Source organism: Bos javanicus, chromosome 20 (assembly GCF_032452875.1).
Source record: "Bos javanicus breed banteng chromosome 20, ARS-OSU_banteng_1.0, whole genome shotgun sequence".
NCBI classification, from domain to species: domain Eukaryota; kingdom Metazoa; phylum Chordata; class Mammalia; order Artiodactyla; family Bovidae; genus Bos; species Bos javanicus.
In genome coordinates this window covers 25,210,675-25,499,032 of record NC_083887.1, presented here as the reverse complement: position 1 = coordinate 25,499,032, position 288,358 = coordinate 25,210,675, and the positions used below count along the sequence as shown (strand labels likewise).

At 38.5% G+C, this 288,358-nt stretch overlaps 2 protein-coding genes, 1 long non-coding RNA gene and 1 other non-coding gene across 8 annotated transcripts; 3 read left to right on the top strand and 1 right to left on the bottom strand.

The window, feature by feature from the left end:
- Positions 1-33,349: 33,349 nt before the first annotated feature.
- Positions 33,350-39,258, bottom strand: LOC133233600 (uncharacterized). Its single transcript, XR_009731776.1, has 2 exons — positions 38,966-39,258; positions 33,350-36,970 (listed from the first exon to the last, which is right to left on the bottom strand). It is a non-coding gene; the product is annotated as an uncharacterized LOC133233600 (long non-coding RNA).
- Positions 39,259-39,698: 440 nt separating this feature from the next.
- Positions 39,699-46,192, top strand: FST (follistatin). Of its 3 annotated transcripts, none has more exons than XM_061393548.1 (6): positions 39,699-40,992; positions 42,970-43,161; positions 43,599-43,817; positions 44,139-44,363; positions 45,044-45,274; positions 46,019-46,192. In XM_061393548.1, the coding sequence occupies exons 1-6, from the start codon at positions 40,908-40,910 to the stop codon at positions 46,099-46,101; spliced, it is 1,035 nt and encodes a 344-aa protein (XP_061249532.1). In that variant the 5' UTR covers positions 39,699-40,907; the 3' UTR covers positions 46,102-46,192. The 3 variants fall into 3 exon arrangements, with proteins under 3 accessions (XP_061249532.1, XP_061249533.1, XP_061249534.1); XM_061393549.1 differs by having other exon boundaries at positions 40,492-40,992; positions 45,047-45,274; XM_061393550.1 differs by having other exon boundaries at positions 40,492-40,992; positions 45,747-46,192.
- A 65,983-nt stretch (positions 46,193-112,175) lies between these two features.
- Positions 112,176-224,582, top strand: NDUFS4 (NADH:ubiquinone oxidoreductase subunit S4). 3 transcript variants are annotated; one of them, XM_061393546.1, is made up of 5 exons: positions 112,176-112,308; positions 169,926-170,004; positions 201,365-201,537; positions 204,234-204,307; positions 224,360-224,582. In XM_061393546.1, the coding sequence occupies exons 1-5, from the start codon at positions 112,211-112,213 to the stop codon at positions 224,461-224,463; spliced, it is 528 nt and encodes a 175-aa protein (XP_061249530.1). In that variant the 5' UTR covers positions 112,176-112,210; the 3' UTR covers positions 224,464-224,582. The 3 variants fall into 3 exon arrangements, with proteins under 3 accessions (XP_061249530.1, XP_061249531.1, XP_061249529.1); XM_061393545.1 differs by lacking the exon at positions 112,176-112,308 and adding an exon at positions 160,284-160,583; XM_061393547.1 differs by lacking the exons at positions 112,176-112,308; positions 204,234-204,307 and adding an exon at positions 160,252-160,583 and having other exon boundaries at positions 224,360-224,518.
- A 54,000-nt stretch (positions 224,583-278,582) lies between these two features.
- On the top strand, positions 278,583-278,655 carry TRNAC-ACA (transfer RNA cysteine (anticodon ACA)). The gene has a single exon. It is a non-coding gene; the product is annotated as a tRNA-Cys (tRNA).
- The last annotated feature ends 9,703 nt before the right edge of the window (positions 278,656-288,358 follow it).

Genomic DNA, 288,358 nt, shown 5'->3' with positions numbered 1-288,358 from the left:
CATGAGGTCAGGGAGTTTTCAATGTTTCTGCTCAGTGTATCCCAGTATGGACAACACAGTAGGTACTCAATAACTATTTCTTGAATAAGTGAAAAGATAAATAGGAAAATGAATGAAGCCATAATTCTCCAAAACCTCCAGACAAGAAAAATTAGAATTATATTTGATTCTGATCTCATGTCTGCCCTGAACATCTAATCAGTTTCAAGTCCTATGATTCGTCCTTTCAACATTTCCTTTCTAAGTCCAAACCTAAATGCTTCACACATGGATTTAAGAAAAAAGTCTCCAGGCTTTCTCCATTTCAATCATTTCCTCCAGATGAGGCTTTTTAAAACTCTAGTTTTCATCACTCTACAGAATATATCTTTGTCCTTTATAAATTAAAAACAACCTCCTTTGTGTAATCTCTAAAACCCTCCATAAACTGATCCCACTTTACTGATACATTCTCATTCCCAGTTGCTACTCATCACTCTTGTTTTTCTTTTCCTTGGGCTGAACTCCTGACTAGCCCTTGTTTGATACTGTACAATGCTCATTCCTACCTCATGCCTTTACTTAGGTTTATTTATACTGGCTAAAACGTCCTTCCTTCTCTCCATCTATTCATGTGCAATTGCAATTTATATTTTTAAGACCTGAGTCCCAGATATGTTCTATTAAGCATTTTGAGACCTTCATCAACAACCACAGCCCACAGTGATTTTTGATTTTTCTGACCTCTGGAAACACACATTGTCTGCACCTTACAATCCATCATTCTATTTGCCAATGGCTTCATGGCTTCATTTTGGCTCTCTAAGAAGATACTAACACAAAGCTGAACCACTCTCATGGCCAGTCTTGGATCACTGCTGTATCCAACAGAAACATAAGTCTAAAACCCAACATATACTTAAAAATATCTTAAATTTTTACTGTGCTTTCTTTCTTTGGCTGTACCACATGGCTTATGGGATCTTAATTCCTTACCAGGGATTGAACCCAAGCCACAGCAGTGAAAATGCTGAATCCTAACCAATGGACCACCAGGGAATTTTCAGAGATTTTTCAAAGAGACAGAAAATATCATAAAGATCCTCTTTTTCCATCATTATCTCTGAGGCCTTTTAACAGCTGCTTAGTAATCTGTCTTCTCTCTCCCTGTCACTTAGATTCTCTACCCTTAAAACTCTAGTCCATACTTCTGTTTTATTTCTCTCATATTCCCTTATCTCTCAATCTGTTATTCTTCCTAAATAGTGCTCTACCCTGTCACTGGGATATCAATTTAGACTTTGGGGGCTCCTTCCAATAGTATACCCCAGACATTAATCAGAACAAAATCCAGTCCCTGGGACTACTGGACCAAAAAAAAGAGGACTACTTCCTCTTTCAAAGGCAGAAAAAGAAGAAAAGGTTAATAGTATTTACCAAGTTCTTTTTGTTCTTGTCATAGCTTCTTCTAATTAAACCTTGGTAGGTCTCTACAAAGAGGTGTGTGCTAACTTGTTCCCCAGAGGCATTTCCCATCAGATCCCAAACCTCTGCTCCTTCTTTCCTTCTCCTTTAGGGTTGGAAGATTTGTCGTAATAGAAAACATTATTATGGGTGGACTGAGCCAGACAGTGAACTCTCTAGCCTGAAGCTCTATCTACAATGCCTCCAGTGATCTCCATGCCTCTGATGGCCATAGTACATGTAAGAGCACATCAGATGAGTGCCTTGCCCATGCCAGCCCTTCCCTCCAGAGGCTCTGTCCTCTGCTAGAAAAAGATCGTCTTGTCACCAGGCTGTTTTTCTTACAAATCCGGGACACTGCTACATCTGTGCACAAAATGGGTTATGATGTGACACTGAAACAGACTCAGTGCCACAAGGGCTTGCCCAGCTCAATCCCTGGAGACAGCAGCAGGCAGAAACACCCACAGCAGCAGACCAGGGGAGGGAGAAAGTGGCAGACACCATGCGACAAATGGAAGGCCAGTAGTAAATGCAAAGCTATTTTCATGAGTACACAGAGGACACCCCCAGACATTTTTCATAATAACTGAGGGGGCTTTCAAAGAGCTAAGGTCTGTCAACAGAGACAGCTTAAGTACAAAGTTAGGAACACAATGATGTTATTTATGTGATTCCTAATTTACTCCTTAGCTCTGCAATTGGGAAAACAAGGAATGCATGGAAAATGAAATAAGCCCATCCACCTCAAAGGGCTTTTGTAAAACTTGCAAGGTGTGAGAAGTGTGAACGTAGTGCCTGGCACACAGTAGGAGCATAATGGATACTTGTCTCTCTACTCTTCTCAACTCCTCTAAGAACAGGCTCATATTTTCCAAAAATTTATTTATTTAAAAGAAATTCATCAAGTATTTATTAGGCATTGGAAATACAGTGGTGAATAGAAGTAATTATACCTTATTGAAGAGTGGGCACAGAACAGGTGCTTAATAAATATCTGTGCACTGTCAAGACCAATCCCTAGTAGTCTCATGTTGGAAAACTCTCCACTGGAATCCTCATACCCCAGAGAGCCCTAATCAGGGTCTGCTGTCAAAGGAAGTAGTTAATATTAACTTTATGCTTAAGAATAACAAAGAGGTATTGTTATACTGAGTGAAGTCAGTCAAAGAAACACAAATATCATATGATATTGCTTATATGTGGAATCTAAAAAAAAAATGGTACAAATGAACATATTTACAAAACAGAAACAGAGTCACAGACAGAAAACAAACTTAAAGCAGGGTGGGGATAAATTGTGAGATTGGGACGGACATATACACACTATTATATATAAAATAGATAACTAATAAGGATCTACAGTGTAGCTCAGAGAACTTTACTCAATACTCTGTAATGACCTATATGGGAAAAGAATATAAAAAAGAGTGGATATATCCACTTTACTGAACACCTAAAACTAACACAACACTATAAATCAACTATATTCCAGTAAGTTATTTTTAAAAAGAGGAGAACCACTAACATATGGAAATAAAAATAGGTGTCCTGAGGAAAAAGAAATGGCTGGGAAATCTAGCTTGAAAATAAATTGCTAAAATATCTATCCTCATCAATAGGAAGAAAATTTAGCAAATTCCAGGAGAGAATTTGCATTCAATGCTTACATTAGCAGACTATGCCAAAGTCCATCATAAATTGAAGCAAGAAAGAATCAATGAAATTTTTCACTGCTTAGATTTGCAATAGCTATGTGTATATCATTCAAGGTATACAATTTAATTATCATAGATGATAACAAGCTTTGTAAGAGGTCAGTTCACAATTGAATTCCATTTAAACAAAGGATATTGAATAAAATTTAAATAAATTTTAAAATATAACAAAAATTAATATATTATGATTTCTTAAGATCTCAAAATTTTTGACAAGATTAAATACATACCATATTTTCTTGGATCTCACACTCCAAGAAAACATTTTCTTAGTCAACAAACATTATGGAATGCCTGCTTACCACTTAACATATACCCTTCTATTCTCTGGACAGACAATGATGACTAAGACAAATGTCATGTGATGTCAAATTTACAGACTAGCTGGAGAAAGATAAGGAAATATAAATAATGTAATTAGTAATATAGTAGAAGACGGAAATGAAAGAACTATAAATTCTTCTAGGGGATGGAAAGTGATCAAAGTGTCCTCCCCCACCTTACCCCCCCAAAAAAATATGGGCCTTAAATTAAGTTCTAAAAAACAAATAGGAGTTTGTCTGGTGGATATGGGTAGAGGTGAGCAATAGAAGAGGAACCCCAGCCATGGTAAAGAAATATGAGAGTGTGGTAGGTTCTGGGATACACAAATAGTAGCTATGTTTGATTGTTCCAAGGGGTGAATCCACCAATAGACAATAGAGTTTTACAGTTTCCCCTAGCAGCTCTGCAAAAGATGGACCGAAGGAGAGTAAGAAAGAAAGTAGAGAAACCAGGTTAGAAGCAACTGCAAGAAATGATGAGACATGGACCAAGGCATAGCCAGGAGCTGGAGAGGCAAGATCACTTGGGAGAATCATTTGGAAAACAGAACTATAGTGCCACATGACTACTTAGACAGCGGGGAGGAGGAGGCAGGGTAAAGAGGGCAGTCTCATATCCAGTAGCTCCCAGATGCCTGACGTCCACCATTAGGAGAATGCTGATGCTGTTCAACAATTTAAGAAAAATGAACAAGTACCTTCTATGAAACTGTTTATTAAAAACACATTCACATATATATACAATAAAAATCCTGGACTAGATATGAAGATACACTTTGGAAAACTTGGAGTTGTTATTTATTTAAAGAATATTTAATGAGCTCCCATACTGTCAGACACTATACCAAGTAGTCACTGGGGGAAAAGCTGCAGGGAAAAGATAAATATAGTCCCTACTCTCACTGAGCTTACAGTTGTGTAAGAAACATGCTATCGGGCTAACCCTAGGGTTAGGGTTAGGGTTATATTACAGAGAGATAGGGGACAAATTATGTAAGGCTTAAAAGGCCAAGTGAAAGGCCAAGTTATATTACAGAGAGATAGGGGACAAATTATGTGAGGCTTAAAAGGCCAAGTGAAAGGCCAAGTTATATTACAGAGAGATAGGGGACAAATTATGTGAGGCTTAAAAGGCCAAGTGAAAGGAGTTCTCTTTAAGAGCCATGGAGTGCCATAAGGGTTTTAAGAAATGGAGGGAGGAAGGAGAACAAATACAGTTTGCACTTGAAAAATATCACTCTGGCTATTGTGCAGTGGATTAGGGTATACCAGAGGGTCCACCTAGAAGGCCTTTACAGGGCCCAGGCCAGAGGCAACTGGATCTTAGATTTCAAAGAAGGGCCAGTATGACTATTTTGGTTATTCATAACCAGCCAGCCTCCATCCTCAAAGGTCAGTACCCTGTACCATACTAGTTATAAAGTATTTTGACTATAAACCCTGCTATGGAGGTGATGGTGGAGATGCAAAGAGATGCAAGAAGTTTCTAGAAGGTAGAAATAATAACCTTTCAGCACACCAACAGTCTTTACCACAGGTCACCAATTTCTTCTGGATATTGACCCTTGAGAAGTAGGAAGTATTGAGGGTACAGGAGGGAGGAGAAAGAGCCCCCTATTTGGCAGCAGTAGAAAAACATACTGTAAGTTCCCATCCCCTTTTTCATCTCTATCCCCCTCCACTGACACTTGGCTAACTCCATCCAGAGGGACAGCACCACTTAGTCTTTTGTTTTATGAATAAGTAAAATTGACATCAGAAAGTATCATTCCCAAACTAGTTTAGTTCATCATGAAACAAGTTGTCAGATGCTTATTTCCCCACACAGAAACGTCAACACTTGTTCAGTGACGCATTTAACCCATGTTGCTCTTTGGCAGACATAATCAGACAAAAGGTACCTGTCCTGTGCAGATCCTCTGCTTCCCCTTCACTCTGACTTGTGCTTCTTACGCTATTTGCAGTAGCCAAAGCAAGCAGAGTGAATGAAACTCACTAATTTGTTGCTTATGGCAACTCAGCTCAGATAAAAGGCTCAGTTGATAGGGGAATAATTAAACCCTTTGTTCTAAGTGAGCTTATATGATCATCTCTATATTTTTAGTTATCCATGCCATCTTTGTCTTCAGGTGCCACACGTAATCCCATGTTGGCCAGAAGCAGGACTTGGCAAGCAGGAAAATTGTGAAATATAATTAAAGAAAAAAATCAATAACCAGTCAATAAATTTTTATCAAGCAGCTGTTTTTTGGAAATCATTGAACCTTCTATAGAGGGTACAAGGGCTGTGCCTTCAAGAAGCATACAATCTTACTAATAACAGCAACAAAAGCCCAACAATAAACAGTATGTGATCTGCATTAACAAAGCAAAAACAATAAGTTTTTGAGGGTCCTAAGGGGAAGCAAAGTTTGGAACAGCAGCTAGAAACACAGGGATAGAAATGCCAGTAATGGCCAAGATGACGTAAAAGGAAGATTTAAGGGAAGCATAGTCCAAGAATGGATGAATAGAATCGGCAGAGCAAAAAAAGGTGAGGGGAGCTTTGTGGCAAGATAAGTATAGAGGATTAAGAGATACAAACTAATATGTATAAAATAAATAAGCATCAAGTATATTTAGTACAGAACAGGAAAATAAAGTCATTATTTTTAATAACTTTATTTTTTTTAATTATTTATTATTTATTTTTGGCCGCATTTCACGGCATGTGGGATCTTAGTTCCCTGACCAGGGATCAAACCCCTCACTCCCTGCGTTGGCAGCATGGAGTCTCAACCACTGGACCACCAGGGAAGTCCCTATTTTTAATAACTTTAAATGGAGTATAAGCTATAAAAAATATTGAATCACTATGTTGTACACCTAAAACTAACATGATAAGTCAACTACATTTCAACTTTAAATAACATTTTCTGATTAGCAAAAGAAACAATCAATAAAATGAAAAGAAAGACTACAGAAGGGGAGAAATTAAGGGCAAGTCATCTGATAAGTTACTGTCTAAAATACATAAATAATCCACACAATTCAACAGCAAAAAAAAAAAAAAATCTGATTAAAAAATGGGCAGAGATCTGAATAGACATTTTTCCAAATAAGATATACAAATGGCCAACAGGTATACAAAAAATGCTCAATATCATTCATCATCAGGGAACTGCAAATCAAAACCATAAAGAAGTATTACCTCACACCGGTGAGAATGGCTATTGCCAAAAACATTCTTGCAGTAAGTATTGGCAAGGATGTGGAAAATAGAGAAACTCTGGTCACAGCATGGTGACTGTAGTTAACAATACTGTACAGCTGACTCTTGAACAATATTAGTTTGAACTGCACAGATCCCCACTTACTTAGACGTAGATTTTTTCCCATAAATATAGTACTACATGACCCTTGGTTAAATGAATCCAAGAATGAAGAACCTTGAAAACAGAGAGCCAACCATAAGACTTGTGCATTCCATGGATTTTGGCATCCATAGAGGGTCCTGGAATCAATCCCCAACAGATATCAAAGGACGACCATATTATATACCTGAAAGTTGCTAAGAAAATAGATCTTGAATGTTCTTACCACACATGCATTTTTAAAAAAAAGGTACTATGGGAGGCAATGGGGATGTTAACTAACAGTATTTGGCAATCATTTCACAATATATATGTGTATCAAATCATCATAGTACAGCTTGACCTAGTACAATGTTGTATGTTAATTGTATCTCAATAAAGCTGGGGGGGGAGGGATTTTTTTCCATTCTATTTAAGAATTTTAATGAATCTGTGCTCCTTCTCAATATTTTTAAAAGCTATTAGAGGTTCTCCACAGTATATCTTAACAGAGAGAGTGTAAGTAGACATCCTCCTCCCCAATAAACAGAGTAGGACACAAAATTTCAAGGAAAAATCTCCCCCGTATGGTAACATGTTGAGAACCTCTAAGTTAGAACATATGCAAAAGACGGTTGTAGGGTGAAACCAACCAGAGATTTCTAAGTATAAGGTATTCACATACATTTAATAGTTTGTAAATTCAAAAGGGAAGGGTGAGTTGACTGTACCAGAAGCTCCTTCCTGGGGGTCTCAGAGATTAAGGAGCCAGGAACATGGTTGTCTATAGGCTCCCTCAATCTAGAGAGCTCTTATGCAGAATAAAAGAAATTAACAGCAATGGGAAAGCATATTAGGAGGCTGGAGAATTATGTTGGCACCAGAGCCAAGATACAACAAAAACCCATAACATGGTGAGGGCTCCATGACCCCACTGGACAGGTCCAGTTGGAACTCTAAAGCTTTGAGTTAAAGCCTGTTAGTTAATGGGAAGAAAACATGTGCCTCCAGCAAGCACTTCTGGGAATGGCTTGTGCTTAATTAAAGAAAGAACAGCTTGATCTCTCAGGCAAAGAAAACCTGGGGCAGGTTCTAAGAGAAAACTCTGCCTATAAGTAGGCTAATGATAGCTTCCTACTGCTCAAGAACCCTTTTATTCTTGGGTCATGGTTAAAGGCTGTATATCCTACTCTCCTACTTCTCCTGGAACCCAAAATCCAAGAAAATCTATACAAACATCAAGGAAGAAAAAGCACTGCGGGCTACCGTAGTATGAAAAGCTTTCATACAAAAATAATATGAATATGTAAGCTACTTGTACAGCACAGGGAACATATTCAATATTTTATAAAAACCCACTTGGAAAAGAATCTGAAGAAGAATATATATGTGTATGTACAGGTACATATATATAACTGAATCACTTTGCGGTACACCTGAAATACTGTAAATCAACTACACTTCAGTTTAAAAAAATTTAATAGAGAATAATAATAGCTATCATAAATTGAACATTTGTTGTTATGGCTGCTGTGCTTGGCATATTTCTACATTATCTAATTAAATTTTCAGAATTCTATGAGAAAATTATTGTTTTCAGAGCTACCAATAAGTAGCAAAGAGAGGATTCCAATCCTAGTCTGAGTCTGAAACCCATTCTCTTTCTACTGAACCCTAATATTTCTGTTCAAGGAAGCAACTGAAGAACTTAGTATGACTTGATATAGAAAATAATGGGAAGAAGAAATACGGATAGGCCAAAATGACCCAGAGGAAAAGCACAAGGCAAGTCTAGATGAAGCAAAACTACAGAAAAGGTGAGACTACAAGGTTAACTGGCAGTTTCTGAGGCCCCACAATAAAGAGAATAGGACATACAGGTGAGCATGTGAAGGGACTGATGGGCTTTATGAAGATAAGAAGAAGTGGAAACATAGTCAGGGGAGATACTAACACAAAGAGAAGTTGGTGAGTGTCCCAGGGCTGGGTTCCAACATGACAGGCATACTTGGCTTGACAAACCGGAAAGTGTCTGAAAGAAGAAAGCCTGGATGGAGATGAAAGGAAAGAAACAGACACACCCACCTGCTGGAAAATAGAAATGGACCTACAGCAACAGCAGCTGATACCCAGTATTTTCAAACAGACTGAACCCTAACACAAAGGAGTGACAGATTGTCAGCAACTGTTTTCAAAAGAAGACTGTGATCACAAGACTCAGGACATATCTGGATCTGCACCACATGTCACTGGGACCAGCACTAATGAAAAGCCTGTATCCCGAGTGGCTGAGTTAAGTTGAGGGAGTTGATCTCTGAGAATTCTCTGTATTTTAGGCTTTCTTGTGGGCTAGTACTGCCTTTTCCAAAGGGTTTTCATGTCTCCCATTTTCTTCATGAACAAGATTAGTCACAGAGCCACTGACCACTGCAACTCTAACTCTTCTGGGGAGTGGCCCTGCACAGAATCATGAAGAGGCCAAAGCTCAGATTTGATGTCTCCCATTAGGCCCATCTCTGCTCTCTCCTTTGCTTTGGCATATTCTTTCCTCCTCCTCAGATGCCTACCCTGTATTCTAAAGAGTTTTGATCTCTGAGGACTTTCAACTTATTTTCTTGATTCTAGAACTTCAGTGGGTATAAGATTTACCCTGGCTCACCCATCTTCCCCACCCAGTGATTCTGTCCAAACTGGTCTAGAGTGAGGTCCTTAAATCAGTGTTTTTAAAAGACCCTCAAGGTGATACTGATGCAGATGGCCCAATGGAGAAATACTGCATTATGGTGTTTATTGGTAAAGTATTCATTAATAACAGCCTAGGTTTTAACAAAGAACTCCTGACTGGAAGCATTTAGAAATGAAGATATGTAACTCCAATGGCAGAATGCTGGCTAGATAATGGATATTTGAAATGCAGAGGTTCATCTTTGGTGCTCTTTCTCTCAACATTATTCATCCTATAAACAGGACTCAAATCAAACCCTGAAAGTGAAAGTGAAGTCGCTCAGTCATGTCCAACTCTTTGCGACCCCATGGACTGTAGCTACCAGGCTCCTCTGTCCATGGGATTTTCCAGGCGAGAGTACTGGAGTGCGTTGCCATTTCCTTCTCCAGGGGATCTTCCCAACCCAGGGGTTGAACCCGGGTCTCCTGCATTGCAAGCAGACGCTTTACCGTCTGAGCCACCAGGGAAGTGTAAGAGATAACTATTCCCCTATACACAAGGTGGGGATCCTTGGAACTTCCCTCTTAAGACCAGTACATACTTGCCTTGAACACCAGAATAAATTCACAGAACACCTGACTATTTCCAAGCTACCTACACAGAAACATAATTTATACAGAATACTGAATTTTTAAAACTTAAAGATGGTGACTTTTCCCTCAAAGTCACAGTCAAAATCAAACATCAGAACCAGTCACCACAAAGTAAATGACCACACCTCTATTTTTCATAGGTTTTATTCTGCCTATACTCTTTTTTATTTTTTCAGTTTATTTTGGCTTATAAGATCTTTTTAATGCATTTATAATTACCTTGAAAACACAGGCCTTACTGACATAACTGAATAACCAAAAAGAAAGATTAATATTTCTCTGATAATGAGTGATGTTGAGCATCTTTTCATGTGTTTGTTAGCCATCTGTATGTCTTCTTTGGAGAAATGTCTGTTTAGTTCTTTGGCCCATTTTTTGATTGGGTCATTTATTTTTCTGGAATTGAGCTGCAGGAGTTGCTTGTATATTTTTGAGATTAGTCCTTTGTCAGTTGCTTCATTTGCTATTATTTTCTCCCATTCTGAAGGCTGTCTTTTCACCTTGCTTATAGTTTCCTTTGTTGTGCAGAAGCATTTAATTTTAATTAGGTCCCATTTGTTTATTTTTGCTTTTATTTCCAATATTCTGGGAGATGGGTCATAGAGGATCCTGCTGTGATGTATGTCAGAGAGTGTTTTGCCTATGTTCTCCTCTAGGAGTTTTATAGTTTCTGATCTTACATTTAGATCTTTAATCCATTTTGAGTTTATTTTTGTGTATGGTATTAGAAAGTGTTCTAGTTTCATTCTTTTACAAGTGGTTGACCAGTTTTCCCAGCACCACTTGTTAAAGAGATTTTCTTTAATCCATTGTATATTCTTGCCTCCTTTGTCAAAGATAAGGTGTCCGTAGGTGCGTGGATTTATCTCTGGGCTTTCTATTTTGTTCCATTGGCCTATATTTCTGTCTTTGTGCCAGTGCCATACTGTCTTGGTGACTGTGGCTTTGTAGTAGAGCCTGAAGTCAGGCAGGTTGATTCCTCCAGTTCCATTCTTCTTTCTCAAGATTGCTTTGACTATTCGAGATTTTTTGTATTTCCATACAAATTGTGAAATTATTTGTTCTAGCTCTGTGAAAAATACCGTTGGTAGCTTGATAGGGATTGCATTGAATCTATAGATTGCTTTGGGTAGTATACTCATTTTCACTATATTGATTCTTCTGATCCATGAACATGGTATATTTCTCCATCTGTTAGTGTCCTCTTTGATTTCTTTCACCAGTGTTTTATAGTTTTCTATATATAGGTCTTTAGTTTCTTTAGGTAGATATATTCCTAAGTATTTTATTCTTTTCGTTGCAATGGTGAATGGAATTGTTTCCTTAATTTCTCTTTCTATTTTCTCATTATTAGTGTATAGGAATGCAAGGGACTTGAGGTACCATTTCATGCCAGTCAGAATGGCTGCTATCAAAAAGTCTACAAGCAATAAATGCTGGAGAGGGTGTGGAGAAAAGGGAACCCTCTTACACTGTTGGTGGGAATGCAAACTAGTACAGCCATTATGGAGTACAGTGTGGAGATTCCTCAAGAAACTGGAAATAGAAGTGCCATATGACCCAGCAATTCCACTGCTGGGCATCACACTGAGGAAACCAGAATTGAAAAAGACACATGTACCCCAATGTTCATCACAGCACTGTTTATAATAGCCAGGACATGGAAGCAACCTAGATGTCTATCAGCAGATGAATGGATAAGAAAGCTGTGGTACATATACACAATGGAGTATTACTCAGCCATTAAAAAGAATACATTTGAATCAATTCTAATGAGGTGGATGAAACTGGAGCCTATTATACAGAGTAAAGTAAGCCAGAAAGAAAAACACCAGTACAGTATACTAATGCATATATATGGAATTTAGAAAGATGGTAACGATAACCCTGTATGTGAGACAGCAAAAGAGACACAGATGTATAGAACAGTCTTTTGGACTCTGTGGGAGAGGGAGATGGTGGGATGATTTGGGAGAATGGCATTGAAACATGTATAATATCATATATGAAATGAATCGCCAGTCCAGGTTTGATGCATGATACAGGATGCTTGGGGCTGGTGCACTGGGATGACCCAGAGGGATGGTACGGGGAGGGAGGTGGTAGGGGGGTTCAGGATGGGGAACACGTGTATACCCATGGCGGATTCATGTTGATGTATGGCAAAACCAATACAATATTGTAAAGTAATTAACCTCCAATTAAAATAAATAAATTTATATTTTAAAAAAAATTAATAAAATAATAAATGCATATTTGATAGGTCACATTTAACCTTTAGTCTTTCCATTCTAAACTGCCATTCCCATCAATGCTTTTGAGAAATTTGAGAAACAATATGGAATTTCATATCACCCTTGACCCTAAGACACTTGTCTATTGGAACCCTCCAGTTCTAAATTTCAATAAGCTCCACTACAGGGCAGTTTTCCAGGTTCCTGCAAGGTTGGACTTAATCTGCCAGAACTGTTTCTAATTGGCTAGTTTCCTCTTCATAAACATTTCCCATTAGTTGGGAGAAAAGAGAGAGTAGCAGGAATGGGGTTATAATTCCAAAGGATGCACTTTCAGTCTTACCATCGTTGACATAAGTACCATGTCCCAAATTTGAAAGTTCTCCAAAAATCAAATATATGACATACATATCACATTCTCCTGTAAAGCAGAATGCACTTCTTTTTTTAAAAAAAGTCAATTATTTATAAAACTAGTCACAAATCCCTTAATCATTGTCCCATGTGAACACAGTTAATTAATACAAAGGAAAGCTACAGGTTGTCATTTTAAAACAATTTCTCAACAGAGGTCATTTCAAATAAATAAACTTGATGTTCTAAGACCTACTCTTTACTTTTTAGAAAAGCTGTAAACACTAATAAAACCTACTCCTAGAACATTCTGAAAATTATATTTTTATAAATTCAGAGAGTTACAGTTCTGGTTATGGGAGCTGGTGGGAGGAGCCAGGACTCTCTAGGACATCTCTGTTCCCTCTTTTTACAGACTCCAGGGAGTTTGAACATGTACAAGTCTTAAAAGACACTAAGATTCTCTAATTAATAGTGTTTTCATTTGATAAGGGAAATCCTGTGTAGCCTCTACCTGTCAACATAAAAACCAAGCAATCTTTAATATCTCTTTGAATTGAATCAGGGTTCATTCACTCATTCAACAAATATTTATTCATTATTTCCTATGTGCCAGAATGCTGTAAAAGAATCCACAATGCATCAAATAAAATTGACTCTATCCTTGTCTTCAGATGGTTGAGAAAGAGTTTGGGAATGTGATCAAACTAACTCTGAGACTAAACGTTCACAGGTTAAAAATACCATATTTTTAAAATGTTTTGTCCTTTTGGAAGTAAAATGAAATTCTACAATATGACTTTGGTTAAACATTGAAAGTTTAAATCATGACTCCAAACTTCTTGTCCCCAAGTCATTTACTCCAGGGCAAAACCATTCATCTATCCTTGGAGATGTTATAAAAATGATCTGGGACAGGGATTCTAATATATTTTTAAAAAAGAACTATAAAGTATTATACAATTATTTCTCCAAGTTCTCAGGATCTAGCTCAATCTTCATCTCATTGTTGAAATCTTATACAAATTTCACTAAACTCCTACAAATAACCTTTACCAAGGTCAGTTTTCATTCCAATCCCAAAGAAAGGCAATGCCAAAGAATGCTCAAGCTACAGCACAATTGCACTCATCTCACACACTAGTAAAGTAATGCTCAAAATTCTCCAAGCCAGGCTTCAGCAGTACGTGAACTGTGAACTTCCCGATGTTCAAGCTGGTTTTAGAAAAGGCAGAGGAACCAGAAATCAAATTGCCAACATTAGCTGGATCATCAAAAAAAGCAAGAGCATTCCAGAAAAACATCTATTTCTGCTTTATTGACTATGCCAAAGCCTTTGACTGTGTGGATCACAATAAACTGTGGAAAATTATGAAAGAGATGGGAATACCAGACCACCTGATCTGCCTCTTGAGAAACTTGTATACAGGTCAGGAAGCAACAGTTAGAACTGGACATGGAACAACAGACTGGTCCCAAATAGGAAAAGAAATACGTCAAGGCTGTATATAGTCACCCTGCTTATTTAACTTATATGCAGAGTACATCATGAGAAACGCTGGGCTGGAGGAAGCACAAGCTGGAATCAAGATTGCCGGGAGGAATATCAATAACCTCAGATACGCAGATGACACCACCCTTATGGCAGAAAGTGAAGAGGAACTCAAAAGCCTCTTGATGAAAGTGAAAGTGGAGAGTAAAAAGTTGGCTTAAAGCTCAACATTCAGAAAACAAAGATCATAGCATCTGGTCCCATCACTTCATGGCAAATAGATGGGGAAACAGTGGAAACAGTGGCTGACTATTTTTCTGGGCTCCAAAATCACTGCAGATGGTGATTGCAGCCATGAAATTAAAAGACGCTTGCTCCTTGGAAGGAAAGTTATGACCAACCTAGACAGCATATTAAAAAGCAGAGACATTACTTTGCCAACATAGGTCCGTCTAGTCAAGGCTATGGTTTTTCCGGTAGTCGTGTATGGATGTAAGAGTTGGACTATAAAGAAAGCTGAGTGCAGAAGAACTGATGCTTTTGAACTGTGATGTTGGAGAAGACTCTTGAGAGTCCCTTGGACTGCAAGGAGATCCAACTAGTCCATCCTAAAGGAGATCAGTCCTGGGTGTTCATTGGAGGGACTGATGTTGAAGCTGAAACTCCAATACTTTGGCTACCTGATGCAGAGAGCTGACTCATTTGAAAAGGCCCTGATGCTTTGAAAGATTGAGGGTAGGAGGAGAAGGGGATGACAGAGGATGAGATGGTTGGATGGCATCACTGACACAATGGACATGGGTTTGGGTGGACTCCGGGAGTTGGTGATGGACAGGGAGGCCTGGTGTGCTACAGTTCATGGGGTCGCAAAGAGTCGGACACGACTGAGCAACTGAACTGAACTGAATATGGGCTCTAGAGCATTTACCACAGGCTGCCTCAGACCATAATCCAAGCACACAGTTGTGCATTTGTTTACCTTTCACTGAGTAGCCAGTATGTTAGAAGCAACGCAGTACAGTGGTTGAGAGTGAGGACTCTGACCCAGATTTCCAGAGTTGAGTCCCATTTCTGTGTGACCCTAGCTTTATTTTTCTCATCTTTAAAAATAAATGATAATAGACCTACCACATAGAATTATTGTGATAAATAAGAACACTACTATAAACTGTCACAGCAAAAAGTAGTCTACTGGTAATGCAGAATACTGGATTAATTCTAGAACAAGCAAACAAACAAAAAAAAATTACGTAGAAACTAAGGAAGTTCAAACAAAGTATGGACTTTTTAAAAATAATAATGTATAATACAGGTTCAATAAACAATACTAATGGAAGATATTAATAACAGGAGAAATTGAGTGTAGAGTATACGGAACTTTCTATATTATCTTTTAAAATTTTCTGTTCATCTAAATGTGCTCTAAAATAAAGTTTATTTAAGAGGTAAAAACTAGAATTAGAAAAGTTTTAAATGTTACTATATGTAAAGCATTGAGAATAATATATACACTTAACACTGTCAAAATGTCCATACTATTCAAAGTGATACAGATTCAACGCAATCTTCATCCAAATCTCAATGGCATGTTTTAAAGAAATAAAAAATTTTTCTACAATTCACATGGAACCACAAAAAACTACAAATAGCCGAATCAATCTTGAGAAAGAACAAGAAAACTAGAAGTACCAAACTTCCTAATTTCAAAATATATTATGAAGTACAGTAATGGTACTGGGATAAAGACAGACACATAACCAATGGGACAGAAAAGAGAGAGCTCAGAAATAAATTCACATATACACTGTCAACTGATATTCAATAAGGAAGTCAAGAATAGACAATGGCAAAAGAACAATCTCTTCAACAAATGGTGTTGGGAAAACAGAAAATCCACATGCAAAAAGACTGAAACTGGATGCTTATCTTACACCATACACCAAAAAATCAACTCAAAATAGACTTAAATGTAAACCCCAAACTGTAAATCTCCTGAAAGAAAAATTAGGAGAAAAGTTTCATGACATTGGTCTGGGCAAAGATGTGACACCAAGAGCACAGGCAACAGAAATAAATAAATAAATGAACGAGTGGGAGTACATTAACTAAAAAGATTCTACACAGTAAACAATCAACAAAGGGAAAAGGTAACCTACAGGGCAGGAAAAAAATATTTGCAAATCATCTATCTGATAAGAGGTTAATACCCAAAGTATACAAGGAACTTCTACAACACAATAATTTAAAACACTAAAAATGAAATTAAAAATGGGCTAAGAGGGACTTCACTGGTGATCCAGTGGTTAAGACTCCACACTTTCACTGTAAGAGGCACAGGTTTAATCTCTCATCAGGAAACTAAAGATCCCATATGCGAAGCTGGTGCAGCCAAAAAAAAGGGGGGGCCTAAAATCTTGCTAGATATTTCTCCAAAAAAGATAACCCATAGGTATATGATGATGTTCAATATCACTACTCATCTGGGAATTGCAAAGCAAAACCATAAGGAGATATCACCTCACACCTGTTAGGATGACTATTACATAATTAAATAAATAACATACATACATATAAGTGTTGGTAATCATGTGGAGAAATTGGAGCCCCTGCACCATATTCATAGTAACATAAAATGGTGCAGCTGCCATGGAAAACAGTTCAGAAGTTCCTCAAAAAATTAATATGATTTCAACTATACGAGGTATTTCAAAATAGCAAAATTCATAAAACCAAAGGGCAGAATAGTGATTATCAGGGGTAAGGGTGAGGGGGATAAGGGAGTTGACTAATCAATGGGCATAGAGTTTCAGTCAGGCAAGATGAACAAGCTCTAGAGATCTACTCTACAACACTATACCTATAGTCAGCAGTAATATAGTAAACACTTTCAGTTCAGTTCAGTTGCTCAGTTGTGCCCAACTCTTTGCAACCCCATGGACTGCAGTACACCAGGCTTCCCTGTCCATCACCAACTCCCACAGCTTGCTCAAATTCATGTCCATCACATCGGTGATGCCATCCAGCCATCTCATCCTCTGTCATCCCCTTCTCCTCCTGCCTTCAATCCTTCCCAGCATCAGGATCTTTTCAAATGAGTCAGTTCTTTGCATCAAGTGGCCAAAGTACTGGAGTTTCAGCTTCAACATCAGTTCTTCCAATGAACACCCAGGACTGATCTCCTTTAGGATGGACTGGCTTCATCTTCTTGCTGTCCAAGAGACTCTCAAGAGTCTTCTTCAATACCACAGTTCAAAAGCATCAATTCTTTGGCACTCAGCTTTCTTTATGGCCCAACTCATACATGACTACTGGAAAAACCATAGCTTTGACTAGACAGACTTTTGTCAGCAAAGTAGTATCTCTGCTTTTTACTAAGCTGTCTAGGTTTGTCACAGCTTTTCTTCCAAGGAGCAAGCGTCTTTTAATTTCATGGCTACAGTCACCATCTGCAGTGATTTTGGAGCCCAAGAAGATAAAGACTGTCACTGTTTCCATTGTTTCCCCATCTATTTGCCATGAAGTGATAGGACCAGATGCCATGATCTTCGTTTTTTGAATGCTGAGTTTTAAGCCAACTTTTCCCCTCTCCTCTTTCACCCTCATCAAGAGGATCTTTAGTTCCTCTTCACTTTCTGCCATAAGGCTGGTGTCATATGCATATCTAAGGTTATTGATATTTCTCCCAGCAATCTTGATTCGAGCTTGTGCTTCATCCAGCCCAGCAATTCGTATGATGCACTCTGCATAGCAGTTAAATAAGTAAGGTGACAACATACAGCCTTGACATACTCCTTTCCCAATTTGGGACTAGTCCATTGTTCCATGTCCAGTTCTAACTGTTCTTGACCAGCATACAGATTTCTCAGGAGGCAGGTAAGGTGGTATGGTATTCTCATCTCTTTAAAAATTTTCCAGTTTGTTGTGATCCACAGAGTCAAAGGCTTTAGTGTAGTCAATGAAGCAGAAGTACATGTTCTTCTGGAATTCTCTTGCTTTTTCTATGATCCAATAGATGTTGGCAATTTGATCTCTGGTTCCTCTGCCTTTTCTAAATCCAGCTTGAACATCTAGACAGTATTAGTTCACATAATGTTGAAGCCTAGCTTGGAGAATTTTGAGCATTACTTTGCTAGAGTGTGAGATGCATGCAATTGTGTGGTAGTTTGAACATTCTTCGGCATTGCCTTTCTTTGGGAATGGAATGAAAACTGAACTTTTCTGGTCCTGTGGCCACTGCTGAGTTTTCCAAATTTGCCAGCACACTGAGTGCATCACTTTCACAGCATCATATTTTAGGATTTGAAATAGCTCAGCTGGAATTCCATCACCTCCACTAGCTTTGTTTGTAGTGATGCTTCCTAAGGCCCACTTGACTTCACACTCCAGGATGTCTGGCTCTAGGTAAGTGATCACACCATTGTGGTTATTTGGGTCATTAAGATATTTTCTGTATAGTTTTTTTCTGTGTATTCTTGCCACCTCCTCTTAAATACACTTTAAAATTCATTAAAAGGGTAAATCTCATGTTAAGTGTTCTTTCCAGAATAAAAAATTTCTAATAACTTCTAAAACAGAACAAAACAATCTGGCCCATAGCAGGCACTCAATAGAAGGTAGGTAGCAATTGCTTGTAGCAGTAGTAATAATAGTAGTGGGAAGCCAACAAAAGCTTTTAAGTAAAATTGGTGGATGTCTTGGGCTTCCCAGGTGTTGTTGTTGTTGTTGTTACTGCTTTGGGGGTTTTCTTTTTTATACAACATTTAGCAAAAGGTTGTAACTGTAAACAAAACTATTATTTAATTTTTCAATTTTATTGTTTTAGCACTATATAGGAGAAGGAAATGGCAACCCACTCCAGTGTTCTTGCCTGGAGAATCCCAAGGATGGGGGAGCCTGGTGGGCTGCCGTCTATGGGGTTGCACAGAGTCGGACATGACTGAAGCGACTTAGCAGCAGCAGCAGCAGCAGTAAAGGGTTTGGTGTGTCAAAGGCTGTATGCATTATAATGTCTTCTGGTCATAATCATACGTTGTGTTATTAAATAGACATGCCTGAAATGTTAACAGCACATACTGAGAAGCTATGAACTTATTCCATATGCTTTCTATTTGAACTGTTAGAGGTTTTTTATTTTTATTGTATGATTCCATTTATATGAAATGTTTAGAACTGGCCAATGGAGACAGAAAGTATATTAGTGGTTGCCCAGGGCCAGGGAGAAAGGACAATAGGAAATAACTGCTAAAAGTCACTGGGCTTCTTTTTAAGATGATGGAAATGTTCTGGAATTAGATAGTGGTGATGGTTGCACAAAACTGAATGATTGAAAACTCACTGAATTAGGTACTTTAAAACAGTACATTTCATGGTATATGAATTTTATCTCAATTGAAAAATTGCTAAAAAATAAAACACTTAGAACAGGACTTGGACTTGAATAAGCACTCAATAAATGTTAGGTATGACTAATACTAAAACTTCCAGCACAGTTATTATTTTCTTCATTGTAATAAAGTGATTTTTTTATGTCTAACTGCAGATAGCTTTTAAGCCTGGCCCTCCCTTTTCATATGGGCAAGCCGATAAGAAAGCCTGAGTGCTCCTTCCTTTGGTGCCTGTGGAAGATTCAAACTAGGTGAGGCCCTAGCCCGTGTACAGGAACCCTTTCCTCAGCCCCAGCCCTTAACCACAATAAAAACTAAGCCAGGCTCTTTCCCTTGTTTCAAGGCATTTCAGACCTGCTCTCCAGAGAGAGACCTCAATTACATAAGCAATAAAAATTTCATAACTTCTTGGTGTGTGTGTGTGTGTGTGTGTGACATCATCAGTCTTGACATTCAAACCAAATTTGGAGTTGGGTGGGGGAATCCAACTGCCAGGGCAGGAGAGATGGGTTTCATCCCTGGGTCAGGAAGATCCCCTGAAGAAAAAAGGGGCAACCCATTCCAGTATTCCTGCCCGGAGAATCTCATGGACAGAGAAGCCTGGCAGGCTACAGTCCATGAGGTCCCAGCGAGTCCGATACCCACACAGGGGTCCATCCTATCTCTGCAGGGTGGCTACAACAAGCCACCGTATCAATCAGCCACACTGGGGCCTGCATTCCCACATGACAGCAGTAAGCAGAACAGAAGAGTGCCCTCTTTACACAGGCACATGCTCTCCATTTGGCCACAGTTCCCCTCACTCCAGCTTCCCAGGTGGTGCTAGTGGTAAAGAACCCACCTGACAATGCAGGAAACATAATGAGAGGTGGATTCAACCCTTGGGTCGGGAAGATTCCCTGGAGGAGGGTATGGGAAGCCACTCCAGTATTTTTGCCTGGAGAATCCCATGGACAGAGGAGCCTGGCGGGGTGTAGTCCATAGTATCACAAAGAATCAAACACGACTGAAGCGACTTACCGTGCAGACTCCAGCACTCATTTACTCTACCTGTCTAGTCCCCGTAGGTAGGTTTGCAGCTAATAGGCTGCGGAGAGCCGAGTCTGCAACTGGACCTGGCTTTTGCTCGAAGATGGCCCCGCCCAGCGCAGCACCTGCCGTGTGTGTACAGGGTAACTTTATAGAAAATGACCTGGTCATCTGTGGTCTGGAGGGATCCCAGTTTCCAGTGATGCCCACTTTTGTGTGTCAGCATCGTCCCGATGGGCCAGGCCTCAAGCATGGCGGTGCCGTGCTCCACTTCAGTGTCCGAGGGCTGCGCTGGGTCCTATGCAAGTGGCTTTGGAAGACAGGTGCGCACCAGTACCCTTTGAATCTCTCATAAGGACTTGAGGTATTTTCAGACCTGATTTGTCACTGTTTGAGAAGATAATTGACGGGGGACAGGTGACAGAGTTGGTACATTTCACTTTCTTGGAAGAAGTTTTCAGAAATGGCGTTCAGTTCTCTCCTTGAGCTTCGGAAGCACGCTTCAAGTGGTCAAAGGTCCAGGACCGCTCACGGTCCTCAGTAGGCGTGTTCTCTTACAGTTGGGGTGGAATTTGAACAATGCTTGAAAACTTCCGTCACAGTCTTTAGAGAAGGTGTGTATGCTTTCCAGGGTCACAAGTCTGGCCCTTAGATCCCGGGGGCTTGAAACTCCACCTTAGAGTCCTTCCCAGCGGCCCCTGCGGAAGGCGAAAGTGGCTACACCCTCATCCTCTGCCCTGAAGCGGGACTACACCTGCGCCGGCGGGACTGGTTGTTTTAATTTATGAATTACATTTTGTTTTCGTATATTTCATAGTAACAGTTACAGAGCTAGTCATGCCTTATGGCCTTAATGTCTCTACGTTGTTTACAGGATCAAGTTTGAATGCTTTAATAGAATGTGTTAGTCGCTCAATCGTGTACGATTCTTTGTGACCCCATGAACTGTAGCCTGCCAGGCTCCTCTGCCCGTGGGGTTCTCTAGGCAAGAATATTGGAGTGCGTTGCCATTTCCCTTTCTAGGGGATCTTCCCAAATCAGGGATCAAACCCGGGGTCTCCTGCTTTGCAGGCAGATTGTTACTGCCTGAGCCACCAGGGAGCATATGTCATTCTAGGACCTGCACAATTTAATTTTTCCAGACTCATGGGTTACAGTAGCTGCCTCAAAATCCTGTTGTCATTGTTGTTGTTATTCTTGTTTAGTCACTAAGCCTGTCAGACTCTTTTGTGACCCCATGGACTACTGCTTGCCAGGCTCCTCTGTCCATGAGATTTCCCAGGCAAGAATACTGGAGTGGGTTGTCATTTCCTTCTCCAGGGGATCTTCCCATCCCAGGGACAGAACCAGCAATCTCCTGCATTGGCAGGTGGATTCTTTACTGCTGAACCACCGGAGAAGCCCTTCTCAATCCTATATGTTTCTCTATATTTGTGCTATTTCTTCTGCTTTTACCTGGAATGTCTATCTATCCAGCTCTTCTTGTAATGAAATAATTCTCTTTTGAGGTCTTTTCCATATACTATGACCACAACTCTGACATCTTCAGAAAATTTTAATTACTGATTACTCCATCCTCCTGTAGCATTTTATCTATAAAGATTATAAATATTATTATCTTCTAAGGAAAACTATATGTGTTGTATTCACCTTTATACTTATTTTTTGAATTGGATTTACTCATTTCAGATGATTCTTTCTTGAAAACATAGCTACTGTAATCAGATAAACAGATCCACACAAAATATTTTCCTGTCTCAAATTCCTTTAGAAATTATGTATACCTTGTGTACTATATGACCATTAACTTGGTTTTTAGGTTGCTTTGGGATAGTGCATTGCTGTTCAGGTCTCCACACTCTACCTTAATTAGAAAATCTTTAAGAAATGAGGTCACATATATCTTTTCTTTTGTTCCCTTGTGTGTCAAAAACATCAGCCACAATAGCTATGAATATAATAAAGTGAATAGCCCCATATATATGAATATGGGAAACCTTCATTCGTTATTCAAATAATTAAACTCTTAATGTTTATTCTCTTCAATTTTATCTCTGAGGATTGCTGAAGCCCAATACTCAGAATCCTCACATCTGACTAAGAGTCTATCTGAATACATTTTTTATCCTAAGGCACCAAAACATTCATAAAAATGCTATTTCTTTTTAGAGAGGGCTGGGGTTCTCAAAGTATCCAAACTTGACCGATAAACAGATGCATTTTTTTCTTGGCAAAATTAATATATTAATTACAAAAATTTAAATACCTTAAAGTAAAAAGGCAAATCCCTGTTTAGTCTCCCAATATTTCAGTTTACTTCATAATGCATAAGACATTTCTACACACAGTAAATGCTTTGTATATTAAATGTATACTTTCTCTAATTTTTTGCACCCATGAATCATTTTGTATCAACCATTTCACTCAGTAAATAACAGAAATCTTCCTGTATCTATATAGGACATATATATCTATACGTCATCTCTTTTATTTTTATTTTGACTAAGCCATATAAACCTATTTGGAAAAGAGTAGTCTTGATAAGCAGAATGTGGAATATGGTAGTGAAAACAAGTGTCCAAATGTCACATCTGTCTACAGACAGGCTTTTTTCCACAGTGAAGCAACAGAGTCAAATTCTGTGGTATCAGAGATGATCCTCAAAAAGCACAGAACTTAATCCCTGAATTTGAACTTAATCCTGACTCACTTCATTTCCACATCTTTGATATTATTGGTTCAATATAGTTAGCCTAACTCAGATTCTTACACCAGAGTCTTAACAAGTAGGTATCTTGACAAGAAAATTTCTCTGAACTCCTAAAATAATGATGAAGCCAGCCTGTTAGATTTGGTGGCAGACTTTACTAAAGTTATGAAATCTGCTCTTCACCACCAGTTGAATTTTGGGTACATCTATTTGTGCAGTGTGCTAGACAAAACCGTGATTCTTAAAGCCAGAATCAGACTATGCCCAGCATCCTCTTAAAAATCAAGCCAGCACAGAAGGCAGGATCACACAACATTGGTGCAATCATTCAGGAGTTTCTATATATTCATTGACTGTACTTCTAAACCCAAAGCATTAAAAAATACACACGATTCCATGGAATTCTGTCCTAGATGATGCAAAATCATATCAATGCAAAAATGTAATCCAAAGCCTGTGGTGGTGTGGTCGTCCTCATAGAAATCCATTGGGAAGAACTAAATGCAAATGCCACCTCCTAGGCAACTTGTTGTTCAGGGATGCATGGGCAGCCTTTTAAAAAAATCAATTCAAAAAGGCTCTCTTCTCATGGACATCACCCCAAAAGGACCAAGACAAGGCATCAGGCAGTCAGCCAAAGTAAACCTCTGCACTGCAAGCATCTCTCCCAAGGAAGAACAACAGTAACTTGGACTTCCACCTGCTTCCTTTAGAGACCCCACAGAATCACCCATGCACCATAATTAACATCAGTGGAAACTCAAGAGTGCCAAAAACAAAGACTCAAAGTATAGTCACTCCATCAGCATCTAAGTTCTACTCATAGAATCTCTGCCCCTAGACATGTGCACTAAACCATAGCAGCTGCACCCACCCAAGCTAAAGGGTCCTGATTAGAAGCGGGGTCAACAAGAGAAAAGTGGGAAGAATGTGTTAAAGCTCAGCAGTTAGCCATGTGGCATGTCCTCTGACTCTGCGAAATCATAACAGTCAATGGATTGCTGCTGTATTCTTTAAACCTGGAGAAGCTCTTAGTTAACTGAGGTTTCATGCAGCCCCAGAGGTGAAGAGGGAAAGCCACCAATGGTGACAGACAGCCTGTCTACCTGTGTACTTAGACAAAATTTAACTATGCATCATTAATTGGTAAGCCTTGAGCCCCACTCACACACATGAATAGAATGCTATCAGCAGCTGCTGCTGCTGCTGCTAAATCACTTCAGTTGTGTCCGACTCTGTGCGACCCCATAGACGGAAGCCCACCAGGCTCCCCGTCCCTGGGATTCTCCAGGCAAGAACACTGGAGTGGGTTGCCATTTCCTTCTCCAATGTATGAAAGTGAAAAGTGAAAGTGAAGTCACTCAGTCGTGTCCGACTCTTAGCGACCCCATGGACTGCAGCTTACCAGGCTCCTCCGTCCATGGGATTTTCCAGGCAAGAGTACTGGAGTGGGGTGCCGTTGCTATCAGCAGCAGCTTCTCCTAATACCAACGACAAAAATAAATACTGAATGTGAAGTATAGACACAGTCCAAGACAGGCCTCTCTTGAGTTTTGAATTCTTATCATAGACTAAAGATGATTGATGGTGATGGTGCTGCGGGTAATGGACATATTACTGTATGCCACATCACTTTTCCAGTATATGGTTCTGATTTCCTTGATTCTATTCAACCTTCACAAATGTTATTCTTCCTTAAATCCCTACTCTGTTTTCTCATTTCTTCCACTCACCAGTGAGTAGTTTCACTGAACCATCTGTGTTCTTTTCCTTTCTGTCTGTGTAGCATGTAAGCTTTCATTGTTCAGCTACCTGGGCATTCCTCCTTTCCCCAGATACTCCCCCGTCACTTCACCCAGATTGTGCTAGTCTATCAAAATGAAAACTACACTATGACACACAGAACAAATTTCTCATGTCAGATGCACACAGTGGCCCTCTGTTGCACAATCTGTACTCGTCCCTCATACAGTAGAGATTCGGCTCACAGATTTGAGATCCAGACTGCAGATCAGAGGGGAGACTGACTTCTGCCCTTCATTTGGACCAAAGAATACTTATCTCCTTATTCCCAGCTTCTTCTCAAGTTGCAGCTAGACCTGGGGAGATGTAAATATGTAAGTAAAACCCAAGACCATACTCACAGGTTATCCTTTTCAAAATGCCAGCACTTCTCAGTTGCCTTATCACAGGCTGATTCAACTCCTTATTCATAAAGGGCCAAGAGCAAGAAAAGGCAGCTCAGTATGCTGGGAGGACCGCAGCAGTTACCACCATATACTGATCTTTTTGTTCTGACACATTTATGTGTGGGATTGGGCTGTGGGCAAAGTTTCTATGTCTCTCTTTCTTGCAGTCCCAGGCTATCCTTAATCCGTGGCTCTGCTGAAGCAGCCCTTTCTGAGACAAACATAGCTTAGGAAACTTCACAACTGCTGTTAGTGTTTAATATTTATTGAACACCTACGATTGGACCAGACATTCTACCAATGGATAGCTTGTATCTTACTAAACTTTCTAGGGGAAAAAAAAATCCCACTTTGGCTGAAAGCTAAAAGCTGTCTAGCTACTGTAAGGGCAACAAGAATATACATTCCTAAAATACCTCTAATTGCTTCCCATAACACAATACAATTTTCCACTTCTTCTATTAAAAATTACATTAACATAATATACTCTATGAGCAGGCTCTATGGTTCTTTAAATATTCAACCAAGCCCACTAGTAGCTTGAGCCAAGAAAAAAGCCACGTTAAAACATATTTTTAAAGACTTCTTTCAGAAAATGTGTAATATAATTAGAAATAAGACTCATTTTCAACCTGTACAAAGTTAGTCCTTGCTTTGGTTGCCTGCCTTTCTCTTCCTCAGAACCCAGTGTGAAAGCCTCTGATGAACTCCATCAATAGAGGCCAAGCCTATCCCCTTTCCTGAGATAGTCCTAACAGGAAAACGAGGTATAGAGGAGCCATAACCATACCATTCTTACAGAGCTTGGCAACAGGTAAGTTTCCCCAGGTCCAGGAGCTTTTTGATCCAATCCCCTGTATCTTCTTCAGTAACAAACATACTGGAACCCAGCTTGAAACTCAATCTGCATGCTGAGAACCCTGAACTCCTTCCTACTAGCCTTCCTTCCCAGAGCTAGACTCTGTGTGTTGGCTGAAATCCTGAAAAGTGAGAAATATTTCCAGAATACCTACATTTTTATTGGTGAGGTTCTGCCTACCCAAATGGACTGGTATTGGTGACCCTTTGAATCATTGCTTTTATAAATAGAAGAAAAAAAATCTCGATGAATATACACCAAAGCATTAATAATTGTTATCTCTGGGTGGTAAGGAAACACATGATTTCAATTTTCTCCTTTACTATATTTTCCAAATGTTCTTTATTACTTTTGTACTCAGGGAAAGAAAAAATGTTTTATGTTTTGCTAAGTTACCAAGACATACCATTACCCTTCCACTGTGTTTCTGCTTCAGTAAATTCTCTCCTCTTTTTTCCAAATCCAGCCTGGTGAAAAAGAACTTTTCTCCACATAGAAAGCCAAAATCTAAAGAACAAATTCTATGATAAAACATTTTTTAAAAAGGTTTTTAAATCTTTTATAACATAGAAAAGCAAGGTTTTGAAACCATATCCTTTAAAACATGGAAAAGGGATGATAAATGATTTATTAATGATATAAGAAATCAAGATTTTCATGGTACCATGAAAATTGTTTTAATTTAAGTTAAAAATCACAAAATAAAAAATTAATATCATGTTAAAACTGAATTGCAAAATGACTCAAAGCCACAAATAGAAAGAAGCAGGACATAAGGAATTATGTCATAGACAAAAATCAAATGACCAGCTTTGGAAATTTACTCTTCCCCTTCCTCCTTCAACTCCACATAGTGCTTTACCAGCAAGACTTTTGGGTCTTTCTGGGAAACTGCTTTCTTTTATAAAATCTTATAGTTTATCACTCTACCTGGGAAATGTGTTTTATTCCTGCTGCTGCTGCTGCTAAGTCACTTCAGTCGTGTCCAACTCTGTGCGACCCCATAGACGGAAGCCCACCAGGCTCCCCCATCCCTGGGATTCTCCAGGCAAGAACACTGGAGTGGGTTGCCATTTCCTTCTCCAATGCATGAAAGTGAAAAGTGAAAATGAAGTCGCTCAGTCGTGTCTGACTCCTAGCGACCCCATGGACTGCAGCCTACCAGGCTCCTCCTCCATCCATGGGATTTTCCAGGCAAGAGTACTGGAGTGGGGTGCCATCGCCTTCTCCGTTTTATTCCTAGATCATTTATATTGTGCTGCATGTTATATAGGGCTTCCCAGGAGCTCAGTGATAAAGAATCCTCCTGCCAATGCAGGAAGATGCATTTTTGATCCCTGGGTCCAGGAGATTCCCCTGGAGTAGAAAATAGTAACCCTCTCCATATTCTTGCCAAGAAAATTCAATGGACAGAGAAGCCTGCGGGTCTCTAGTCCATGGGGGTCCCAAAAGGTCAGACAAGACTGAGCACGCACACTCACAGATCATATACTTTCTTCATCTGTATGTACAAGTACCAAAGTTCTCTGTTGTGCATATGTATTTCTTTACTTGAAATGTACAGCTTGCTGTGACTTGTTTCCTCATTACAGAATCTCTTTAAATGACTTTAGCTTGGAGTGGAATTTATTACTTTTGAAAAACAATGAACATGAGCTACCACTTCACACCTACTAAGATGGTTATAAGCAAAAAGTCAGTTAATAATAAGAACTGGCAAAAAATGTGGAGAAATTGGAACACTCATACTTTGCTAATAGAGTATAAAATGCCAGAAACAATTTCCAAAGTAATGTTTGGAAAACAATTTGGTAATATCTCAAAAAGTTTAACATACAGTTATGATCCAGTAATTTCACTTCTAGGTAAATTTATATGTAGTATTCCTAAGTATTAAATATAAATGAAAATGTATAACACACAACAACTTGTATGAGTATGTTCACAGCAGTATTATTCATTATAGCTCAAGACTGGAAACACAAACATTAGTGAGAATATATACATCTTGACATAAATGTCAATTCTCCATTAAGCATTCATCTAATGGTTTTGCTATCAATTATTACTCAGTTGTACACAATTCTGTTCACAAAATAAATGCTGTTTAGTGTATGAATAAGTATCCTTAGTAGCTGAAGATGGATAACATGAACTGCCATGTTATCATTGCAGGTTTTATATATCGAGATGCTGCTACCCTTTAAAGTTAGTGCTTAGAAAGTGCAAAGGGGAGCATGTGTTTTCTTGGAATTGATTTGTGAAACTACCACCCATTCTCATTCATTTGTTTGGTTAGTTCATCTCAAAGTGCTTTGTATTCTTGGTTGTAATTGGTCATATCTAAGTAGATCTGCCTGTTTTCAGGGTCAGAAAGGAAGACAGTCTTGTGTTACCTGTAAGAGATTTGTTCATAAAGATGACCTTGGCAATTCAGAGCATTCAAAATTTCTTGAATCCCACAGGCTCCTCTAAAACTAGTCCCAAACAGAAACCTGCTCTTCCTCCATTGCTGTTTATCTCAGGAAATGATACCACCACCCACTCACTTATTGATACCAGAAACCCTCATCACCCCCCATTCAGTCAATCAAAAGAACCTATCAATTCCACCTCTTAATTGTCTCTAAATCGATCCTCTCTTCAACCCAAGTGTCAGCCCCTGATAGAGTTCTGCTACTGGGATGACATCCTAAGACAGCCTTTCACCAGTGCAGTTGTTGCTGTTCAGTTGCTAAGTCGTGTCCAACTCTTTGCGACCCCATGAACTGCAGCACTTCAGACTTCTCTGCATCACTAACTCCCTGAGTTTTCTCAAACTCATGTCCATTGAGTCAGTAATGCCATCCGACCATCTCATCCTCTGTTGCCCCCTTCTCCTCCTGCCCTCAATTTTTCCCAGCATTAGAGTCTTTTCCAATGAGTCAGCTCTTCCCTTCAGGTGGCCAAAGTACTGGAGCTTCAGCTTCAGCATTAGTTCTTCCAATAAATATTCAGAGTTGCTTTCCTTTAGGATGGACTGGTTTGATCTCCTTGTGTCCAAGGGACTCTCAAGAATCTTCTCCAGTACCACAGTTTGAAAGCATCAATTCTTTGGTGCTCAGCTTTCTTTATGGTCCAACTCTCACATCCATACATGACTACTGGAAAAACCATAGCTTTGACTAGACGGACCTTTGTCGGCAAAGTGATGTCTCTGCTTTTTAAAACACTATCTAGGTTTGACATAGCTATTCTTCCAAAGAGCAAGCATCTTTTAATTTTGTAACTGCAGTTACCATTCACAGTGATTTTGGAGCCCAAGAACATTTTCTTGGGCTGACACTGTTTCCACATTCACCAGTGCTAGTGCCTTTCAAATCTATGTCCACAGTTCAGGCAGGGAGAGCATTTCTAAGTGAAAAATGACTTATGCCACCCCCTACTTATAACATTCCAGTGGATTTCTTCTGGAAAACCAGTGAACCCATGGTTTTTATAAGAGCCTATATAATCTACACCATCAACTTCTCCCATTCCTCAATTTTCACTTTTCCTCTCAAAGCATTTGCTTTGGCCATTACTAACATCTTTTGGTTCTTCAAATGATTTCTCTCTTGCTGCATGGGCTTTACAAATACTCTTTCACCATCTCCTCCAAGTACCACCTTCTCCTGACTAATTCTTCCTCAAAAGTAAGATCTCAGCTGCATGTCACTTTGTTAGGGGGGCTTTCCTTGGCCATCCTCATCACAGTTATTATGTGCACTTATTTAATATCTATCTTCTCTGCTATCTCAAAAGTTCAAAGAAAGCTGCAACCAACTAGATTTGCCTTGCTTGCTGCTCTGTCTCTGTCACAGAATCTGAAGATTGACTGGATATTTATTGAAATTATGTTGAAAACTAAGCCACAGAAAGACTTCGGGCTATTTGTGCTAGTGTACTTTGTGTGCCTCAACTGCAAATATCTTTTTCTTTTTTTTTCGGCTGAACTGGGTCTTCGTTATAGTGCACAATCTTCTCATTGTGGTGGCTTCTCTTGCTATGGAGCGTGGGCTCCAGAAAGAGAGGCTCAGTAGTTATGGCGCATGGGCTTAGTTGCCCTGATACCTTCCAGGATTCGGTATCAAACCATATCCCCTGGATTGGCTAGCAGATTCTTAACCACTGAACCACCAAGGAAGTCCTCAATAGCAGGTTTTATGCATAACAGTAGAAAAACATTATCTGTCAAAGTATGTTAAGTTGTTTAGAATATAGCAGTAATTATGGAGCTGTTTCTTTTGCTCATTACTCCCTGGAATACCTAAAATACAATCCCTTCCTAAATGCTGTGCTATACAGTTTTCCTGGCTCAGCTTTGTCCAATTTTGTGGAGAGATCTTGGAAATGGTGATAATAATATCTGTCTGGAAAGGTAGTTTAGAAAACAGAAATGATATATTTCAAGTTCCTGGCATGTTCAGTTCAGTTCAGTTCCTCAGTCATGTCCAACTCTTTGTGACCCCATGAATCGCAGCACGCCAGGCCTCCCTGTCCATCACCAACTCCCGGAGTTCACTCAGACTCACATCCATCGAGTCAGTGATGCCATCCAGCCATCTCATCCTCTGTCGTCCCCTTCTCCTCCTGCCCCCAATCCCTCCCAGCATCAGTCTTTTCCAATGAGTCAACTCTTCCCATGAGGTGGCCAAAGTACTGGAGTTTTACCTTTAGCATCATTCCCTCCAAAGAAATCCCAGGGCTGATCTCCTTCAGAATGGACTGATTGGATCTCCTTTCAGTCCAAGGGACTCTTCAAGAGTCTTCTCCAACACCACAGTTCAAAGCATCAATTCTTCGTCCCTCAGCTTTCTTTACAGTCCAACTCTCACATCCATACATGACCACTGGAAAAACCAGAGCCTTGACTACACAGATCTTTGTTGGCAAAGTAATGTCTCTGCTTTTCAATATGCTATCTAGGTTGGTCATAACTTTTCTTCCAAGAAGTAAGCGTCTTTTAATTTCATGGCTGCAGTCACCATCTGCAGTGATTTTGGAGCCCAGAAAAATGAAGTCTGACACTGTTTCCACTGTTTCCCCATCTATTTGCCATGAAGTGATGGGACCAGATGCCATGATCTTCGTTTTCTGAATGTTGAGTTTTAAGCCAACTTTTTCACTCTCCTCTTTCACCTTCATCAAGAGGCTTTTTAGTTCCTCTTCACTTTCTTCCATGTAATAGATACTATTAGATATCTATTACTAATAGATACTTCACTTTCTGGCATGTAATAGATACTAATACATGGTGGAGGTGGTGGTTCAGTCACTAAGTTGTGTCCGATTCTTGTGACCCCATGGACCGTAGCCTGCCAGGCTCCTCTGTCCATTGGATTCTCCAGGCAAGAAATACTGGGAGTAGATTGCCATTTCCTTCTCCAGAGGATCTTCCTGACCCAGGGATCAAACCCAGATTTCCTGCATTGCAGATAGATTCTTTACCAACTTAGCTACAAGGGAAGCCCACTAATACATGGTAGCTATTATTAAAGGAAAAATCATAGATAGATGCATTATCAGTTGTTTTAATGGTGACATTGGTTCCTTTTGTAAAACACACTAATACAGGAAATTATTCCAGGGAGGATACACTGACTGTAGTATGAATGATTCTTAAAAAGGAAGTAGACACATTGGAGGGTACTGGCAGGATAATCAGACCATCTACCAATTGGATCTTTCAAAATTAGGCATCTCGATCTGGGGTCCATGGAACCCTACAAGGTTCCATGCATGGATTTCAAAATGCTTAGGGCCTCCCTAAAAATGAATGCAAAATTTTGTGTAGGTATGTACGTGTTTGTGTCTATGCACTATTCTGGGGAGATGGTTCATATCTTTCAACAGCTTCTCAGATGGACTGTGATTAAGAAAAAGTTAGGAATCACTGCCTAAAGATTTCTTCAGGAAATCTGGTACTCTGGCAAAGATGAAAATGTTGACAGTGTGATGGTTGTGTCATCTGGCTGGCCAAATCAATGTTTTCTATTAAAGCAAAGAAGTCTTGGGGCCAAAATGATCTCAACTGAATAATTCTTCTACACTATGTTTCCATCTGCCCAGCATGTGAGCCATTAACACATGGTTCCTGTTGATGATTTTCATATTCTTATTTGCAGGGAAATCACATTAGGACTAGTTCAGAAGAATCATTTAACTAATGTATTGGAAAACCAAATAAATGAGCCTCTTATATATACTAACAATTTTATATTGCTAAAAGAATGACTATTTATGGGAGATTAAGCATACACTGACCAAAACTGCCTCTAAGTCATTCATCTACTAGTCTTCATAATATACATATTCCTATTCTAGTCCAAAAAAATAGCAAGGCTCACCACGTGTTGAAATAATTTATTTCAACACCTAATGCATCATCTGTTCTGTATTTCCACGTGTTGTGTCATCACCATTTGACCTCAACCCATTGTTAAATATTTAATAGTACTGTTGGATAAACAATACAAAGTAGTTTACTTTTGAATGTAGCATTTACATGAGAAAATAAGCCAATATATGCTGCAAAAGGTACAATTTTGGGTTACAGTGCTAATCCTTCTGGTGGATGGAAAATGAGATATAAGAGGAAAGGAAACCACAGGGAGGATGAATGAATTGGGAAAAGCAAAAACAAATGAAAAGATGATGTAGCTCTCCAATACAGCAGAAAGTAACTGTCACCCAAATGTTGGCACAATGGGAACTGCATGTTTCCACCACTCAAAATTCAAGCACTATGATGGATTGATTTGTTTTGTTTTGTTTTGGCTGCACAGCATGTGGGATCCCAGTTTCCCAACCAGAAATTGAACCTGTGCCTCCTGCATTGGAACCATGGAGTCTTAACCACTGAACCACCAGGAAAGTCCCAATGATGGATTGTTTTGAGTAGGAACCTATTCATATGAAAAGTATGAAATATTCAATAGAACACTCACCAATAAAAGATCATTTTTAATATTCAGTGGGTATAAATCTCACAGTGACAAGAATTATTCATTTAAAGGAGTGACTGTGGTTTAAAATGAACACCCAAAAAATGAGTGCAAGAGGTTTTGATGAATTAGTACACCACTCCTGGAAAGTGTGTTCAATACATTCTTTTTAACTGACCATAGGTAATCAGCCTTAAAAAGTATTGAAGACATGTATAAGCCTGCACCAGGAATTCTTTATAACTCATCAAGATCCTTTGAGGTGAAGAGATGGAAACTGTATTTATTATTCTATTTCTGCATGGTTTTTCAATAACTGTTAAAATACAAAATGGATCTACAAACCATCAGTTCAGTTCAGTTCAGTTCAGTCGCTCATTCGTGTCCGACTCTTTGCAACCCCATGAATCGCAGCAAGTCAGGCCTCCCTGTCCATCAGCAACTCCTGGAGTTCACTCAGACTCACGTCCATTGAGTCAGTAATGCCATCCAGCCATCCATAGTTGAGAACAATTAAAACTTAAGTAAATGGAAAAGGTATACCATGTTCATGGTTTTGAAGACTCTTTTCTTTCTTTTAGTTCTACCTCTGTTTGTTGCTACCAACCCATCTTCCTCCACCTCCATCGTGTGTGTGCTCTGTCATGTAACCCGATGGACTGCAGCCCTCCAGGCTCTTCTGTTCAAGGAGTTTTCCAGGCAAGAATACTGGAGTGGGTTGCCATTCCCATCTCCTGAAGACTTTTTTCAATTTTGCTTTTATGTTAAAGGATCAGTCAATCATGGACAGCCCTTTCTTTTTGATACTACTTGTTTCTAATATTTGATTCCTTATAATCCCCTTCAATTTCAGAAATATTTTGTGTTTCTTTAAGTTATCTATATGTGGCACATAATTACTTTAAAATTTCAATTCTCCCTAAACTGATCTATCCCAATCATAATCCCATCAAACATTTTGTGTGTACATATAGAATTGAACAAATGTATTCTAAAATTTATATGAAAACACAACTACAATATTCAATTGTATATAATGTACTTGCAATCTTGAAAAAGAAAGAAGTTGAAGGAATTACATTACCTGACTTCCTCATAGTAGTCAAGATTCTGAGACCAACATAGGATCAACAAATAGATGAATAGAACAAAGCAGAAAACCCAAAGACAGATCCAAACTTAGGAGATACAGAGGCAAAGTGCAAAATAGGTTTGGAATGAATTCTTCTTCAAAGAAAGATGATTAATTAAAAGTCTATAAAGGATGTAATAGGGTATATAAAGTCACGTCTAAGTGTCTTGTGAACTTTCAGTTCAGTTCAGTTCAGTCGCTCAGTCATGTCCTACTCCTTGGACTGCAGCACGCCAGGCCTCCCCGTCCATCACCAACTCCCAGAGTCCACTCAAATTCATGTCCATCAAGTCAGCGATGCCATCCAACCATCTCATCCTCTGTCGTCCCCTTCTCCTCCTGCTTTCAATCGTCCCCAGCATCAGGGTCTTTTCAAATGGGTCAGCTCTTTGTATCAGGAGTTTCAGCTTCAACATCAGTCCTTCCAATGAATATTCAGGACTTATTTCCTTTAGGATGGACTGGTTGTGAGCTTTAGACCTGTCAAAAACAATATTTCACATTTGGGGCAAAAGAGACATCAGAAATGAAACAAGATTCATTTCAAAAAAAACTCAGATAACAACATCAATGATCAGTGATTATATCAACTACTAACTGCAATTTTGATTAGCAAAACACTCAGAAAAGAACTAATTAGTAAATGTGCAAACCACTGCTACTCTATGGAAAGCTAAAAGGAGGTAATTAAAACCAAAATACACAGAAGTAACTATAGCAAATCAGTTCACATTCAACCAGTGAATAATCCAAAGGTGGCTCTCACTTTGATTGACACATTGTTTTAGTCACAAAGTCCGGATACAGAACAACAAGTACTGATTTGCTCTCCTCACACTTTCCATTCAGGGGAAATCATAAATAGAATTAGGGTTAAAATGCTAAATGTCACATGCTGATATTTTCAGTCATATACAATATATGAATCATTTGTATTGTCAAAGTGAACTAAAATACATAAACTGTTTAGTTTGTATTAATCCCATATAACATTCCTACCCTAAGGCATAATTTTAATCCTTTACTAAGGTCTGTTTTAAAGACTTAGTTGTGTTAAACTTGAACATGCTTCTATGACTGGCTTACGTGACTATGTGCCACATGGCGTAGGTGACTTGTAGAAACACAAAATGTTTCTGAAATTGAAGGAGATTAGTATTCTTGCCTGGAGAATCCCAGGGACAGGGGAGCCTGGTGGGTTGCCGTCTATGGGGTCGCACAGAGTCGGACACGACTGAAGGGACTTAGCAGCAGCAGTAGCAGCAGTAGCATAAGGAATAAAATATTAGAAACAAGTATTATCAAAAAGAAAAGGCTGTTATAAAACGCTGACTTTATAACATAAAAGCAACATTGGAAAGAGAAAAATTCAGGTAACAATTGTTTGTTTTTTCAATACCGTATTTTAAAAGTATATATTCTAATGACATTTTTAAAAAGTTAACTGATGGTTTGGACATCTTGAATAAACATTGCTTTTATGTACTCACATTTCTTAACTTTTTAGTTCTGCAACAATTCAGCCAATACAGAACTATTACCACTACCCCCAATCCTCATCTAGCCTATGATGTTACACAACACCAAAGACTATGACGCATTAAGTAACCAGTTTTGTACCCAGAAGAATAAAATCTGATTTTAATATCACTTCAGTCTATTTCTCAAGTGCTTAAATTCTCCTGTTTAATCAAGATTGATTATTTGCATCTGAAATCTTAATATCATTTGGGAAAATACCTAACTTCAAAAAAGTGCGACATTTAATTTTAAGGCAAAGAGCAAAAGCTATTCCATGACTTCCAAATTTTCCCTATGTAACCTCACATACCCCTTCCATATTCCCTTTTTAGGGACTAAAATTTAACCAGGTCAGTTCTGGTTCAAACAACCATTTCATAGGATTTAAAATAGGTATCTTAGGAGCTAGATTGAATTATTTGCTAAACTCGAATATTTTAAATTTATAAACTTCAGAAGGAAGATAGCTTTTGAAGCCGACAAAAAACAATCGGAGAACAGCAGTCTTTTTGTGCACTGCCCAGAAAGTCAGTTACAAAGTGGTCCTATTGTATTTCTCATAATTTACATTTACTTTTTTGGCAGAGCAGAAAGGGAAAAAAATAAGAAGTCAAACTTGGAAGCATACAACACAAATGAAAGAAGGCACTTTTATTTTAAAATGTCCCCTTGACATTTAGACATCTACAAACCCAAAATTTAACATTTATAGGAGATAAAACAGTAAAAGAAATAGCTGTTTTTCTGTGATGTCACCAAACAGGTGTGATACCGTTTCATACCCCAGAAATTGGATGACTCTTTTGCTGATGCTCACAGGAGGCCCAGATGAGACCATATTGACCTGTGTCTCATTTTCTACAATTGGCTAGAAAATTACACCAGGCCAACAAGAATCTTGATGACTGATCTGTGCCGATTCGGGGCAGACATTCTCCCAAACAGATCAATACTATCCAAGGTGCAGCTGAAAAACAGGATGAGCTTGTATCACTAAACAAACACCAAACTGCTTATTCACAAAGGCAAAGCAACACAGCACTTATGTTTTCCACAGTGTGTTTGCCTATGACCTCAACCCTGACCGGCAGAGCTACCTTCTTTTCGGCAAGAAGTAATCCTGTATTGGGTCTGCCTCTGGTACTCCTCTGGTACGCTTGGTCACCCCTGTGAGTGGTGGCATTTTTTACAATAAAAGCAACTGTGTCTGCTTTGGCCTAGACAATCACATGATGCCAAAGCAACTAGTCAATGTGGTGAGTTTAGTCAAATGACCAGTCTGAGCACTTGGCACTACATAGACAAAGAATAAAATAGGGGACTTCCCTGGTGGCCCAGTGGTTAAGGACCTGCCTGCCAGTGCAAGGGACACAGATTTGACCCCTGGCTGGGGAAGATCCCACATGCCATGGGGCAGCTAAGCCCATGTGCCACAACTACTGAGCCTAAGTGCCACACACAGCTACGGAAGTCCACTCACCTAGAGCCTATGCTCTGAAACAACAGAAGCGGCTGCAATGAGCAAACTAGACACTCGAGAAAGCCCGAACACAGCAACGAAGATCCAGCACAGCCAGAAATGAATAAATAATTGTTTTAAAAAAAAGAATAAAATAGGGACAGAATTTTTTCTTTTTACCCATCATACTGGAATTGTGTGGTCATACCTTGGATTAAGTTAATTCAGAAAGGTCTTGTGATATGAGTTGTTTCTAAATACACAAACCATCTGAATAAACCAAAAATCCAAATATCTTTAAACCCTCAAAATTACTTTTATTCTAATTTTAATTTAGCCACATAGACTACCCCCAAAAGTCATACTGGGTATGCTCTTTTTATGTCAATATATTCTGGGGGCACATGTATAGTGAATGAATAAGTTAAATTATAATGAGAACATTCAAGTTACATCACTATTTTCACTGCTATATGGTTATAAAATAAGAGGAAATTGTGGTCTTTAAAACGATCTTCTCAAAAGTATTGAGAAAATAAACAATGCATTAAAATATGATCCCACAGACCTCTAGGCAAGATGACTTCACAAGCAGGAGGGAATTTAAATGGTTTGCATGGCCCAAAAGTGAAAAATTTCAGCTTCCAGAGGCTACAGAAGATTCAGGACCAATAAATATACTTAAACAGGAGACAATATAAAATCATGTAATTACATTTGGGTCTTAAAATGTTTAATGGCTATTGGTAGCACTACCATGAGATCCAACTATCTAAGATCATTTATATATTAAGACTATCGAATTTATTTTCCAACCCTAGATACACATTTGATAAACTTTGATAAAACAGAAGTTGTATCTCTTGCTGCTATTAAAAGACAAATCTATACCCATACCCCTCCCTGATTAAAAAAAAATAGTTGAGTAAAAATAATTGTTAGGTTTCCCCTTTCTTTCAACCAAGTTTTCCCTGGGAAAGGGGACTCTAAAGGGAGAAAACAAACTTTCCCTCCAGCACATTACTATATAAGCACTATATCCATCTGCCTGAATAAAGAAGAAATAAATTCAACTTTGGAACTCTGCCATGCAGTGTCGGCTCCTGCAAAGGGGACAGTTTGCTATTAATTGTTAATGTCGTCTGCCATTAGAGGGCACTAAACAACTCTACATTAACGCTGCATTGGAGGGAAGAGAGAAAGGAAGACGGGAAAAGAAAGAGGGGAGGGAAAAGCGGGGAGACTAGGAGCAGAGTCGGGGGAGAGGGAGGGAAAGAGAAAAGAGAAGGGGTGGGCGGACGGGAGGGAAAGAGAGAAGAGGGAAGAGAGAGGAAGAATAAATCTGGAAAGATTAAGAAGGATGTGGAGCCCCCAGAGCCGTCTGAAGTGAGCAAAAGCCAGCGCCCCCACCCCACCCCGCCCGGACCGCCCGCGCCCCTCCTCTCTCGTCCTCGGGACGGTAATTATAAAGCGAAAAGCAGCGGCGAGGTCACCCGTTTTTACCAGCCTGCTGCACCGAATGCGCGCGGTGCAGGTGCGGCGGCCGCGGGCTTTGTGATTCATGCCCACTTTCAAAGGGGGGCTTGGGCCCGTCTGAGAGGCACCCAAACAACTGTCTTCTAATATTAGCACGGCTGTATTTCGGGATCTATTATAGTCTGTCCAGACAGATCCCATTGTAATGGGATCTTTTATTAAAAGATTAGCACTATCTCCTGCAGTTGGTGGAAAAAAATCTGTTATCACTGAGTTATTTGCAGTTGTGGAGAGGGTGGGAGGCGGGTGGTGGAAGTTGGGGGGTGGGAGGGCGAGAGGAGGCCTGGGGGGGGGGGCGTCTGGCGGGGAGGGGGGAGGTAGGCGGGTGGGGGGCGAAGAGGGGCGGATTTGAAATCCGTAGAACAAAATCCCAGGGACCTGCGAATGTCCAAGAATTTTGTCTGCATACTTCACTGTCTGTTCTTCGGGCTCCAGAAGCGAAAAGAATAGAAATTTAAAAGGCAGCTTTGGAATAAACAATATAGCATTTTCCGTGAAGTAATCGTTTTATATAAAAGGAAATATCGCCTCCTCTGTTTCATTCAGCGGTGCCAAAAATGTTATAAATGAGAGACCCGCCAACTTTCAGCGAAGAATGCCAGGCACTGTGCTTAATAAACTGAGGCTACAGAAGTTCATTATCGATGTTGCAATCTTTTTTATTCCGCGAACCGAGAGAGAGACTGAGAAGGAGACTGAGAGTGAGAGAGACAGACACAGGACAGAAACTGGGGAGTCTCCGAGCCGCGGAAGGCGGGTAGACCGCCTACGTCGGCGCCCCCGCTCCGGGCTCCGACTCCTCCAGAAGCTGCGAAGTGAAAGGGGAGAAAAGAAAAGGAGGGCGAGACTGTGACGGTGGGGGGAGGCCCGGGCCGAGGTGTTAAACATTTTTGTTCGCTTCTAACTCGTCGAGACGGAGGGCCGCGTCTCCGCCAGGTTCTGCCCCGGGTGGAAGGTGCCGGGGCCCGGGGTTCCCAGCCACAACCCTGGGCTCGGGGGTGGCCGCGGCGCTCGGCACGCGCAGACCCAGACAGACAACGTCGCGGGGTCCCGCAGCCAGACTGCGGGGGCCTAACACGGCAGCGACCGGACCTCCGGCGGGGTATTAAGGCAGCTCGGGGCTCTCCGGGCGTTTGCGAAGTCTTCCTGGAGCGGAGGAGCGGCGTTGCGAAGACCAACTCCCGCCCCGCCGCCCCGCTCCGCTCCGCCCTGCCCGCCGCCGCCTCCAGCGCCCTCACCGCGCCAGACACACACACACACTCACACACTCACACACACACACACACACACACACACACACACACACACACACACACACACACACACACGCCACCCCGGGCGCGCCGGCGCTGCCAGCGAGCGGCGGCGTGCAGGACTTGAAGTGGGTGTTCTTCCCCACTCCCCACCCCCGAAGCGTCCCCCCCACCCCCCCGCGCCCGGGTCTCCTGCCCCCTCCCTCTCGCTCCTACGCAAATAAGAACTCGGCGATTCCCCTCCTGCCGCTTTGATTTCGGGCACCTCCACCAGATAATTGGGAAGGGTTTCAGAAGGTGGGAAATGTCACCTGATTCACACTGAACTTTTAAAAGCTCCCCACCCCCAAGGAACCGCGCACACCCTCGCTCGCGGCCGCCCTCCCACTGCCCCACACACTGGGAGACCGCCCACCGCAAACCGTGGAGACCCCCGTCTAGATTTAAAGCGCGGCTGCGCCTGGCTTCTGACGTCCATTGAATCGCGAGGGCGGCCGGCGGCAAGCGCTGGGCTACGCCGGGATAGCTGCGCCCTCCGCCGCTCGTCTCTGCGACGCGCACCGCTTGCCAGAGCCACCCGCCGCCGCGCCCGCTCCCCGCGCCACCGCGCCCGCTCCCCGCGCCGCCGCGCTCCTCACCCCGCGCCTGCCCTCAGGATGGCCCGTCCTAGGCACCAGCCCGGCGGGCTTTGCCTCCTGCTGCTGCTTCTCTGCCAGTTCATGGAGGACCGCAGCGCCCAGGGTAAGCGAGGCGGGATGCGCAGGGAGGCTCGGCGGAGGGCAGGGGTTTGTAGTTTTCGGGCGTCTCCACCGGGTCTGTTCTGAGCAACTCTGCTTTTGGAAGATGTTGGACCAACTTAGCGAATCCGGGATGGAGAGGAGTGGGAGAATTGAAGGCAGTGACACTTTAGGACTGGGAACCGAGTTTGGAGCGCGGTTATCCTTTAAAAGGAAAGGGAGTGAGCTGGAGTCTCTCTCAGTAGTTAGGGTTAGATGCTCCAAGTTCTGGACCTAATGAGTTTAGATGTTATCTCCCTTGTTTGGCTCTGAAGAAGGGGATAAGCATCGGTAGCCTGAAGATTGCAATCCACTCATTTGCAATCTAACCTCTCTCCCTCCTGCATCTTTTGGATACTTTAAAAAATGACTGAGTGGGGAGGGGGGGAATACTGAAATTTCCTCGGTGACTGCGGGACGTGGTTTCAGAAACTTTGCCCAAACTTGGAAATGAGGGTGCCGAAAATTTTAGAGGGAAGTAGCTTTCTGCCTAGTGGATGCTTCTTCTAACCCCCTCCCCCCAACCCCGCAAAAAAAAAAAAAAATTACCCCGGACTGTTCTGAAAAGTTTACAGTTTTTTTCCCTTTTGCCTCATTCCTGATTGTTAACTTTCTGTAGAACAGTGAGGAACCCACAATTGATTTAAATTCTGAGATGCAATAAGAGCAAATTTCTAAAGTTTTTTTTTTAATTAGATTTATCTCCATTAGTCTTTGGGCGGAATTTTTTAAAATAATAATAGCAGCTTGCGGTCCAATTATTGTTAAAGTTATATGGATGATTCATAAGACGTCTTCCTGACCAAAATCTGAACATTAAAAAGGAAGAAGGTGGGGGGCGGGGGGCTACTTGCAAAGATAATCTCGGTGGGTATGATACAGGGATGTGTGTGTGTGTATGTATGTGTGTATATATATATATATATATATATATATATATGTATATATAACCATGAAACGATAGTAAGTCCCCCTCCCACCTTGTTTCCCCCCCGCCCCCAACCCCAGTACTTTTCTTGAGGCAGACTTGGAACTTTCCTGACTTTAGCGTTATTTTATGCGTGTTGTATACGGCCCCCTGGGCACAGCTCCTAGCCGCCTGCGACGCACTACTGCTCTGAGTTGCCCACCTTTCGGAGCGAGGCGCTGCCTGACTGCCCGGGACGTGGGCGCCGTGGAAAGTAGCCCTCGGAGATTTCGAAAGATCGCGGTGGCCGCGGGCGTCCTTTGGGTCTGGCGGATTGCAAAACGGCCCGTCGGGCGGGCTGCGCCTCGAGGCCGCGAGGGGCAGCGCCGGGCAGGGCCCGGTTGCTTTTTTGCTTTCATTTTTCAGAAGTGCCTTTTGCGTGATCTGTTGCTGTATGTGTGTGTGTGAGTGTGTGTGTGTGTGTGTGTGTCTGTCTGTCTGGGTCTCTCTCTTTCTCTCTCTTTTCTTTCTCTCTCTCTTAAGTTCTACTTTTTTAACCCCTGTCACAAATAATCCCCGTACCGCCTACATGAAACCGACATGTAAAAACATCCGTCGCATCCTGTTTTTGTCAGGTTCTTTAATCTGCCCTTCGAGTCGCTGCAGGTTATGAAATGGGACGAATAAAAGTAAACAGTCTAGTAAAAGTCAATGCAAGCTGCACGTGTTGTGTCTGGGTCACTGGTAACTGACATTGATATGGCTGGAGCGCTCGGGCTTCTCGCTCTCGCCCTCCCTCCCCATCGCCCACCTCCCACCTCTTCAATCTGGTCCCCCCCTCCACCCCTCGCCTTTCTCCACCCCTTCATTCCCTCTGATTTATTTTCTGCTTTTTCTCTGCCGTCTCTCCTCCACGCTCACTCCCTCCCCATCCCCGCCGGGTCTCCTTCCCCTGCCGGTTCACTGCCTCCCTCCCCCTACCCAGCCGGCGCCGCCGGCTCACTTGCCCACCTCCCCACCCCTGTCTCCCCGCAGCTGGGAATTGCTGGCTCCGCCAAGCAAAGAACGGCCGCTGTCAGGTCCTGTACAAGACAGAACTGAGCAAGGAGGAGTGTTGCAGCACTGGCCGCCTGAGCACCTCGTGGACCGAGGAGGACGTAAATGACAACACGCTGTTCAAGTGGATGATTTTCAACGGGGGCGCCCCCAACTGCATCCCTTGTAAAGGTAGGGCTCTTCCTCCCCAGTCTGCAGGCCCTCAGTAGAGGGCGTCTTACCCTCAGCTTCCCCAGTGCCCAGCCGGGGTTTGGGACTGGAGGAGCTTTGTTCGTGGGTTCCCCCTAACCACCCCCAGCCCTGGTAAGCCATTCGGGCTGAATCTCCTGTCACACACTACAGGCAAAACAAGGGTCGCCAGAGGTTCTCGGACTTCTTAGCCAAATGTGGCGGTGAAGCCAGCCAACCCTTGCTCTTTGAGGGAGATTTGGGTAGGGAATGCAGCCCACTGTCCCCCACCCTTCCCTCTTCTCAACTTCCGGGCAACAGCCTAGCCCCTTGGGCTCAGACTCTTGGCTGCAGGATTGCGCAAGGCACCCACAGCCCTCCTGGCTAACCTGCATGGTGCCTGACCCTGGTTTTAATCCCTGCCTCTTTCCAACTCCTAGAAACGTGTGAGAACGTGGACTGTGGCCCCGGAAAAAAATGCCGAATGAACAAGAAGAACAAACCCCGCTGCGTCTGTGCCCCAGATTGTTCTAACATCACCTGGAAAGGCCCGGTGTGTGGGCTGGACGGAAAAACCTACCGCAACGAATGTGCACTCCTCAAGGCCAGATGTAAAGAGCAGCCAGAGCTGCAAGTCCAGTACCAGGGCAAATGTAAAAGTAGGTCCTACCCGACCCCTCCTCCAGCCTTCTGCTTGAGGTAGACCCGCTGCAGGACCCCTGGGATGGGCGTAATAGCCTAATAATAATAATATCAAATAAAGGAACCCTTTCTAACTTTATATTCTAAAGATTCCTTAAGACACTAAAGGTTCAACCTAGAGTCTTAGTTTTCTTTTAAAAACTGCAGAGCTACCCAAGTGCGTTCCTAAAGCTGAATGCTTCTGTTTCATGATTTCCTTGAAACCGTCCAGTGGCTCAGTCCGGAAGAAGGTACCTATTAACGTGTTTAATATTAATGTTTTTCCCTCTTTGTTTCAGAGACCTGTCGGGATGTTTTCTGTCCAGGCAGCTCTACATGCGTGGTGGACCAGACTAATAATGCCTACTGTGTGACTTGTAACAGAATTTGCCCAGAGCCCACCTCCTCTGAACAGTATCTCTGTGGGAATGATGGAGTGACCTACCCCAGTGCCTGTCACCTGAGAAAAGCTACCTGCCTACTGGGCAGATCTATTGGATTGGCCTATGAGGGAAAGTGTATCAGTAGGTATTCTGGATTGAGGAAGGAAAAGAGAAAAAGGCTATAATTGTGATAAAACTGTGAGCTTAACCAATAAATAAACCCCAAACTTCCCAAAACTAGCTTCATCAAAGTCGGTAAACTGTCATGACCACCTTAAGGAAACCATTGTCTTTTTTTTTTTTTTTACCATTGTCTTCTGGATGCATTGGCATACATATTGAAATGCCAGCAAGACACAGGAAACAATTTTCCTTCTTAGAAATCTAAGAACTCACTCAATTTTACACATTTTTTTAAGTGCTAGACTTGCTGGAAGCGAGAAATAATTACTTAACAGTTCCTAAAATCTGTTATCAGATTCTGATAACTGATAGAATTCTTTCTTTTTTTTTAAAGATCCCACTTGTGGGAAGTAATCAAATACATATTTAATTGAAGGATACTATGAAATCCTGTTTTAAGAAAATACTACAGTATTTTCATGCATTAAGCTAGTATAGAGGAAACTAGGAGTTTTGAGTATGTGTGTGTGTGTTTCAGTTTTATAGAGTGTTTTTGCACAGTATTTCCATGAGCCCCATTAGTGAGTAATAAAATATGTTTTATATGTTTACATTTATTCATTTATTGATAGAAGGCTAGAGAAAGGAGACAAGGTGAGGAGGATGGATTTACTTATCACAGGTGTATTATATCCTAGAAGCAAAGTCCTGTGACGATATCCAGTGCACTGGTGGAAAAAAGTGTTTATGGGACTTCAAGGTTGGCAGAGGCCGGTGTTCACTCTGCGGTGAGCTGTGCCCTGAGAGTAAGTCTGAGGAGCCTGTCTGTGCCAGTGACAATGCCACCTATGCTAGTGAGTGTGCCATGAAGGAAGCGGCCTGCTCCTCGGGCGTGCTGCTGGAAGTGAAGCACTCCGGATCTTGCAACTGTAAGTGTGATTTCTAACCTTGCCGCAGTTTAAGGATTTCCCAGGCAAGTCCTAGGGAATGGAGACTTAGAAAGCACGAAAACGTCCCCCACATAAGCCCACTTCTGTTTAAGTTAGGTAGCTGCTAAAGTGCACCAGCAATTCAGCAATCCACAAAAAAAATCACCTGAAGTGTTTCGGGGCCTTTAGGACTTGTCTGATGATCATCAACAAGATCACCTCTAAAATAGCCCATTCCAATCATCTGCCCCTAATTCTTTTTGTTTTAGTAGTGTGCTTTGCTGTTTGCTTTTATTAACACTTGAATCTGAACTAACTACTTCAAAGGTTTTGGTTTTTTTTTTTCTTTTTCAAAGACAGCTTTCTGTTATCACACATAGGCTGCTGCTTTGCGCAGTTGCCCCTACTAACTAAATTAAGGACCCAAAGCAGTTATACCTAGAACACAAGAGCGCTTTTTATCTAATTTCAGGAATCTGCCCGTAAAACCTGAGCCATTGATTCTTCAGAACTTTCTGCAGTTTTTGACTTCATAGATAATGTTTTTAAAAAAAAAAAAGTTTTTTTAAAACTTGTTACATAACAGCAGATGCCAAAAACAAAACAGCATCTTACTGCAAGTCACATAAAAATGCAACGCTGTAATATGGCTGTTACAGAGGGCTTTGAAAACATACACTGAGCTGCTTCTGCGCTGTTCTTGTCCGTATTTAAACAGCAGCTCCCCTGTATTCCCCCATCTAGCCATTTCGGAAGACACCGAAGACGAGGAGGAAGATGAAGACCAGGACTACAGCTTTCCTATATCTTCCATTCTAGAGTGGTAAACCCTCCACCAATGTTCAATGTTGACATAGCCTTTAGGCAAAAAAAAAAAAAAAAAAAAAAGGAAAGAAAAAAAGTAAAAGAAAAAAAATACATTGTCCATACTGTAAATAAGTGTATGCCTATTTATTTGGGGGGAAAACTATACATAAAGGACCTTTGTCCTAAAGCTCTCTCCCAGGCCACCTTGTTACTCACTGGACCCGGAGAGGCAGTCATTGTGAGGTCTACTGGATGAGGCCCATAGTTGAGACTTGTAGACATTTATTTATACTGTGTCATGTTTTATAATTTATACATAAAATGTCTGGTTGACTGTACACCTTGTTTTTGAAGAAATTTATTCGTGAAAGGAAGAGCAGTTGTTATTTATTGTGAGGTCTCTTGCTTGTAAAGTAAAAGCTTTTTTTTTTTCCTTGTAAACCATTTAAGTCCATTCCTTACTATTCACTCACTCATCTGTCTCCCTTCATTTACCTGTCGTTAGCCTCTTTTCCACTTTAACCAACTTGCATGTCAGTTTCTGTCCTGTTTATTTATTGGATTCTCTGCTGCCTGTTCTGTACATACCTGATCCCTCGGGTTTTGTTTACAAGGAATCTTGACTGACCAAAAGGCATTATAACTCTGACTCAGATAGCAGGTACAGAGGATACATCTTTGAGGAAACTCCTATTTCTGTTCTCTGGTTGTGATGAAGACATCGGTGAGGCAGGTGGTGATAGCAGTGTTGGGTTTCTAATCATGTACTTCTAAGATGTTACAGATCCAAAGGATTGAGTGATACGGGTGTCAGGAGCCTGAAAGAAGGAGAATGCTGTACATTCAACCTTATGTTAGGTGTTTCCTTTAAAGGCTAGTCTGCTGTACCTTTTCAACTAGTTCTTTTCACCCAATGTGTCATGAAAAGTATATCAAAGCTTTATCAGTTCAGGTTTCTTGCTTTTCATAATACTTTTTTCTGATGCAATTTTATATTTTCAAACATGGCAAGTTAAATATAAATTCATTTAAATATATAGTTTTATACTTTTCTACCATGTAAATGTGCAATGTATATAAAAGTTATAATGTGTATTTGTAAATAAATGATGAGTGAAAAAATAAAAAAATTTTAAAAAGCCAATGGTCTCAATTGCTGATGATGTAAAAGAAGCTGTTAGGACTTTTGAGTAAAAATGTATATGATATATTCGTTGAGAAATACAATTATCACTAAAATTAAGTGACCAGGGTAGTAAGAACTCCAAGGTAAATTACAGATCACCTCAAAAGGAAAAAGGAATCTGAGGTCCATCCACGCCTTTGTAGTAACGATGGCATACTTTCCACTCAGCACTGGAGGAAACTGTAGATGTCCCTCCTTGCAATGTGCCAAGCCTAAAGTTTCCTCTTTAAAAACATCATCTTCTTAGCTATCCTTGTCCCAAGCTCATCTCCAGAGCCAGAGGCACCCTTTCTCTTTCCTCATCTAAATAAAGTAGATCTTAAGTCTTTAAACAAAGCACATTACAAGGAAAAATAAAAATAGACACACATACAGCAGCACAACCTAGGTCAGAATGTCAACTACAGAAATAAAGGCAGTATAATATTGAAATTCTAGAGACTTTTTGAGGTAAAGATGGAGCAGGGGTGGATTTCCACAATGGTCATGGTTCATGGAGAGTAAATAATGACACTTTCAAGGTAAGAGGACATGTATTAATGTTTTGCAGTTTATTTTAGTCAAGTCACACTACTAGGGCCTCAGATTGGCATGTAGGGCCTCAACTGATTGTCCCAGTAATACACTGTAATACATAGTGATACATAACTAGATAGTCACAAGTTTCCAACTGCTGTGCTACTTCATTGCCTAAGTACATCAAAAATATCAAGTACAAGATGCAAAGAAGTGAGGATTAGAACCACAGGAGGGAAAGGGCAAAGAACAGTCAATATTACAAACATAGCCGAACAAATATATTCTTTCACAGACTGTGACCCTAGTTCTTTCCAAAAGTTTATTCCTTTTGTGAAAACCCTCTATAATATAAATAATTAGAGAATTATAGGAGACCATTGGCTCTCAACTGTGGTCACCAAATGAGAAATTTGATGAAGGCAGAGGGGCCTCTTAGGTGGGCAGAGTTCATATAATAATTAGGAGCCTGTCAGTGCTGTCAGCCTTAAGCCACCAGTTCCCAGAGAAAGGAGAAGAAGTGCAGAAGACCAATGCTGCCAAAAACCGAGGGAAAGACAAAGATGGGAACTAATGTAGTGTCTGGGAGCTACTGGCTTGCCACTAGGGTTGAACACTCAGGGAAGGAAACAGCAGGCAGGCTGGTTTCACATCCCTTCCTGGAATTGATTTGTTACCTCATCCTGGGATGCTACAGATGCTTTAAAGTTGCCATTGACATCAGAGTGAAAACGTCAAATTTAACAGGCACCAATGTGTGTCTTGGCAAGGGTGAGTGATAAAATCAACAGCTTGCCCTTTAAACAACATCCGGATTATTTATTTACAATTTTTTTATTTCATAGTTGTCAGCATCAATCATTCATCTCCAACATCAGACAGTTTCTTATTTTCCTTCTTGGAGTTTCTGACTTTTCCAGTAATCCTGTATTAGGCTGCTGCTGCTGCTGCTAAGTCACTTCAGTCGTGTCCGACTCTGTGCGACCCCATGGACTGCAGCCTACCAGGTTCCTCCAACCATGGGCTAATTAGTACTAAAAAATAGAATTCTCCTTTAAAATTAAAATTAGGTTAATACCATTAGGTTACTGTTAGAATTTCAGTTAGGACTCATTGATGCATATAAAGTAATTAATATAAACAGTTACTAGTAACTAGTTTTAATCATCATTAGGAATTGCAAAATAACAAGTAAAAATAGCAAAAAATCTATCAGGGATCTAATTTTCATCAGATATCCACTTCAATTAAGATTTTTATCTGCTATATGGGTATGTGTGCTATGTGCTTAATCGCTCAGTTATGTCCAACTCTTCTCGACCCCATGGACTGTAGCCCACCAGGCTCCTCTGTCCATGGGATTCTCCAGGCAAGAATACTGGAGTGGGTTGCCATGCCCTCCTCCAGAGGATCTTCCCAACCCAAGGATCGAACCCAGGTCTCCCGCACTGCAGGCAGATTCTTGCATTGAAAGAATTGAAATTGGCAGTGAGAGAATTTTTGACACCTAAACCATACCTCCAGGGAATCCCATATGGGTATAACAAAATAAAATCTGACATAATTGGAATCAAACAATGCAGCTCATCTACTCTTGACCTTAGAGTAGATCCTGTACCCAAGGGGGATAGTGCACTTTATAATATTATTGCCACTGGACAAAATTAGAATACTGTCCATAAATTAAAGCATTGTATCAATATCAAATTTACTGAAATTAATCATTGTAATATGCATGCAAGAGAATATTTCTGAACTTAGGAAAGACACACTAAAGTATTTAGGGGGAAAGACCAAAATGTATCTAATTTACTCTCAAGTGATTTACAAAGAAAAAATATAGTTTTCAGTAGGGTTTTTTTCCCCTTATATGTATTCAGAGAGAGCATACAAATGATAAAAGAAGTAGAGTAAAATGTTAATTTGAGTAAAAGGTATATGGATATCTTTAATACTATATTTTTGCAACTTTTCTATAATTTGGAATCATATCAAATAAATGTTTAGAAATTTAAAAAATCATTCTCAGGAAGAGATGCACAGTAGACTGCTTTTCCCAGTCTCTAGAAAAGCAACTGAAATAGAGTCATTTAAAAAATTATTTACATGACCAAAAGATTGGAAAATAATTCCAGTGACTGCAAAAGCTAGAGAATCGAAATTGGCAATGAGAGAATTTCTGACACCTAAACCATACCAAGAAACAGCTTTTTCTTTTCCATAGCCATCTTAAAATTTAGAGTAATTAGTAGCTTTGCTAAAGCACTGCCAACACCCAAAACCTCAGTTCCCCCCACTGCTGGCTATATATTAATTAGACAAGGAATTTAACTTCTCTGGGCCTCAGTTTCCCCATGTATGTACCCAGGACAATAAAAGTGTCTCCCTCATAATAGTGTTCTGAAGATTAAAAGAAATAAGTTGTATAAAGTGCTTAGATCTGTGCCTGGCATGTAAAAAGACAGCCAGTGAATATGTCCTCTAGGACTGTACTACTTGTTATTAAAGAAGAAAAGGGACTTCCCTCATGGTCAAGTGGTTAGGACTCTGCTCTTCCACTGCAGGCCAGCAGCACAGCCAAAAAGAAAAGGGCTGGAATTGTGGTTCAGCAACCTCTCTACCTTGGAAATACAATGAATGAGGAATGGCACCAATCAAGGCCAGAAGCACAAGTGTAAACAATTTATTTTAAATTTTAAACTATTTTAGCCACGTTAATATTTAACAAAATATCACGAAGTTCTAGCTGCTATAGCAAAGTTCACGGTTCAAATAACAGATGGAGATACATTATTTTTCATGGAAATTTAGAAATAATTCAATCACACAACATTTTCAAAACCACAAAAACGTGCCTTTTGTCTTTTCATTCACGCGCCCAACACAATCTGTGGTAAGTAAATTAAATCAAATCTGTCTTTAACTTTGATACGATCTCCTACATGAGGACTACAGATTCCTAAAGATAGTAGTAAATTATTTCCAAGCTAGCAAAACCCTAATATAATCCGAATATTGTACAATTATCTTGATATAAAAGATGATGTATTATTTAATTAATAAACTCACTTATTAAAAACCATTTTTCAAAACCTGGGTCCTAAGACAGGCACATTTCTGTTCTTCCCATCCCACTTTCCATTCAGATCAGCAAACAATCCTTCTCCAGCCAAAAGTTGTCATGTAAATAGACTCCAGGCATGCCTGCCCTGCGTCTTCAGCAGACCTGCCCAGACATGTCCACATCCCAGCTTCAATTTAGCTGGAATCCCCCCACGAGTACTGGATGGTCCCTGGGTTTTGCCATCCTTGGACCTCAGATATCTTGGCTGGTACCATCAAGATTCCTGTGGCTGAGTCCTTCAGACACGTAAAAACATATTCTCTGGATTACACCGAATGTAGTCCTGGCAGAGCTATAATTTGTCATTTTTCTATTTTAAGAATATGGCCCAGGAACCAACTGGTACAGTCAGGAGCCAGATTACTCCCACCAAAAGTCTCTTGTATTAATCCCCTAAGGACAAAGATCTCTGGCTAAAGGACGAGTATAAGCTTTTTTCAAGAAGTTGGGGCAGGCAAGAAATCAGCAGCAAAGTCAGAAGCCTGGGAAGACAGTGGGCTATACATCCATTCAGGTTTTAAGAGATCTCTATCTTTTCCAGCACCATTAAAAAAAAAAAAATTATGGGATGATTTCCTGGTCATGATGCATCCCATAAACAGTGGTGACAGTGAAAGACCAAGGCAAAGGCCAGTCTCTATAGTTTCTTGAGATTGCTGTGGGCTTTATGGGTCAATGACAAGGGAAGAACTGGATTACTCAAAAGGCAACCAGTACCTGAAACACCTACAGTCTTTTATAGACCTAGTGTCCCAGGAAAAGATATCAAAATAGATTGAGGGCAATATATTTACTAGGTATATGGAACCAGGACCCAGTCAATAAAATTCACAAATATAAACAGAGCTGATACTCAAGGTGTTGTGCCTGAACCAGCGGCATCAGCATTACCTGGGAACTTGTTAGAAATACAACATTTTGAGCACCACCCCAGAGCCATTGAACAAAATTCACCTGGGGTACAAGAATCTATGTTTTAACAAGCTTTCTGGGTGATTCTTGTGCATGCTTAAATTTGAGAACAGCTGCCCTAGAATCATTTCAAGTTCTGAGTGAGCATTGGCTGCCTAATGTTCCAAAGGCAGCCAGAATACTCTTGCATGGGTCTCTGGTAGGGCTACAGCAGAGCTGTGTTCAATCCTGTTCCCCTCAGCCTGACCTGGGCCAGGATTCCCACACTTAATCAGCCTTCATTGCAGGAGTGTACCTGCTGGTGGTAAAAGCACTTGGCCATAGATATCACAAGGCACATTTTTCCTAAGAATATTCTCAGCCTCCACTTCCTTATGGGAGATCCCAGTGAGATTTAAGCTGGACTGGCTAGGAGTTGTGAACTTGCCTTTACCATCCCTTCCAGGCATATGCATTGCATGGAAAGTTTATTAATAAAAGACACGAATTTTGAATGAAGAGTAGCGACATTCCAACCCTGGTCCTCCTTTCAGTTGACATTTGATCCACTTTCCTTCCCTTCACTTGCCTAGAGCTCCTTTCAGGAGTTCTACATCACCTTTTCAGAAGAGCACTTCAGCTTCATCCATGGGTCAGGAAGCCAAGACTACTACTCAACTGATCCTAAGTTCTTTTAAGAACAGGGAGATCTAAGCAATCAAATGAAATGGAAACAATAATAAGTGATATCCTCTTCGGAATGCATCCAGATGCAACCACACCCCAAGATCTATAGCCTGAACCAAGAGTGGAAGGCCCTTTCAAAATTTTTTGACATTCTATCCCTCCTGGCCTCTTATCTTTCCCTACCTCAATGATTCTCTCACTAGAACATTGGTTCTATGAATTTGTGTCAATTTCCCCACATTCTCTGGCCAAAATCCTAACTATGGATCAGTGAAATCAACCTCTCCACATCTATGCTTATGCTGCTAAGCAAGGATGAAATCCTCCAAAAATACCACTAGGTGCCCTTATACAATTATTGGATCTAATCTCAGTTAGGTTCTTTAAAAGCCCTATTTTACACAACTCTCTATACCCATTTCCCTTCCTGGCACTTCCATACCATCACAGCTCTCCTCAAGCAACATGTCCACCACTCTTCTTACTTGCAGTGAACTTTATCTTATCTACTCAACTAGAAAATTGCTGCCATCAGGAAAGAGTTATGTCAGCTTCCTCCACTGCCAACATTACCATAAGTTTGCCCAATTCCATATCATTTGTAACAACCTTCCCTCTGATCTCAAAGAATCTCATTTTCATATCTGTGTTTTCCACCACATCCCCCATCTCTTCCAGAAATTTACTCTATTAATTGAGCTCTCTCTCCATAATTTTAAATTTCTTCCTCTATAGTGGTTTTACTAATCTTAGCCTATAAATATGTTTTATAAAGAACTTTTAAAGTAAGGATAAAAAATGGAAATAATTAGTAAAACTTGCCTAATTCAACACACAAACACACATGCCAGCCTTGGCTAGCCCTTTAAAAAAATAGAAAGCCTTCTTATCTCTCCTATGTCTCCTTCTAGACGCAACCTATGGAGTAATCTCCTTTCTGTCTCCACTAGCTCACCTCTCCCTCATTCCTCAACCCTCTGCAATGTGGTCTTTCCTCCTATTATGCATCTAAAGATGTTTGGCAAAGGTTATCAATGACTTCTAAGCTCCCAATACAATGGACACAATGGACATGACTCCCGCCTTAACTAATGAATCACTCTTTGATTTGTATACTGTCAACCCAACTCTGCTCTTCTCAAATCCTCTTTTGTACTCCCACCTGCTGTTATCTCCCCATTCTTTATGTGCTGCTTTCTTCTCACCAGTAAAGCAAGATCAAAAGCTGGCAACTTATGGACTGTATCCAGTTTATATTTTATTTGGTTACACACACCTGTAAAACAATTTTGTACTAGTTAACAGTATTTTAAAACTAGGAAATCCCACACAGAAATCTGGATTTCTCTTGAAAAATCTGAGAGCCAGTGATCACTGGGTCTATGAGCCCACACAGGCACAACCACCAGGATCAGAGAAGACAGTGGCAGTTCTCTCCCTGAGATGAATACCTGCATCTCTCATGTCACCTGTTCTCCTTAGTTCATATGGTTTGTTTCACTCGTCCACCTGATCTGACTGCTCTTTGTTAGCCAAGAGTTCCATACTCCACTCCCTCACTATTCAATTTATACGGCCTTCTGTGTATTCTGATATCATCGTATCATCATGGTTTTCATTGCAATCCAAAAGCTGGTGACTGAAGATTGCTATGATGAACTCTGACATTTGGTTAGCTGCCGCTCATACCTTCTCTTATATGATCAGGAAATTGCACCTCCACAATCGATCTGCAAAGCTTACCCCTAACAAAGGATGTCCCTCACTCGGCTTTTCCTCATATGTTATGTTTTCAGTCACTAAGTTATGTCTGACTCTTTGTGATCCCATGGACTCCAGCCTGCCAGGCTCCTCTGCCCATGGGAATTTCCAGACAAAATTACTGGAGTGGGTTGCCATTTCTTCTTCCAGAAGATCTTACCCACTCTGGGATCGAACCCATATCTCCTGCTTGGCAGGCCGATTCTTTTACCATTGAGCCACCTGAGAAGCCCATTTCCTCACTCAGATTCCTTCCAAATCAAATCTTATAGGAATAAATCTGATTGGTGAAACTAAGTCCCCAAGAAGGGAAGCTGGGAAAAGCAGGGTTAAATTCTAAATTAGGAAAGTTGAATTCAGCATGCTGCTGCTGCTAAGTCACATCAGTCGTGTCCAACTCTGTGCAACCCCATAGACGGCAGCCCACCAGGCTCCCCTGTCCCTGGGATTCTCCAGGCAAGAACACTGGAGCAAGTTGCCATTTCCTCCTCCAATGCATGAAAGTGAAAAGTGAAACTGAAGTCGCTCAGTCGTGTCTGACTCTTAGAGACCCCATGGACTGCAGCCCACCAGGCTCCTCCATCCATGGGACTTTCCAGGCAAGAGTACTAGAGAGAGTTCAGCCTAGAGAAGTACAAAGTAGAGAAAACGTCTCAAAGATTTTGGCAGCCACAATGACAGGTAAATACCACTAGATAATCTCAACAAAGACAGGTATAAAGTTGTTAAAAGTAGAACTGTAAGTGGCTGTAGCCAGAGGGAGAGTATAGAATTCATCAACTTCAGGAAGTTTCAAGAATATTTTCTCAGAAGCACTAAACAACCAGGAAAATATTGCCAATCTACTACCAGCTAAATTCTCCACCCAGTAAAATGACGATCGCCAAACACTGCATTGTCCTAACACAATTCAGAGGCACATGGAGAGGACAGAGAAATAGAACAGAGAATGACAATATCAGGCAAAGAAGCATTTTCCCAAATAATAGACTGTTTTGCAAGCGAAAGCTTTCTGACCTCCAGCCTCTAATAGATGAGTGCAGGAGCTCATACTTAGAAATAAGTGACTGCGGAGTCTGAACTCAACCTCAAGCAAAGACTGATAGAAAACTAAGAATTCTCTATTAGCAAAGATCATCGTATGGAAAAGTCAGATCTCCAATCCTGATGACATTGTATCCAGATCAAGATACACACTTTTCTTCACCAAATTCAGGGGCAGAGGGAATGAATATAAATGAAATCAACATTTTGAAAGTTGTTTTGTTTGATTTATTGATTTTTTTTTAAATCCGTTTAAAATTCTCCTGAAGTGCTTTACATTTTACAGATCAAAATTACACCTCAACAAAAACCCACAGGTGTCATTTATTCATATTTTATGACAGCAGTTTGAGAATCAACTGTAATTTTTTTCAAAAATCTTATACATGAACTCTATTAAATTAACACAAAATTTCGGGACTTCCCTAGTGGTCCAGTGGTTAAGAATCTGCCTTCCAATGCAAGGAACATGGGTTCCATCCCTGGTCAGGGAACCTAAGATCCTACATACCACAGGGCAACTAAGACCATACACAACTACTCAGTCCATTCCCTAGAACCCTCGTGCTGCAACTAGAGAAAGCCCACACGCCCCAGCGAAGACCTAGCGCAGCAAAAATTTTTTTTTATTTAAAAAAATTAGAAATAAAAAAATTAATACAAAGTTTCAATAGTTAATTAGAAAACAGAAACAAATTTTTATCTATATATAATAGATCAATATAAAATTCAGAATTTGTCAGAGAAATAGTGTACCTTTAAAAATTAGCCAATATATTCAGAATAGACAAATCTATAGAGACAGAAAGATTAGTGGTTGGTCAGGGATGGGGCAATGAAAAATAAATGTTATTTTTTTTAATATTCTAAAATTGATTGTGGTGATGATTGCTTAACTCTGTGAATATATAAACACCATTAAACTGTACACTTTAAATAAATTGTAATGCATATGAATTTCATCTTAATGAAGTTGTTTTAAAAAATAATTTCCAAGATAATTTAAATGGAAGAATTTAATATTTTCACCTACGTTTACAACTGTTTTAGCTTTACAAGAATGGATTTTTTAAAATACACATTATTACAACTCAAAACATCTCTTCTAGTTGTGTACTCATATTTACTGTAGATTTCTATGCTGTTCAATATCAGTTTTGATGGTATAAATACAAACCAAGAATTGAAATTATAGCTCTGGAAAATGTAGTCATTTTAGCTTCAGTAGGATTCTTTTCATGAATTAAAAACACTCCATGCTTTCTTTTAAAATATATTTATTATATTTTTATTATCTCTTTGGGAGAGGGGCGTTCTGTACGTCATGTGGGATCTTACTTCCCTAATCAGGGATCAAACCTATGCCCCCTGTATTGGAAATGTGAACTATTAACCACAGACCACCAGGGAAGTCCGAAATACTCCATTATGTTCATCCCAGTTTTATTACCATGGAGATGGTGAGAAAAGGGAAAAAAAGAGTTTACCACTGTCTTTCTTTTAACATTACTAAGAAAATTCTCAGATGAAATAAAAATCCCAATCTTATTATATCCTACTTTTCACTGAAGACATTTATCATAAAATTAAAAGAATGACAATAAGTAAATTTATATAAAAAATTTACCGAAAGAAAGAATGATTTTGGCTCCACCTGGCTATTAATACTAACAGTCTTTAGGCAATTAATTATGTTATCACATGTTTTTATTGGTGTGCTGCCAATTTCTATCAGCACAGAAGTTAATTTTTTTTTCCCCTCTTGGGTGTAAAGTGATGTGGAAAGGAGAATTATTAGTATAGAACAGTTTAATCTGTGGTAGTATTTTAGTGTTGCTTGCTGTCTTTCATCTTGGAAATGAAAAGTTTGCAACCTTTTTGACAAATATATTTATGCACACTCACTCTTTCTGATTAGAGCAAATAATTCCTCCTTTAAGAAGAATTTTCACTCCTCAAATAAATATGCTTTATTTTCCACTTAGAAACTCAGTGGAAAACTAGGCCCTAACCATCTGAATGCTAGTTTTCTTTAGTTCAATTAAATTGTTTTTCACAAATTACAGTTTTAAAACTGCAGCTTTCCCTTTCAGAATGTGGAAGAAGGAAAGAGCTAACTATGTCCTTCCTCCTTGACAGATCTTGATCTTTCATAAAATCTTCCAATCCTAACTCAGTTTCTTATTCTTTTATTTAAGTTGGATGTGCCTTTTTAAAAAAAGATTTTAATTTGATCATTCAATTCCTTTAATGGGGGAGGGCAGACTTGAGAATTTATGTGAGTACTTTCTTGTTTATCTAGAATATTAATTATATGTCTCAAAATATGATATACAACATTTCTCTGACAGGTAAGCAATTAGTAATCCTAGTCTGTGGCAAACCCCGACTACCTTTGGGAGATTATGAAAACCCTATGTGAATTGAAGTAGAATCTTAAGGGAAGATACAACAGACTATGACAATGATGCATATGCCTATACAATGAGCAGATATCCAGAGAGAATCTTCCCTTAAAACTCTACCTTCATTCAGGGTTTCCATAATTGCCCAAGGTAGTTTAGGGTTTGCACAGGCCAGGGTTACTAATCGCTTACTTGTCAGAGAAATGCATACATCATTTGCTCCATCTGGGAATTTGCCCCAAGGATTTTAATGCAGGCAACGAGTGCTGAGTGTGCCGATTATCCTGTTTGCATTTCCACTCCCATCCATCTTCCATCGTTCTCTCTTGTGCTCTGCGTCCTCAAAGGCCAAGCCCTGCAGATGTCCCCATGGAGAGTGGTTTGTCTCTAGGTTTGACCAGGACAGTGAGAAGAGAGTAGAGGATGGGAAGAGAGAGATGTGGGATACACGCTCCTGCCCTGTCCCTTTCAGCACAGACTCTCTAGCAGCAGCTTCTTCCCTCTGCAACCATCAAGCAGAAGCAGGAAGGCTCAGTCCACACATTTCCAGTTCCCTTTGAGTCCAGAAACTCTATATCCTGCCCTTGTTCCTTTTCTCTAAGGAAAGTAAGGTCTTTCTACTGTTACTTATCTAGGTGCCCTAGCTTCCTCACTCTCTTACCCTCTGACAACACCACTGCAGGTAGTTCTGTCCTGTGTGAAAGTGAAAGTTGCTCGGTTGTATCCGACTCTGTGACCTTATAGGCTGTAGTCTGCCAGGCTCCTCTGTCCACAAAATTCTCCAGGCAATAATACTGGAGCAGGTAGCCATTACCTTCCTCAGGGGATCTTCTCAACCCAAGGATGGAACCCAGGTCTCCTGCATTGCAGGCAGATTCTTTAGCATCTGAGCTACCAGGGAAATCCTGTGTGAAAGTTCTGCAAACCCTTGGGGTCAGGGGCAAGAGGTGAATTTGCTTTTCCTGCATGAACTCTGAGAGACACAGGAATCTTCTAAGACTTCCTATTCAGACCTGATTTTTGGTTGGTCAGTCCCTAATTCATATAAGAAAATGGAGGGTGAAAATACTCAGGGAGAGAGTAGTTTCTCTACCATGGTCTGATATGACTGCTTCTCGGTTTGATTGACCTCATTTCATTGAAAAACACTGCTTTTGCTGACACTGCTTCTGAAATTTGGATTCTTACACAATACACCTGAACGAGTGCATTTTTTTGAGACTTAATATAGTGAAGACAGCAGTTTCACGCTCTCAAATGGGAAGAGGTGCAAAGACAGGCAGCTTCCACTGAAAACCAAAACAGAGGTTTCCTAAGTCCATCCTGAGTCCTCTACCTGTTACATCAGCACACTCCAGTTTTAGGGCTAAAGCAATCTATTCCACTATCCTCTGTTCAGACTTGTCACCAGAACCTTGGCACCATCTGTTTGAAAGCACAACTTTTTCAACCTTGTTTTTTGATAATGAGCCTGCTGTAAGCATTGTTTTATGTCCTTGCTCAACTGAGGAGAAAAGTCCTGACTCAGAATCTGCTACATTTTTGGATTAACAAAGGAACTTATCCTGTTTGTGTGATGGAAAGTATCAATATAATAAAACCAGTAAGGTCATAGTCAATGGGTTAATTATCACAAATATGTTAAATAAATTCAAATTCCTAAGACAAACATATGTATTAAAGTAAATAAATGTAATTTTGTATAACGAATATTCTAACACGTACTGTTCCTTAAACATGCCTGGAGATTAACATAACCTGAAGTTTATAGGTTATAATTTTTTATCTTTTCATTGTATGTATCTTTTATTAAGTAATATATGTTAAATATCTGTTCAGAGAAATCCTTTATTATAAGAAGCTAAAGAATTTACCAAATAAGTTCACACATAGTTTTTCATATTTTGACTTATTTTCTGTATTGTGTATCTCTCAAAAATTTTTATTGGAATGTAGTTGATTTGCATATTTTGTTAGTGTCTGCTTTATAACAAAGTGAATAAGTTATACATATACATATATCAACTCTTTTTTAGATTCTTTTCCCATATAGGTAGTTACAGAGTACTGAGAAGAGTTCCCTGTGCTATACAGACTAGTTATTTATTTTATATATAGCAGTGTTTATATGTCAATCCTAATCTCCCAATTCCTCGCCCCCCACTGCTTTTCCCCCCTAGTAACCAGAAGTTTGCTTCCTACATCTGTGACTCTATTTCTGTTTTTAAATAGGTTCACTTGTATTATCATTTTTATATTCCACAAAAAGTGGTATCATATGATATTTGTCTTCCTCTGTCTGATTTACTTCATTCAGTATGACAGTCTCTAGGTCCATCTACATCTCTGCAAATGACACAGTTTCAATCCGTTTTAGGGCTGAGTAATATTCCATTGTATATAGGTACCACATTTTCTTTATCCATTCCTCTGTTGATGGACAGTTAGACTGTTTTCCATGTCCTGGCTATTATAAATAGTACTGCAATGAACACTGAGGTGTATGTATCATTTTGAATTATGGTTTTCTCTGGGTATATGCCCAGGAGTGGGATTTTTGGGTTGTATGATAGTTCTATTTTTAGTTTTTTAAGGCATCTCCATATTGTTGTTCATAGTAGCTGTACCAATTTACATTCACACTGACTGTGTAGGAGGTTTCCCTTTTCTCCACACCCTCTCCAGCACTTATTGTTTGTAAATTTTTTTGATGGTGGTCATTCTGACTAGTTTGAGATAATACCTCATTGTAGCTTTTTTTTTTTTTTTGTAGTTTTGATTTGCATTTCTCTAATAATGCATGCACACACACAATAATTAGTGATGTTGAACATCTTTTTTTATATGCTTTTTGGCTATCTGTATGTCTTATTTGGAGAAATGTATATTTAGATCTTCTACCCATTTGTTGATTGGGTTGATTTTTTTCTTTTCATATTGAGCTGCATGAGCTATTTGTATATAGGTTACAATTGTTAATAAAAAAAATCCTTTCTATTTGGAAGCTGCTTATCATAGATTTTCTTATAAATGTTAGTGGATATTCATAAAGTAATATAATTGTGTTCAAAAGAGACAAAATTAGGGGATTCCTTGGCAGTCCAATGGTTAAGACTTAGTGCTTTCACTGTCTTGGGCCCAGGTCTGATTCCTGCTTGGGGAATTAAGACCCTGCAAGCCATTCATCATGGCCAAAAAAAAAGAGAGAGAGTCAAAACTGGTACAAATTTAAAGTGAAGGAGCTTTGCTCCTCCTTCCCCCCAACACTATGCTGAGGGTTACTTGTATATCATGTTCTTAAAACCACATAAACACTTAAAAAAAAAAAAAAGCCATCTTTGTTGATTCAAATAAGAAATGCATACATGTGTTATGAAATTCAAAGGAAACAAAAAGATATCTAGGGAATAGAATGTTTCTCTTCTACCCCTAAACCCCAGCCACCACTTTCCCCTCCTCTGAAGCAATGAATGGAACCAGTTTCCTGTATACTTCAGTGCATAAGCAAGCATATACCTCATCATCATAGACAATAGTACAGTGATTAGGAAATGATGCATTTTGAAATAGGTATTACTTTTACTTAGTTGTAATTTAACTAATACACCTGTACCTACATAGCTTAATTTTGAATAACATCTTGTTAACTTCTAACAGTTGGTTTACAAAATCCCTGAAAATGTTACAATCAGCTCTCATGAGCTGGCGTAGGCCTGCTCTAACACACGTCTTATTGTGTTTATTCTCATTGATCAAGTACCCACATTAGCATATGTCTAAAGACATCTTCTCTTGATTCATCATCATCTCAAGTTTAGTATGTCCAAAATCAAATTCCTTATTAATACCCCTATCCTCAGACCCCCTTCTTCTGATTGCTCCAGTCAGAAGCTTCAGATTCATCCCTGACTCTTCTTTCATACATACTACGTCCAAGTGACCCCTAAATCCTGTTGGCCCTACTTTCACAACACATCCAGGATCCAACCACTTCTCATCACCTGCACTGAACCTGGTCCCTCTTCAGCACCTAGGATGTTGTCTAGCATGTAAGTGGTACAGAATAAGTAATCACAAATGAATAAAGGTATGAATGCAAGGCAGAATATTTTGAAAAAAATTAATCTCATTTTTACATGGTTTAAAATTTCTTTGTCATTATCCAATCAAAAACTGTCCTTATTTTCTAGAAAACTGTTGCAGTTTGTAAGCCACTGAGTTTTCCCAAATTCATGTACACACCAAATATTATAATATGTCTGGGAACAGATGAACATCCACTTTTTTTCCTATGTCTGCTGATTCTTTGGTAGTAAATAGAACACAAACTTATTTTAAAATACTATTAAATTTATATTAGCTTTTTTGTCACCATACAGTTTTTCAGAAAAAAAAAAAGCCCCAAAAGTATGATTACAAAGGAGTCCTTGTACTAGAAAGAAAGGAAGAAAGGAAGAAAGAAAGATCTAGCCTAGGAGAACAAGTCCAAGATCAATTAATTAATTTTAAAACACTAATTAAAATTGTGCTGGGTGATACCTATAATACAAAGAAATGTGCCTGGCTTTGTGAGTGGTAACAACATGAATAGGACATATCCTTGGTCCTAAAATAATTCTAATTTACTTGGAAGATAGATACAACTCAGAATAATTCTACTACTCATTCTATTGTGAAAAGTACACAAAGTGCTATGAGGCTATCTGAAAAAGAGATTAATTTTACTTAGAAGAAAAAGACATCATCAGAAGAGTTAGGGACAGTCTGACCCAGGCCTTAAAGGCTGGCTAACTAGGAAGTGGGCTTCCCCAGGGACTCAGTGGTGAAGAATCTTCCTACCAAGCAGGAGATAAGGGTTAGATCCCTGGGTCAGGAAGATCCCCTAGAGAAGGAAATGGCAACCCACTCCAGTATTCTTGTCTGGGAAATCCCATGGACAGGAGAGGCTACCAGGCTATGGTCCATGGGATCACAAAAGAGTTGAATACAACTTAGCTACTAAACTACAGCTGCAAGTGATTAGCAGCCATTAAAGTTCTTCAATTGCATTCAAGCATCTATAAGAACCATCACAATATTGTAATTATTCTTCAATTTAAAACAAATAAATTAAAAACAAATATCTATACATACCTACTATGTAACTGGCTCTAAGTCAGGCACTAGAGATGTAATGGTCACCAAGGAGATAAGATGTTGTCTACTCTCAGTGGTAGACTAAGAGAATGATGTCACCTGATCTATATTTTGGAGGATAAACCTATAGAAAAAATTGACTAATTTCTTAGTTTTTCAGTCACTTGTAAGAGGAAATTATTTTGGACAGATAAAATATATTCACTATAAATAATTCCCCTCATCTGTAGTTCCCTCCAAACCCTTCTCTATAGAGAAGATAGAGTTAAAAAAAAAAAAAAGAATTTTTTCCTTATAGAGAGGGATGAGGAGCAGGGGAATCGTTATAAGTTGAATCCTGTCCTCTGAAAATTAGTATATTAAAGTCCTAGTCTCAAGATCTCAGAATGTGACCTTATTTGGAAATAGCATCACTGCAAATGGAACTAGTTGAGTCCATTTAGGGTGGACCCTAAACTATTATGACTAGTGTCCTTATAAAAAGGGAAATTTGGAAGCAAATGCCCACTGGGAGAGTGTCATGTGAAGATGAAAGTTGAGATCGTGGTAACGCTTCTACAAGCCAAGGAATGCCAAAGATCACCAACAAACCACCAGAAGTTAAATGCAAGAGACAGAGTCCCCGCTACAGCCCTGAGGAAGAACAAGCCCTACCCGCACCATAATCTTGGAGTTCCAGCCTCTAGACCCATGAGACAATAAATTTCTGTTCTTTAAACCACCCAGTTCGTGGTACTTCATTATGGCAGTTTTTGCAAACTCATAGAAGGATAAAAGCTAAAATGTTTCACACTAGAAAAGCAATAGAAGATCTCTGCTGACACGATGAAATCAGAGTGGTGAAGGCTGAGTCTGTAAAGCTGGACAGGATTTTCGGAAAGTAAAGGAGACAACAACATACTAAAAAGCAAATTTGAGGGAAAGAAGAGAAATGTCTAATAGGAATTTTGAATTAAATTTTGCTGTGATATGTGATGCCATTCTCTTCTTCAACTTCCCCGAAAGTAGTCAGTAAAATCTATATGATTCACTTTCTTAGGTGATTCAGATTTGAAATTTTTAGATGGAACAAAAAGTTAAATCATAGTTCAAGATGAACAAGAAGGCAATGACAAGGTTTCCCACTGAGCCCTGTCATCACTACAACACATGTCAGAAGTAATGATTAACCTCTGACTCTGAGTCAGGCATGGGCTTCCCAGGTGGAGCAATGGTATGGAATCCTCATGCCAATGCAGGAGATGCAGGAAATGCAGGTTCGATCCCTCAGTCGGGAAGATCCTGAAAGGTTGTTGTTGAACCATGAAAAACGCCGTGATTCTTGGCTTCTGGAGGAGAAGAATTCAATCCAGGGCCAGAGACGAGGCTTGATCACTCAGAGCTTTTGTGTAATAAAGTTTTACTAAAGTATAAGAGAGAAAGCTTCTGATATAGACATCAGCAAGGGGCAGCAAGAGTGCCCCCTCACTAGTGTTAGCAATGGAGTTATATACTTATAATTACTTATTACAGCGAATCAAAAGAATGGAGGTTGTAAAGACCTTACTAGACCCACTCCCATAATTCACATTTTAAGATAACAGGATTAGCCAGAAGGTTTTTTCCAGAAACTGTCCTCAAGCAGGATACATTATTGTTTTTTAATACTAAGGAATGTAGAGGAAAAAAAAGTTTGTCCTTTCCTCCTCCTTGAGAATTCCAGACACCTCTCTCCTTGGGGAACCCCAGACTTCTTATCAACCTGCCTAGGAATTGACTCTCTCAATCCCTTGGAGCAGAAAATGGCAACTCACTCCAGTATTCTTGCCTGGAATATTCCATGGACAAAGGAGCCTGAGGGCTATAGTCCATGGAGTTGCAAAGAGTCAGACATGACTGAGCACTCATGCTTCCACTGAGTCAGGCACCATATCAGGTGTGTAGAATTCAGTAATAAACAAGCAGTAATAAATAAGATAAGATATCAGTCCCTGCCTTCATGGAGCTGAAAATCCAGTGAGAAAGACAATAAATCAAGTGAGAAAGACAATGAATAATTCATCATATTTTTTTTAATTTATTTTGTCAAGTATTTATTTTTATTTATTTTTGGCTGAGCTGAGCAGGGATTGAATCCAGGCCTTCTGCATTGGGAGTGTGGAGTCTTAACCACCAGACCACCAGGGAAGCCCCAATTCATTATATTCCTATTATTATTATTATTTATTTGAGAAGTTTTACTTATAGAAATAATATGTGTAAAGACAAAGCCTAGGATACTGTCAAAATATGTAGCTTAAGCTAGGGTGGGGGGCCACTATAGCCGAGACCTGGAGGTTGAGGAGGAACCAGCTGGCAGTGGTAGCCTGGGGTGGGCTGGAGGTAGTAATGAAGATTTTTCCCAGATAGTAACAGTGATACTCTGAAGGATCACAGAGCTTGGTTTCTTTGAGAAACAGCAAGCAGGTCACTGCGTATGATTTTCAGTGGGGCAGGCAGACAAAGTTAGAAAATGAAATTGGAGAGATGAACAAGTGCCACATCATGCAGACATCTGTAGGATTTTAAATTTTATCCGAAGAGCAATTGCAAGTCATTGAGGAATTCAAACAGGTCAAGAAAATCATCAAATTTCAATTTTTAAAATTCTACTGTCTGCAGAATTGGGGGAAAGAGGAATTGAGGAAAAGAGGAGAGGAGGGACATGACTAGACAGGGAGGAGGCCAGTTAGAAGCCCCTTGCTCTGGTCCTGGTTAGTGATGACTTAGTCTGCTGTTACTGCTGGCTAGTCGCTCAGTTGTGTCTGACTCTTTGAGACTCCATGAACCGCAGCCCACCTGGCTCCTCTGTCCGTGGGATTTCCCAGGCAAGAGTACTGGAGTGGGTTGCCATTTCCTTCTCCTGGGCATCTTCCTGGCCCAGGGATCGAGCCCACATCTCCTGCTTGGCAGGTGGATTCTTTACCATTGAGCCACCAGGGAAGCCAAAGGAGGCAAATTCTGGGAGTTGGCTTCAATCCATATCCAGCCACTGTTGGCTGTGCTTTAGGTTATGTGGGGAACCCTCACAGCCTCTGGGTGGCATCACCAACTCAATGGACATGAGTTTGAGCAAGCTCCAGGAGATGGTGAAGGACAGGGAAGCCGAGCATGGTGCAGTCCATGGGGTCGCAGAGTCAGACACGACTGAGCAACTGAACAACAGCACAGCCCTGTGTTCTGCCTACATGAGGATTGTTGCTTCCCTTGTCAACCATGGGACTTCCCTGGTGGCTCAGACAGTAAAGCTTCTGCCTACAATGCAGGAGACCTGGGTTCAATCCCTGGGTCGGAAAGATCTCCTGAAGAAGGAAATAGCAACCCACTCCAGTATTCTTGCCTGGACAATCCCATGGACGAAGGAGCCTGGTAGACTACAGAGTCAGACATAACTGAGCAACTTCACTTTCACTTTCATGCCAACTATATTCTAAGACACTAAAGAAACTTCTTGGTTGTTCCCTTTGGAGAAAGTAGAAGCAAAGTAAATATATTAAAGAATGAGATCTTTCTTGTAAAGTCTCCTTATTCTCCTTTGTGTTTTCTTTCCACACCTTGTCATGACTTACACCATTTCATTTTCAATGACCGGAGAGCATTGTTTATTAGACTCAGATCCCCTTGCCTTTGACAAAGACAAATAGGGGATGTTCATTTATTTTTTATTATATGCTCACTGATGTTCCTTCCATTTGGCTTCTTTATTTTTTTTTCAAGATTTGATTGCACATAGAGCATTATTTTGGAGAAGGCAATGGCACCCCACTCCAGTACTCTTGCCTGAAGTATCCCCTGGACGGAGAAGCCTAGAAGGCTGCAGTCCATGGGGTCGCTGAGGGTTGGACACGACTGAGTGACTTCACTTTCACTTTTCACTTTCATGCATTGGAGAAGGAAATGGCAACCCACTCCAGCATTCTTACCTGGAGAATCCCAGGGACAGGGGAGCCTGGTGGGCTGCCATCTATGGGATCTCACAGAGTCGGACACGACTGAATTGACTTAGCAGCAGCAGCAGCAGCAGAGCGTTATTTAAAAAGCAAACAAACTTCAAAACAATGACTCTTGCAGATGTAGCAATTTTTTTTTAAAAAATTCTAAATGTTTACATTTGTGTGAGTTTCTTTGTGCTGACTTGCAACATGCTTCAGATTCAAATGAAGGTCATAGCCACAGTTTTATCTGGACTATAAAGAAGATTAAAAAAACTAGCAACACTTTTAAGAGATACTTGCACTGTATGGACATAACATGCTCCCTAGATGTCCTATTTGACCTTAGTCAGTATGTTAGTTATCTGAGGGTATCAAAGAATTAAGACTTAAAAAAAGAATCTCATATTTTCTTAATACTTACAAGTTTATCTAATGTTTCTAGAACTATGTGAAGGATGAGATATGAAAAAGAGTATGCACTTTCCCCAAGCCTAATTTTGAAGGCTTTAAAAAAGAAAAGCATCTCTTATAAAACACTATTTAGACTGAAAAGAAATCCAAACAAACCTTCAAGCCATCAGTCTAAACTGTAAACCCCTAAACTAGCCAAGGACTTGAGATTTTATGCTTCCTTTATTGTGAAGCTAAATATTATGGGATGTAATATCCCATAATGACCAAACCTTGATTTCCATTTACATGGAGTTTGAGAAAGAAAACTAAATTGCTCTTTTATTTGCTGCACTCTGGACAGGGAGGTCTGGCGTGCTGCAATTCATGGGGTCACAAATAGTCAGACATGACTGAGCAACTGAACTGGACTGAACTGAACTGAAGGAACATTACGCAAACCAGCAAATTTCCTGTCAGCTAAGATAAAGAACTCTATTTCTCATTCAGTTCAGTTCAGTTGCTCAGTAGTGTCTGACTCTTTGCAACCCCATGGACTGCCTCACTCCAGGCTTCCCTGTCCATCACCAACTACCAGAGCTTATTCAAACTCATGTCCATCGAGTGGGTGATGCCATCCTACCAACCCTCATCCCCTTATCCCCTGTCATCCCCTTCTCCTCCTGCTTTCAATCTTTCCCAGCATCAGGGTCTTTTCCAGTGAGTCAGCTCTTCACATCAGCTGACAAAAGTATTGGGGTTTCAGCTTCAGCATCAGTCCTTTCGATGAATATTTTTCATTCAATTATCAATATATTAGTTTCTGTTAGATTCTCAACTCCCAAGTTTAGGAACAATGTCTGTTTCTTTTTTTTGGCCTTGCTTCATGACATGTGAGGGATCTTAGCTCCCTGACCAGAGATCAAACCCATGCCCCCTGCAGTAGGAGTGTGGAGTCTACTCACTGGACTGCCAGGGAATTCCCTAGGAATAATGTGTGTCTTGTTCGTCACAGCTTACCTACCATCTAAGAAAGTGCCCGGCACATAGTGAACCCTCAATAGATGTTTGTGAAATGAATAGCTGTACTTAGTTTTAACATAATCCATTATTATATAGATTTTTTTTGTATGTAATTCTTCACTCCAAAAAATTACCATTCTGCCTAACCTATTAGCCTATATTATTCCCCATTGTTGAGACCACGCAAATACATTACTCAGCTTTTAAATCACTTCTTTAGGAATCTGAGAAGTTCTAAATTTGTGGATCTATAGATATCACAATTGCTAAAGTATCTGTTTCTTTGACCAAGTACAGCCCCATTTGAACTGAATTCCTCATCTAAAGTATTAATGTACAAGCCTTTCTGGTCAAAGAATTATTATTTCAGCACACACACAAAAATGAACAGCATAAAGATGATTTAAATAACAGAATATCAACATCACAATTATCAAGATTGAGACAAGAGAAAAAGCCATGTGCCTGACAAATGTTAAAGGGCTATGATTAAAAACAAATGATAAATTCAAGGTTTTGTGAAGTCATCCAAAATCAGAACTGAGGCTATAAACTTATTTAGTTATCTTTATTATCTTACAATGTGCCAGAAGGCCTCAAATGACTCCCTGGAGTATTAGAAGCATACTTCCTTGAGCACTGCTTTGAGTAGCACTGATGTATTTTAGAGCTGTTGTCTCTGAAGTATTTCATATTAAAACGTGTGTGTGTGTGTGTGTGTGTGTAAAACACATGAAATCTGACTTTGTAGGTATTTTTCTCTTGATAAGTCAGTTGTAATACATTATCATTTGCCCTGCTTACTTTGCCTGCATTTGCATGGGCATGCCAAACTCTTTCTTTTCTTGAGATTGGTAAAAGTTCCTTGGCGGTTAGGTCTTCGTGCTTTCACTGCTCTGGCCCAGGTTCATTCTCTGGTTAGGGAATTAAAATCCCACAACCTGTGTGGTACAGCCACCAAAAAAAGTGAAGGCTAAAAAAGTGGAAGTGAACTTCTATTTCATGTTTTGGTAAATAGTTTCAGCCCGTGGTCATTGATAAAAGATGTGCACATTATAGTACTGCAAGTGATTCCATTGACTCATTAGAAGAAACATAACTATCCATGCTGTACTCATTTGGATGTTAAAGTGCTTGAGGAGGAAGAGCACCTTTTAGAAACTAGTGGAAGAAATAAATGTCAAAGAGCAGGACCATTTACAGATGGTGATTATTTTTTTCTCACGGCAGCTAAGAAGTGATCAACAGTTTTATGAACAATGGTTGATTGCAAGAATATAAGCCATGAGCATTTCTCAACTCAGGTTATTCAAGTAGGATAGAATCAAAATCGTTTCTTCAATGCCTGAAATGATAATTCCTTACAATTTTCTGTTTGAATTTAGCACTCCCCATTGGGTATTCTGAAAATGCATCCCTGTGCTTAGCGGGTATTACTACATTTGGCTACTTTAATTTTCAAATTGAATCATCACAGACTGTTTTGTTGCTTCAGTTCAAGCAATAAGTATTTTTTGAGAATTAATTTCAAGCCCAGCACTTTCTGAATGCATCAGATATATTAACAAAAAAGGAAGAAAAGTTTCTTCCCATAGTAGAGCGTGAATTCACTGGTGAGATAAGAAATTCACAAGGCAAACAACTAGAGAATAATATAACAGTTTAGGAGTTTAGCCACTTAATGTGAGCCACACAATAAATTTTATTGAACAAGTCTTGGCACGATTCATGGCAAGGAGAAGACTTACACTGGTTTGTGAAGTATAGATAGAATCAGCTCTCAGAGCTGAGGATAGAGGTATTTTAGATAGGGAACATCAAAAGTGAAGGCAGAGAAGAGAGAGCCAGACTGGTGCGTATACAGCTTAGAGAAGCGCTTTTCTAAAGCAATGCATTAATGCTGTTTGAAATGAAATTAGCTGTGAAACTCCTGTCCCCCAAGAACCCCCATTTCCAATGATCATGACTTGCTTATAATGATTAGTATTATGTAGTCTTGGCTTTAGGTTACAAGCATCTGGAGGGTTCAAGCAACTACCTTACCTTCTGTAGAACTATGCCTAAACTCAGTGAGCTCAATACTGATTTACTTTGTCAACATGCTTAACAAGGTTTGCACAGTAATAACAACTCGCCAAACTTTTGTTACATGAGTTGAAATGTACCCAATACTACTTAGATGTGCAGAAAATTATATATTTCTTTATTTCAAATAATCTCATCCCTGGGTCCTCACTGCCACTGAAAATTGAAAAAAAACTTGGTCTCTGTTTAAAATTAACTGTTCAGTTCAGTTCAGTTCAGTCGCTCAGTCGTGTCTGACTCTTTGTGACCCCATGAATCACAGCACGCCAGGCCTCCCTGTCCATCACCAACTCCTGGAGTTCACTCAAATTCACATCCATCAAGTCGGTGATGCCATCCAGCCATCTCATCCTCTGTCGTCCCCTTCTCCTCCTGCCCCCAGTCCCTCCCAGCATCAGGGTCTTTTCCAATGAGTCAGCTCTTTCCATGAGGTGGCCAAAGTACTGGAGTTTCAGCTTCAGCATCATTCCTTCCAAAGAAATCCCAGGGCTGATCTCCTTCAGAATGGACTGGTTGGATCTCCTTGCAGTCCAAGGGACTCTCAAGAGTCTTCTCCAACACCACAGTTCAAAAGCATCAATTCTTTGGTGCTCAGCTTTCTTCACAGTTCAACTCTCACATCCATACATGACCACAGGAAAAACCATAGCCTTGACTAGACGGACCATTGTTGGCAAAGTAATGTCTCTGCTTTTGAATATGCTATCTAGGTTGGTCATAACTTTCCTTCCAAGGAGTAAGCATCTTTGAATTTCATGGCTGCAGTCACCATCTGCAGTGATTTTGGAGCCCAGAAAAATAAAGTCTGACACTGTTTCCACCGTTTCCCATCTATTTCCCATGAAGTGATGGGACCGGATGCCATGATCTTCGTTTTCTGAATGTTGAGCTTTAAACCAACTTTTTCACTCTCCACTTTCACTTTCATCAAGAGGCTTTTTAGTTCCTCTTCACTTTCTGCCATAAGGGTGTTGTCATCTGCATATCTGAGGTTTTTGATATTTCTCCTGGCAATCTTGATTTTAGCTTGTGCTTCTTCCAGTCCAGCGTTTCTCATGATGTACTCTGCATATAAGTTAAATAAGCAGGGTGACAATATACAGCCTTGACGTACTCCTTTTCCTATTTGGAACCAGTCTGTTGTTCCATGTCCAGTTCTAACTGTTGCTTCCTGACCTGTATATAGGTTTCTCAAAAGGCGGGTCAGGTGGTCTGGTATTCCCATCTCTTTCAGAATTTCCCACAGTTTATTGTGATCCACACAGTCAAAGGCTTTGGCATAGTTACTTCTAGCTAAAAGTTGATTTAAAAAACAAATGTATTTAATTATTTGGCTATGCCAGGTCTTGGGTGCCACATGCAGAATCTTTGTTTTTCACTGTAGCATGTGTGATCTTTAGTTGCCATATCCAGACTCTTGTTTGCAGCATGTGGGATCTAGTTCCCAGACCAGGGGTTGAACCCAGACCCCTTGCATTGGGAGCACAGTCTTAGCCATTGGACTACCAGGGAAGTCCCTTAAAGTCTCTTAATCAATCCATAATTTTAACTTCCTATTATAGACATTTCTTACAGCTAGCAGGGCCTCATCTTCCATCCCCTCCTCTTTGCCAAGGTTGTTTCTCAGCAGAGAAAGAAGCTTCTATGTATCAGTGATGGTGGAAGAAGAGCCTTTAGTCTGCTTCCTATTCTCTTTATCTGTATCATCCAAAAGAAGTCACTGACCATGTGTGGCTATTGAGCACTGGAAATGTGGCCAAGCCAAACTGAGATGTGCTATAAAACTAATAATACATATTGACTTTCAAAGGCTTAGTACAAAAAAAAAAGAATATAAAATATCTCACTAATATTTTATATTGATTTCAGGTTGAAATGCAAATATTTTTACTTACACTGGGTTAAATATGTTAACTATTACCCTTAATTTCACCTTTTTTAAACCTTTTTAATGTGGCTACTGCTCCTGCTAAGTCACTTCAGTCGTGTCCGACTCTGTGTGACCCCATAGACGGCAGCCCACCAGGCTTCCCCGTCCCTGGGATTCTCCAGGCAAGAACACTGGAGTGGGTTGCCATTTCCTCCTCCAGTGCATGAAAGTGAAAAGTGAAAGTGAAGTCACTCAGTCATGTCCGACCCTAAGCGACCCCATGGACTGCAGCCTACCAGGCTCCTCCGTCCATGGGGTTTTCCAGGCAAGAGTACTGGAGTGGGGTGCCATTGTCTTCTCCGAATGTGGCTAATCATAAATTACATGTGTAACTTGCATTATATTTCCATTGCCCTAGGCTGCTCTGGGTCTTCTACCACTGGTGCAGTGTGGCTAGTCTGTGTGTTTCCTCGGCAGTCTGCACTTGGCATCTGCTGAGGAGTATCCAGTCCGGCATGATAACTACTAAGGATGGCTACTGTCATGGGGACCATCCTCCAGGTATAAATTCTTCACCAATTTCAGCTTTTTTTTCCCAGCCCAATCCATTTTTATCTTTCTGTCTGTGATACTGTGGTTGATGATAAGAAATATGTATTTGTTCTTTGCCCTGGTTTTGGCACAGAGCTCCTAAAACCTTTGGAATTTCCTGGGATAAGAGCAGATACAGGTGCATCTTGTTACGTTAGTGAGATGACTTTGGGAAAGCACTCCTCAGGGTGGGGCTGGTTGCTGGCCAACCAGCCATGTGGTTAGAGGGTTGGAATTCTCAGTCCCACTCTCCTGACCTTCTGGGAGGGGATACACTGGAGTGAGTGAGTGATGGTGCCTCAGTCATGCTGGACTCTTTGTGACCCCATGGATTATAGCCTGACAGGCTCTTCTGTCCATGGAATTCTCTGGGCAAGAATACTGGAGTGGGTTGCCATTTCCTTCTCCAAGAAAATGGCAGAGGCTGGAGGTTGGCAGAGGATAAATATAGAGAGAAAATGGCAGAGGCTGGATTAAAGCTGGAGGTTGAATCAATAACCAGTGACTAAGACTTTATTTTTGGGGGCTCCAAAATCACTGCCGATGGTGATTGCAGCCATGAAATTAAAAGACGCTTACTCCTTGGAAGGAAAGTTATGACCAACCTAGATAGCATATTCAAAAGCAGAGACATTACTTTGCCAACAAAGGTTCGTCTAGTCAAGGCTATGGTTTCTCCTGTGGTCATGTATGGATGTGAGAGTTGGACTGTGAAGAAGGCTCAGCACCGAAGAATTGATGCTTTTGAACTGTGGTGTTGGAGAAGACTCTTGAGAGTCCCTTGGACTGCAAGGAGATCCAACCAGTCCATTCTGAAGGAGATCAGCCCTGGGATTTCTTTGGAAGGAATGATGCTAAAGCTGAAACTCCAGTACTTGGCCACCTCATTCGAAGAGTTGACTCATTGGAAAAGACCCTGATGCTGGGAGGGACTGGGGGCAGGAGGAGAAGGGGACGACAGAGGATGAGATGGCTGGATGGCATCACTGACTCGATGGATGTGAGTCTGGGTGAACTCCAGGAATTGGTGATGGACAGGGAGGCCTGGCGTGCTGCAATTCATGGGGTCGCAAAGAGTTGGACATGATTGAACGACTGAACTGAACTGAACTGAATGATTTAATCAATCATGGCTGTGTAATGAAGCCCCAAAGTTTAATCTTCTGGGTTGGTGAGAGGTGGAGATTTGGCAAGAGTAGTGGCCTCAGAGAGGGCATGGATGCTCTGAGACATTCCCCCATACCTTTCCCTATGCATTTCTTCCACTTGGCTATTGGTGGCTCAGACAGTAAAGAATCTGCCTGCAATGCAGGAGACCCAGGTTCATTCCCTGGGTCGGGAAGACACCCTGGAGAAGGAGATGGCAACCCACTGCAGTATTCTTGCCTGGACAATTCTATAGACAGTGGAGCCTGGTTGGCTACAGTCTGTGGGGTGACAAAGAGTAGAATAGAACTGAGTGACTCACACTTTCACTTTTCATTCTTAAGTTACATGCTGTTATAATAAGCCAGTGATCTACTGAGTAAAATGCTTTACTGAGTTCTGTGTGTTGCTCTAGCAAATTTATTGAACCTAAGGAGGGGGTCATGGGAACCTCTGATTTATAGTCAGAAGTACAGATGACAACCTGGGTTTGTGATTAGTCATCTGCATTTAAATAGAGGGTTGATATAAAGGGCAGTCTTGTCAGAATTGAACCCTGAAACTGTGGACTCTGACTCTATCTCCAGGTAGTTAGGGTCAGAATGGAGCTGAACTGTAGGACACATAGCCAGGGTCCACGAATTATTTGCTTATGGTAGAGAAAACTGCCCTAGCACACACCCACATTGGAATTAGGTATAGAATGTTTACAGTCTTTGCAGTATCTCTGATTCCTACCATGTAGTAGCATATAAAAGTCATTTGTCATTGTTCAGTCACTTAGTCATGTCCAACTCTTTGCAACCCCATGAACTGCAGCTCGCCAAGCTGCCCTATCTTTTACCATCTCCCGGAGCTTACTCAAACTCATGTCCATTGAATTGATGATGCCTTCCAGCCATCTCATCTTCTGTTGTCCCCTTCTCCTCCTGCCTCTGTAGAGGTCATAGGCTTTTAAAAAGCCTATAAAGTCTTTGTATAATACTGTATCCCAGGCTTATTGTTCTAGAATCCTCCAACTGGCTTTGTTAACTTACCATTCCAGAGCAGTGATCAACTAGTCAATCCTGTAGGAAACCAACCCAGAATATACATTGTAAGGACTGATGCTGAATGCTTTGGCCACCTGATGCGAAGCTCCAATAATTTGGCCGCCTAATGTGAAGAGTCAACTCATTGGTAAAACCCTGAGGCTGGAAAAGATTGAGAGCAAGAGGAGAAGGGGACAACAGAGGTGAGATGGTTTGGATGGCATTACTGACTCAATGGACATGGGTTTGAGCAAACTCCAGGAGACAGTGAAGGACAGGGAAGCCTGGAGTGCTGCAGTTCATGGGGTCTCAAAGAGTCAGACACAACTTACCGACCGAACAACAGAGCTATAAGAGATAAAACCGAGAGGCTGATTACACGCCTGGATGTCTTCAAATTCTCCCACAAGCTATCTGGAGTTACTGTCATCTTGCTAAACCCTCCTTTACCCAAGGCCAGGAATGATGGTTCACCAAATTCCTATTTCAGGATTCAACTATGCTTATCTTCTTTCTGTCTGGCTGCAGCCCTCCTAATCTGTCTCTTTTTCTCCTATCATGTAAAACTTTCTCTTTCTTTTTCCTGTCTGAAAGATCTTTCCTATCCATTGTGTTCTGCCTGCTCTTCATACGATGGATTATGATGCGTGCCTGCTCAGCCACTTCAGTCATATCTGATTCTTTGTGACCCTATGAGAGGAGACTGCCAGACTCCTCTGTCCAAGGGATTCTCCAGGCAAGAATACTGGAGTGGCCTCCTCCAGAGGGGTCTGAGTTCATTTGCCTCTTGATAATCAAAGGAGAGCTGGAGACCATCACTTAATGTTGAGGATGTAAATGAATAATTTCCAGTTTTACCTGGATTGTCAAGGATTTGATGAAATTCTCTATGTAATAATTGCTTTTAGTCTTAATACAAACTATTTCATTTCTTCGTTTTACTTACATCTGTAAAATTATACATGTTCATTTTAAAAACTCAAAAATAAAATTAATAAAAATAAAAAGCTCAAAACAACACAGAAGATGCCAAATAAAGAAAAAAGCACCCAAAATGCCCCCAAAATGATAACTGCTGCTAACAATTCTGTGACTAGCTTTCAAGACATGGTGATACCAGATTACTATGCTTTCTAATCATGGAGAAGGCAATGGCAACCCACTCCAGTGTTCTTGCCTGGAGAATCCCAGGGACGGCAGAGCCTGGTGGGCTGCCGTCTATGGGGTCACACAGAGTCAGACACGACTGAATCGACTTAGCAGCAGCAGCATGCTTTCTAATCAATTTTAAATAAGTGAGATTATGCACTTGTTGTTGTTGTTCAGTCGCTCAGTCATATCCGACTTTATGAGACCCCATGGACTGTAGCATGCCAGACTTCCCTGTCCTTCACCACCTCCCACAGCTTGCTCAAACTTAATTCCATTGAGTCAGTGATGTCATCCAGCCGTCTCATCCTCTGTCGTCCCCTTCTCCTCCTGCCTTCAGCATCAGGGTCTTTTCTAATGAGATGGCTCTTTGTATTAGGTGGCTTCAAAGTACTGGAGTTTCAGCTTCAGCATCAGTCCTTCCAATGAATATTCAGGACTGATTTCCTCTAGGTGGACTGGTTGGATCTCCTTGCAGTCCAAGGGACTCTCAAGAGTCTTTTCCCACACCACAGTTGTTGTTTGTATCTCCAAACTTATGTGCACATCCTGTTTTCCTTCCCTCCTCTCTCAATGGGAGAGGGTTTCTCCTTTCGTCTCAGCTTAATTCCTCTGACTATTAAGCTCAGGACTCCATCTTTTCATTTTTCTCAGGAATCTTGGGCTATCACCCTTTCTACTCAATCCAAGTTACCAGACTGAAATATTTCATGCCTGTCCATTCCTAAAGTGAAGCCTCCATGGGCTCAAGTTCCATTCCAGTTTCTACCCTCACTATACCTCTTCACCACTGAGTCTTGAACTTTCAGTTCAATTCAGTTCAGTCACTCAGTAGTGTCAGACTCTTTGCAACCCCATGGACTGCAGCATGCCAGGCTTCCCCGACCATCAGCAACTCCTGGAGCTTGCTCAAACTCATGTCCATCGAGTTGGTGATAGCATCCAACCATCTCATCCTCTGTCTTGAACTTTACTGGGCATTTATTCCTCAACATCTTCTAATTCCTCTAATTCCATGGAAACTTTTCTTGCAAGATCACTGTGTCAGAAGTGGACAGAGTGAACAGTGCAAGAGTCTTCTTTGGGAATAGCACCTGTGAAATACGAAAAGGGTGTATGTTAAGTTGTTTCAGTCGTATCTGACTCTTTGCAACCCAATGGACTGTAGCCTGCCAGGCTCCTCTGTCCGTGGGATTCTCCAGGCAAAAATACTGGAGTGGGTTGCCATTTCTTTCTCCAGGGGATCTTCCCAACCCAGGATTGAACCCGTGCTTCTTACATCTCCTGCACTGGCAGGCAGGTTCTTTACCACTAGTGCCACCTGTGAAGAGACATGAAAGGAGCAGGAAGCAGGATTTGAACATGGCAGGCCTTCAGATGGTTATGCAAATCTGAAAAGTTCTCGGTCAATCCAACAAGAAGTCCTGGGGCAAAAATTGTTCCTTAAAGGATTCCTGGGCTGGTCAGAAACATCTATAACTCAATGTGCTCGTTTAGCTCCCATTATTGGCTGTGGGCTGTCTAGAAAGAGCTTGGCCTTGGCCTGAAAGCTGAGGCAGATTCAAGAGGTACTAAAAGTGATACCTTTAAACTCAGCTTCTCTGAATCAAATCTCAGAGACAGAGTTTTGGGTGAAGTAGAAAAGGATAGCTTTATGACTTTGCCGGACAAAGTGGGCCACAGTGGGCTAATGTCCTTAAAACCCTGTGTCCTGAATTGGGGAAGCTAGGGAGATGTTTAGGAGAAGGCAATGGCACTCCACTCCAGTACTCTTGCCTGGAAAATCCCATGGACAGAGGAGCCTAGTAGGCTGCAGTCCATGGGGTTGCTAAGAGTCAGACACGACTGAGAGGCTTCACTTTCACTTTTCACTTTCATACATTGGAGAGGGAAATGGCAACCCACTCTAGTATTCTTGCCTGGAGAATCCCAGGGACGGTGGAGCCTGGTGGGCTGCTGTCTCTGGGGTCACACAGAGTCGGACACGACTAAAACGACTTAGCAGCAGCAGCAGCAGCAGCAGCAGCAGCAGGGAGACATTTTAAATAATTGTTCAAAGAGAGCATAATCAGCTTGTGGACTTTCTTCTGATGGGTTGATGGTGAGGTTAAGTAGGAGTCAGCATCATCAAGCTTCAGGTCTGGGGTCTACATGCTTGTGGGCAGCATACCATTGTTAATCCTTAACTTCTCCCACCTGGAGAAGGTTTCAATGTCTGCAAAATAGCTCAAAGATACTGTATGTATCCATTGATGAGGAAAAAGACCTTGTCCCAAGGCTGTTATTGACTGTTGGTTTCTCCCTGGTCTCCTTGCCCCTCCTTTCCCTAATTAGCAGCTGTTTTATTTATTTATTTATTTTTAAATTTTATTTTTAAACTTTACAATATTGTATTGGTTTTGCCAAATATCGAAATGAATCCGCCGCAGGTATACATGTGTTCCCCATCCTGAACCCTCCTCCCTCCTCCCTCCCCATACCATCCCTCTGGGTCGTCCCAGTGCACCAGCCCCAAGCATCCAGTATCATGCATCGAACCTGGACTGGCGACTCATTCCATATATGATATTATACGTATTTCAATGCCATTCTCCCAAATCATCCCACCCTCTCCCTCTCCCACAGAGTCCAAAAGACTGTTCTATACATCAGTGTCTCTTTTGCTGTCTCATACACAGGGTTATTGTTGCCATCTTTTTAAATTCCATATATATGCGTTAGTATACTGTATTGGTGTTTTTCTTTCTGGCTTACTTCACTCTGTATAATAGGCTCCAGTTTCATCCACCTCATTAGAACTGATTCACATGTATTCTTTTTAATGGCTGAGTAATACTCCATTGTGTATATGTACCACAGCTTTCTTATCCATTCATCTGCTGATGGACATCTAGGTTGCTTCCATGTCCTGGCTATTATAAACAGTGCTGCGATGAACATTGGGGTACACGTGTCTCTTTCAATTCTGGTTTCCTCAGTATGTATGCCCAGCAGTGGTGATGTTGATAGTGAGGTTAAGTAGGAGTCAGCATCATCAAGCTTCAGGTCTGGGGTCTACATGCTTGTGGGCAGCATACCATTGTTAACCCTTAACTTATCCCATCTGGAGAAGGTTTCAATGTCTGCAAAATAGCTCGAAGATACTGTATGTATCCATTGATGAGGAAAAAGATCTTGTCCCAAGGCTATTATTGACTGTTGGTTTCTCCCTGGTCTCCTTGCCCCTCCCTTCCCTAATTAGCAGCTGTTTTATTTATTTATTTTTTTTAACAGCTGTTTTAATATGCCCATTGGAACTCAAGAAAGGTCATGTAGGCTGAATGAAGATGATTCACTGTAGTCAAAGAAATGGGGGTGGCACAGAAAGACCTTTGTTCCTGGGAGCCCCACAGGGCCCTGAGTGATTGCTGCATTGCTTCAGTCATGTCTGACTCTTTGCAAACCTGTGGACAGGAGACCGCCAGGCTCCTCTGTCCATGGGATTCTCCAGGCAAGAATACTGGAGTGGGTTGCCATGCCCTTCTCCAGGGGTCTTTCTGACCCATGGATCAAACCCGCATCTCTTAGTCTCCTGCATTGGCAGGCAGGTTCTTTACCCCTAGCACCACCTGGGCCCTGCTGGTATCAAAAGCTGGACTCTCTCAGCTCAATGCTGCTAACTATTCTGTTCTTTTAAAAAAAATCCTCTTATTTTTTTCCTGTTACTCTCCCAACTTTTTCCCAATCATATTTGAAAGCCTCTCTTTCTCTGACCTGGTGGCTTTCTTAAAAATCTGCATATCAATGCAAGGAATTGCAGGAGACACCGGGTTCGATCCCTAGGTCAGAAAGATCTCCTGAAGGAGAAAAAGACAAGCCACTGAAGTATTCTTGCTTGGTAAATCCCATGGACAAAGGAGCCTGGCAAACTACAGTTCGTGGGGTCGCAAAGATTTGAATATGACTGAGCAACTGAGAAAGAAGAGAAGCGAAAAGCAAAGGAGAAAAGGAAAGATATAAACATCTGAATGCAGAGTTCCAAAGAATAGCAAGAAGAGATAAGAAAGCCTTCTTCAGCGATCAATGCAAAGAAATAATGGAAAACAACAGAATAGGAAAGACTAGAGATCTCTTGAAGAAAATCAGAGATAACAAAGGAACATTTCATGCAAAGATGGGCTCGATAAAGGACAGAAATGGTATGGACCTAACAGAAGCAGAAGATATTAAGAAGAGATGGCAAGAATACACAGAAGAACTGTACAAAAAAGATCTTCACAACCAAGATAATCACAATGGTGTGATCACTGACCTAGAGCCAGACATCCTGGAATGTGAAGTCAAGTGGGCCTTAGAAAGCATCACTATGAACAAAGCTAGTGGAGGTGATGGAATTCCAGTTAAGCTATTTCAAATCCTGAAAGATGATGCTGTGAAAGTGCTGCACTCAATATGCCAGCAAATTTGGAAAACTCAGCAGTGGCCACAGGACTGGAAAAGGTCAGTTTTCATTCCAATCCCAAAGAATGCTCAAACTACCGCACAATTGCACGCATCTCACACGCTAGTAAAGTAATGCTCAGAATTCTCCAAGCCAGGCTTCAGCAATACTTGAACCGTGAACTTCCTGATGTTCAAGCTGGTTTTAGAAAAGGCAGAGGAACCAGAGATCAAATTGCCAACATCCGCTGGATCATGGGAAAAGCAAGAGAGTTCCAGAAAAAGATCTATTTCTGCTTTATGGACTATGCCAAAGCCTTTGACTGTGTGGATCACAATAAACTGTGGAAAATCCTGAAAGAGATGGGAATAGCAGACCACCTGATCTGCCTCTTGAGAAATTTGTATGCAGGTCAGGAAGCAACAGTTAGAACTGGACATGGAACAACAGACTGGTTCCAAATAGGAAAAGGAGTACGTCAAGGCTGTATATTGTCACCCTGCTTATTTAACTTCTATGCAGAGTACATCATGAGAAACGCTGGACTGGAAGAAGCACAAGCTGGAATCAAGATTGCTGGGAGAAATATCAATAACCTCAGATATGCAGATGACACCACCCTTATGGCAGAAAGTGAAGAGGAACTAAAAAGCCTCTTGATGAAAGTGGAGAGTGAAAAGTTGGTTTAAAGCTCAACATTCAGAAAACGAAGATCATGGCATCCGGTCCCATCATTTCATGGGAAATAGATGGGGAAACAGTGGAAACTGTGTCAGACTTTATTTTTCTGGGCTCCAAAATCACTGCAGATGGTGACTGCAGCCATGAAATTAAAAGACACTTACTCCTTGGAAGGTAAATTATGACCAACCTAGATAGCATATTCAAAAGCAGAGACATTACTTTGCCAACAAAGGTCCGTCTAGTCAAGGCTATGGTTTTTCCTGTGGTCATGTATGGATGTGAGAGTTGGACTGTGAAGAAGGCTGAGCGCCAAAGAATTGATGCTTTTGAACTGTGGTGTTGGAGAAGACTCTTGGAGTCCCTTGGACTGCAAGGAGATCCAACCAGTCCATTCTGAAGGAGATCAGCCCTGGGTGTTCTTTGGAAGAAATGATGCTAAAGCTGAAACTCCAGTACTTTGGCCACCTCATGTGAAGAGTTGACTCATTGGAAAAGACTCTGATGCTGGGAGGGATTGGGGGCAGGAGGAGAAGGGGATGACAGAGGATGAGATGGCTGGATGGCATCACTGACTCAATGGACGTGAGTCTCAGTGAACTCCGGGAGCTGGCGATGGACAGAGAGGCCTGGCGTGCTGCGATTCATAGGGTCGCAAAGTGTCAGATATGACTGAGCGACTGATGTGATCTGATCTGATCTGAGCAACTGAGCATTCACCAAAGCTTTCTTTGACCATCCACTTATGTTGTTCTTCAGGATTTGGTCCCAGTTCTTGTTTGTTTTATACCCTGAATACTCTATCTAGAAAAATCTCACACACGTCACTAGTTTCAAGATCAAGCTGTCTCAGTCATATCCAACTCTTTGCAATCCTATGGACTGTAGCCCACCAGGTTCCTCTGTCCAAGGGATTCTCCAGGCAAGAATACTGGAGTAGGTTGCCATGCCCTTCACTCAAGATGCTGGTGACTTACGAATGTATGCCTCTAGTCATGATCTCTGTCCTCAACTCTAGGCCTCTGTAGCCACCAGCCCCGGAGACATTTTCACACACAGGTCTCACAAACACTTTAAGTCATCCTTGCTGAATTCTTTACTTTTCCTCCAAATCTGCATCTTCCCCTCCAGCATTTTCTATCTCAGTCAGCCACCCAGCTGTCCATTATCTTCATCTCCTCTCCCTCTGCAATCTTTTGTCTTTTTAAACTTTAACCCCCTCTCTAATCTGGTCTGTTTATCCTCAATCCACTATCTTATCTCAAGTTAGGCTAGTTTTCTCTTCTAAAATATTGCAGTAGCCTCCAAGTTGTTTTATTTTTTTTTTTCACTTTCTGTCTTAGCTTTGTCCGACCTTATTAATTAAATAAACAAGATTTAAAATAACTGTGTCTGGTGGCTTCTCACGTGGCAGTGGTAAAGAATCCACCTGTCAATACAGGAGATGCAGTTTTGATCCCTGGGTCAAGAAGATATCATGGAGAAGGAAATGACAACCCACTCTAATATTTTTTGCCTGGAAAGTTCCATGGAAAGAGGAGCCTGATGGGCTAGTCCATGGGGTCTCAAAGAGTCAGGCATGACTGAGCATTCATGCACGCAGGATGTCTCTGGTGAGAGAACTGCAGATTAAAGCAACATTGAAATATAACTTTGACCTGCTGTATTCACTACCTGCATGTGTTCTAACAAATCACTGCAACTTGGTGGCTTAAAACAATAGCCATTGGTTCTCTCGAAGTTCTGGAGCCCATAAATCTGAAAGCCAGGTATGGCAGGCGACTTTAGAGAAAATCTGTTCCTTCCCTCTTCCCTCTTTTGGGGACTGCTGGCATGGCACTCCCGGACTTGTGTCCACATGATTCCCATCTCTGCCCCTGTCTGTACTTTGTTTTCTTCTCTGTGTGTCTGCCTCAAAACTTCTTCTGCAGCTCTTTTTAAAAAATACATTTTGGACTTCCCTAGTGTTCCCATAGCTAAGACTCCATGCTTCCAGTGCAGGGGACTGGAGTTTGAGCCCTGGTCAAGGAACTGGATCCCACATGCTGCAGCTGAGAGTCCATATTTTGCAACTAAAAGATCCTGCATGCCACAGCTAAGACCTGGCACAGCCAAACACACAAACAAATAAAACACACGTGTTTGCTTTTAGGCCACCCTGCATAATCCAGGATAAAACCTCCTCTCAAAACCTTTAACGTAATCACCACCTTTGCCATGTAAGGTAATATTCAGACTCTACATATTAGGATATAGATTTATCTTTTGGGGAGGCTACCATTCAGTCCTACTACACCTATCAAACTAGCAAAGCTTTAAATAGAATGAACATTCATTGCAGGGAAAAGAGACAGGATATATATACATCCACAGCTGGTGAGGCTATAAATTGGTGCTGTTGCTGCTGCTGCTGCTAAGTCGCTTCAGTCGTGTCCGACTCTGTATGACCCCATAGACGGCAGCCCACCAGGCTTCCCCGTCCCTGGGACTCTCCAGGCAAGCACACTGGAGTGGGTTGCCATTTCCTTTTCAATGCATGAAAGTGAAAAGTGACAGTGGGTACAACTCTGTTCAAAACGATATAGCAGTATGAATTAAAGCCAGTAAAAATATTCATACTCTTATCTAGTAATCCAGCATCTAAGAATTTGTTCTAGACAAATTTATTTAAATATGGACAAACAGAAGATTCAAATGTATATATGTATAAACATCATGTACATATGCAAAATAGAAAAAAATGCATCAAATGCCTGTCATAGTTATCTCTGGATAGTAACATTATAGACATTTTTATTTAAACTTGTCTTGAATTTTTAAATATTTTATAATGAACATGTATTACTTTAATAACCATTTAAGTCTATTTTCCAATTTAATCATATGAAATGTGGATCAATTCACAATGAAGGAATGAATGACTAGCCATAGAAGACTTGTGAATTACTTTCTAAAGTATTTAAAACCTTATCTGGCTATACCTCAGGAGCAAAAGCAAGGCAACAAAAAATGGATTCTGGAAGTCAGACTTACGAGATTTGTGATTATACACCCAAATATGCCAGGGTTCGTTTATCTCTGGAGAAAAACCGGAGAGAAATAAGTGCAGCTGGTATGGCTTGCTAGGATCACCTCATTATGAGACTAAAGGGAATCCAGGAAGTCACTTGGTTCATTTTGTCAGCTAACAACAAACTGCTACTCTAGGGAAATACAAAGATTTCTCTTCAAAAAAATACTTATTTTTTACTTTATTTATTATTTATTTGGCTAAGCCGGTCTTAGTTGTGTGGGATCTAGTTCTCTGAACAGAGACTGAAATAGGGCCCCCTGAATTGGGAGCATGGAGGCTTAGTCACTGGATCACCAGGAAAGTCCCTGAAGTTCTCTTTTTTAAAAAGTATTCTAGAAAGAGAAATCCTATATCTCCATCGGGTTTCCATTTGTTGTTTTTGGTTTTAATTCATTTATTTTTCATTGAAGGATAATTACAATATTGTGTTGGTTTCTGCCATAACATACCAACTATGTTTGACAAAGTTCTGCAGGTTAAGTAACTGGAGGAGAGATGTGAGTCTATTTTCTTTTGGAAACAAAGAAACAAAGGAGAAACTGATTCTATATTAAACCTTTGATTCTATATTAAACCTTTGATTCTATATTAAATCTAGGTATATATAACATAAAATTAATTTATGATTTTTTAAGTAACAATTTCCTGTTATTTAAGATAGATGGTTGTTAATACTGATAACAAAATAATTATTAAGCAAAAGGCTATCTATATGTAAAATATCATGAAAATTCCCTCTACAATAAAAAAAATTTTAATATGCCAAATCCAGTTAGAAGTAATGTGTCCAACTCACCTCACCAACTGAAGAAATCATTTAGTTCAATAAGACAAATATCTTTTTCATTATGACATGTTCTCACATATCATTAGATATAACCTGAGGGCACCAAATAATCTTAAAATATGGTTACAGAGAATTTATTTAACACATGCTTATTTAGTAATAATTAACTTTGTCTATTCAACGAGTTATTCAGTAAAATCACCAAGAAGCAAAATCTTGCAGATCCTGTCTCAGGAAGCCTTAGAAGAAATGATGGCTTCCCCATTCAGGACACACAAAACATCTTAAGGATTAAGACAATTGTAGTCAAAGGACTCTCCTCTTCCATTATGTACAAAGATCCTCAAAGCTTTTAACCTCAAGAGATTATGCAGAACATGTGCTTACAGTTTCCCCAGAGGAAATTCAGTTTGGGTGACTAACTCCAAGAGAAGATGCAGCACAAAGAAAAGGACAAGAATAACCAAGAAAGACTTGCTGAAGTTGTGCAAATATACCGAAAATTAAGATCCAGTTAGGTGTATTCATTCTCAGGACAGTGGTTACAATTCTAAAAGACATCTTTCAAAGGAAATGACTCTGTTATCAGCAGGGAACTTACGTAGGCTCAATTTGCAAATAATCTATTATTTAATGGAACTGGTAAAGATATGTCTGTTTTCTTATCATAACCTGTGGAGGAAATAATTTTAAATGCACAGACTTAAAAATAAATAAGGCAAAAAAAAACCCCATATATAGAGCATACAAGCATATTTCAAACAGACATACATATATGGATATTATATATTCATAAATGTGTACGAGGACTGCCTTTTGCATTCTTCAGTTGAAAAAGTCACTAAATGACAGAAACATTCATTTTTGAAGTAAACTTGAGAAAGTTTCAGTCTCAAGAGATTGGTGCAGGTATAAGAAACTGAGAAAGGCCGTACCAACAGTGATCAAGTAACAGTCTAGCCCTGCGTAGAGAAGTGCTAGACAACTATCAACAATGGTGATATAGACATTTGTCATCTACAATGTATTTTTTTATTATAAAGAAGCAAATAATAGAATAGCATATATGATGTGTCCTTATTTATGTGAAATATTGTGTGTGTGTGAGAGAGGGTAGAAAGTTGTCTCTGCCATACAGTGAGCATTGAATAAATATTTTGTTAAATGAACAATTAGTCTCAAGGTGATAAGACCTAAGGTAAATTTTGGTTCCATCTTTTTCTTTTTCTATATTTTTTCCAAACAAACAGATATATTTAGAAGTAGAAAAATATCTTCATTTTTATAAAAGGAAAAAAACAGGAAAAAAACCCATAATTACTTCCCTATACATTCATCACTCAATTTGGATTTCAATAGATTTTATTCTGCTATTCCAGGTCTTCTCTAGTTCAAAAAGCCCTGACTTTAGAGTCCTGAGGTTTTCAGAGCTTCAAGAATTTGGATGAGGAAAACTCATCGTATATAACAATATATATGTATATACATACACACACTACCATAAAGTTGGAAAAAGACAAAATAGGTTGCACATTTTAGGGTGTTAATTCAGTGTTTTTCACACTTTTCCACTTGGACACCCTACCTGTGGAGATAAAAATCTGGAAAGCCTTCATAATCTTGAAACTTCTTTATTGAAGTCTTATGTTTGAATAAAAAAATCATGAGAATTTTGCATTGCATCCATAATATAACTTTAATGCAAAATGAGGTTTAAATGTATTTATCCTAGAGTAAAAATGATGCTCCATGAAAAAACTGGTCAGGTTTTTTTTGCAGTTTTAGTGCCTGGTGGGCTGAGGGGGTGGGATAACTCACCCCAGTAGAGAAGAAAGTCAGTCTAGAAAGTGTGCAGTTGCTAAAATCAGTATCACTGACCGACCAGCTGCCCTTGTGAAATAAGGCCTCCACTTTGCCCAGGTTGTCTCAGCGCTTGATGGAAATCACAGAACAGGAAAGAAAACACATGACGAGAATGTCATAGAATACATCGGCTTCTACCGTTACTTCAAAAATTGTGTTCATTTTACCAGTTGGCTTTAACATTCAAGTCCTAAAAACGAAAACAGTATTTAAAAAAGTAAAATATGAACTAGTAATAAAGTAAGACGTATTTACTGAGTACTCATTTTAGCACATCAAAAAATCAGGTAAGGCTGAAATAAAGTTTTTATTTCAAAAGACTTCATATATGTAATAATCTTTCTGATATTCTGACAATATTATACCTTTACTGCAAATGCTTCGTAAAATTTAAAATATTTACAAATGATTATTAGAAAATGAATAAGCCCCAGCTATTCATAAATCACTCACGATGTCAAATTTAATTTTAAATTAAAGTGTTTCTTTTTTTCCCTCCTCTTTCAGGACAACAAAACAAAATTTATAATACATATTTATCCTCTGGATAATAATGTTATCCTTTAAAGCATGATATTTTTCTCCTTTAAGAAAACTGTTCTGACAATCCTTGAACTTAAGAAAAACTTTTAGTAAGCACTTAATAGTTCCAAATTTATTTATCACTCTGCTTTTTACAAAGAAAAATATAATTATCCAGTGTAAGAGAGAACCATGGAGTAATAAAGATACCAACTGATGAAATTAAAACCATGTGGAAACTTGGCAAGAAGGTCAGGACAACCAAATTACAATTTAACAATTAATCTGGGTAACTGAGAGATCAAGAAAAATAAATTCTGTTGTTGTAAACCAGTTACTGTTCAAAACTCTAAAATAATATCTTTTTTTGCAAGAGAATGTTGCTGACAAAGTCTGGGAAGGTTTTCAGCGTTAAATGAAACCTTAAAAGGCTTCTTTTTCTTTTGCAATTATTCATTTCTTGGGTTCAGTGAAATGTGTTAGATCACAAAGAATGATCTTATTTTATTTTCCTCTTCCCCTCAAAACATTTAGTGTTATAAAATAAAAAATTATAGGGAAAAAACTAACCTACTTCTAACCAAAGTGGCATTTTTAAAAGAACAAGTAGTTTTTTTACATTACAAAGTAACACAGTGTAGTAAATTACTGTATCTGAATATCTTATTTTTGTATTACATTTAAATTATTGGAGCCAGGAAAAGTAAAAGCCGATGCTTGATTCAAAGAGATATTTATCACATTCTCTAAACTGATGGGAAGAATACACAGAAACAATAGGGATTACAACTCTCTTTGATGAAGTCTCCCTGATTTGAACCTGTTTTTACCTCTTTCATAGAACAAGAGATAATCTCTCTGAAATAAATATTTCCCCGATTTAAACAAAAGATAATTGGGCAAAATAAGGTACTAAACACATAGTTAATGTGGGAAATAATAAATAAATATAAACAGATAAAACACTAAGATTATATCTCTCTTTTTTTTCCAAAGAAAAAAGGTAATGAGCAGACAACCACTTGTAGTTTCAGAGCTGAAGTCTTCCTTTGACAGCCCACGGATCAATTAAATCCTCTTCAAATTAGTTTTGATGTGTTAATGTGTGAGTTCCCCATCCCCAAGTTTCCATGGACCATTACTGGGGTTTTACGCTGGCTTTCCACTGAATCGTTTCTAGTGTTTTGTTGCATGTTAATGCGAGGTCATTTAAAGCTATGTCATTTAAAGCTATGTAAATACAGAAAAAAACAACTCTAAAGCAGCGCATTCCCTACTTTGCTTATTTTCTCACACCGCCTTCTGTCTTCTGCTAGCTAAGAAAAGATAGAAAATATTTGAGTCTTGCTTAATTGTTCTCTTTGATGGCTGGATGTGTAATCTCTAGCAATACTTAGATTATCAAAATATAGCAGGTGGTCATATCCTGATTTCCATAACCTGTTCAAAAACACCTAGATTCTCAAAATTGTTAATCTGTCATAGATCCTTAACTCTAATACGGAGTGACTAACAGGTAGAGAAAGAATATTTTAAATTTATGACTGGGTAATTCCTTTCCCATATGATGGAATCCAAAACAATGCCTCAGTTTTATCTGACAGGGAATTACTGTCCCGTTTGCCTCCCCAGTGCTTCCTGTTGGGGGTGAGGGGTCTATTCTTGAGCATGACAAAGTCTGATTTCTGAATGGCTGGTAGTGTCAAAGGGCCATTAGTATGCTAAGCCTTTTAGTGGCATGGGATAGCTCCATCCTGCTTTCCTCAATTGTTGCAATTGGGCCACGTGACAAGCTGATGATTTCAAGGCAAGCTTTGGAATCTTGCTGTCTTCCAGAAATTAATATTCCTTCTGGTAATATCATCTATTGACGCTTCTTGCCTAATTCTTTAGTGCCTGCATGGACGTTCAGTCCTGGTGAAACTCTAGAGCAATGAGAAAAAAATAAAAAAAGACTCAGCAAACAAAATTGGTAAATTCCCTTATGATTAGATTTTAAGAGTTTTCCTAACAGTGTTTGGAAAAACTGTTGACAGTTTTTATCATCTCTATTTTAAAAAATTCTACAAATACTGGTGACATATGTTGAAAACAATTTTTCAAAACCAAATTTAATACAAAAATGTTTATAGGTCTTTTTATTTTGTTTAGTCAACTCAATTGCTCAGCACTGATACATTTTCTGCATTTCTTGAGAATATTCTTTTCATGCTTACTAACTGCTAGCACCCATAGCAGTAGAATAAACATAAAATAATCATTTGAAAATTAAAGGAAGTGGACCAGATGATATCTGTTTCCATACTGACTAGTTACTTATTATGTCTAATTCTGCAGTTAGCCAGCAGACCAATAAGAAAGTTTATTGAAATATTACCTTTAACTTCAAAGAAGATTTGAAAGATAGAACACTAGATTCGTCTTTCAGTTGTTCCAAAGGAAGAGCTGAGCAGAGGAGACCGGATAACAAAATTGATCAGTTTCTTGGCCTTGCAAGAATGAAATCTATATAATGCATTTTATTTGGTTAGAGGATTTTTCCAAGAATATCAGCCACATACATATTCAAATACAAAGAGAAAATACCTACCAAACTGCAATGCACAATGTGTTTTAGCTAATCCACAAATCTGCCTTTATTCCTAAAGGGTGAAAAACTGAAAATTATGAATATCTTGTCACTCTGAGACCCGGGATAGCAGAGACTGGCTGGCTTTTCAAAACAACTTGTTTCTGGGAACTCCCCTGGTGGTCCAGTGATTAAGAATCCACCTTCCAATGAAGAGGTCGTGAGTTTGATCCTTGGTCGGGGAACTAAAGATCCCACATCCTGAGAGGCAACTGAACCCATGTGCCACAAATAATAAACAGCCAAAAATAAACAAGTAAAAGCAAACAAAACACCTTTTTTTTTTTTCTCTCTAGGGCACATAGATAGGCCACACATTCCTGCCTTCTTTGCAGTTAGCTGTAATTATTTGACTGTGTTTCAGCTGTAGGGTGTATTTACTTAACAGGTTGTGCTTTACCACCAGACCTGGCCCATAAAAGTCTCCCATGTGTACTCTTTCATGCCTTTTCTCCCTCTGCCAGCCTGACTCAGAGCATGCCGACTTTGAAAACTTATGATAAAGAGGGCAGACCCACAAGAATTCCAGAAACGCTACTTACAGTGCTGCTTTACTTACAGTTTTACTTACAGTAAAACTCCCACCAATCAAGAACACTTTCATTGGACTTTTGACTGAGAAATAAACTTTTAATATTTTTTAAGCCATTGCACATTCCATACTGGAAGTGGAGTGCAGCTGAAAATGACAACTCCACACTTGTGACATTGGTTTAGTGGTTGGGCATCAAGCAGTGAGGAAAGTGATATTGAAAGCTGGAAAGACAGAGACCCATGACGCCTAGAAGCAAAACAAACACCTACAATGTGTTTGGAGACAAACAAGCATATTGTGTGTCTCCAATGATAGCTTATTTTTTCTTTTTTAGGAGCTAGGGGAAGGATGAAGAGCAGTGCTGAGGCCAGGGAGTAGAAAACTCAGGGGAAACCTACCATTCCAATGATAGCTTAAAATGTTACTCAATCCAAGTTCCTACAACTCCCCACATGCACGATAGGTCAGTAAATTGAGAGAACTGTTGAAATAGTGACTTTTCAGAAAGAGAGCAAATGGAGAAGATGGTGGACTTGTGCCCCAAAGAAACATCTTGTCTGAGTTAGAATTCAGGCTTAGTCAGGCTTCTTACTGTTTGTTTAATATTTGTTTGGCTGAGCTAGGTCTTAGTTGAGGCACACAGGCTCTTCAAATTTTGCTGCAGCACGTGGGATCTTCAGTTGCAGCATTCGAGATCTTCAGTTGCAGCATGCGAACTCTGAGTTGCAGCTTGTGGGATCTAGCTCCCTGACCTGGGATTGAACCTGGGCCCCCTACATTGAAAGTGCCGAGCCCTGGACCACCAGGGAAGTCCTCAGCCTGATTTTATACTAAAAAGGGAAGAAGTGAATTCAAACATTTTCTAGTTCTGGGCCTGGTCAGCCTCTGGAGGGGATGTGGTAACTTCTTCCTGCCTGTAGTCATTCTCAGGTGGGGCTGGGCAGGATGTTTCCTGTGAATTAAACAAAGGCGGGTGGGTGTGTGCTACGTCACTTCAGTCCTGTCCGACTCTTTGTGACCCTGTGGACTGTAGCCCGCCAGGCTCCTCTGTCCATGGGATTCTCCAGGCAAGAATACTGGAGTGGGTTGCCATGTCTTTCTCCAGGGGATCTTCTTGACCCAGGGATCTCCTACGTCTCCTGCCTTAGCAGGCAGATTCTTTACTATTAGCACTACCTGGGAAATCCTAAACAAAGGTATTTTAGCTTAATGCTCATGACGTGGGAGGCAGGGTTCCCAGACATAGGTTATTAGGTATAATTCAAGCTTATACGCAACATCCCTTTAGTGATTAACTTGTAATAGGATATAAAACGTTCTTCCCTATTACAAGAGAAAGACTAGTATAACCTCAAATCTGTAGTACTAGCGGAAGTGACTGGAAAAAGTAAGCATAAGTGCTTCCAGCAAGCTATCACAAGGAAACTGATGAACTCAGAAAAAAAGAATATCACAGTTTCCAAACAGAGATGAAAGGGAATGAAGAGAGTCCAGATATTTAGTTCCTCAAAGGACTGGAAAATTCAACTATTTCTAAACCCATTGAAAGAGGAAAAAAAAGACTGAAAAAAAGGGCTATATGGTAACTATATGTTTTTGTTTGCCTGGGATATTCATGGTTCACGCCTCTTATTTCTGCTTAAGTATTAACTGTATTAATATGACTCATTCTGGTAAACATCAGATTATAGATGTAGTTTCCTAACCTAGACTTTGAAGGTAGCTATCTAGATGAATGAGTTCTAAGTCACTTCAATCATATCAACTCTTTGCAACCCAATAGACTTGTAGCCCACCAGGTTCCTCTGTCCATGGGATTTTCCAGGTAAGAATACTGAAGTGGGTTGCTGTGTCCTCCTTCAGGGGATCTTCCCAACCCAGGGATCAAACCTGCGTCTCTTATGTCTCCTGCACTGGCAGGCAGATTCTTTACCTCTAGCAGCATTTGGAAAGCTGGCTAGTTAAGGGGGGTGTGGGGGGAAGTCATTGCATTATGTAGTTATCTATTGCTGTGAAACAATCCCAAATTTAGTAGATTAAAACACAACCATTTATCTACTCATGGTTGTGCAACTGTGAAATAGCTCAGAGGGATGAATGTCTTAACTCAGCACCACAAGAAATCAATTTGCATCACTGAGTAGCTGCATTCAACTGCATGGTATCTTTTCTCATCCACTTATTGAAGACAAAGTTCTTCAGGAACCTTGAGAAGGGTGGAGCCTGGGTCCCTAACCTGATGGAGAGCAATTGATTTTACTGTTATGTGATAAATAAACTTTTATTTTGACGAGGCACTTAGAATTTACAGTTTATTTGTTAAAGGAGTCAGCATTATTTTAACTAACACAAGGAAATTAAAGGTACCAGAGATAAATGTTATCTGATTCACAAATTGCTAGAGTCAGTCTTATTTATGATTAATAAACCCAGTTGTGTTCATTGTCAAATAATATTTTTAAGATTTTATTTTCTTTTATTGGTTCAGGAGAAAAATACAGTTTCTATTTCCTAGGTAAAAGTTGAAATATCTACCTGCTCACACACTTTCCTTAGGATTTGTCTCTTCTGAAGGGAGGTCATAGTCTGAAGGGATGGTCATAGTCAGCCATATCTAGTCCATGTAGTAGGATGACCCAATCTAGCTGACTGGCAGGGGTAGAGATCTGACCCAATATGGACCAATATGATTCTTCTCTCATAGGAAGTTAAAACTAGCAAAACTACTAAGTAGGAACTGACCATAACTGAATTATTTTAATGGTGGGATTCTAGTGTGAACTCCATAAGCTTCTGTTGATTTATAAGTAAAATCAAACTGTGATGCTGGAGAATACTCTTGACAGTACCTTGGACTGTAAGATTAAACCAGTCAATCTTAAAGGTAATCAACCCTGAATATGCTTTGGAAGGGCTGAAGCTCCAATACTTTGGCCACCCGATGCAAAGAGCCAACTCCTTGGAAAAGCCCCTGATGCTGAGTAATGCTGGGAAACATTGAAGGCAGGAGAAGGGGACGACAGAGGATGAAATGGTTGGATAGCATCACCAATTCAATGCACATGAGCTTGAGCAAACTCTGGGAGATAGTGAAGGACAGGGAAGCCTGGTGTGTTGCAGTTCATGGGATCATAAAGAGTCCGACACAACTTAGCCAATGAACAACAACAACTACAAAAGGTATGATGCAATGTCTAAGATTTGTTTTAAAATACTCCAGAAAAATGTCTTCCCTGGTGGTCCAGTGGTTAGGAATCCACCTTGTAATGCAGGGGAAAAGGGTTTGATCCCTGATCAGGGAACCAGGTCAGGGAACATCCACCTTCGGGGGCAACAGAGCTCACTTGTTGCAACTACTGAACACACACGCCGCAACTAGAGAGTCTGTGCAACGCAACGGAAGGTCCTACATGGTGAACTAAGAAGTGGGCCGACGCAGCCAAATGAGGAAGTAAAAAAAAAATAGAATACTCCAGAAAAAAATATTGAGTAGTACATGTATGTTTGCAGGTTTTAAATTTTTTTAATATGAGAAAAGTATAATAAATTCCCACTGAAGCCAGCTTCAACAATTATCAGCATTTTGCCACTCTTGGTTCTATGTGCACACACACACACACACACACTTTTTAAAAGCAGTATATCTCCTGAATAGTTAAAAACTTAGATTCTGGTATGGTAAAGACTCTGCCTGCAATGCAGGAGACTGCCTGCAATGCCAGAGACCAGGGTTCGATCCCTGGGTCAGGAAGATCCCCTGGAGACGGAAATGGCAACCCACTTCAGATTCTCCATGCTGGAGAATCCCATGGACAGAGGAGCCTGGCAGGTTGTAGTCCACGGGGTTGCAAGAGTCAGACACAACTTAGTGACTAAAATACTGGGCTTCATATCTTGTTTTTGTCACTTTCTAGCAGTATCCATGTTTTGCAAGTTACTTTGTCCTCTGTAAATTGCAACATTCTCACGTGCAACACAGCAAAAACATTAGTACATTCTAGGGATGATTAACGGAGAAGACAATGGCACCCCACTCCAGTACTCTTGCCTGGAAAATCCCATGGATGGAGGAGCCTGGTAGGATGCAGTCCATGGGGTCGCTAAGAGTCAGACACAACTGAGCGACTTCTGTTTCACTTTTCACTTTCATGCATTGGAGAAGGAAATGGCAACCCACTCCAGTGTTCTTGCCTGGAGAATCCCAGGGACAGGGGAGCCTGGTGGGCTGCCATCTATGGGGTCGTACAGAGTCGGACACAACTGAAGCGACTTAGCAGCAGCAGCAGCAGGGATGATTAAATGAAACTATAAAACATATTATCCAGCACATAGTAGGTATGTAAGATTTACTTTTTAATTTTTAATAGTGTCATAGTAGGGGCTTCTTCTGTGCTCAGTGATAATGAATCTACCTGCTAATGCAGGAGACACAGGAGACGTGGGTTTGATCCCTGATTTGGGAAGATCCCCTGGAGGAGGAAATGGCAAGGCACTTCAGTATTCTTGCCTGGAGAACTGCATGGACAGAGGAGACTGGCAGGCTGTAGTTCATGGGGTCACAAAGAGTTGGACACAACTGAATGACTGAATACGAATCCAGGCATTTGTACAAGTGGTGGTATAAAGAAAGCTTGATGGATACCCTTTGCAGGGTAGGGGAGGGGTGGCATAAAATGAAGAAAAAGAAACTGAAGGTGTATTAGACTTTTCTGAAAGAATAAAAGAGTGTAAAGGGAGTCCAAGATAGAAAAGTTACAGTTTGTTTGAATACATGCAAAGATGTTGTAAATGTTTGTTATTTTCTGGCCCAGCATGTAAGTCTCCTTTGTGTGTTTGTGAAATTATCACTTTCTGAATATTGATGAGTTGTGCAGACTGCCTCCCATCAAGAAATCTGAGAATATCTCCCATTCCCAGCCCTCCTTTGCAGCTAGGATATAAGTATGTGACTCAGACTCAGGCATTCAGACACATTTGCCCTGGATTCCAGATAGGAAGTCGTTAATACCAAGGGCCCAGGGTAGTGGAGAAAGCATTATGGAGACAGGTGGCAGGCAGTAGTAATGGCAGTGACATCCAATTTTCACAAATAGCAGTAGCCATGGTTCCAGCAGTGGGATCTAGTCTCCACTGATACACAAAACTGCTGTGCATCTGTTTTTAACATGGCCGTAATAGGGTCCTCGGTGGGCTAGTTTCTGTGGCATGTTTTGCTTTGGTCCCGCTTTCTGCCTAGCTTCCTGTGCTATTGCCCCATTTTTAATTGAGCTCAGTTCTCCAGACCTCCTGTAATTCTATTTGCTACTCAATACATTTTCAACACAGCTTCCCTCGTGGCTCAGACGGTAAAGAATCCGCCTGCAGTGCAGGAGATCTGAGTTTGATCACTGGGCCGGGAAGATCCCCTGGAGAAGAGAATGGCTACTTACTCCTGTATTCTTGCCTGGAGAATCCCATGGACAGAGGAGTCCGGCAGGCTACAGTCCACGAGGTTGCAAAGAATCCAACATGACTGATGGACTAAACACACACACTCTTCAACAATTTTGCTTTTCAGAAGTCACAATAGGTTTCTGATCCTTCCAACTAGTAATCCTGATAGATAAGAACACAGAGCAGGGTAAGAGGGACTGTATGGTAGATGTGGCATTTTGGATTTTGCAATTTTAGGTAGGGTGGTAGGCTGAATTTTTGCCAGTTTCTCTTAGATTCTTTCCTTAACTTCCCTGCTCTGCCATTTCATAAAGAACAACCTCTCCCAGGTTCTCTTGACTTCGAACTTTCAGGTGGGTTCAATTAATGGGAGGTACTGGCAGAGTGGAAGGCAAGTTGGGTATTTGTTGGCTTCCCCTCTCCCCTTGTGGGGTGATGTCTGACACTTTTCCCATCATCCTATTCCAGTTCCTATTGGATTATCTCTCCCTCCCTGATCCCAGCTCTGGCTCAGCCTTCTTTGCTAGGACTTCAGAGCCCATGGATCACCCCAGCTTTGGAATTCTATTCACACCACTTACTCCCTGTGGTGCTTAGCCCTAAGGGTGACAGCAACTCCTGCTGATTCTGATATCTGAGTTGCCTCTTAATCCTCCTTGTTTGGCTCCTCAGCAACTCCATCACCTGTGTAAACAATTCCCTGAATTAAATTTCCTCTGTAGGAAACAGTGGTTTCTGTTTTCCTGGCAGGACATTGACTGATATGTGTGTCGAGGAAAGCCTCCTTGAAAGGTGACATTTGATCAAAGACTTAAGAGAGGAGGGAGTTACCCCTGTTGATATGTGTGCGGAAGTGTATTCCAGGCAGCAGGAACAGCGCAAAGACCCTATGGTGAGAAAATGCCTGGTATGTTGAAGAAAACAGCAGAGTGAAAGAAAGAATAATAGCAGGTGAGATAGGAGAGGTCATGGAGCCTGATCATCTGATGGAGGGTTTTGATCAAGGGGGTATCATGAATTGTCTTATATTTTAAAAGGACCATTGTGGCAACTGTGTTGAGATTATATGATAGGGGACAAAGGCAAAAGAAGGAAGTCATGTTCAAAGACTCTAGCAGCATTCTAGGCAAGAGATGATGGTAGCTTGGACCTATGAGCTAGCAATAGAGGTAGTAAGAAGTGGTTCTATTATAGCTATAATTTGAAGGCAGAACCAAAGGAATTTACTGGGGTGGGAAAGAGTGGACTGAAGGAGGATTGTAGTGATGCTGTCGATGTCTAACTAGGGATACACAAAATGACCAGAAGTCTTCAGGCATGGCAGTGAGAAGCCATGGGCATGTGCTTCTCTAATAGCTACAGTTTTTTCCCTTATGTTCTTCTGGACCTCTTCCAGGGCCAATGGTTGAAAATCATTAATGCAGTTTCTGGGAACTGTTTTTAGGTCTTTAACTGATTGTTCCTGAACCTCATGTAGAGGGACTTTGTGGTCACTTCTTAGTATAGAATCATTTTTCAGAAATATTCCAAGATGTTTCAGAACTAGTGTCCCAAAGAGAGAGAAGGGATTTAAGGATAACTCAAAAGTTTTTAGCTTGAACAACTGAAGGGTAAGGTTGCCATTGGTTAAGATGGGGAAGGCTGTAATTAAACAGACTTGGGGGAGATCAAGAATTCAGTTTTGGACATTTTTAAGTTGGTGATATCTATTAAATACCCAAATGAGAAAAATCAAGTACTAAGTGGAAATATAAATCTTTAATTCATGATAAAAGACTAAGCTGGAGATAAAGTTTTGGGAGCTATTGGTAAATAGATGATATTTAAAAGCTATATGTCTGAATGAGGTTGTCGAGGGAGAAAAAGGAAGGCCAAGGATTGAGTCCCAGAACACTCCAGCATTAACAAGTTTGGGAGAGAAGGAGGAATCAGGAAGTGGAGTTTGAGAAGGAGTATTTACATGAAATGGTAGGTGTTCAGTATGGTGTCCTGGAAACCAAGTGAAGCAACTATATTGAGGACTTAGCAATCAATTTTGTCAAATGACATAAAGTCTTAGAATTGATCATTGGCTTTAGCAACATAGAGGATATTCAGTTCAGTTCAGTCACTCAGTCGTGTCTGACTCTTTGCAACCCCATGGACTGCCTCATGCCAGGCTTCCCTGTCCATCACCAACTCCCGGAGCTTACTCAAACTTATGTCCATTGAGTTGGTGATGCCATCCAACCATGTCATTCTCTGTCATTCCCTTCTCCTCCTGCCTTCAATCTTTCCCAGCATCAGGGTCTTTTCAAATGAATCTGTTCTTCGAATCAAGTGGCCAAAGGATTGGAGTTTCAGCTTCAGCATCAGTCCTTCCAATGAATATTCAGGACTGATTTCTTTTAGGATTGACTGGTTGGATCTCCTTGCTGTCCAAGAGGATATTGATGATCTTGAAAGAACAGTTTAAGTGGAATCAAAGCATGACTGGGGTGGGTTGAAGTGAGAATAAAATTGGAGACTATGTATGGAGACAACTATTTAGAAAATTGTTATTGCAAAGAGATATGGCAGTAGTTAGGAGAAGGCAATGGCACCCCACTCCAGTACTCTTGCCTGGAAAATCCCATGGATGGAGGAGCCTGGTAGGATGCAGTCCATGGGGTCACTAAGAGTCAGATACGACTGAGCGACTTCACTTTCACGCATTGGAGAAGGAAATGGCAACCCACTCCAGTATTCTTGCGTGGAGAATCCCAGGGACAGGGGAGCCTGGTGGGCTGCCATCTATGGGGTCACACAGAGTCAGACATGACTGAAGTGACTTAGCAGCAGCATGTCAGTAGTTGGTGGGATAAATTGAGTCAAGATAAGTGTTTTGTTTTTTTTTTAATTAATTAATTTTGGCTGTGCTGGGTCTTCGTTGCTGTCTGGGCTTTTCTCTAGTTGCAGTAAGTGGGGCCTACTCTGTAGTTTCAGTGAGTAGGCTTCTCATTGCAGTGGCTTCTTCTGTTGAGGAACACGATCTAGGGCATGCGGGCTTCAGTAGTTAGGGCACCCAGGTTCCAGAGCACAGGCTCAATAGTTGTGGTGCACAGACTTAGCTGCTTTGTGGCATGTGGGATCTTCCCCATCCAGGGATGGAGCCCGTGTCTCCTGCATTGGCAGGAGGATTCTTTACCGTTGAGTCACCATGGAACCATCCAGTGTTGTTTTTCAAAATGGGAAAAAAGGCAGCATGTTTGTGAACTGAGGAGAATGTTCCAGGAAATAGTGAAAGATTTATGGTGCAGATGAGACAGAATTAACGGGGCAATGTTCTCAGGAAGGTGGTTCAGGATGGGATGGGATTTAGTGCACAAGTTGAGGGATCAGGTTTAGATAGGAGTGGGAATAGTTCATCCATGATAACCAAGGGAAGGCGGAGTATGTAGGTGCAGCTTCTGGTCAGTGAAACGCTGATGGGTGTCTGGAAAAGAGTTCTTCTTCTTTTTATTTTTTCCCCAAAACTTGTAAATTTTATTTTATTTATTTTTTATTAATCATCACATTTATCCATCCAAGATGGACAAAAAACAAATTATTTCAACAGGTGTTTGAAAAAAGTTTAGAAATAATTCAATAACAAGGATGATTACATAATTAGTATATGAAAATCCCTATGTTTCTAATATCATTGGGAAGGGCTCTTTAAGCAGGATATAAACACAGATGATAAAAGAAAAACATAATAAACTTGATGACACAAAATATTTTTAAAAATTTTCTGCACTGAAAAAGAATTTAAACCAGCTCAAAAGACAATTTAAAACTGTTACAAAATGTTTGTGACATACAAAAACTCGTTATCTTATTTTCAATAAATGTAGAAAAGAAGATAATATATTGCTTTCATGCAAATTAGAAAGAGAATGTCCTTCCTCAAGATATTTTAAACTATCACACTATTCTAATTTTTGTTAGGACAAGACACTTCACTGCCATCTGAAAGAAAATATCATAACAAATATTGAAATTAACAATTTATTTTTAATTAAAAAAATTTTATTGGCATATAGTTGACTTGCAATGTGTTAGTTTCAGGTGTATAGTAAAGTGAATCAGTTATACATATGTATCTCTTTTTTTCTTTTAAGGTTGTTTTCCCATATAGGGCATTACAGAGTACTGAGTAGAGTTCCCTGTGCTATACAGCAGGATTGTTACCTATTTTATCTCATTAGAATTGTTACCTATTTTATCCAGATCTCACAGTTTATCCCCCTTGCCCTTTACCCACTTTTAACTATAAATTTGTTTTCTACATCCATGACTACTTCTTTTTGTAAATAAGTTCATTGGAACTCTTCTTTTTTAGATTCTACATATAAGCGATATCATGTATTTGTCTTCCTGTGTCTGACTCACTTTATTCAGTATGACAATCTCTAGGTACATCTGTGTTACTGCAAATGGCAGTATTTTGTTCTTTTTTATTGAGTAATACTCCATTGTATATATGTGGGCTTCTGTGGTGGCTCAGTGGTAAAGAATCCACCTGCCAATGCAGGACATGTGGGTTTGATCCCTGGGTTGGGAAGATCCCTTGAGAAGGACATGGCAACCCACACCAGTGTTATTGTCTGGAAAATCCCATGGATAGTGGAGCCTAGCAGGCTACAGTCCATGGGGTTGCAAGAGTCAGACACAACTTAGTGACTAAACAACAATATTCAATTATATATATATATATAATTCCTCTGTTGATGGACATTTAGCTTACTTCCGTGTCTTGACTATTGAAAACAGTGCTGCAATGAACATTGGGGTGCATATTTTTTTTTTAATTATTCTTTCCTCTGGGTATAAGCCCAGTAGTGGGATTTCTGGGTCATATGGTAATTCTATTTTTAGTTTTTTAAGAAACCTCCATTCAAATGGGTATCTTTCCTTTTCTCCTTTGCCTTTAGCTTCTCTTCTTTTCTCAGCTATTTGTAAGGCCTCCTCAGACAACTATTTTGAATCTTGGGGCATTTCTTTTTCTTGGGGATGGTCTTGATCCCTGTCTCCTGTACAATGTCATGAACCTCCGTCCATAGTTCTTCAGGCACTCTATCAAATCTAATCCCTTGAATCTATTTATTATCTCCACTGTATAATCATAAGGGATTTGATTTAGGTCATACCTGAATGGTCCATTGGTTTTCCCTACTTTCTTCAATTTCAGTCTGAATTTGGCAATAAGGAGTTCAAGATCTGAGCCACAGTCAGCTGCCAGTCTTGTTTTTGCTGACTGTACAGAGCTTTTTCATCTTTGGCTGCAAAGAATATAATCAGTCTGATTTCAGTATTGACCATCTGGTGATGTCTATGTGTAGAGTCTTCTCTTGTGTTGTTGGAAGAGGGTATTTGCTATGACCAGTGCCTAGAGAAGTTTGCATTCTCTTGGCAAAACTCTGTTAGCCTTTGACCTGCTTCGTTTTGTACTTCAAGGCCAAATTTGCATCTTAATCCAGTTATGTATTGAATTCCTACTTTTGCATTCTAGTCCCCTATAATGAAAAGGATATCTTTTTTGGGTGTTAGTTCTAGAAGGTCTTGTAGGTCTTCATAGACTGTTCAACTTCAGCTTCTTCAGCATTACTGGTGGGGGCATAGACTTGTATTACTATAATATTGAATGGTTTGCCTTGGAAACAAACAGAGATCATCCTATGGATGCGAGAGTTGGACTATAAAGAAAACTGAGAGCCAAAGAATTGATGCTTTTGAACTGTGGTGTTGGAGAAGACTCTTGAGAGTCCCTTGGACTGCAAGGAGATCCAACCAGTCCATCCTAAAGGAAATCAGTCCTGAATATTCATTGGAAGGACTGATGCTGAAGCTGCAACTATAACACTTTGGGCACTGAGGCAAAGTAGTGACTCATTTGAAAAAACCCTGATCCTGGGGAAGATTGAAGGCAGGAGGAGAAGGGCATGACAGAGGATGAGATGGTTGGATGGCATCACTGACTCAATGGACATGAGTTTGAGTAAACTCCAGGAATTGGTAATGGACAGGGAAGCCTGGCGTGAGGCAGTCCGTGGAGCCGCAAAGAGTCAGACACAACTGAATGACTGAACTGGACTGAAAGAAACCTCCATTCTGTTCTCCATAGTGGCTATACCAATTTACCTTCTCACCAATAGTGTAGGAGGATTTGAGAAAAATTCTTCTGATTAATGAAATTTCTCAATGAAGTAGAAGAGTTACCGCAAGGAGTAAGGATAGAAGAGGAAACAGAAGTTTGAGGAGAAAGAAGAATGCGTAAAAAGGTAAATGGGTTAAGAATATATGAATATAGAACATAGGAAAGTTGGGCTTCCTAGATGGCACTAGTGGTAAAGAACCTGCCTGCCAATGCTGGAGACGCAACAGACATGGGTCCATTCCCTGGGCCAGGAAGATCCCCTAGAAGAGAGCAAGGCAACCCACTCCAGTATTCTTGCCTGGAGAATCCCATGGACAGAGGAGCCTGGCAGGCTACAGTCCATGGGATCACAAAGAGTCGGACATGACTGAAGCAACTAAGCATGCACACAATATGTTTGGCAAGTAGCATTAAGGGCCAATTTGAGGGTTGTGGTAAAGTGAGACAAGTCAGTATAATTTGGTGCTTTTCCCCTGTTGTGTTTTGCTGCATAGGTGAAGATGCAGGATAGAAAGACAGGTGAATTTAACCTAGGTGGCAATTTCACCAAATACAAGAAAGAGAGAAGGACAAGGGAATCACAAGTGTAAGCAAGAAAATGATCATAATAACCAGCCATGGAATTTAATCTGGATCAGTGGGGAGTGACGGAGCACACACACACACACACACACACACAGAGGCATCATCAAGAAAGTGAAGAACAGGGAAACTGTGGTACGATCAATACAGTGCTATGGAATCAAAAGATGGTTGGAGTATCCAGTCTCCTTCACCTCATTATTTGCTCATCACAGAGCTCATGTTTCATGGTCTGAGCCTTCACATTTGCATCTTCATAGCAGGATGATGAAATAAAGAAAAAGCAGGGGGCAGGGCAAAGAGGTGCAATTACTGTCTATGTTTACAGGAGGTTTCCCAGAAAGTGTCACATGATACTTTTTTCTTATATTTCTTTGGTCAGAACTTGTTACATGGTTATTCCTAGCAATAAAATATTTATTCCAGAGACCAGTAAATAATGACTTCTATTCCTTACGATAAAGGGGAGGACATAGGTTAGGTAATTACTATGTTTCTTTGCTTCTAAAATGTGAATTTCCCCCACATTTTACCTCTTTGAAGGCAGGATATATAATAGAGTTGGTATTGTGTCATGGTTTAATTGCTGCATTTTTTATACTTATTAGTACAGAAAAACAATACATTTTACAGTTGATGACATCTTATATTGGAGGAAAGATGACAGCATTTTGCCAAGCCAGAGAGAGTGAATGTGAGGGACAGATTTGCTCTAGGTAAGAGAAAGGGAAAAAATATAATTAATTTGGTTTTTCACTTGTCAAGTTTGAGAATGACCCATAAACATGAAAATTTAGAACTAGAACTCCAGGTTGTGATGGGACATGTGATCAAATTTATGTGGGAAAATTCTTTGAGCTTTTAGGAATTTTGATTGTTTGCACACTTTGATTTCCAAAAATAATTTCAAGTGGTATTTCTTCACTATCGGTAAAAATTATTTCGTTTGTTGCCAAAGCCTCAGCAACCCTGCCAGACGTCATAATAATTTTATAAGATGATAAGGTATTAATTCAAGGTTTTCAATTAAATTAACTGTGAAAAATAAGATGTGATTTAAAATATTAGTTTGTAGCCAATAAGTGATGGTGGAATTTTTTCATGTCTATAGCGATTGCATGTGAAACTTCTGATAGAAATGTCTGGTTTTAATTTATTTTCTTCTGGATGCTTTATTGAAGACCCATGTGCAAAGGGAAAAAATTAAAACCAGACAACTTCAAATCCACTGTAAATTTCACATGGCATTAGAAAAACTAAACTAAATGTTTCTTTTGGCCACCATGCTTGAAATGCAAGCAAGAAGCAAAAAAAAAAATTCATATTTTAATACTCGTATCTGAAATAAAATAGTATTTGGACCTAAACATTTATTAAACCTAGTGGTAGAAACTATAGTTTGGGTGAAATTGTTAAAAAAATAAATGTACACAGCAAATTATTTGCATTCCATTTTCAGGCTTATATCCTATATTTGAAATGTGAGAAATAAGGAAATGAAAGGGGTTATTAAATTTTTTAAAAATGCAGGCCTAGTAAAAGGTAGATTTATGGTTTCAGGTCTTTTGCCGGTAACATTGACCCCTATCCCCAGTATCCCACCAAGGTCTTCATGAAATGGTACTTGATCAAAGATGAAATATTAGAAACCAATAAGATCTGTAGACCTGAGGCAAAAATCACCTTAAAAACAATGTGTATCAACTTTTTATGAGCAAAAGTAGCAAAAAGAAAAGGCTCTTTCTCCTTATTTTTGATATTTTTAAAGTTCTAATAGCTTCATTCATTCATTCACTCATGGATTCTACACTTTCTTTGGGTCTTGCTATGTGTCAGATACAGGCAAAATGATCTGCAAAAATGGATATGATCTCTGTCCTTGGAGAACTTACTTTACATTCTGGAGAAAGAGATGACTACATTGCATTATCGAAACTGCAACATAGGAGGTGCTCTGAAAGGAAAGATATGCTAGATGGGTCTATAAAAAGAGGAATTGACATGGTCAGGGAGGTCAGAGAAGTAATTCTTGCATGTGAAATCTCTGATAAAAAGAACATCAGTAAAAACATTTCCTGATAGCTCAGTTGGTAAAGAATGCGCCTGCAATGCAGGAGACCCCGGTTTGATTCCTGGATTGGGAAGATCTGTTGGAGAAGAGATAGGCTGGCCACTTCAGTATTCTTGGGCTTCCCTGGTGGCTCAGCTGGTAAAGAATCTGCCTGCAGTGCAGGAGACCTGGGTTAGATCCCTGGGTTGGGAAGATCCTCCGGAGAAGGGAAAGGTTACCCACTCTGGTATTCTGGTCTGGAGAATTCCATGGACTGAGTAGTCCATGGGGTCTCAAAGAGTCAGACATTACTTAGCGACTTTCACTTTTAACAATCTTTTCAGCTACAGGGTATCTAACAAATGGAGGCTTCAACACTTAAGCCACTTATAACAAGTCTAGAGGTGTTTTGATCAGGGTTGATTCAGAAGCTCAACAATGCCATTAAAGCCCTAGGCTCTTACCCTCTCTCTGCTCTTCCAACCTTTCTTGTTGGCTAGGTTCTTATATTTGTCTCTCTTGCTGAGAAGATGTGACAGCTCAAGGCATTATTTCTTCACACAACTGTATCGGAAGCCAGAAAAAGAGACATTCTTACTTGTGTCTCTTTTTTCCAGAAACCTGTTTTCTCAGAAGGAACGTCAGATCTCTTGGCCTTGCCCATGTGCATGTGCTAGCTGCAAGCTGATGGAAAAGCAAGAATACAACATTTTTAAAATCCTCTATAGTAGGATTCAGGCTCTGTCATCAAGGAAGGGGGGAGGTGGGAAATACTAATAAGATACCTACATTTTCTACCACAGGGAGGGACTCTTATGCTGTGATCTGAAAGGCAAGGAGGGTGACTAGAGAAGAGGCAAAGAAGAGCACTGCAGTAGGTGACCGTTTGTGAAGGGTTCAGTGTAGGACAGTCAGTAGGTAGACAGGAAAGAAGGTGGAAACAGACCGCATGGAGCCTGTCAGATCAGCTGAAGGGATTTTTGTCTTTATCCTGAGGACACTGGTAAGCCAGTGGAGGGATTTATACAGGTGACATGATCACGTGTTCCATTTATATCCAAAGTGGATATAAATGGGAGGCCAGAATAAGGGTGGTAATTGAATAGAGGCCACTGCAGATTTCCAGGTACAGGGAGAGTAGAATTATATAGTTCACTAATTGTTGTAACTAAGTAAAATATCTTCATTTGGTTAATTGCAGAAATAGAATAATTATTCCTGGCAACATTCCTGGTTAGAAAAAGTTTACATTCATAAGTAGAAAAAGATTGATCTTAACTACTGGACAGTTTTCTCCCTTCTTTTATAATTCACATTTATTATAGAAAGTTCATAAAGTGCTAAAACTTACAAAAATGCTAAGGGGGAAAATAAAGCAGGGAAGATGAATAGAAAGTGTTGTGGTGGGGTCAAAAGTTTAGACAGGGTAATCAGAAAGGACCTCATTGAAAATGTGATTTGTGAGAGAGAGAGACAGAAAGGTGAGAGATTATTCCAGACACAAGGAATAGCATTCTAGCCACAGAGAACAGCTAGCACAAAGGTCCTGATCAGATAAAGTTAGATAGTGAGTAATTGTTGGTAGTAAAATAAGTATTTTAGGTTGCTATTTTATTTAGCCATCATGAGTGGCTCAGGAGTATTCTGGGAACCTTGCAATAAATGCAAGCAAAAGTTAAAGTCAACTCATATTTTAATACTCCTACTGAGATAATAGAATGGTATTTGGACCTAGACGTTCTATTAAGCTTAGTGGTAGAATCTATAGTTTAGGTGAAATTGCTGGGGGAAAAAAAAAGCACACAGCAAGTTATTTGTGTTTCATTCTTAGGCTTATATTGTGTATGTGAAGTCAGAAAGGAACTCATGTATGGGTGGGTGAGGAAATCCAGCTAAAGGTCAGGAGAACCAGAGATTCCACAGGAGTGTATTATTGGCAATGCTGGTTTGGGGTCATGAGCTGTGGGTATGGAGAAAAGGAAACCTTTGTGCACTGTTTGTGGGAGTGTAAATTAGAAAGCCATGATGGAAAACAGTATGCAGGTTCCTCAAGAAACTGAAAATGGAGCTACCTTATGATCCAGGCTTCCCAGGTGGCTCAGTGATAAAGCGTCCACCTGCCAACACAGAAGACACAGGTCAAGGCAAAAAAAAACAAAAAACAAAAAACCAGAGAGTGAAGGTTTTGCTGGGGATTGCAAATTCATAGAAGGAAGGTACCACAGTAGGTGGTAGGTGGAAAGGTTGGGTTTAGGCTAATAGGACTAGAAACATGGCTATAGTAAGTTGCTCTTATGAATATTTTGACAGATCATATGTTACTCCTTAAAAAAGAAAACAAACTTATAAAAATTTAATCTAAAATCAAAGTCTTAAAATTCTCCTGAAATAGAGAACCCAGAAATAGCCACACACAAGTACGGCTAACTGTTTTTTTGACAAAGGTACAAAACCAATTCAATGAGAGAAGGACAATCTTTTCAATGCATAGTGCTAAAACAATTGGATATCCACAGGTAAGAAACCGAACTTCGACCTATACCTCACACCTTATTAACTTAAAACTTAACTCAAAAACTAACTCAGAGTGGATCATAGAATTAAATGTAAAAGGTGAGGCAAAAAAACCTTTACAAGAAAACAGAAAATCTTTAGGACCTAGGGTTGGTAAACAGTATTTGGACAAGATACCAAAAGCAACAGGATGGGGGTTCAAGAAATTAAAAATAGAACTACCACATGATCCAGCAAATCAACTTCTGGGTATGTATCCAAAGAAAATGAAAACACTGATTTGAAAAGATATATGCTCCACTGTGTTTATTACAGCAAGATTTAAAATAGACAAGACATGAAAGCAACCTAAGTATCCATCAATAGATGAATGAATAAAGAAGGTGTGGTCTATACATAAAATGGGATATTACTCAGCCACGAGTAATAATGAAGGCCATTTGCAACAACATAGATGGATCTGGAGGGTATTATGCTAAATGAAATAAGTCAAATGTAGAAAAACAGATACTGTACGATTTCACTTACATGTGGAATGTAAAATATAAAACAAATGGGCAAACAAAACCAAACAGAAACAGACTCATAGATACAGGGAACAAACTGGTGGTTGCCAGATGGGAGTGGGGTAGGGAGACGGACAAAATAGGTGAAGACGGACAAAATAGGTGAAAGGGATTAAGAGGCAGAAACTTCTGGCTATAAAATAAATAAGTCACGAGGATATAACGTACACATAGGGAATACAGTCAATAATGTCATAACAACTTTGTATGGTGACAGATGGCAAATGGTCTTACTGCCATAATCATTTAATAAAGTACAAAAATACTGAATTACTCTTAGACACTTGAAACTACTACAATATTGCATGTTAATTATAACGCAATAAAAATAAGTAAAACATGGAAGCAAAAGAAAGCATAATCCATAAATTTAAAAATGACTAAATTGGGCTTCATCAAAATTAAAAATATTTACTGAGCAACACATCCTGTTAAGAGGATGAAAGGACAAGCTACAGACAGGAGAAAATATTTGTGAACCACATATCTGATAAAAGACTCATATCTGGACTACATAAAACCTCTCAAATGTAAATAGCAAAAAACTAATAATGCAATTAGAAAATGGACAAAATATGAGACATTGAACTGAATGGAATACTCATAATGGCAAATAAGCACATGAAAAGATATTCCACATCATTAGTCATGATGGGAATATAAATTAAGATCTTGACGAACTATCATTACACATCTATTATTTATGTTAGCTGAACTGAAATTAAAAATACCAAATATTGGTGGGGACACGGAGAATCTGGATCTCATACAGTGTTGGTGGGAATGAAAAATGGTACAGGTTTTCTGGAAAATAGTTTAGCAGTTTTATTAAAGAAACTAAATAAAATTGCACATTTGAGCATTTATTCCAGAGAAATGAAAATTTATGTCCACACAAAAACCTGTACATGATTGTTCATTGCAGTTTTATCTGTAATCAGATCAGATCAGTCGCTCAGTCGTGTCTGACTCTTTGCGACCCCATGAATAGCAGCACACCAGGCCTCCCTGTGCATCACCAACTCCCGGAGTTCACTCAGACTCACGTCCATCAAGTCAGTGATGCCATCCAGCCATCTCTAGTCCTAACCAAACCAAATATTCTGCAACAGGTGAATGGTTAATCAAACTGTGGTAATCCAGATATATATATATCCTATTCATTTTGTTTTTCTGGAGAATCTAGACTAATGCACCACAGAATACTAATACCACCCAGCAATAAAAAGTGAAGAACTATTGTTAAATGCAATACCATGAATGGATCTCAGAGGCACTATGAAGAGTGAAAGAAGCCAATGTCAAAAAGTTATATATACTACGAGTCTATTTACACAACATTCTTGAAATATGAAATTATACAAGTGGAAACAGTAGTAGTGGCCAGGGGTTGGGAGGTGGGTATATAAAGGAGTAACACCAGGGGAAATCTTTGTGGTGATGAACAGTTCTGTATCTTGATTCTGCTAGGGGTTTCATGAATTGACACGTGATAGAATGACAAAGGAATGCATAAACACTTCATATCAATGTCAGTTTCCTGGCTTCCATCAGTTCAGTTCAGTTCAGTCGCTCACTCGTGTCCGACTCTTTGCGACCCCATGAATCGCAGCACGCCAGGCCTCCCTGTCCATCACCAACTCCTGGAGTTCACTCAGACTCACGTCCATCGAGTCAGTGATGCCATCCAGCCATCTCATCCTCTGTCGTCCCCTTCTCCTCCTGCCCCCAATCCCTCCCAGCATCAGGGTCTTTCCCAATGAGTCAACTCTTCGCATGAGGTGGCCAAAGTACTGGAGTTTCAGCTTTAGCATCATTCCTTCCAAAGAAATCCCAGGGCTGATCTCCTTCAGAATGGACTGGCTGGATCTCCTTTCAGTCCAAGGGACTCTCAAGAGTCTTACCCAACACCACAGTTCAAAAGCATCAATTCTTTGGCACTCAGCCTTCTTCACAGTCCAACTCTCACATCCATACATGACTACAGGAAAAACCATAGCCTTGACTAGACGGACCTTTGTTGGCAAAGTAATGTCTCTGCTTTTGAATATGCTATCTAGGTTGGTCATAATTTACCTTACAAGGAGTAAGCATCTTTTAATTTCATGGCTGCAGTCACCATCTGCAGTGATTTTGGAGCCCAGAAAAATAAAGTCTGACACTGTTTCCACTGTTTCCCCATCTATTTCCCATGAAGTGATGGGACCGGATGCCACGATCTTCGTTTTCTGAATGTTGAGCTTTAAACCAACTTTTTCACTCTCCACTTTCACTTTCATCAAGAGGCTTTTTAGTTCCTCTTCACTTTCTGCCATAAGGGTGGTGTCATCTGCATATCTGAAGTTATTGATATTTCTCCTGGCAATCTTGATCCCAGCTTGTGTTTCTTCCAGTCCAGTGTTTCTCATGATGTACTCTGCATAGAAGTTAAATAAACAGGGTGACAATATACAGCCTTGACGTACTCCTTTTCCTATTTGGAACCAGTCTGTTGTTTCATGTCCAGTTCTAACTGTTGCTTCCTGACCTGCATACAAATTTCTCAAGAGGCAGATCAGGTGGTTTGGTATTCCCATCTCTTTCAGGATTTTCCACAGTTTATTGTGATCCACACAGTCAAAGGCTTTGGCATAGTCCATAAAGCAGAAATAGATCTTTTTCTGGAACTCTCTTGCTTTTCCCATGATCCAGCGGATGTTGGCAATTTGATCTCTGGTTCCTCTGCCTTTTCTAAAACCAGCTTGAACATCAGGAAGTTCCCGGTTCACGTATTGCTGAAGCCTGGCTTGGAGAATTTTGAGCATTACTTTACTAGCGTGTGAGATAAGTGCAATTGTGCGGTAGTTTGAGCATTCTTTGGCATTGCCTTTCTTTGGGATTGGAATGAAAACTGACCTTTTCCAGTCCTGTGGCCACTGCTGAGTTTTCCAAATTTGCTGGCATATTGAGTGCAGCACTTTCACAGCATCATCTTTCAGGATTTGAAATACTGGCTTCCATACTGTACAACAATTATATAAGACGTAATCAACGGGAGAAACTGAGTTAAGTTTGTACAAGAGCTCTCTGTACTGTTTTTGCAACCTCCTGTGAAATCTATTTCAAAAATAAAAATTTAAAAGAAAATTCTCTGTGAGATATCTCTTCCTTCATCTTTCTGTGCATTTCCTCTTTCCCTGGACAAGGCTTTCTCTCTGGTACTAGGTGCTGTGGTGCTCAATCTTTTCTTTGAATTAATTTATTTTTAATTGAAGGATAACTGCTTTACAGCATTGTGTTGGTTTCTGCCTAACAGCAACATGAATCAGCCATAGGTATTCCTATGTCCCCTTCCCTCTTAAACACCCATCCCATTGCACTCCCCACTCAATCTCTTTCTTAACCCCTTTCCCTTATGTATTTCGTTTTCTTTTATTTGGCCTTAATGCAGAACCAAGGCATTCCCCATCCACCTGTTAATACTATTCTTTTAATAAAAAGTGTTTTCACCTGCTTAATTTTAAAAGCAGGGGCATTCTAACTTAAAAAAAGTTCTCTAAAATAGCACACCCCACCAACGAACCTACTTTTTATTTTATAATCCACAGTTAATCATTGTCCTTATGGTTAGTAGTCCACAATACAAACATATTACTAACAATTGCCTCAGAAGATAGTTTTGTTTTGTATGTCTAGTATCCATGGATTACGTTCAGGATTTACTGGGAAAAGACTGATATAAAATAGTATGTTTCATAAGTTTTTCATATGAATACACACGTCAAAAAAAAAAAAAAATCTTTTGCCAGGCCATGTGTCTAGATTTTTCATTTGGAAAATATGATCATTATAAGAATCAACTACAGAACATCAAACTGAATACAGCCCTTTCCTGAGGGCTTGCAAACTGAATCTGGCAACATTTTGGAAAAGTACTACTTTAGGTTCTCAATCACCAACAAGCCCTCTAGCTCTTCTAGTGGGCTCAGCCCCTTATATTGAGTCCTTTGAAAAAATTATGAGTTGCAGGTGTTGAAATTTTCAAGCATTTTCTTTCCGTCTCTTCATTAACCGGTATGTAAACCAGTCCTAACAGACAAGGATTATACTTTATGAGGCTTATATTTACACTTAATGCACTTCTTGCATTTTTCTTCCGTCCATTTTCCTTCTTATCTCTTGCAACCAAACGTTGCACCTCTTTTTAAAACTCCATTATTTAACAAAACACCTAACAATAATGAAATTAACCAAACCCTCCCTACTCTTTTGCGTTGCGGTTCCATGGGCTTGAAAACGAAGGAAGCTTGTCCCTTGCGGTGATCCGTCCTAGTGTCTGCCTGTAGCAAGATGGCGGCGGTCTCAATGTCAGTGGCGCTGAGGCAAGCGTTGTGGGGGAGAAGGGTAGCGACTGTAGCTGCCGTTTCCGTTTCCAAGGTTTCGACCAGGTAACAGGATTATGAGGCTTCTTCTTTAAGCTTCTCGGGTCTCTTCACCTTTGCGGAGGTCTCTCCTAGCTGGATCCCGGAGAAGGCCTCGGGAAAACGTCCTTTGCTGACCCTTTCCTCGGGAGAGGGCGGGTGGATTTGGGGCGATCTAGGGGAGCTTGGCCAGGCGAGTCGGGGCGTGCATGCGGGGAGAGGAGAGGAAGACCCCTGGTTTCTTGGAACCATGCATTGCTGCTATGGGAGAAGAAGGTCTGGGGTATGGGGTTGTCTCCGAAGCTATGAACCGAGCTTGAGCCCCCAGAGAGGAGGCGGAGTCTCATTTTTCTTCCCTTCTTTCTGAAACCGTCCGTTTTTCACCTGTTTGCCCATCACTCCAGTTTTTACTGGAGGGTTGAATGTCTCTTTCCCTTACACGACTTTAAGTGGTATTGATTAGGTTTCTGAACTGAAACATTTTATTTGTCAGGCTGCTTGGGAGGAAAACTTGGTTGGAATTCAATGTTAGTAAAATTACTGCTCCTAGTAATACTGGAAAGTAATTTTTAAAAGGCTGGTGGTAATGCTGAGATTTTTCCCATGTAGAATTTTATTAAAGCCTCACTGTAATTCAGAGATTGTTGTTGTTCATTGTTTTTCATTGAAGCATTTTTGTGATGGTGTTTTCTTTTTTGACTGCATTACTTAATCCTCCATTTCCCTATTTTTCTGCATTTTCCTGGTTTTAGTATAACAACAGCTCACGCGCCCACACACATACTATCTAGCATTTCTATTTGCGAAAAATTTATTATTTTGTTAAATTGTTGTTTTCACAGCTTGTTAGTACAAATATAAACTAGAGCTTTTGTTGATTGTCTTCTGCAGGAGTGCTTAGAACAGCGATGCAAAGACTGGATGGACAGAACTGAAGGGGGTGTGAGGGATGGGAGTGTTAAAAATTGAAGAGAGAGTCTATTGAAATTAGTTTAGTGTTGTATTAAACATAAAGGGAATACAGAGAGTTGGAAAGAGTTAATTAGAAAGGATTTTGGGAGATAAGTTTTATTTAGGTTTTAAATAGTGGATGATGGATGGGAAAGATGCCCTAGGTAGGGTCAGTGGCTTATTAAAAGTCTTGAGGGCAATATATACATAATACTGTTATTGTTGTTGTTTAGTTGCCAAGTCGTGTCCGACTCTTGCGATCCCATGGACTGTAGTCCCCCAGCTCCTCTGTCCATGAAATTCTTCAGGCAAGAATACTGGAGTGGGTTGTCGTTTCCTTCTCTGGGGATCTTCCTGACCCAGAGATGGAACCCGCATCTCTTGTGTTTCTGCATTGGCAGGCGAATTCTTTACCTCTGAGCCATCAGAGAAGCTCATATACATAATATAGTGTCATTGAAAAGTATAAGTTTGTAATTAACTGTTCTACTTATGGGGAACTTGAAGAATGTAAAGTATTTCTCTAAGATACTCCACTGGTTAACCTAGGTCTAGAATAGAGGTGACCCAGGTTAGCTATTCTCCTAGATACTATGGAGATTAATTTTGCATTTCCAAGTAATTCACAGTAGCCCTTGAACTGAGAGCAAATTTGAAGGGTCCATGGCCAATCAAAATGTGGCTGTAGGGAATTCCCTGGTGGTCTAGGGGTTAGAAGGACATCGCTGTAGCTCAAATGGTAAAGAATCTGCCTGCAGTGCAGGAGACCAGGGTTTGATCCCTGGGTCAGGAAGATCCCCTGGCGAAGGGAACGGCAATCCACTCCAGTATTCTTGCCTGGAGAATCCCATAGACAGAGAAGCCTAGTGGGCTACTGTCCATGGGGGCAGAAAGAGTTGGATATGACTGGGCAGCTAACACACACTAGTGCTTAGATAAGCCAGTATGAAGCCCTTCCAGCTTCAATCCCAGGTGGGGAACTAGGATCCCACAAACTTCCGGGGCGTGGCCAAAAATAAACAAAACATGGCTGTGCTGTATGTCTAAGTCACAGCCATTTTGTTAGCAATTTATAGTAGTTGAAGTTAAGATACTAGATTTTGGAAACTCTGGTAATTAGTCTTATCCACATTTAAAGAGTTTCTGCTTGCAAATGTGTTAGAAGAGATTTGAAAATAAAACTTTAAACCATGTAAAGATGAACTGTTTCAGATATTGAGTGAAGTTGCTCAGTCGTGTCCAACTCTTTGTGACCCCATGGACTGTAGTCTACCAGGCTCCTCCATCCATGGGATTCTCCAGGCAAGAGTACTGGAGTGGGTTGCCATTTCCTTCTCCAGTTTCAGATATTAAAATTCTTAAAAGTCAAAGCAAATTTTAAACCCAAGTCAAATGATACACTTGTTTGCTTTCTTTACTATATATTTTTTTCTTTTTTTCCCTAAAGAGCTTATGTTGTTAATTTCATCTTGAGGGAAATGTATGGCACTTCTCTCTTACATAGTATTTGCTTTTTATCCTTAAAATCTCTTTACATTATGACTTGTGAGTAATGAGGATCTGGAAAGGTGGAGTGTGGAAAGAGAGCCATTAATGGGGAGATATACATCTTAAATTCATTGTATTTTATTACTTTATTTGCAAATGATGTGACATTTCAGATCACTTAAGTAAAATGAGAGGGGAGAATCAGTAAGGCCCTTGGTAAGGAAGGGAGTAGTGATCAAATACTAAAAAAAAAAAAAAGAACTGTTAGCAGAAGGAAAGAAGCAGTTAACTGGTACATTAACTTATTAATGTATGAATTTAACTGCAGTATATCTGTAAAAAACCAAAGAGACCAAAAACCAGACAGCATGCACACACAAGACAGAAAAAACTAAATGGTGTCGTTGATTTCAGCTGGTCCGGTTACTGAGCACCTGCTCTAGAGTGAGTGTGTTTCCAGGTGCTTCTCATTTCCCTGGACTGAAGGAGAAGGGAGAAAACCCTGGATATATGGCTTACACTTTTCCTTACTTTCCCTGACATTCCTAAGGGATTGTCCAGAGTAAGTTTAACTATTTAGATATTAGTCTTCTCCAAGGGATCTTCCCAGCCCAGGGATCGAGCCCAGGTCTCTCGCATTGTGGGCAGATTCTTTACCAGCTGAGCCACCAGGGAAGCCCAAGAATACTGGAGTGGGTAGCCTATCCCTTCTCCAGTGGATCATCCCAACCCAGGCATCAAACCGGGGTCTCCTGCATTGCAGGCGGATTCTTTACCAGCTGAGCTATTAGGGAAGCCCAGAGAAAAATGGCATTTTATTTCAAAATAGCAGTATTTAGGACTCAGGACATTTGATACAGTGGTTTTGTTTTCTTTAACCTGTTCATGTATACTTATCTCACCTAGCCCTGTTCTATCACTTCTTTCGATTGGACTGTCTTGTGTTTATCTCAAATATAGCTCCTTAGGTTCTTCAGAGGGTGTGTTGTTAGTACTGGTGGGAGCTAAGTGTATGGGACCTTTTTGTGAGGCCTGTTTTGTATTGTATTCTCTTGCTCTATCTTATTTTTCAGACTTAGATAAGCCAGTATGAAATTATGAGTTTGCAGGAACCTTCAATGAGTAAGAGGTACTAAGTTTGATAAGAGTTCTCTGTATATTACACCTTGCTGAGAAACTGTCTCAGCCTAAATTTGAGAAACACTTGTTTTTCAGTTGCTGTCATATCTGACTCTTTGGAACCCCATGGACTGCAGAAGGCCAGGCTTCCTTGTCCTTCACTATCTCCTGGAGTTTGCGCAAACTGATGTGCATTGAGTCGGTGATGCCATCCAACTGTCTTATCCTCTGCTGCCCCTTCTCCTCCTGCTTTCAGTCTTTCCCAGCATCTGGGTCTTTTCCAATGAGTCGCTTCTTCGAATCAGTTAGCCAAAGTATTGGAGCTTCAGTTATTAGGACATTTAAAGTCCGCAGATTGGCTTCTGCTGGATAAACAAATTCCTCTCTGAAGGGGAGCTACTTTTTGCTGTCTGGAATGTATCAAGACCAAGTTTTGTGAGCTTGCAGTGTTTATAATGTGCTTTCTAATAGGTTTCATTGTTTTGCTTATTTTCCTCATTAAAAATATCCATAATTAGTTGGTCTGTTTTCATCAGTAGCATACATATTTGTTGAATTCCTCTTAGGAGATTTAAAAACTAGTTAAATATTTTAACACTCTGAGCTCCTGCTTTAGAGTGAGTCTAGAGCACTCTCAGTTCAGTTCATTCGCTCAGTCATGTCCAACTCTTTGCGACCCCATGGACAACAGCACTCCAGGCTTCCCCATCCATCATCAGCTCCCAGAGCTTACTCAAACTTATGTCCATCGAGTTGGTGATGCCATCCAACCATCTCCTCTGTCATCCCCTTCTCCTCCTGCCTTCAATCTTTCCCAGCATCAGGGTCTTTTCCAGTGAATTAGTTCTTCGCATCAGGTGGCCAAAGTATTGGAGTTTCAGCTTCAGCATCAGTCCTTCCAATGAACATTCAGGACTGATCTCCTTTAGGAGGGACTGGTTGGATCACCTTGCAGTCCAAGGGACTCTCAAGAGTCTTCTCCAACACCACAGTTTAAAAGCATTAATTCTTCGGTGCTCAGCTTTCTTTATAGTCCAACTCTCACATCCATACATGACCACTGGAAAAACCATAGCCTTGACTAGATGGACCTTTGTTGGCAAAGTAATGTCTCTGCTTTTGAATATGCTATCTAGGTTAGTCATAACTTTCCTTCCAAGGAGTAAGCATCTTTTAATTTCATGGCTGCAGTCACCATCTGCAGTGATTTTGGAGTCTCAAAAAATGAAGTCTGCCACTTTTTCCACTGTTGCCCAGTCTATTTGCCATGAAGTGATGGGACTGGATGCCATCATCTTAGTTTTCTGAATGTTGAGTTTTAAGCCAGCTTTTTCACTCTCCTCTTTCACTTTCTTCAAGAGGCTCTTTAGTTCTGCCATAAGGGTGGTGTCGTCTGTGTATCTGAGGTTATTGATATTTCTCCCTGCAACCTTGATCCCAGTTTGTACTTCATCCAGCCTGGCATTTCGCATGATGTAGTCTGCATGTAAATTGAATAAGCAGGGTACCGATATACAGCCTTGATGTTCTCCTTTCCTAATTTGGATCCAGTTCATTGTTCCATGTCCAGTTTTAACTGCTTCTTGACCTGCATACAGATTTCTCAGGAGGCAGGTAAGGTGGTCTGGTATTCCCATCTTTTTAGAATTTTCCACAGTTTGTTGTGATCCACACAAAGACTTTGGTGTAGTCAGTAAAGCAGAAGTATATGTTTTTCTGGAACTCTTTTGCTCTTTCGATGATCCAACAGATGTTGGCAATTTGATCTCTGGTTCTTCTGCCTTTTCTAAATCCAGCTGGAACATCTGGAAGTTCTTGGTTCATGTACTGTTGAAGCCTAGCTTGGAGAATTTTGAGCATTACTTTGCTAGCCTCTGAGATGAGTGCAATTGTGCAGAGACTAATTCTAATTAGTCTAATATTAGAATAATGTCTTGGCACATAGTAAATTTTACCTAAATATATGCTGATTTTATTATTGGTTTAAATAGGCTGAATATTTTCTTTTTTTTAATCTTGTTGATGGATATCGTGGTAGATGATATTATTATTTATAACATTTACATTCCCTGTGACAGGATTATGCATCACTGCCCCATTTGCCAAATGATTTGTTTTGACCAATGAAATCTTAACCAGAAATGGCTGCTGCTGCTGCTGCTGCTAAGTCGCTTTAGTCGTGTCTGACTCTGTGCGACCCCATAGACGGCAGCCCACCAGGCTCCCGTCTCTGGGATTCTCCAGGCAAGAACACTGGAGTGGGTTGCCATTTCCTTCTCCAATGCATGAAAGTAAAAAGTGAAAGTGAAGTTGCCCAGTCCTGTCCGACTCTTAGCGACCCCATGGACTACAACCTACCAGGCTCCTCTGCCCATGGGATTTTCCAGGCAAGAACACTAGAGTGGGTTGCCGTTTCCTTCTCCAATGCATGAAAGTGAAAAGTGAGGTGGATGAAACTGGAGCCTATTATACAGAGTGAAGTAAGCCAGAAGGAAAAACACCATACAGTATACTAACGCATATATATGGAATTTAGAAAGATGGTAACAATAACCCTGTGAACGAGACAGCAAAAGAGACAGTGATGTGTAGAACAGTCTTATGGACTCCGTGGGAGAGGGAGAGGGTGGGAAGATTTGGGAGAATGGCATTGAAATATGTAAAATATCATGTATGAAACGAGATGCCAGTCCAGGTTCGATGCACGATACTGGATGCTTGGGGCTAGTGCACTGGGACGACCCAGAGGGATGGTAGGGGAAGGAGGAGGGAGGAGGGTTCAGGATGGGGAACACATGTATACCTGTGGTGGATTCATTTTGATATTTGGCAAAACTAATACAATTATGTAAAGTTTAAAAATTAAATAAAAATTAAAAATAATAATAAAAAAAAAAGAAAAGAAAAGTGAAAGTGAAGTTGCTCGGTCGTGTCCGACTCTTAGTGACCCCCATGGACTGCAGCCTACCAGGCTCCTCCGCGCATGGGATTTTCCAGGAAAGAGTACTGGAGTGGGGTGCCGTTGCCTTCTCCAGAAATGGCTAGGTCACGTCAGACACTAGCTCCAGGAACTTTCCCATGTTTTGCCATGTTGTTTTTTCCTCTGCTGTCCCAGGTGGGCTTTTTTCTTTCAGCCTAGATCCTGGAACAAAGATAACATGGGGAAAAGCAGAGCTGATTATTATAGGTTATATAAAATATAAAGAGACTAAGAAATAAAATTTGTTATAAGCCACAAAGATGTTTGGATTGTCGACTACCTCAGAATAACAGCCTATACTGACCCTTACACATACACATGAAAATAAGCAGGTTTTGGTATATGCACTGATATATCAGTAATTAGGTCACAGGCTTTTGGAGGGATGAAAAGATTTTTAATTCATTTTTCTATACTTCATAGCACCTAGTGTAATGGGTCTTACAGTAACAACGCTTATCACATAGATGAGTAAATACATATTCAGAGATGGTAAGGAAAAATAGGAAGCCATAGGTAGTATTTCTGTTAATAGCCTCATCAGTGAAAACCAGGTAGGCAATAACCTACTAAATGTGGATATAAAATATCTACAACTCACATTCTTTTCTAATCATTTGCTTTGGTCTGAGTTGAGGATATTCACCTAAAACCCTGTTAACTTCTGGACTGAAGTTGTCTCATGAATAGATCTTTTTTGTATTCATACATTTCTTTGAGAAGTGTCCTGATTCCTCTTTTGTTTTCAAATTTAAAAAAGATACGGAAATGAAATTATTTGAGAAAGTGTACTCACGGAACATCTGAACTCTTTAGGAATAATAGTAACTAAAGGTAATTATTAGACTTGCTATCTGCAAGCTACTTGAAGTTTTTAAAAGTTAATAATAGTACATGGGACTTAGTGAAGACAAATGAGCCAACTTGGTTCCTGTATAATACATGTTAGAAGAGGTCTCTGTTTGGGGATAGGGTGAATACAGGATAAGACCATTTCAAATGAAATATATATCTTTTGGTGAACATTGAGAATCATTTTTGTGAAGTTTATTTTGAGTACAAATTAATAATAGCAGCTAACATTTCTCACTTACTGTGTATTAGCCACTGGGCCAAGGACTTTACCTTCGTTATCTCATTTCTCAAAGTAATCCTACGAACTTAGGTGTTTTTATTCTTATTTTTCAGATGAGGAAACATTTTTAAGTTTACGTTACTAGGAAATAGTCTGACTTAGCTAAAGGAATATGTGACTTTTGCAGGAAGAAATATTATGTCTGATAATAGTAACCTACAACTCGTGTGTTCTCTTTTTTTTTTCCTTTTAGCAAGGTATATTTTTTATTTGAAAGACTATCTGATGCTCTTTACTTTCACTCCACTATTCCTTTTATACAATGAGAGTCTCCAGTTGAGGAATTGGGGTTTTTTTGTGTGTGTGTGTGTGTGTGTGGTAAGGGTCTTTCCCCTAAAGTTTGTCATTATTTCTGATAAGAGACTGTAGGTAACTTCATGATTATATTGTCTTTCCCTCTTAAACAAGATACATGTTATGTATATTGAACAAGCTATACTGAAGATATTTTTCTTCCTTACTCTCGTGATCATTGGGAAAAAGTTATTGTATTCTGTTGCCTTTAAAAACTATCAAGTGTCTGCTATGCTTTCTGAGTTCTTGTGTCTGCTTTTTAATAGTGTTTTTGTGTCCTTCCTTGACTTTTCTGCTCCCCTTTAGCATTTCCATTACTGTTTTTCATTTATAATGGATTTGAATACCAAGCAAATAAACCTATTAGAATTTTGTATAAGGAGAGGGAGAGGGTGGGGAGATTTGGGAGAATAGCATTGAAACATGTATAATATGTATGAAACGAGTCGCCAGTTCAGGTTCGATGCACGGTACTGGATGCTTGGGGCTGGTGCACTGGGACGACCCAGAGGGAGGGTAGGGGAAGGAGGAGGGAGGAGGGTTCAGGATGAGGAACGTGGGTATACCTGTGGTGGATTCAATTCGATATTTGGCAAAACTAATACAATATTGTAAAGTTTAAAAATAAAATTAAAAAAATAAAATAAAATAGAATTAAAGTTTTGTTGGTGGCTGAAATTTACTTTATTGTGATTACAGCCTTGAACTTTTTAAAAGTTGACAGATAATACATATAATTGTTGTTTAGTCACTATGTTGTATCTGACTCTTTTGTGACCCTATGGACTGCAGCCCATCAGGCTCCTCTGTCCTACATGAGCTCTTTATTGTAACTTTTTTTTCAGTTTGCAGTATCCAGACACCCTGATGGAATCTTTGCAGAGATCATATTCTTCATAACAATTTTCATCCGAATCTTTGGATATTTTAGCAAACTATTTGAAGTCGTTTGTCCTTTAAGTAATGGCATGAGAACAATTCAGAATTTGTTTCAAATTCTGTTACTGAGCATTTTAATAGATTAAATATTAAATTATATTAAATATTAAAGTTACATTAAATATTTAATTAAAATTAAATTGTATTAAATATTAAATAGTATTTCATAGATTAAAATACTAAGGTTCTTTAGAACTAGTTGCTCAAATGTGACTTTTTTTTTTGACTTTACTGTCTAGACTTAAATTTTTTCCTTTATGGGACCATGCTCAAGTTCAGTTTTTAAACTCTTGCTGTACATCAAAATCACCTGTTGTGTGCATAAATAATTTAGATGTCTTGGTCCCAGTATATATTGGCTCACTAAGTTTAGGTTGAGATCTACCTCTGTAGTGATTCTGAAGGGAAGGGAAGGCTGAAAACTGCTGTTTTTGTTTAATAGTTTCCATGCTGTATCTTGAAGGATGTCAAAATACATTTTACCTTAGGTGGAGATTTTAAAAAACCAGCAAAAATGCTTCTATTTTTGTATATTTTCCTAATCTGAGTTTTATGTTTTTTACCCATGTATTTTATAGAGGCTTTTTCTAGGAGATACTTTCCTTTGAGGCAAAGCAGGCATTTTGATAATTTTGGAGAAAGCAGGCCATGTTACTCACTCTCCAGAGACTCTTGTTCTTCCTTTTGGAAGGGCTCAGGTTTAATATAGCGCAGCTGTTGAACTCTGCCCTTCAGAGTTTTAAGAAGAAAGTGTTTTATCCTTTAAAATGGAAATGACTTTTTTAGGGAGGTGGTCTTTGGCTGGATATAGTTCTCTAAGAAAGCTTTTCTAGAGTTCTTTTGTTTCAGTGATTTCTTAGAATTGTTTCAGATGTTTGAGAGCACTATCTCTGAGAGTAAAGATCTGGCTGCTTTTGTAATGTGTTTTGCTGTATCCTTAACAAAGCTAGATGAAGGATTTAATTCTTTGTGTTTTCTAGGACTCAAAAATATGTTCTTTTCTTTATTCAGCCACTCCATACATAAGTAAATGGTCCTTGAATAGGTTTACTAGACAAAAGATCCTGTTCTAGATGACTGTTCAGCAAGCCATATGCTTCTCCTAAAAATGTCAGTCTGTCCTGATGAGCTTTAAAGTGAATACAGATGTTTTGGCTCTTTTGAGGACTACCACCCTTTGTGTGGAAAGAGTACTTTTTCAAGAAATTTCTTCAATATAGAAGTTTGCATGAAATTTATATTTGTAACTTTTGTCTTTTATGTCTAATGAAATTAGCTTTAATTAGTCATTAATAATTTAAATTTAATGTCCTTAGTACAAATGAAATTTAAAGAAATAAAATAGGTCTTAATAAGGCTTTTGTTAAGGTTTTGTATTTATTTGGTCTTTTTAAAATTGGAAACTTAGAGTGCTATTAAATATTTTTGTGCAATGAAAGGTGATATTTTGACACAAAGGGATACCTTTTTGATTTTCAGTGTCTTCTACTTTGGTAGGTTAACTGTAGAAGTTATAGTTCATAGATTCATAGAACGTTTGAGGTGAAAGAAAACTCTCGGATCATCCTGTCTGATCCTTTGTTTAATGCAGGAATCCCCAGAACTTTCTGCTTCTTGATTATCTAGCACTTGAGGAATATACGGTGAACTTCTAGCCTTAGAAAGCCCTCTGTACTTTATTTAAATTTACTGGTAAATGAAGTTTCTCTTTAATACTATATGGAAAAATTGTAACCCTTATACATATGTCAGCCCTTCAGTTAATTGAAGACATTTGTCATCAGTCATTCTCCCTCTGAGTTCTTGCTCCAGGCTTAGCATGTCTAGTTTGTTTACCCCTAATTAATGACCAAATTTCCTAATGCTTTACTACTTCTTGGTACTCCTTAGGATGTATTTCATTTTTCCAGTATCTATCTTTGAACTATATACTGTATTTTTAACTAAATGAGGTGATCAAATGTGGTAGTTTAGCAAATTGAAATCATAAAAGAGTTGACTCTTGACTGGATTTAACATTTAAAATTTTTTTAAATTATTAAGAAAAATTCACTATCTTCCTTTGGTGAACAGTTTTTAGAATTTTAACACATGTATAGATTTGTGTGATTACCTCAGTCATCAGGGTACAGAATAACAAAATACCCCAAAAAACTCCTTCTCTTCCCCTGTAATCTCTGGCAACAAATAATCTTTTCTTCATCTCCTTAGTTTTGTGATTTTGAGACTGTAATATTAATGGAACCATATGGTATACAATCTTGTGAAAATTGGTTTCTTTCATTCACCATAATGCCTTCGAGAGTCTTCTAAGTTGTGTGTATCAATAACCCATTCTTCTTATTGCTAAATAATATTCCGTTGTTTGAATGTACCACAGTTTATCCATTTACCCCCGGAAGGTCTTTTGAATTATTTCTGGTTTTTGGCAGTTGTAAATAGAGCCACTTTTAAACATTTGTATACAAGATTGTGTGTAAACATTTCATTTCTGTAGCATATATATCTAGGAGGGAGATTCCTGGGCCATAGGTAATACACTTTTTGGGGGGCTGTTCTGGGTCTTCATTGCTGTGCATAGGCTTTTTTCTCACTGCAGTGAGTGGGGATTTCTAAGTTTGGTGTGTGAGCTTCTCATTGAGATGGCCTCTCTCATTGCAGAGCATGGGCTCTAGACTGCAAGGGGGCTTCAGTGGCTGCAGTGCACGGGCTCCGTAGTTGCAGTTCCTGGGCCTTAGAGCACAGGCTCCATAGTTGTGGCAGATGGGCTTAGTTACTCCGCGGCATGTGGGATCTTCCCAGACCAGGGATTGAACCGGCGTCTCCTGCATTGACAGGTGGATTCTCTACCACTGAGCCACTAGGGAAGGCTCAGGTAATATACTTTAACTTTATAAGATACTGCAAAACCATTTTCCAGAGTAGTTGTACCATTTTGCTTTTCCAGCAGCAGTGTATAAAATTTAGGTGCTTTGTATCCTTATTAACATTGGTATTGTCAATATTTTTAAATTTAACCATTTTAATTGGTGTATAATAATTCGTTGTCTTTTTTTTAAACAACTTTATTGAGACATAATTACCATATAATTCACTCATAGAAAATATATGATTTGATGGTTTCTAGCCATCTCTGGGGTCGCACAGAGTTGGACACGACTGAAGCGACTTAGCAGCAGCAGCAGCAGTATATTTACTTGGAGAAGGAAATAGCAACTCAGTCCAGTGTTCTTGCCTGGAGAATCCCAGGGACGGCGGAGCCTGGTGGGCTGCCGTCTACGGGGTCGCACAGAGTCGGACACGACTGAAGCGACTTAGCAGCAGCAGTATATTTACGGGCTTCCCATAGCTCAGTTGGTAAAGAATCTGCCTGCAGTGCAGGAGACCTGGGTTCGAGTCCTGGGTTGGGAAGATCCCCTGGAGAAGGAAATAGCAACCCACTCCAATATTCTTGCCAGGAGAACCCCGTGGACAAAGGAGCCTAGCAGGCTACAGTCCATGTGGACAAAGGAGCCTAGCAGGCTACAGTCCATGGATTTGCAAGAGTCAGATACAACTTAGCGGAGTTGTAAACTGCTACTGTTCACTGTCAGTTTTAGAACATCACTCCAAGAAGAAATCCTGTGCTCATTAGCCTTCACTATATGTTTTTCCCTTTCCCTAGCTCTAGCCAGCCACAGATCTGCTTTCTGTCTTTTGAGTTTGCCTACTCTGGGCATTTCATACCAAGAGAATTATATGTTACCTTTTGTGACTGGCTTCTTTTAATGTTTTTCAGGTTTATCTGAATTGTAGCATGTATCAGTACTTTATTCATTTTTATTGATCGATGATATTCTGTTGAATGGATATATCACACTGTTTATCCACAAGTTGATAAGACATTGGGAGTGTCTACCTTTTGGTTAGTATGAATAATGTTCTATGAACATTGACTTCCCAGGTGGCCCAGTGGTGAAGAATCTGCCTACCAATGCCAGAGACACCAGAGGCATGGGTTCAATCTTTGGATCAGAAAGATTCCCCTAGAGGAGGAAGTGGCAACAACCTCCAGCATTCTTACTGGGAAAATTACATGGATAGAGAAGCCTGGCGGGCTACAGTTCTTGGGGTTGCAAAGGCACACAGCAGTACTGTGAACATTTGTGTACAGGTTTTTGTGTGGCACAGGTTTTCATTCTTTTGGGTGTATCCAGATTAGTTGAATTGCTGGATAATATGATAACTTTGTGTTTAGCCCTCTGAGTAATTGCCAGACTCTTTCCAAACTGGCTGCACCGCTTTACATCCCCACCAGCAGTGAATGAGGGTCTTCACAACCTTGCCAACACTTATTACTGTTTTTGTTATAACTGTCCCAGTGAGTATGAAGTGGTATCCAATGGTTTTGATTTGCATTTCCACTATGGATAACTTGTTGTGGTTTTAATATGTATTTCCCGATAGCTGATAATATTGAGGCCAAGTGTCTGTTATATCTTTTGCCCATTTTTAAGTTGAGGTGTCTATTTTCTTATTGTTGAATTTTGGAGTTCTTAAAGTACTCTGGCTATAAGTCCGTTGTTGGATATGTGGTTTGCGAATATTTTCTGCTCATCTGTAGCTTTTCTTTTCATTCTTTTAACAGTATCTTTTCGAGAGTAAAAGTTCTTAATACTGATAGTCCAGTTCACCAGCCTTTTTCTCTTATTTATTGTACTTTTGTTGTCATATTTAAGAACTCTTGGCCTAACCCTAGGGCATGAATATTTTTTACTCTGTTTTCTTACTGAGGCTTTGAAATATTTTTATTCAGATCTATGATCATATTGAGTGAATTTTTATATAAAATGTGAGATTTAAGTTGAGGTTAATTTTTTTGCATACAGATGTACGTTTGTTCCAACACCATTTATTGTAAAGGCTATTCTTTTATAATTGAATTGTTTTTGGACCTTTGTCAGTGTTCAGTAATATTTGTCAGGGTTTATTCCATTGATCTAAATCCCTTTGCCATTACCACACAGACTTTGATTACTGTAGTTTTATGGTTAATGTATTGTAATTGAGGAGTTGTGATTCTTCCGGTTTCATTCTTCTTTTTCAATAACTTTTTAGCTATTTGAGTTCCTTTGCTTGTCCATCTAAAATTTAGAATCATTTTATCCATATTTCTGAAAATTCCAGCTGGGATTTTGATTGGTATTGCTTTAAATCTATAGATTAATTTGAGGAGAGTTGGACCATAAAGAAGGCTGAGCGCCAAATAATTGATATTTTTGAATTGTAGTGCTGGAGAAGACTCTTGAGAGTCCCTCAAGATCCCTCCAGCAAGGAGATCAAATCAGTCAATCCTAAAGGAAATCAGTCCTGAATATTCATTGGAAGGACTGATGTGGAAGTTGAAGCTCCAATTCTTTGGCCACCTGATGTGAAGACCTGATCTTGGGACAGATTGAAGGCAAAAGGAGAAGTGGGTGGCAGAGGATGAAATTGTTAGCATCATTGAGTCAATGGACATGAGTTTGAGCAAACTTTGGGAGATAGTGGAGGACAGGGAAGGCTGGTGTGCTACAGTCCATGGGGTTGCAAAGCATCAGACATGACTTAGCAACTGTACAACAACAACAAAATCGGAGCATAGTTGTCATTTCTAAAAATAAAATATTTATTTGGCTGCACTGGGTGTTGGTTGCATGCAAACTCTTAGTTGTGGTATCGGAGTCTTAAACACTGGGCTACCAGGGAAGTCCTGAGTTGTCATTTTTATTATGTTGACCCCTCCAATCCATATACATGGATGTGTCTTCATGTATTTATTGATTTCTTTCATTGGTATTTCATAGTTTTGAATGTGCAGATCCTATATGTTTTGTTCTATTTATGCCTACATATCTCAGTTTGGGGGAGCTATGGTAAATAGCCTTGTTTTTAAGATTTCAGTTTCTAATTGAATGTTGCCATGTATAGAAATAGGATTGTTTTTTTGTGTGTTTGACTTTGCAGGCAACCTTGCTAAGTTCATTCGTTAGTTCTCTATGTATTTTGTAGATTCCTTGGGATTTTTTAAAGTAGGTAATCATGCATTCTGTGAATAGGGACTGTTTATTTCTTCTGTCCAATCTCTGTACCTCATTGAGGTTGTCATTCTATTAATAAGAAGGTAGGACCAACACCTCAGTGAATGAAAAAAAAGATTTCCTTGCTTCTAGTTTTTGGCTCTTTTAGGTTTCCATGTATACCACTTGGTTCGTGAGAAAACAAATAGAAAAAAAAAGGATGATTTACACACTCACACATTTCTGTTACTTCTCTTTCTAGCTTCTTGGGATAGGATGCTTCTCTTGAAGTGCTCATTTCTAAGTTTGCAGTTCCATTAAGTTTAGGCAAGGGATCAATCAGTTCAGTTCATTCCCTCAGTCATGTCTGACTCTTTGTGACCCCATGGACTGCAGCACACAGGCTTCCCTGTCCATCACCAACTTCCAGAGCTTGCTCAAATTCTTGTCCATTGAATTGGTGATGCCATCCAACCATCTCATCCTCTGTTGTCCCCTTCTCCTGCCTTCAGTCTCTGCCAGCATCAGGGTCTTTTCCAATGAGTTCTTTGCATCAGGTGGCCAAATTATTGGAGCTTCAGCTTTCATATCAGTCCTTCCAATGAATATTCAGGACTGATTTCCTTTAGGATTGATTGGTTTGATCTTCTTGCAGTCCAAGGGATTCTCAAGAGAATCTTTATACTAGCTCTTCTTTTGGACTGTTCTCAGTGACAAGTGACAGTAGCCTAGAAACTCAAACAAGTAGCACAGTCAGGAAAAGGCAATTGACTTATATCATCAAGCAATGGAAGGGGCGGGGTAGCTAACTGGTCCCAGGGATCAGAGCTAGAAAGCCACCAGACTCTCTAATTTGTGTCATTTGTCAACTACTATGTCAGGTTGTTTTTTTTCAGTGTGGCAGATATAGCTGATGAAAGTGTTTTCAGGCTTATATCTCATAGTTTTATCATTAGAAAGGGACTAAAAATCCCTTTCTTTGGTACCAAATCTTGGGAATATTTGACAGAGTCAGATTAAACAGACTACAGTCATTGTTTGTAATTTTATTATTCCTGTTGTACCATACAACAGGATACATGTTAGTTATCCTACAGGTGTCATGCATGTAGATTATAGGAACTCTGGAAGTCAGTTGTAATGAAAGCTGGGCCTCTTGAAGAAAAATTAAAAACCAGTAATATTTTATAGTATCCTTCAGTTCAGTTCAGTTCAGTTGCTCAGTCGTGTCCAGAGAACAAATAATGTCTGTATATATTGTGTAGACTGACCTCTTACCTTTTTCTTAAAGAACTCTGGCACTTTGCTTGTTAAAGTTTGTTCACTCATTCAGTAAATATTTGTAATTCTTTTCTAGTCTCCAAGATTGCATTTCTGCACTTTGCTAGAATGTGTACCCTTAGAACATCTGCTTTGAGGATGAACATAGTAGGATAGAAGTGTTCAAGCAGAGGCTGGATGATCATTTCTTAGGGCCTTATGAGTGAGCTTTGTCGTAGATTGGCATTTCCCAAAGAAGAGTATGAAACAAAAATATGGATATAGATGGTTTATTTGAAAACTGACCTAGGAACTAGAAGTGAGGAGCTCTGGAGTGAGACTGGGAAGGAGGAAAAAAGGGTGATAAATGAGATTGCTTGCAGTGAGCAGTAAGAGGTTTAATTTCAATGGAATCACCTAAGAATCATACAGAATGCCTTTCAGTATTATCCATTTTAAAGCTGGAAGGCTCGGACATTTACCCACTGGTTCTTGTTTGCTTTTGGTTGAAGGTGTTAGCTTTTTTTGTGCTTTTGAGTTATTATAGTGCTCCTTAAGACCCTGAGGCATAATGGGTTCACTTCAGTTGGAATACTGGATGATGACGTGAGTCTGAGCTGCTGGGGCTGAAATGAAAAATAGGTCAAGGGAATGTAATGTGAGCACCAAAGGTATTGGTTACTTTGAGGGTGCTAATAATAATAATTTTAATAGCTATAATTTATTGAACACTTAGCTGCTGCTGCTGCTGCTGTTGCTAAGTCACTTCAGTCGTGTCCGACTCTGTGCGACCCCATAGAGGCAGCCCACCAGGCTCCCCCATCCCTGGGATTCTCCAGGCAAGAACACTGGTGTGGGTTTCCTTCTCTATTAGAACACTTAGACACTGTGGTAATTGCTTTATGTTATTTCATGGAAGTGAATGATCTCATTTTAGATGATCTACTGATGATTATTTTATAGTTTAATCTATTCTTGGGCTTCCCTGGTAGCTCAGAAGATAAAGAATCCGCCTGCAGAGCTGGAGACCTGGGTTTGATCCCTGGGTTGGGAACATCCCCTTGAGGAGGGCATGGCAACCCACTCCAGTATCCTTGCCTGGAGAATCCCCATGGACAGAGGAGCCTGGTGGGCTACAGTCCATAGGGTTGCAAAGAGTTGGACATGACTGAGTGACTAAGCACAGCACAATCTATTCCTAGGGTTGTGAATAACTCATATTTTTTAGAATTTGCTTTATTCACCAGTATTTTGAAGGACATAACAGAGGATCAGGAAACTGAAGTCTTACAACTCAGTTAACTGTAAATAATAATGGAAGTTCTCCAGAGGAGAGGACAGTGCCATGTTTAAAGAATTCACGATGGCACAATACTCCTGTATTATGTACCAGTTGACCAGTGCCTGTATAACACCCCAGCAGACAAAGATCAACCTATAGAATTTTCTTTGAATTTGAGAATGTAACAGATCCAGCTAGTGACCAGTAACCTGGGTGAATGAGCATAGATTTTCCCTTCACTGATACTGCCTAAATGATTTAATGATAGTTTTGAGGACTTTTTCTGCTGCTGCCTTTTAGGCTCATGCTCCCGTTCCGCTGTTGTCTGTGACTGATCACTATGGTGACAGCTTGTTGTGCAGCTTATTAACATGTCCTAGCAGACCATAGTAGTGCACAGTTAGCTCTGGGATGCATACAGTGCATCAGGGGTTCTTTCACAAATTCCTCTTCCTTTTCCTTTAGTTGAGACTTAAAACATTGGTATTCTGCTGCTACTGAAGTTACTGGTTTAAGTATTCATGCCTCTTAATTACTGCTTGTAAATGGCCCCTTTTAGGACTCGAGTTTTTATTTTGGTCCCAAATTTAATCTTTTGGCTTTAAGTTCAAACTGTTGATGTGGCCAACTCTCTTAATAGTCTCTTTGCTAAGTGTCCTTGACTCTAGTTTTGGGAAAAACTGCTTTCTAGAGATTTTCTGTTAACTGCTGATAGTAGCCATACTGCCAGGCCATATTTTTAGCTTTTTCGTTCTTGAACTACTCCATTGGAGCCATCACATCAGTTAATACAGTATTTAGAAGCACATGTTTTAGCGTCAACTCTACCTACATTTGAATTCCAGCTCTGACAATGCTTGGCTCTGTCTTTGTGCTTGTTTTCTGTTGTGTAAATTGGACGTAATACCCTCTGTTTCATAAAGTATATATGAAGTATTTAGGGCAGTGCCTGGCATATGCTGCTGCTGCTGCTAAGTCACTTCAGTTGTGTCCGACTCTGCGACCCCATAGACGGCAGCCAACCAGGCTCCCCCATCGCTGGGATTCTCCAGGCAAGAACACTGGAGTGGGTTGCTATTTCCTTCTCCAATGCATGAAAGTGAAAAGTGAAAGTGAAGTCGCTCAGTCGTGTCTGACTCTTAGCGACCCCATGGACTGCAGCCTACCAGGCTCCTCCGCCCATGGGATTTTCCAGGCAAGAGAACTGGAGTGGGGTGCCATTACCTTCTCCACTAAATTGTAACAACAGAATCATTATTATCATTATTCTTGTAGCTTCTTTTAGTGTTTGTTCCTTTCTTCTCCTTTTCATCCCCTCCTTTTGTAAATCTTACCTAGATTCTGGTTCCTCTTCTTGGATTATTGGAGCATCTTGGATTTTGTGTTTATTTAGTTTTTTATTCACGAGTATCTAAAAGATGTATCTGCACCTGGCTTTTTCCAGATTGTGACCTCCCATGCACCCCTCAGCTCAGTGTAATCTATTTTTGGTATCCATCATTCCACTGAAATAGCTTTCATCAAGGTCGATAGTAAACCTGCTGCTAAATGAGGAGACCTTTCTCCGTCCTTATCTTACATGGCCTTTACAATCCAAAAGGATGGCTTTCTCATTCTTGAAAGAGTCTTCCTTTCACTTCTATTTTGGCTTTTCTCACTTTGAATGCCCATCATCTTTTGCCCTTTCCTTGAACTGGCAGTGTTTCTCAGAGTTTGATTTATAGTTCTTTACTCTTTTAAAAGTGTTTTATATTATATAATACTTTATATACACATGAATATATACATGTATATATATGTTTAGGAAGCACAGTCGCAAAATGAATTGATGTGAACTCACCATTCAACTTAAAAATTACCAATACCTTGTTTCTTTGCATACTCTGATAGGCTGAATAATACCCATTCACTCTAAAATGTCCATGTGTTAATCCCCAGAACATACGAATATTACCTTGAATGCAAAAGTGACTTTATAGGTATGATTAAATTGAGGCTTTTGAAATGGGAACGTATCCTTTTGGGCCTGATGTAATAAAAATGATTCTTATAAGAAGGACACAGGAAGAGTCAGAGGAGAAGGAAATGCCACCACAGAAGCAGAGACTAGAGTGATGTGACCACATGGTAAGGCAGACTATAAAAGCTGGGAAAGATAAGGAAGGGATTTTCCCTTGGTGCCTCCAGAAGGAACCAGCCTTGTGACACATTGATTATTATTAGCCTGTGAGACTCATTTTGGATTTCTGACCTCCAGAACTATAAGAGTAAATTTATGTTGTTTTACTCCACCAACTTTGTGGTAGTTTGTTATGGCAGCAATAGGCAACTAGTATACTCTTCTTCTATCTCATTATCTGCTGTGACTTCGGTTACCATCTGTTTACACGAAAGCTTAAATGTGTATAGTTCATTTGTATCATATATACTTTTTACTCAAGGAATTCAGCCTATGTACATGGCAAATAAGAGTAGAAAATGTTTTAGTAACATTTAAAAATTCAAGTTGGATCTTTGATGTTTTACCTTAGTGATTATTTACTTTTCAACCAAAGAAACAGTAATTTGTACTACTGCTAGAGGACTGGCTTATTAAGATATATAACTGCATCTTTTTCTTGAATTTTAGACCCTTAGAACTACCCATTTGATTTTCCACAGGCATCTTAATCACAGTATGTCTGAAACAATTTGATAATGATCATCTCTTTCATTGCTCCTCTCATTTTTCCCTTAGTTATTGTTATCAGTACCCAGCCAGTTATCTGAGCCAGAAACCTAGGTATCATTCTTGTCTTCTCCCTCTTAGGCCTCCTATCAGTGTCATTCAGTTCTAGTATTCATTTTCCTAACTCTCATTCAATTTCCATACTCACTGCAACTGTAGTTACTTTCATCCTACCTCCTAACTGGTCTTCTTGTCTTTGGTCCTAATTTGTTCTCTGTGTTGCCTGTAGGATAAAGTCCAAACTTCTCAACATGTCAGAAAGCCTTTCATAGTCCCTGCCTGCATCTTCTTTTCATTCTTTGACGTTCATCCTCTTCTCAGTTCCATTCTGGCCCAGTCTCCAGCCATATGCAAACTGTATTTTGGCTGTGGTGAACTACTTGCTATCCCTGACTGCTGGCGTTTGTATGCTCTCGCTCCTATGTGATCAAGATTCTGTCTGCTTAGACGGTTTCGTCTGCTTTCCCCTCTGACCTTCCTGTCTCTTACTCCACCTCAACACTCTTTGCATATTTAAGTACTATTTATCCTTCAGGTGGCACATTACCATCACTTTCTCTAAGGAGCATTATTTGAATTCACAAGCTTAGGTTAAATACCAGTTCTATGTGGTCTTAGAGTGCCTTATTCTTATGTCTTACCTTTTCTGGTACTAGTTATACTTCATTGTAATTGCCTATTTCTTTGTCTATGTTTCCCATTAGTCATAAGTTCTTTGAGAGATGGAACTGTTTTCCTCACCTTTTGCCTTTCATAGCATAACACAGTACTTAACTACAGTAACATCTGTGAGCTCATATGATTATACAATAGTATGGAAAATTTAAAATATTTCATAGCAGCATCTCCTTAAGCAAGATAGCATTTGAGATTTTTGTTTTCCTTATGAAATAAATATTTGGGTTTTAAATGTGTCATGGACAATGATGTTATAGATTACTGGAAAATGACTTTTTTCCTTGTTAGGTTGTGTCCTGCTTCTTCCTTATATTGAATAATAGTATTGCATGTTGGAGACTTTATATTTTTTTAAAATTCTTTTTAAAAAATTGTAGTTGATTTACAGTGTTTCAGATGTACAGCAGAGTAAATCAGTGTTATATATATATTTTTTTTTCAGATTTTTTTTCATTATAGGCTGTTACAAGATAATTAGTATAGTTTCCTGTGCTCTGTAGTAGGTCCTTGTTGTTTATCTATTTTATATATAGTAGTGCATATCTATTGATCCCAAATTCCTAATTTATTCCTCCTTCCTTTTCCCCTTTGGTGACCATAAGTTTATTTTCTGTGTTTATTTCTATTTTGTAAATAAGTTCATTTGTGTCATTTTTTTTTTTTAGATTCTACATATAAGTGATGTCATGTGATATTTGTCTTTCTTTGTCTGATTTACTTAATGTGATAATATCTAGGTCCATCCATGTTGTATTATTTCTTTCTTGTTATGACAGTAATATTCCATAATATATATTCTGTAATAAATTAATAGTAATATTTCATATTTTTTATCCAGTCATCTGTTTGTGGACATTTAGATTGATTCCATTTTTTGCTGTTGTAAACAATGCTGCTGTGAACGTGAGAGTGCACATATCCTTTTGAATTAGAGTTTTCTTCAGATACATGCCCAGAAATGGGATTGCTGGATTGTATGGTAACTCTGTTTTCAGCTTTTTAAGGAACCTCCATACTGTTCTCCAGTTTAGGAAGTTTCTCTTTTCTCCACACCCTCTCCCGTGTTTATTATTTGTAGACTTTTTTTTTTTTTTTTGCCATTTTATTTTTTTAATTGAAGGATAATTGCATTATAGAATTTTGTGGTTTTCTGTCATACATCAACAAGAATCAGCCATAGGTACACCCATGTCCCATCCCTCCCAAAACTCCCTCCCATCTCCCTCCCCATCCCACCCTTCTAGATTGTCACAGGGCCCCTGTTTGAGCTCCTTCAGTCATATAGCAAATTCCCATTGGCTGTCTATTTTCCATAGGGTATTGTAAATTTCCATGTTACTCTCACCATACATCTCACCCTCTTCCTCCTTCCCTCCTTTTGTGTCCATAGGTCTGTTCTCTATGTTTCTCATTGATACCCTGAAAATAAATTCATCTTTTTAGTCCATATATATGCATCAGTGTACAATATTTATATTTTTTTCTGACTTACTTCACTCTGTATAATAAGCTCTAGGTTCGTCCACCTCATTAGAACTGACTCAAATGCATTCCTCTCATGACTGAGTAGTATTCCATTGTATATGTGTAACAGCTTCTTGCTGTTACGTATGTTCTTGCTATTGTAAATAGTGCTGCAGTGAACATTGGGGTACATGTGTCTTTCAGTTTTTGTTTCCTCAGGGTATATGCCAAGTAGTGGGATTGCTGGGTCATATGGTGGCTTTATTCCTAGTTTTTAAGGAATCTCCTTACCATCTTCCATAGTGTTGTATCAGTTTACATTCCCACCAGCAGTGCATGAGGGTTCCCTTTTCTCCACACCCTCCCCAGCATTTATTGTTTGTAGATTTTTTAATGATGGCCATTCTGACTGGTGTGAAGTGATATCTCATTGTAGTTTTGGTTTGCATTTCTCTAATAATTAGCAGTGTTGAACATCTTTTCATGTGCCTGGTGGCCATCTCTGTGTCTTCTTTGGAAAAATATTTAGGTCTTCTGTCCATTTTGTGGATTGCTTTTTGTTTGTTTTTTATATTAAGCTGTATGAGCTATTTGTATATTTTGGAATTAGTCCCTTGTTGATGCATTGTTTGCAGATATTTTCTCACATTCTATAGGTTGTCTTTTCATTTTGTTTATGGTTTCCTTTGCAGTGCAAAAGCATTTAATTAGGTTTCATTTGTTTATTTTTGCTTTTGTTTCCATTACTCTAGGAGACCAATCCAAAAAAATATTGCTGTGGTTTATGTCAAAGAGTGTTCTGCCTATGTTTTCCCCTGTGAGTTTTATAATCTCCAGTCTTACATGTAGGTCTTTAACCCATTTTGAATTTTGTTTTTGTACTTGCTGTTAGAGAATGCTCTTATTCTTTTACAAATAGCTGTCTGGTTTTCCCAGCACCACTTATTGAAGAGACTCTTTCCTTCATTGTGTATTCTTGCCTCCTCTGTTGTGGATTAATTGACCATGTGTGCATGGGTATATCTCTGGGCTTTCTATCTTATTCCATTAATCTATGTTTCTGTTTTTGTGCTGGTACCATACTGTTTTGATTACTGTAGGTTTGCATTGATAATATAGTCTGATGTCAGGGAGTGTGATTCCATTCTTCTTTCTCAAGATTGTTTTGGCTATTTGGGGTCTTTTGTATTTCCATACATATGTCATTGGTAATTTGATAGGAGTTGCACTGAATCTGTAGATTGTCTTGGGTAGAATGGTCATTTTAATGATACTGAGTCTTCCAGTCCAAGAATGCAGATGTATCTTTCCATCTTTCTGTCATTTTCAATTTCTTTCATCAGCGTCTTAAAGTTTTTGGAATACAAATCATTTGTCTCCTTAGGAAGGCTTATTGCTAGGTATTTTATTCTTTTTGATGCGATCGTAAATGAGATTGTTTCCTTAATTTCTCTTCTGATATTTTATTGTTAGTGTATAGAAATGCAACAGACTTATGTATTTTAATTTTGTGTTTAGCAACTTTTCACTGATGGGCTCTAGTAGTTTTCTGGTGGCATCTTTAGGATTTTCTCTGTATAGTATTTTTAGTCATTTGCAAACAGTGACAGTTTTACTTCTTCCTTTCCAATTAAGATTCCTTTTGTTTTTCTTCTGTGATTGCTGCTAGGATCCAAAACTGTGTTGAATAAAAGTGGCAAGATTAGGTATCCTTGTCTTGTTTCTGATTTTAGAGGAAATGCTTTCCGCTTTTCATCATTGGATGTGATGTTGGCTGCAGACTTGTCCTGTGTGCCCTTTATCATACTGAGGTATCTTCCCCTCTGTGCCCATATTTCTGGAGAGTGTTTATCATAGTAGATGTTGAATTTTATCAGAAACTTTTCCTGCACTGTTGAGATGATCATAGGTTTTTTATTCTTCAGTTTGTTAATGTGGTGTATCACAACTGATTGATTTGCAGATATTGAAAAATCCTTGTATCTATGGGATGATTCCCACTTGATCAGGGTATATGAGCCTTTTAATGTATTGTTGAATTCAGTTTGCTAGTGTTTTACTGATGATTTTTGCACCTGTATTCATTGGTGATACTGACCTGTAATTTTCTTTTGTGTGTGTGCGGTATCCATGTTGTAAGCTTTATCTTATGGCAGTATTTACTAAAATGAATAGGTATAATTCTGTCAGCCAGCTTTTTTTCATGAATTGATTCTTCACTATGACTCCAAAGTTTTCCATCAAAGACAGAATGGATAAGATGGAAATGTATTGCAAATTTAAATAACTGCCATTTTTTCTATAATAAATAGCTCTGTAGCTATTATACTATAGATTTTGTAATTACAGAGTGCTCAATACACAGAATAAATCCTGATTTGAGACTGAGAATTACTTTCTGCTGTTACAGTCTGCATTAAGCAAACCATATGATTTTACTTAGTTCTTTTCACTCAGTTTTGTTTATTTTAGAAGTAAAAGCAAGTAACAGTGGAATTTTATTAGTTTTTAAAGGATTTTGGAGTATTGTAGATATTGTTAAATGTTACCATTTCATTCAATTTACTGGGAGGAAGTTGGGAGGAGGTAAAATGAAAAGCATTGGAGGAAAAATAAGCATTTTTTGGAAAATAAAGAATTCATGATCTTTCAACCACAATTTAAATTCCTGGCTTTGTGGGATTATACCTAATTTAAAAATAAATTATGAACTTATTTGTCAAGATTGTACAACACACAATAGCACTAGATGTGTGAATAAATTAAAGTAACATGCTAAACCTTTTGTAGTTCCTTTCCCAATCCTATAGCATTGGATGCTCAGTAAAAGCAAATGTATCTAGACAGCATGGGCAACATTGTTAAGTTTTTCCTGACAGTCCTGCCATATCCCACTATATCTTCTATTCCACAATGTATGGTTTTTCCTTCTATATCAAGAAAAGCACCTTGATATAGCTTTATTATAGAAATTACCACTAGCATTCAGAACAGTGACATTGAAATTACTGTTTATATGTTTGCTTTCCTACCAATAAAACCTTTAAAGCCAGTTACTGGATCTAGTATTGTGCATGAGACATAGTAGATGTTTTGCTATATGTTTGAATTGAGAATAAGAGTTAGAATTTTGGTACACTTTCTTAAGTATATATGGTCAATAGAGTTCAACTGAACACAGATACACTATTTTGTAGTTGACAAGTATTAACTCTCAGGTGATGGTTAAACTTCTCTTCAAAGTATTTTATTGTCTGGATATTGGTCAGCGCAACCAAAAATATTTAAAACCTCTTTGGGAATTCCCTGGCAGTCCAATGGTTAGGACTCTGCACTTTCATTGCTAGGGGCCCAGGTTCAATCCAAGGTCAGGGAACTAAGATCCTGCAAGCCTTGGGCCATAGCAGTGTGACTATAGTCTATGACTATAGTTGATACTGTATTGCATATTTGAAAGCTAAGAGAGTAAAACTTAAAAAGTTACTATAAGAAAAAGAATTTGTAACTATGCTGATGGCATTGACTTATTTCTGCTGATCATTTTGTAATATATGCAAATAGTGAATCATGTACATCTGAGACTAATACACGGTTCACTTCAATTAAAAAATTTTTAGGTGAATGTTTTTAAGAGATGTTATTGTTGTTCAATTGCTAAAATATGTGGAAGTGAAATCTATGTCAGCATTAACACCAAAGACTACAGTGACAGATGGAAGAAGCACTGTTGCAACAATCTTTTGTAAAATGATATATATATTATTACTTGCTGTTTTTCAGTTGCTAAGTCACGTCTGACTCTTTCCAACCCCGTGGACTACATGCATCACACTAGGCGCCCCTGTTCTTCACTATCTTCCACAGTTTGCTCAAATTCATGTTCACTTAGTTGGTGATGTTATCCTACGATCTCATCCTCTGGTGCTCCCTTCTCCTTTTGCCTTCGGTCTTTCCTAGCATCAGGGTCTTTTCCTTTGAATTGACTCTTTGCATCAGGTGGCCAAAGTATTGGAGCCTCCTCTTCAGTCCTTCCGATGAATATTCAGGATTGGTTTCCTTTAGGATTGACTGGTTTAATCTCCTTGCTGTCCAGGGGGTTCTCAAGAGTCTTCTCCAACACCACAGTTCAAAAGCATCAATTCCTCAGTGCTCAGCCTTCATTATGGTTCAACCCTCATATCCATACATGACTCCTGGAAAAACCATAGCTTTGACTAGACAGACCTCTGTTGGCAGAGTGATGTCTCTGTCTTTTAATATGCTGTCTAGGTTTGTCATAGCTTTCCTTCCAAAGAGCAAGTGTCTTTTAATTTCATGGCTGCAGTCACCATCTGCAGTGATTTTGGAGCCCAAGAAAATAAAATATGTCATTGTTTCCACTTTTTCCTCATCTGTTTGCCATGAAGTGATGGGACCGAATGGCATGGTATTCGTTTTTGAATGTTGTTTTAAGCCAGCTTTTTCACCATCCTGTTTCACTCTCATCAAGAGGCTCTTTAGTTCCTCTTCACTTTCTGCAATTAGAGTGATACTATCTACCTATCTGAGGTTGTTGATATTTCTCCCTGGAATCTTGATTCCAGCTTGTGCTTCATCCAGCCCAGCATTTCATATGATGTACTCTGCATAGAAATTAAATAAGCAGGGTGACAACAAACAGCCTTGTCATACTCCTTTCCCAGTTTTGAACCAACCAGTTGTTCCATTTAAGGTTTAACTGTTGCTTTTTGACCTGCACACAAGTTTCTCAGGAGGCAGGAAAGATGATATGGTATTCCCATCCCTTGGCTTCCCTGGTGGCTCAGATAGTAGAGAATTTGCCTGCAATATGGGAGACCTGGGTTAGATTCCTGGGTTGGGAAGATCCCCTGGAGGAGGGCATGGCAACCCACTCCAGTATTCTTGCCTGGAGAATCCCCATGGACAGAGGAGCCTGGCGGGCTATAGTCTATGGGGTCACAAAAAGTCAGGGACGACCGAGTGACTAAGCGCAAAAATTTTCCATAGTTTGTTGTGATCCATAAAATCAAAGGCTTTAGCATAGTCAGTGAAGCAGAAATAGATGTTTTTCTGAAATTCCTTTGCTTTCTCTATTTAAAAGATAGACTGTTATTATGAAAAGTCAGTGGAAAAGTTCATGTCTCATTTTCTTACTATTATAGTTTTTTATTGACATCAAATTGAAATCGAAATTTGAAAATACTTATTTAAAAGTCATAGACTTACGTATTTAGTTAAGTAATTTACTTAGGGAAGTCATTAAGAGTTCTAATTATTCAGGTCTAGTCAACAATTTTACTGGATTTGGATAAATTAAAAATCTTTTCTTTTTTTTAATTGAAGTATAATTGACTTAAAATATTTCAGATGTATAGCATGACACAATATTTTTATACATTACAAAATGGTTAGTACAGTAAATCTAATTATCTGTCACCATACAGAGTTATTACCGCATTACTGACTATACTCCCTAAACTGAACCTTATGTCCCTATGACTTGTTTATTTTATAACTGATCATTTGTACCTCTTAAATCTCCCTTACCTAATTAACTCATCCTCCCTATCCTTTCCCCTTTGGGAACCACTCTTTTGTTTTCTTTGTCTATTAATCTCTTTCTGTTACATTTGTTCATTTGTTTTGTTTTTTAGATTCTACATACAAGTAAAATCATACAGTATTTGTCTTTCTCTGCCTTAGCATCAGTTCAGTCGCTCAGTTGTGTCCGACTCTTTGCGACCCCATGAATCGCAGCATGCCAGGCCTCCCTGTCCATCACCAAATCCCGGAGTTCACTCAAACTCATTTCCGTCGAGTCAGTGATACCATCCAGCCAACTCATCTTCTGTCGTCCCCTTCTCCTCCTGCCCCCAATCCCTCCCAGCGTCAGAGTCATTTCCAGTGAGTCAACTCTTGGCATGAGGTGGCCAAAGTACTGGAGTTTCAGCTTTAGCGTCATTCCTTCCAAAGAAATCCCAGGACTGATCTCCTTCAGAATGGACTGGTTGGATCTCCTTGCAGTCCAAGGGACTCTCAGGAGTCTTCTCCAACACCACAGTTCAAAAGCATCAATTCTTTGGCACTCAGCTTTCTTTATAGTCCAACTCTCACACGCGTACATGACCACTGGAAAAACCAGAGCCTTGAGTAGGCGGACCTTTGTTGGCAAAGTAATGTCTCTGTTTTTCAATATTCATTTGTATTGTCACAATGGCCAGATTTGATTCTTATTTATGGTTGAGTAATATTCCATATACCACATCTTTTACACACACACACCACATCTTTTTTTATTCACTCATCTATGAATGGATACTTAGTTTGGTTATATATCTCAGCTGTTGTAAATACTGCTGTGGTGAACATAGGAGTTTGTATATCCTTTTTGAATTAGTGGTTCTGTTTTCTTCAGAAAATTATCCAGAAGTGGAATTCCTGGATCATATGGTAGTTCTATTTTTTAAATTTGTGGGGGAACCTCCATACTGTTCTCCATAGTGACTAGCAGTTTACATTCCTCCTAACAGTGCACAAGCATTCCCTTTTCTCAACATCCTCCTGAACACTTGTTATTTATCTTTTTGATAATAGCTCATATATGCAGATGACACCACCCTTACGGCAGAAAGTGAAGAGGAACTAAAAAGCCTCTTGATGAAAGGGAAAGTGGAGAGTGAAAAAGTTGGCTTAAAGCTCAACATTCAGAAAATGAAGATCATGGCATCCGGTCCCATCACTTCATGGGAAATAGATGGGGAAACAGTGGAAACAGCATCAGACTTTATTTTTTTGTGCTCCAAAATCACTGCAGATGGTGACTGCAGCCATGAAATTCAAAGATGCTTACTCCTTGGAAGGAAAGTTATGACCAACCTAGATAGCATATTCAAAAGCAGAGACATTACTTTGCCAACAAAGGTTCGTCTAGTCAAGGCTATGGTTTTTCCTGTGGTCATGTATGGATGTGAGAGTTGGACTGTGAAGAAAGCTGAGAGCCGAAGAACTGATGCTTTCGAACTGTGGTGTTGGAGAAGACTTTTGGGAGTCCCTTGGACTGCAAGGAGATCCAACCAGTCCATTCTGAAGGAGACAACAAAAAAAGCTAGTTGGGGGACTTACCTGGTAGTCCAGTGGCTGACTTCATGCTCCCAATGCAGGGGGCCCACATTCACTCTCTGGTCAAGAAACTAGATCCCACATGCCCCAAGTAAAGATCTGGCATGCTGCAACTAACCTGGCACAGCCAAATAAATAAATTTAAAAAAAAGAGAGAAAGCTAGTTCGTAGGTATTGCTTACTCTTCAATTTTTCAAAGATGAAGCATATGTCCATCAGGAAATCTGGCATTCTTGGAAATACTATTTCTTAAAGGTTGATGATTACATGATTAAGAATAATTACCGATACAATGAGAAGGAAAGAATCACTAACATTCACATTTGCTTCAATTTTTTAACTTCATGAAACAATTTGGAAAATGGTCATGTAGTGACTTCAGCCACTTAAGAGCAATACAATCTTGAACAAATTACTTCACAACTCTGCACTTCAATTTTCTCATCTGCGAAAATAAGGATAATGATACCTCACAGGATGACCGTCAGAATTAAGTAACATTTTAAATAACTAGTCTTTTCTTCCTTAAATGCATCTCCCCAATAGTCAATTACATCCTATCATTTCAGTCCTTTACTTAAAACCTGTTACTCACTCGTAGTTTACTATTACCAGCTTATCACTGCTAAGAGTTTACTTTTAAAAACGGACGTATTTAGAGACGGAGTGCCATGATATTTATAATTTACTTTCAAACAGCTTAGGTAATAAAAATATATGTGTGTGTGCATTTTGCTCATAATCTACACCCTAAGCTTGGTTAGTTACACTCTCCAGAAGTATCTTCTTATAGACATGAATTTCAAAAATGATTACCAAAATTCATAACAGGAATTTTTGGTGGGCATAAATCAAGACTGAATTTATTTTTCCTTGATGAAATGAGTGGTACTTGAAATATATGACTCTCTAGAAAAATTGCATGTATACCACTGAATAAGAATAGCAATTTAGCAAGCTTGGTAGTCTAGAATTTTAGAATACCACTCAAGATCTAGAGCTCCATCTGGGTCTAGGATCCCCCACTACTGCCCCTGACCAGTCTTGCCATCAGACTTTTGCTATTGCTTATCTTTAGTAACCAAGATTCTCATGATAAGGCCTGTGGATTACCTCTTGATGGATGATCCTACTACCTAACCTGACTGGACTGCAGACCATTCCTATTATAAGACTTTGTTATCATCTACCTTAAGTCAACCAAGGTATAACCTCACAGAGATACTAAAAAGATTCAATAAGATATAAATGATATAAACACAGTAGTTACTGATATATTCCAAGAAAAACTATTCACAATCAATACTATTGATTTTGAACTAAAGTTTTTAAATTAAAAATTAAATTCCTGTTAGAAGTTTTAAGCTTTTATTAGCTCAACCCTGAAATCCAGGCTAATTCTAAGATATAGACTCAACTACTGAAAAAGTTCAGGTTTACAATTAACAACAGTACATTGCCCTAAACTGCTACATGCTTCCCATGACCTGTTTCAGAGCAATCATTTTTTTACATCAGGCACAAACCAAGGAAAAATTTAGTAATAAAATATTGTATTAATAACAAAAGGTGAGTTGTTAATAAAAGAAAACCTGAAAATATCTTTTTACAAAGTCATAATAGTTTGAAACACACATACATTTTTAAAATAATGCGTGTTTGTAATTTTAATCGACCTAACTTGTTTAAAAAATTCAAATAGAATTTTTAAAAATATTATATAATCTAGACTTTAACACTTCATAAACATAACACAACAGAATATATATGCACAAGAATACAAAAGGTCACATAAAAGATACACACACAAAGAGACACTAAACTTCATAGTGGTTAGCTTAATGAAAATAAATAGCTGGTTTCAGTTCAGTTCAGTCGCTCAGTCGTGTCTGACTCTTTGTAACCCCATGAATCGCAGCATGCCAGGCCTCCCTGTCCATCACCAACTCCCGGAGTTCACCCAAACTCACATCCATCGAGTCGGTGATGCCATCCAGCCATCTCATCCTCTGTTGTCCCCTTCTCCTCCTGCCCCCAATCCCTCCCAGCATCAGGGTCTTTTCCAATGAGTCAACTCTTTGCATGAAGTAGCCAAAGTATTAGAGTTTCAGCTTCAGCATCAGTCCTTCCAATGAACACCAAGGGCTGATCTCTTTCCGAATGGACTGGTTGGATCTCCTTGCAGTCCAAGGGACTCTCAAGAGTCTCCTTCAACACCACAGTTCAAAAGCATCAACTCTTCGGTGCTCAGTTTTCTTCACAGTTCAACTCTCACATCGATACATGACCACTGGAAAAACCATAGCCTTGACTAGATGGACCTTTGTTGGCAAAGTGACATCTCTGCTTTTGAATATGCTATCTAGGTTGGTCATAACTTTCCTTCTAAGGAGTAAGCGTATTTTAATTTCATGGCTGCAATCGCCATCTGCAGTGATTTTGGAGCCCAGAAAAATAAAGTCTGACACTGTTTCCACTGTTTCCCCATCTATTTCCCATGAAGTGATGGGACCAGATGCCATGATCTTCGTTTTCTGAATGTTGAGCTTTAAGCCAACTTTTTCACTCTCCTCTTTCACTTTCATCAAGAGGCTTTTTAGTTCCTCTTCACTTTCTGCCATAAGGGTGGTGTCATCTGCATATCTGAGGTTATTGATATTTCTCCTGGCAATCTTGATTCCATCTTGTGCTTCTTCCAGCCCAGCATTTCTCATGATGTACTCTGCATATAAGTTAAATAAGCAGGGTGACAATACACAGCCTTGATGGACTCCTTTTCCTATTTGGAACCAGTCTGTTGTTCCATGTCCAGTTCTAACTGTTGCTTCCTGGCCTGCATATAGGTTTCTCAAGAGGCAGGTCAGGTGGTCTGGTATTCCCATTTCTTTCAGGATTTTCCACAGCTTATTGTGATCCACACAGTCAAAAGCTTTGTTTAGTACTCAATTAATAGTTTTACAGGTCTCCATACCATTTAAGAAAAATTCAGCATTCACTAAAATATTTATGCAAGAGACCTAGTATAAATTTTGGTGTGGTCAAGATGGCAAAGTAGGATGATGTTGAACCACTTCCTCCCATGGTCACAGCAACCATCTATTGATGGTTGAAGACTAGCAGAAAAGATTTTCCACAGCTAAAAACACAACGAGATGGGTAAGAAGGGTAGAAATGCTGAATAGTCAAGACCTACACTCACAGATAAGCAACCTACAAATCGGAGGACAGTCACAACTGCAGAGGTTCCCCCAAGGAGCAAGGGGCCAAAGTCTCATGTGGCGCTCCCCAGCCCAGAGGTTTTATACCAGGAATTGGAGCTCCCAGAACAGCAGGCTGTGAAGGCCGCAAGGGCTTCCATAAAGGAGAGACAGAGAGCTCTAGGAAACAGATTCCATTTTTTTTTTTAAGTGGCACAAAGAAAATCCCACACACTTCAAATCCAAGCATAGAGGCAATAATTTGAAAGAAGCGTGGGTCAGACGTGTTTACTAATTTTGGAGATCCTTCTAGAGAGGCAGGAAGCAACTGAGATTTGCCCCCTGGAGAACAGAGAGGCTGGCAGCAGTCATCTTGAGAAGCTCATTCTACCATGAGGACACTGATGTCTTCAGGTAAAATTCTGGAGTTGTCCCTCTAGCCATTTAGTCCTGGGAGCTGCTAGCATCAGCTCTGGAAGCCTCCAGTCAGTCATACAGCCAACTATACTGTAATCCAGCACAGCCCAGCCCAGCCCATCAGCAGGCCAATAGCCACCACAAAAGCCAGGACCTGGCAGCCAAATAGGCTGGAGGCAAACCCCACCTACCAGTGCATGCATGGTAGTTGGTCCTACCACAACAGAAGGGCTCACGCCACCCACACAGAAGGCAGCCCTAGAGTTCATGTCTCATGACCAGAGCAGGGTGTGCTGCTGGGCCCCATCGGATGTGTCCTATAGTCTTAGTTCTCAAAGCTCAGGAAATGTACTCAACCTATCTATCACATAGAAATAAACACAGAAATTTTTAGACAAAATGAGGAGGAAGATGAATGCATTTCAAATAACAAAACCCCAGAAGAACTAAATGAAGTAGAGATCAGCAATCTACCTCAAGTTCAACATATTGATCATAAAGCTGTTCAACAAATGTATGAAAAGAATGAAAGAAAATAGTGAGAAGCTTAATAAAGAGATAATATAAAGAACCAAACAGAGCTGAAGAATACAGTACCTGAAATTAAAAGTCACTAGAAGGAATCAACAGATGATACAGAAGAACACAGCATGAAACTGAAAGAGAATTAAAATTAACCCAGGCTGACCAGGAAATAAGAATTTTAAAAAAGAGATAGTTTGAGACCTCAGGGACAATATCAAGCATCCTCACATTATAGTGGTCCCAGAGCAAGAAGAGAGAGTAATAGGCTGAGAATTTATTTGAAGAAATAAAAGAAACATTCCCTAAGCTGGAAAAGGAAACAGACGTGCAGGTCCAGGAAGCACAAAAAGTCCCAAACAAGATAAACCCCCCAAAATGCACACCAAAACACCTTATAATTGAATAGCAAAAACTAAAAGTAAGGAATCTTAAAAGCAGCAAGAGAAAAGCAGGTAGGTACAATAGAATTCCCATAAGACTATGAGCTAACTTTTCAGCAGAAACTTTATAGGCTAGAAAGAACAGCATGATACATTCAAACTGATGAAAGAAAAAAAATCTACAACCAAGAATACTCTACACAGCAAGGCTATCATTCTGTTATGAAAGAGACACAGTTTTACAGACGAAGAAAAGCTAAAGGTTTCAGCACCAACAAACCGATTCATAATAAGTGTTAAAGGATGGAAAGGTATCCACCTTTCCATGTGAACAAAAATGAAAAGAGAGCTAGGGTAGCAATACTTGCATCAGACAAAACAGACTTTAAAAGAAAAACCATTACAAGAGACAAAAAAGGACATTTGTGTATAATGATCAAGGAATCAATGCAGCAAGAAGATAAAACAATTGTAAATAGATATATACATCTAAGACGGGTACACACAAATATATAAAGAAAATGTTAACAAACATAAAGAAACTGACAGTAATGCAATAGTAGTAGGTGACTTTAACACCTCACTTACATCAGTGGAGAGAAAATCCAGATAGAAAAATCAATAAAGAAACACTGGTCTTATACACATTCTTTTCAAGTACACATGGAATTTTCACATACTAGGCCACAAAACAAGTCTCAATAAATTTCAGTTCAGTTCTATTCAGGCGTTCAGTCATGTCCAACTCTTTGGGACCCCATGGACTGGAGCACACCAGGCTTCCCTGTCCATCACTAACTCACAAAGCTTGCTCAAACTCATGTCCATTGAGTTGGTGATGCCATCCAACCATCTCATCTGTCGTTCCCCTCTCCTCCTGCCTTCAATCATTCCCAGCATCAGGGTCTTTTCCAATGAGTCAGTTCTTTGCATCAGATAGCCAACATACTGGAGTTTCAGCTTCAGCATCAGTCCTTCCAATGACTATTTGGGACTGATTTCCTTTAGGACTGACCGGTTGGTTCTCCTTGTAGTCCACAGGACTCTCAAGAGTCTTCTCTAACACCACAGTTCAAAAGCATCAATTCTTTGGTGCTCAACTTTCTTTATAGTCCAACTCTCACATCTGTATTTGACTAGACGGACCTTTGTTGGACCTTTGTATTCTTGCCACCTCAATAAATTTAAGAAGACATAAATCATATTAAGCATCATTTCTGACCACAATGCTATGAGATTAGAAATCAACTACAGCAAAAAAACCCTGCAAAAACACAGAAATACATGGATGACAAATAATCATGTCACTAAACAAAAGGTTCATGAAAGAATCAAAGAGGAAATCAAGAAAGATATGAAAAATGAAACACAATGATCCAAAGTCTATGGAATGCAGCAAAAGCAATACTAAGAGGGAAATTTACAGCAACACAAACCTATCACAAAAAAAAAAACAAAAACAAAACTTCAAATGAACAATCTAACTTTACACATAAATGAACTAGAAAAAACAAACCAAACAAAATCCAAAGTTAGTAGAAGGAAAGAAATAATAAAAATCAGGGCAAGAATAAAGGAAATAAAGACTTTAAAAAACAAATAGAAAAGATCACTGAAACTAAGATCTGCTTCTTTGAAAAGTAAGTAAATTTGATAAACCTATAACTCCGGGAGATGGTGATGGACAGGGAAGCCTGGCATGCTGCGATTCATGGGGTCGTAAAGCGTCGGACACGACTGAGCCACTGAACTGAACGGATAGCTAGACTCATCAAAAAAAAAAAACAAAAAAAAAAGACTAGGCACAAATAAAGAAAATCAAATGAAAGAGAAGCTACAACTGACACAAAAATTTAAAAAGGATCATAAAAGATTACTATGAACAACTGCACTCCAATAAATGAATAACTTGGAAGGAATGAATAAATTCCTGCAAACATACAAGTCTTCCAAGACTGAATGAGAAATATGGACAAACCAAACAACAATAATGGAACTGAATCAGTAAACACATTCTCAAAAAAGTGCATGACCAGACAGCTTCACAAGTGAATCCTACCAGACATTTAAAGTTAACACCCGAACTTCTAAAACTATTTTAAAAATTGAAAAGGGAATACAGCCAAACTCATTCATTAAGCAAAATCACCCTACTATCAAAACCAACAGAAACATCACAAAAAAGGAAAACTACTGGCCCAAATCCTCAGCAAAATATCAGCAAACAGAATTCAATGATACATTAGAAGTATCACATACCATAATCAAGTGGGACTTATCCCAGGGATGTAAGAATGGTTCAGCATCTGAAAGTCAATCAGCACGATATACCGTATTAACAAACTGAAGAAGAAAAACTGGAGAAAAAAAGCATTTGACAAAATCAACATCCGTTTATGATAAGAATTCTCAACAAATTCAGTGTAGAGGGAACATTCCTCAACATAATAAAAGCCATATATGACAAACCTTCTGCCCATAACATACTCAACAGTGAAAACCTGAAAGCACTTCCTCTAAAATCAGAAACATGAAAAAGATGCCAACTCTTGCCACTATAATTCAACAGAGTTCTGGAAGTCCTAGCTATACCAATCGGGCAACAAAAAGAATAAAATGAATCCAAATCAGAAAGGAAGTGAAGAACTGATACTTTTTGGAAAATGACATGATACTGTAAATAGACAATCCTAAAGATAATACCAAAGAGGAGAGTGAAAAAGTTGGCTTAAAGCTCAACATTCAGAAGACGAAGATCATGGCATCTGGTCCCATCACATCCTCTTTAACCTTCATCAAGAGACTCTTTAGTTCCTCTTCGCTTTCTGCCATTAGGGTGGTGTCATCTGCATACCTGAGGTTATTGATAAAATACATAGCCTTTTTTAAAATAAGGTGAACTGTTCATGATTAAACAGGATTAAAGCTGGTATGAAGCAAATCATATAATGATTTTTTTTTAACCCTTTCTGAGCTTTGGAGGCACAAGAAGATAAATCATGCTTCCCTGAAAGATCAAAAATGTAGTTTTTAAAGTGACATTTTGATTCAGTTGAACATAGTAAACTCTCCTTCTATAGCACTTCTAACCTCAAACAGGCAATGTAAAAAGACACCCTATAACTTAAGTTCTCATATGGCATTCCTTAGGAAATTCCTTGACTAGAGAATTTCTTATCAAGCTGTCAATATCCTAAACCCCAACATTTCTGTGGCTGATAATGATAAAGATTGGTTTCTTATTCATGGTGCATGTCCCTAGTGGGACAGCTGGGAATTCTATTCCTCCATTTGTCCTCACTTGGAGACCCAGACTCACCATCATTCTGACAGAAAAGAGATAGGTAATAACACACCAATTTTTAAAGCTTCTGCTGGATACTGTCCCTTTGAGTCTCATGGCTAAAGTAAGTCACATGCCCACACCAAGTTCAGAGACGGCTGTGAAGTGTACTCTCACCATGTGTTTGGATGGAGGACTGGAATATTGGTGCACTGCTGTGATAGCTAACACAGTCTTTAGAGGAACATTGAGAATTATGCATGGTTGATTCTTAGAATCCATTTTTTTTCCCCCCTCAAAGGATACTAAGTACCTTTGAAGTAATATTACTGTGATTAAGGATCTTGATTCTAAAAGAGAAGCTAGGTAAATAACTGAAAATATTCAGTAGTTTACTTACTTTGGTGGAGGAGTCAGGGAATTCATCTGGGCTTGCTTTTCCTTGTATTTTGTACATTAAATTTTCATAAATATATTTTAGAACATTTGCTATTATTTGCTTATTTGTAACATAAATCTATTAATGAAATAATTCTAAACTACCAACTATTTTAATGGAAAACATGTTGAATAGTGCTGCCAGTGCAATGGTCTGAAAAATCACAAAGATGTAATTTGTATTCTATAGACACAAGCTAGAAGTTTTCAAAAACTTTAATTTTGGAAAATACATTATGTGAGGCAGTATCAATATTGACACTGAAGTTCAGCAGCTTCAATTTGGTCTTCTAAGCATTTGTGAAGACATGAGTAATTGTTATGTACAGAGTACTTTGGCATACATACACGGAGAGGCTTTCTTTCTCTGCTGCTGCTGCTGCTAAGTTGCTTCAGTCGTGTCCAACTGTGCGACCCCATAGACAGGCTCCCCGTCCCTGGGATTCTCCAGGCAAGAACACTGGAGTGGGTTGCCATTTCCTTCTCCAATGCATAAAAGTGAAAAATGAAAGTGAAGTCGCTCAGTTGTGTCCAACTCTTAGCGACCCCAGGGACTGCAGCCCACCAGGCTCCTCTGTCCATGGAATTTCTAGGCAAGAGTACTAGAGTGGGGTGCCATTGCCTTCTTTCTCTAGGCAAAGTTATAAATCTTTGGTGTTGACACACTTTTTGTGTTTCTCTTTATTGGTAGCATAAACCAGGGTTCACCAATTTCTTCACAAGGCATATATAGTTTTTTGATCATTAAAATACACAAAATTTACCATTTGAACCATTTTACAGTGTAGTTTGGTGGCATTACCTGGAGGAGGGCGTTACCAATACTGGAACCCATTCCTGTATTCTCATCTGGAAAATTCCATGGACAGAGGAGCCTGGTGGGCTACAGTCCATGGGGTCACAAAGTCAGACATGACTGAAGCACCTTAGCAGCAGCAGTGACATTAAGTACATTTATATTGTTGTGAAACCATCACCATCATAAAGTTCTAGAACTTTTTTTCATCTTACAAAACTGAAACTTTGTACCCATTGAATAATAACTCTCCATTATTCCTCCCACTAGGCCCTGGCACTCACCATTCTATTTTCTGTCTGTGCATTTGACTACTCGGATAATTTGTATCAATGGAACCATGCACCATTTGTCCTTCTCTGACTTATTTCACTTAGCATTTCTTCAGGTTTCATAATCCTGTTGTAGCGTATATCAGAACTTTCTTGCTTTTCAAGGCTGAATAGAAATTTTTTGTACATACATACCACATTACTTTTAATCCACCTATCCACCAGTGGACAGCTGATTTTTTTTTTACCCTTGTTGGCTACTGTCCATAATGCTTCTATTAACATTTGGTGAACAAATACCAAGTTGTGTACCTGCTTTCAGTTATTTTGGATAAATATCCAAAGTAGAATTGTTGGATGATCTGGGAATTCTGTTTTGAATTTATTGAGGAATTATCATACTGTTTTCCATAACACCTGCACCATTTTACATTCTAACCGGTGGTTCCAGTTTCTCTGGATCCTTGCATACCCTTGCTCCTTCCCTTCCTCTGCTTTGTCATCCTAATGAGTATGATGTAGTATCTTTTGATTTTAATTTACATTTCCCTAATAATTAGTTACGTTGAACATCTTTTCATGTGCTTATTGGCCATTCGTATACCTCCTTTGGAGAAATGTCTATTTAAATCTTCTGTTCATTTTTGGATTGAGTTGGTGGTGGTTTTGTTGAGTTTAAGTAGTTTTCTTTATGTTCTGCATAAAGGTTGTCATATAAGTGATTTGTAAATGTTTTCTCCAGCCCAATTCTTTTTTTTTCCCCACTAAATTAAATTCCATTGTGTGGCTCCACCACAGTTTACCAGTTTACCTATTTAAGGACATTTGGACATTTCCAATTTTTGGCAATTATGAATAAAGCTGTGATAAACATTATTGTGCAGATTTTGTGTGGACACGTAGTTTCAGTTCATTTAGGTAAACCCTAGTAGCACAGTTGCTGACTGTATGTTGAGACTTTGTTTAGCTTTGTACAGATCTGCCAAACTATCTTCTAAAGTGATTATACCATTTTGCATTTCTACCACTGTGAATGAGACTTCTTGCTCCACATGCTCATGGACTGTAACCCACCAGGCTCCTCTGTCCATGGAATTCTCTAAGCAATAATACAGGAATGGGTAGCCATTCCCTTCTTCCCAACCCAGAAATTGAACCTGGGTCTCCTGCCTTGCAGGCAGATTCTTTACCATTTGAGCCACCAGGGAAGCCCATTCCAATTCATGTATGTAGTAGCATCTCACTGTTACCTTAATTTTCAATTCCCAAATGAAATATGATTTTGAAACACCTTTCATATATCTTCTTTGGTGAGGTGTCTGTTCAGATCTTTTGTACACTTTAAAAAAAAAAACTTCTTTTGGTTGCACTAGTCTTCGTTTCTGCAGGAACTTTCTCGTTGCAGCACGGGGGCTACTGCCTAATTGTGTGTGGCTTTCTCATGGTGGCGGCTGCTCTTGTTGGGGAGCACGGGCTCTCAGGCACCAACCCAAAGTCACCTAGACTTCTATGTTATGTTCTAGAAGTTTGGTAGTTTTGTTTCTTACATTCAGAGCTATGATCTGTTTTTGAATTAATTTTTGTAAAAGGTGTAAGGTTAGTATGTAGATTCATTCTTTTGCAGGAGCTGTGTTCTAGTTCCTCATGTTAAATAGATTTTCTTTTTTCCCTTGGATTGCCTTTGCTTCTTTCCCAAAGATCAGTTGACTCTATTTGAGTAGTATATTTCTTGGCTGTCAATTGTGTGTCACTGATCTATTTGTCTGTTCTTTTGTCAGTGCTACATTGTCTTAATTACTGATGTGTACCACCACTGTTCTTGCCTGGAGAATCCCAGGGACTGGGGAGCCTGGTGGGCTGCCGTCTATGGGGTCGCACAGAGTCAGACACGACTGAAGCGACTTGGCGGCAGCAGCAGTGAGTCTGAAGTCAGTGTTAGTCCTCTGATTTTGTTATTCTTTCATCAGATCAGATCAGTCGCTCAGTTGTGTCCGACTCTTTGTGACCCCATGAATCGCAGCACACCAGGCCTCCCTGTCCATCACCAACTCCCAGAGTTCACTGAGACTCACATCCATCGAGTCAGTGATGCCATCCAGCCATCTCATCCTCTGTCGTCCCCTTCTCCTCCTGCCCCCAATCCCTCCCAGCATCAGAGTCTTTTCCAATGAGTCAACTCTTTGCATGAGGTGGCCAAAGTACTGGAGTTTCAGCTTCAGCATTATTCCTTCCAAAGAAATCCCAGGGCTGATCTCCTTGCAGTCCAAGGGACTCTCGAGAGTCTCCTTCAACACCACAGTTCAAAAGCATCAATTCTTCGGTGCTCAGCTTTCTTCACAGTCCAACTCTCACATCCATACGTGACCACAGGAAAAACCATAGCCTTGACTAGATGAACCTTTGTTGGCAAGTAATGTCTCTGCTTTTGAATGTGCTATCTAGGTTGCTTATAACTTTCCTTCCAAGGAGTGTCTTTGAATTTCATGGCTGCAGTCACCATCTGTAGTGATTTTGGAGCACAGAAAAATAAAGTCTGACACTGTTTCCACTGTTTCCCCATCTATTTCCCATGAAGTGATGGGACCGGATGCCACGATCTTTGTTTTCTGAATGTTGAGCTTTAAGCCAACTTTTTCACTCTCCACTTTCCCTTTCATCAAGAGGCTTTTGAGTTCCTCTTCACTTTCTGCCATAAGGGTGGTGTCATCTGCATATCTGAGGTTATTGATATTTCTCCCGGCAATCTTGATTCCAGCTTGTGCTTCTTCCAGTCCAGCGTTTCTCATGATGTACTCTGCATATAAGTTAAATAAATAGGGTGGCAATATACAGCCTTGACGAACTCCTTTTCCTATTTGGAACCAGTCTGTTGTTCTATGTCCAGTTCTAACTGTTGCCTCCTGACCTGCATACAAATTTCTCAAGAGGCAGATCAGGTGGTCTGCTATTCCCATCTCTTTCAGGATTTTCCACAGTTTATTGTGATCCACACAGTCAAAGGCTTTGGCATAGTCCATAAAGCAGAAATAGATCTTTTTCTGGAACTCTCTTGCTTTTTCTATGATCCAGCAGATGTTGGCAATTTGATCTCTGGTTCCTCTGCCTTTTCTAAAACCAGCTTGAACATCAGGAAGTTCACGGTTCACATATTGCTGAAGCCTGGCTTGGAGAATTTTGAGCATTACTTTACTAGCATGTGAGATGAGTGCAATTGTGCGGTAGTTTGAGCATTCTTTGGCATTGCGTTTCTTTGGGATTGGAATGAAAACTGACCTTTTCCAGTCCTGTGGCCACTGCTGAGTTTTCCAAATTTGTTGGCATATTGAGTGCAGCACTTTCACAGCATCATCTTTCAGGATTTGGAATAGCTCCACTGGAATTCCATCACCTCCACTAGCTTTGTCCATAGTGATGCTTTCTAAGGCCCACTTGACTTCATATTCCAGGATGTCTGGCTCTAGGTCAGTTATCACACCATCGTGATTATCTGGGTCATGAAGATCTTTTTTGTACGGTTCTTCTGTGTATTCTTGCCATCTCTTCTTAATATCTTCTGCTTCTCTTAGGTCCATACCATTTCTGTCCTTTATCGAGCTCATCTTTGCATGAAATGTTCCTTTGGTATCTCTGATTTTCTTGAAGAGATCCCTAGTCTTTCCCATTCTGTTGTTTTCCTCTATTTCTTTGCATTGATTGCTGAAGAAGGCTTTCTTATCCCTTCTTGCTATTCTTTGGAACTCTGCATTCAGATGTTTATATCTTTCCTTTTCTCCTTTGCTTTTCGCTTCTCTTCTTTTCACAGCTGTTTGTAAGGCCTCCCCAGACAGCCATTTTGCTTTTTGCATTTCTTTTCTATGGGAATGGTCTTGATCCCTGTCTCCTGTACAGGGTCATGAACCTCATTGCATAGTTCATCAGGCACTCTGTCTAGGCCCTTAAATCTATTTCTCACTTCCACTGTATAATCATAAGGGATTTGATTTAGGTCATACCTGAATGGTCTAGTGGTTTTCCCTACTTTCTTCAATTTAAGTCTGAATTTGGCAATTTTGGATCTTTTATCCTTCTATTTGAATTTGAAATCAGTTTGCTGATATCCAGAAAATAACTTTTTGGAATCTTGATTTGGATGTGATGGTCTATAGAGTAACTTGGGGAGGGCTGGCACCTTAACAATATTAAGTCAGGACGAGCATGGGTGAACATGGAATAGCCCCTTCATTTTATTAGATGTTTGTGATTTCCTTCATCAGAGTTTTCTAGTATTCTTCATATAGATGCTTTCTTAGACTTACTCCTAAATATTATTTATTTTTTTGGTGATAATGTAAATGATACTGTATGTTTTGCTGGTTATATGGTGGGTATATCAGTTTACATTCCCACCAACAGTGTTCCCTTTTCTCCACTCCCTCGCATTGCTTGTAGATTTTTTTGATGATGGTCATTCTTATTGGTGTAAGTTATTTCTCTAATAATTACTGATGTTGAGCATCTTTTCAGTGTTTGTTGTCCATATTCATGTATTCTTTAGAGAAATGTCTATTTAGGTCTTCTGCCTATTTAGGTCCTGTGCCATTTGTTGATTGGATTGTTTTTTTGATATTGAGGTACATGAGCTTTTGTATATTTTGGAGATTAATCCTTATGCTAGTTGCTTCATTTGCAAATACTTTTCTTTCACATTCTCAGGGTTGTCTTTTCACCTGGTTTATGGTTTCCTTTAGTGTTCAAGAGCTTTTGAGTGTAAATAGGTTTCATTGGTTTAATTTTGGTTTTATTTTCATTACTCTAGGAGGTGAGATTTATGTCAAAGAGTGTTCTGCCTGTTTTCATCTGAGAGTTTTATAATGTCTAGCCTTACATTTAGGTCTTTAATGCATTTTGAGGTTTTGGGTTTTTTTTTTTTTTTGTATGTGGCATTAGGGGGTGTTGTAGTTTCATCCTTAAAGAGATTTTCTAGCACCACATATTGGAAAAAAATGTCTGCGCTCTATATTCTTGCCTCCTTTGTCATAGATTAGTTCATAGGTGCATGGGTGTATCACTGGGCTTTCTATTCTGCTTCATTGATATATATTTCCTTTTTTGTTCCAGTACCGTAGTGCTTTGATGATTGTAGGTTTTTAGTATAGTCTGAAGTCAGGGAGCCTGATTCTTCCGTTTTTCTTTTTTAAGATTGCTTTGGATGTTTGAGCCACCAAGGAATCCCCTTTTAACATATTGTTGGATTCAGTTTGCTGGTATTTTGTTGATGACTTTCTGCATCTAGGTTCATTGGTGATACTGTCCTGTAATTTTCTTTTTTTGTGATACTTTTGTTTGGTTTTGGTATCAGAGTAATGGTGGCTTCATAGAATGAGCTTAGGAGTATTCCTCCCTCTAATTTTTGGGATGAGTTTGAAAAGTTTAGCTCTTACTTAAATGTTGGATAGAATTCACCTGTGAAGCCATCTGGTCTTGGACTTTTGTTTTTTGGAAGACTTATTAACACCAGAGTTTCAGTTTGATTACTGGTCATTGCTCTGTTCATATTTTGTATTTCTCCATGGTTCAGTCTTAGAAGGTTATACTTTTTAAAGAATTTGTCTATTTTTGCCAGATTGTCCATTTCATTGGCATATAGTTGTTTGTGATAGTCTGTTATGATCCTTTGTATTTCTGCATTGTCCATCGTAACTTCTCCTTTTCCATTTCTAATTTTATTGGTTTGAATACTCTACCTTTTTTCCTTGATGGAAGCTAAATGTTTATCTGGTGGCTCAGATGGTAAAGAATCCTCCTGAAATGTATGAGACCTGGGTTCGATCCCTGGGTTCCAGATATTCCCCTGAAGATGGGAGCAGCTACCCATTCCAGTATTCTGGACTGGAGAATTCCATGGACAGAGAAACTCGGTGTGCTTGAGTCCATGGGTCACAGAGTTGGACATGACTGAGCAACTTTCATTTCACTTTGTTTATCTGGTTTATCTTCTCAAACAACCTGTTTTTAGTTTCACTGATCTTTGCTATTGTTTTCTTCATTTCTATTTCATGTATTTCTTGTCTAATCTATATGATTTCTTTTCCTTTAACTAACTTTGGTTTTATTTGTTCTTCTTTCTCTAGTTGCTTTAGGTGAAAAGTTAGGTTGTTTATTTGAGATTTTTCTTGTTTCTCGAGGAGGAATTGTATTGCTATAAATTTCCCTCTGAGATTTGCTTTTGCTGTGTCTCATAGGTTTTGGGTTGTTGTGTTTTCATTGTCATTTGTTTCTAAGTATTTTTAAAATTTCTTCTTTGATTTCTTCACTGTGATGTCTTTGTTATATAGTAACGTATTGTTTAGCCTCCATGTTTGTGTTTTTTACAGTTTTTTTTTCCCCCTGTAATTAATTTCTAACCTCATAGCATTGTGGTCGCAAAAGATGCTTGATGAGATTGCAGTTTTCTATGTGATCTATCATGTGATAGATCTAAAATGTGATCTATCATAGAGAATGTTCCATGTGCACTTGAGAAAAAGTATATTTTGCTTTTCTTGGATGGAATGTCCTATAAATGTAAAGTCTGTTTAGTGTAATGTGTCGTTTAAGGGCTGTGTTTCCTTAGCCATTTTCTGTCTGGGTAGTCTGTCTATTGGTACAAGTACACGAGTAGTGTTAGAGTGCCCTACTATTATTGTGTCATTGCTGACTCTCCCTTTCATGGCTGTTAGCATTTGCCTTATACACTGAAGTGCTGTGTTGGGCACATAAATATTTACGATTAATATCTTCTTGAAATGATCCTTAGATCGTTATGTAGTGTCTTTCATTGTCTCTGAAATAGTCTTTATTTTAAAGTCTATTTTGTCTGATATGAGTATTTCTACTCCAGCTTTCTTTTGATTTCTGTTTGCATAGAACATATTTTTCATCCCCTCACTTTCAGTGTATATGTCTTCTTAGATCTGAAGTGGGTCTTCTGTAGAGAGCAACTATACAAGCCTTAGTTTTGTATCCATTCAGCCAGTCAGTGTCGTTTGGTTGGATCACTTAATGCATTTCCATCTAAGGTAATTATTGATAATGTGTGTTACCATTACCATTTTCTTAATTTTGTTTTGAGTTTCTTTTTGTATGTTTTTTTCTTTTGTATGTCTTTCTTCTCGTGTTTCTCACCTAGAGAAGTTCTTGTAGCATTTGTTGTAAAGCTGGTTTGGTAGTGCTGAATTCTCTTAGCTTTTGCTTGTCTGTAAAACTTTTGATTTCTCAGTTGAATTTGATTGAGATCCTTGCTGGGTAGAGTTATCTTGGTTGTTGGTTTTTCCCTATCATCACTTTAAATATATCCTGCCACTGCCTCTGGCCTGCAGAGTTTCTGCTGAAAAATCAGCTAATATATTTATGGGAATTCCCTTGTATGTTATTCGTTGCTTTTCTCTTTCTGCTTTTAATATTTTTTCTTTGAATTTAAGTTTTTTACTTGGACAAATATGTGTTGTGCTGTGTTTCTCCTTGGGTTTATCCTGTATGGGACTCTCTGTCCTTCTTGGACTTGGGTGAGCTATTTCCTTTCCTATACTCTTGTTATTCAGTCACTTGTCTGACTCTTTCCAGCTTTATGAACTACAGCATGCCAGGCCTCCTTTCCTTCACCACCTCCCTGAGTTTGCTCAGACTCATGTCCGTTGAGTAAGTGATGCCATCCAACCATCTCATCCTCTGTCGTCCCCTCTCCTCCTGCCCTCAATCTTTCCCAGCATCAGGGTCTTTTCCAGTGAGTCAGCTCTTCATATCTGGTGGCCTAAGTATTGGAGCTTCAGCTCCAGTGAATGTTCAGGACTGATTTCCTTTAAGATTGACAGGTTGGATCTCCTTGCAGCCCAAGGGACTCTCAAGAGTCTTCTCCAGCACCACAGTTTGAAAACATCAGTTCTTCGGCACTCAGCCTTCTTTACTGTCCAACTGTCACTTTCGTACATGACTGCTGGTAACATGTTAGGGAAGTTTTCAACTAGAATGTCTTCAAATATTCTCTCAAACCCTTTCTTTTTTCATGGGACCTGTATAGTTTGACTGTTGTTACATTTCAGTCAGTTCAGTTCAGTTGCTCAGTCGTGTCCAACTCTTTGTGACCCCATGGACTGCAGAATGCCAGGCTTTCCTGTCCGTCACCAACTCCTGAAGCTTGCTTAAACTCATGTCCATCGAGTCAGTGATGCCGTCCAACCATCTTATTCTCTGTCGTCCCCTTCTCCTCCTACCTTCAGTCTTTCCCAGCATCAGAGTCTTTTCCAATGAGTCAACTCTTCGCATGAGATGGCCAAAGTACTGGAGTTTCAGCTTTAGCATCATTCCTTCCAAAGAACACCCAGGACTGATTTCCTTTAGGATGGACTGGTTGGATCTCCTTACAGTCCAAGGGACTCTCAAGAGCCTTCTCTAAAACCAGTTCAAAAGCATCAGTTCTTTGACACTCAGCTTTCTTTATAGTCCAACTTTCACATCCATACATGACTACTGGAAAAACCATAGCTTTGACTAGATGGACCTTTGTTGCAAAGTAATGTCTCTGCTTTTTAATATGCTGTCTAGGTTTGTCAGAGCTTTTCTTCCAAGGAGCAAGCATCTTTTAATTTCATGGCTGCAGTCACTGTCTGCAGTGATTTAGGAGCCCAAGAAAATGAAGTCTGTCACTGTTTCCATTGGTACGTTTAATGTTGTCCTAAAAGTTTCTGAGACTATCCTCATTTCTTTTTGTTCTTTATTCTGCTCCACAGCAGTTATTTTCACCATTTTATCTTCTAACTCACTTATCTGTTCTTCTTCCTCAGTTATTCTGTTGTTGATTCCATCTAGTGTGTTTTCCACTTCAGTTGTGTTTATCACTGATTGTTTTTTAGTTCTGCTAGGTCTTTGTTAAACATTTCTTGTATCTTCTCAGTCTGTGCCTCCATTCTGAGTCTTTGAGTCATCTTTACTGTCATTACTGTGAATTATTTTCAAGTAGATTGCCTATTTTCTCTTCGTTTATTTGGTCTTGTGGGTTTTTACCTTGCTCCTTCATCTGCAGCATATTTCTCTTTTGTATCATTTTGTTTAACTTACTTTGTTTATGATCTCGTTTCTATCAACTGCAGGCTCCTTTCCACTTGCTTCTGTTGTTTGCCCCTTCGTTGGTGAGGCTGGCCCAGGGGATTGTGTAGGCTTCCTGGTGGGAGGGACAGTAGTCTACACACTGGTGGGTGATGCTGAGTGTTCACCCTCTTGTGGGAAGGACTGCATCAGGTGGTATGGCTTGAGGTGTCTGTGAGCTTAGTATGCCTGTAGGCATCCTCTCTTGATGAGAGGGGCTGTGTTACTGTCTTGCTGGTTGTTTGGTATGAGGTGTCCAGCACTTGGGCCTGCAGGCAGTTGGGTGTACCCAGGTCTTAGTGTTGAGATGGTTACCTGCCCTGGGGATATAAGAGGAGAAGCCTTCTGCAGGGACTGTTTCAAGGTGTTTCATGTCCACAAGTTCGGAGCTACGATTGGGAGGAACAGCCAATCATTCAGGTGAGAAGTTTCTTCAGATGTGATCTGGGGGCTTTGGTCCAGTCCACACCATAGCAGGTCTTTGAGGGCTCGAATGGAGAATCTGACAGACATGTGTGCTTTGTGACAGAAGCTGTTGTTTAAGTTCATGTTGCTGTGGGAATAGCCTGTGGCCCAAACCCAGAATATAGAACAGAGCCCCAGTGGAAATGCCTGAGGTTTCTATTCATTGCTCTCTTCTATAGTTTTTTATAGTGGAAACTTAGGTGGTTGAATTTTTCTTTTTTTCTAATATATACATTCAGTGTTATAAATTTCTAAACACTGCATTTGGTGTATCCCACAAAATTTTGAAAGGTATTTCCATTTTGTTCAAAATACTTTAAAATTTCTCTTGAGAATTCCTCTTTTGACCCATAAGTTATTTAGAAATATGTTGTTTAGTCTCCAAATACAATTACCTCTTGAGTATCATGGAGGTTAGGGGTGCTTCTCTGTGAATTTGAAAATTCATGTATAATTTTGACTCCCTCCAAACTTGATATCTTACAAATAGCATACTGTTGGCCAAAAGCCTTACTGATAACATGAATAGTTGATTAAGTTATTTTGTATGTTGTATATATGATATACTATATTCTTACAATAAAGTAAGCTAGAGAAAAGTAAACGTTGAGGAAATCATAAGGAAGAGAAAATGCATTTATAGTACATGTATGTACTTTAAAAAAAAATCTATGTGTAAGTGGACCTGTACAGGTCAAATGCGTGTTGTTAGAGGGTCAGCTGTAATTAGGGATTTTCTAGTTTTCTGTTACTGATTTCTAATTTAATTCCATTGTTGACTGAGCATATACATGGTGTGTTTTTTATTTTTTTTAAATTTGTTAATGTGTATTATGGCCAAGAAGGTGGTCTGTCTTTGTGACTGTTTTATGTATATTCCATGTATATATATTAATGTATATTCTGTTGTTGGATGAAGCATTCCATAAATGTCCATTAAATTCAGCTGATTGAATGGGCTTTTCAGTTCAACTGTATCCTTACTGATATTCTGCCTAGTGTCTGTGTCAAATTACTATTAAAAGAGTATTGAAGTCTCCAGCTATACTAATGGATTTCTTTGTTTCTCCTCGCAGTTCTTTTAGTTTTTTCCTCACATATTTTGACATGCTCTAAAGGTGGCATATACACCTTTAGAACTGTTAATGTTTTCTTGGAGAATTGACTCCTTTATGATGATGTAATGCCCTTCTTTATTTGTGATAATGTTCTTTTTGCTGAAATTTGCTTGGAGATTAATATAGCTACAGAAGTAAGATTTGATTTCTGTAAGCATGGTGTGCATTTCTCCATCTCTTTTCTTTTTTGTTGTTGTTCATCTCTCTTAACCTCTGTGTCTGTATTTAAAATGGGGTTCTTTCAGGAAACATCACTGGGTCCCGGCTTTTTGTTTTCATTACTTGACACATTTTCTCTTCCCGTTGGTGTAGTCTATTCTCATTTAACACATTGACTGGGGCATTATTGCAGAAACTAATGCCTGTGGCTGGTGATTTATTATGTAAGTGAATACTGAAACATCTCTGGTTAGTAATGTTGGGGTAACAAAAGACGTATTAATATGTCTCTGGTCAATAAGTTGTTAAGGTGATTAGCAACATAGTTGGCATTAACGTCTACTGTGTTCATACCCTGTGCTTTATTCCTCCAATTTAGGGGGTAATTTTTTTCTTGATTCCTGAGTCCTTTATATATTCTAGGTATTAGCCTTTTATGTACTCTGTGTACCGTACTTATTATCTCTGATTTTTCCTTTAATTTAGTCTGCAGTACCTTCTATTGTTCAGAAGTTATTTTGCTTTGTAGATATTCTACAGTTCATGGATAGCCTTTTTAAAAATTAATTATTTATTTTTGTCTGTGCTGGGTCTTTGCTGCGCATGGGCTTGCTTTAGTTGGGCAGACGAGGTCTGCTCTTCATTGTAGTGCACGTCTCATTGCAGTGGCTTCTCTTATTGTGGAACACAGGCTCTAGGTGTGTGGCCTCAGCAGTTACAGTTCACAGGCTCTAGGGCACAGGCTTAGTAAATTGTGTACAAGCTTAGTTGCTCTGTGGCATGTGGGATCTTCCTGGACCAGGGATCGAATCCATGTCTTTTGCATTGGCAGGTGGATTCTTAACCACTGGACCACCAAGAAAGTCCAGTGGATATTGTATTTTGATTTTTAAAATTCTTACATTTTATCCCAGTAATTTATACAAACTACAGTGTGTGTATATATTACTCTATCTGGAATTCCTTGGTATATGATGTAACTATTTTATAAGAGGATTTAAATATTTTTCTTCCATGGAGGGATAGCTAGTTGTCTCAGTATCATCTACTGAATAGTCTAGCTTTTCACCACAGATTTGAAATAGCACTTTTATTATATAATAAATTTACAGATCTAAGTAATTTGTTTCTGTACTTTGAGCTGTTTATTTGATCTATATGTGTGTGCCTGTGCTAACACCATGATATTTTAATTGCTGTAGCATATTAATTGGTAAGGCAAATCCTGCCTTACACAGGCATACCTTATTTTATTGTGCTTCACAGATACAGTAATTGAAGGTTTGTGGAAACCCTGCATTGATCAAGTCTGTCAGCACCATTTCCCAACAGCATTTGGTCACTTGTGTCTGTCACATTTTGGGAACTCTCACTTTATTTCAAACTCTTTCATTATTATCACCACCTTTTTTTAAAACAGTGATCACTGATCCTTGATTTACTATTTCAGAAAGATTGTGACTTGTTGAAGTCTCAGTTGATGCTTTGCATTTTTTAGCAATAAAGTATTTTTAAATTAAATAACAGTTTTTTTTAAAAAAGATACAATGCTATTGCACACTTAATAGATTATAGTATAGTATAAATATAACTATTTTATTCTTCAGCAAACCAAAACATTCTTGACTTTCTTTATTGCTATATTTCCTTTATTGCAGTAGTTTGAAAGTGAACCTGCAACATCTCTGAAATATGCCTCTGATTGTTTTTCAAAATTTTCTTGGCTGTTTTTGTGAATTACTTTCCCTCATGAGAATCATCTAACTTTATAAAAATTCTGTTAGAGGTTTCATAATCATTATGTTTAATTTGTAGATTAATAACTGACATCTTTATGGTAAACTAGCTTCCGTTATTTACAAGACGTGCCAAAAGTGCAGCAACTCAATTCCTTTCTTTAAGGCATTCCAAACCAGTAAAGTTATTGCTTAATAACCAGTATAGCTCAATGATTTGGCCTTCATAAATATGAACTTTTCATATATTTGTTGTGTTTTGTAATATTATTACTGTCATCACCACAACATCTATATTTCTTATTCCCTTTGTTAAACTCATACATATTTATTTTGATATCCTGTTGGTATAAACTTAAGCATATTTCTTTCTCCTTTATGATTTCCATTATGCCCTTCAGGTTCTTTGTTACTACCCTCCAAAATTACCCTTGCCCACATTCTCCTCCTTATACTCTTCAGTTCCATTCCAAAGTTTGGTATGTGAGCATAATTAGTCTTATCCCTCTTACACAGATCTTTCCTTAGTCCGTTGGATGACTCTCAAAGAATTAGTTTAAGGTTTTAGCTTGGGTTGTACCCCCTGGCACAACAGCTGTTAGTTTCTGCTACAAGTTCTACCTGGCTCAGAAAAGCATAAGATATCTACTAGCAGGGTATTATAATTTTTACTTGATCAGTTGAACATTTTAAGATAATATTAATTGCTTAGGTGAAGATTAGACATTATTGGAATAAATTTAAACTAGAATTAAATACTTTATTTGTGCATATATTATAAATTATATTCTCTGTTGTTTCCACTGAATTTAACCAAGTCTTTTGTAGATCTTTGTCTTTCCTTTTACTCTGCATATTTTCCCAGAATATTAAATGATCTCTTGACCGCTGGTGTTTATTTTTCCAGTTAATAATTAGGTCTTTCTTGCTTCTGTCAGGTGAGTGCAGTATGATGAAGACAGTTTAAATTTTCTCCATAAGCTTGCTTAGGTGCTCAGTCATGTCTGACTCTGTGACCCTTTGTTGCCCACCAGGCTCCTCTGTCCTTGGGATTTTTCAGGCAAAAAGATTGCCTTTTAAAACAAACTAGAACTATGATCTGTTCCACTTAATAGAATAACATAGACTCATCATTAGGAAAAAAAAATAGAGCAACCAGTCTTCATGTTACAGATATACAAAAATGAAATTGAGATGCAGAGGGGTTAAATGATTTGTTCATAGACACAACAATAAGTAGGAAAATCAGAGTTAGAAATAATATCTTTTAATATCCATTTCCAGGATACCTCATTTTCTTTCAGGAAATTTATACAAAAAACTAGAATTGATTGTACACTCTAATAATTGATAACATCACAGCTGTCACAGTTTATCCTTTGAGCTCAGAATTTAGATTGACACTTAAGAAACTTGGAAATGTAAACAGGTCAGTTAACAAAAGGCTTCCCTGGTGGCTCAGAGGATAAAGCATCTGCCTGCAATGCAAGAGACCAGGGTTCTATCCCTGGGTCGGGAAGATCCCCTGGGAGAAGGAAATGGCAACCTACTCCAGTATTCTTGCCTGGAGAATCTCATGGACAGAGGAGCCTGGCGGGCTACAGTCCACAGGGTCGCAAAGAGTCGGACATGACTGAGCAACTTCACACACGCACAGTTAACAAAAGAAATGGGTAGATAACGAGGCAAGTTCATGGAGCAAATTAAATTTCTAAGTTTCTCAAAAATAAGTACAATACCAAAATAAAATTCCCATTTATTTACTAATCATTGCATATTAGTTATTTCCACATGTATACTTAGCTTCCTAGTGTTATGATACATGGTCAACTAAAATATGATTATTAATATTTGACAGTTTTTGCTTTTTGATTTTGCTAATAATGCTGCTATGAATATTTATGTACAAGTATCTATTTGAGTCTTTGTTTTCAGTTATTTTGTGAATGTACCCATAAGTGGAATTGCTGGACCATATATTAATTCTGAGTTTAATTTTTTTAGAACCTGCCATGCTGTTTTCCACAGCAACTGCATTTTACATTCTTACTAGTAGTGCACAAGGGTTCTTATTTCTCCATATTCTACCAATACTTATTATTTTTTTTGTAACTATCCTCATGAGTATGAGGGCTTCCCTGGTGACTCTAGGTTCAATCCTTGGGTTGGGAAGATCCTCTGGAGAAGGGAATGGCAACCCACTCTGGTATTCTTGCCTTGTGAATTCAGTGGACATTGAAACCTGGCAGGCTACAGTACATGGGGTTGCAAAGAATCACTTGCCACTGAGCGACTAATACTTTCACTAATGGTTATAATCTGATAGAGTGCCTGAAGAAACCATGGATGGAGGTTCATAATATTTTACAGGAAGTGGTGATCAAAACCATCTCCAAGAAAAAGAAATGCAAAAAGACAAAATGGTTGTCTGAGGAGGCCTTACAAATAGCCGAGAAAAGAGAAGCAAAATGCAAAGGAGAAGAGGAATGTATACCCATTTGAAGGCAGAGTTCCAAAGAATATCAAGTAGAGATAAGAAAGCCTTCTTAAGTGAACACTGCAAAGAAATAGAGAAAGCAATAGAATGGGAAAGACTAGAGATCTCTTCAAGAAAATTAGAGATACCAAGGAACCATTTCATGCAAAGATAGGCACAATAAAGGACAGAAACTGTATAGACCTAACAGAAGCAGAAGATATTAAGAAGAGGTGGCAAGAACACACAGAACTATACAAAAAAGATTTTAATGACTTTGGATAACTATGATGGTGTGATCACTCACCTAGAGCCAGACACCCTGGAGTGTGAAGTCAAGGGGGCCTTAGAAAGCATCACTATGAACAAAGCTAGTGGAGGTGATGGAATTCCAGCTGAGCTATTTCAAATCCTGAAAGTTGATGCTGTGAAAGTGCTGTACTCAATATGCCAGCAAATTTGGAAAACTCAGCAGTGGCCACAGGACTGGAAAAGGTCAGTTTTCATTCCAATCCCAAAGAAAGGCAATGCCAAAGAATATTCAAACTAGTGCACAATTGTACTCACACCCTAGCTAGCAAAGTAATGCTCAAAATTCTCCAAGCTAGGCTTCAACAGTACATGAACCATGAACTTCCAGATGTTCAAGCTGGTTTTAGAAAAGGCAGAGGAACCAGAGATCAAATTTCCAACATCTGTTGGATCATAAAAAAGGCAAGAAAGTTCCAGAAAAACATCTACTTCTGCTTCATTGACTATGCTAAAGCCGTTGATTCTGTGGATCACCACAAACTGTGGAAAATTCTTAGATAGAATACCAGACCACCTTACCTGCCTCCTGAGAAACCTGTTATGCAGATCAAGAAGCAACAGTTAGAACTGGACATGAAACAGCAAACTGGTTCAAAATTGGGAAATTGAAGTGGCTCAGTTGTTTCCAACTGTTTGCAACCCCATGGACTGTATCTTGCCAGGCCCCTCCATCCTTGGGATTTTCCAGGCAAGAATACTGGAGTGGGTTGCCATTTACTTCTCCAGAGAATCTTCCTAACCCAGGGATTGAACCTGGGTCTCCCACGCTGCAGGCAGATTCTTTGCTGTCTGAGCCACCAGGGAAGCCCTATACATCAAAGCTGTATATTGTCACCCTGCTTATTTAATTTGTATGCAGAGTACATCATGTGAAATGCTGAGCTGGATGAAGCACAATCTGGGATCCAGATTGCCAGGAGAAATATCAATAACCTCAGATATGCAGATAACACCACCCTGATGGCAGAAAGTGAAGAGGAACTAAGGAGCTTCTTGATGAAGGTGAAAGAGGAGAGTGGAAAAAGCTAGCTTAGAACTCAACATTCAAAAAACAAAGATTTTGGCATTCAGTCCTACCACTTCATGGCAAATAGATGGGAAACAATGGAAATAGTGACAGACTTTGTTTTCTTGGGCTTCAGAATCACTGCACACGATGACTATAGCCATGAAATTAAAAGATGCTTGCCCCTTGAAAGAAAAACTATGACAAAACCTAGATAGTGTATTAAAAAGCAGAGACATCACTTTGCCAAGAAAAGTCTGTCTAGTCAAAGCTATAGTTTTTCCAGTAGTCATGTAAAGGTGTGAGAGTTGGATCATAAGGAAGGCTTGAGTGTTAAAAGAATTGATGCTTTCAAACTGTGGTGTTGAAGAAAACTCTTGAGAGGCCCTTGGACTGCAAGGAGATCAAACCAGTCAGTCCTAAAGAAAATCCACCCTGAATATTCATTGGAAGGACTGATGCTAAAGCTGAAGCCCCAATATTTTGGCCACCTGGCACAAAGTTTCAACTCACTGCAAAAGGCACTGATGCTGGGAACGATTGAAAGCAAGAGGAGAAGGGGTCAATAGAAGATGAGTTGGTTGGATGGCATCACCAATTCAATGGACATGAATTTGAGCAAATCCGGGAGATAGTGAAGGACAGGGAAGCCTTGCATGCTGCAGTCCATAGGGTCGCAGAGTCAGACACGACTTAGCGACTAAACAACAAATCCTTAAAGTATATATACTTTAGAAGTTTTTAAAAATTTATTTTGTGTTTTGACTAATTTACAATAAGATTTTATCATACAATTTAAAATTCTTTAAATCAGTCAAATCTACTGCACAGTTTAAAATTGCACAGCTCATGGATTATAGTTTTAATCTATCTAATTTGCACTATTTTGGTCTAATACTTCTGTTCATTAGAGGAACTATGTACTTTCATTTCCTTGTAATATAGCTACGTTTTCTAATACTTCTAATATTTCAGGTTTTCCTGAGTACCCTTTTCATTGCCTCTTTTTTTTTTTTCTTGCAGTATATGGATTTGGTTAAAAGTATTCAAAATGTAGTTATTGATCTTAGTGATTGCCAGAGTAAATAGATTTCAAAGGTGGTTAATTATACTTTGTTAGTATATTCTTTTTTGTGGATATATTTCTGAGCAGGGTATTTACAGTGGTAATGAATGGTATTAATTTGGGAAAATAATGAACCCTTTTTAGAAAATATGTTCATGAAATAAAACCCTTTGTATTATGAGTCATCTTTATGTTGTTAGTAAGTAGATTTTTTTTTATAAAACCATGTAGCTATTGAAAATTAAACATTGGTGTGAAATTTTGCATCAATTATTGGTGGTTAGGTTATATCTTAAAACAGTTGGATATGACTTAGTGGCTGAACAGCAACATCAAAATTATGATGATGATTATATTGCATTAAGTGAAAGAATTGAATTTGAATACTGTATATTCAGCTGGTTTGAGTCAATTGTATACATTAACTTACTTTCAAAAAAGAAATCTACATAGGATGGCTTAATATTTTGCAAAATTTAAAAAAGTAAATTGCACATTGATGGCTATTACATTCACTGGTATAAACTACAATGTGTACATGAGATTTAAAAATCTGTGAGTGCTAGTAGTGTTAGTCGTTCAGTCATGTCCAACTCTGTGATCGCATGGACTGTAGCCCGCCAGGCTCCTCTGTCCATAGAATTTTCCAGGCAAGAATACTAGAGCGGGCTGCTATTTCCTCCTCCAGAGGATCTTCCCAACCCATGGATGGAACACACATTTCTTACATCTTCTGCATTGGTAGACAGGTTCTTTACCACTAGCGCCAGGCTTCTTTGGGTTGAGGGTGCGACCATACTAATGTAAAAGAGTTAGATTCTGTCCTGATTTTATTGCTGACTTAATGTTTCTATTTTAACTATTCAGACTTTCTTCAATTCTGTGAATGGGATCCAGGATTAAAACAATAATATTAAATGATCATACAAATCATTCCTATTTAAACTACTTTTGATTTGAAATTAGAGCAAAGAAACTTATTAATCCTGTGTTAATTGCACAGCCTTTTCTTTATTCCACTAAGAATTTGATTGAGATATTTGTTTCTTTCTGATGGCATCCTTTAGGAATTGGCCTTCTAGAAGGGTTGATATAGCTCTGCATTTTTCCTCTTCATAATGACAAACTAGCCAGTGTACATTTATAGAGAGCAGAACAGTTCTTGTTACTGGGGGCCTTCTATGACTGAGAGCCTATAGACTGCCGTGAAGTACAGCCTTTTGTGAACTGTCTAGTGAGACTCTGCCAGAATCTCAGCAGACAGAACTAATTGTGGAGAAAAAGGATTTTTTGTGCCCTCTTTCTTTCTGTTCTTTTTGTTTTATAAGACTGATAGTGTTAAAGTAGCTGGTTTATGTAAGATTTGTCTGCCTCTCTTTCCTCATTGCACGGATCATTTTTTAACTTAAAGTCTCGCACTGCAGGTCGTTGAGCACTTCCACATGGAGGCTGGCACAGGACCAAACTCGAGACACGCAACTCATAACAGTTGATGAAAAATTGGTAAGAATTTTCTACTATACACTGCTAGGATTCTGCCTTCAGGGTTATTTTTGTACAACAGATTTTTCAGTATGGTGGTCAGGGTTCTTCTAGGATAGTGATTTCTTGACTGCATATAAATTTTAAGAAGAAATAATCATTACAAAAAGATAATTTGTGTTAAGCATTTTACACAAATATTAAGTCATACACAAACATATAATTAAAATTACAGAAGGCTTCCATTTTTGTGATGTTTATAAGTAGACACCAGAATTTTTTTTGGTTTTGTAATGAATTTATTATTTGTGATTTTCTCACTTAAATTGTAAGACACACTAGTACCATCTAAAATTAAGTATATTGGGTTTTTCTGGAACCAATGATTGGTACTGTTGCTGTGCATATATATGTGTGTATACACACATACACATCCTATTTCTGCCTTATGTATGAGTGATTACAACTATCAGCAAATGAATAATGTTCTTCTGTTGATCAGTAGCAGATTGAATTTTGGTACTCACATAAAATTTTTCTGTATGTGGTGTTACTTTAGAGGCAACTTGTTATGTTTATATCGTACAACAGTATACATTTTGTAAAAAGTTTCTAAAACTTCTAGTAAAAACATGCAATCGTATAGATATACTTTTCATTCTATATTTGGTTTACAATGATCAGATATATGGGTATGTTTCTTAGCTACTCTCCTTCTGATTGTACATTCTTTTGCCACTCCATTGAACCTGTAAACATAATTTAAATAATAGGTCACATTTAAGTTTCTATTTGCACCTTAAAGATATAAACAGATAAAAAATAGAGAAGTAAATGGACAATTTGGAAGTCTGCTTATGCTTAAGACTGGTTGGTTTTGTCTTTAAATTCTGTCTTAGATCTGTGTACTGACCTTGCCATCATCCTAGTTAAGGCTGGATTGCTGTGGTGTTTCTTAATTGATCTCCATAGATACTTTAATCTTCTTCTAATTCATTTTCCACAGGATGACCAGAATAGTCTTTTTAAAATGCTGGTTGTATCATCCTCTTGTCTAAAATCCCTTGGTGTTTCTTACTGACCTGAGAGTAAACACTAAAATCTTATCATGGCCTTTGAAGTCTTTCGTGATTTAACTCCTACATTTCTAAGTTTATCTTGTATCTCTGTCTTTTATATAACTGTGCTTCAGCCTCACCAAGCCTGGCCCTTGCTGTTCTTTACTGCTTTAGGGCATTCAGATTTCAGTTAATTATGCCTAGCTGCTTTTTACCAATTCACTAGCTCTTCATTCAAGTACCATCTACCTATTCATCAAATGTTAATCAAATATCACTTGCTGGGAACTCTCTGATGGTCCAGTAGTAAAGACTTCAAGCTTCCACTGCAGGGGAGCCCAGGGTTCCATCCATAGTTTGGAGAACTAAGATCTTGCACACTGTGAGGCGTAGCAAAAAAACAAACAAAAACTCCCTAAATATCATTTGCTTAGTCAAGTATAAAAGCAACGAGGCAGATATGTGTGTGAGAGGAAGAGGATTTACACATGCCACGTGTTCATAAATTAATGAGGATACTATTATTTTACTTTTTCCAATGACTATCTCTTTTAAGCCTCAAGAGGTTACTCTCTCATTCCAGTATTATGAGGTTTACTGTCTACAGTAAAGTTTCAAATTTTAGAGTTTGTCAGTAGCATTTCTTACTAGTTCACAAAATGAGTACGTCCTACAACAATCTATTGCTCTAAAAAGGTGCTGTGAATCATACCAGAGGTATACAAACTGCTCTGAGTTTTGTGTTTTTAATGATATTCCCTAAAGTCAGTTGTATACTTTTTAATGAGTTTTGTTCTTCTTTTTAGATTTTCCCCAGCTTTGTTACGTTTTTCTTAAAGTATAGTGGTCAATATATCAGTATGATATTCCAGTTGAAATCAGTTGAAGTCTTATGTATAATTATTCATAGTTCTTGAATTGATGCTTAATATGGAAAACTAAAACCCACAGGTAATTTTTAAACCAAAGTTTTACCCATTCATTTAGCTTTATATTAAAATGGAAGTATTAAGTGATCAAATAGGTAATGTAATGCCAATAGGGGTTTTATGTCTTCTTGTTCCTACACACTGTTGAGTGGCAGACATGATAAGTAGCAAAATGATAAGACCAGGGGCTGAAGAGTACATCCAGAAATACTGAGCAATTGAAGTTGATTATGTTTGCATTTTGAACAAAAATGATTCTAAAAATATATATCATTAATGATAAAAATATTTCAAAATGTGAAGTAAATCCTCATGAGTATCTTAAAAGATGTAGAAACAGCATTTTAATGTCACTGTTACATAAGGTAAACCCATTTATTAACTTAATATACCATTTTTATTACTCAACACTAGACTACTATTGTATTTGTATCTGAAATCAGATAGAAACTAGAATCTTAATTGGAAGGTAAGGGAAATAGCCATTATTATGATTTCTATTGAATATTGTTACATAATGTATTTTTAAAATTAATATAGGTGATGCTGTCTAAAGCCCAGTGATTAAGCTTACAAACTAAACTTAGTTGGGGATCAATTTCAGTGGTTATTCTAGTTTTAGAAAATGGATCTTAGGAATTTAAAACCAAAGGATAACTTCAGATGTTACCTAGTTTTGTTACTGCATCAGGTTTTTTTTTCATCTAAAAAATTATTTAACCTCTTATTCAAGAGAAATTTTATGTGAGAATTCAATTAATAATAAACGATGAAAGCTGAATTGTTGGAGGGTGAGGATTAAGTGCATGAGGGAAGAAGACCTGTAAGTCTTTCCTTAAGACATCCCCCTCTGGGGACTTCATAGAGGGAGCGTTGGAAAGGTAATTTGGACAGAACAGCTGATTCTTATTTCTTTTGATGCTGCTCTTTATGTTACTGATCAGTCATAATTATTAGAAGGCTTTTTCTTATTGAGAAAAATAGTCTTTAAATCAAGATAGAATAATTGTATATTAAAATGCAGGGGAAAAAAAAAACCATTCATTAACTCAAAGCCCTAGATGTAAACTCATAGTCCAAAATGTAAAACCAGAAATTGTTAAACTTTTAGAACAAAATGTAGGAGAAAATCTTGATAAGTTTGGATTGGATAAATATTTTTTAGCTATGACACTGAAGCATAATTCATTTTCTAAAAAAAAATTATAGTTAGACTTCCTCACAAATAAAATTTTCAAAGAAATTTGAAAGACATTGTTAAAAGAATGGAAATACAAGCCATAGTTTGGGAGAAAATATTTACAAAACACGTTTCTGATAAAGGAATTGTATCCAGAAAATAAAAACCACTTTAAATAATAAGATATTAACTCAAAAACAAGCAGGCAGTACCCAGAAGATATTCAGATGGAATATAAACACATGAAAAGATGCTTAACATCATGAGTGATTATGGAATTGCATATTAAAACTAGAGTGAGATACCACTAGACACGTATTTGAATGGCTTAAAAACACTGACCATACCAGGGCTTCCCTGGTGGTACAGTGGATAAGAATCCGCTTGCCAGTGCCAGGGACACGGGTTTGGTCCCTGGTTTGGGAAGATTGCACGTGTTGTGGAGCAACTAAGCTGGTGCACCACTACTGAGCCCGCTGTTCTAGGGCCCGTACGCTGCAACTCCTGAAGCCCATGTGCCTAGAAGCTGTGCTTTGTAACTAGAGAAAGCCCATGCATTGCAAGAAGACCTGGCACAACCAAAAATAAAATAAATAAGTTACTAAAAAAAAAAAAAAAAAACTAACCATACCAAATGCTAGTGAGGATACAGAGCTACTAGAACTCTTACAGGAGGAATCCAGAATGGTACAACTATTAGCTGTTTTGGAAAATAGTGTGGCAGTTTCTTATGAAGTTAAACATGTTTTTACCTTATAATCTGTAGTCTTACTTCTAAATATTTACTCAAGTGAAATGAAATCTATGTTTATACAAAATCCTGCATGTAAATGTTTTTAATAGCTTTATTAATAATTCTAAAAACTGGAAACAACCTGTCAGTCAATTTATACACACTGATTAGGAACCACCGTGGATGAACCTCAAGTGCTTTATGCTGATAAACCAGACCCAAAGACTTTGTACATCCTGTGTGATTTCATTTATTTGACATTTGACATTTTAGAATAGGCAAAAGTCTCAGGACAGAAAAACTGATCAGTGGTTTTCAGGGTTGGATGTAGGAGGAGCAGTTAACTATAAAGGGCATTAGAAAATTTTAGGGGGTGATCCAACTGTTCTGTAGTTTGACTCTGGTGTTCATTTTTTTGGGTCAGAACCAAGGTTGGATTTTACTGTTCATAAAATATTAATCAATTTTTTTTAACAGAAAAGATTATTTCCAAATTTGATGCTAAGATACTTTTTAAAAAAAATAATTTTATTTTTTTGGCTGTGCTGTGTCTTTGCTGCTGCACAGGCTTCTCTCTCGTTGCAGCAAGCGGGGGCTACTCTAGTTCCCTAGGGCACCTGGGCTTCAGTAATGTTGACGTTCCTTGTTCCTGTGCTCTAGAGCGCAGCTTCAGTAGTTGAGGCCCACAGGCTTAGTTGCTCTGGGGCATGTGGGGTCCTCTGGGACCAGGCATCAAACTAGTGTCTCCTGCATTGGTAGGCAGTTTTTACCGCTCAGCCACTGAGGAAGCCCCAAGCTACTTCTTTATAAATAATATCCAGTGGTTCAAGAGCTGGCCTAATAGTATACGGGGTTTGCCATTTTCTACATGATCGCCTTCTGTATATTTGAAAACAGTTCTTTGGTCCTAAATCAATGGTTCTCAAAGAATACTGGGCTGGGGCTGAGGGAGCACGACTTTTATAGAAGGCCTACAAAGTCAAACTATTTTCATAATTATATGGAGACTTAATTTGCCCTTTCACTGTGTTGACATTGACACTTGTTATAAAAACAACTGTGGCAAAACTGTTAGCACCGTAGCCTAAATCAAGGTAATGGCCCTGTGTATCCTGTCTTTGTACCCTTCACTTCCTTGCATTTGAGGCTTTAAAAAAAAGGAAAAAAGCTAGTTTCACTTAATGTCTTTGATAAAGCAGTGAAAATTATTAATTTTTTAAAAAATTTCAGTTGTGCATATACTTTTTTAAATGTTCTATGTAGCAGAACAGAAGTATGCATAAAACTCTTCTGCATACAGAAGGACAGCTATCTCAAGGAAAAGCACTTGTATGACTGAGTTGCTGTTGCAAACTGAATCTAGTCCTTTTTTCATGGAAGAACTTTTAGGTGAAAAAACAGATAGCACGCAAATTATGATTGTTATTCAGTTTTTGGTACATGGTAGCCAAGCCATTTTTTCAAAAATAAATTTGTCGTTTCCAGGAACTGTTTTCTGTGATAAACTTTAAGCTTTCAAGTGAAAATGAAAATTTTTGTAGAACTTTGTCGCTGATCTGAATGAGCTTGACAGCTTCCCCGTACTTAAAGATTATTCTAATGGGATTGGTAGTGATATTAATGAATTGACTTTTAAAATATTATGTAATGAAATATTTTAACATTTGGAAGATCTTCATACTTGTGTGAACCACTGTTTTCCGTATGACTTAACATATGTTATAAAATCATGAATGGATATCGAAGTGCAGGAGCAAACAATAGATTTAATGTGAGAATGAGAATATTAAGTTATTGCTCTCTTTTCTAATTACATATCTGTGTAATCAATTCTCTTCACATATTGCAAGCAAAACAACTTGGCCAGTTTGAATGTAAGAACAGAAGTTAGAATTCAGCTGTCTTCTATTAAACTAGACATTAGAGATTTTCAAAAGTGCTACTCTTCTCAATTTTTTAGTTTTTGAAAATGTATTTTTATAATATTATTTATGTTAGTATATAATCATTTTATTATTATTTTAAGCTAAGTCTATATCTAAGTTTTTCTCCAGTTTAATTTCTTACATGATAAAATACCTATAGGTATATGAGATTTTGTAAAATCTCATAGGGGTCCCAAGAGAGTGTAAAGGAATCCTAAGACCAAAATCTTAAGAGAATTATTCTCCTAAGTCTTCTCTTTTCTGGTTTATATATCCCCAGGGCTTTGATTCATTTTATGAGTTTCAGTTAATTCATCATCTTAATTACCTTCTAGTTTGACTGAATTTGTTTTAAAACATTATTGCCAGGATTTCTCATGATGCTCCAGATGTATGGTGCAGGATAAGGTGGGGATTATTACCTCTGTTCCTTCTAATCTTAGCTGTCTAGTAAGGCAACTTAAAATTAGGTCCTCATACTTCTTCCTTATGTGGATTTCATGGAGAGGTAGAACCTCAGACCCTTTTTTATTTGTACTGTCCTGTTTCATTTCTTTCATCTTAGGTATATGCCGCTTATTATTTAAAACTGTTACTAGATTAGCTCAAAGGGCATGTCACCAAGTAAATTTCTTTTTTTTACTGTTACTTCTGACAGGCTGAATTTAATATGTGTAACAATTTAAAAAATTGAAGGAATTTTTATAGTGTTTTGTGGACATCAATACCATACAAAGAAAAATTGTTTTATTCCAGGCATCAGTTGTATATTGATAACTTGTATCCTATCCTTTTCTTTTTTAAGGTATAGAATGTACAGGGGTAAAGTCCACTTGGCATTTTCTAGGGTAATGAATTCTTTTCTGTCATTTTAGAACTATACACAATGTTGACATTGTTAGAAAACAGATCTCCAGAGAATAAAGTTGTAGTCATTCCTGGATTACTGCTAATAATGAATTTTATATTCTGCACATGGCAAATTTTTAATCATTCTTAAAATCTTCTCTGTTGTGTATAAACTGCTAACTATCCTTTTCATTTACTCTTGCAACTAATAAAATGTTAAATATTAAAAGAGTAGATGACAGTGTCTTAAAATAATCTTGTTGATATATGTAGAAGCACAGTGTTTAAAAAGAAAAAGCTTTTTGGGGTTGTACCATTATTATTTCCAAATATGTCCTACAGATAATCAGGAAAGCTTACAAATGGTTGTTTGCTAGGCCCTTGTGCTTCTGTTGCAGGAGTTGCTGTACCATGGAGGTTGGGTGAAGAATGTCTTTGTCTTTGTGCTTTATTAAGAGAGTAACTTTTTTTCTTCATGCCACCCCACCCCAATCTCCTTTCAGTACATTTGATGAATACCCAAGTCCAGTGAACACATTGTCTTTTTATATTCACGTATTATACAAAAGAGAGAAGTTAAATTTTCAGTACTCTTTGAAGATTTTGAGTAAAGGCTCCCCACAAAACAAAGTGTAAAAATTAGACCTGCATAGGTGTATTTTTTATTTGCTTTTTAAGCATTTGTATTAAGTATTTTTAAAATACTGATTCCTTGTTTGTCACAATTACCTATTTAAGTATCAACTGCTATAGTTAATATTTTACACAAAAGATTAAAAAAATACCATGTTAAAATACAAGAATTATTTCAGTTTATTCATAAAAATAATGTGAAACAAGTCTCAGTGGTTTGACATTAGTATATTACTTCCATAAGATTATTATATGCCATTTTTCATTCTTCATTTATTTATTTAATATATACTTACTGAGCACTTAAGTGTGCCAGGCACTAGCCTTCAGTGTTTCTATTGATACTTTCAGTGGTTTTAGGTACTTACTTTGTCTAAAAACTATTAAGTACCACCTGTTTTATAAAGGTGTTATGCTTAGTAATACATGCATTCTCAACATTACATGTATGCGAGAAAGGAAACTTTCTCTTTTGCAATCTGTGAATCTCAAATCTGTGGCTTGGGTTGTAAAGGATAGCTTTAATTTCTAAGCTTTTTTTTTTTTTTTGAAAAATTACTTGATAGTATATAGTATTAATCTAAAATCCTAATATTTTGGACATTTTAAGTAGTCTGTATTAATATCTTGATTTAAAAGTTAGGTGTGTGTGTAAAATAGAGTCAGTAATTTGAATGTTGCCTATTTGTGTTTTACTTGCAAATAGCAATAACACAGTAATTAAAGCTTTGTGACTTGATACTTACAATAAATAATTGCTATTTGATTAAGCACATGTTATTAACACATTCAGCCAATAGGGTGATAATATTGCTATTTTAGAATGTCTGCAAGCAACAAGTTAATAGAAATTTATTGTCACTTATTATTAATAGGTTTTAAATTTCTTCCTTGCTTGAATTTGCTCTAACAACTTTATAAAATGAATGATTTTTGCAAGTCTTCAAAATAAAATCATATTTGCAACACCTGTATTTTATGCTATTTTTGCCTCCCACAATACTAAAAGTTTAGAGATGAAAACTTTTTGTTAAGTCTGCAAACTTGAATTAAAAATTGGTCATTAAGAGGTGACCTGCACAAAAAGATAAACCTAAGTTAAAGGCTTACATTTGCTTTGACTGCTTGCTTTTTTTGTTTTTTTTTTTTTTTTTTAAGGGGTCAGTTTTCTTTTGGTGAGATTACTTTCTTTTGGTGTATGGCAGCGCTATCTCTGCTAGATTATTAGAAGGAGTAGTGTCTGCAATTGGGGTTATACAGCCTTCTAGCATCTCAAGTGTCTGTTTTGTCTGGACTTTGCTCATGCAGCATTCTTGTGCAAAAATTTCAAGGCTTTAGTCTGGAGCACTGGGTCAAAGGATATGTCTCTTTGAAGGGTAGACAGGAGTTTTTTATGTTTTATTCACTAAGTAGTATTTCATTTTACATCAAAGAATAGCAGCCTTTGAGAACCTTTCATGGTGGCAGTTTAGCATGAAAGTTTTTTTCTTAAAGAATCACTAAATATGGAATAATGTTTTTTACTTTGCAGTTGCTTATTTATATTCTTACATTTAGATGAGACTATTAAAAAGAGAGAAGTGTTGACTAAATGTAAATGTTAGGTTGCAATATAGTTTTAGGTTTTAAAAACAGCAATAGTTTTTTTTTTTTTTTAGCAATTATTGCTCCCTGTTGGTTTTACATTACCCATAAACTACTGAAAAAAATTGGTGAGTAGCTGTTAAGATTGTATAAAATTGTAGCAATACGATTGCTTAAAATTGTAAAGAAGTAATGACAGATAATTTTGGTAGTGTAAATTTTATACTGAAATGGCCATTCTTTAATTGGCCTTTTTTCAAGTACTTGGTGGGGGCAGGGTACAGGAGGCAGTGTGTTGATTTTGGAAAACAAAAAATCCAAGTAATGAAAAATGTTAAGACTTAGTATAGCTAGAAATAAATGTTCTTCTTTCTATACTTTTGTTATAGGTTAATCAGTAAATGTATTATGTACCAGTAGCATTAATCACAAAGTTAGTGATTGCTTATGTTTAGAAGATCATTCAATTGCATATAATATTCCTATTACATGATGTAATATATCTCAGCATATGAACTAATATTAACATAGCTTATTTTATGTTTATGGCAAAAACATGCCCTTAAGCTACTGATTTCTATTAAATTAATAGCATTAATTGATCATTTAAATAGAAATATTTCTCCTATTAATGACATGTCATTAGTTTTAACACAACTTCATTTAACTCTTACATATAACACTGATTTAAACAAGTTAAATCAATTATCATATAGTTATTTTAAATAAAATTGATAAATATTGAGCAGCGTGTTCTAAAATATACTCCCAATTAAAATAAATTATTTCACATACATTCGAACTATATAAAAACTTGTACTAAATACAGAGACAACGAATGTTATAATAGTTTTAATATGCAGACAAGAACCATTTAAACTTAAAATAGAGAATGATCTTTATTAAAATTGTTTAAGGAACAAAAGGTCTTTCCTCTACAGTATTCAGCCATCTCTATTTGTGATTCTTCAGCAATTAAAGCAGATTTATTTTCCTCTTTGTTCCTACTTGCAATACTTGAACAATGCTAGAGAATTGAACTGACTGGAATGTTTTATCTTTCAAAAGCTTTAAAGTTCTATGTACCAATTAGCAAAATACAGTAAAGGTTTAAACTGTTAATAGCCACAACATCTTTAATGCATAGATCTGTAGTATGTTAGCGCTGTATAACAGTTCTCCATTGTATGTCTCTTTTAAGGAGAGTAACTGTGTCAGTTCTTTTCTTGCTTTACTACCTGCTGTGTATGGAAATTGTGTATAGTACTTGACACTTGCTTTCAAGAATTTAAAATTCTTGCATGTTATTATGTAGGCACTTTGGCTCTCAATAAAGTAGAATTGATAATATTTTATTTGTTTGGATTTTATATCAGGTTTTTTGGTCATATTTTAGAGATTATTTTGGTCATATTTTAGAGATTTATCTGTAAAAACGCATTATCTTTTTAATGAAATCAAAGTACATAAGCTGTATATTATCTCCTTGGAAATTGGTTGTCTAACTTTATTTAACTGAATATAATTATAAACTAATCATAAAGATTTATATCAGTATGTAGACATATAATGCTTCATTTTATACTGTATTTGAATGTAGGTGGGATTTTATTGTTATTTCTTTGGTAGTAGAAAGAGGATAATTTTGCTTTTAGAGTTAGATGGTTCTTTTGATTGGCCAGCTTGTCAGATAATTTCAAAAATTAATTCCAGATACCCACATTAAACTTGTTAAAAGCCTCATGTCCATCATCTGATAGTAAGTTCTTAATGAAGGTAGGGGTGAGAGGAAGTGAAGAAAACAGTAACATCTTTTGGTTACTATATATAGAAAGAAAATTTTCAGTTTTTCTTTATATCATGTATTTCTGGGACTAGAGTTGGAATAAAGGAAAGAAAAATGCAGACCTCAGAATTTGAGACTAGCAATCATCGAATCTGTTTCTGGGTTCAAGGTTTCTGATCTGATTTGACTTAGTCTGTACTCTGATGTTATTCTTCAGGATGCCACTTGCAAGCTTACAAGTATCACGTTAAACAGATAAGGAGGCTTAAAACATAGGGCAGTGATATGGAAGCTTTGCTGCTTGCAGTGTACTATGTGTTCATAAAACTCTTTCTCTTTATAAGGCATACTTTTCAAGATATGTGTGAATAGGCATTTTGTTCAGTTCCTGTTTCATATTAAATGTTTTATTTGTTTCAGCTTTGAATTTATTGCATATTATTTGGTGAAGGTCTTTTTTTTTTTAATTGTAATGCTTCCAATAAAATAGATATTAAAAATGATCTTGGCTTTCTTTAAGCAATATATAGGACACAAATAAACTGAAATGTTGGGCTGAGAATGCTAATTTAAATTCAAGAGCTGAGAATTCAATTAGGGTACTGATTTGCATCTGTTATTTACAGTGACTACTGAATATGTATTGTTAGTTAAAATTTATCAATTAAAAGACATTTAAGCATAGTTCACTAGTTAGAAATTTACATCCAAAAAATTAAAATAAAGTTCCTGTTTTAGTAATAAGCTTTATAATATATTAAACATTCACATGGTGACTGGAGCAGAATGTGCCTAGACTGAGGACTAAAGCTCCTTTCTGGCTAGGAGTTTTTGACTACAACAGTCTCTAACTACAACAGTCTGTAACTGTTGTAAAGATTCTGCAAGGAATTTTTATTAAGCTCATATTTTATTTATAATATAAAAATTATACTTTTCCATTTGTTTATTCAGTTATTTGAGCACCACTATGTACCATATTCTTGGCCCTGGAGATATACTAGTAAATAAAGAACAGCATTGTTGCCCTTGAACTTATATTTTCATGTGTAATCATATGGCAACTTTATTTCTAAATGATTAAGATACTTTCATAGATTAATGAATGTTAGAGAAAAAAATCAAGCAAGGTGATAGGCTAGAGAATAGCTGGGGGTTTAGGTAAAATAGGTGTTATTAATAGAGCAATCAAAGAAAGACACTTTGAGAAGATATGAAATATGAACTAAGGTTTGAATGATGAAGGAGCCAGCTGCGTGAGAAGCCAAGGTAACAGCATACCAGGTAGAGGAAAAAGGTAATGCCGTAAAGTGTGAACTAGCTGGTGACAGTAGTCACAGAAGAAAAGAAAAGCTATGACATGGTAAGAGGGAGAGTGATATAAAGCACAGTCAGACAGATAGGAAGGAGGTGGGTTAGGTAAGACCTTAGGTCCATGGTAACAAGTTTAAATTTTATCCTAATTTTAATGGGAAACCATTATAGGGTTTTAAGTAGGAAAGTGATTTGATCTGATCTACTTCTCAAAAAAGCTTGAGAATTACTTAGCTACTTATGGTTAAAGGTCATCCAAAGAAGTTCAAAGGAAGTGATCTGTTTCTTGGCATTTTTGTTAACTCATATTGCCTTTTTTTGACATTCCATGAAATTTTAATAGTTTTCATCAAGTTTTCTACAAGTGATTGAATTTTTAACAACTATTTTTTTTTAAGGACCACATTTTTTTTTTATCTTTGTATTTTAGATTTTACATATGGTATAACAATTCACTGATTCTTCTATTAAAGAATCTTCTAAATTTGAAATTGCTTTTTTAATAAAGATCTTATTGGGACCTGGAATAATAAATTCATCTTCCCTGAATTTTCTACTCTCTGTGGTACTGATCCTGCTCCACCCCCAAATCAACCCCCCCCCCCCCCCCCCCCAAAAAAAAAAAAACACCAGAGGAAAATAGTGGAGATTTGTCCTCAGGGCAAAAGAAGGTAAGACTCTCTGAGGTGCTGTCCACCAGGTAGGTGCTGACAAAGCCCTGGATCCCAAATACATTTGTATTGCCCACTGTTTGTATGTCTTTTTCCCCTCTGTCTTTGTGACTCTTCCTCTTTTGCTGACTGTGTAGCTGATAGTCATCTCTCTTTATCTTTCTGGCTACTTGTGTTTTCTCTTATCTCCTTTCAGTTTCCCTTTTCAAATGGCTAGCTATTTCTTTCTTGTCCTCTGCTCTTTCCGCCCCATCTCTGTCTGGTTTTGACTCTCTGGCCAATTCTTTGGCTAACGTTGTTCATTTCTTTTTTTCATTCTTCTGTGTCTCTTCTACCCTCTTTGTTGTTCTACCTGTCTTCACACTTTTGTTCCTTTTGCCCTTTTTCTTCAATCTTTGCTTCTTTTTTCCTCTTTTTTTCAAAACGATAGGAGAGCTGCATCAGATCCATAGAGGAGAGACAAAGATGACACAACCCTTTAATTACTTTTTCCCTCTCATTGTCTCATTTCTCCCTTTGGGAATATATGGGACTTGAAGACATTTACAAACTGTAAGAAGAACTATTGTAACTTGTACATGGTATTACTTGAAATTTTCAACCTAATGAGACACTTGTGATAGTAGAAAGACCATGAGCGTATTTATAGATATAGCATTAGGTCTTTAAATCCTTTCTTTTAGTTGTGTGACCTTGAGCATGTTATTTAACCTCTGTGAGTATCCTCTTAAAATGAAAACACTTTTTAGAGATGTTTTGAAACTTAATTTAGAATACCCACATTAAACAATAGGAGATAAACAATCTTATTTATTTCATCATTCAAGAAAAATCCTCTTTCCCTGCCCCATTGCACTTTTTTCCTATTTAGAGTTGTTAATCTGAAAAGAAAATCAAATGGATATTATAACCCTAGAATCTGAGTTAATTGAGACTGCCATTCTTAGTCAATTTGCTACTCAGATGTTGAGTTCCTTGGGGATCTTGGAGCAAAATATTGACCCTCACTTATATTTGTGAAGTGTATTCATTTGTGTATGTTAGTGTATGTCAAATTAGTATTCAGTGATTGTGTCATGTAACTTGCCTTTTCTTACAGCCTGTGGCACTTTACTAAATAATCTGTGATATTATTGCCTTTCTTTACATAGTTTCTGCCAATCAGTTGTGTAGATGTATTGCTATATAATTGTCATTCTCATGATAAATTTCTTTAGTCATTTATAACCTGTTTTTCATGGTGTGAATTTTAAACTGTATTACTCTGAAGAAGTTTTTGAAGGGCTTATTCCTGTTATTAAACTTAATATTTGGTCATTAAACTGTATATAACTTAAAACATTTTTGTTTTACTTATTTAGTAGTAAAACATATACATTGTTAGAAACATTAACTTGGAAATATTAAATCACCTTTAATGTCATAATCTTGGTGAATTTACTTCTTTTTTGTATGAATATTTAAAAATAGCAATATCTAACATACTTATATGCAACACAAATTATACTCTGTAGTTTGATGTCCTGTTTTGTTTTTTTTTTTTTTTTTCTTTATTTGCATGTTTTTTAACTTTATTTGCAGTAAAAATATTTGAAGAAGGCAATGGCACCCCACTCCAGTACTCTTGCCTGGAAAATCCCATGGACGGAGGAGCCTTGTGGGCTGCAGTCCATGGGGTCGCGAAGAGTTGGACACAACTGAGCGACTTCACTTTCACTTTTCACTTTCATGCATTGGAGAAGGAAATGGCAACCCACTCCAGTGTTCTTGCCTGGAGAATCCCAGGGACGGGGAGCCTGGTGGACTGCCGTCTCAGGGGTCACACAGAGTTGGACACAACTGAAGCGACTTAGCAGCAGCAGCAGCAAACATGATTAATAACCTTCTTGAGAGGTTTTTCTTTCTTTTACTTTTTTACTTTAACTATATAATTTTAGAGATATGGCTCTTCGTGGCCTGTATTTTTTTCTAGTATACATTATCCAGTTCTAAAGATGCCTTTCAGACTCTAACACATAGGGTGTTACATGTTCTATCTAATGGGTAAATACTGTACATCTAAAAATTAGAAAACAATAAAAACACAGAGTAGTTAAATGATGTGGCATTGAGTTAGAAAGTACTTCAAAACTTAGTATATCCTGAGAATCAGCATTATGAACTTAGCTGTCATTGAACTATCAAGTTGTGTGTGTGTATGTTGATATAGTTACATCATAAATAAATGTAAAATATTAGGCCACTGCATAGCAATTAGTACTACTATTGCTATTACTATTCTTTTATAATGCATTGGAACAGAGTTTGTTATATAAAAAATGTATCTGAGTGATATTCTCCATATCTTATGTGTCAGTTTGTATTCTTTACTACAAAGCCTTTCCAGAACAATGCAAGGTGATCATCCACTAATATATCTATAGTACTTATCTTCACCATTTATTGGTGAACTACATTATTTTTAATTTCTAATTTAATTTTATTGTAATCAACAACATAGTATTTATGATTTCAGTTTTGAAATTTTCTTAGACTTTTTTATGGCTCAGAATATGGTATATTTTGATTAGTGTTTCATGTACTTTGGGAAAAAATGTGCATTTTTTCTTTTGGGGTTTGGTGATCTATAAATTTCAATTAAGTTTTTGGTTGGTTAATAGCGTTGTTCAGATTTTCTTTATCCTTACTGCTATTTTTGTCTGTCTTCTGTCAGTTACTGAGAGAGAAGTGTTAACATCTCAGAAAACAATTTGTTTCTTCTGTCGGATCACTTTTTGCTTCAGTTATTTTGAAGCTCTACTTTTAGATGCATAGACATTGATTGAAGAGTCTTACGTGTTCATGATGAATTGATGTTTTTATCCTTATGAAACGTCTCTCTTTATCCTGGTGCTAATCCTTGTTCTGAAATCTACTTTGGTGATATTAATATAGCTTTCATTTTCTTATTCTTAGTTTTACATGGTGCATCTTATTCTACCTTTTACTTTTAACCTATTTGTGAGCTTACATTTAAAGTTTGTACCTTGCACATATATTTTGCTCTTGCTTTATTTTATGTAGTTTGACAGTCTCTGCCTTTTAATTTCCATTTGATTTGTTTTCTCCTCCTCCTTACCTTTCTCATTTTCATTTTGGATTGAGTACATTTTTGGAAACCAGTTTTTCTTCTCTATTAATGTCTTAGCTCTACCTCCTTTTTTTAATGGTTGCTTTATGGATTACAACATGCATTCTTAACTTTTTACAGTCTACTGTGAACTGTTAGGTTGATGCAAATATAATTGTGGTTCAGGCAATAAATTTTAAATCATTATAACAAGGGTCAAACACATCTTTATTAATCAAAGTAGGAACTATTACAATCCACACATTTTTGCCAACAAGAAATAAGTTTGTTTTTTCCTGTAGCGTAAAAATCCAAGCTTCAGGATTCAGTGAACTCTTGGAAAGCTTTTTCTGCCTCCTGCTGGTTGGAGAAGCATTTACCTTGCAAAAAGTTGTCGATATGCTTGAAGAAGTGGTAGTTGGTTGGCGAGCGGTCAGGTGAATACGGTAGATGAGGCGTAACTTTGTAGCCCAATTTGTTCAACTTTTGAAGCTTTGGTTGTGTGACATTGTCAGGTGTTGTCATGGAGAAGAATTGGGTCCTTTCTGTTGAGCATTCTTGGCTGCAGGCCTTGCAGTTTTTGGTGCATCTCATCAGTTTGCCAAGAATACTTCTCAGATGTATTGGTTTCACTGGGATTCAGAAAGCTGTAGAGGATCAGACAGGCAACAGACCACCAAACAGTGACCGTGACCTTTTTTTCATGCAAGTTTGGCTTTGGGAACTCCTTTGGAACTTCTTGATCTACTCACTGGGCTGGTTTCACCAGTTGTTTTCTAAAATCCACTTTTTTGTTGCACATCACAATCCATTGTTGTTGCTTAGAATAAGAGATGACACTTCATAATGTTAATTCTTTTTTGTTTGCGATCAGCTCACGAGGTTGGAGAAGGTAATGGTAACCCACTCCAGTACTCTTGCCTGGAAAATCCAATGGATGGAGGAGCCTGGTGGGCTGCAGTCCATGGGGTCGCTAGGAGTCGAACATGACTGAGCGACTTCACTTTCACTTTTCACTTTGATGCATTGGAGAAGGAAATGGCAACCCAGTCCAGTGTTCTTGCCTGGAGAATCCCAGGGACGGGGGAGTCTGGTAGGCTGCCGTCTCAGGGGTCACACAGAGTCGGACACTACTAAAGCGACTTAGCAGCAGCAGCAGCAGCAGCAGCACAAGATACCCACTTATTGAGTTTTTTCACCTTTTCACTTTGCTTCAAATGCCAAATGACTGTAGAATGGTCAACATTGAGTTCTTCAGCAACTTCTTGTGTAGTTGTAAGAGGATCAGCTTTAGTGATCCTCTCAGTTGGTCTTTGTCAACTTCTGAGGGCCAGCCATTATCATCTTCAAGGCTCTTGTCTCCTTTGCAAAACTTTTTGAACCACCACTGCACACTGTACTTTCATTAGAAGTTCCTGGGCCAAATGCAGTGTTGATGCTTTGGGCTCTCTCTGCTGCTTTGCAACCCATTTTGAACTCAAATAAGAAAATCATTCGAATTTGCTTTTTGTCTAACATCATTCCCCTAGTCTAAAATAAATATAAAATAAGTAGCAAGTGATGAGTCCTTAACAAAAACATAACATAAAGTGAGAAATGTGCATTAAAATGATGTAGAACATGACCACATTTATTTAAGACTATATTCCAGTATCAAATGGCAAAGTTCAACAGTGCAAAACTGCAGTTACTTTGCACCAACCAAGTGGTTGTCTGAGGAGGAGAAAAGGAAAGATATACCCAGATGAATGCAGCCTTCCAGAGAATAGCAGGGAGAGATAAGAAGGCCTTCTTCAAATGAACAATGCAAAGAAGTAGAGGAAAACAATAAAATTGGAAAGACTAGAGATCTTTTCAAGAAAATTGGAGATTTCAAGGCAACATTTTCATGTAGGGATGTGCATGATAAAGAACAGAAATGGTAAGGACCTAACAGAGGCAGAAGAGATTAAGAAGTAGCAAAAATACATAAAAGAACTATACAAAAAAGGTCTTAATGACCCAGATAACCATGAAGGTGTGGTCACTCATCTAGAGTCAGAGATCCTGGAGTGTGAAGTCCAGTGGGTCTTGGGGAAAAATTACTGCAAAGATAGCAGAGGTGATGGAATTCCAACTGAGCTATTTCAAATCCTAAAAGATGATGCTGTGAAAGTGCTGCACTCAATACGCAAGTAAATTTGGAAAACTCAGCAGTGGCCACAGGGCTGGAAAAGGTTGGTTTTCATTCTAATCTCAAAGAAGGGCAGTGCCAAAGAATGTTCAAACTACCATACAATTGCACTCATTTCACATGGTAGTAAGGTAGTGCTCAAAATCCTTCAAGCTAGGCTTCTACAGTACATGAACTGAGAAATTCCAGATGTACAAGCTGAATTTAGAAAAGGCAGAGAACCAGAGATCAAATTTCCAACATCTGTTGGATCATAGAAAAAACAAGAGAATTCCAGAAAAACATGTACTTCTGCTTCATTGACTACGCTAAAGCCTTTGACTTTGTGGATCACAACAATCTGTGGAAAATTCTTAAAGGGATGAGAATACCAGACCCTCTTACCTGCTTCCTGAGAAGCCTGTATGCAGGTTAAGAAGCAACACTTAAAACCAGATATGAAACAATGGACTGGTTCCAGATTGGGGAAGGAGTACGTCAAGGCTATATATTGTCACCTTGCTTATTTAAGCAGAAAAAATTTTATATTTACTCAGAAATTTACCATTTCTGATGTTCTTTCCATCTGGTATCTTTCCTTCAGCCTGTAGAACTTCATTTAACATTGTATATTGTACAGATCTTTGGGGGCAAAATCTCAGCTTTTGTTTATTTGGAAGTGCCTTTATTTTGCCTCTGCTTTTGAAAGAGTTTTTTTTTTGTTTTGTTTTTTGCTCAGGCTGCCGTAACAAATAGCATAGACTGAATGGCTTAAACAACAGAAATTTATTTTCCCATAGTTCTAGAGGCTAGAAGTCCAAGATTCTGGTGCCTCTATGGTTAGTTTCTGATTAGGACTGTCTCTGGCTTGTAGGTGGCTGCATCTCACATGGCATAGAAAAGAAAGCAAGCACCCTGCCGTCTCTTTTTACAAAGGTACTAATCCCATCATAAGGACCCCACATCACAACCCATCTAACCCTAATTACCTCCCAAAGGCCTTGTCTCCAAATATCTCATATTTGGGCTTAAGGGTTCAATCTATGAATTTAAGAGGGCAGGGGGACTCTTAATGTTATGGGTATTCAGTCCATAACCACCTCTTCTTTGGATATAGAATTCTAGATTGAAAGTTTTTAGCACTTTAAAGATGTCATCCCACTTTCTTTTTTAAAAAAATTGTCAATATGCATAACAAAATCTACAATTTTAACCACTTTTAAGTGTATAATTCAGTGGCACTAAGCATTTTCACAGTATTGTGCAACCATTACCACTATCCATTTTTGGAACATTTTTGTGATCCTAGAGAGAAACTCTGAACCCTTTAAACGATAACTCCCCATTATCTCCTTTTAGTCTCTAGTAACCTTTTTTATGCCTTCTGGCTATATTAATTTGCCAAATAATATATGATATAAGCAGAAACCATATAATATTTGTCCTTTTGTGACTGGCTTATTTCATTTAGCATGATGTTTTCAAGGTTCATCCATGTTATATAGCATGTGTCAGAATTTCATTCCTTTTTGAGCTTATGTTGTATATATGTGCCGTATTGTTTATCCATTCATCTGTTGATGGACATTTGGATAGTTTCCACCTTTGCCTGTTGTAAATAATGCTGCTATGTGCATGGATGTGCAAATATCTGTTGTACAGTCCCTGCTTTAAGTGGAATTGTTTGGATTATACGCTAACTCTATGTTCAACAGTTTGAAGAACGACCAGACTGTGGCTGTACCATTTTCATGTTCCCACCAGCAACACACAAGGGTTCCAGTTTCTCTACATCCTTCCTCATCAGCACTTACTTTCCATGGTTTTAGATAATAGCCACCCTAATGGGTGTCAAAAGTTATCTCATTGTGGTTTTGATCTGCATTTTCTTAATGACTAGTGATATTGAGCATTTTTTCATGTGCTGGTTGGTCATTTGCATATCTTTGGAGAAAAGTCTATTCAAGTACTTTGTACATTTTTTAATGTGGTTTGTTTTTTGTTGAGTTGTAGGAGTTCTTTATATATTCTGGGCTTCCCTGGTGGCTCAGCTGGTAGGGAAATCTACCTGCAATGTGGGAGACATTGTGAGTTCAGTCCCTGGGTTGGGAAGATCCCCTGGAGAAGGGAAAGGCTACCCAGTCCAGTATTCTTGCCTGGAGGATTCCATGAATGGGGTTGCCTCCAGCGCTACAGACCATAGTGTCTCAAAGAGACAGACACAACTGAGCGACTTTCACTTCACTTTATGTATTCTGAATATTTATCTGTTATCACATATATGTCCTTTGGTGCACAAAACTTAGGAGATTTATAGTTTTAAGTATTTACATTTAGGTTTTTGATCCATTTTGAGCTAACTTTTGTGTATGATATTAGGTAAAGAATTCAGTTTTATTCTTTGGCATGTGGGTATGCATATACGTTTTCCCAGCACCATTTGTTGGTGCTTTCCCCATTGAAATGGTCTTGGCATTTTTTATCAGGCCTTTTTTATCATGATAAGTCTAGTTACTGTTTGTTGAAAAAAGTGGTAAGTGAAAAAAATGTTAGTTGCTCAATTGTGTCTGACTCTTTGCAATCCCATGGACTGTAGCCCGCCAGGGTCCCATGTCCATGGAATTCTCCAGGAAAGAATACCAGAGTGAGTAACCATTCCCTTCTGCCGGGGATCGTCCCAACCCAGGGATTGAACCCAGGTCTCCTGCATTGCAGACAGATTCTTTACCATCTGAAGCCCTTAAAGTTATAACAATATTATTGATTATATTTCATATGGTGTATTAATACATTACATTCCCATGACCTATTTATTTTATATGTGGAAGTTTGTACCTCTTAATCCTCTTCATCTATTTTGTCCACCTTCCAACCACTCCTCCCACTGATAACTACCAGTTTATTTCCTGTATCTATAAGTCTGTTTTGTTTTTTAGATTCTACATGTAAGTGAAATCATAGGTTTGTCTTTTCTGACTTACTTCACTTTGCACTATACCCCCTAGGTCTGTTGTAAATGGCAAGATTTCTTTTTAGGGCCAAGTAATATTCCATTGTATTTATATGTACATCTTGTTTATCCATTCATCCATCAGTCGGTGCTTAGGTTGTTTTTATATCCTGGCTATTATAAATAATGCTGCACTGAACATAGAGGTGCATATATCTTTTAAATTGGAATTTAAATCTTTGCATATTGTTCATTGTTAGTGTATAGAAACACAACTGGTATTTGTTGTGTGTTGAGGTGGTCCAGTGGTAAAGAATCTGTCTGCCAATGCAGGAGGCATGGGGGACGTAGGTTCTATCCATGGGTCAGCCCACTCCAGTATTCTTGCCAGGGAAACCCAATGGACAGCGGAGCATCCAATGGGGTCACAAAGAGTCAGATACGACTTAGTGATAGAGCATACATGATTTTTTTTTTTAACCCTGCCACTTTGTTGAACTTGTTCATTAGCTCTAATAGGTTTTGTGATTGTGTGTAGTATCCTATAAATCTGTGAGCAGAGATAATTTTACCACTTCCTTTTCAATTTGGATGCCTTAAATTTCTTTTTCTTGAGAACTCTGCCTAACAAATGTTATTAGCCCTGTGTTCTAATCACTATATTGTTTCTGCTCCTCAGGGCTGTGGTGGTCTGCTTGGGCTCTGTCATGGTCTGCAGTGTGCCTCCAGATAAAACTGGGACAACTGTAAGACTTCATCATGAATTTTCCTTCTTTCAGGGATAACAGTATGATGCTTCCTGTTATCCAGTTGTCTAATATCTGAAAAAAATTGCTTTCCCAATTTTATAGTTTTACAAGGCCACAATGGTAGTCTGATATGTGTTACTCTATCATGGATCCAAATAAAAATCCATATACTGCATCGTGACAACCTTTTACAATAATGGTTTTAATGAATCTTTAATTTTTTAAACCAGCCTTTTAACAATTTGCTCCATTATTGATGCTCTCAGTTATTTCTGTAAAACATCCTTACCAATGTACTGCATATTATGTCTTAATTTAAATACACTACCAGACTTCAGCTCTCAGTAATGAGTCATGTTTACCAAGACTCAGCTGTGCTCGTTTCCATACCTTTCTATGCCAGTTTACTTGCCATTGTAATTACATAATTTGATTGGATACTACAATCTGAATGCTGCTATATGGGGGACACAGAGTTCTTTATATGATTGTTCTTTTGAATACTAATAAAGGTGAATTTCTGACATGATTTTTGTCAAATTAGGTGGTAGTGAGACAAAAGGAAATCTAGACTGATTTTGGACTTAATGTTTCACAAATCTCTTTGTATTCTTTGCATTTTTAAAAAACAAAACTGTAGATTGTAGATATGCATTTTCTTGGTAGTTTATGACAGAAGCAACACTTAGAATTCTAACCACCGGACCTACACTCAAAGGAAGGGTACTGGCCCTATATCCGAAGATTATTGAAAGAATGTTCATGTGTACCTTTTAAGTTATAATACAGTATTTAAAGTGTGGCTGTGTATGCATGAATGTGTGTACTCACTTAATGATCTATTTTCACCAATATTTTCAGTTAACAACTATCTGTTCCTAAGTCAGAAAAGAGACTTCTATCCATAGCTTTACTTTTATTTTTATGCTAAATTAATGAGGGATTGTCTTATACTTTTTTGTCTCCTTGAAGATTGACTTTCACACATTTGTCTCTTGAAGGTTGTTTTACTAAACTAGAAACATTCAGCTTTAGATTATTTTCAGTTCCTTTCCAGACATAACTAATTTCATTTATTGTTTAAACCACCACTTGTTTTTCAGTTGTTTATTCACCTTCTCTCCCTTTGCCCTGATGTTTGTTTATTCAACAGTTATTTCATATTTAGTTCTCTGCTGCTGTGGCTTTTGTTCTAGTAATTCTTAATTTACGTTGTGTGTACGTCAGCTTTTTAATTTATTACCAGGGTATGAGGAGGACTGTTTGATTATGAAATAACAGAGTGGCTCTTTTAAAAATGTAATATGTTATAGAAGTTCCAAGTGTTTTGTGGCCATTTTTTTTCCCTTTTATTTCAGCTTCTGAAAAAACTATTATGTGACCTACTGTAGCTACATGAATTAGTAATTTAAAAATCAAAAACATTCTGGATCATTGGATTAAAAAGTAAACAAGGAGGGGTTTAGGTATTAAGTTGATCATTATTAATATGCTGTCTTACAAGTATAAAACAATTAATAACTTTCAGATGCTTCATTGAAGCATACTGGTTTTCACTGAGGCAGTATTGACCAATTTATTTTGTAAGCATTTTTTTTTTTTTTTGTAAGTAACTTTCACTTCTTTCAAAGTTAATAGAAAATGATTGTTTCCAGTGTTTCCTTGTAAAAATGAAGTCTTCCAGTGGATTTTCCTGATTGGGAGAGAAAGTTTATTTCTATATTATTTAAAACAATTACAGCTTTCCAGGGGAGTTCCCTTGCTCCCTAGTGATAAGGATTCCAGCTGGGCTTTCACTGCTGTGGCCCAGGTTCAATCCCTGGTGAGGGAACTGAGAATTGCTCAAGCTGCAAAGTGTGGCCAAAAAAAAAAGTTACAGCATTCTGTCTTAAAATGTCTGTTTAGTAAACTTGATTTGGCTATGTCATATGTCAGATCATATACTATGATATAACTGTACAGTAAGAATCTGAACATAAATCCTTATACCATTACAAAAAAATTATGCATTTGTAGTATGTTCCAGAGTTACATTTTGAATAGTCAATTAGATTTTAGGTAAGTGTTACCTTTTCCCACCTGTTTCTACTGGTAGCAGCTCCTATAAAATAATATCATTTGAGTCAATTTTGAGGAAATTTTGTTAATTTTTAAAAATATTCTTACAAGTCAAAAATCAAATTCATCTTCTCCTGTACAGGTTTGTAAGGAAGAATATACAGTAAGTAAATTCAGTCCAATTAATACATACTATTTCTCTGTGCCTTTCAAGCATAAATAGAAACTGACCCATATTGTGAGTAGTAATATAAAATTTTACCACTCTTTAAAAAGCAATTTGATAACATGTCTGAAACCATGGACATTTATCATAACCTTTGACCTAGTTAATATAACCCTCAGTTAAGTTCAGTAGCTCAATCGTGTCTGACTCTTTGCAACCCCATGAATTGCAGCATGTCACGCCTCCCTGTCCATCACCAACTCCCGGAGTTCACTCAAACTCACGTTCATCGAGTCGGTGATGCCATCCAGTCATCTCATCCTCTGTCATCCCCTTCTACTCCTGCCCCCAGTCCCTCCCAGCATCAGAGTCTTTTCCAATGAGTCAACTCTTCGCATGAGGTGGCCAAAGTACTGGAGTTTCAGCTTTAGCATCATTCCTTCCAAAGAAATCCCAGGGCTGATCTCCTTCAGAATGGACTGGTTGGATCTCCTTGCAGTCCAAGGGACTCTCAAGAGTCTTCTCCAACACCACAGTTCCAAAGCATCAATTCTTCGGCACTCAGCTTTCTTCACAGTCCAACTCTCACATCCATACATTCCTACTGGAAAAACCATAGCCTTGACTAGATGGACCTTTGTTGACAAAGTAATGTCTCTGCTTTTGAATATGCTATCTAGGTTGGTCATAACTTTCCTTCCAAGGAGTAAGCGTCTTTTAATTTCATGGCTGCAGTCACCATCTGCAGTGATTTTGGAGCCCAGAAAAATAAAGTCTGACACTGTTTCCACTGTTTCCCCATCTATTTCCCATGAAGTGATGGGACCAGATGCCATGATCTTCGTTTTCTGAATGTTGAGCTTTAAGCCAACTTTTTCACTCTCCTCTTTCACTTTCATCAAGAGGCTTTTTATTAGTTCCTCTTCACTTTCTGTCATAAGGGTGACTAACCTTAAAGAATTAGGATACTGAGATTTTCATTGCAGTAAACTATACTGTAAAAGAAAACAAAAATTTGATTTTTCAGTAATAAGGGATTGGCTAAGAAATTGTGGCATATCAACTTCATAGATTATTAATGAGGCCATTAAAACAAGAAATATCAAAACAGGGTAACTACATGGAAAAAAAAGTAAGTGATGTGATACTTGAAAATAGTGCAGAATAACTATTATCACTGTGTAAAGTAGATATGTATGTAGATCATTATTGTGTCATATACATAAGAAAAGCAGTTGCTAATATTTTAAACATATGGATATATTTTTATTTTTCTATTTTTTGGTTGTACCAGGTCTTCATTGCTGCCCATGGGCTTTCGTTAGTTGCAGAGGGCAGGGGCTACTCTAGTTGTAGCTTGCAGGCTTCTTATTGCAGTGGCTTCTCTTGTTGATGAGCATAGGCTCTAGGGTGCACGGACTTCAGTAGCTGCAGAACATGGGCTCAGTAGTTGTGGCTTGCAGGTCTTAGAGCACAAGCTCAGTAGTTGTGGCCCACAGGCTCAGTTGCTCCTCAACATGTGGAGTGTTCCCAGACCAAGGATCAAACCCATGTCCCTTGCATCAGCAGGCTGATTCTTATCTCACTATACCACTAGGGAAGTCCAAATATATGAATATATTTTTAAATTTTTTCTGTAATTTTTTTATAATGTTTTAACAGTAACTTCTTAAAATCATAACTATCCTGAAAGAAGCATCTTCTGTCTCCTTCTTCAGTTAGAAAAGGTAACTGAAGAAGGAGATAGATACTTCTGCCTTTAAAACCAAATGCAGTCTCTCTTTTATTTGACCCCATGGCATTTATCACATTTTACTTTGTATCCTGACTTAATCCTTCCAAACATTACTATGAGGTATGTTTTGTAGTACCTGGATGGGGGGCTCTTACCACACAGCTTACAGGATCTTACTTTCCTGACTAGGAATTGAACCTGTGCTCTCGGCAGTGAAAGCATGGAGTCCTAACCACTGAAATGCCAGGGAATTCTCTGTAGTACATTTTTTGAAGGAGGAAGCTGAAGGAATTTAAGTAACTTGTCAATATTGCACAGGTAGCAAATGGTGGGGCTTGGGTTCCTTGAGATTTATCTGAGTCTTAATTAATACTGTATTTTACAGTAATGATTATTTAGTTATCCCCCCTCCTTCTTATGGGTGCATAGATTATAGACTTTTTAAGTTCAGGAATAAAGTCTTATTTTTATTTTGACACATACAAAAATGGAATATCCAGCCTTTAAGAAGAAAACTAGGCTTTTCTCTAGACTTGAAGCAACTTAATTGACTTTAATTACAAAATCTTTTGTTGTATTTTATTTACTAACTCATATTATCCTATCCCAAGAAGATGGGAATTTTTTTGCATCTCACCAACAACCTCCCATTACTTGTTCACTCTGTCTTTTTAAAAGAGTCAGATGGTAATTTTCATGAGAATAGAGATCATGTCTTTACCTTTGAGCATTGTGTCTAGGTTCTAATACACAGTAGGCACTGAAAATACATGGGACCTTTTTTTATTGCCCAGGCACTTTACATACATTATTTAGTCCTCATTTTACCTTGTTTAATTGATCCTTATACATAATATTTTAGGAGAAATCTATTAATTTGCCCAACAAAGGCGGGATTCTAACCCAGTTTTGACTCAGCCCTTACCTTTCAGCCATTGCTGTACCCTAACATGCTCAGAAGGATCTAGGAGTAATGAAAATAGTTTGAGAATGAGACATAAATGTCCCTAATTCTTAAGATTTTTTAAAAAATCATTATATGATTAGGTGTATCATTTGCTTGATCTATTGTTAGTATTGTAACAACATTCCATTTAAAACTGAACTTTTGGTTTCCTGATGTGTGCCAAGTCTCTTCAGTCATGTTTGACTCTGCGACCCCATGAACTGTAGCCCGGCAGGCTCCTCTGTCCATAGGATTCTGCAGGCAAGAATACTGGAGTGGATTGCCACTTCCTTCTCCAGGGCATCTTCCCGACTCAGGGATTGAACCTGTGTTTCTTATGGCTTCTGCATTGGCAGGCAAGTTCTTTATCACTAGCGCCACCACCCAGGTTTGGTTTCATGATAGCTTTGCTTGATATGCAAGATAAAATGGATGATATGTTTCAACACTTGTTTCGTTACCTTGTTAGACTCCTACATCAATGTCTTGCTTTAACAAACAAAAATTGGTTCTACTGGCACACTTCTCGTTTATAGTTTTGATTGTATCTTGATTTTTAGAAGTGTTTCAAGTTCTTCCATGATAAGTACATATGGTTATGCTATCTGCCAAATCTATTATTTTTCAAACTAGTATTTATTTAGTATAGTGTCCTTCATTATTTATTAGACCACTTAATGAGTTTCTTATATTAAGTATCTGTAGAGTACTTCAAAGGAAGTTTTTATTATAGATCCAGGATTGTTTTCAACATCTTTCATTGTTGAAGTAGAATATAAACAGAATCATCAAATTTAGATGAATTTTAGTCCTAAAACAAACACATAATTGGTAACTAATAGCCTGCAGTAGAACAAGTTTCTGTAAGCAGTATTTGTACTTAATGTTCCAGTATGTACCCTATTAAAACTTTTCAACATTGATCCACAAATAACATACAGTGTAGTGAACTTATTACCAAAAAGCCTGTTAAGAATTTTGACTCTTCTGGGTATACTGGGAGATCTATCAGAAATTCATCCAAAGTGGTGAAAGCCTTTTTCATTAATTTCTCTTTATGACAGGTGTAAAGTATTAAGGTTAAGTGGGTGGGGCATCCGGAAGTAATTACTAAGGCCAGTGGCATTTTTGTGGTTTAATAAAGGCAGAAGCTAATTATTCAGTTTTTATTTAAGTGAAATGGTGCCAAAAAGGAGGTTCCTGCAGAGCAGCTGCACTCCTTCAGTGTTACCCTAATTTACCAAAGACACAACTGTCACAAACAAAACTTTTAAACTTGATATATAGCCACAAAAGTAAGGAGGCTTTTGTTTGGAGTGCATGCAGAAGAACTCCTTTATACAAATCAACCGGCAGATGACAGACAATGATGAAAATTTGATTCTTTGAAGTCATAATAGTCATTGAAACGTGTGAAATTCTGGTATTGAAAAGAGAGCGGCCAGCAAGACTCTAAATCCTGGGTGGTTGCAAGAGGCTTGCTGGGAGGTTTTTCTGCATTTTGACACCAACTTCCCATTGCTTGTTCCCTGCTTCCTTTGTTTAAAAAAAAGTTGAATTCACACAAGATAAATGGGGACAGTTGATAACCGAATCATACAGTTTTATATGGAAACTAATATTTTATAATGGAAATTGGTATTTGAAAGAGTAAAATTCATTTACATATACTGGCATATACTTTCTTAATGATTTTTTAAATTCCTCTTCAATTTAAACTAGACTTGTGAAATAGAAAGTCAGTATATCAGCTCTTATAAATTTAAAATTGTGAAAAAGATCATACTAAAAGAGTAGAACTTTGAAATTATGATATGCTTGTAGCAAAGTAGTAAATTTTTAAATCTATGAATCATGATTAGGTAACTAGTTACTATTTTTTAAATAGCATATTGTACACAAGTTCATATTTATGAAACTTTATGAAGATATTTAGTTTAATAATGTAAACATAGGTGTCATGCTTGATCCAATTGTTAAAAATTAAAAAGTTTTAAAATTCAGTAAGTGCATATATTATGTATAGGGTTACTTGTTTCATTAGAATTTATAAATACTAACTGGTGAGTCTTGAGATTCTTCAGGTGCCAATTTGCAGCCTTCTCCTATTTTATGTGTTTTAACTTTTTTGTAGACATAGAAAATCTATGAATTATTATTTATAAATAACCTATTTTACCAATGAAATGAGAAATCTGTGAAAGGCAACATTGACATCTTTTATGTTTTTTAAAAATAATCACATATGATCCATACTGCAGTAGAAAAGTGGAAATCTAAAAACAGTATCATTAAAGTAGAAATCTAAAGAGTATCATTAGTTCAGTATAGTTTCAGTAGTCTGCAGATGATTGATTTATTTTCAAAAGTTGAGTCACAGATAGGTCAGTGAGAACTTTGAGGAAAAGCAAAGCATTGAAGACACGTAAAAAGTTCATAGTGCCTCATAGTTCTTTTCAAGTATTACATTGTTTTAATGGAATCTTGGAATGGGAGCTTTAGCCCATTGAAATGTCGCTTAAAGGACATGTTCTTCTGTCACTTGCTGAAGCTGTGTGGATGAAATGATAACAATAGAGTGTTGTGATGCGTTTTAAAAGTGTGAGAAATCAGTTTGTCTAGACTGAGTGTGTGCCTACAAGGACTAGGAATTTTAGAGCTTCTGTGCCCTTTAGGTGTCAAGTATGTGAGAGATGCCAAGCCTTTTTATTCTGTCTTTGGCAGCAGTTCAACTCTCCAGTACCTTATATGTCTTCTGCCGGCAAAGGGCTTCTATGTCAGAACAACTTGGACTTCAAATTCAGAAACTCATTTGTTTGAATGCCAGTTTTATTTGGAGAAGATACCAAATAATTGCCATAATTTGAGAAGGCATGGGAGCACTTGCAGCTAGGAGCTTAGCAACTTCTGTAGCCACTGATTTTAAAGTGGTTTTCCATCCTTAAAAAATCATGCTGTGCCTTTCTGCTTTGATAGTACAAATCAAGAAATATTCTTTCCATTTTACTAAAGCTTTATTGGTTTTTAAATTACTTTGGCATATGCATACAATATAGACATTTATTAAGAAAAAGTAAGTCTGTTTCCTGAACTGGTATTGAGATTAATATGCTGTCTTTTCTGTAAGTCTTAATTAAAAGAATAGCCAACTTATAGCTTCAGCTTTTATGAGCTCAGCTTAGAATGGAGGTCTTGCTATGGAATCTGACAAGGATGCCTTATCCCATAATTCTGTAATATACTTACTGTTCGTTTATACTTTGCTTCAGCTATAACTAGATTTTTTTTTAATGTGAAAATATATAATATTAAATACTAAGTTAATGTGAAAGATTACCAACACTGTAGTGAATTCAAAGGGGGAAATAAACATTAAGGACTTTCCAGGAGCTGAGTTTCTTTCAAGCTGTTGAGTAGAGGAATATTCTTTAGAAAGTTATTGAATGTAATAATAACCTGAAATTACTTTTCTTTGAGGATGAACTTGACAATCTGTAATAACTTGACATATTGATGCCTTTAAAAATTATGTATCAGTTGTACTCGTTTAGCTTTTATTTTATCCTATAAACTTTAAAAACGTAGGCATATACTAGATGTACATTTTTGTGTAAATATTTATATGGATCATTTTTATAGTTTCTCCAAATAGACAAACTATGACAAAGTAACCACACCTAATTATTGGTATAGGTGAGAAGGTATAGTTGTCAGCTAAAATAACTTTAAGGAATTGTTTCTTTAATCTGTGGGTAGAAAGATCAGTTGAGTCAGATATACATTTAGTTTTTTCCCAGTATATATTGCAACTAAGAACTCCTAGTATTTCTTTGGTCTAAAACATTGATTAGAGTGGAACTACAAATAAACATGAAATTAAAATGAACAAAATGTGCGAAGTTTTCTAGTTTTTCCAATTTTGATATAATCATTTACATGTTTAACCTGTTGTTTTTAACCAGTTTTTTTTAAAGTTTACCTTAATAAGGAACCATAATTTTAAAATGCTTTATGAGCATAATATAGTTGACCGTAATATGATTTTACATTGCTAGAATGAAGTATTTTACCATTACTAAATGGAGACTTAAACTCTAAATTACTTTGTTATTTTGTGTCCTGATTGCTACTACAGTTTGAAATATATTTAATCAGGGAGTCAAAATTGTATTTATTCATCAGTTGGCGTTTTGTTATTGGATAGAAATGTAGAAAAAGAGAGTCAAGTTATCATTGTTTTCCTCTAACATTTCTGCAAAAATTGTGCAGATTTTTTTATCTTTGCAGAATAAGTTTGACATCTATTTGATATCCTTTTCTCTTCAGTAGGTTTCATTAAAGAGAGATAAATCAAAATGGTAATTAAAGTTGTTAATTGATTTTAATTGTTTACAAAAAGGGTCAGGCCTTTCTCTGAAGAGAATGCCTTGTAAGCAGCATAACACAGAAACCACTGGTAATAGATATTTTTTTCTATTTAAAATTTAGTCACTTTTTATATTTGTTTACTTTTAATATCCCTTTACATTCTTTCTCTGCTAATTATACCAGCTCATGAAATCAGAGTCTACTCAGTACAGGCTTTTCTGCCAGCAGACGCTACAAAAATTACCAGTACCTTGTTGTACAAAATGGGCGTAAATTTTTTTATGAGCCCTTTCCCACTGTACCCTAACATTCCCCCAATATATCTTTTCCAAATATCAAAATAGTAGTTTACATGGTAAAATAACAAAGAAGTGAAATAAAGCTTAAAAATTATACATAAGTATGTATTGTAAGATACAGAAAGCAACAAAAATACATTAGGGTGTAAGTGGGCTGTTAGCAACACATTTGCTTGTTTTTCTGTAGGATATTACTACTGTAACTGGTGTTCCAGAAGAGCATATCAAAACTAGAAAAGCCAGGATCTTTGTTCCTGCTCGCAATAACATGCAGTCTGGAGTAAACAACACAAAGAAATGGAAGATGGAGTTTGATACCAGAGAGAGATGGGAAAATCCTTTGATGGGTTGGGCGTCAACGTGAGTATTTTGGTTTAATGTGAATACTTTTTTTGGCTCTTTTTCTGTGTAGATTTTCCTTTTAAATGCACTGATTTTCAGGCTCTTTTGTATACAGGATGCCTTATGACAATACTTTTTGAGACAGTTTTGCATAGATATCACCATGTTTAATGGTATAGACATATACATTCCACATAGATAACATATATATAAGTATTTATGTAAGTGTGGCCCAGCAAAATATATTGTAAGAACAATTTTTTTCAGAGTACTATTTATTGGATAAAAATGGCTGACATTGTGAGCACTCTTAACATGGTCCCTAAGCTGTAGATATTAGTTTAAAATGTACTGTGAATAGTGTTAATAGGAGAAGGAAATGGCAACCCACTCCAGTTTTCTTGCCTGGAGAATCCCAGGGATGGGGGAGCCTGGTGGGCTGCCATCTATGGGGTCGCACAGAGTCGGACACGACTGAAGCGACATTTATTTTTAAAGTAAAGTTTCTTTATAGTTTTTGTTTATTAGAAGAGATTATATGAGTTTAGAAATTTTGATAATTCATTGTTAGTGTATAGAAATGCAATAGATTTTTGTATATTAATCTTGTATCCTGTAACTTTACCAGATTCAGCTCTTACAGTTTTCTGGTGGTATCTTGAGGATTTTCTATAGATGGTATCATGTCATCTGCAAACAGTGACAGCTTTTCCTTTTCAATTTGAATTCCTTTTATTCCTTCTTCCAGTCTGATTGCTGTAACTAGGAATTTCAGTACTATGTTGAATACAAATGATGAGTGCTGGTGTCAGCCTCCTGGTATGTTGCCTGGATCCTGATAAGGCAGGCTGTGGGGCTGCAGTGGTCCTGGGATTGATGACTACCTGCTGGTGGAAGGGTCTGGTCATGGAGCATACTGAGGCTAATTCCTCCCACCCCTCCCAACTGTTGCATGAAGCCAAGTCTCATGGCCTCTTGCTTTAGGGCCCAGGGGTTCTAGAGCTGGTGTCTAACCACTGGTGGGTAGGGCCAAGGGGTTCTGGGCCTAGTGATGGTTCATTGCTCGGCAGAGGTAAATTGTGGGACCTCTGCCTCCAGAACCCCAGTAGTCCTTGAGCTGGTGTGTTGGCCCACTGACTGTGATGTCTGCAGTGTCTCAGAGCTGGTTTTGTCCAGCTGGTTGGCAGGGCCAGGGCCCACAGGGTCTTGGCTAGTGTTGCCAGGTGAGTTGGGTTCTCTGTGGCAGGCTAAGGGTCTGTTGGGGTCTTTGGCTGCAGGGCCCTCTGGTGGACAAGGCTGTTGTTTCCTGGGGCAGCCCATGGGCTCAGGAGTTCTTAAGGCAGCCTGCCATCTGGTGGGTAGAGCTGTGTTCCCATCCTGCTAATGGCTTAGCCTGAGATGTCTCAGGAATGGTGCTTACAACCTGGTTCAGTGGTTAGAAGCTATTGAGAAGATTCCAAAATGGCACCTCATGGTGTAATGAGTTCCCCCAAATGGCTCTTGCCAGTTTTCCACATCCCTGGGCTTCAGTTGTCTCCTGCCTTTCCTGGAGACTCTCAAAGATTAGGAGGTGGGTCTGACCCACGCTTCCTTCAAATTACTGCTTCTGCCCTGGGTCCTGAAGTATATGAGATTTCTTCTGAGCCTTTTACGAGATAGTCTCTGTTTCCCACAGCCCTCTGGGTCTCCTGAAACTAAGCCCCATTGGCCTTTAAAGCCAAATGTTCTAGGGGCTTGTCTTCCCAGTTCAGGATCCCCAGGCTTGGGAGCTCCATCTGGGGCTTGGACATATTGCTCCTTGGGGAGAACCTCTGCAGTTGTTGAAGAAGGAAATGGCAACCCACTCCACCTGCAGAATCCCATGGACAGGGGAGCCTGGTGGGCTACAGTCCCTGGGGTCTCAAGGAGTCAGACACGACTGAGCGACTGACTTTCTGCAGTTGTACTTACCTCCTGTTTGTGGGTTGCCCAACTCGGTATGGGTCTCTGCCTCCTGTCTCATTGTGGTTCCTTCTTTATACCTTTGATTACAGAAGATCTTTTCTGCTAGATTCTAGGTTTTCTCAGTTGTTGCTGTGTAAACAGTTGTAGTTTTGATGTGTCTGTGAGAAGAGGTGAGCTCAGGGTCTTCACAATTTTGGCCAAGCTCCTTCTAATTACGATGAATTTATAAGGTACATTTAAAGAATAAAACAAACCTAAGAGGATTCTCATTCATTTTCTTTTTTTTTAAAGCTTAATAAATGATTTTTATTAGAGACTAAAGATTGCTGAATGTCTTTGTCATTTTAAAGTTTTTAATTTGACTTGTTAGAAAATTGCCCTAATTTAACACTGCTGTTGCTGCTAAGTCACTTCAGTCGTGTCCGACTCTGTGTAACCCCAGAGATGGCAGCCCACCAGGCTCCGCCATCCCTGGGATTCTCCAGGCAAGAACACTGGAGTGGGTTGCCATTTCCTTCTCCAATGTGTGAAAGTGGAGTCACTCAGCCATGTCCGACTCTTAGCGACCCCACGGACTGCAACCCACCAGGCTCCTCCGTCCATGGGATTTTCCAGGCAAGAGTACTGGAGTGGGTTGCCATTGCCTTCTCTGTAATTTAACACAGAAAAACATATTCAGATAGTTAACAGTTTTAAAGAAATTATTCAAAATAAGTAATTTTCAGTTAAAGGTTAATGTTAAATCCTGGGAAAAAAATTGTTTCTTACAGGGCTGATCCCTTATCCAACCTGGTTCTGACTTTTAGTACTAAAGAAGATGCAGTTGCCTTTGCAGAAAAAAACGGTAGGTGTGATTTGCTTTTGTTTTAACAAGTAAGATATGATTTTATGTTCTTAACAAATCAGTGTATCTAGTCCAATGGTTTTAGGTTATTTTTCTTTTTACACCATGAGAACATACCCCTCCAAAAAATAAAAAGTCTGAAAAATAAATGCACATGTAACATGTGAAAGTCAAACTGCTCTAAATTTGAAGTCGAGGCTTGGAATAAAACTACTTGTCTAACTCCTATCTTATTTATGAATGCCTCTGCAAAATCACTAACATTAAGTTTAAAACATTAAACATCTCATAAGGTAACCTATTCCAGTTTTGACATCTGTTTATTATTTTCTTACTTTGAAACAAAATCTCATGTCTGTTCCTCTACCTAATAGCTTTTCAATTATTACAAATTGGTTATCATGTTTCCTCTAAAATGTCATGTGAACATAAATGTCTATGTTTACCACTTCTATTGATATGTTGGTTCTGTAATTACATTAATACAACCTAAGAGTATATTAGTAGCTACCTAAAACTCAACCTATGTTAGTTTTTCTTTGAACAGAAACACAGAATAGAATGTCTTTTTTTCCCCTCATTTTTCTGTTGTTGGAGGGTAGTGAAAGGCTTTGGAGGCAGATCATGATGAATTCTAATCCTTATTATGCCACTCAAAGCTACATGATTTTGGATTAATTTCATCATGGACTTAATGTTTCTTCATTGTTCAAATAATGGTACTTATCTAAAGGTGTAGTTAGGCAAGTACTTGAAACACAATGGGCTTCCCAGGTGGCGCAGTGGTAAAGAGTCCGCCTGCCAGCGCAAGAGGTGTGAGAGACTTAGGTTCAATCCCTGGGTCGGGAAATGGCAACCCACTGCAGTATTCTTGCTTGGGAAATTCCATGGACAGAGGAGCCCAGCGGACTACAGTCCATGGGGTTGTAAAAAGTCAGACACGACTGAACACGCACGCACACACACACAGCTGGCCATTTGGAAACTATTGGTCCTTTCCCTTACCTCCTTCCATCTGTTATTTCTTGTTTCTCTCAGGTTTAAATGCAATACTGTGCATTTGTACCTGATGCATTCTATTGTTCTAGTTGATCAAATTGAATTTGAATCTAATTCAGCTGTCTATTTGAATGAGATCATGTCCATTTAAGTATGTTATTACTATAAGGCAATATAAGTGTAAAAGATTATTAGTGTTTTTTCAGTATATTTGACATAAATGTAAAAGTGCTATAAAGATTATTATCTGAAATATTTGCTTTTCATTCTAAGTTCACATTATATTATACCTTAAGAATCTGAAGCCAGACTGTCAGATTTGAGTCCATGTCAGATCCCTATTTGTCTGGGTTTGTACAAGGAGAAATTGCAAATACAGTGGGAATTGTTGTGAGGATTGAATAAGTTTATAAAAGTAAAGTAGTTAAGAAATAGCTAAGTATATAATAGTATTTCAGTTTATCTTATTAGTAGACTTTAAAAATAAAAAAATAAATAAAAATTAAAAAAATTTTAAAAAGTACTCTATATTACCAAATTTCCAAATTTGTCCAAATATTTGTTCTCAAAGTGGTCAGAGTCTTTAAAATATTATTTTGATGTAACATTTACATTGCTCTTTTTAAAATTAAACTGTAATGTAGCTCATCAACAACAGTTCTGTTAATGTTTTTCATCTTTGTAGCCTACCATATTTCATGTCTGACACCTCAAATAGTCTATCATGTGCATTTAATGACAGGAAGTCTAATTAAACTCTTAAGCCTGACTACTTCCTGAGTGGGCACAAGGACTGTATGACTGTAGTTGCCATGTGAATTGCAGATATATGAACTAACCACTGCTACTGTTATTAATAAAATCAAGTGCCTTTCTGATCTGATTTCTACTCCCCGCACCAGAATGAAAATTGAGGAGCATTACCAAAGTCAACAGACAGGATACGTTGAAAAAGCTTAGAGAATGTTACGGTATAAAACTGTAAGCTAAGTATGGATCTGGGGACTTACCTGGTGATCGAATAGTTAGGATTTGGCGCTTTCACTGCCATGGCCCGGATTCCTTCTCTGGTTGGGGAACTGAGATCTCAGAACCATCTGGCGCAGCCTAGATAAAACAACAAAAAAAGAAAAACAGTGAATCAGGAATTCTTACCTCTAAGTGCTTGCGTGCTGTCGCTTTAGTCGTGACCCTGTGGACTGTACTGTCAGACTCCTCTGTCTGTGGGCTTCTCCAAGCAAGAAAACTGGAATGGGTTACCATGCTGCCCTCCAGGGGATCTTCCCAACCCAAGAATTGAACTCCCATCTCTCTCATCTCCTGCATTGGCAAGTGGGTTCTTTACCACTAGCATCAACTGGGAAGCCCAAAGGACTTATAAAAGTATGGACAAGGTATAGGAAAACCACAGGACATAGTGGGGCAGTGAGATGGTGTTACCAAACTTATGGAGCAAGACCTAGAGAGAGCTGCATGGGAAGGATAGTGTGTTAGGATGAAGTATGATTTACAGGGAGAGAACAAACTGACCAGAAAACCTAGGTTATCTATTGTGCCCAGGCTTCTTGGTTCATGGGATTCTCTAGACAAGCATACTGGAGTGAGTTGCCCTTTCCTACTCCAGGGGATCCTCCCGACCCAGGGACCGAACTTGTCTCCTGCATTGGCAGGTGAATTTTTTTTACTGTGGTGCCACCTGAGAAGCCCTGACAACCTTTAAGGTAGTAGGTATTCTGTTGATCTTATTCACTGCTTTGTTTCCGGTTGTTGTTCAGCCGCTAAGTTGTGTCCAACTCTTTTTGTTTCCAGTGCCTGGCACAAAACCTATATAGTGGACTCTGGCTACCTGATCAAATTATTGCCTTTCTAAAATATTTTCCCTACTCAGGAATTTGAAGGCACTTTCATCTCCTAGGGAAGAGGTTATTTCTCATTCTTCACTTATTTAACATTTAGTATTATATATCTTGGCTCCTTGGTGGCCCAGTGGTTAAGAATTCACCTTCCAATGCAGGAGACACAAGTTCAATCCCTGTATAGTCAGTGATAACTTTGCAGCTCTAACAGTAAAAGTAAATAGTTGTAATAGAGCCAATATGGCCCCCATAGTCTAAAAATATTTTGTATTTGGCCATTTACAGTAAATATTTATTGACCTCTGGTCTAAACAATTATGTACTCCGTCAATACTGAGACCCTTTCTCCTCTGACGTTTTTGTTAATCTGAAATACTCTTTATTCAAACACTTCAAAAGGCCTATGCTTAATATATTCCTCAGCTGATAATTCAAGCTCTTCACAATATAAGCACTAACTTATCACTCAAATAGTAACCTGTCACTCAAACAGTAACCTAACTTTATCTTACTGTGCCTCAGCATTTCTTCTTGCCCTTATCTCTGCTGTAGTTTCTTCCTTCTGCAATCTCTTCCTCGTTCTGTTCCCTTTCTCCTCTTTTTCCCTGCCTACAAACTCCAACCTATTCTTCAGAATACATTTTAAATGTTACCTCCTTCCTGATCGCTTTTCTTATTTCCCTTTCCAACCTCCAAATAGATGTGCTCTCTCTTCCTTTTAGCTTCCACATTGATTTATTCCTTTTTTATAACTCTTCTACTGTGGTATTGTATTTTATTTTTTTTGTTGCATTCAGTCATACATATGTTGAGCACCCTGTCATATGCCAGCACTCCTGGCTTAGGTTCATGGGGATCATTCTTTGAGTATAGAATAAAAATACTTTATTTGCTGAATTATAAGCACCTCCCTGGTGGCTCTGGGTGGTGGCTCAGACGATAAAGAATCTGCCTGTGATGCAGGAGACCCAGCTTTGATGCCTGGGTAGGTAAGATGATCTGGAGAAGGGAATGGCTACCCACTCCAGTTTTTGTGCCTGGAGAACACCATCGATAGAGAAGGTTGGCAGGCTACAGCCCATGGGGTCGCAAAGAGTGCCAAATGATTGAGTGACTAACACTTTGACTTTTTTCACTTTCACCTGGGAAACCACCCAGTCGTCTTAATCTTTTTATATGCTCAATAAAAATTGGTAAATTCGAACAGTACATTTAGTGATGCTGTAAATTACTCTCCAGGTCATGTTTTAAACTTTTCCTTAAATCATTTTAAATTTATTTGGCTACTTGTTCTTTCTTTTAGAAGAACTGTTAACTCCTATAAGACCAGTGTCTATCACATAGCTCCCAGCTGATAGGGCCCAAGTTTCTAGGTTCCAAGTCCAGTGTTTTTTCCCATGATACTACTATGCTGATGTAGATGTTACATCCGTCATCTCGATCTGCATGGTCCAGTATGGTAGGCACATGTGGCTGTGTAGCACTTGAAAGGTATTTAGTTAGAATTGGGGTGTGCTGTTAAGTGTAAAATATACACTGGGTTTCTGAGACTTAGTATTAAAAAAAAAAGCATAAAATATCTCTAATAAATTTTATATTGATTACATATTAAAATAATATTTAAGATGTGTATTAGGCTAGGAATCTGAATGATTAAAGGCTTATTTTTTCGTTTTAGACATTTTTAAAAATGTTGCTCCTAAGTAATTTAAAATTATCTGGTTCACATTATGTTTGTTGGGTAGCACTAATCTAGAATACTTCAAGCTATATAGGACATACATTACATACATCTTCTAGATATATCATTTCTATATATTCTGTAATGAATATAAGAAATAGGAAAACCTTACCCAACTTTGAAAAGTTACATTACTTAAGAAATACAGAGAGTTCCTGGATAGTCCAGTGGTTAGGACTCTGCACGTTCACTGCCAGGGGCCCCAAGTCAGTTCCTGGTTGGGGAACAGAGATCCCACAAGCTGCGTTGCATGGCAAAAAAAAATAATTTTTTTAAAAAAGAAATGTACTTCTGTTCTTCAAACACTTACCTAGGATCAAGGATAAGTGTAAATTTTTATATTACATACAGTAGTGAAATAAAATAGCTAAAAAATCGATGTGTGTGCTTAGTCGCTCAGTTGTGTCCAACTCTTTGTGACCCCATGAACTGTAGCCCACCAGGCTTATCTGCCCATGGGGATTCTCCAGGCAAGTATGTTGGAGTGGATTGCCATGCCCTTCTCCAGGGGATCTTTCCATCTCAGGGATCATTGCAGGCAGATTCTTTACCATCTGAACCACCAGGGAAGGGCAAAAGATCTACATTATATCACAAAATCCCTGTTAACACTTATTTTCAATTTCTTAAATAAGGCATTATGTAAATCAGTATATTTACATAAGAATGCCCTCATGTCTGAGATTAAACGTTTTCTTCTTCCTGCTATTGATGATTTTGCCTCTGGTCTCCCTTCTCACCATATCTCACTTCCTGTGGAAGCCTGGTTCTGTCACCTGCTGAGTGGGATAGAAGAAAGACTGAATGCTCTTCCTTGGCTTCTTTTTCCCCTGCTCACCTCTCACTTCTCCCTCCATTAGCATACAGTAAGTTATAAATACCCTTGTGTCTTTTTATCACCAGAGCCCCATCTTAAAGATCTCCCTTTGAACTCAGCATATATTCCAGAAGAACTCTTCAAAGATGCTATGTCTTTTTATAAAGAAAGTTTATCTGTGGTTTTTCTCAAATGTTGATGAACCTTACTTTTTTCTTTGTGTACAGAAAAAGCCACCTTTCTCACTCAAGTGGCTTTTGTCTTTTCTTGTAGTAGGCTAGGATCCCTACATTTACATGGTAATGAAACCAGAAATGGTTTTATCCCCTTTCCCTTTTGATCTGGTTTGAAACTTTGTGACTTCCCTTTCCTTTGTCATTTTACCCCTTGTGTTTTTCTCATTGCTGTTAGCTGTAACAACTTACTAAAATTCTCCAATAGAGGAGGGTTTTCTTCAGGAGTAAACAGGATGACAGAGAATAAGCAGTGAAACTGCTATCGTGATGTATTGGAGAGGAAAACCCACCTCTAAAGTTACAGAAGGTGGAAGCACTGATTCAGGAAAATATAGAGTTAATTTGGGAGTTGCAAACCAGAACTTAGAATTATCTCAGAAGTGGACACCATCAGCAAGGTCTGGATTTCCACCTATCTTTAACCTTCTCATGAGGGTCTCAACCTTACATCCATCTATCTATTAAAAAACAACTTTCAGAAACTAAAATGAACAAAGACAAATTTCAAAACAAAAGTATGTCATCACTCAATATATATAAAATTCTTCATAAAGGATTTATTTTACTCTGTAGGGGAGCAGAATTTTCCACCACAAAATGTTTCTTTGGCATATTAATTAAGCTGATTTTTTTTTTTTCCCCTAAGAAACTGCAGACTTGGGGAAAACTCTCAAAACAAAGTAGGAGTTCCCCTTTTGTAAGAAGTATTTATATACATAAGGGAAATTTCCATTTGTAAGGGTATCTCTGGGAGTACCTAAAAGAGGAGGATGACTTTAGAAACTCTTATCAATTGAGAAGGAAGTGACTTAAATCTGCCTAATAATTTCACCCTTGTTTACTGTTCTTTTTCCTGGTAATCTCACAGAATTGACTCCCTATCCTCAGTGTTCTCTTTTGTTTTTAGCTAAGGATAGTATTGGATAGTATTTCAGAAGAGGGCTTTGGCAATTTTGGTGAATTACTTAGTTCTCCTGGGTCTCTTCCATGTATTTGGAGAAGGCAAAAATAAAAATCAGCCTCTTGGTGAAAGTGAAAGAGGAAAATGAAAAAGTTGGCTTAAAACTCAACCTTCAAAAAATGAAGATCATGGCATCCAGTCCCATCACTTCATGGCATATAGATGGGGAAACAATGGAAACACTGACTTTATTTTCTTGGGCTCCAAAATCACTGCAGATGGTGACTGCAGCCAAGCTACAACCAACCTAGACAGCATGTTAAAAAGCAGAGACATTACTTTGCCAACAAGGGTCTGTCTAGTCAAAGCTATGGTTTTTCCAGTAGACTTGTGTGGATGTGAGAGTTGGACCATAAAGAAATCTGAACACCAAAGAATTGATGCTTTTGAACTGTGGTGTTGGAGAAAACTCTTGAAAGTTGCTTGGACTGCAGGGAGATCCAACCAGTCCATCCTAAAGGAAATCAATCCTGAGTATTCTTTGGAAGGAGTGATGCTGAAGCTGAAACTCCAATACTTTGGCCACCTGATGCGAAGAACTGACTCATTTGAAAAGACCCTGATGCTGGGAAAGATTGAAGGCAGGAGGAGAAGCAGACGACAGAGGATGAGATGGTTGGATGACATTACCGACTCAATGGACATGAGTTTGAGCAAGCTGTGGGAGTTGGTGATGGACAGGGAAGCCTGGCGTGCTGCAGTCCATGGGGTTGCAAAGAGTCAGAGACAACTGAACAACTGAACAACTGAACTGAACTTCCATGTATAACATTAGATAAATTTCAAAAGTGAAATATGATTGGGAGTTCATAACAATAATGCAACTTAAAGACATTCCAACAAGTGTTACAAAATATCTGTACTCAATTTGTTAATAAGCCTATTTTCAAAGAAGATAGCAAATGTTCACCTAATTTATAAAAATAAACATACTCTTTACAGAGGAAAAAAATTTTTACAGTAATCCTGAGACATAATATACCATGAATATACCATATTGTTAAGAAGATACCAAAAAAAAAAAAAAATCAAGTTAAAAGATTCAGTTATTCTAGGGTAGGTCCTGTATGTCTATATATTAATAAACCTCCATAAATATGTAATATGAATTTCTAGTTGACATATACTAGCCTAGAAGATACAAGAAGTAAACTAAAGAATATACAAAGTAAAGAACTAAAGATGCAACCAAGTTAATATTGTTTTAAAATAACTGAAATTCTGAAATATAACCTATACTTTTTCGGATATCAGGCACAAGAGCTCAGATAAATGAAACCTATCATAAACAGTGAAGGTATTGACAAATCTCTAAGCTTAGTATATAGCTTGTAATTTGAGAAATATCATTAACATTTATCCAAACAGAATTAACCTCATGGTTAAGCATCTATTCCGAATTGACAGCTCTTCCCATGCAGCTCATCAGGTGTAACACATCAAATAAATCTATTTCTAGCACTTATTTTTACAAAGTTGAAAGAATACATCTTTGAGATTTCCCAGAGGGCCTGTGGAATATCACAAAGTTTTAGTTTTAGGTGCACAGATACTCTGTTTTATTTTACATTTAAGATTTGATTTGGAGGAGGCAAAAATCAAAATTTTTCAAAAGATTTGAACATTTAGGAAAGAATAGGATCAGATAAACAGTATTTGACTGCTCAGCTTGGTGATACAATTTACAAACAAGAACTTAGCCTAACTGTACAGAACTTTAGCTCTTAGATAAGTTATGAAGTACTGAAAGTCAACACAAGCATATAAAGTTATTCTGGTAAGCCACAGAATCTTTGCAGTCTAGGCAGATTAGATGGAAAGTAGAAACCTTCTTATTGTAGGTGAAGGCAATAAACAGTAACCTAATGAAACAAGCCCATCAAAATGGAACAAACTTTGGTAAGATTTTAACACATTTCATAGCTTCTCAGATGATGCTGTTAAAGTGTTGCACTCAATATGCCAGCAAATTTGGAAAACTCATCAGTGGCAATAGGACTGGAAAAGGTCAGTTTTCATTCCAGTCCCAACAAAAGGCAGTGCCAAAGAATGCTCAAACTGCTGCACAATTGTACTCATTTCACATGCTAGCAAAGTAATGCTCAAAGTCCTTCAAGCTAGGCTTCTATAGTACATAACTGAGAACTTCCATGTGTATAAGCTGGATTTAGAAAGGGCAGAGGAACTAAAAATCAAATTGCCAGCATCCATTCCATCCTAGAAAAAGCAAAAGAATTTCAGAAAAACATCTTCTGCTTAATTGACTATGCTAAAGCCTTTGACTGTGTGGATCACAACAAACTGTGGAAAATTCTTAAACAGATGGGAATACCAGTCCACCCTAACCTACCTCCTGCAAAACCTGTATCAAGGAACAACAGTTAGAACTGGACATGGAACAATGGACTGGTTCCAAATTGGGAAAGGAGTACATCAAGGCTGTATATTGTCACCCTGCTTATTTAACTTATATGCAGAGTACCTCATGCAAAATGCCAGGCTGGATGAAGCACAGTTGTCAAGATTGAAAGGAGAATTATCAGTAACCTCAGATATGCAGATGATACCACCCTTATGGCAGAAAGTGAAGAGGAAGTAAAGAGCCTCTTGCTGAAAGTGAAGAGAGTGAAAAGGCTGGCTTAAAACTCAACATTCAAAACACTAAGATTATGGCATCCGGTCCCATCACTTCATGGCAAATAGATGGGAAAACAATGGAAACAGTGACAGACTTTATTTTCCTGGGCTCCAAAATCACTGTGGACAATGACTGCAGCCATGAAATTAAAAGACGTTTGCTCCTTCAAAGAAAAGCAGTGACAGACCTTGACAACATATTAAAAAGCAGAGACATTACTTTGCCGACAAAGGTCTGTATAGTCAAGCTATGGTTTTTCCAGGAGCCATGTATCGGATGTGAGAGCTAGACAATAAAAAAGGCTAAGGACCGAAGAATTGATGGCTTTTGAATTGTGGTGCTAGAGAAGACCCTTGAGAGTCCCTTGAATGGCAAGTAGGTCAAACCAGTCAGTCCTAAAGGAAATCAACCCTAAATTGGAAGGACTGATGCTGAAGCTCCAATACTTTGGCCACCTGATGTGAAGAGCTGACTCCTTGGAAAAGACCCTGCTGCTTGGAAAGATCGAAGGCTGGAGGAGAAGGGGACGACAGAGGATGAAATGGTTGGATGGCTTCACCGACTCTATAGACATGAGTTTGAACAAACTCCGGGAGATGGTGAAGTATTGGGAAGCCTGGCATGTTGCAGTCAATGAGTCGCAAAGAGTCAGACACGACTGAGTCACTTTGAACAAGAGCAACATAGATTTTCAGACTTATTTTCCAGATACACTGTAATCTAAGATACATGAAATTTCCTTTTTATAAATCTTACATAACTTTCTGTACCCATTCAGGTTTGTCCTTCACCATTCCTTTCTCATTCTGGAACAGACTTTTTACTTTAGAACTATTATCTTTTCCCCTTCTTCTGAGTATGCTAAGTCGCTTCAGTCGTATTCAACTCTTTGTGAACCTATCAACTGTAGCCCACCAGGCTCCTCCGTCCATGGGATTTCTCAGGCAAGCATACTTGAGTGGGTTGCCATGCCCTCCTCCAGAGGATCTTCTTGGACTTAGGGATCTAACCCACAACTCTTATGTCTCCTGCATTAGCAGGCAGGTTCTTTACCACTGTCACCACCCTTAGTAAACCAAAAACACAACTCATTACTTTGTATACAAGGTTACACCCCTTTTCCACCATCACTCCCAGTAGTGTTTCATTTATGTACATTTAATTATATATTTTGGCCAAAGTTACTTTGATTTCATAGAAAAAGTAGAGATGAAAACTGTTGCACACCAGCATTTTAGTAGATCGGCACAGTTGATAAATACACATAACAAACTTTCCACAACTGTGTGCATTCTTTATAGTCCAGCTTATCCAAATGGCAAAAATGAACATGTCCATTAACAGACCCAAAGATGCAGCCTCCCTGTAGCATTAAAAAAAAAGGCAAAAGTAAATAAGTTTAAATTTTGCTTAGTAATCAATGGTTCAGTATTTTACTGTAAAAATTTTTTAGGTATTAATAAGTATCAACCCACTCCAGTGTTCTTGCCTGGAGAATCCCAGGGACGGGGGAGCCTGGTGGGCTTCCATCTATGGGGTCACCCACAGTCGGACATGACTGAAGCGACTTAGCAGCAGCATTAATACCATTTAGGGTTTTAAGTTACCTAAAGATCATGGAAATTAATTTTCAAGGTGACATATTATAAAATGTAATTAATGTTGAAATAAAATTGTCAGAACAGGGAATCATTGTGGATAAACAAAAATTTGCATCTTGCAGGATTGTAAAACATTAAACAGAAGTAATGTTAGCTCATTTGATCAGAAAACGTGTTAATTTAGAAAGAACATGGCCATGTAGAATAAAAATCTATGCTTGTGTTATATTTAACACTGATAAATTAGAGAAAACGTAATTGTTTTTGTTAAAAAAAAAATTAAATTTTCCATTTGTCAAACATTTACCTATACTACCTGAATTTAAATTCTTAAATCTTTGTTAGATCCTATAAGAATACTTTTTAAATTTAGCATATTCAAAGTATTAGAAATTCCATTTTCCTGTTTTAGGAATAGTCCACTTATACAAGCATGTATTTTCTCTGTAAGAGAATCAAAATAGAACCCATTCAAAGTATTTTATAATCTTAATTCATTAATTATACTTGGAGGTAGAAAAAACTACCTATACACAGAATGAGCAGTAAACACATTTCTGAATTAATAGGTATGTTGACAGAATCCCAGGGACAGGGGAGCCTGATGGGCTGCCGTCTATGGGGTAGCACAGAATCAGACACGACTGAAGCGACTTAGCAGCAGCAGACAGACATAATTGTCACAATGGTAAAGAATCTGTGTGCTTGTTTAGGGGAGACAAGCTATGCGAGTTCTATCTTTCGGTCGGGAAGGTCCCCTGGAGTAGGGCATGGCAACCCACTCCACTATTTCTTGCCTGCAAAATCCTATGGACAGAGGATCCTGGCGGGCCACAGTCCGTGGGGTCACAGTAAGTCGGATTTGACTGAGCATACATGCAGACAAACAGGAACTTATTTCACTTCTACAATTTAAGCCATGGGTTAATGGTCACAGAATTGTAATATTCACTGGCCCATACCATACTAGAGAGCTGTTTTCTACTCAGGAAGTACTTCATTAGACCTTAAATACAGAAAAAGACAAACTAGATTTTCTGTCTTTTTTCCTCTGAGAATGGATTTCTAAAACCATTAATCCATTTTAAAAGAATCTTAAATGATCAGACCTTAAGAAAATCAATTCCCCAGATTGGTGGAGAACAAAATTGAAATTTGATAAAAGATTCAGCAAAGTTCTGACATTCAGAAGCCAAGAAAAAATAATCTTGGGCTTAAAATAACATAAACCATTTCTAGTAAGGAAGTTTTCCTGACTTTGGTTGCTAAAGCTATTGGCCATCTCAGTAGCACCTCCAAAATTATTAAAAGAACATACTGAAAAAGATAAGATCATGACTTAATAGAGAGATAAATGAACACATGTTGAAGATTTATTTTACTAAAGAAACAAGGGACCCATGCTGGTGTTACAACCAGTTCAAAGGAAAAGTTAGTACAGCCCAAAATTACATAAAGTGAAAGAATGTTGAGATGAATTGCAAACAGAGACAAACTGGTTTTTCTGAGGCTTGGGGAGTCACGAGGCAGGACAGAATTTCTATACCCCTCAAGTACAGTTGAGTCTCATTACTCATGGTAGTTATGTTCTGTAAAGTCACCACAAACACTAGTGAATACTGAAAAAATTGCTCCTAGGGAAAAAGATTCCTGTGGGCCTCTGATCACAAAATGTTGTCAGCTGATCAGTACATCATCTTGTTTTTTATGTGTGTTTCTGTTTAAAGTGCCTTATTTAATGTATATTGTTGATTCATGAACATCAAACTCATGGCCAGCAGTGTTATACTTTATCCTGGATGATGCTCATCTAACCCAAGTTGGCATATCCCAGCCTTGAACTTAGGAACACTAAACAGCACTAAACCACTACTCTTGGGGGTCATTTCAGACAGTGAAATTACCAACAAAAGGCAAAAAAATGAAAAAAAAAATGTGCCGTTAATAGACTACAAAAAGGACACTTGTTTGCAGTGTGAGAGCTGAAACAAGAAGACATAGCATTACCTTGTTTGACCTCAGCTGGAGCATGTGTGCTAGGTGACTCAGAACTCACGGCTCTGTGCGTGTCATGAATGACCATGGAAGCATCACCCACAGGCACCGTTGCGGCCCACAGGGAGTCTGGAAGAGATGCCAGCATCAGGGTTCCTAGGTCGAGGAGTCCTTGGAGGATTTTGGATTTACAAATGAATTTTAGTTAGTAGGCAAATCACAAATACAGAATCAGCAAATAAGATGATTTGTACATACAACTTTTGGAATTGCAAAATAACTCAAAGAAAACAAACAGGGCTGTGATCTGGTGTTCTGTAAATACTGCATAGTCTCTGTTGAAGCAGAAATTTTTTTTTTCCTACATAACTGTCTTTCCAATCCCCAGACCTGGAACTGTCTGTTTTTTGGCTGGGGAAATGTTCAACTTGACTACTAAGGAGACAGAGATGAATTCCTTAGATTCCCAGTCAGAAGTCTGAAATAATTTTTCTCATAGTGTTATATATACATGGCGGCTTAGTAAGGTTCTAATGTATTATGGGTTACATAGGATTGTGGAAATCCCTATGCACAGACCACACCCAGATCAGTTATGTCAAAATCTCAGTGACTTTTGGATCTCTACCATTGCTGTATAGTTTTGTTTTCTAGAAAATGTTTTCCAAATTTCTAATGACTAATTTTCAATTGTACTTTTGGAACACAAACCAATTTGTTTTGTGGCAAATTCTGAATAATGTGGCTCCAAAATAGTAATACCATATAGCAACTATATTATTTGAACAGATAAAATTTATGGAGGCATTTGCTATCATAGCAAAGGTTCTTTTTTGTGGGGAGGGGGTGTTGCAGATGTGGCAGGTATAGGGTGTTACTAATCCATCTTATATAATTTTCGTGGAAAGAATTGCTTTGCCAGTGTTTCCAAAATACATCTACCCTCCATAATATTTCTATAAGACGATCTAAGATATTTTTAAATTATTCTGATCTGAACCTCTCCTCTCTCCCAAAACGAAATACATGAGAATTTCAAATAGAAGTACTTCTTAAAAATGAATGCTTATGAAGCTACTTTTCTTCCTCATTACCTTCCCTCCTTAAAATATAATTTATGTTTATTCTGTGTTTTCACCTAGGCATATTATGAGCACATAGCCTGGTGAGGAATCTTGAAACTTTGCAAGTGCTAACAAACATCAGTGTGGCCTCCCAAAGCCTTTGCTATCCTTAGCAGTGCCTGCCAGTTATGTCCGTCTGTGCCAGATTATGTGGTCGTTCTTGCTTTGTACATAAATGCACAGTAGGAAAAATCATTAAACCATTCACTTCTGAGTATTATCAGAACTTGCCATTAGGTTACTGGAGGGGACAGACCTTTAACAGGACTTGAACCAAGGTTACTAAAGGTAACATATTTCACAAGCAGTAAAAATACCGATGTTTCTCTGTATTTCAGCATTACTGAATGTAAGTGAAATGGTTCTGAAATTAAAATGAATGGGATTTTCTTATATCTCATACAATACTTGGAATTCATAAATTATTGGGATCTAGTTTTGTTCAGGGGCTTTTTGTATTTTAGTAGTATTTGAAGAGATTACACCAGACATTCATGTTATAGGAAGTAGAATATCCCAGTCACAAAATAAATGGGTGAATTTCGGAAAAAGAAATTGAGCATGGGATATTACAGATCACATTTTAACTTTATTGGCACATTTGCCAGAGGTATTTCTCTGATACTAGGACTTAAAATTCAAAATATCTTTGTGAAAGCATTCCAGTGTGTGAAACAGCCAAGGGAGTCAGCTTCTCATCATGTAGGTGCCGGTGGTTGGATTTGTAGCTAATCCATGCCATATGGCTGCTCTCCTCAGTGGGAAGTGACGGCAGCCCTAGGAGCTTTACCCCGTCCCTGGGGCAGCTGCCGTGGGCTCAGTTGCTTTGATCATCTTCTGTTGCGCAGCTGGGAGGAGCACAGGCTGGTTTTCAGTGTCGCAGAAGAACACCACATGAAACCATTGTCATAGACTACACCTTGATTTTATACAAGCATTCTTCAGAGGATGCGTTTTCACTTTCCTAATCTCATTCAAAAACTCTCAAGTTTGAGTTATTTCTTTTAAAAAAAAAAACTTTCAGGCTGAAAAAGAAATTCCTATGGAAATTTAAACATTTCACAAATAAGATTGCATTCTTAAATGTCTGTGTTTTATTCCCTGCAAGTTATATTATCTCTTTCTAAGAAGTTTCAAATAGGATATAGAAAAGATGAGTACAATTCATGTAACATGCTCATTAAGTACAAATGTTTGATGTCCTTTCAAGTGCTGTTACTCTAACAGTCATTTTGTCTTTTTAGCTAAAGCTCACCGCTTCTTCCAATGTCCTTTATATTGCCACAATATCACAAAAAATGTGAGGGGGACTATGGTAGGAAGTTTTTAGTGGGACCAGTAAATTTGTTCATCCAGGCACTATAGGGTAAACTCTTCGGAAAAGGATGATTGGAAATGTGGTCAGATTCTTAACAGGGTTCCAGAAAAGAGCAAATTTTCATTGTAACATCAGTCCTATATAGTAGAAAACTTTGCTAAAAAATCCAAAGGGAGATTTATGTAGGCCTGACTTGAGTTTCAGTCTCTATTATGAATTGTTATTAGACTTCCTCATACCTTTCTTTGCTTTTACTTAATCAGAGAAACACAGGTGCATTTCTAGTTTTGGGAACACAGTTGTTTTCCACAGAAAAATGTGAGGGAAAGAAACTTTCCCCCTAGACGTCCTTAAAATCATGGATGGCTGTGGTAAAGTAATACAGAGATGGGTACTATCTTTGTGTGTTTTTGTTTGCTTTCTCGGGGTGTTTTGCCCATCCACATTCCAATCCCCATAATGATACTTCTATTTATTGTTGTTATCACCATCAACAGCAACTATAATCTGGCTCACAATTCCCAAGTCAGCTCACTCCTTAGTTACCAGGAGAAAACTCAAACCAGTTGTTCTTTTATGTGTGCAAAACCCCAGTCTTCTCACATTGCAGTGACCCCGACAACATTTTTAGACTTTCGTAGACAGAAGAGATAATAGAGCTAATGTTTGCGTTCTGATGCAGTTTAAAAAATTGCTTTTTCTCCCTTGTGATTGAAAGATTAACTGTGTAAATGAGTGATTACCAGGTATGTGTGTGTTATAATAGCAGTTCCTAAATATTTCTCATTTATTCTTCAGCTCCTCTTAAGATGTCTTTCTTGTCTAGAGAGTTTGGGGTGGGAGGCTGAGGGGGAGGGAAGATAAGTTCTCTCACCCATCATTTGGCAATAAAAGTTTACAGAGGTCTCAGAAAACTTCAGAGAAGGCGATGGCAAGCCACTCCAGTACTCTTGCCTTGAAAATCCCATGTGTGGAGGAGCCTGGTAGGCTGCAGTCCATGGGGTCGCTACGAGTTGGACGCGACTGAGCGACTTCACTTTCACTTTTCACTTTGACACAATGGAGAAGGCAATGTCAACCCACTCCAGTGTTCTTGCCTGGAGAATCCCAGGGACGGCAGAGCCTGGTGGGCTGCCGTCTATGGGGTCGCACGCACAGAGTCGGACACGACTGAATCGACTTAGCAGCAGCAGCAGCAGCAGGTAACTTACCAGTAACCATTGTAGCCAGACATAGAATTGACACTAGAAACCATTTACCTGCTTCATAACTAGGGGAGGGATTCTTAAAACAGTCTTTTCAACTCATTTACAAAAATAAATAGGAAAAATGGTTAGGAAATCATGCAGATTGAAAGGACATGGGTGAAACAGATTTTAAAAAATTGCAGTTACAGGACTTTTAAAAATAAATACAGTTTTATTATGATGTGGTTATGTGCATAGACTTAACCTGAGTTAAAATCCAAGCTTTGCCACTTATTAACAATGTGGCTTTAGGCTGCTTATCTCCTCTAATTTTTTCCTCATAATTAGATATAAAATAAAGATATTTATAATGCCTAATCCATAAACCAAGAAACCTGTGAGCTCAATTTTAAAACTCAGTGCAATTACACTTGAAGCACAGGACCTAGAATGTGGAATACCAGGCACATTCTTGACTGGAGGTCTTTGTACTTGTGTTCTCTGCCTGTAAGCTCTCTTTCCAGACATCCGCATGACTAACTCTGACCTTTACATCTTCACTCAAATGTGATTTTCTCAGATGCAAGGTGCCCCATCTGCCCTCTCTTAAAATGTTTTCTCTTCAGTACTCATTAGTGTGTGTATATATATGTGTGTGTGTGTGTGTGTTTAATTGGATGTTTTACTATGTGTGGGTGCCAGGTCATTTCAGTCGTGTCTGACTCTGTGACCCTATGGACTGTAGGTTGCCAGGCTCCTCTGTCCATGGGATTCTCCAGGCAAGAACACTAGAGTGGATCTAGAATACTAGATCACCATGACCTCCTCCACGTGAGCTTCCGAAGTCAGGGATGGAACTCACATCTCTTATGTCTCCTGCATTGGAAGGCAGGTTCTTTACCACTAGCACCACCTGGGAAGCCCTGTTTTTCTATAGTAACACCTCATATACTATTCATTTACTAGTTAACTTCTCCTTCCTGTAAATACTTGAAGAAGCTTGGGGATTTTTTGTTTACCACTTCACCTCTGGTTTCCATAGAGTTCCTGACACAGAGAAAGCAATTGATAATATTTATTAAATATAACAAATGTACAGTAAATAGTTATATCTGCTTTATTGAATTGAGTATTTTTTATAATTATCAGCACCATTTGCTGATTAATATAGAAAATGCTTGAGAAATTTATAGTGTTAAAATTATGCTCAGTTCATAGTATTAGTTTGCTTACTAAAACCTCTTTCTATAGTAAATAGACCAACTTATGCCTAACTATATTCAAAGCATCATAAATTCAAAACTAATGGGTTATAATGTGACAGAAATTTTATTTAAATTAATACTTTACTTCAATAGAAAGTAAGCTGCTAGTAAGTTGAAAATCAAACTTGAGGGAGAAATAATAGCTTTAACATTTATCAAGTGCTTACTATTAAACCACAAGAAACAATATAGTGTATTTAAGGCACAGGCTCCAGAATTAGGCTGTGTGTATTTACATTCTGCTTGTGCCCTTTCCTAGCTGAGAAAGGAAAGTGACCTTGTGCTAGGTAGTTCCCTAATCATTCTGGGCCTGAGTTTCCTCAGTTATATAAAGGAACTAATATGAATTCATATAAAGGTTTTAGAAAAATACCTGTCTCACAGAACTTAAATACCAGGTGCTAAGCACTTTAATGAATTAATTTGTTTAATCTTCATGACAACCTATAAAGTAGGTACTATTCTTATGCTCTTTAGTATATTTTTTGAAATTCAAATATCTTATAATAAGTTCAGAGTCTGTGGAAGATATTTTAAGACATTTGTTTCATTTTCTTCCCTCCTCCATTTCCTTATAGCAGTGAAGTTATTAAATTGCTTTCCCTTTTAGAACACTGAAATAGGCACACTAGCAGTATACTTAGATTTGAGTTTCTTAAGTTTCACTTTTATGGCAAAATGAATTCTAACTAAGAGGCTTGTTGAAACGTAAGCTTTGTGGTAACAAATACTATACTCACCTAGAAGCACTAGAATTCATGACAACTCCTAAGATCAAGATAGTTACTTAATTAGACTGTGATATTCAGTGTGGACATTTTATATATGACTACATGATTCAGCTATGAATCAAATGTCTCAAGATGAGTTATTTGAAGAAAGTTCTGGGAGAGAAGAATGATAAATTACAGGGATGGAAAATGGATCTAATGAAGAAACGTGAGTTATATAGATAGGTTGCTTAGACTGGGGAATAGAAGGATGACATAATTATATTTTCAAGGAGGAGTGTTTATTTGGTTTAATAGAATAGGTATACTTCTGCTTTAAGTATAGTTCTTCAAAGATATGGAGAAAAACTCAAGGCAGAGGTATAGACATATATGGGGCTTCCCAGATGGCACTAGTAGTAAAGAACCCACCTGCCAATACAGGAGATGTAAGAGATGTTTGATCCCCATGGCAACCCACTGCAGTATTCTTGCCTGGAGAATCCCATGGACAGAGGAGCCTGGCGGGCTACAGTCCATAGGGTCACAAAGAGTTGTACATGGCTAAAGCCACTTAGCATAGCATAGACATATATAAATCCAGTTTTCAAAATTGTAAAACACTGAGAAGGACTTTGGAGAGAAGGTATGACTCTCAGAAGAGAATGAACAGATTAGACTAGTGGTAGGGCTTCCCAGGTGGCTCAATGGTAAAGAATCCACCTGCCAGTGCAGGAGATGCATGTTCGATCCCTGGGTCAGGTAGATCCCCTGGAGAAGGAAATGGCAACCCACTCCAGTACTCTTACCTGGGAAATCCCAGGACAAAGGAGCCTGGCAGACTGTGGTAGACGGGGGTCACTGAAGAGTTGGACACAATTTAGGGACTAAGCAGAAACAACTCAAATTTCTATGCATAAAAATCTCCTGGAATCAATTAAGTGCAGATTCCCAGGTCCCCTCAAGAGCTGATCCAGTGGACCTCTGGTCAGGCCTAAGAATTTGCATTGTTACCAGATACTTGAATGGGATTCTAATGTTGACAGCCCTTGAAACAAATGTTGAAAAACTTCTTGAGTTTAATCAGTAGCCTGTCATAGTCCAGGGAGCTGAACCAAGTAATCTCTTATGGTCTCCTCCAACTCTGATTTATATAGTTGTGTACATGTTTTTCTATAATCACTTCAAGTGAGCTCCAAACTGTCGTAAAGGCACCAGCTCTTAGAAAGCAGTGAGATGGGTTATGTTGTTCAGTGCTCCTCATTTCAGTTACTGAAGTCACATATTAAACCACAAGGAGGAATGTAAATTTTTACATAATACATAACCATCGATATTTGAACAATATTCAGCAGAGAGAAATTAAATCATGGCTTGCAGCTTTAAGAGATGGTAAATCATCTTCAGGCAATAGTTAAGACCCTCTTGTCACATAGGATTAGAAAGGAACACATTACTAAGTAAGTATTTATACTTAAGATGTGTTGACACATACTCCTGATAAATGAACATTAAATTTATGAAAGTTAGCCTCTGCTTGCTGTGTTCTTCAGGGATCCTCTTTAATTGTGTTCTTTGGGTTTACTATTGTCTTTTTTTTCTAGGATGGAGCTATGATGTTGAGGAGAGAAAGGTTCCAAAGCCTAAGTCCAAGTCTTATGGCGCAAACTTTTCTTGGAATAAAAGAACAAGAGTATCCACAAAATAGGTTGGCACGGACTGTATCTCTATGCTTGACTGTGAATAAAGTCAGCTGTGCAGTATTTATAGTCTGTGTATAATACACCTCTTAATCTCCTAATAAATTTGACCTTTAAACTACAGAAACGTTTTTGTGGTGTCTATTTTAAATGTTTTTTGATGTCCCAAGTTAAACATGTTATAACTTCCTTTACAGGTAGGTGATCATACCTCTAGGAAATTTCAGCACTTAAAAAATCTATTAAAATAAATGTTTGAAATCAGCTGCAACATTGAAGTTTTACACTTGTTTTTTATGTCCATTCTCAAGTTAATAGTGTTTATAAACTACCAGCCATCATTATCAAAATACTGTCTTACAAATTTTCCTGTTATCATAGGTAAAGAAATTCAGGATTACTGTGCAGTCTGATAAACCTAAGCCCAAATCTCCTTATTATTGAAATTTGCTTCTTTATTTAGAACTGTTTCTCTAAGCTTCTTTGAACCTAAATGAATTGTGTTCCATACTAAACTTTGCCCACTAATCAGTACTTCATGATTGTGATGGTTCAGGTAAAGATTTTATATTCTTGTGAATTAAAAGACTCAGAAAATAAAAACCAATTCTTTGTTAGATATGTCTAATGTTCACTGTTTTTAGAAAATGTAAGTAACTACATGGTTTTGTTATGCACTAATCATTTAGATCACACAGTATGGGTTACCAAACACATACTCTTGTCAGGTATCTCAATAAACTATATACTAATCTTCATAATAATTCACTGTGTGGATCACAATAAACTGTGGAAAATTCTGAAAGAGATGGAAATACCAGACCACCTGACCTGCCTCTTGAGAAACCTGTATACAGGTCAGGAAGCAACAGTTAGAACTGAACATGGAGCAACAGACTGGTTCCAAACAGGAAAAGGACTACGTCAAGGCTGTATATTGTCACCCTGCTTATTTAATTTATATGCAGAGTACATCTGAGAAATGCTGGGCTGGATGAAGCACAAGCTGGAATCAAGATTGCTGGAAGAAATATCAATAACCTCAGATATGCAGATGACACCACCCTATGGCAGAAAGTGAAGAAGAACTAAAAAGACTCTTGATGAAAGTGAAAGAGGAGAGTGAAAAAGTTGGCTTAAAGCTCAACATTCAGAAAACTAAAATCATGGCATCTGGTCCCATCACTTCATGGCAAATAGATGGGGAAACAGTGGAAACAGTGGCTGACTTTATTTTCTGGGCTCCAAAATCACTGTGGATGGTGATTGCAGCCATGAAATTAAAAGATACTTGCTCCTTGGAAGGAAAGTTATGACCAACCTAGACAGCATATTCAAAAGCAGAGAAATCACTTTGCCAACAAAGGTCCATTTAGTCAAGGCTATGGTTTTTCCAGTGGTCATGTATGGATGTGAGAGTTGGACTATAGCGAAAGCTGAGCACCAAAGAATTGATGCTTTTGAACTGTGGTGTTGGAGAAGACTCTTGAGAGTCCCTTGGACTGCAAGGAGATCCAGCCAGTCCATTCTAAAGGAGATCCGTCCTGGGTGTTCATTGGAGGGCCTGATGTTGAAGCTAAAACTCCAAAACTTTGGCCACCTGATGCAAAGAGCTGACCCATTGGAAAAGACCCTGATGCTGGGAAAGATTGAGGGCAGGTGGAGAAGGGGACGACAGAGGATGAGATGGCTGGATGGCATCACCAACACAATGACATGGGTTTGGATGTACTCTGGGAGTTGGTAATGGACAGAGGCTTGGCGTGCTGTGGTTCATGGGGTCGCAAAGAGTCGGACACGACTGAACGACTGAACTGAATAAGTCACTGTTTTCCCCATTTTGCAAACAAATAAATTAAGGCTTAAAATGAGTAGATAACATGCTCAAATTCACACAAGTAAATAGCATTTGAACCCATTTCTGTCTGTCTTCAAAGCGCATACTGTTAATTACTTTAGTTACAGAGAAATAGGTCCGATTAATGGCCGATAATTTCTTTGGATTGTTAAAACATTCTTTGATGTTTCAAAAATTATATACTAAATATACAGTCTCTCACAATCTCATTTCATAAAAACGCTAATAGCACGCTGACCTAGCCCAACAAAGAAACCATGTCAGAGTATAAACTTTTATGATATTGCTTTGGAGAGCCTATTGGAAGTCTCTTTTCAAAATGTTAACTGCATATTCCATTTAATTCTAAAAATTATCTTCCAGACAAACAGCCTGTGGATGTACACAGAAGTGAATGTACCAAGGATATTACAGAATTGTTTCTAATAGCTAATAAATGGAAATAATCTAAATGTCTATTAAAATGGAATAAAGTTAAATGGAGTGTTAATACAGCTATTGTAAAGAACAAGAAATAATCTGTATGAGCTGTTTGTAATGATATTCAAGATATAGTGCTAAGTGAAAGAAAAGAGTAGTGAATAATATCTGGGGTTGGTGGGCAGCATGTGCTATTATATATGCAACTAGAATATTTTGGGAAAAACATATAAGAAACTAGTAACTTGATTTTACTGGTTACCACTGGTTGTGGGGGAAGGGAGTCGTGGGTCTTTCACATTTAACTTTCAATATGCTTTTTAAATATACTACTTTAAGGATGTATTACTTGTATAAGTATACATAATTATAAATATCTTTTATACTACAGTTCATATCATGCCATCTTACCTTTACTTGAAAAATTATACATCTTAATTACTACCAATTTAGAATTTTAAGTAAGTGGTAAACTCTACAAAATGGTAAAATATAGCTGTTAAGTTGCACAGATATTTCAGTGAGTATAAGGTTAAATTTCAGTTTTTAAAAAAACTACTTATACCCCATACAATAAGGCAATCCAAGCAAGTATTCTTCAAAAAATGATTTAGTATTCTACCTTAAGTTTGGTTTTTAACAAAGTATAACACTTTTTATTTCTGTTGTTACTCTGGTAGAGCTTCATGGGCCACCTTGTGCATCTGCTGAAAATTCAGTATACTTTTGTAATATCTGGTCCTTATTTACATAATAAGTCAATGTCCAACTCTTTGTGGGTTGTTTCCATCTTTCATCCTATAGGAACTGCTGGTGCAGTGATTGTATGTTCATATTTCATATAAATTATAACTTATTTAAGACTAGCATAAAGGAGTCCCCTTTTGTTTTTGGGGGTGTTAAGTATGACAGGTCCTAAAAGAAAGAAAATAAACTAGACAGCTCTCATTTTATAGAATCTGTCTTATGCAATGCTAAGGGAGCCTGTGATGTAAATTTTCTAAGTCAAAAGCAGGTACTTTGCCAATAATCCTGAAATAGATGCTTTAGTTACTTTTAACATCATTTATTAATATCTTATTCTTTTACACTATTTTAATTTAAAAATTTTAGTACAATCATTTTGATTGCAGATACAAAGTTATTGTCTTTATTGACTGATTCTGAATGCCAGTTTTAAGTTATCCAGTTACCAATAAACCATAATGACAAGACTGACAAGGTCACCCTGCCCGTATGTTACAGACCTACAGAGGGAGCTTATATTCTGCTGCTGCTGCTAAGTCGCTTCAGTCGTGTCTGACTCTGTGCGACCCCATAGATGGCAGCCCACCAGGCTCCCCCGTCCCTGGGATTCTCCAGGCAAGAGTGGGTTGCCATTTCCTTCTCCAGTGCATGAAAGTGAAAGTGAAGTCGCTCAGTCGTGTCTGACTCTTAGCGACCCCATGGACTGCAGCCCACCGGGCTCCTCCGTCCATGGGATTTTTCCAGGCAAGAGTTTAGCAATTGCCAATTTAGTATGAGTAAAGACTGAGTTAGACAACTTGGACTTGAATTCTGGTTCAGCCATTTACTAGCTCGGTCATCTTTACAAAGTCAATTAAATTTCTGTTTCCTCATCTCCAGAATGGGGGGGTTATCAACCTAATGGGGTAGGTGAAAGTTAATATAATCTGAGTGACTGTATTAAGCACTCACTCCGTCATGCACAGGGCACTGTTACACCTGTGTGGGCATTCTGTCTCTCCTAGGAGGATATCCTGGGGCACCCCGGCCCTATGAAGTTGATGTTGCAGAACTAACTTTTCAGGACAATTAGGTGCTTATAGTGTATATTACTTTATATTTTTAATGATGTCTTTAAATTATTTCTTTAAAATATTAGTACTTTGGTTATAAAAGTGTTGCAAAAATATTTGATATAGAAATCAAAGAATCATAAATTTCACCAATCTTAAGATAACCATAGTTATATACCTGGTGTGTGTGTTTCTGGTATTTTTCTTCATCATACATGTTGCTTTTATAAAACAAAAGCATTTATAACATGCTTTTGTTAAAACTGCACTGTTATCACACTTTCCACTGACTATATTGTGTTTTCCCATGACATTTTTTATAATATGGTATGTAATACACAATTTAAACATCTGAAAAACAGAAGTTTAAATTGTGTATTGATTTGATTTTCTGGTTTTTTGTTTTCATATTTAAAAACATAACTCTTACCTCCCCAGCCAGACTGCAAATGACTAGAAGCGTAAGTTCTGACATTTCTTTCTCAATGTCTTCTTCAAAGCCTCATCATGGGAAAGCTGGATAAACAATGGTTAGTTTGATTGTTTAAATGATTCTGAATACAAATCAAACCTAATCTGTCCCAATCTCTTCTGGCTTTCAGTTGATGTCTCTTTGAAACTGTTAGTGGATATTTACTGGAACTCTATTCAATAGCTGCTCAAGTGTTGACTTTATTTATACTCATCTAAGAATTATACTGACCACTCAAGAGTTAATTTTATTTTAAATGGATTTTTAAAATTTTAGGTCTCAAAAGTTTTTTTTAATTTTATAAATCTTGTTTTATCTTAATGTTAAAATGATAGAAAAGTTAATGTACAGTTATTACATTGAGTTTCATTACAGTGGGTTTCTTTGGAAAATAAATATTAATCCTACATGGGTAATGAAGATTAAATCATGAAATTGGGACAAAATAGATTTTGGATTGTGATTTAACTGATTACCTATAGATACAGACATGATTACACCTGTGCTTTGGACTCTGGGAACCTCATGAGGAGCTTCAATGTCTCTCCAGTTTAACAAGAATAAGTCCAGGAGATTTCATTACTTACTGCAGGAAACTCATGATGTTGATTTTTGCAACCAAAGCCTGCCAGCAATGGTATGTGATGATAATTATCATAATGTAATAGATTTTCTCCTAAAGATCAGTGATTATATTTTTAAGCTTTTTTTTTTTCTTTTCACTGGGATTTTCTGTAAATTTTTATTATAAGAAAAAAAAATACTCATATACCCTTCACTTAAGTTTACTAGTTAATATTTTGTCACATGCGTTTTCCTTCCTCCCTGCAGCCTTCATTTAAAAGCAAGGTTCAGGCACCATATCGCTACATACTTTAACAATTGTCCATATTCAGACTTCACCAGATTGCCCCAATATTGTTCTTTACACTGATTTATTTCAATCCCATATCCAGTCAGTAATTGTATATTACATTTAGTCTCCTTTTATTTTGCACAGTTTACCTGCTTTTTTGTTTCTTCCGTAGCATTTGGGTGTTTTTGAAGAATTCAGGCCATCCTCAAAAAACTGTTCCACAATTTGGGTTTCTCCCAGTGTTTTCTCATGTCGAGATTTGAGTTAAATAATTCCTGTAATAATCCAAAGAATGCTAACACAATGGTGAAATTTTGTTGGGAAACAGATTTATGCAATCTCAAAAGTACCAACCCATACATTATGTACTAACAGAGATAAAAGTACTTATGATGGAGAAATTGGGCATGCACCACCTCAACCAAGTGTTCAAACTTAAAATCACCAATTAATAGTAATTTTATGTTTTTCTCAAAGAGTCAGTCCTGGCAGCACAAAAGTCACTGTCCAGTTATTGGTGATGTCAGTGTGATCACTTGGTTAAGGTGGTACATGCCAGGGTTTCCATCATAAAGTACTTTTATCTCTTACTTAGTAGTCTATGGGTTGATACTTTGAGATTGCATAAATCCTATTTCCCAAGAAAATTTTACCAAATTGTGTAAGGATTTTTGGACTATCCTTACCCAAATCAGGTACTATACCAGAGACTGCAAATGGTAACTTTTTAGTTCTTTCAATTCCTCCATTTACTAGATTACCCCCACCAACTTATTATTGACTTTCAGATTCTTTTTTATTTAGTATTCATTATTGTCCTATGGGACTTCCCTATAGCTCAGATGGTAAAGAATAAAGAATCTGCAATAAAGAATCTGGAACAATATATGTTAGGTTTACCTTGTACATTCGCCCCTTAGACCTGGAATCAGTCATTCCTTTAAGAAGTTCTGTTTGCTTTAGTAGAAAGTAATATTTTGAAATCAATGTTAGGGTGTTATTCCTGTGTCCATAGCACTATTTATGATAGACAAGACATGGAAACAACCTAAATGTCCATCAATAGATGAATGGATAAAGAAGATGTGGGTGTACAATGGAATATTACTCAGCCATAAAAAGAATGAGATAATGCCATCTGCAGCAGTATGGATGAAACTAGAGATTATCATACTAAGCAAAGTAAGTCAGAAGGAGACAAATACCATATGATATCACTTACATGTGGAAGCTGAAATATGACACAAATGAACATATTTATGAAACAGAAACCGACTCAGAGAGAACAAACTTCTAGTTGCGAAAGGGGAGGGAAGGACTGAGAGTTTGGGATTAACAGATGCAAACTAGAATATATAGCATAGAATAGATAAACAAAGTCTTACTGAATAGCACAGGGAACTATATTCAATATCCTGTGATAAATCATAATGGGAAAGAATTTGAAAAATATATGTATAACTGAATCATTTTGCTATGTAGTAAAAAGTAACACAAGATTATAAATCAACTATAAAAATTTTTTTGTTTAATTGGGGTGCTATATAGGCCCATGTAAGTGGGCAAAGTTTACACATATACACACATTTTATAATATCTTGATAACCCTATTCCAGTCCAATGGCTCAGAGTTCTTTCTCTGCACCTTCCCCTTCCTCTCCTCCCACCCCCATTTAATATTTTAACGCCCTTCTCTCACAATGAGAATCCTGGTTCCTAATATCAGTGTATTACTCTTTTAAAATACACACAGAATGGTTTTTAAATCACTGATAGCACTGGTAAGGAGGTAAAGTACAAGATTTCTTCAACAATTTCTTCAGAAAAACTGTTTGCCGGGTTAATGAATTAACTCTGTTATCTATTTTCATATCCAGCTAGGTTCATTTGTTCTTTGTATTCATCTATAGGATTTTTTCTTTCTTGTTGATTTATGTTTAAACATCTAAAATTTTAACATGGTCAAAAGTCAAAATTGTATTAAAAAGTTGAAGGAGCCCCATTCTTACCCACCCTGTATGGTGGAACCAATTTTATTGCTGATTTGTATTTCATTTTGCAAATTAAGGAGATGTACATATTCATATCCTTTCATATGCAGACTATGTATACTCTTGTACTTTGCTGTGTTTTTTTCTTAGTATATATCATATCAGTTCTATGCTTAAATTTTGTACATCCTAATGAATGGTGTCGCAAAGAGTCGGACATGACTGAACGACTGAACTGAACCAAACTTAATGAATGTAAAACCCCAATAAATTTGACAGACATAAAAACAAACCTCAGTGTGGATGTCAGAGCAACACTTAAAATGTTCACGATCTATGAGCATTTGTTATGGCTTATAATGGTTAAACACGAAAACAACTATATGTAATGTTTTTGATACTTGATTGACAAGATCAAAGTGTTAAAATCCTCATACAGAATAATCTAAAAGTCAGATTTTCCATTCCTGCAGCATTTGCACCATGACTAGGATGATCCATGTGGAACAAAGCAACATGAAGAAATATCGGAAGAAATATTACTCAAAACTGACATCTGCAAAAACCAAAAAATTAGATACTTCTCTAGTTTTCCATCATTGTGTAAAACAAAACAAAATTCTTAACATTCCTTATTTGGTGAAACATTCATTGTTGGTGTGATTTGGTTTTCTGTTTATAAATCTACATGTGGGAAGATGAATTCAATTTTAGTTATAGTGACTGCAGGATGCCTATGAGCTATCAGTTAAAGATTCATAGCCCTCCATTGGAAATGTGAGTCTGGAGCTTAGCATATAGACCAAGAGCATTGGCTGTACTGTAATAATGAAAGCTCTGACGATGAATAGAGTAGTGACTAGAAGATTACAAAAAACAGGAGGGTCCATGACATCCCTTAGGGAAATTACTATCAGTAAACAAAGAGGAAGAGGTGGTAAGTAAGGAATGCATGCATGCACGCTAAGTCATTTTAGTCGTGTCAGGCTCTGTGCGACCCTATGGACTATAGCCCACCAGGCTCCTCTGCCTGGGATTTCCCAGGCAAGAATACTGGAGTGGATTGCCACGTCGTCCTCCAGGGAATCTTCTTAGCCCAGAAACACTGCATTCTTTAAACTGTTAAGTTTGTTTGGCAGGACATAGTTATGGGTATTTACAAGAAAGATTAGTTTAGAAGAGCCTTCAAAGATAATAGTAGATATAATTGAAGTTGTGGAACAAGGAGTAACTTACACAAGTTGTCAAAACCAGTCTTGATCACAATGAGGATTCATAACTGTCTCTCCTTTTGAATAGTTCCCTAGAACAGTCACGTGCAGACTATGACCTATGAATAAAATCAGGCCTGCCTGAGCTAAGAAAAGTTTAAGGAAATAAAACTTGTAATAAGTAAATAAACTTATTGATTCAATACCTCCTTTGAAAGAGAAACTAAAGCACAGTATTCGTTAGTAAGACAGCTATTAGGTCAAATGTCAGATATGCCACTTGAACTTGACCTCTCTAATGCCTTAGTGCCCTTATCAAGTGTCACTGAATCAATCAGCACTTAGTAGATACTTGATAAATATTAAATACTTCATGAAAATTCACATCATTTATTAAATATTATTTGTGGCCAGGCATTTGGCTAAATTGATGTGTATTTGCTAGGATCTCTACTTAATTTTTTTTTTTTTAAGTAATTTTTTAAAACCTTAATCATAAGGTAAGATAGATAAAGCAGGATGCCTACAGATAAAAATAGAACTTATAATGTACAGTTTCATTTTTAAAGTTGTATTTATAATCGAGAATAAACAGGACTTAGCAGTCCTGTTGTGAATACTTGAACTAATTAATGGTTTTATGAGTAAGCAATGGAAATAATGTATTTGAATACAGAGTGATTAAGCATATATTACTATCTAACTTGAATATACTCTTTAATGAATATTTCAAGAGAAAATCAATAATGGTTATACCGTAATATCTGCTGATATTTTTATGAATGCACATACCATGATCATTATCAGTAACCCTGCCCTTGAACCACTGCTGTAAAACTCCTCACCAAACCCTCTTAGGTTGTGATACCCAGTTTTTGAGACATGAGCCTGCTGTGTCCTGCTTTGTCTGATAAAGCAACAAAACTGTTCTTTTCTATTTCATCCAGAACTCTTTCTCTAAGATTCAATTCAGCATCGGTGCACAGAGGCTGGGTTTTCAGCATTAATACAAATTTACAATTCTTAAAATGAAGGAAATATTTTGGACATCATATGATTTTTACAAAGGGATTTCTATGTGAGTCTAAAGTAATATACACCACAATTAAAGCATGCTTTACTCTTTTAAAAATGGCAGTTCACCTAAGGGGACACAGTGTAGTACACTTGTGAAATATAGATTATAAATTTGCAAGACACATAATAATTGATCTTTAAATTAAAAAATTACTAACAACGAGAAGGAGATGAATGATTATAGAGAACCATAAGATGAAGAGGAATCAGGAAGTATGAGAGTGAAAGACAGGGAAGCCTGGCAGGCTGCAGTCCATGGGGTCGCTAAGAGTTGGACACAACTGAGTGACTGAACAACAAAGTATGTAAAAATGTGGAAGGACCCAGGGTGGACATACTGCAATTTTGCTGTGTGTTAAAGGATCACTGACCTAGAGCCAGACATCCTGGAATGTGAAGTCAAGTGGGCCTTAGGAAGCATCACTATGAACAAAGCTAGTGGAGGTGATGGAATTCCAGTTGAGCTATTTCAAATCCTAGAAGATGATGCTGTGAAAGGGATGCACTCAATATGCCAAGCAAATTCGGAAAACTCAGCAGTGACCACAGGACTGGAAGAGGTCAGTTTTCATTCCAATCCCAAAGAAAGGCAATGCCGAAGAATGTTCAAACTACCACACAATTGCACTCATCTCATATGCTAGCAAAGGAATGCTCAAAATTCTATAAGCCAGGCTTCAACAGTACATGAACCATGAACTTCCAGATGTTCAAGCTGGATCTAGAAAAGGCAGAGGAACCAGAGATCAAATTGCCAACATCCATCAGAACATCAAAAAGCAAGAGAGTTCCAGAAAAACATCTGCTTTATTGACTATGCCAAAGACTTTGATTGTGTGGATCACAACAAACTGTGGAAAATTCCTAAAGAGATGGGAATACCAGACCACCTTACCTGCCTCATGAGAAATCTGTGTGCATGTCAAGAAGCAACAGTTAGAACTGAATATTCAACAACACACTGATTCCAAATCTGGAAAGGAGTATGTCAAGGCTGTATATCGTTACCCTGCTTGTTTAACTTAAATGCAGAGTACATCATGTGAAATGCCGGGCTGGATGAAGCACAAGCTGGAATCAAGACTGCAGGGAGAAATATCAATGACCACAGATATGCAGATGACACCAACCATATGGCAGAAAGCGAAAAGGAACTGAAGAGCCTCTTGATGAAAGTAAAAGAGGAGAGTGAAAGAGGAGAGTGAAAAAGCTGGCATAAAACTCAACATTCAGAAAACTAAGATCATTCAAAAAACTAACGTCATCTAGTCCCATCACTTCATGGCAAATAGATGGGGAAACTATGGAAACAGTGACAGACTTTATTTTCTTGGGCTCCAAAATCACTGCAGATGGTGACTGCAGATATGAAATTAAAAGATGCTTGCTCCTTGAAAAAAAAGCTATGACAAACCTAGACAGCATATTAAAAAGCAGAGACATTACTTTGCCAGTAAAGGTCTGTCTAATCAAAGCTATGATTTTTCCAGTAGTCACGTATGGATGTGAGAGTTGAACTATAGAGCAAGCTGAGCGCCGAAGAATTGATGCTTCTGAACTGTGGTGTTGGAAAAGACTCTTGAGAGTCCCTTGGACAGCAAGGAGATCCAACCGGTCCATCCTAAAGGAAATCAGTCCTGAATATTCATTGGAAGGATTGATACTGAAGCTAAAACTCCAATACTTTGGCCACCTGATGCGAAGAACTGACTCATTTGAAAAGACCTTGATGCTGGGAAAGATTGAAGGCAGGAGGAGAAAGGGATGACAGAGGGTGAAATGGTTGGATGGCATCACCGACTCAATGAACAGGAGTTTGAGTAAGCTCCGGGAGTTGGTGATGGACAGAGAAGCCTGACATGTTGCAGTCTATGGGGTCGCAGACTCTGACAGGACTGAGTGACTGAACTGAACTGAAGCAAAGGATAAACTGAGATAAGTGAAGAATTGTTTCAGTTAAATTTCCAAAGGATCAAGTACACAATCCATTTTGCTTTAGGACTTCCCTGGTGGCTCAGATGGTAAAGCGTCTGCCTACAATGCAGGAGACCTGGGTTTGATCCCTGGGTTGGGAAGATCCCCTGGAGGAGGAAATGGCAACTCACTCCAGTACTCTTGCCTGGAAAATCCCATGGATGGAGGAGTGTGGTAGGCTACAGTCCATGGGGTCGCAAAGAGTCGGACACGACTGAGCGACCTCACTTCACTTATACCACTTAAAGAAATATATGGAGAGAATTCCAGAGAAGGAAACAACATCCAAATGTCAAAAGGTGGATCATATTAAAAAACAAAAAGTCTTAGCACATGTCAATTACTGGGAACCATTCAAAATAAAATAGTCAGCTTGGACAATCACAAAGGTTTCAGAGACAACCAAGAGCTGAGGCAAGGTTAAACAATGAGATTAATCTATACACGAGGTCACTTCCTTCAAGACTAGGAGAGGTGATTATTTTATTTCATGCATAAAAATCAACACAGAAAATTAAGAAATAGAGGGTATATTACAAACAAAAGAACAAGATTAAACCTTAGAAAAAGTCCTTAATAAAACAGAGATAAGTGATTTACCAGATAAAAGAGTTCAGAATAATGGCTATAAAGATAATGAACAAACTTGGGAAAAGAACAAATAAACACAGTGAGAACTTCTACAAAGAAATGGAAAATATTTTAAAAGTTCCAATAGAAGTAACAGACATGAAATATAACTGAAAATTACAGTAGAGGGGTTCAACAGCAGACTACATAAAACAGAAAAAAGGATCCATAACCTCCAGGCCAGGGTAAAAGAAATTTACACAGTCAGTGCAGCAGAAAGGGAAAAAAAAGAATGAAAAAAATAGAAGACAGCTTAAGGGACTTACAGGGCAACATTAAGCAAAATAATATTCACATTAAGTTCTACAAGGAGAAGATAGAAAAGGGCAAAAAGCTTACATGAAAAAAATAATGGCTGAAAATTTCTCCAACCTGGGGAAGAAACAAACATCCAGGTCCAGGAAACCTAGTGAGTTACAAATAAGATGAACCCAAAGAGACTTCCATCAAGACACATAATTAAAATGTCAAAAGTTTAAGACAGGCGAGAGAACAAGATGGCAGAGGAATAGGTGGACGTGGAGTACATCTCTCTCCACGGATACATCAGGAATACCCCTTGAGACATAGAAGTGCCTGCAGAACACCAGCTGGGAGCAGACAGGAGGACCTGACCAGAGGAAAAGAATATATAGAACCACGCAAAACTCAGTAGGAGGGACTAGGGGGAAAAACAGGAGTGTTAGTAAGACTGGACCCACCCTCAGCGGGTGGGGGGACTGAGGCAGGGGCCCAGTGCCCACATCAAGGCAACAGTCTGAGTCAGAGGAGAAACATTTAAGGCTGAGAGTGAAACAGCTGATCTGTGGCAGCCTAAATGGAATGAGAATCAGACAGTCCTTCCCACAATCATACATACTGGGGACAGAGACAAGGGTCCCCTGGAAGGTGCAGGGGCTGGGAGGTAGAGTTTGGGGAGTGTGGAGGTGAGGGCTGCTATTGACTGCAGAGAGACGGGTCGAGGGAGGTAAGGGAGGAGATTGTGATGGGAAATGCCTGTGGAAAAAGCTGGGCAGCCATGGAAGCAAGGCAGTACTGCTGAGTCACCCATAGTGAGTGGAGTCATCACCATAGCCTCTCACTCCCCACACACCAACCAGCATTGGCAGCTGAACAATAGAGATGCTGGCCCATCAAATGCCTGATGCACTGAACTACACAGTAGGACCCCACCCAGGGTGCCCCTTTAAGTGCCTGACACACCGATCTACAGAGTAGGACTCCAGCCAGGGGGGCCCCTCTATGTGCCTGACGCACCAAACACAGAGGACCCCAGGCAAGAGAGCCCTCTAAGCCTCTGAATCGGCAGAGCGATGGAGAAAGACCGGCCAAAGAGGTCTTCTGATCACCAGCTACAAGAGGCTCAAAAAAAGACTGATAGGTCCATAACACCTGTGGCGGAGGCAGTCTGTGTCACTGCACAGACTTGTCACTTGCACACTTGGCGCCGCCAGGGTCCCTGCAAGTCAAGCAGCTGCGCCACCTTCACGCTCAACTCTCACTGGGGCAGAGCTGCCACAGGCAAAAAAAGTCTGGCCTCTACGTGTGCAGGGTCACTTCGGTAGCGTCTGACTCTGCGACCCTGTAGACTGTGGCCTGCGGGTTTCTCTGTCAGGGAGGGGGGTTCTCCAGGCAAGAATACTGGAGCGTATTGCCCAATACTGGTTGCCATACCCTTCTAGAGTGCTATATTTCCTACTGCCTTAGCCGCCAACTCCCCTGAATACTTGATGCTATCAGAACCCCTGTGACCCAAGCAAATACACCTCCATACCTGGCCCTCACAAGGGCAAACCCAAGTGCTCCAAGGCACCTCAGGAGCAAACCCCAGTGGACAATCCACATGCAGAGGTGGAAATAAAACCACAATTGAAACCCAGGAGCAGTGTGGCTAAGGAAGAAGACCCAAAACCTTCCCAGCAGCATACAAGCTGAAGATGAAATCTACACGATCAACTAGGCAGACTCTGTGTCTATGGAATATATAAAAGGTCACTGAGACCTCCCACAAGAGAAAGCACACTAGTTCTGATAGCTTTGGACATCGGAGGCAAGAACACATAGTAGGACCAGGTTAGAATCTGAGCTGCCCCCACAGCAGGTCCAGAGATCAGCACAGTGCTGGAGGGCATCCTAGGGAGGTGAGGTGGACTGTGACTCCCAGCGAGGGAAAGGACTCTGACAGCAGTGACTTAAGAAAAACATTTATTATTCTTATGTTTTGACTTGCTCTGTAGATTCTTTTGGATTTTGTTTCTTTTCTCCCCACTCTGTTGTCAGTTCAGTCGCTCAGTTATGTCCAACTATTTGTGACCCCATGAACCACAGCACGCCAGGCCTCCCTGTCCATCACCAACTCCCGGAGTGCACCCAAACCCATGTCCTTTGAGTCAGTGATGCCATCCAACCATCTCATCCTCTGTTGTCCCCCTTCTCCTCCTGCCCTCAATGTTTCCCAGCATCAGGGTCTTTTCGAATGAGTCAACTCTTCGCATCAGGTGGCCAAAGTATTGGAGTTTCAACTTCAAAATCAGTCCTACCAATGAACACCCAGGACTGATCTCCTTTAAGATGGACTGGTTGGATCTCCTTGCAGTCCAAGGGACTCTCAAGAGTCTTCTCCAACACCACAGTTCAAAAGCATCAATTCTTCAGTGCTCAGCCTTCTTCGCAGTCCAACTCTCACATCCATACATGACCACTGGAAAAACCATAGCCTTGACTAGACGGACCTTTGTTGGCAAAGTAATGTCTCTGCTTTTTAATATGCTGTCTAGGTTAGTCATAACTTTCCTTCCAAAAAGTAAGCATCTTTTAATTTCATGGCTACAGTCACCATCTGCAATGATTTTGGAGCCCCCAAAAATAAAGTAAGCCACTGTTTCCACTGTTTCCCCATCTATCTGCCATGAAATGATGCCAAAGCCTTTGACTGTGTGGATCACAATAAACTGTGGGAAATTCTGAAAGAGATGGGAATACCAGACCACCTGATCTGCCTCTTGAGAAATTTGTATGCAGGTCAGGAAGCAACAGTTAGAACTGGACATGGAACAACAGACTGGGTCTAAATAGGAAAAGAAGTACATCAAGGCTTTATATTGTCACCCTGCTTATTTAACTTATATGCAGAGTGCATCATGAGAAACACTGGGCTGGAGGAAGCACAAGCTGGAATCAAGATTGCCAGAATAATTATCAATAATCTCAGATATGCAGATGACACCACCCTTATGGCAGAAAGTGAAGAACTAAAGAGCCTCTTGATGAAAGTGAAAGAGGAGAGTGAAAAAGTTGGCTTAAAGCTCTACATTCAGAAAAATAAGATCATGGCATCCAGTCCCTCTGTTGTAGTTGTCAATTTTATTGGCACTATGAAATCTAATTAAGCTTCTAAACTTTTTTTTTCCTCAGTCACATTTTTTATTGCTGTTATAAACCTCTGCCTCTGTGTTGGGCTTTTGCAGTTCTGTGAAGTTTTCCTTTTTTTTTTTATAACTTTAATTTTTAAGTGTTTAAAAAATCTAATATAGTTTTTCTACATTTCTTCCTTTGTTTGCCTTTCCTACTGTTCTTTCCCCCTTGCAGTTAATTTTTAATATATGTAAATCTTCATCTACTTCTGTTTACTTTGCATATCTATTCTTTCTTTATTTTCCTTCTTTCCTTTCCGCTGAACATATTTGTTAGTTTTGTTTTCATTGCTTTATTCCCCACTTGACACCTTGCTTTAGTTTTGTTTTCCAGTTTGTGCTTTAGTTTTGTTGTTAACTGGTAAATATAATTTTTGACATACTTTGTTTGCCAGGTCAATCTGAACTTTTTTTTTGTTGGACTTTTCACTTTGCTCATGGGTGTATATGTATATGTGTATATTCCATTATTTTAATTATTATTTGCCTGATTTTGTAACTGCCATTTGTCTGGGGTTCATCTTTGGTTTCTCGTTTTTGGATTTTTTTTTTTTTAAACTTTACATAATTGTATTAGTTTTGCCAAATATCAAAATGAATCCACCACAGGTATACATGTGTTCCCCATCCTGAATTTGTTTTAATCTCACTTAATGCTATAACAAACCACTTGTGGGATCTTTGTTCCTGACAAGAGATCAAGCCCTGAGTCTTTGGAGTGTAAGCACTGACTCCAAGACCCTAGACTACCAGAGAACTAACCCTAGGGAGCATCAAATAGTGAGAACTCACACAAAGGAAACCACTTGAATACAAGACCCAGCATCACCCAACCACCAGTAGCACCCTGTGCAGGATGCCTCATTCAAACAACAAACAAGACAAAAATACAAACCTAATCATCAGCAGACAGGATTACCACCTCACTCAGCCTTGCCCATCAGAGGAAAAACAAACAAAAACTCAGCACAAATCTCACCCTATAGGAAGCTTACACAAACCACTGGACCAATCTTAGGAGGGCAGAAACCCAAAAGAAGAAAGAATTCAACCTTGAAGCCTGGAAAAAGGAGACCTCAAACACAGTAATTAAAAAAATAATAATGAAAAAGCAGAGAAATAATACACAAATGAAGGAACAAACTAGAAACACAGAAGTCCAAATAAATGAAGAGGAACTAGGCAAACTACCTGAAGAATAATTCAGAATGATAGGAAAGACGATCAAAAACCTTGAAAACAAAATGAAGAAAATGAAAGGCTCAATTAACAAAGACCTAGAAGAATTAAAGAATGAACATACAGAGACAACACAATTATTGAAATTAAAAATACTCTAGAAGGAATCAATAGCAGAATATATGAAACAGAAGAACAAATCAGTGAGCTGGAAGATAAAATGGTGGAAATAACTTCTGAAGAGCAGAATAAAGTAAAAAGAATGAAAAGAACTGAGGATAGTCTCAGAGACCTTTAGGACAATATCAAACACACCAACATTCTAATTATAGGTCCCAGAAGAAGAAGAGAAAAAGGGTATGAGAAAAGTTTTGAAGAGATTATAGTTGAAAATTTCCCCAACATGGAAAAAGAAATAGTCATTCAAGTCCAAGAGGCACGAAGAGTCCCATACAGGATAAACCCAAGGAGAAACATGGCAAGACACATACTAGTCAAACTAACAAAGACTAAACACAAAGAAAGAATATGAAAACCAGCAAGGGAAAAGCAACAAGTAACATACAAGGGAAACCCCATATGTTTAACGGCTGATTTTTTCAGCAGAAACTCTGCAGGCCAGAAGGGAATGGCAGGATAAATTTAAATTACTGAAAGGGAAAAAATCTACAACCAAGATTACTGTACCCACCAAGGATCTCATTCAAAATTGATGCAGAAATAAAAAGCTTTTCAGACAAGCAAAAGTTAAGAGAATTCAGTACCATCAAACTAGCTTTACAACAAATGTTAAAGGGACTTATATAGTCCAGAAATACAATAGAAGAAAAAAGATCTACAAAATCAACCCCAAACAATTAAGAAAAAGACAACAGGAACATATATATCAATAATTACTTTAAATGTAAATAGATTAAATGCTCCAACCAAAAGATATATACTGGCTGCAAGGATACAAAAACAAGACCCATATATATGCTGTCTACAAGAAACCCACTTCAGACCTCAGTACACCTATAGACTGAAATTGAGAGGATGGAAAAATATATTCCATGCAAATGGGATGCAAAAGACAGCTGGAGTAGCAATCCTCATATCAGACAAAATAGACCTTAAAATAAAGAATATTGCAATAGATAAGGAAGGACACTACATAATGATCAAGGGATCAATCCAAGAGGAAGACATAACAATTGTAAATATCTATGCACCCAACATAGGAGCACCTCAATACATAAGACAAACACTAACAGACATAAAAGGAGAAATGGACTGTAATACAATAATAGTAGGAGACTTTAACACCCCACCACACCAATGAACAGATCATCAAAACAGAAAATTAATAAGGAAACACAAGTCTTAAATGATACATTAGATGAGATGGATCTCATTGATATCTTTAGGACATTCCATCCAAATGCCGAATACACGTTCTTCTCAAGTGCACATGGAATACTCTTCAAGATAGACCACATCTTGGTTCATAAATCAAACCTCAGTAAATTTAAGAAAATTGAAATTGTATCAAGAATCTTCTCCAACGACAATGCTATGAAACTAGATATCAATTACAAGGAAAAAACTGTAAGAAACACAAACACATGGAGCTTAAACAACATGTTTCTAAATAACCAACAGGTTACTGAAGAAATCAAAAGGGAAATAAAAAATTTCTAGAAACAAATGACAATGAAAACAACAACTCAAAACCTATGGGATGCAGCAAAAGCAGTTCTAAGAGGAAGTTTATAGCAATACAAACCTACCTGAAGAAACAAAAACATCAAACAGACAACCTAACTTTACACCTAAAACAACTGAAAAAGAAGAGCGAAAAACCCCAAAATTAGTAGAAGGAAGGAAATCATAAAGATCTGAGCAAAAACAAATGAGAAAGAAATGAAATAAACAATAGTAAAGATTAATAAAACTAAATCTGGTTCTTCGAGAAGATAAACAAAATTGACAAGTTTTAGCTAGACTCATCAAGAAAAAAAGAGAGAAGAATCAAATCAACAAAATTAGAAATGAAAAAGGAGAGGTTGCAACAGACAATGCAGAAATATAAGATTATTAAGAGACTATTATGAGCAACTATATGGCAATAAAATGGATAACCTGGAAGAAATGGACAGATTCTTAGAAAAGTTCAATCTTCCATGACTGAGCCAGCAAGAAATAGAAATTATGAACAGCCCAGTTACAAGTACTGAAATTGAAGCTGTGACCAAAAATCTCCCAAAAAACAAAAGCCCAGGACCAGATGGGCTTCACAGGAGATTTCTATCAAATATTTAGAGAAGAGCTAACGCCTATCCTTCTAAAACTCTTTCAAAAACTTGCAGAGGAAGGCACACTTCCAAACTCATTCAATGAGGCCACCATCACCCTGATACCAAAATCAGACAAAGACAACACAAGAAAAGAAAACTACAGGCCAATATCACTGATAAACATAGATGCAAAAATCCTCAACAAAATTTTAGCGAACATATTTCAGCAACATATCAAAAAGCTCATACATGATCAAGTTGGGTTTATTCCAGGGAATGCAAGGATTCTTCAATATACACAAATCAATCAATGTGACACACTATATTAACAAATTGAAAGATAAAAAGTATATGATCATCTCAATAGATGCAGAAAAAGCCTTTGACAAAATTCAGCACCCATTTATGATTAAAACTCTTCAAAAATGGGCATAGAAGGAACCTACTTCAACATAGTAAAGGCCATATATGATAAGCCTACAGCAAACATTATTCTCAATGGTGAAAAACTGAAAGCATTCCTCCTAAGATCAGGAACAAGACAAGGGTGTCCACTTTTTCCACTGTTATTCAACATAGTTCTGGAAGTCCCAGCTACAGCAATCAGAGAAGAGAAAGAAATAAAGGGAATCCAGATCCAAAAAGAAGAAGTAAAGCTCTAACTGTTGGCAGATGACATGATACTGTACATAGAAAACCCTACAGATAGTATCAGAAAATTACTAGAGCTAATCAGTGAATTTAGCAAAGTTGCAAGATACAAAATCAATACACAGAAATCACTTGCATTCTATATACTAACTATGAAAAATAAGAAAGAGCAATTAAGGAATCAATCCCATTCACCATTGCCACAAAAATAATTAAATATCTAGGAATAAACTTACCTAAGGAGACAAAGGAACTGCACACAGAAAATTAAAAGACACTAATGAAAGAAATCAAAGACTACATAAACAGATGGAGAGAGATTCCAAGTTCCTGGGTAGGAAGAATCAATATTGTAAAAATGATTATACTACCAAATGCAATCTACAAATTCAATACAATCCCTATCAAATTACCAATGACATTTTTCACAGAACTAGAACAAAAAATTTCACAATTCATATGGAAACACAAAAAAACCCGAATAGCCAAATCAGTCCTGAGAAAGAAGAATGGAGCTGAAGGAATTGAGCTTCCTGACTTCAGATTACACTACAAAGCTACAGTCATCAAGACAGTATGATACTGGCACAAAAACAGAAATATAGACAAATGGAACAAGATAGAAAGCCCAGAAATAAAAGCATGCACCTATGGGTACCTCAATTTTGACAAAGGAGGCAAGAATATACAATGGGGCAAAGATAGCCTCTTCAATAAATGGTGCTGGGAAAACTGGACAACTATATGTAAAAGAATGAAATTAGAACACTTCCTAACACCATACACAAAGATAAACTCAAAGTGGATTAAAGACCTTAACGTAAGACCAGAAACTATAAAACTCTTAGAGGAAAACATAGGCAGAACACTCGATGACATAAATCAAAGCAAGATCCTCATGACCCACTTTCTAGAGTAATGAAAATAAAAACAAAAGTAAACAAGTGGGACCTGATTAAACTTAAAAAGCTTTTGCACAGCAAAGGAAACTATAAGCCAGGTGGAAATACAACCCTCAGAATGGGAGAAAATAATAGCAAATGAAACAACTGACAAAGGATTCATTTATAAGCAGCTTATACAACTCAATGCAAGAAAAACAAACAACCCAATCAAAAAGTGGGAAAAAGACTTAAACAGACATTTCTCCAAAGAAAATATACAGATGGCTAACAAATACATGAAAAGATGCTCAACATCGCTCATTATTAGAGAAATGCAAATCAAAACTACAATGCAATACCACCTCACACTGGTCAGAATGGCCCTCATCAAAAAGTCTACAAACAATAAATGCTGGAGAGGGTGTGGAGAAAAGGGAACACTCTTGCACTGTTGGTAGGAAGGTAAATTGATACAGCCACTATGGAAGACATTATGGAGATTCCTTAAAAAACTAGGAATAAAACCACCTTATGACCCAGCAATCCCACTCCTAGGCATATACCCTGAGGAAACCAAAATTGAAAAAGACACATGTATCCCATTGTTAATTGCAGCACTATTTACAATAGCTAGAACATGGAAGCAACCTAGATGTCCATCGACAGATGAATGGATAAAGAAGTTGTGGTACATATACACAATGGAATATTACTGAGCCATAAAAAGAAATGCATTTGAGTCAGTTCTGATGAGGTGGATGAACCTAGAACCTAATATACAGAGTGAAGTGAGTCAGAAAGAGAAAGATAAATATCATGTTCTAATGCATATATACAGAGTCTAGAAAAATGGTACTGAAGAATTTATTAATAGGGCGGCAATGGAGAAGCAGACATAGAGAACAGACTTATGGACATGGGGAGAGGAGAGGAGAGGGTGAGATGTATGGAAAGAGTAATATGGAAACTTACATTACCATACGTAAAATAGATAGCCAAAGGGAATTTGCTGTATGGCCCAGGAAACTCAAACAGGAGCTCTGTATCAATCTAGAGGAGTGGGATGTGGTGGGAGATGGGAGGGAGGTTCAAAAGGGAGGGGATATATGTATACCTATGGCTGATTCATGTTGAGGTTGGACAGAAAACAACAAAATTTTGAAAAGCTATTATACTTCAATAAAAATAAATTTAAAAAAAGTTTAAGACAGAGAAAGCAACAAGAGAAAAACAATGATGTGTTACATTCAAGGGAACCCCCATAAAATTAGCAGCAGGTTTTTCAGCAGAAATTTTGCAAGTCAGAAGGAAGTGCATGATATATTCATAGTGCTGAGAGAAAAACAAAAACTTCCAACCAAGTCATCCAGAATTGAAACAGAGATAAAGAGTTTTTCACACAAGCAAAACTCAATTGAGTTCATCACTACTAAATAAGTCTTAAAAGAAATGATAAGAAAAACTTCTTTAAGCTGAAATAAAGGGTGCTAATTAGTAACAGGAAAAGATATGAAAGTGTAAATTCCACTGGTAAAAGTAAATGTATAGTAAAGGTGGTAGATTAATCACTTATGAGCTAGTATGAAGGTCAAAAGGCAAAGCAGTAAAAATAAGTGTAATTATAATAATTAAGGAATTAAAAAGATGTAAAATGTGATATCAAACATATATAGTATGAAGGAGGAAGAGTAAAAACGTACCATTTAGAATGCAATCAAACTTAAGTTGTTATCAACTTAAAATAGGCTTTATAAGTTATTATATATAAGTCTGATGGTAACCATAAAACAAACTCATAATAGATACACAATAGAGAAAGGAATCTAAGCATTCCACTAAAGAAAGTGATTAAATACCACAAAGGAAGAAAGCAACAGGAAAGAGCAGAGGGAATACAAAACACAGTAGGAAGATAATGAACAAAATGGCAATAGTTCATCAGATCAGATCAGTTGCTCAGTCGTGTCCGACTCTTTGCGACCCCATGAATCGCGGCATGCCAGGCCTCCCTGTCCATCACCAACTCCCGGAGTTCACTCAGACTCACGTCCATCAAGTCAGTGATGCCATCCAGCCATCTCATCCTCTGTTGTCCCCTTCTCCTCTTGCCCCCAATCCCTCCCAGCATCAGAGTCTTTTCCAATGAGTCAACTCTTCACATGAGTTGGCCAAAGTACTGGAGCTTCAGCTTTACCATCATTCCTTCCAAAGAAATCCCAGGGCTGATCTTCAGAATGGACTGGTTGGATCCCCTTGCAGTCCAAGGGACTCTCAAGAGTCTTCTCCAACACCACAGTTCAAAAGCATCAATTCTTTGGCGCTCAGCCTTCTTCACAGTCCAACTCTCACATCCATACATGACCACAGGAAAAACCATAGCCTTGACTAGATGAACCTTTGTTGGCAAAGTAATGTCTCTGCTTTTGAATATGCTATCTAGGTTGGTCATAAGTTTCCTTCCAAGGAGTAAGCGTCTTTTAATTTCATGGCTGCAGTCACCATCTGCGGTGATTTTGGAGCCCAGAAAAATAGTTCATACCTGCCAATAATTATTTTAAATGTGAATGGACTAAACTCTCCAACCAAAAGACAGATGAAAATCATATATCTTTCCTGAACACAATGGTATGAGAATAGAAATTAATTACAAGAAGAAAACTAGAAAATTCACAAATGTGTGGAGACTGAACATTCTACTGAAAGTAAATGCGTCAAAAAGAAATCAAATGAGAATTAGAAAATACTTTGAGACAAGTGAAAATGGGAATACAATCTGTCAAAACTTATGAAATGGAACAAAAGCAACTCTAAGAGGGAAGTTCATGGTGATAAATGTCAACATTAAGAAACACACACAAAAGAGAAATAAACAGTGGAAACTGACACACCCTTGTAAAGCAATTATACCCTAATGAGAAAAGAGAAACAAAAAGGAATCTCAAAAACCAACCTAACTTTATACCTCAAGCAATAAGAAAAAAAAAAAAAAAGAATCCAATAGTCATTAGAATGAAAAGAAATAAAGATCAGAATAGAAATGAATGAAATAGAGATTAAGAAGACACAGAAAAGAATAATGAAACTAAGAGCTAGTCTTTGAAAAGATAAACTTGATAAACCTTTAGTTAGATTCACCAACAAAAAAAGAGGGAAGACTCAAATAATAAAATTAAAAAGAGGAGATGGTATAATTGATGTCACAGAAATGCAAAGGGTCATGAGACTACTATGAACAATTATATGTCAAGAAATTGGACAACCTTGAAGAAATGGATACATTCCTAGAATCATACCACCAACCAAGACAGAATCATTGAGAAACAGAAAATCTGAGTGGACTGATTCCTACTAAGGAGATTGAATCAGCAATCAGGAACCTCCAAACTAACTCCAGGACTAGACAGTTTCTGGTGAGCTCTACTAGACACTCAGAGAAACGTGAATACCAATCCTTCTCAAACTTTTCCACAAATATAAAAAATGTGTAAACACTTCCCAATTCATTTTACAATCTACAATTACCCTGATACCAAAACCAGACAGCGATGACACAAGACAAGAAAATTATAGGCCGATATCTCTGATGAACATAGATGCAAAAATCCTCAACAGAACATCAGCAAACTGAACTCAACAATACATTAAAAGCATCAAATTCATAATAAAGAGCAATATATTTTAGGGGTATAGGGACAGTTCAACATCCACGAATCATTAACATAACAAAGAATAAAAATCATGTGATCATTTCAATAAATGCAGTAAAAGCATTTGTTAGAATTCAACAGCCATTCATGATTAAAAGCTCTCAAAAAAATGGGTATAGAGAGAATGCACCTCAATATTAAAAAGTAGCCAAAAGTAGACAAGTACACAGCTAGCATTATACTCAACATTGAAAGCTGAAATCGTTTCCTCTAAGATCAGGAAAAAACAAGCATTATAGTTTATTCAACATTGTTTTGTAAGTTCTAGCCAGAGTAATTAGGCAAGAAAGAGAAATAAAGGCATCCATATCCAGAATGAAAGAAGCAAACTATCACTATTTGCAGATAACATGGTGTTATACCGAGAAAACCCTAAGTATGTTAGTTACTCAGTCATGTCCGACTCTTGTGACCCCATGGTCTGTAGCCTGCCAGGCTCCTCTGTCCATGGAATTCTCCAGGCAAGAATACTGGAGTGGGTAGCCATTTTCTTCTCCAGGGGATCTTCCTGACCCAGGGATAGAACCTGGGTCTCCTGCATTGCAGGCAGATTATTTATCATCTGAGCCATGAGGGAAAACCCTAAAGACTACCAAAAAACCCTGTTAGAACTAATAAATTCAGTTAAGCAAAACCAAGAAAAGCAAAAAATAAACAAGTGAGATTATATCAAGCTAAAATACTTTTCCATAGCAAAGGAAACCATCAACAAAATGAAAAGACAAGCTACCAAATGGGAGAAAATATGTGCAAATCATGTATCTGATAAGGGATTGCATGCATTCGTGCATACTAAGTCACTTCAGTTGTGTCCAATTCTTTGAGACCCTCTGGACTGTAGCTCTCCAGGCTCCTCTGTCCATGGGATTCTTTAGGCAAGAAGACTGGAGTGGACTGCCATGCCCCTTCCAGGGAATCTTTACACCCGGGTATTTAACCCAAGTCTCCTATTTCTCCTGCATTGGCAGGTGAGTTCCTTACCCCTGCTGCTGCTGCTAAGTCGCTTCAGTCATGTCCGACTCTGTGCGACCCCATAGATGGCAGCCCACTAGGCTCCCCCGTCCCTAGGATTCTCCAGGCAAGAACACTGGAGTGGGTTGCCATGTCCTTCTCCAATGCATGAAAGTGAAAAGTGAAAGTGAAGTTGCTCAGTCCTGTCCGACTCTTAGCGACCCCATGGACTGCAGCCTACCAGGCTCCTCTGTCCATGGGATTTTCCAGGCAAGAGTACTGGCTTACCCCTAGTGCCACCTAAATATTTAAACAACTGATACAATACGAAAAAAAAAAAAAAAACCTTATAAAAATGGGCACAAGATCTGAATAACCATTTTCCCAAAGGAACATACAGATGGCCAAAAGGGACATGAAAGGATAATCAACTTCACTAATAGTTAAAATGTAAATAAAAAAAACAGTGAGATATCACCTCACACCTGTTAGAATGGCTATTATCAAACCGTCAAGAAATAATAAGTGTTAATGATAATATGGAGAAAAGGGAACCATTGCATACTCCTAGTTGGAATGCTAATTGGTGCATCCACTGTTGAAAACAGTGGTGTTTCCTCAAAAAGTTAAAAAAAAGAAAAAAATAGGACTTTATATGATCTAGCTATTCCATTGTTCGTATTTATCCAAAGGATACAAAAACACAAACTGGAAATGACATGCACCCTCATGCTCATTGAAGCATAATTAACAATAGCCAAGATATAGAAACAACATTTGTCCATCTACAGATAAATGGGTTAAAAAATGTGGTATATAAAAAATGTGGTTTTATATATATATATATATATATAATGGAATATCATTTAGCCATTAAAAGAAGGAAATTTTACCATTTGTGACAACATGAATTGACCTTATAACCAACAGCACTTATATACATAAATAATAACCAGTTATAAGTTATAATGGTTGAGAGAATTCCATTTATAATAGCAATAAAGGAGCTAAAAGATAAAGTACTTAGGAATAATGTTAGTAAGAATTGACCAAAATTTCTATGCTTAATCACTCAATCATGTCTGACTCTTTGTGACTCCATGGACTGTAGCATGCCAGGCCTCTCTGTCCATGGGATTCTCCAGGCAAGAATACTGGAGTGGGTAGCCATTGCCTTCTCCAGGGGAGAGCTTCCTGACCCAGAGATCAGATCCGGGTCTCCTCCACTGTAGGCAGATTCTTTACCATCTGAGCCACCTGGGAAGCCCAAAGAGTGATTTTGTTCTTTTTCTTTTTATAAATTTCTATAAAGAAATTTCTATAAGAGAAATTTATAAAACATTCCTGAAAGACACAAAACCACACTTGAACAAATGAGGAAATATACTTTGTTCTAAGAGGATATCTCAGCATAATGATGCTGCCAGTTTTGCTTAATTTATACATTTAATGCAATTCCCATATAAATTCCTATAAATTCTTATACAGATCTAGGTAACTTCACCCTGGTGGCTCAGATGGTAAAGAACCTGCCTGCAATGCAGGAGACCTGAGTTTGACACCCGGGTCAGGAAGATCCCCTTGAAAACGGAATGGGAGTCCACACCAGCAATCTTGCCTGAAGAAGTCCATGGACAGAGGAGCTATGGCAAGCTACAGTACATGGGGTCACAGAGTCAGACACGACTTAGTGACTAAGACTTTCAATATAAATTCCAGTCCCAAAAAGGATGTTCAACCTACCACACAATTGCACTCATTTCACACGCTAGCAAGGTCAGTTCAGTCACTCAGTTGTATCTGACTCTTTGAGACCTCATGGACTGCAGCATGCCAGGCTTCCCTATCCTTCACCATCCCAGAGCTTGCTCAAACTCATGTCCATCGACTTGGTGATGCCATCTCATACTCTACATCCCCTTCTTTTCCTGCCTTCAATCTTTCCCAGCATCTGACTTCCAAGGAGTCAGACCTTCACATCAGGTGGCCAAAGTATTGGAGCTTCAGCTTCCGCATCTGTCCTTTCAATGAATATTCAGGACTGATTTCCTTTAGGATGGACTGGTTGGATCTCCTTGCTGTCCAAGGGACTTTCAAGAGTCTTCTTCAACATGACAGTTCAAAAGCATAAATTCTTCAGTGCTCAACTTTCTTTATGGTCCAACTCTCACATCCATACATGACCACTGGAAAAATCATAGCTTTGACTAGACAGACCTTCATTGGCAAAGTAATGTCTCTGCTTTTTAACATGCTGTCTAGGTTGGTCATAGCTTTTCTTCCAAGGAGCAATCATCTTTTAATATTATGGCTGCAGTCACCATCTGCAGTGATTTTGGAGCTCAAAAAATAAAGTCTCTCACTGTTTCCACTGTTTCCCCATCTATTTCCCATGAAGTGATGGGACCAGATGCCATGATGTTAGTTTTCTGAATGTTGAGTTTTAAGCCAGTTTTTTCACTCTCCTCTTTCACTTTCATTAAGAGGCTCTTTAAGTTCCTCTTCACTTTCTGCCATAAGGGTGGTGTCATCTGCATATCTGAAGTTATTGATATTTACTATCTAGCAAAGTAATTCAAAATTCTCCAAGCTAGGCTTCAATAGTATGTGAACTGAGAACTTCCAGATGTTCAAGCTGGATTAAGAAAAGTCAGAGGAACCAAAGATCAAATTGCAGGCATCACTGAGTCATAGAAAAAGAGAATTCCAGAAAAACATCTACTTCTGCTTCATTGACTATGCTAAAGCCTTTGACTGTGTGGATCACAAAAAACTGTGGAAAATTCTTAAAGAGATGGGAATAGCAGACCACCTTACCTGTCTCCTAAGAAACTTGTATGCAGGTCAAGAGCAACAGTTAGAATTGGACATGGAACAATAGACTGAATCAGAATAGGGAAAGGAGTATGTCAAGGCTATATATTGTCACCCTACTTATTTAACTTATACACAGAGTACATCATGCAAAATACCAGGCTGGATGAAGCACAAGCTGAAATCAATATTGCAGGGAGAAATATCAAAAACCTCAGATATGCAGAGGATACCACCTTATGGCAGAAAGTAAAGAGGAACTAAAGAACCTCTTGATGAAGGTCAAAGAGGAGAGTGAAAAAGCTGGCTTAAAACTCAACACTCAGAAAACTAAGATCATGGCATCCAGTCCCATCACTTCATGGCAAACAGATGGGGAAACAATGGAAACAATGAGAGACTTTATTTTCTTGGGCTCCAAAATCACTGCAAATGGTGACTACAGCCATGAAATTAAAAGATGCTTGCTCCTTGGAAGAAAAGTGAAAGTGAAGTCGCTCAGTCGTGTCCGACTCTTGGCGACCCCATGGACTGTGGCCTACCAGGATCCTCTGTCCATGGGATTTTCCAGGCAAGAATACTGGAGTGGGTTGCCATTTCCTTCTCCAGGGGATCTTCCAGATCCAGGGATTGAACTCGGGTCTCCTGCATTGCAGGCAGACACTTTACCATCTGGGCCATCAGGGAAGGCTTAGAAGAAAAGCTATGACCAACCTAGATAGCATATTAAAAAGCAGAGACATCACTTTGCCAACAAAGGTCCGTCTAGTCAAAACTATGGTTTTTCCAGTAGTCATGTATGGATGTGAGAGTTGGACCATAAAGAACACTGAGCACCAAAGGATTCATGCTTTTGAACTGTGGTGTTGGAGAAGACTCTCAAGAGTTCATTGGACAGCAAGGAGATCCAACCAGTCCATCCTAAAGGAAATCAGTCCTGAATATTCATTGGAAGAACTGATGCTGAAGCTGAAACTCCAATACTCTGGCCACATGATGCGAAGAACTGACTTATCTGAAAAGACCCTGAAGCTGGGAAGATTGAAGGCAGGAGGGGAAGGGGATGACAGAGGATGAGGTGGTAGGATGGCATCACTGACACAATGGACATGAGTTTGAGCAAGCTCCAGGAGATGATAAAGGACAGGGAAGCCTGGCATGCTGTACTCCATGGGGTCACAAAGAGTCAGACACAACTGAGCGACTGAACAATGAACAATAAATTCCAATAAATTTGTACATGGATCTAGGTAAATTCATCCTAAAGTTTATGCATGAAATCAAACACAAGAGAATAGCTAGGAAAACACTGAAAACAGAACAAGACTCTGAGTGGCATCTACCCCTTCCAGATACCTAAACATAGGAGAAAGTCTCTACTAAAACAATTTGGTACTGAGCGTGACATGCCAGTGGGCACGATAAAGCTGATGCCTCATGTCAACTGGGACAAAGATGATGTTTTTAATAAATGGTATTGGGAGAATTGAAGAAAAGAAAACTTGATCCATTCTTTATTTCATACTCAAGAATAAACTGCAAATAGATCAGAGATCTGGAAAGAAGGAAAGGAGGGAGAAAGGGAATTATATAAGTTCTAGAAGAAAACATGAGTGAATTTCTCTATAGCTCCAGCAGAAAAGTTTTTTAACTATGATTCAGTTCTTATTATAACTCAAAATCCAAGTGAAAGAAATGGTTGATGTATTTGACTACATAAAAATACAAATCTTTGGAATGATAAGAAACCATAAGGAAAATTCAAGGCAAATAAATTGGGAGAAGAGAAGATACTAGCAAACCTGTCCCAGTTAAAGGGCTCCTCCCAATTATTCTAAGGACTTTTAAGAATTGAGGGGGAAAAAGGACCAAAAATCCTATAGAAAATGGGCAAAAATCATGAACAGACAATTCAGAGAGACAAAAATGGCCTTGAAACATATGTAAAAATGTAATTTCAAGTATAGTACAGGGAAATATTGGTACTAAATAAAAGCACACTGTGATAGCATGTTCCATGCATCTGATAGGCAAAAGTCAGAGCTTGCTAATTGACTTTGCTATTAAGGCTGTGCAGAAACAGGCACTGCTTACAGTGCTGAGGGGATGCTACATGGATAACCCCCATGAGGAGGAACTCAGCAATATCTGACAAACTACTTAAGGGTTCAAGGACCCAGGAATCATATTTCTGAAAATTTACCTTGAAGATCCACTGAAACAAATATAAAAATACATATGCCCAAGGTTATTAACCTCAGCCCTAACTGTAATTTTAAAATGTTAGAAACTTCATAAATATCTAGGTACAAGAAATTGAGCAAAGTATAGAATATTCTCACTATTAGGTATAGTCCAGTTGTTGAGTGAGGAAAATTTGTATGAACTGATATGGAGTGATGTCTAGGAGATATTGTTTACTGAAACAATAAGTACAAAATATTTTTATAGTTAAGGCCGTAATTAATAATCTATATATGTATACACACACATATCCATTTGTGTAAAAAGAAGAGAAAACTGGAGAACAATGAAGTGCTTTACCTACAAGGGGTAAATGAAAACCATAGCCACACTAAAGGGGGAAAAAAGAACTTATCTAAGTTACTCTGAACACACTATTTGACCATTCTTGGATGGGTAGAATGGTGGGAACAAACTGCAAGCAAATCTTTAATTAAATCTTTTTCTTTTTTGTATAGTTGTTTTAACAGTGGGGTATGGCCATTGAAATTCTGAAACAAATTTTGATGTATTAGAAGACTGAACAAATGAACAAATACACTTAACGTTAGTTTCACTGAAGAACAAAGGATATACAAATATGGAATGAGGAAGGGCAAGAAACAACTTTGTAGGATGAACAGGAGATATCAATGCAAACTTATGACTTCTAAAATATGTATATGTTTATGCATGTATGCATATGTGTGTGTATATTTACATGTACAGAAATTTCATTGTTTTGCCCATTGAAGGACAAGAAGCAAAGACACTCCCATATCAGGGAGCACATTCAGCATCAAGATTTTGGTCTGTAATAACATTTAATAATGAAATATATTAGGGCTTCTCAGAAAAATGACTGAGTCCAGGACTGGAACAGGGTAAGTGAATCAGGAATACCTTGCTATCCCAGAGAGTGGGAAAACATTATGACCAAATAATGCACAAAATGCAGAATCCAGCTTGAAGGGATTCCCACTGGTCAAATCTGGACAAAGTGAGCAGAAAGATTACTTATTAAGTACAGTAATAAAGTATAAACCATTACAGAAAAGAATAGCAATTCAAAAAAAACAAGAATAGCAATTTATGACTCCATACTGATAATAAATACAGATAAATAAAGGGAAGAGACCAAAGGGTCTTACTTAACAGAATGCCAAGTGGTAAATTTGGAGAGAATGCTGCTGGAGTTGGAAGATCAGCAGATTGCAACCATTATAGTCAAGATTTGATTAGACAGTGGGACTTCTGAAGTGTCTACATGAAAAGCTTGACAGATTTTCTTCTCAGAGAAGCAGTGATGAAGCTAAATAAACAAATAAATAAATATTTATTAAATGTCTCTAGAATTTGACCAAAGGACATATAACCAATTGAAAAGTGTTTGCCTCTGAAAATCCATGCATCTCTGTAAGTCTCTGTAATTTCAGCCAGGAGATGCTCCCCTTTTCATCTTCTTTATGGTTTAGAAATTCTGTACTATGCAGTTAGGGCAGCCCATGAGGATCGGTAGCTCCATCTCTCCTCACCAGATCCCAATTTGGGACACAGATTCCACTCCAGGAAAGGGTGGAGCAGCTTGGGAGAACCAGTGGCTCCTATCCCCACCCCCAGGCTCTGGTCTTGTGTTGTGGAGGTTCAGCTCAGAGTTGTCATAGCACGTCATTGGGCTGGTAGCTGCTTGCCCCTTCCTTCAGGGACTAACTTTATTTGGAGGTGAACATGGAAAAAGCCATACCCAGGAAATTGTTAAAAACAGAGATCAGTGACAAACAATCAACGATTAGTATCTAATCTCTGTGCTACTAGTAAGGTAAACAAAATGGTATTGTCAGAAATTTAAAAGGGATATTGAGGGAAAGAGATAGCAAAAAAAAAAAAAAAAAAAGCCTTGCTAAGACCGCATACATCCCCCGTCATTTGAAAATCTATATACATGAGCAAGACTGCATCCAAGTAACCAGAGAAGTTGCTACTTCTTGGCTGAACAGGGGGGTCAGACTTGTAATTTTGACTACTGAACTTTAAAAGCATTCCCAACACTACATACAGATCCACCAACATGAAGTGGAGGGATTACTGGCTCAGGAGGCTTAAAACAACCTCTGATCAATCATCGAACACTAAGCTATGCTGACCCAGGGGTGATGCCTAGGAAGCCTAAAAATAAAAAAGGAAAACAAATGAGAAGTGACATACGTCAGAGACGGCACACTGCAGAGGAAACAGACTTCACTAAGCTTGTTCCATCAAAGCACTAAAGAAAGAAACAAAAAATAGCAACAAGCCTGGAGTGGGGACTCAGATTAAGAGCTGAGAGTTGCTATATTATATTGTCTAAAATATCCAATGATCAACAAAAAGCAACAACTATGAGACATGAAAAGAAACAGAGAAGTGTGCCCCATACATAGGGGGAAAAATCAGTCAACAGACATTGCTTTTGAATATACCAAGATGTTGGGGTTAATAAAGACTTCAAAGCAATGAATATAAATATGTCCCAAGAATAAGAGGAATCCATCTAAAATGATCTAAATGATTAGCACACAGAAGGAATCCATACTGAGCTTATTAAATGAAGGTATGATAATAATGACTCATCAAATAGAGAATATTAGTAGAGACCAAATTATTTTTTTTAAACCAAGCAGAAATACTAGAATTAAAAAGTACAATAACAAATGAAAACTCAGTAGAGGGGCTCAAAATTAGATTTTAGCTGGCAGAAGAGATCAGTGAACTGGAAGATAGATTAATAGAGATTATCAGGGGATAAGATGCTTGGATGGCATCACCGACTCGATGGATGTGAGTTTGAGTGAACTCCGGGAGTTGGTGATGGACAGGGAGGCCTGGCGTGCTGCAATTCATGGGGTCGCAAAGAGTCAGACATGACTCAGCAACTGAACTGAACTGATCCAGTTTGAAGAGCGGAAATTTAAAGGAAGGAAAAACTATCAGATATCTATGAGGCACCATTAAGCACAGCAATATATGCATAATGGAAGTAGCATAAGAAGAGAAAGGATCAGTATTGGTTTACTATTGATGTCACAACAAATTACCACAAACAGAGGCTTAAGACAATACAGACGTTTATTCATTCATTATTTTACAATTCTGTAGGTTGTTACATCTAACATGGGTCTCAATGGGTTAATCAAGGTGTTGGCAGGGCTGCATTCCTTTCTGGAGAACCTAGGTGAAAATCTATTTCTTTTTCTTTCCCGTTTTCTTTCCTTGTCTTTCTACAGGATGCTCACTTTTCTCAACTGATGAGAAATTATAGCCAACAATATTGCACCTCTCTGATCATTTTTTGTAGTTCCATCTCATTCCATCTCAGCCAGGAAAGGTTCTTTTTAGGACTTGTGATTAGATTGGCCTATGTGAATAATGTAAAATAATCTTACCATCTCAAGGTCTTTAATTTTAATTTTATCTGGAGTGTCTCCTTTTCCACGTGAGGTAATATATTTACAGGTTCCATAGATTATGACATGGATGTCTGTGGGGCAGTTAGTTCAGTTCTGTCACTAAGTCGTGTCCAACTCTTTGTGACCCATGGACTGCAGCATGCCAGGTTTCCCTGTCCATCACCAAGTCCCGGAGCTTGCTCAAACTCATGTCCATCGACTCGGTGATGCCATCCAGCCACCTCATCCTCTGTCGTCCCCTTCTTCTCCTGCCTTTAATCTTCCCAGGATCAGGATCTTTTCCAATGAGTCAGTTCTTTGCATCAGGTGGCCAAAGTACTGGAGTTTCAGCTTCAGCATCAGTCCTTCCAAAGAATATTCAGGACTGATTTCCTTTAGGATTGACTGGTTTGATCAGTTATGGAGTGCATTATTATACCTATCACCATAGCAGAGAAAAATATTCAAAACAGTAATGGCTGATCACTTTTAAAATTTGATTAAAAACCAATCTAAAAAACAATCTAAACAAGAAGAAGCTCAATAAACTCCAAGCAAGACAGAAAGGGAAAAAAAGTAAAACACCACAAAACTTAGACACATCATAGGCCAATTGTTGAAAGACAAAAAGGGAAACCATGAGAGCAAAATACATCAGATATTAATACAAAAAGATCATAAAAAGATTAACAGCTGGTTTCTTATTTTTAAAAAAATCCTCATAGAGGCCCGAATACAGTGGAGTGATATATTTAATGTGGTGAGAGAAAAAAATTCCAATATACAGCATAACCATCCTTCAAATATGAAAACAGACATTCCCAGATAAAGACACAGAATCCATTGCTATCAGATGTGCTTTAAAAGAAATATTAGAGGAAGTTATGTCACAATGATGGAGGCATAGGTTATTCTTGATGTTGCTTTCCTTCACAAGAAAAACTAACAAATATTCATGGACAAGACACCACTGAGAAATCCTAGAACCCAAGGCAGAGGCTGAAGCGCACCGTGCACCACAGAGAACAAAAGGGACTACATTAGGAAGGGAATAGGAGGGTTACACGCAGACCACATCGCTTGTCCCCCAGGCTGGTGCAGAACCATCCTAAGAGGTCTCCCAAGAACCTATGGTTCCTCCAGTGGGAAAAGAGAGTATTGGGTGGATATCCATCTTTCCTAGCATTGTGGGTCACTTCTTGGGCACCCTCACTCCACTCTTGTCTCATAAAGTTTGTAAGGGAATCTGCAGGACTTGACCACTGGGACTCTGAGATGCAGAAGGCGTGAGGGGCTTGTAGCAATCAGCACTTAGATCTTGGCAGATCAAGTTTTCACTTGCAGCCCCCAGGTAGTTGTCCCAATGAATAAAGTCATCTGTAGAACCAAGCCTGACCAGGGAACTCAGCAGGGTGCTAGTCTGCTTATTTGGGTCTCCCAAAAGACAGAGATTGCTAGCCCTGGAGCTTGGTCTGCTGCCACCCAGCCAGGGGAGCTAAATTATAAACTTGATAACTGCTGAGTATAGATCCTTGTGCAATCTGACTAAAAAGACTGGCAAGAATATCTGGATACTACATAGCCCAGTAACACTCAAGCAGAGAGTCTGGCAGGCAGAGCTGATTAACTGTGGAGCAAAGCCAGTGCTGGGCTTAGAGGGTTCCCTTCATTCACCCACGCAAGGCAGCTAATTCATGGGGCCACTCACTCTGAGTAAAGCTCCTAGACCTGGCCAACCAGAAAATATGTCCAGAACAGCTGGAAAACTGTGTAGTCCAGTAATGCTCAAGCAGAGACTTCAGCAAGCAGAGCTAATAGTCTGCAGAGCCAAACTAGTACCCTTGTTTGGCCAGGTTACTTGGGGCACTGGTCAGCTTGAATCAAGACCACAAGCAAAGGGATTTCCTGGTGGTCCAGTGGCTAAGACTATGCACTCCCAACATAGGGGACCTGGGTTCAATCTCTGGTCAGGGAACTAGATCCCACATGCCTCATATAAGACCTTGCACAGCCAAATTAAAAAAAATTTTTTTTTTGCTTTTAAAGACCACAAGTGAAAAAACCTTTGTAACTTGGACCTGTTTCCCCTGACTTGCCTGGGCTACGAAACTAATGTGTAGCACCACCCATTGCTAAATACAGCTTTCGGCTCACTCAAGCAGCTTGCTTGAGCAGGGAACCTAACCAGAGTACATGGAAAGCTATGTAGTACATCCAGCACCCTTGCTTACAGTGCCAAAATGTTTTTAACAAGAGAACACATGAATTTCCCTGTCTACATAGCAAAACTAGGGGTCCTGTTTGGCCAGAGAACTCAGCACAAACAATGGGCTCAATAGATTCTGGGGCCCATCTTGCTTCTCCACCAGGACAGAAAAGCTAATTCGTATTACTATACTGCTGAATGTAGTACCCGGTCCTGACCATCTAGTGAGCCTGACCCAAGAACCCAGGCAACTGCAGAGACCATCCTACAGCCTCGTTTAGCCAAGGAAATAAACCAGCAGTCCTATCCAACTTTTCTCAGCTTGTGGCACCTTCTTCCCAACTCAGAGCTTCAGCAGTGACCTCACCTCCAAACAGACCCTGATAGCAAGTCCCACTGCCAAGGACATTACCAACAGACACGTCAAGAAATGCAAACTGAGCTGACTGGTGAATAACTGTCATTGCCAATGTGAATTTATAAAGTCTGGAAGAAGAGACCCCCCTCACTGAAATGTGAAATACCAATGTAAAAAATCAAGAATCACACACACGCAAAATTTGGTAAGCATGACACCAAAGAAATCAAATAAAGCTCCAATAACTGACCCTGAAGAAATGGAAATCTATAAACTGTCAGAAAAAGAACTCAAAATAATCCTCTTGAAGAATTTTAATGAACTACAATAACACAGTCTACAAAATAAAATTAGGAAAACAATACATGAACAAAATGAATTCAAAAAGAAATAGAAACCATTAAAGCAAAACAAATCCTAGAGCTGGAAAATATAATGATTGAACTGAAGAATTCAATAAAGCACTTCAAAATCAGACTCAGCCATGCAGTCAGAGGACCACACAGAAAGAAGAATGAAAAAGAGTGAATAAAGCCTATAGGACTTATGGAACATAATCAAAAGAAATAATATCCACATTATGGGAATTCCAGAAGACAGACAGAACAAGACAGAAAGTATATTCAGAGCAAAAATGGCTGAAAATATCTCAAACTTGGGAAGAGAAATAGACATCCAGATCCATGAAGCCCAAAGAATTCCAAACAGATTCAACCCAAATAAAACTACACTGAGGCACATTAAATTATCAAAAGTCAAAAAACAAAGAATTTTGAAAGCAGAAAAAGTGAAAATTAATACAAGAGGCCCTCCATAAGACTATGGTTACTTTCTAAACAGAAATGATGCAGGCCATGAGAGAACAGGATGACATATTCAAAATGCTAGAAAAAGCAAGTCAACCAAGAATTCTATTCCTTGCAAAACTGTCTTTGGAAATAAAGGAGAGAAAGACTTTCCAAACTATAACTGAGGGAGTTCATCACCACTAGACCTGCCTTACAAGAAAAGCTTAACAGTGTTGAGTGGAAGTAAAAGGACATTAATTAAAATCACAAAAATATTAAACATTAAAAGTAATATAAAATTCACTGGCTATAGTAAATATATAGTCAGAGTTAGATTCTCTAATAACGTAATAGTTGTGTGTAATTCACTTACACTAGAGTTTAGATTTAAAAAAGAAACATAACCATAATACAATAATCTGATATTAGTTAGATAATATAAAAATATTAATATGTAAACTGTAACATTAATAACCTAACATGTGAGAAGGAGAAGAAATTATAGTTTAGGAATTCTATTGAAGTCAAAGATTGTTATCAGGTTAGAATAGGGTGTTATAATTTTAAAATATTTTATGTAAATTTATGATAATCACAAAAGAATAATTTGTAGGAAATACAGAAAAGAATATGATAAAGAATTCAAATCATACTGATACCAAAATATATCACAACACAAAAGAGATAGAAAGATAAGCAATAAAGAATAATGAATCTACAAAATGACCAGAAAATATTATCAAAATGGAAACAGTAAGTCCTTGGGCATGGGTGTGAAGTCGCTTTAGTCGTGTCTGACTCTATGTATGGACTGTAGCCTCCAGGCTCCTTTGTCTATGGGGAGTTCCCAGGCAACAATACTGGAGTGGGTTGCCATGCCCTCCTCCAGGAGATCTTCCCAACTCAGGGATTGAACCTTAGTCTCTTAGGTCTCCTGCATTGGCAGGCAGGTTCTTTATGATTAGTGCCACCTGTCTCCTATATTGGCACATCAGTTCTTTGCCACTAACTCCACCAGGGAAGCCCAATAAGTCACCACCTATCAATAATTACATTAAATATAAAATGATAAAATTCTCCAAAGGGCAAAAATGGTTGAAAGAATTAAACAAAAAGATCTAATGATATGCTGCCTACATGGGACTCACTTTATCTTTAAAGATAGAGTCTTTTAAGACAGAGTGAAGGGATGGATCATGGCATCTGGTCCCATCACTTCATGGCAAATAGATGGGGAAACAATGGAAACAGTAACAGACTTTATTTTTGGGGGGGCTCCAAAATCACTTCAGATGGTGACTGCAGCCATGAAAGTCACTTCAGTCGTGTCCGATTCTCTGCGACCCCATAGATGGTAGCCCACCACGCTTCCCCATCCCTGGGATTCTCCGGGAGTTGGTGATGGACACAGAGGCCTGGTATGCTGCGGTCCATGGGGTTGCAAAGAGTCAGACATTGACTGAGTGACTGAACTGAACTGAACAGATGGAGAAAAAATATTTTAAAACATTTTAACCTAAAAAAAAATCAAGAGTAGTTACACTTAGACAAAACAGATTTTAAAAATGGTAAAAATAGACAAAGAAGGTCACTATATAATGACAGAGGGGTCATCTATCAAAAATAGATTTCAATTTCAAATATTTATGCACCCAATTTAGGGCCATTTAAATATACATTTGGCCCTTCAACAACATTGGGGTTAGAGGTGTTGACCTGCCATACAGTTGAAAATCCATATACAACTCATAGATGGCCCTCTATATATGTTCAGTTCAGTCACTCAAGTCATGTCTGACTATTTGCGACCCCATGGACTGCAGCATGCCAGGATCCCTTTCCATCTCCAGCCCCCAGAGCTTGCTCAAACTCATGATTATTGACTCGGTGATGCCATCCAACCATCTCATCCTGTGCCTTCCCCTTCTCCTCCTGCCTTCAATCTTCCCAGCATCAGGGTCTTTTCTAATGAGTCAGTTCTTTGCATCAGGTGGCCAAAGTATTGGAGCTTCAGCTTAGGCATCAGTCCTTCCAATGAATATTCAGGACTGATTTCCTTTAGGATGGACTGGTTGGATCTCCTTGCAGTCCAAGGGACTCTCAAGTGTCTTCTCCAACACCACAGTTCAAAAGCATCAATTCTTTGGTGCTCAACATTCTTTATGGTCCAACTCTCACATCCATACATGACTACTGGAAAAACCATAGCTTTGACTAGACGGACCTTTGTTGGCAAAGTGATGATTTTGCTTTTTAATATGCTGTCTAGGTTTTTCATAGTTTTTCTTTCAAGGAGCAAGCATCTTTTAATTTCATGACTACAGTCACCATCTGCAGTGATTTTGGAGCCCAAGAAAATAAAGTCTGTCACTGTTTCCCCATCCATTTGCCATGAAGTGATAGGACCGAACGTCATGATTTTCATTTTTGGAGTGTTGATTTTTAAGCCAGCTTTTTCACTCTCCTCTTTGACCTTCTTCAAGAGGTTCTTTAGTTCCTCTTCACTTTCTGCCATAAAGGTTTCTTATGCATATATCTTATCTGCATATCTGAGGTTATTGATATTTCACCCAGCAGTCTTGATTTCAGCTTCTGCTTCATCCACCCTGGCATTTTGCATGATGTACTCTGCATGTTAGTTAAATAAGCAGGGTGACAATATACAGCCTTGACGTGCTACTTTCCCAATTCTGACCCAGTCTGTTGTTCTATGTCCAGTTTGAACTGTTGCTTCATGATCTGCATACAGCTTTCTCAGGAGGCAGGTAAGGTGGTCTGGTATTTCCATCTCTTTAAGAATTTCTACGGCCCACTTGACTTCGCACTGCAGGATGTGTGGCTCTAGGTGAGTGATCACACATTGTAGTTATCTGGGTCATTAAGATCTTTTTGTAGAGTTCTTCTGTGTATTCTTGCCACATCTTCTTAATATCTTCTGCTTCTGTTAGGTCCATACCATTTCTGTCTTTTATTGTGTCTATCTTTGCATGAAATATTCCCGTAGTATCTGGTTCTCTTGAAGAGATCTCTAGTCTTTCCCATTTTATTGTTTTCCTCTATTACTTTGCATTGATCTCTTAGGAAGGCCTTCTTATCTCTGCTTGCTATTCTTTGAAACTCAGCATTCAGATGGATATATATTTCCTTTTCTCCTTTGCCTTTTGCTTCTATTCTTTCCTCAGCTAGTTCCTTTATACCCGTGTTCCTTCATATCATCATTCTGCATGCATGTATTCTACTAGCTGCCATCACGTGAAGTGAAAGTCACTCAGTCGTGGCTGACTCTTTGCAACCCCAGGGACTGTATCCTGCCAGGCTCTTCTGTCCATGGGATTTTCCAGGTAAGAATACTGCAGAGGGTTGCCATTCCTTCTCCAGGGAATCTTCCTAACACAGGGATCAAACCCAGGTCTCCTGCATTGCAGGCAGATTCTTTACCACTGGAGATGCTAGGGAAGTTCTGCAGGTCATGTAGCACTACAGTATTTACTATTTTAAAAACCTGTGTATGGGGAGGGAGGAGGGAGGAGGGTTCAGGATGGGGAACACATGAGAAATAAAGGAATAAAAAAAAAAAAAAAACCTGTGTATAAGTAGACCCTCACAGTTCAAATCCATGTTGCTCAAGGGGCAGCTGTATTAAACAAAAGCTAACATAGCTAAGGAGAAGGCAGTGGCATCCCACTCCAGTGCTCTTGCCTGGAAAATCCCATGGACGGAGGAGCCTGGTAGGCTGCAGTCCATGGGGTCACTAAGAGTCGGACACGACTGAGCGACTTCACTTTCCCTTTTCACTTTCATGCATTGGAGAAGGAAATGGCAACCCACTCCTGTGTCCTTGCCTGGAGGATCCCAGGGACGGGGAAGCCTGGTGGGCTGCCTGGTGGGAGTCCATGGGGTCACATAGAGTTGGACATGACTGAAGCGACTTAGCAGCAGCAGCAGCAACATAGGTAAAGGGCTTCCCTGGTGGCTCAGCTGGTAAAGAATCTGTCTGCAATGCGGAAGACCTAAGTTTGATCCCTGAGTTGGGAAGAGGTATAGTTCATGGGGTCGTGAAGAGTCGAACACGACTGAGTAACTTTCACTTCACTTCAACATAGCTAAAAGAAGAAATAAGCAGCAATAGTTGGGGACTTTAATATCCCACTCTCAACAATGAATAGATTATTCAAGTAGATATGCAATCAGTTAGGAAACAGCAAATATAAACACTAAAGGTTACACAGATCTAAAGGATATATACAGAATATTCCATCCAACAATAGCAGAACACACATTCTTCTCAGTTTCTCTTTTCTTTTCTCTTAGAAAAGGTACAGTTTCTAAGATAGACTGTATGTTAAGCCATGAAATGTGTCTTCGTAAATTCAAGGAGACTGAAATCTTACCAAGTATGCTCTCAGACCATAATGATATGAGACAAGAAATCATTAATAGAAGGAAAATGGGACTATTAGGAATATGCAGAAATTAAGATTCTCCTGAACAAACAATAAATTTTTTAAAAAATCAAACGGGGGAAAAAAATTATCTTGAGACAAATGAAAGTAGAAATACAACATACCAAAACTCTGGGGATGCAGCAAAAACAGTCGTAAGAGGGAAGTCCATAGCAATAAATGTCTCCATTAAGAAACAAGGAAGATCTCAAATAAACAACCTAAGTCTGGCTTAGGAACTAGAACAGCCTGAACCCAAGATTAGCAGAAGAGATAATAAATTTTAGGACAGAAATAAATGAAACAGAAAACAGGAGAAACAATAGAAAATATTAACAAGACTAAGAGTTGGTTCCTTGAAGAGATAAAATTGGCAAACTGTTAGCTAGGCTAATCAAGGGGAAAAGAGAGGATGCAAATCAGCAAAAGTATAAATGAAAAAGGAGGCATTACAACTGATACTGCAGATATACAAAAGCAGCATCTGTGATATACAGAAGAGGCACATATGTCTACAAACTAGACAACCCAGGAGAAATGGAAAAATCCTTAGAAATATCCACTCTACTGAAAGTGAAGCAGGAAGAAATAGAAAATCTGGATAGACCAATTATTAGTAAGGGGATTGAATCAGTAATCAAAAATCTGCCAAGGAAAGAAGCCTAGGATCAAAAGACTCCATTGGTGAATTTTACAAAAGATTAGAGAAGAATTAAAGCCAATACTTCTCAAACTCTTCCAAAATGCCTAAGAGGAGGGAACACTCCCAAACTAATTTTATGAGGCCAGCATTACCTCGACACCAAAAGCCAGATAAGGAAACTACCAGAAAAACTACAGGCCGATATCTCTGGCGAATGTAGGTGTGAAAATTTAAGAATCTCAATTAAAATTTCAGCAAACCAAATTCGGCAACTCCTGAAAAGGGTCATTCACCATGATCAAATAGAATTTGATCAAATCCCTGGGATGCTGGGACAAATGATCAAATAGAATTTGATCAAATAGAATTTATCCCTGGGATGATGTTCAGTATATACAAATCAATCAATGTGATATATCACCTTGATACAATGAAAGAAAAAAATCATATGATCACTTCAATAGACACAGAAAAAGCATTTGACAAAATACATTTGTTCATGATTAAAAAAAAAAAAAAACTCAACTTCCACCAAATTACAAATGAGAAGAATACTTAAACATAAATAAGGGCCATATGTGACAAGCCCACACCTAACATCATACTCAGTGGTGAAAAGTGAAGGCAATTTCCTCTAACATCAGGAAAAAGTAAAGGGTGCCCTCTCTCATGACATCTATTCAACATAATACTGGAAGTCCTAGCTAGAGCAATCAGCAAGAAACAGAAATAAAAGACATCAGAATTGAAAGGGAAATAGTAATATTGTCTCTATTTCCAGAGGACATGAATATATATATATATATATATATGTATGTGTATATATATATAACCCTAAAGATACCATCAAAGATTGCTGGGTCTAACAAATGAATTTAGTAAAGTTACAGGATATAAAATTAACATGAAAAAATTGTAGCATTTCTATACACTAACAACAAATTACCCAAAAAAGAAGTAAAATAATCCCTTTTACAATAGCATCAAAAACAATAAAATACTTTCAGATGAAAGATCTGTACACTGAACACTACAAGATATTGAAATAAATTGAAGAAGAGGAAAATAAATGGAAAGACATCCCGTATTCATGGACTGAAAGATTAATACTGTGAAAATGTTAATCAATACAACCAAAAGCCATCTATAGATTCAATAAAATTTCTATCAAGATTCCAATGGTATTTTTTACAGATGTAGAAAAGCAGTTCTAAAATTTATATAGAATCACAGAAGATCCTCAATAGTCAAAGCAATCTTGAGAAAGAAAACAAAAAGGGAGGCATCACTCTTCCTGATTTCACTCTGGCTATACTGTAAATCTTGAGTAATCAAAACACTATGGTATTGGCATAAAAACAGACAAACCAACGGAACAGAATTTAAAGCCCAGAAATAAACTCAGTTATATATGGCCAACCAATTTTTGACAAGGGAGCCAAGCATACTCAATGGAGAAAAGATAGTCTCTTCAATAAATGGTACTGGGAAAATTGGATATTCACATGTAAAAGAATAAAATAATATACCTATCTTACACTCCTTACAAAACCATGAGTCATAAAACTTTTAGAAGAAAACATAAAGGAAAAGCTCCTTAACATGGATCTTGGCAACAAATTTTTGCATATGATACCAAATCGCAAGCAACAATATCTAAAATAAGTACTATATCAAGCTAAAAAGCTTCTGCAGAACAGAAGAAATGATCATAAAAATAAAAAGTCAACTTAAAGAATGGGAAAAAAATATTTGCAAACTATGTGTCTGAAAGGTTAATATCCAAAATACACAAAGAACTCATACAACTCAATAGCAACAAAACAAACAACCTGCCCCTAATAATCCAATTTTAAAATGACAAAAGGCCCTGAATAGGCATTTTCATATAGACAAAGATATATGAATGGCTGACAAGTGTATAAAAAGATGCCCAATAACACTAGTCATGAGGGAAATGAAGATCAAAACCACAATGAGGTAACAACTCATGCTTGTTGGAATGGTTAGCATCAGAGATAATAAATTCTGGCAAGGATGTGGAGAAAAGCAAACACTTGTGCACTGTTAGTGGGATTGTAAATTGGCACAGTGACTATGAAAAAATAGCATGGAGGCTCCTTAATAAACCAAAAATAGAGTTTCCATATGATCCTGCAATCCCACTCCTGAGCATATATCCAGAAAATTCTAATTCAAAAAAATACATGCACTCTATGTTCATATCAGCACTATTTACAATAGTCAAGACATGGAAACAACTTAGGTACCTATAGATGGATGAATGGATAAAGAATTTGTGGGATACATACACAATGGAATATTATTCAGCCATAAAAAGGGGGGAATCCCGCCATTTGTGACAAGAAATAACCTTGAGGAGATTGTGCTCAGTGAAATCAGTCAGACAGAGAAAGACATATACTTTATGAGCTCTCTTATATGTGGAATCTTAAAAAACAAACAAAAAGAAACTCAAAGGAAAAAAAAATTAGATTTCTGGTTACCAGAAGCAGGGCAGGGAGTATTGAGGAAATTGCTGAAAGTTGTCCAAAGGTACAAACTTCCAGTTATAAGATAAATAAGTACTATGGATGTAAAATATATCATTTTGATCATAGTTAATTTGACACTGTTGCGTGACACACATATAAATTGTTGACAGTTAATCCTGAGTCCTCATAAGGAAAAAAAATGTTTTTTTTTCCTTTTATGTATCCATATGAGATGATGGATGTTAGCTAAACTTATCGTCGTAATCATTTCACAATATATGTAAGTCAAATCATTATGCTAGACACTTTAAAGTTATATAGTGCTTGTGCTGAGTTCCTCAAGTCATGCCTGACTTTTTGTGACCCTGTGGACAGTAGCCCACCAGGCTCCTCTGTCTATGGGATTATCTCAACAAGAATACTGGAGTGGTAAGGGGCTTCCCTGGTGGCTCAGATGGTAAAGTGTCTGCCTGCAATATGGGAGACATGGGTTCAGTCCCTGGGTTGGGAAGATCCCCTGGAGAAGGAAATGGCAACTCACTCCAGGATTCTTGCCTGGAAAATCCCATGGATGGAGGACCATGGGGTCACAAAGAGTCAGACACGATTAAGCGACTTCACTTTTGCCATTTCCTCCTCCAGGGGACCTTCCCAACCCAAGAACTGAACCCACATCTCCTGCACTGCAGGAAGATTTTTTACCACTGAGCCACCTAGGAAGCCCAAAGTTATATAGTGCTATATGTCAATTAAATCTCAATAAAACTGAAAACACAAAACTAAACTCAACTCTGAAGCTGACAAATATTTTTTGCCTCAAAAAAAGAAAAAGAGGAAGAAATATTAAAGATAGTTCTCCAGGCTGAAAGGAAGTGATACCAGATAGTGGTTCAAACCTATACAAAGTAACAAAGAGCACCATTAAAGGTAATTTAAAAGTAATTACAAAAAGCAGTATAATTATGTGTTTTCCTCCTCTTTTTCTCCTAAATGATTTTAAATATCAAGACAAAATTGTAAGTTATAAAATTGTATTTTTGTCATTAAAGATTAAATAATATATATGCTGCGATTCATGGGGTCGCAAAGAGTCGGACACGACTGAGCAACTGATCTGATCTGATGACAAAATATCACAAAGGAAGGGACAGAGAATGAAGTTACATTGGCACAAGGAAATGACACTGGTCAGTTACTTCGATCTATGCAAAGAAATGAAGAGTACCTGAATGATAAATAAGTATATTGTAAATAAAGTATATCGCAGAGCCGTAGAGCAACCACTAAGAAAATGAATCAGAATATCTTTTTTAAGTGAATAAATGACTTAAAATGCTACCCTGGAAAATAACCACATGATGTAAAAGAAAGCAGTAGAGGAACAAAACAATGAAACTACCCAAAGCAAATAGCAAAACAGTATACAGAAATTCAACTATATCAATAATAGCATTAAATGTGAATGAGTTAAATACTCCAAAGAAAAGGCAGAGATTATCAGACTGAATAAAAAACAGGTCCAACTAGATGATGTTATAAGAGACACACCACAGATTAAAAAATATACGAGTGTGAAAGCAAAGAAATGAAAAAAGAAATTTCAAGTAAACAATAAGTGTAAGTGAACTGGATTGGTTATCCTACTATCAAACAAACTAGACTTTAAGATGAAAACTATTTCCAGAAAAAAACAAAAACATCTTATAAAGGGTCACTTTGTTGGGAAGATATAACAACAAATATATATTACTTGTCTGACAACAAAGCTCTATAATACACAAAGCAAAAGCTGACAGAATCAAAGGGGAAAATAGATAATTAAACAATAATAGATGGAGACTTCAATACTTCAATCTGGCTAATGGGTAAAACAACTAGACAGAAATGTAGAAAGACTGAACAACACTATTAACCTATCAGAGCTAACAACATCTGTATCACACTTTACCAACAATAGAATCCAAATTATTCTCAAGTGAAGATGGGACATTTTCCATGATAGACCATATGTTAGTCCATAAAATAAGACTTGATTTAAAAGAACTGAAACCATATCAAGAATGTTCTTTGATCACAGTGAAATTAAATTACAAATCAACAACACAATAAAAATTGGGAAACCCACATATATGTGGAAATTAAACAACACATATTTTAATTATGGGTTTCCCTGATAGTTCAGTTGCAACGCAGGAGACCTCAGTTTGATACCTAGGCCAGGAAGATCTGCTGGAGAAGGGATAGGCTACCCACTCCAGTATTCTAGGATTTCCCTTGTGGCTCAGCTGGTAAAGAATCCGCCTGCAATGAGGGAGACCTAGGTTCAATCCCTGGGTTGGGAAGATCCCCTGGAGAAAGGGAAAGGCTACTCATTCCAGTATTTGGCCTGGAGAATTCCATGGACTGGGTAGTCCTTGGGGTCACAAAGGGTCAGACACAATTGAGCAGCTTTCACTACATTTAAATTACCCGTGGATCAAAATAGAAATGACAAGAGGAATTAGAATGTATTTGAAACTGAATAAAAGTAAAAATACAATGTGCCAAATGTATGGGATGCAGCTAACACAGTGTTCAAGGGGAAATTTATAGCTCTAAGGGTCTACATTACAAATTAGAAAGATCTCAAATTAATAACCTTTCTATCTTAAGGAGTTAGAAAATGTGAAAAATGTTATAAAATGTTACCAAATATAAATTTTATAAAATCATAATAAAGACATTAAATAGATTAGGTAAAATATTTTAATTAAGATTAAATTTATTAATGTTTATATGTGGTTCTATGGTAAAGAAAGAGAATATTCCTATTTATTGGGAGTACAGATTGAACTATTTAGGAATGAAAGTTCAGAAACAGAAACAATCAGTCAATCTCTCTCTTCCTCTTTCACCAGCCCTTACATATACACAACTGTGTGTGTGGGTGTGTGGGTCTGTGTGTCTGTGGGTCTGTGTGTCTGGGTGTCTGTGCATGTGTAGGGAGAAGGAGGAAGTAGTAAACCAATTGGGATAAAATGTCAATAAGTTGAATTTATATAATGAATGAATGGATATAGTCTAATAATGTTATTCTTACAGCTTTCAGTAAGTTTAAAATTATTGAAAAAATTTTAAAAAGCAATAGAAAAAAATCAACGAAACTAAAAGCTGGCAAAGGACCTATACTCTGAAAACTGTAAGATGCTGATGAAAGAAATGAAAAGGATAAACAAAACTGATAAACCTTTAGCTAGACTAACCCAGAAAAAGAGGGAAAGGCCTGAAATCAATAAAATCAGGGAAAAAAAGTTACAATCAACACCACAGAAATACAAAGTATCATAAGAGACTACCAGGAGCAACTACACAGTCATAAAATGAACAAACAGCCTAGAAGAAACAGACAAATTCTTAGAAAGGCACAATCTACAAAGACTGAATGAGGAAGAAATAGAAAATATGAACAGGCCAATTACTAGTCCTGAAATTGAATCAGTAATTAAAAATTCCCCCAAAACTAAAGTCCAGGCTTCACAGGTGAATTCTACCAAACATTTGGAGAAGAGCTAACACCTATCCTTCTGAAACTATTCCAAAAAACTGCAGAGGAAAGAACACTTCAGAACTTTAGTCTATGAAGTCACCATCACCTTGATACCAGAACCAGACAAAGATGTCACAAAAAAAGAAAATTACAGGTCAGTATCACTGATGTACATAGATGCAAAAATCCTTAACAAAGTACCAGGAAACTGAATCCCACAATACAATAAAAGGATTATGCATCATGATCAAGTGGAATTTATCCCAAGGATCCAAGGAATTTTCAGTATCCACAATTCAATGTAATATACCACATTAACAAATGGAAGAATAAAGACCATATGATCATCTGAATAGATGCAGAAAAACTTTTGATGAAATTGAACATCCATTATGATAAAAAGTCTCCTGAAAGCAGGCACAGAGGGAACCTACCTCAACATAATAAAGGTCATATATGAGAAACCCATACCTAATATCATACTCAATGGTGAAGAGTTGAAAGGGTATCCTGTAAGATCAGGAATAAGACAAGGATGTGCTTTTTGTCACATTCATTGAGCATAGTTTTAAAAGTCCTAGCCATGGCAATCAGAAAAGAAAAACAAAAGGAATTCAAATTATAAAGAGAAAAGTAAATCTGTCACTGTATGCTGCTGCTGCTGCTAAGTCACTTCAGTCCTGTCCAATTCTGTGCGACCCCAGAGACGGCAGCCTACCAGGCTCCCCGTCCCTGGGATTCTCCAGGCAAGAACACTGGAGTGGGTTGCCAGCAGATGACATGATACTGTATATCCTGAAGACATTATCAGGAAACTGCTAAAGATCATCAAAGAATTTGGTAAAGTCATAGTATACAAAATTAATATATAGAAATCTGTTGTATTTCTAAACACTAACAACAAAATATCAGAAAGAGAAATTAAGAAAACAATTCCATTCACTGTCTCATCAAAAAGAATAAAATACACAGGAATAAACCTACCTAAGGAGGCAAAAGACCTATACTCTGAAAACTGTAAGATGCTAATGAAAGAAACTGAAGGCAACACAAACAGATGGAAAAACAAATATTATATGGCATCACTTATATATGAAATCTAAAAAAAATGATACAAATGAACTCACAAAACAGAAACAGACCCACAGGCATAGAAAACAAATTTTTGGTTACCAAAGGGGAAGGGGAGGGAATAAATTGGGAATTTGGGATTAACAGATACATTCTACTATATATAAAAGTTATCCAACAAGGACCCAGTGAATAGTACAGGGATATTCAGTATCTTGTGTATGTGTGTGCTCAGTTGTGTCCAGCTCTTTGCAACCCCATGGACTGTATAGCCCACCAGGCTCCTCTGCCCATGGAATTTTCCAGGCAAGAATACTGGAGTGGGTTGCCATTTCCTTCTCCAAGGGTCAGTATCTTGTAATAACCTATAATAGAAAAGAACCTGAAAAAGATTATGCATGTAAAACTGGACCACTGTGCTATACATCTGAAGCTAACATGAGATGATAAAGCAACTATACTTCAATAAAATTTTAAAAAAAGAAAAAAAGAAAGAACTATCCTATGATCCAGCAATTCTATTTCTGAGTATTTATCAAACGAAAATGAACACACTAATTAGAAAAGACGTATCCCCACGTTCACTGTAACATTATTTACAATAGCCAAAATATGAAAACACCCTAAATATCTATCAACGGATGAACAGAGAAATTGTCTCACACACACACACACACACACAGAAATACTACTTGGTCATCAAAAAGAAAGAAATCTTGCCATTGACAACATGGTTGGATCTCAAGGGTGTTATGCCAAATAAAATAAGCCAGACAGACAAAAACAAATACTATATGATATCTCTTATATATGGAAGCTAAAAACAAAAACAAAACCCAAAGATACAGAAAAGAAATTACTTGTTGCAAGAGGTGGGGGGAAAGAGGTAGGAGGAGTCAATAAACTTTATATAAACTGAATAAAAGTTAAAAAAAAAAAAGAAAAACTATAACTAAACTGATATTATTTGATGCATAATTAGACTAATTCTTTTGCCAATCATTCTGTCTTTTCTTGAAAAAAAAAAGTTGCCATACAAATTGACGTCACAATTTTCTTTTATCACTGTTTATCATTGTGTCTTCATTAGTTTTTTGACAATGAATCTAGCAGATTAGAATTTCTTTTCTATTTTATTTTTTCATAATTTTAAGAATACATGCTTACTTTAAAAATGGAAAATATATAATTTTATTTACAAATGGTACAATAAGTGATTTTTTTTTAATTGCTAACTGTGACATCTGAATATGCTTCACTAACACTTTGTCAAACAGTAATTTCAAGGAAATCCAGGGGTCTATGGACCACTTGTTTCAAGAACCACAAGTTATAAGAGGACTTGCTCTATATTTAAATGGGAAGCAGGATAAAATGTAATGAGCATAAAATTTAGGTTATATGTATTATAAACCATTAAAAAAGTCCAAGTCCATTTTCAAATAGACTATCCACATTCTGGATTTGTCTCATAGCTGCCAAATGGTGTGACTTCCTTTCTCAGTTTTTAATATTTCTTAGAAATTAAGATTTGACCTTAAGATTTGGTAATGTTCAAATTCAACATTTTTAGCAAGAATACATCACGGTGGTACCATCATAAAGACTTTACAAAAGAAAGGAAACATCCAGTACAAGTAGGATTGCACAGATTTTCTTCTTCAGGATCTATACAGCCCAATCATAGAGGTAAAATGATATAAAAGAGTACCACAGCCCCATGGCTGCCTGTTAGAACTAGAAAACACTTTCAATAGAAATCTAAGCTAACTGGCTTTCCCAAAGGCATGCAATTGTTTAGAGGAATTTTATTAGCAGCTTTGCCCAGCTGTGGCCATTAAAAAAAAGAGCAAACAATGATTTTCAAAATCAGAGTTACTGTTTTCTTAAAACCACTACCCCACCCAAGCATCCTAAAACAATGGTAACTGATGATTTCCCACTTTATTAGGAAATGTCTTTCAGTGATGGATAAACTGAGGAACTTCAAAATTTGGTAATTTATTTATAGAGCATTTTAGTATCACTGCATGAAAGATTCTTTACCTATGTTGTGACTGTGGTTTTTTGTGAGTAGAGTGTTCAGAAGGCTCTGAATTAATGATCTTGGTTAAAATAAATATAAAGCAAAACCAACAAAGTGACAAATAGAAAGCAGGATCAAAGACTATTTATGGCATTTCCTGGTAGCATCAGTGTAATTAAGATTGTTTAGTTTTAAGGTTTAGTTCAAGATTCTAATAGTTTTCTCAGAGGTTAATAATTTTCAGTGAAAATATGCTCACAGCTGAAAATTGGCATACAAATATTCCCTGAGCCACCAGGCAAGCTCATGCACAAATATTTAGCCCAGAGCAATTCTTTTTTAAGGAAAATCTAATTTAGTCAGTCAGTAAAGGAGGGTTAAAAATGGTTGATCTGAAATCACAGAAAGAATTTTTTCTATTTTAGAAGTCTTGTCATGTCTGGCAGTGGTGACAAGGTAAGCGAATTCTTTAGAATTTACTATAAGAAAGAAAAGAAAACCATCATTTCAGTCTCCCCTTCCTGTACCAATTTTCATTCCCCTGATAGAATGTAGCCATTCATGAATAGTACTTTTCATGATAAATTTGAAAGATGTCAGCAAATGTTAACTGGGACCTCGGTGATAGGAGCAAAGCTTTTGACTGTATTGTAAACATCTGACACTGTGGTGGTTACAAATAATTTAACTTGAGAATTGCACTTTGTAGGGGACAAAAAAATAAACAAGGACTTCATCACAGAAGTATCAAAGTGAAAAGAAACACCATCTCAATGAGACTGAAAAATTGTCTAACATTTCTGTGCCACTCATAGTTTTCGCTTGTCTCGGAGTTCTGGTTTAGAGCTGAGTTAGCCGGCTTTAGAGTTTCAATTCTAGAAGCAGTGATGTGCTTCTGTGAGCACACTGATTCACAGCCTAGTTTAGGATCAGGAGGAGGGCATACTTGCGGCCAAAAGTCTTTCAATATCATAAGCAGAATTTCCTGGGCTGTAGGGAAGATGAGTGAGTTCATAGAAACTAAGTGCTTCTGTTTCATTCTGGAATCGTTGAATCTGGATTCACTGGCAACAGACACATATTGGGTTGGCCAAAAAGTTCATTTGGATTTTTCCGAACTATTAGGCAGCAGTTAGCCCTGAGCAACCAGAGGTTGCTCAAAGTCCTGGCTGAAAGTCCAATAGCCATCTACTCCCGCCAAGCTATTTACCAACCCCAAACACGCTCCCATCAGTACTACAAAATGGTCAAGGGATTGGAAAAATCCCCATTGGCCCACTGGAGGGACTTTCTCCACTCCAGCACAAGTGCACACCTCACGCTGTTTTGTCCTTAGATAACTTCTGGCGGCCATTGGGCTCAATAAATGTTCATAAATATTCTATGAATGTGTGTGTGCATGTTAGTTGCTCAGTCATTTCTGGCTCTTTGCGACCCCAAGGACTGTAGCCCACCAGACTCCTCTGTCCAGGGATTCTCCAGGCAATAATACTGGAGTGGGTTGCCATTCCCTTCTCCAGGGGGATTTTCCCAACCAGGGAGCGAACCTGAGTCTCCCACATTGCAGGCAGATTCATACAACTAATTATAACAGACTGAATTATGGGAAGGACGAGGGTAGCAGAGTCTCTTGTTATATAACCTGCAGCTGTCAGTTAAGTCTGTCAACCAAGGATACCCTGGATTATGCAAAAAATTTGCCTGAAAAATTCTGCACCCCACCCCTCTGGGGCCACTGCTTTCCTTGGTAAGGCCCACCTCCTTTGAGGTGTTCTGTCTGTTCTTTCATCTTCAGTAAACTCTCTTGCAATGGGTAAGACCTCAGATTCTTCTTTGTGAAGAACCAAGGCCCATGGGAGGAGGGGCTCCAGACTCTTCCACTAACACATACTGTCTTATGGAAAAACCTGAATGAACTTTCTGGCCAACCCAATACTGTAAGTACAAAGAGAGGTCGTCCCAGGTCCCTGCTTTGCTTAACCTTTCTTGGTAACCCATACAGGCTGAAGTTAGGGACAAAAATAAATTTACCATTCCAGAAAATAAGAATTCCTTTTCTGAAAAACTCGATCTGCTTTTACTTACACAATTTTATCAGCAGGTGGAATGACATTCCTAGTTTTTTATATAGAGACATTCAAGCACAGAGAGAGCGCGGAGGGAGGAGAGATGGAATATTAGGCCTGGATCAGGACTGGGGCACAAGCCCTAGGGTGAAAACAGTCTGGCCAGTACCCTCTGCCAAATCCTAACCTTTCATTCTCTATACCTCTCCTCACCAGCTCCACCCCCACACAGAAAGAGACAAGCAAAACAGGGAAATTCACACCATTCAAGGACAATGAAAACTGACCTCTGTTGACTATGATGTGTCAAACATTGTTCTAGATGCCTAAAATGTAACAAATTATTTCATTCTTGCGACCACTCAATGATTTACAGGTAAGGGAAGTGAGGCATGAAGAGGTTAATTAATTTGCCCAGATTCAGAGGTAACCAGCTCAGGGCCAGGCTTGTGAGTTTAAGCCTCGATGTCATCTTCTTTGCCACAACGCACCATGCGCCCTGGTGAAGTGCTTCAGCAGCGCCCACTTGGCCTCTGGAATCCTCTTCTGTACCTTCTCTAAGATCGAAGATGTTTTATACACTATTCACACATTTTGCTTCAGGGATAATGAACGTGTTACATTTCAGGGTACTGCCCCAGACCCTGCGGAAGGCACTATGTGATGTATTATATATGTATTACATTTCAAGGACTTCCCTGGTGGCTCAGATGGTAAAGTATCTGCCTACAATGCAGGAGACCCGGGTTCAATCCCCGGGTCAGGAAGATCCCCTGGAGAAGGAAATGGTAACCCACTCCAGTACTCTTGCCTCGAAAATCCCATAGACGAAGGAGCCTGGTAGGCTACAGCCCATGGGGTCACAAAGAGCTGGACATGACTGAGCGACTTCTCTTTCCTTCTTTCTTTTTATTACATTTCAAAACAACAACAAATTCTGAATTTAAAACCTATTTGGCCCCAGGAGTTTCTGAATTGTGGACCCCATAGAATGTGTTTTTTTCACCCTCATAACTTATGAAAAAGAGATGGTTAAGACAAGGTCTGGAAGATATATTCTGACTTATGCCTTCATCAAACACATAAGAAGACTTGTCCAGAAAGAAATTTAAGCATTTAACTAGCTAGTTAGTGGCAGAACTGGAAACAGAGGCCCAGATCAGGAAACTGTTCTCCAGAGCTCCTGCTAACACACCTTTGTCAAGGGCTCCATGCTCCCCTTGGGGCGAAACATTCAATGGCTATAGTGGGTTGACCAGACACTGGGGCAGGCCATGCCAGACCTGACCCCCAGAGCAGAAGCTTAGGGCTCTCTCATTTGGAGCTCTCTTTAGGGAGAGAAGGGAACCAGCAGATAGTAACTTCACCTAAAGGTAGTTAGCATGTTTTGCCAGTATGCTCAAGAATTAACTGTAATACTTATTTTTTAATAGAAACCCCAGCTCTCTGGTCCCTCTACCCTGTCTCATACTGTATGAATTTGCATTTTAACAAGTGATTCCAGGCAGAGTCCTCTGGCCAAGCTTTGTTTAACACAGTCATTCTCCATTGGGGCCTGCTTCCCAGAGGTGCCAAGTTGCAAAGCTCCACAGGCAGCCACTCTTGTCATAGCCTCTTGGTGACTGTGGTTGTGTGGTGCACAGCCTGCGCAGCTGTATTCTGTGGCCCTTCACATCAGCAGACACACTGCCCTTCAAGAATGTCAACCAGCAGACCCAGTCCCACACAGGGCATGAGCCAGGGAGGACCAGGCAAAATGAGGTAAGCTCTAATGAGCTTCTCCAGAATGTTGCAATCAGGATATACAGAAATACTAATTTTATATAAAATACATAGAAATATAGAAATACACAGAATTTAAAATTTATGTATACATATGTTTGTGTTTTAGGGCCAAATGTTGGTTTTACTCTTATTTCCAGTCCTTAAGCCTCTGAAAGATCATAATCTAGTCCTGGTGATACACTTTCGTTTTCTGTCAACTTTTCCTTACTCTTTACCACTTACCTACCTATCTACTTTCTCCCCAAGCTAAACTTACTCCAACCCCACCCACCAAAATGTGAACAACCAAATCAAAACAAACTTGAACACAACTGTTCAGCCACTTTCTGATCGATCTTGACAACTTTAAACACCCAACCCTAGGCTGGCTTCCAACAGTCCAGTTTGTTTTCTAAGCTAACAACTCAGTGGAGTTTCAGGCACTGAGGAGGTAAGTGGAATGGTAAGTTTAGGAGTTTAGGCAATTGGATTTTTAAAACACTTTTCAAGTCATACCGCATATCTGCCTCATTATTCATGAATATTGATGGAAAAATCTAGTTTCCACTTATTACATAGGACTGGTGCTTATGTTCAACATAAGCACCCCCACCGCCACCAAAAGTGGTGGGTTACAAAGCCAAGTAAAGTTGGTGTTGGTTGCACTGTGAATTACAATTCACAAGAGGCAGATCATGTTAATGGACTGACTACTCAGTGCCCTGAAGAGGAGAAACTCTTCAAAAGGTCAGCAATGTCACTCTTTCTCTAGTCGACTCGGGCCTCATAGATCATTCAGTTCAATTCAGTTGCTCAGTCGTGTCCAACTCTTCATGACCCCATGGACTGCAGAACGCCAGGCCCCCTTGTCCATCACCAACTCCCGGAGTTTACTCAAACTCATCCCCATTGAGTCGGTGATGCCATCCAACCATCTCATCCTCTGTCGTCCCTCTCTCCTCCTGCCCTCAATCTTTCCCAGCAACGGGGTCTTTTCAAATGAGTCAGCTCTTTGCATCAGGTGGCCAAAGTATTGGAGTTTCAGCTTCAACATCAGTCCTTCCAATGAACACTCAGGACTGGTCTCCTTTAGGATGGACTGGTTGGATCTCAGTCCAAGGGACTCTCAAGAGTCTTCTCTAACACCACAGTTCAAAAGCATCTATTTTTCAGCACTCAGCTTTCTTTACAGTCCAACTCTCACATCCATACATGACCATAGCCTTGATGAGACAGACCTTTGTTGGCAAAGTAATGTCTCTGCTTTTTAATATGCTGTCTAGGTTGGTCATAACTTTCCTTCCAAGGAGTAAGCGTCTTTTAATTTCATGGCTGCAGTCACCATCTGCAGTGATTTTGGAGCCCAATAAATTAAAGTCAACCACTGTTTCCCCATCTATTTGCCATGAAATGATGGGACCAAATGCCATGATCTTAGTTTTCTGAATGTTGAGCTTTAAGCCAACTTTTTCACTCTCCTCTTTCACTTTCATCAAGAGGCTCTTTAGTTCTTCTTCACTTTCTGCTATAAGGGTGGTGTCATCTGCATATCTGAGATTATTGATATTTCTCCCACCAATTTTGATTCCAACTTGTGCTTCATCCAGCCAAGTGTTTCTCTTATATAAATGCTTATATAAGTTTATATGCTTATATAAGTTAAATAAGCAGGGTGACAATATACAGCCTTGACATACTCCTTTTCCTATTTGGAACCAGTCTGTTGTTCCATGTCCAGTTCTAACTGTTGCTTCCTGACCTGCATACAGACCCATCAGCCCTTGGATTATATCCATTGGTCTTGTGAGTTCTTGATCCAGAAGCATCTTGTAGTTGTCAGAAACAATAAAGAGAACTATGACAGAGTTACTGAGAGCCAGACTCAAGGAGAAACCAAGGCACAACCAGATGGGTGAGGAGGTAAAGTGTAAATGAGGGGATGCAGGGACATGGTTTCCTGCCACAGGGCACAGAGAGCTGATGGGAAAAAGCAAACCCGAGCTGCAGACAATTTCTGATTAAGATGGAATCTTTCTATTCTTCACAAAAAGGAAAACATTCCCTCCTTCATGAAAATGTGGTATTCCCACACAGAAGTACAGGACTCCCCTGTAGCTCAAATGGTAAAGAATCTGCCTGCAATGTAGGAGACCAGGGTTCAATCCCTGGGTTGGGAAGATCCTCTGGAGAAGGGAATGTCAGGCCACTCCAGTATGCTTGCCTGGAGAATCCCATGGACAGAGGAGCCTGGCGGGCTACAGTCTGTGGGGTTGCAAAGAATCAGACATGACTGAGCGACCAACACATGGATATACATCTCCTCTCACAGAGTGGGCGGTGTGTGATTAATAACACAATTATTAATATGAGCTGTTGGCATGTACTCAATTCTAGTGACAAAAGAACCAGCACCAAGTCGCATTCTGACCTCAGGACAAAGAGACTAGAGATTTTATTTTCCTGGCTATGCTCCATCAGAAGCAATTCACATTGCCTGGGGTGGGGAGTGGGAATGACTCATCATTCTGAAGAATAGGCAAGTATTGTTCTGTGGTGAAAAATGTTCCTTAGTGGTAAGCTGAATGGACAGAATCTATACACCTCTGATTTGAGAGGGGAAATACAAATGTCTGTACATATGTTAGGTCTGATGTCCATGACCAAGGACAGGTTAGAAGTCGTCAGATTCTTGCTCAAATCGTTGCTATTCAAATATACACACTAGAAAGCAGCTGTCCTCATCGGTCCTCTGCACTCTTCACGGGGACTCTTCATGAGTCCCTACATGAAGAAAAGAACACCCACCTGTTGTTATAAAATTTTGAATGTGTTAAATGGTTCTCAGTGACAATTATTTTCATTTCTACAAATGTTGAAAATTGCTTAAATTTATTGTTTCAACCCTTTAGAATAATTATTGCTCAGTGAAGAAGGTTTTCCATGTGATTTTTAAAATAGAGAAATAATTGAAATGCTTTTAAACATATCTGGCTAGCATGTGGATACATTCCACCTCAAAAGCAAATCTGCTTACAATGTATATGGAGAGTTCAGGCTGATTAGTAAGGCAGTTCCTTTCTGGTGTTTATTTGCTTGTATTGTACTTTGATTACCGAGATAAAACAGTATGGGAAGATTCCCTGGAAGAGGGAATGGCTACCCACTCCAGTATTCTTGCCTGGAGAATTCCACGGCCAGAGGAGCCTGGAGGGCTATTGTCCATGGGGTGGCAAAGAGTCAGACATGACTGAGCAACTAACATTTTCACACTCTTCACATTAACTGATGAAATATTTGGGGAAAAAAGAAAAGGGAGTTGTATTAGTCAGCTAGGGATGCTACAACGAAACACCACAGACTGGATGGCACGATAGAAATGTATCATCTGTCAGTTCTGAATACTGAGATTCTAACATCAAGGTGCTTGTGGAATTACTTCTGGTGCGATCTCTCTCCTTGGCTTGCAGATAGCTACCTTGTCACTATGTCCTCACACGACATTTTCTCTGTGCATGGACTAATGGTGTCTTTTTCTCTTCTCAGGAGAACATCAGTCCCATCAGGGCCAACCCTTATGACCTCATTTTATTCTTAATTACCTCCTTAAAGGCCCTATCTATAAATGCAGTCACATTGAGAATTAGGGGTCAACATGTGAATTTGGGGTAAGGGAACACAATTTGGTTCACAACAGAGCTACAATAACAAGTGTATCTAGATGTAAGATTATCAAATGCTTGAAGACCTGCCTGCTATGTTTCTATGAAACTAAACCTTGATCTCAATTGTAACGTCTTAGGCTTAAACCAAAGACAAAAAATTATGTCCATTTTCCAGGGAAAAGGAAAGAAAAGGTTCCTTAGTAATAGGAGAGGACAATACCTATGGTATTGGAAAGAATAAGTAGTGTTTATTCTCTCTCAAAGCCATAGTAATATTTTTGTAATATTTTATTTGCTGCATGTTATCACTACCAGCTGCTATACACAGAAAATCTTCTTGTTTTCTACGGTCCATGCACACTGTCAATTTAGACTGAATCTCACAAAGTAGACAGCTACACATGCTTCATTTAGTTCCTCAAAACATACCTTATGAATGGCCCAAATTAGGAGCCAACTGAATAAAAGGAGAGCTTGGCACAAATCAACCTATCTACACAACAGAAACAGACTCACATGACACAGAGAACAGACGTGTGCTGGTCATGGAGGACGGGGAGGGAGAAGGATGGATTGGGACTTTGGGGTAAGTCAGTCAGTCAGTCCAGTCGCTCAGTCGTGTCCGACTCTTTGCGACCCCATGAACCGCAGCACGCCAGGCCTCCCTGTCCATCACCAACTCCCAGAGTCCACCCAAACCCATGTCCATTAAGTCAGTGATGCCATCCAACCATCTCATCCTCTGTCGTCCCCTTCTCCTCCTGCCCTCAATCTTTCCCAGAATCAGGGTCTTTTCAAATGAGTCAGCTCTTCGCATCAGGTGGCCAAAGTATTGGAGTTTCAGCTTTAACATCAGTCCCTCCAATGAACACCCAGGACTGATCTCCTTTAGGATGGATTGGTTGGATCTCCTTGCAGTACAAGGGACTCTCAAGAGTCTTCTCCAACACCACAGTTGGAGATTCAAACTATTACGTTTAGAATGAATAAACAACAGAGTCCTAATGTATTAATATGCACAAGGAAATATATTCAATATTCTTTAATAAATCATAATGGAAAAGAATATATAAAAGAATGTATGTGTATAATTGAGTCACTATGCTGTACAGCAGAGACTGGCACAGCATTATAAATCGACTACACTTCAATTAAAAAAAAGAGTTTAGTGTCTAGTGGATAGGTGGTATGATGATTAATACACAAAAAAATAATTTCTAAATTATTTCCTCATAAACCTAGTATTTCCCAAGGCTTTCCAAGCTGCCTTCTCTGTTATGCCTAAACACTTTCTGGGGACAAGTGCTTGGATAAGGGCATATGCTCTTTGAAGTTTCTTCTATTCTCATCTTCATCTTTAACCTCACCCATAAAGAGTATCCAACTTTGCTTAGAACTTTATGGACGGATGTGGATTGAATGAAGTGGAACTGAAGCTGAAGTCCTTATTTATCTCGTCATTAGGCTTGCAGTGTTGCTCAGCCATAGATATGTTCTCATGAGTGCTTTCCAGCTTTTCCCTGTCATCCCAGCACCTCTTAAGTTTACAATCCAAGAAGCAAAAAAAATGAAAAACAAAGCAATCACACTAAGGACAAGGGGGAAAGTTTTTAAGTAAGCAAGAAGATGAATAATAAGCTACAGTACAGATTGTTGGAGTCTGAGTTGGAAAGTACCTTAAAGACCATGTCTAATTTTCTCTTTTTTTTCCCCTAGTTTTGGCCATGCTATATGGCATGTGGGATCTAAGTTTTCCAACCAGCAATCAAACCCATACCCCCTGTAGTGGAAGCACAGCGTCAAACTGGACCGCCAGGGAAGTCCCTTTCATTTTTTTTTCAATGAGAAAAAAACAAACACAAAAGCACACTAAGACTCTCCTCTGTGGAGATCAGAGAGTGGAGCAATGATCATAGAGGACATAGGATCATAGGTAGAGCAACAGAGCCGTGTGGTTACGATCACAAGCTCTGGCATCAGGGCATCCCTCGTGGCTCAGTGGTAAAGAATCTGCCTGCCAATGCAGGAGACATAAGTTTGATCCCTGATCAGGGAAGATCCCACAGACTGCAGAGCAACTAAGCCCATACAACACAACTGTTAAGCCTGCACTCTAGAGCCTGGGAGCCACGACTCCTGAGCCCACATGCTGCAACCGCTAAAGTCAGTGCATCCCAGAGCCTGTGCTCCACGACAGAAACCACTGCAAGGAGAAGCCCATGCTCTGCAACTGGAGAGAGCAGGGCAACTCTCTCCACCTAGAGAAAGCCTGCACAGCAATGAAGACCCAGCACAGCCAAAAATTTACAAATTAAATTAGATTTAAAAACAATCTGGCATCAGACAGACCTGAATTTGAATCCCAGCCACCATCACTGAGTAGCTGTGTGATCCTGGAAAAGTTGTTTGTCCTCCCATTGACTCACCATCTTCCTCTGAAAAACAAGAATAACAGTATGAATTAACAGAATTTTTAATTCTCTGGTAGAATTTTTTTACATGTACTTTTACATTTACATGTACATGTATAATGCTTAGACTAAGGCCTAGTCCGCAGCACTCACTCAATATTAGTGACTTTTTAATTTCCTCTTTGAATAACCTAGAAATATTTCATAGTTATTTGGGGATTTCAGGAATAGTTTGAAAAATAGGTATGAGAAAGAGGTAAGAATCGTACAAACTCAACTGCGGAAATTCTAGTTTCCACAACATGTGGACTGAGGTCATATAAACTCCTCTTCAGCTACAGACATACAATTAGGCCCCCCCCCAAAAAAAACCCAACTACATAGTTGACTGAAAGGAGCAAAGTACATTCTGAGCCAGAAATGAAAGAGGAACTTAGCCAGAGTTGATGGTCATGGCTGGGATGCTCAACATGGGGTGCTGGAAGGGAGGATGTGTTTGTTATTACCCACATGGGAATACCTGGGACCGTGAACTTCAGGTGACACAGGTCAAGAACTGAAACCCTTTGACCTGGAAAGACTGCCTTCTCTGGGAAAGACCAGAAGAGGTCTGCCCAGTAACCTAGAGAAATAGCAATAAATCTGCTTGAGGCTCTAGGGGAAAACTTCCATGAGAAACTGCTGTTAAAAGGAGTCCTTAAACCCAGAACTCCTGTTATGGCAATATTTCTACGACCCAGGCATGAATTTCTATACACACATGCATGCATACCACAGACCACTGATACAGATGTGCTCATAATGAGAAACTAGGAGCCAGGAGACAGTGTAATATCTTTAAAATGCTGATGAAATACATTTATTCTAAACATTCTATACTTATCACTCAAGACTGAAGTGAAATGAAAATACTTTGAAGCAAAGTTTGAGAAATGTTTTCCAAAAGAACCACTAGTAGATACCTTTCTTTGTGTGTGTGTGTTGTGTGTTTTAAATTTTATTTTTGGAGTGTAATTGCTTTACAACAGTGTGTTAGTTTCTGCTGTGCAACACACTGGATCAGCCATATGTAAGCATATATCCTTCCCTCTCGAGTTTCCCTCACATTGCCTCCTATCCCACTCCTTTAGGGCATCACAGAGCCCTGAGCTGAGATCCCTGTGCTATACAGCAGCTTCCACTAGCTAGCTATTTTACACATGGTAATGTATATGTCTCTCTCTCAGTGCTACTCTCCTAATGGATGCCTTTCTCTAAGAAAGGAACTGAACCAAGGAGGAAGGAGCAGGTAGTAACAATGAACAAACTTATAAACCTAAGTATATATGCCAGAGAAGGCAATGGCACCCCACTCCAGTACTCTTGCCTGGAAAATCCCATGGACGGAGAAGCCTGGAAGGCTGCAGTCCATGGGGTCTCTGAGGGTGAGATACAACTGAGCGACTTCACTTTCACCTTTCACTTTCATTCATTGGAGAAGGAAATGGCAACCCACTCCAGTGTTCTTGCCTGGAGAATCCCAGGGATGGTGGAGCCTGGTGGGCTTCTATCTATGGGGTCGCACAGAATTGAACATGACTGAAGTGACTTAGCAGCAGCAGCAAGTATATGTGAACAAGCATTGATTGTTAAACACAAACAACAACAATTCCTTTCTCTCCTGCAGGAAGAAGTGTGTGGGGGGGGGGCGGTGGGGAGGTGGGCGGGGGGTGGGGGGGACAGGAGTGAATTTTGCTGGTCCTAAGGACATAACTGGAGAAGGCAATGGCACCCCACTCCAGTACTCTTGCCTGGAAAATCCCATGGATGGAGGAGCCTAGTAGGCTGCAGTCCATGGGGTCGCTAAGAGTCGGACACGACTGAGCGACTTCACTTTCACTTTTCACTTTCATGCATTGGAGAAAGAAATGGCAACCCACTCCAGTGTTCTTGCCTGGAGAATCCCAGGGACGGGGGAGCCTGGTGGGCTGCCATCTATGGGGTCGCACAAAGTTGGACACGACTGAAGTGACTTAGCAGCAAGGACATAACTTATGTTAATACCAATAAGATCAAAATTTCTATCACTGGACAGGCAATGCAGCCAAACTATAATGAAAGCCACTGCAAAAACATAACCAGGTGAACACAAACAGTCAAAGTAACCCAGAGGTCAACACTGTCCAGGAGCAAGGAAGTGGAGATGGACAACTAAATACTTCAGGGTATTTGGCTTCGAAAAAAATTCTACCAGCACGTGTTTATACCACTATGTTAAATGAAGACAGTATCTCTGGAGCTCTTCACTGGATAAGAAAATGCTTACATACATCTGCTGTTTCATAGCATCATTTACTCCACTTAAGAACACTGAAGGAGTACAATTTGCATGTTTTCATCCATTTCGAGAGGGGAAAAGATGTCCAGGTAGACGTGAAGCCAAATGGGCAAATCTTTATAAGCTGGTGAAGTATGACTCCAGTTTGGTGAAGATGACTCTATGAATCATCTCCACACAGCCCCACTTCTTCTTTTACCCAGAAGTGCCCAAGAATGTCATGTGACTTTTCAGGAACACAAAACCATCCATACTACTTCCTGATGACCAAGGAAGTCTATGCTGCTGCTGCTACTGCTGCTAAGTCGCTTCAGTCA

Bases quoted from the DNA above. Each gene is read 5' to 3' on its own strand.
- NDUFS4 (XM_061393545.1), top strand. From the start codon at position 160,372: ATGAGAGGGGCTGTGTTACTGTCTTGCTGGTTGTTTGGTATGAGGTGT. The intron at 201,538-204,233 runs GTGAGTATTTTG...TGTTTCTTACAG, and splicing joins TTGATGGGTTGGGCGTCAAC to GGCTGATCCCTTATCCAACC. The intron at 204,308-224,359 runs GTAGGTGTGATT...TTTTTTTTCTAG, and splicing joins TGCCTTTGCAGAAAAAAACG to GATGGAGCTATGATGTTGAG.
- FST (XM_061393548.1), top strand. From the start codon at position 40,908: ATGGCCCGTCCTAGGCACCAGCCCGGCGGGCTTTGCCTCCTGCTGCTG. The intron at 43,162-43,598 runs GTAGGGCTCTTC...TCCAACTCCTAG, and splicing joins CAACTGCATCCCTTGTAAAG to AAACGTGTGAGAACGTGGAC. The intron at 43,818-44,138 runs GTAGGTCCTACC...TCTTTGTTTCAG, and splicing joins GTACCAGGGCAAATGTAAAA to AGACCTGTCGGGATGTTTTC.